This window comes from Sinohyriopsis cumingii, chromosome 15 (assembly GCF_028554795.1).
Source record: "Sinohyriopsis cumingii isolate HCF-2022 chromosome 15, ASM2855479v2, whole genome shotgun sequence".
Classification (NCBI taxonomy): domain Eukaryota; kingdom Metazoa; phylum Mollusca; class Bivalvia; order Unionida; family Unionidae; genus Sinohyriopsis; species Sinohyriopsis cumingii.
The window spans coordinates 39,274,207-39,562,564 of record NC_142975.1 but is presented as its reverse complement, the minus strand read 5'-3'; the positions used below and the strand labels follow the sequence as shown (position 1 = coordinate 39,562,564).

The 288,358-nt window shown below is 37.5% G+C and overlaps 5 protein-coding genes and 1 pseudogene across 6 annotated transcripts; 3 read left to right on the top strand and 3 right to left on the bottom strand.

Moving 5' to 3' along the window:
- Positions 1-18,396: 18,396 nt before the first annotated feature.
- Positions 18,397-43,218, bottom strand: LOC149781657 (triosephosphate isomerase-like). The gene is made up of 6 exons (XM_089935731.1): positions 43,020-43,218; positions 36,823-36,946; positions 29,957-30,041; positions 25,494-25,626; positions 21,334-21,513; positions 18,397-19,275 (listed from the first exon to the last, which is right to left on the bottom strand). Exons 1-6 carry the CDS (start codon positions 43,132-43,134, stop codon positions 19,154-19,156), a joined length of 759 nt encoding a protein of 252 aa, XP_089791857.1. The 5' UTR covers positions 43,135-43,218; the 3' UTR covers positions 18,397-19,153.
- A 1,036-nt stretch (positions 43,219-44,254) lies between these two features.
- On the top strand, positions 44,255-93,859 carry LOC149781656 (DNA damage-binding protein 2-like). Its single transcript, XM_089935730.1, has 10 exons — positions 44,255-44,360; positions 50,490-50,889; positions 52,067-52,258; positions 55,448-55,596; positions 57,693-57,792; positions 63,464-63,641; positions 72,175-72,317; positions 78,413-78,568; positions 90,050-90,095; positions 90,399-93,859. The coding sequence occupies exons 2-10, from the start codon at positions 50,524-50,526 to the stop codon at positions 90,641-90,643; spliced, it is 1,575 nt and encodes a 524-aa protein (XP_089791856.1). The 5' UTR covers positions 44,255-44,360; positions 50,490-50,523; the 3' UTR covers positions 90,644-93,859.
- A 12,909-nt stretch (positions 93,860-106,768) lies between these two features.
- LOC149781655 (uncharacterized) lies at positions 106,769-145,391 on the bottom strand. Its single transcript, XM_089935729.1, has 3 exons — positions 145,221-145,391; positions 116,739-117,323; positions 106,769-110,366 (listed from the first exon to the last, which is right to left on the bottom strand). The coding sequence occupies exons 1-3, from the start codon at positions 145,288-145,290 to the stop codon at positions 110,110-110,112; spliced, it is 912 nt and encodes a 303-aa protein (XP_089791855.1). The 5' UTR covers positions 145,291-145,391; the 3' UTR covers positions 106,769-110,109.
- Positions 145,392-164,021: 18,630 nt separating this feature from the next.
- Positions 164,022-166,115, top strand: LOC149781654 (uncharacterized). The gene is made up of 3 exons (XM_089934771.1): positions 164,022-164,069; positions 164,368-164,544; positions 164,803-166,115. The coding sequence occupies exons 1-3, from the start codon at positions 164,037-164,039 to the stop codon at positions 165,304-165,306; spliced, it is 714 nt and encodes a 237-aa protein (XP_089790897.1). The 5' UTR covers positions 164,022-164,036; the 3' UTR covers positions 165,307-166,115.
- Positions 166,116-169,781: 3,666 nt separating this feature from the next.
- LOC149781653 (prostamide/prostaglandin F synthase-like) lies at positions 169,782-224,358 on the top strand. Its single transcript, XM_089935728.1, has 7 exons — positions 169,782-169,938; positions 178,625-178,829; positions 201,822-201,873; positions 206,918-206,981; positions 214,144-214,219; positions 219,812-220,039; positions 223,756-224,358. The coding sequence occupies exons 4-6, from the start codon at positions 206,973-206,975 to the stop codon at positions 220,000-220,002; spliced, it is 276 nt and encodes a 91-aa protein (XP_089791854.1). The 5' UTR covers positions 169,782-169,938; positions 178,625-178,829; positions 201,822-201,873; positions 206,918-206,972; the 3' UTR covers positions 220,003-220,039; positions 223,756-224,358.
- Positions 224,359-266,639: 42,281 nt separating this feature from the next.
- Positions 266,640-284,948, bottom strand: LOC149781652 (glycolipid beta-1,4-mannosyltransferase egh pseudogene; annotated as a pseudogene). The gene is made up of 2 exons (XR_016414754.1): positions 284,841-284,948; positions 266,640-271,267 (listed from the first exon to the last, which is right to left on the bottom strand). The product of XR_016414754.1 is annotated as a glycolipid beta-1,4-mannosyltransferase egh pseudogene (transcript).
- Positions 284,949-288,358: the final 3,410 nt, after the last annotated feature.

The following is a 288,358-nucleotide window of genomic DNA, read 5'->3' as shown; positions in this document are numbered from 1 at the left end:
TAAATCGCCTATAGGATAGACCCAGTAAAGCGTGGCCATACTTAAGTCAATTCGAAGCGAACGCGGTAAGAAAATAAGTATAGCCAATGAAATGGCTTACAACGGGTGATGCATTGTTTTGTTCTAGGGCTGTGTGGCATAATAATCCCTATGTTCTTGCGTTGTTACCATTACAGTGCAGACAGACTGAAATGTGAACTTACAAGCCCTCTTTGTGTGTTTTGTACCATTTCCTCTTACCACATCAAAATACTGAGCGTCACAGTATTGGTTCGCGTTTTCAAGCTGACCATTTTTTTATATCTCACTTAAACATTTCGACATAAACACTCACATCGGTAGAGTCAGAACAGACGTGTTACAGTATTGAGGGGCATGTTATCTTTCTTTTTCAAACTAATAAATTTGGGGTTTGTATGAAGTAAAGAACCGAAAGTACAGTGAAACTCAAGGATGATGACCCAATCTGTCTGTCTATTGATGCGTGTATTTACTTAAGAAGAAATATGACCTCTAAAACACAAAGAGATACGGCAAGCATGATTAGATTAAACACAACGATGTTTTCCTTCACGCCCGTGTAATTTAGAGTTTCAATCGTCTTTGAAGACAAACTTGGTTTCCTTTTGTAGGGCTTGAAATAATAAAAAAACTGAAAAATCTTAAGCACTTTGCTATAGATAATTTCATCAACAGACCAAACAACATAAATACCGTTACAACAATAGAAAGCCTTAAATCTTCTATCAAAAAGAAATGCATGAAAAAAATTAAAGATTAACGATAACTAACCAATGAAACCGAATTTAACAAAGGCAATAACATGTGAAGAAATGCCTCTCACTTTGGAAAGGTAGGCGAATGTACTCTGTCATGCACCGTCAACTTGAAAAAAATTATAAACAGAGAGAAACCTGAATTCAAAATTCAGTTGTTTCTTTTTCTTCAAAATTATTTCGTTTCTTTTTTCTTTTTTTTTTTTTTTTTGGAACAAATCTAAGCACTAATATAGAGTGGAAAAGGGAAAATGCACATACAAGCTTTGATATTTCTGAAAAAAGGAGGGGATATTCCTAACGTTCATAACCACCTATATATGCTTGGACTTGTCTGTGACTTATCCACAAAACAAGATATACATATTTCTGGTCAAGCTGCAAGTGTGTGCGTGTTTTTGAAAATGGTAAAGATTGGATATACAATTTTCTCGTGACACTTATAAAGTGAAGAGTCTGTGCAAGTGTCAAAAGCCAAAGTCATATAAGTTTTGTATTTCGTACGGCTTGTAAAGATTTCTACTTTAGAAAATGTGAAGTATCACAAGTTATTATCACAAACAGAAGTGGAACATAGGGGCTTGCAAGAAAGAAAATAACCCAGACAGTTGGTGTCATCAAGAGTGCTAGAGACGGTACCCGAACTTGCTTGCCTGCTTACTTGAATTAAAGTGATTTTCGCTCTAATGGAGCATGTATCACTGGTTTAATAACGCACCGCGTGATTTTTAATTACTCCTGGGGAAGGAAAGAGAGCCTCATCCCCCAGGCTTTTATGTACTCACAGACTATTTTTAAATTTAGCCACTCAGGTGTAGGACTAACTAGTCCTTAACAACCTGACTGAAAGACTTTAAACATGAGTGGGAATTGTCTCACCACACACTCATTTTTCTGTCCGAGCGTGGTAAAGGAGGAAAAAGGTGCTCAGCAAGACAGCCATGGATGTTAAGTACTCACCAAAATGCTAGCCCGTACTTATTTCAAATCAAGTCCCGTTTTTGCTAATGGACAATAAAAGGTACCAATAATGTGTTAACCACCTGTGCAATTAGTTCAAATCTAACGAGTCTGTTAAATTTCCTACTTCCTAACATATCTGTCTAATATTAGTACTTAGTGTACATAAAAATAGCCATACTGATCTTATTTTAAATTATTATGTCTAAGCGACATATACCAGTTTGGTCACTGTTAGGTTTAAAAAATTAAGTTTGTTGTGGTGTTCCAATGGGTCAAGTTTGTTTCGAGAATAGTTTAGTCAAGGAGGGATACCAAGCCAAATATGGCTCCCTATTTAATAAAAGCAATCTTTTGGAGCCCTAAAAAAAAAGTCTGTTTTTTCTGTTAGAAGGTAACACGTCTCTCTTTTGCTTTCACGTTCTTTCCCGCACTCCTAGTCTCATGATTCTTGATATCAGGAAATGCGTAGCCATGATGGGCGGTAATGTAAGCAGCGGTTTCTACCAGTTGACTGAGGGGGTATCCAGTGTAGGCTTGTCTGTAGAATTGGGGAAGAACTCTGACCCCTAATCCCCATTGAGAAGGTCTTGGTTTAAAGGTGTCTAGAGATTTGTAGGCAACGTATTGTATGGCTGTAATAAACTGCCCTGCTATGTTGACGTCATACAATGCTTGATCTAGCCCCATTTCGGTGTACTTCTCAACGAGGGTCAGCGTCCCCCTCCTCCTCAACCGCCTCAATTTCCTCTTCTGGTTCTGATACTAATTCTTCAGTTGAGGTAGATAGTTTCAAATCCGCTGCTATGGTGTCTGTCGCTGTTATTGTTGTTGTGGTTGTTCTTTCAGCTGAGATTGCCTGTAGTATCGGAGTGAGAAAAGAACGTAGTGCCTCCGATAATTACATTTGAGTTTGCCATACCGTTTGTGTAACATAATTGGACCTTTGTTTTGTCACCACTCTTTCCGGGACGGGTTGTTTGTTAGGTATAGTCGGCTGTTGACTAGCTGTTATTTGTGTTCTCGAGGTGGGTGGAGTGCTAACTGGCTAGGTCTGCATTTCTTGCTCCCGCTGCTGTTGCGTATATTTCTTCCCTCCACACCGAGTTCTGGACCTAATTCTTTAAATTTCGTTGTACCCGAACTTACATTATCCATATTATCACCAACAAAAGAAAACAAAACGCACAGACCTAAAAGAAACACTCATTCACTTTTTACAGAACATTACTATTTTTAAAATTTTGATAAGCGACGGAAACGAACAACTTAGAGTCACACTTTCTAACCAAGATAAAGAAATCATGTGCTGATAGACTCACTTCTGTATTTTTTCTTCTAACTGACTAACGTATCATAGGCAATGGAATGTGATTTCTTTTCGAGAGTATGGGGTAGCCCTGAAATTTTTTTTGGGAAGTTGAAGCTATGGCGATCGCTTAGGTTATAAGATGACGGCCTCCTGTGACGACAGGCTTTCTCACAGGATAAGGTCTGCTTCTTCGGAAAGAGAAGAAGAACTCTTTGGTGTCGATAAAACTGTTAACAAAGCCTCTGCCAGGTTCATGCTGCTGCTGCTGTTGCTGCTCTCTCTGCTGTTTAAGAAGTCTGTACTTCTCCGTCCATTCTTCTTTCTCCTTCTTGAATTCCTCCTTGAAGAGCTCTTCTTTCAGGTCTTCAGTGACTTTCAACATTATGATATTGTCTATCTCTTCAGGTCTCGGTATCAGACTTGTCATGACCCTATGCAAATTCACATAGGCTTCGTTCAACTTGGCTTATCTTGAGCACATCTTCGTAGGAAGATGAGTCGACAATGGATGGACAGACTGGAGACACAACACAACACAACAATTTTGAATTCAAAAATGTTGTGTTGTGTTGTGTCTCCAGTCTGTCCATCCACTGTCGACTCATCTTCCTACGAAGATGTGCTCAAGATAAGCCAAGTTGAACGAAGCCTATGTGAATTTGCATAGGGTCATGACAAGTCTGATACCGAGACCTGAAGAGATAGACAATATCATAATGTTGAAAGTCACTGAAGACCTGAAAGAAGAGCTCTTCAAGGAGGAATTCAAGAAGGAGAAAGAAGAATGGACGGAGAAGTACAGACTTCTTAAACAGCAGAGAGAGCAGCAACAGCAGCAGCAGCATGAACCTGGCAGAGGCTTTGTTAACAGTTTTATCGACACCAAAGAGTTCTTCTTCTCTTTCCGAAGAAGCAGACCTTATCCTGTGAGAAAGCCTGTCGTCACAGGAGGCCGTCATCTTATAACCTAAGCGATCGCCATAGCTTCAACTTCCCAAAAAAAATTTCAGGGCTACCCCATACTCTCGAAAAGAAATCACATTCCATTGCCTATGATACGTTAGTCAGTTAGAAGAAAAAATACAGAAGTGAGTCTATCAGCACATGATTTCTTTATCTTGGTTAGAAAGTGTGACTCTAAGTTGTTCGTTTCCGTCGCTTATCAAAATTTTAAAAATAGTAATATTCTGTAAAAAGTGAATGAGTGTTTCTTTTAGGTCTGTGCGTTTTGTTTTCTTTTGTTGGTGATAATATGGATAATGTAAGTTCGGGTACAACGAAATTTAAAGAATTAGGTCCAGAACTCGGTGTGGAGGGAAGAAATATACGCAACAGCAGCGGGAGCAAGAAATGCAGACCTAGCCAGTTAGCACTCCACCCACCTCGAGAACACAAATAACAGCTAGTCAACAGCCGACTATACCTAACAAACAACCCGTCCCGGAAAGAGTGGTGGCAAAACAAAGGTCCAATTATGTTACACAAACGGTATGGCAAACTCAAATGTAATTATCGGAGGCACTACGTTCTTTTCTCACTCCGATACTACAGGCAATCTCAGCTGAAAGAACAACCACAACAACAATAACAGCGACAGACACCATAGCAGCGGATTTGAAACTATCTACCTCAACTGAAGAATTAGTATCAGAACCAGAAGAGGAAATTGAGGCGGTTGAGGAGGAGGGGGACGCTGACCCTCGTTGAGAAGTACACCGAAATGGGGCTAGATCAAGCATTGTATGACGTTAACATAGCAGGGCAGTTTATTACAGCCATACAATACGTTGCCTACAAATCTCTAGACACCTTTAAACCAAGACCTTCTCAATGGGGATTAGGGGTCAGAGTTCTTCCCCAATTCTACAGACAAGCCTACACTGGATACCCCCTCAGTCAACTGGTAGAAACCGCTGCTTACATTACCGCCCATCATGGCTACGCATTTCCTGATATCAAGAATCATGAGACTAGGAGTGCGGGAAAGAACGTGAAAGCAAAAGAGAGATGTGTTACCTTCTAACAGAAAAAACAGACTTTTTTTTTTAGGGCTCCAAAAGATTGCTTTTATTAAATAGGGAGCCATATTTGGCTTGGTATCCCTCCTTGACTAAACTATTCTCGAAACAAACTTGACCCATTGGAACACCACAACAAACTTAATTTTTTAAACCTAACAGTGACCAAACTGGTATATGTCGCTTAGACATAATAATTTAAAATAAGATCAGTATGGCTATTTTTATGTACACTAAGTACTAATATTAGACAGATATGTTAGGAAGTAGGAAATTTAACAGACTCGTTAGATTTGAACTAATTGCACAGGTGGTTAACACATTATTGGTACCTTTTATTGTCCATTAGCAAAAACGGGACTTGATTTGAAATAAGTACGGGCTAGCGTTTTGGTGAGTACTTAACATCCATGGCTGTCTTGCTGAGCACCTTTTTCCTCCTTTACCACGCTCGGACAGAAAAATGAGTGTGTGGTGAGACAATTCCCACTCATGTTTAAAGTCTTTCAGTCAGGTTGTTAAGGACTAGTTAGTCCTACACCTGAGTGGCTAAATTTAAAAATAGTCTGTGAGTACATAAAAGCCTGGGGGATGAGGCTCTCTTTCCTTCCCCAGGAGTAATTAAAAATCACGCGGTGCGTTATTAAACCAGTGATACATGCTCCATTAGAGCGAAAATCACTTTAATTCAAGTAAGCAGGCAAGCAAGTTCGGGTACCGTCTCTAGCACTCTTGATGACACCAACTGTCTGGGTTATTTTCTTTCTTGCAAGCCCCTATGTTCCACTTCTGTTTGTGATAATAACTTGTGATACTTCACATTTTCTAAAGTAGAAATCTTTACAAGCCGTACAAAATACAAAACTTATATGACTTTGGCTTTTGACACTTGCACAGACTCTTCACTTTATAAGTGTCATGAGAAAATTGTATATCCAATTTTTACCATTTTCAAAAACACGCACACACTTGCAGCTTGACCAGAAATATGTATATCTTGTTTTGTGGATAAGTCACAGACAAGTCCAAGCATATATAGGTGGTTATGAACGTTAGGAATATCCCCTCCTTTTTTCAGAAATATCAAAGCTTGTATGTGCATTTTCCCTTTTCCACTCTATATTAGTGCTTAGATTTGTTCCAAAAAAAAAAAAAAAAGAAAAAAGAAACGAAATAATTTTGAAGAAAAAGAAACAACTGAATTTTGAATTCAGGTTTCTCTCTGTTTATAATTTTTTTCAAGTTGACGGTGCATGACAGAGTACATTCGCCTACCTTTCCAAAGTGAGAGGCATTTCTTCACATGTTATTGCCTTTGTTAAATTCGGTTTCATTGGTTAGTTATCGTTAATCTTTAATTTTTTTCATGCATTTCTTTTTGATAGAAGATTTAAGGCTTTCTATTGTTGTAACGGTATTTATGTTGTTTGGTCTGTTGATGAAATTATCTATAGCAAAGTGCTTAAGATTTTTCAGTTTTTTTATTATTTCAAGCCCTACAAAAGGAAACCAAGTTTGTCTTCAAAGACGATTGAAACTCTAAATTACACGGGCGTGAAGGAAAACATCGTTGTGTTTAATCTAATCATGCTTGCCGTATCTCTTTGTGTTTTAGAGGTCATATTTCTTCTTAAGTAAATACACGCATCAATAGACAGACAGATTGGGTCATCATCCTTGAGTTTCACTGTACTTTCGGTTCTTTACTTCATACAGACCCCAAATTTATTAGTTTGAAAAAGAAAAGATAACATGCCCCTCAGTACTGTAACACGTCTGTTCTGACTCTACCGATGTGAGTGTTTATGTCGAAATGTTTAAGTGAGATATAAAAAAATGGTCAGCTTGAAAACGCGAACCAATACTGTGACGCTCAGTATTTTGATGTGGTAAGAGGAAATGGTACAACACACACAAAGAGGGCTTGTAAGTTCACATTTCAGTCTGTCTGCACTGTAATGGTAACAACGCAAGAACATAGGGATTATTATGCCACACAGCCCTAGAACAAAACAATGCATCACCCGTTGTAAGCCATTTCATTGGCTATACTTATTTTCTTACCGCGTTCGCTTCGAATTGACTTAAGTATGGCCACGCTTTACTGGGTCTATCCTATAGGCGATTTATATAAAAAAATATTTTAAAAAATTAAACTAATGCACGAACAATCGTACCATGGGCGATCCCATGGAAATTGTGTCCGTCTTATTGCAAAATACATCAACATTTAATTTAACCGTGCAGATCGCTAGAACAAACCTCTGATAATATACATTTGGAAAAGTGTTGTGTGACACGGATCGCCATTGTCGCTTGGTGTCTGCTTTCTTGTTCGAAAAGAGATCGTTTCGTCTTGACTATAAAAATCTAATTTGACTAAGTTTTACGCACTACTTGAACTCACACATTTACGTTGTAGGTGTAAGCCGTCGTTCTCAGTTTTCTGGAAGTTCGTTTTTGCGTTTCTCAGATGTGATACTATTTTTTATGGACCGAACGAAATTTCTTTTGGCGTGAATCAGGACTCGTGGTTTTGTGTCATAATTGGAGAACATTGATTAAAGCTCAGTTATGTCGTCTTCGAAATCGCTGACACCGATTTGAACTAAAACTTCAGGTTTTGTGTGAGGCGATACGGTACATCATTGCTTTTTACTTCCTCAATGAAATCGTTTCATCTTATTGCAAAATTACATTTGACTAGGTTTCATACGCAGCGGGTCCATGTATATAAGGAGAGTATCTTAGCGTCAGAGTATTCATTCCGCTCTCAAACGATCAAGAAGATGGAAGAGTCAGCACAGATCGACCTGCTGGTCAAATATTTGCTAAAAGTCATACGAAAGCATAATTCACATGCGAAAGTGGCAACAAAACTTACTCTTTTGGTCGTTGATTTGATGAGAGTCATACGAAAGTGTGTAAGTGCTAATGAAGTTTGCTATATCTGCAAAGGTAAATGGGTATTTGTCTCCAGAATACCTGCTTCGTCTAAGAAAGAGAGACAAAAGTCAAGATACCTAATATCGTTGTCAGGAGAAAGGACACTGAAATTCAGAGTGCCCTACGAGAAAAGAGAAGAAACAAAAACAAGACGAAACAGAGAAGAGGGATTCAGAAGAAGAAGAAATTGAAGATGATGAAGAACTTGTGCCAGTAAAAACATGGAAATGGAAAAATTGACAATGTGAGCCGATGCGTTGGCCCTGATGTGAAATTTCATACTACCTTCTAAAAGAGAATAGACCAGAAAGAAAACGTAAGTGTCTCTTGGTCTTGACATTGTATAATAAGGATGGCGTGTTTTGTTTTTACTCACACTTTATGAAATTGTGCTCTTTCACCTCTCTCTATCCCTCTGGATCATGTTTTAGTTAGAATTGAAATGGAAGGATGTTTTCCTTCACGCACGCTCTTTAGGCATGCAAGTCCGTAAACAATAGTCAGTCTATTCGTCCATCATTTTGTGTCTTGATGTTTCCTAAATCACACACTGATGCCATAAAATAACGGGTTAAATGGGTTTTGTAGTGTTGGGAGTGGGGGTGGGTCGGGTGTAGGTGTTTGGCAGAGTTGGTCATTGCAGGTGAGGGTTTAGGTGCTTTCAAAAAACTTTTTCTTCTTCACTCTGTGTTGATGGAATATAATGGGTTATTTTCTTCACTCTCTGTTGATAGTATATATAAAGGGTTATTTCTTCACTGCGTGTGGATAGTGTATAATGGTTTTCTTCTTCTTCCCTCTGTGGTGTGCGTGTGTGTGTGTGTGTGTGTGTGTGTTCGCGTACGTTGTGTAGATCGCATATTTGGTTGTTTTTCTTCTTCTTCCTCCCGAGTGTGGATAGTATATTTGCGGTTTGTATGCGTTAGCGACGTTGTGTGGATAGTATATTTGGGGTTTGTATGCGTTCGCGTACGTTTGTGTGGATAGTTTATTTGGGGTTTGTATTATCTCCCTTCTGTGTTGATAGTGTATTTGGGGTTTGTATGCGTTCGCGTACGTTTGTGTGGATAGTTTATTTGGGGTTTGTATTATCTCCCTTCTGTGTTGATAGTGTATTTGGGGTTTGTATGCGTTCGCGTACGTTTGTGTGGATAGTTTATTTGGGGTTTGTATTATCTCCCTTCTGTGTTGATAGTATATTTGGGGTTTGTTTTTTCCTCTTCCCTCTGTGTGTGTGTGTGTGTGTGTGTGTGTGTGTGTGTGTGTTCGCGTACGTTGTGTAGATCGTATATTTGGTTGTTTTTTCTTCTTCCTCCCGAGTGTGGATAGCATATTTGGAGTTTGTATGCGTTAGCGACGTTGTGTGGATAGTATATTTTGGGTTTGTATGCGTTCGCGTATGTTTGTGTGGATAGTTTATTTGGGGTTTGTATTATCTCCTTCTGTGTTGATAGTATATTTGGGGTTTGTATGCGTTCGCGTACGTTTGTGTGGATAGTTTATTTGGGGTTTGTATTATCTCCCTTCTGTGTTGATAGCATATTTGGGGTTTGTTTTTTCCTCTTCCATCTGTGTGTGTGTGTGTGTGTGTGTATGTGTGTGTGTTCGCGTACGTTGTGTAGATCGTATATTTGGTTGTTTTTTCTTCTTCCTCCCGAGTGTGGATAGCATATTTGGAGTTTGTATGCGTTAGCGACGTTGTGTGGATAGTATATTTTGGGTTTGTATGCGTTCGCGTATGTTTGTGTGGATAGTTTATTTGGGGTTTGTATTATCTCCTTCTGTGTTGATAGTATATTTGGGGTTTGTATGCGTTCGCGTACGTTTGTGTGGATAGTTTATTTGGGGTTTGTATTATCTCCCTTCTGTGTTGATAGCATATTTGGGGTTTGTTTTTTCCTCTTCCATCTGTGTGTGTGTGTGTGTGTGTGTGTATGTGTGTGTGTTCGCGTACGTTGTGTAGATCGTATATTTGGTTGTTTTTTTTCTTCCTCCCGAGTGTGGATAGTATATTTGGGGTTTGTTTTTTCTCTTCCCTCTGTGTGTGTGTGTGTGTGTGTGTGTGTGTGTGTGAGTCTGCGCGCGTATGTTGTGTGTGTGTGTGTGTGTGTGTTTGTTCGCGTACGTTGTGTAGATCGTATATTTGGTTGTTTTTTTTCTTCCTCCCCGAGTGTGGATAGTATATTTGGGGTTTGTTTTTTCCTCTTCCCTCTGTGTGTGTGTGTGTGTGTGTGTGAGTCTGCGCGCGTATGTTGTGTGTGTGTGTGTGTGTGTGTTCGCGTACGTTGTGTAGATCGTATATTTGGTTGTTTTTTTTTCTTCCTCCCAAGTGTGGATAGTATATTTTGGGGTTTGTTTTTCCTCTTCCCTCTGTGTGTGTGTGTGTGTCTGCGCGCGTATGTTGTGTGTGTGTGTGTGTGTGTATTGGTCTCTGTTTGTCCCTATAAAACTCACTTTATCCCTATCAGATACACTCTACCTACCTACCTACAGTAGCGCGTATTCAGGTCAGCCACTTGCAACACTGTTGCCATTTATCCCCTAGTGTTCAGTACAGTGACGTCACTGACGCTGGAAATTTTGAGACTATAAATATCGACTTGGGGATTTCCACATTTTGTAGCTATACATATATACTAGAATTCATAAACAGGAACGTCACTCAGGCTGAGGCTATAAAAGGATAGTGGGATTTTCCAAAGGAAAAACCCACAAGTTGGAGCTATAAATAGATAGTGGGATTTCATAGGAATTTCAGCTGATTATCGATACATAGGTATTTATCCACGATCGTCACAGAAGTTGATATTGTAAGTAGTTACTAATTTTATCCATTTTAGTCTAAACCATTGTAACTTAATTTTCAGGGATATGTTTATTTTCCTTTAAATTCTGGGACAATTTCGTCATTTTAGCGTTACTTTTAGTCACATCCATTTTGTCGTTGAGCATTTCCTTGATTATAGCTATTTATAGCATCATTACAATTATGCAAATTTTTGAACACCCCAGCAAGATTTCAGGTCTTGGTAATGCTTTATATATAAATCTCACGCTTGTACTAGTGTATGTATGTTTCTGTCTCTGTTGTGTTTGACCCTCTACCATCATTGTCCCCAGACAATCCCACCATGTTCAATTCCCCTTGACGCTATACAGACCCACCATGTTCAATTTCCACATGTTAAATTTCCCTAGTCCCTAGATAGACCCACACTTTATTCCCCCATGTTCAATTCCCCTTGTCCCTAGACAAGTCCAAACTCTATTCCCATGTTAAATTCCCATTGTCCCTAGACAGTCCCAAACTCTATGTTAAATTCCCATTGTCCCTAGAGTGACCCACGATTTTTCTCCATGTTAAATTTCCATTGTCCCTAGAGTGTCCCAGGGGTCTTTTTAATGCTAAGTCCCATTGTCCATAGGGTATCCCACTTAACTACTAATAAGTATTGCATAGTGAGACTTTAAACAAACTATCCGTTTAATCCAGGGTACAAGAAAGACTAGCTAAAGCATTTCAAAGTTGTAATTTTGTATTTATCGGCTAATGACGTAGCTTCAAAAGAATTCAATAAGTTGAATGTCTAAGCATCTGGACAAAACAAGGCTTCTTGTTTAATTCCATTTTTTCTGCTTCAAAAGGTTTCATGCAAAACTAAGAATGCTAAGCCATCAAATGTGATGTACATGAAGAGGCGATAAATGTGTTGCAATCAGTCTTAAGCTTGTACCGGCCGATCACAAAATCTAACTATTGTTCAAACGAAGGACATTAAATTAACCAAAAGAAATCACTTTAGAATATGAACTATTACAATTGCTTCTATAGTTAGCCAATACCGCTGGAAAGCAGTATATGCAATCATCCGATTAGGTAACCTTTTTCTGAGTCAGTTACAGTGTGGAATGATTTTACAGAAAAAGAGTACGGTGAACTGTGGTGTACAAAATAAGTATTTCCTACTACTTAAAAGATCATTTTGAAATATTGGAAAATAATTTAACTTATTTAAAATATAATTTATAAATATTTGGAAATCAATATCAATTATTAGAAAATAAATTTCTAAATTTACAGTATTTGATGCATTTTATAATAGAAAATGCTGACTGTTAAATATTAGAAAATTAGTTTCTATTTTTATACATTTTTTTTCACAATATCATTCTGGCAACCCGTTGCGGACAAAATGAATATTGTACGACAAAACAGATTTATTGACGGATGCAAATATAGGCATTGCATGCTATCACGATGTGAGATGCTGTCATCCACTGCAATGGCCAAAATAAAACGCATGCTTAAAAACACTTCTTTAATATTGCATATTTTTGTGGCTGTATTATCTTAGATGGCAAAATATTGTGGAAATGAAACTACTGCAAAAATTACTAATTATATATTACTCAGAAGTCACAAGATTTCTGAAATAGGCATTTTCTTTTTAGCAGACACAATGTCAAGGAAGAAAATTTGTCTTTGTTATCGTAAACCTCTGGAGCTAGAAAACCACGAGGAAGAAGGCCTTACAGTATAACCATACAGAAAAACCGGAAACAACTAAAACTGTGGACAAGTCAGTATCGAATGTACTGTTGTATGGAATTGAAGTTTATGAAAGTTACTTACCTTGTCTCTTTTACAGTATGATAAACTTAGTTCCACGCTTGACCCTTGATTTCCTTCTACTATTTCCGTCTTTGAAGGCCATACATGTGCTGAGTACAGGTTTTCAAGATGACTAAATTCTATGTGATGAGCACAGGTTTTCAAGACGACAAAATTACAGGTTTTTAAGATGACTGAACTCTATGTGCTGAGTACAGGTTTTCATGATGACTAAATTCTATACGCTGAGTACAGGTTTTCAAGATGACAAAGTTACAGGTTTTTAAGAGGACTAAATCCTATGTGCTGAGCACAGGTTTTCATGATGACTAAATTCTATGTGCTGAGTACAGGTTTTCAAGACGACAAAATTACAGGTTTTTAAGATGACTAAACTCTATGTGCTGAGTACAGGTTTTCAAGACGACAAAATTACAGGTTTTCATGATGACTAAACTCTATGTGCTGAGCACAGGTTTTCAAGACGACAAAATTACAGGTTTTCATGATGACTAAATTCTATGTGCTGAGTACAGGTTTTCAAGACGACAAAATTACAGGTTTTTAAGATGACTAAACTCTATGAGCTGAGTACAGGTTTTCATGATGACTAAATTCTATGTGCTGAGTACAGGTTTTCATGATGGCTAAATTATTTGTGCTGAGTACAGGTTTTCAAGACGACACAATATTACAGGTTTTCATGATGACTAAATTCTATGTGCTGAGTACAGGTTTTCAAGACGACAAAATTACAGGTTTTTAAGATGACTAAACTCTATGTGCTGAGAACAGGTTTTCATGATGACTAAATTCTATGTGCTGAGTACAGGTTTTCAAGATGACTAAATTCTATGTGCTGAGTACAGGTTTTCAAAGTGCCCAAACAAACTATATGCACTTACTACAAGTTTTCTAGGTGACCAAATTGCATGCACTAAGTAAAGACTTTTAAGGTGACCATATAGATCATTTAAAACAAATCTTATGGTATATTTTGTGTAACTGATACCCACTATTCTATGGTATGTTTTGTGTAACTGATATGCCCAGCTTGTACTATTTTAAAAGACATTCTGAATAGATAGAACATTAAGCAGCAGATTCTGTACTGGAAATATCTATTCATGTGATCAGCCTGTTTTTTTCCCCTGTGTTTTAAACTCATTTTACTAAGTTTCAGGTGTGTGTGTGTGCATATATATATATATATATATATATATATATATATATATATATATATATATATATATATATATATATATTGTTACATATATCTGATTAAATATATATTTATTTTAATTTAATTTGTCAGTTTTAATTTTTTTAATTATTTTTCTTACATGCTACTGTAATGTAAATGTATTCACTGGAGATGATATTTGTCCAGAAAATTGGTTGACCTGAATCATTCTTTTCATAAACACCAGGTGTTAGCCTGGATGCTAACCTCGATTCAAAATTAGTAAACACAGTTCTATTTTATTTTAAAATGATTGGTTGTTGTCAACGTCATGATGGGGCTTTGGGTTTAAGATGCAAACAACTTTAATTTTTTATTTCTTAGAGAAAATTACTGGGGTAATCAAGACCATATTCTGTGTACGTGATATAAACATGATCACGTGACCCCACTTCTGATATTGCAACTTGAGGGAATTTCGAAACTGCGTCTTATGATACAATATAACCTTTGTTTTAGAGAGAGAGATCTCAGTTTTGGTCTTTCCACACTTCTGTCAAGTTAATATGCTGTAGCCAGATCCTGAGCTATAATTTTCTTCAGATCATTTGGATTTCAAAGGATTAATTCTTTATTCTCTGGAAATATTTTGAAGAGTGCTCACACAGAAATTTTGGAAAGACACTGCTTTAAAATTTAATTTGTATTTCCAACACTGGAGTGCCATTATTTGTAGATAACCAGAGTAGTGACTACAGCATACGTCATCCGTCTTGGATTTTCCATCGGGATTCGAACTTGAAATTATTATAACATTTATTACTAGGACTTTTGCAATTTAATTTGTGGATTATTATTAAATTATTTTTGGATTTGATTCTTGAAACCGTAAGTTCTTCTCCTTTTTTCTTTTTTACAGAATTTTCCAGGACTTTTTTTTAAAATTTTAAATTTATTTATATGTGTGCATGCATGTGTGTGTGATTTGGATCTTTTACGTAGCTTTTCTTTAAAAATTCAGTCATATCGCTATGATGTCTGCAGTGTGGCAGTTTATAGTTATGTCTAGCACTGGGGCATCATGCCGTAGGCATGTAGCATGATGTCCCACCCAGTCACATTATCCTGACACCAGGCCGACCAGTCCTAACACTAACCTCTTAATGCTGAGCGCCAAGCGAGGCAGCTGTTAGTACCATTTTTTATGTCTTTGGTATGACTCTGCCAGGGGATCAAACCCACAACCTTCCGCATCCAAGGCGGATACTCTAACCACAAGGCCACACATACACACATATACAAACAATGCAAAATATATATATATATATATATATATATATATATATATATATATATATATATATATATATATTAGTTATGTATATTTATTTTGCATTGTTTGTTAGTCTTTTTCTTCAATTTCATTACATACTATTTTAATGTAACATTGTATGTTGGACTTGACCTTGTCCAAAACTGAGCTCATTTCTGCTTGGCCTGAATTGACTTTTTCTATATGTAAACAATACATAACTAAATTATTCTCTGGGTATGGGTTTAACATCAGAATTATTATTAATAGAAGTTAAGATGTTTATTTGTGTCAAGGCCTTGGTTTTGGAATTTCCTTAGTGTATTTGACATGGTCCAGGTTCTGGTTTCTAATAATAACTAATATTTTTATTTTGTAAACATCCGGATCATTCTAGGAGGTTATTTTCCATTAGGAATAGTTTCTTTTTAGAAAATGATAATTGTGACCTGAGGTCAAGTAGACCACTATATAATCTTGTAACTGAGAGGATTTTTCATTAATGCTTTAATTTCTGGCACAATCAAGTTGTATTATATGTTGTGTCCAGTATTATGTTAAACTGGAATCTATTTTCTTCAAATTATTTTCTCTGGAAACACAAAAGTACTCTGATAAAGTTCCTATATTGAGATATTCACTGGAAACTGTAGTGAATTCAAACTTGGAATTATATTACTGCGATTCAACAAAAGACTGTTGGCACATAAACACTCAATGAGCTACCACAGACACATCATCACCTTCGGTTTTGGATTTAAGTTAGACTTCTACTGAATTTTATTCAGGAATTAAAATTATTATGACTCGACTCTGTGATTCTAGGATTATTTGGGATTAATTTGCAATACCATAAGTTACTTTTTATTACATTTTTACTTTGTATTCTAGAGAAATCAATTATTTGTTGAATTTTACAAAACTTGTTGCTTTTCTCTTTTCTGTGACTTATTTTAAGAACATAACATTCATAACAGAAAATTGGTCACTTGTCCTTGGGATACAAATTTCTTTAAATATTTCAGAAAAATTTGTTTTGCAATGTCATCTAAAGTGGAGATCTTTATTCCAAATCCTACCCAGGAACAGTTAGAATCCTTGAAATAGAATGAATTACTTCAGCTTGCCAGAAAACAAGATCTTTCTGAGGCAAAGGCTTCTTTAACGAAGCAAGAAATAAAAAATAAAAATTTGTCCAATATATGTAGGAAAAGAATATTTTGAATAAAAGTGCTTTTTATTTGATTAGTAAATCTCCATTTGGCTCGAATTTACAAGTTATGGAATTGAAATAAAAATATAAGAATGAAATCCAGTTAAGAAAGCTTAAGCTGCAAGAAAGACAGATGCAGTTAGATATAAAGGAGAGAGAAAAATGCAGCTGCAGAAAGAGGAAAGAGGAACAAATGCAAATGCAACTGGAGAAAGAGACAGAGAAAAAGAAGAAAGGGAATTTCCATTTAGATCAAAAGAATTTGAGCAGGCAAGTAAACTGCAGGACCCAACTTTACACATGAATTCAAGTTTTGATATTACTAGGAATATTAGGTTTGTATCCCTTCAAGAGAAAAAGAAGTAGATAAATATTTTCCTCCTTTTAAAAATTGTCAAGGAAGCATTGGACTCTATTATTACAAAGTACATCATTTGTGGCAAAACCCTGACATATATGCTTCCCTGTCAGTACAGCAAAGTGCTAATTATGATTTGGTTAAAGAATGTATTTTAAAGGGTTATGATTTAGTACCTGAGGCTTATCAACAAAAGTTCAGGAACTATAAAAAAAAGAAACTGGACAAACTCATGTCAAATTTGCAATAGAAAAAGAGCAGCTATTTGATAGGTGATGCAAGAAAGTTGATCAAGATTATGAAAATCTCAGACAACTCATATTAGTTGAAGAGTTCAAGAACTGCTTCCATATTGACATTAAGTTTCATCTTTATAAGCATAAGATTAGAAAATGCTGCTCTTGCTGCTTAAGTATTCTTTAGCTCATAAAGTTTTTTAGCAGTCTTCTGGTAAAAAATATTTCAGCCTAATATGACCACTTCCAAATCTCAATCTGGAACAACTCTGACACCTCGAAGCTTGTCAACTCACTTAAAAGAACAACTCTTCCACCTCAAAACTTATCACTCACTTGTTAGAACAACTCTTACACCTCAAAGCTTATCAACTCACTTATCAGAACAACTCTGATGCCTTGAAGCTTGTGAACTCATTTGTCAAAGGAATTCTGACAGATAAATGATTGCTTATGTTTACCATATAATAACAGCAACATTAGAAATTTTTTCATCTCGCTTGCCTGAGCTCTGAAACCTTCCTGATTGCCAGCATTTAACATAAAAATAATAATAGAAATGTTAGAAGTTTGCCACTTCGTTGTCAAAACTCTTGACACCTGAAATTTTTTCAACACCTTCTTTATTACTAATATTTTCATATACATAATTATAGTGATGTTACAAGCATGTTGCTTTGCTTGTCTAAGGATCCTTGACACATTCATTATTGCAACTACCTAACACGTATAAAACCAATGTTAGAACTGAGTTGTGTTGCTTGTCACAGCAGCCCTGACACCCTTGTGAGTGCCAAATTACAAATTCAAAATTGTGGTTACTTAAAAAATTTCATCTGATTTTCTTGTAATTTTCAGTATTTATTAAGTAAATAATCCCAACAATTACTGAAACAAACCAAATACAAAGGAGTAAATACACCATAGATAACTGAGTAAATACATCATAGACCATGGAGTAAAACCTAGGGTCAGATCAGGTCAAGTGTTGGGGTTGAGAGCGTTCCTCAATTTCAAATGTTCCCTGACTTTCCTCAAAATGGCATCAAAGCAAAAGCATGTGTCTATTTACTCACTATGCACATAAATGTGTGCAAGAATAAAACAATGTTCAGATTTCAAGTGACAAGTGACTTTATGTTTATTTGTGTGTACATTTTATTTGGGAGGGGTGTCCAGATCTCCCTCCCACCCAATCTGGCCCAGAAGATAGCATAGATAATAGAGTAAATAAACTAGAGACAATTACGTAAATAAACCGTAGACAATGGAGTAAATACCCAACAAACAATGGAGTCAATACACCATAGATAATGGAGTAAATCCACTAAGAGACAAACAAATACACCATAGACAATGTTGTAAATACACCAAAGATAATGGCGTAAATACACCACAGACAATGGAGTTGGACTATAAGTGAGTTTAAATGGTAATATATCTACCAAAAGAATCTGATAGAACAGCAGATAAAATCAAATACTTTAATACTAAATGCAGCACCTGTCACAAATATTAATACAAGCATCAACGGCCATCATAACTTACATGTAAATGTAACTATCTGAAATAGAACACTAAACATCAACATTCAAGCTAAACATCAAAAATATTACTTCATGTCTGATAACAAATCTAAATATGCTTCTTTTATTTTGTATATTAAAATTTTTTGATCTTGTTGGCATGGCCTAAAATGGGTGTACAATAATAATGTAAAACCTAATGAATGCAGCCAAAAATAAAATTTTCCTGTAAAGAAATTAAAATAGGGTGTTGCAGAAGCTCCCTTGTTTCCTTTTTCGTTCCTTCTGTTTTACAAAATAGAGCCCTTTTTTCTGTTGTTTGATCTTACATATGAGCCCCAACATTTCTGACTTTTTATTTTTACAACAGAAGCCCTTGTATGCATAATTTTTTTACGTTAAATAAGAAACTCCTTTGCATCAAGTAGACTTTTATTTGTGAAGAAAATAATTTAACATCGAACTTAATGTAAAAATAACTACAATTTAACCTTGACCTTGGATGTGGAAAGAATTATAGAGAGTCATACACACAAGGACACCTAAAATTACTATGCAGAGTTTCCGCCAATGACAAAATCCCGCCATAATAAGCTATAATGCAGTCTGTATTCAAGAGCTAAAATAAACAAGTAGCAGAATATGGTGACGGTATATCACTATTAAAAAAAATCTTTCCTGCCGTCTTTGGAGAATTTGGTCTATTTAGATCCCGACTTCACAATAGTTATAAAGTCTTTTTTCAGTGATGCTCCACCAACGAGAAAGCCATCTATATCAGGCTTGGCAGCTAAGTCATTACAATTGGCAGCAGTCACTGAACCTAAAACAGAAATAAATAAATAATAAATCCATACTCATACCTACCCAAATAAATCCATAACTATGTATTCATACGTACCCACCATTATATACTTCTTGATTCTGATATTTAAAATCTAGTACATTTCCAACTTTGCAAATTAATAATTTAAAAAAAATATCTTTGGTAGATCTGCATTACACAACAAACAAATGGCATATATGTCCATCACTTCCTGCTATTGACATGACATGGCACATTATATGTCCATCACCAAACATAGGTAAATATCTAAAAATCTCGATGGTTGAGGGGTGATGAAAAGTATGCTAATTTGTTATAATACTAGTGAACTTTATTCATGCATAAGGCACATACTGATTATTTTAGATGCCTTGCCACAGGAAAATATTCAGAATAGCTCTTTAATGTCAAAAATGAATGCAAAATTTAGGGGTTGGTGGCACTGTTGGTTCAGTATAAAAGCATCAGTTAATTAACCTGATTGCCGCAGTCAAAATCTCACATGTATGCTTTCTACAAAAATCATTAGCTTGTTATTATCTGTATCTTCAGTGCAAAATTATTTTCTTTTTTCTGTAATAGGTCATTGTCGGATGAAAATTCACCAGATAAGCTGTCCAGTGAGACCTCGGGTAGAATGTGACAGTCGTAGGGAATGATCTCCCTTAATATAGGGATTGGCACGAAATCCCAGTTTCTACTGGTGCAGAATGCACGTTTTCCAAGTAGGGTGTAACTGCAGGGAAGGAGTATCCATATTATGATTGAGTTTGTAACAAAGAAGAAACAGATTTACTAGAATTGGTTCCATCAAATATATCAACTGATCATAATATCTTAGGAGAATAGCTAAGAGGTGGTGGGAGTTACATCCCTTCTCCTAGAGAGCCCATATCCAATCTCCTAAGGTAAGTGAGGCAACTTCTAGGCTGAGAACACGGCCTATATGCCGAGACACGGTATAAAGAAAATGAAAAAGTTTCCCATTTCTGCATATACAGAAGTATCTGCCAAACAAACAAGGAAGGTAACCTGACATGTTTTGGTGAAAGGTAACATCAGGTATAATCAGGCCTTCTGGTATAAATAATCCATGAGGTACAAGTTTTAGAAAGTCAACTCTCACTTCTATCCCATGGCTTGAACAATGTTCGCTAGGGAACAGTTTCAATTTACTGCAATACTTACTGTGACTGCCCTAACTTCATGTGCAAAAATTCATAATACATTCATTTCATTTTCGGTTAATTATACATATGCAGAATGAATATTAATCAATCTTACTTAGGAAGTTACAGCCTGGACACAAGATATTCTTGTTTACTTTCAGAGGTGCGTGTGTGTGATTTGGATTTTTAACGCAGCTTTAACAATTCTTCAGTCATATTGCTAAAATGTCTGCAGTGTGACAGTTTATAGTGATGTCTAGCAATGGGGTGTTATGCCGCAGACATGTAGCATGATGTCCCACCCAGTCACATTTTCCTGACACCAGGCCGACCAGTCCTAACACTAATCTCCTAATGCTGGGTGCCAAGCGAGGCAGCTGTTAGTACCAGTTTTGTAAGTCTTTGGTATGACTTGACCGGGGATCGAACCCACAACCTCTCGCATCCAAGGCGGATGCTCTAACCAATAGGCCACCTGAGGGGTCTCTTTCAGAGATAAGAACAGGCATAATTTCCCTTTTCAGGTACCACTACAAAGCTCTCACTGAGTCCTGCAGATGTATTTCTGGAAGCCAGAATAATTTCCAGAGAATGATTAGCCGTAAATAATAACTCAGATAATTTCCTATTGAATATCTTGATAGTAATCACATTTTATTCTCCCAAAGTTTGAAAACTTAGCCATATTGTTACAAAATATTTTATGAATTTCCTAAATGATAAAAAAGATTTGTATCATGTTACTTTAAACGTCAATAACACCTGTATCCATCAAGATTTCAAGTTAAATCTGCAACACTGTAAGCAGAATAAAATATTGTAATTTTCAATGTGTTAACTTCTCTGAAACAGGAGCTAATATTGAACAGGTTAAGTCCACCCCTACCTCCATAGAGAACTCGAACTTTATTTGCGACCTCACTGGAAACTTTCTTTGATAGCCAAGTTCGTAGCCCTTCATGCACTTCCTGTGCTTGTTCTGGTGTAGCATTTTTCCCCGTTCCAATGGCCCAGACTGGTTCATAGGCTATAACAACACGATCCCAATCTTTTGTGCCAATATTGTCTGTAAATATACAAACAAAATATCATCAATGATTACCTCCTCTTAAAGTGCTTTTCTTTGTTCCTGCAAAGATGAACCTTTTCTCCCTCCATATTTCATTCCAACACATGATGGCCAATGAACAATTGACCAATCTGTTGGTCTACTGAGAGCAGAGACAATTTTGTCTTGCAGAGCACTAACCAAGGTCCACCCACATGTTTTAATAAACTTTCAAGTCTGGGTCTCTAGACTTAAAATAAGAGGACTATTCTAAATGGAAATCATTTAGTTATTAGAATATAATACATCAACCCACCAGTTAAAATAGTTCTACTCGTGATGATATGATGTTGCTGGCATGCAAGACATTAATACTGACAACCTATATGCCACTAAACTTTATTCTCAACAAGCCATGTGCCACTATACTTTATTCTCAACAACCCAAATGCCATTATGCTTTAATTTCAACAACCCATGTGCCACTACATATCTAATTACAACAACCCAAGTGCCACTACACTTTAATCTCAACAACCCATGTGCCACTACACTTTATTCTTAACAACAACCCATGTGCCACTACATATCTAATTACAACAACCCAAGTGCCACTACACTTTAATCTCAACAACCCATGTGCCACTACACTTTATTCTTAACAACAACCCATGTGCCACTACATATCTAATTACAACAACCCAAGTGCCACTACACTTTAATCTCAACAACCCATGTGCCACTACACTTTATTCTTAACAACAACCCATGTGCCACTACATATCTAATTACAACAACCCAAGTGCCACTACACTTTAATCTCAACAACCCATGTGCCACTACACTTTATTCTTAACAACAACCCATGTGCCACTACATATCTAATTACAACAACCCATGTGCCACTACACTTTATTCTTAACAACAACCCATGTGCCACTACACTTTAATCTCAACAACCCATGTGCCACTACACTTTATTCTTAACAACAACCCATGTGCCACTACATATCTAATTACAACAACCCAAGTGCCACTACACTTTAATCTCAACAACCCATGTGCCACTACACTTTATTCTTAACAACAACCCATGTGCCACTACATATCTAATTACAACAACCCAAGTGCCACTACACTTTAATCTCAACAACCCATGTGCCACTACACTTTATTCTTAACAACAACCCATGTGCCACTACACCTTAATCTCAACAAGCCAAGTGCCACTACACTTTAATCTCAACAACCCATGTGCCACTACACTTTATTCTCAACAACAACCCATGTGCCACTATGCCCTAATCTCAACAACCCATGTGCTACTAGACTTTTATACCCTTGCTCTATTGAAATCACTTGTCTGCAACACTTTTACTTGGGTAAAGTGATTTTTTTTAAACTGAGAAAACTCAGACTGATTAACTGGCTATGCTCTGTTTTACTGTTTATCAAAACAAATTCAGCCAGAACTGATTATTGCCAGTTGAAAAGATAGCTAGTATGAAGTTGTTCAATACACACGTACTCTCGACTTTTGATGTGTGGAATTTAAAAATAGCCCATTTTTGACATGCAGAAATTTTGACTTGTGGTGCGTCTTGTTGATGCACGCAGATTTTGGCAGGAACATCAATCTTAATTACCCATGATTTGCTTCCAGCTTAGTTTCTTATTAAGAGTACGCTGTCTGTAACAAATCTACTGTATGAGGCACTGATTGACATCTGCCTGACAATGACCCTGATGGCCATTAATATCGCACCAATGGAAGATATACACGAACTAGGCAGAGATAACAGTTCATTTAAGTCAGGCTTTGATTCAACTTAATTAAGTTGGATTATTTTAAGATTACATGTGAAGTTTATGACAGGAAAAGGAAACAATTATGACATGAATGGACTGCCTTTTAATCAAATATCAGCATTTATATGTTTTGGACAGCAAATTATAATTAACTGGTCAGAGCTGAAGTATATCATTATGGTGGCATGTGAAGCTGGTTGTCAATGGAAGTGGATGAACTTTGTTTTACTGGCAATTTGTTTCCTTTAACGGGATGTTTAAAAGTTCAGAATAATTTATGACCACTGGATTCATTTCTGATAAAATATTGCTATTTGTCTGATTGCAGTTTAAATTATAAAAAGACAAAATGAGAACATATGGCTTCTCACTAAGCCAGTTTTCAGCGTGTGATTGCATTTTATTGCCGATCAATTAAATACTTAACTTGACAAAATGTTTAAAACCTCAAACATCTTAATTAATGGAAAATTCAGAAAAAAATTGTATGGACATAACACTCAGTGCATACATCTGAACTTTAAAATCACAATGGCGCAAAGATGTATATTTTCTTTTCTGTCTCTGTCTCGGAAACGACCTGCCAGTGATGAATTTTCTAACCCTGAGACTCCAAAGAAACTGAAAGATAGTGTCAGCTCTGATGAGAAGAAGAAAAGTCAATCTTTGAAATTTGTTAAAAAATTTAAGGACAGTCGAAAAGTGAACTGACAGTTCTGTTATATACATCACTGATATTTGAATAATATATAACCTTCATAGTTTTATGGGTATATTTGTGCATTAAAAATTATTCAAGCAGTTGACAATAGAATATGTTCAAAAGTTGAAAATATAATAAAGTATAAAATAATCTTGTCTGTTTCATAAACAAAATATACAAACAGTAACATATAGTTAGAAAGAGAAACACTTTTACAAAATGAGACTGTATATTTCTTGCAAAATAATGCACAAGTATTTCTCATTATTCAGCACGAGATGAGAAATCTTAAACATCATTTGTTTCCACCAATAATGAAGAATCACAGTTATGGGCTCATGACTGTCCAAAATAATTGACTTTTGAGATTTTAGTTTTGACTCTTGAGATTTTCATTTTGACTCCTGAGATTTTTTGGGTTGAAGGGTCAACTAACTCTACAGTTTGGAAATCTATTGAGAAACATCTGAGCATGTCAGATCTCTATCAGCTACATCAAAGCACCATGTGTAAATGTTTACACGTAACATCTGCTGTTTGCATGAATGCTCTTATCTGAATAATCCAGATTTAGTTGTCAGTTACTCTCTTTGCAAAATCTGACATTTATTTACCAATTAAATGTTGGAGTACTGATAGAATGAAATGTGTGATTATGTTGCTGAAGACTGACAATAAAATGTGCGATTGTGTTGCTAAAGACTGACAGAATGTAATGCACACTTGTGCTGCTAAAGACAGAAGGTAACACGTGCTTGTGTTGCTAAAGGCTCACAATGAAATGCGTGCTTGTGTAGCTGAGGACTTACATAATGAAATGCGTGCTTGTGTAGCTGAGGACTGACAGAATGAAATGCGTGCTTGTGTAGCTGAGGACTGACAGAATGAAATGTGTGCTTGTGTAGCTGAGGACTGATATAATGAAATGCGTGCTTGTGTAGCTGAAGACTGACAGAATGAAATGTGTGCTTGTGTAACTGAGGACTGACAGAATGAAATGCGTGCTTGTGTAGCTGAGGACTGACAGAATGAAATGCGTACTTGTGTAGCTGAGGACTGACATAATAAAATGCGTGCTTGTGTAGCTGAGGACTGACATAATGAAATGCGTGCTTGTGTAGCTGAGGACTGACATAATGAAATGTGTGCTTGTGTAGCTGAGGACTGACATAATGAAATGTGTGCTTGTGTTACTGAAGACTGATCATTCAGTTACTGTTCTGAGTGTTGCCTTTTCAAAGTGATGAAGGGGAAAAGGATAATGGAAATTTAATGACCAACTGTAGAGCAACAGTGAATATAATGATCTGATTAAAAACTGTATAACTGTTACTGTTACTTTGTAGTACACTTTGTAATAGAACCGATTTTGGTACTTGGTACTTTGCAGTACACTTTGTAACAGGCATTACTACCGCACTAATGATAGCTTGCCCAGACATTGCTAACTCACCTATGATAGCTTGCATTGACATTAATATCTTACCTATGATGGCTTGCATCTGTCTAAAGACAACCTCCTCTGTCTTTCCTGCCTCCCTCTCCTCCAGTTTCTCTCCAACACATGGGAGAACGTTAAGTCCAACACTTAGAGCATACTTCACTTTCTCACCGATAAGCTGGAAGAGAATTTCAGTTGTAATAAGCATGTGGTTAGTTTCCTCAAGAAAATATCATGTTACAAATCTTGAAATTATCATGTTATAATTCTAGAAAATACCATGTTACAAATCTTTAAAATACCATGTTACTACTCTTGAAAATGCCATGTTACAACTCTTGAAAATACCATGTTACAAATCTTGAAAATATATTTACATTTCTAGAAAATAACATGTTACAACTCTAGAAAATACCACGTGACAAATCTTGAAAATAACATGTTACAACTTTCAGAAAATACCATGTTACAAAAGCTGAAAATAAAATGTTACAACTTCTGGAAATATCATGTTACAACTCACGAAAATATCATGTTATAACTCCTGAAAATATGTTACAACTCCTGAAAATGTCAGGTTACAACTCAAATATCATGTTACAACTCTTTAAAATATCATGTTATAACTCCAGAAAATAACATGTTACTACTCTAGAACTCTTAATCGTGGAAACAGCAACTTGATGAAACTCAAACCTGGCTGAGGTAAATATAAATAACAACCGCGTGCAATTGAAAAAAAGTCAGAATTACTCATATACGTATAGAAAGTAGCATGCCAACAAGATCACATATTTACTGGTCACTCACTATAGTACCTCAGTATAACACATTAACTAATATAACAGAAACTTGACAAGAATCAAATCTGGATGAGATAAACCTATAAAATAATGCAACTCAAAAATCAGTATAATTAGTAGTATAATATATTACCAGATACAGCATGGATCTGTCTATAAAGCACCTTGTTTTAATGTGGTCACAAATACAAAACATGACTATATTCTAACAAGGTCTCTGATATAATGCAGGCATGGTTCCAACACCTCAGTGTAACACAATCCCTGATAAAATGCAGGTATGGCTATCAAGCAACTCAGTGTCCCTGATATAACATGGGTTTTGCTATAAAACACCTGATTATAACATGGTCCTAAATGCACCACATATATGACTGACTATATTCAAAGGCTGAGAAAATATTTTTTCATCCACTTGTCCGAGATGTGGTTTAAGAACATTCATTGGGATCACCTATCTTTTCACTTGTCCCAAAATTTAAATCACTTGTCAAGATTTTATCAGATGTATAAACCATAGAAAGAACAAACAAAATAATGTACAACATTTATTTCCTCATAAAAGTGTCAACAGGTACCTGGGCACCTGGGTACCTGCTCATTCATAATTACCCAGGTAATGAAATGAGCTACAGAGTACCCGTTTAGTTCATGCACAAAAAAAAAAAAACAACCCAAAAACAATACAACAACTTGTTTCCAAGTTCAGATGAAAAGTTATATCTGGTGACATCAGGAACGAGTGAGACACAAAATAAGAAGTACATTTTGATGCTTGTGTCATGTGTTATTTATCCATCGTAGACCTCTGACTACTGATCTTATATTTTGAAAGAAGAATTTGACAGTGATGCAATAAAGCACTGAGAATTTGTAGACTTATGACCTTTCAGTAAAAGTTAAACATGTGATGTAGACTAGTCAAAGTGAATGTTGTGTATAAATAATTTATCGTTTTGTTTCTTTTGTGTCTGTATTCTCATAATACAGTAATCGATTTAGCCAATTTGTGACAAGAACTTGCAGATGCATGTCAGTAGCAAAAATAAATCTACGTTTTTCATATTGTCTTCAATAATTATGGCATTTAAGATATGCTCTTTGTATGCTCATACTGCAATTTTTGCCACTCATATTTAGTAATAAATATGCTTATACCTCTTGCGGGATGGGCATGGATGACCGAGCAACAAAGCAGTTAAAGTTCACATCTGATCAGAAACCTTATCATTACGACTGACTGGTACCTGGTTGACTTTTCCTATAATATTTACATCTTTAATTTCTCAAGACCTTATCTATTATACACTTTGTTACATCAGAGGTTTTCAGTTGTCCATGTAAAAAGTATTATTTATTGCTCCGATATGGCAGCATTAGTACATCCATCAGCAAGAACAGAAACAACTAATTGTAATTAAGATCTTCCCTAGCTTCTCCCAAGACCTGATCAATTGATAGTACGAATCTCATGGCCTGAATCTATTCTTACAATTAGCACTAAGTTAAACAATGTTTTCTCCTGAAGTGCACACAGCACGTCCATTATCAGAAACTGGTTTTCCATAATGGGCTTGGATGTATGTTGTGTTAAAGAGAACTCTCATTTATTTCCTTTCAGTTTCATATGATCTAAAAGGACTCCTTCCAGTGGAGTGTCAGCAACTCCAACTTTAGGGATTTTCTGCCCATGCACACGCTGTTTTGTATAGGCATTGTGAGGAGGTCCAGAATCGTCAAGAGACTAGACTGATTCAATCCTGAATCTGTCAATAACTGCAAAACAATTTTCCTTCTGAGTCAATGAATTCGAGCCTAAGATAAGGATCAACTCAAAGTGTCTAAAAATTTCTTTGTCTCTTAGTAAAGTCATCTGACATTTTTTGCTGCCACAAAAAGTCCAACTTATATGTCTTTGAACAGACAGTTATCTCACATTCAGTGATAGTCTTCTGTTTTACCCCTCCACTTTCACCATAAGTTTTCTTTTCTGAATCTTCATTATGTACTTCCTTAGGAAACATTTCTTTAACTTGACTGGATTATCTCATGGGATTAAAATAAAAAAGTGCATCATATTTGTAGAGCTGATTTGAGCAAACACAATAAAATGAAGCTGTTTAAAATACTGCTGATTTATAATACCGGCTTAGTTTTGTTTCAAGTATTTTCACTGGTCAATAAATTGGTCACTTAATCAATATAAAGTCAAGTGGTAATTAAATTATAACTTGTGCAACATTTATCAATGATCACCAGCAGGTATGATACAGAACGTAAACAAAAACATAGAAAGTGGTAACATAAAGTACTGAGTATGTCTGGAAGAACACCTCAAGTAATTACTATGTCTAGCTTCAACTTAATCTACCTACTGTTAATTACGGCACTAATTAAAAAACATCAAAGTAATTGCAAGAGCTGGGTACCATCAAAAATTATGTATTGTGGTATTTCTGAACGTACCACAATATGTACCACAATATACCGTAATTGCATCAAGGGTGAACAATTCAATAACAAAAATGCTTTGTGAACAGGGGTCTGACATTTTTTGTTTAATTTCCATCTGTAAATAGCCAGAAACAAATCTTGGGGATTTTAATACCAAAATTTCACCACATTGTAGCCATGATATATTTGGAAAATATGAATTATCTTGAAATAAAAGAAAACACTTCAACTTGCAATACCAGTCCCCTCTAGTAATCTCTATGTCTAGCTTAAACTCAATCTACCTACTGTTAACAATAGCACTAATTACAGAATACTAAAGTAATCTCTATGTTGAGCTTAAGATCAATCAACCTACTGTTATCAATAGCACTAATTACAGAATACTAAAGTAATCTTTATGTCTAGCTTAAGATCAATCAACCTACTGTTAACAATAGCATTAATTACAGAATACTAAGTAATCTTTGTCTAGCTTAAGATCAATCCACCTACTGTTAACAATAGCACTAATTACAGAATACTAAAGTAATCTCTATGTCTAGCTTAAGATCAATCAACCTACTGTTATCAATAGAACTAATTACAGAATACTAAAGTAATCTTTGTCTAGCTTAAGATCAATCAACCTACTGTTAACAATAGCACTAATTACAGAACACTAAAGTAATCTCTATGTCTAGCTTAAGATCAATCAACCTACTGTCAACAATAGCGCTAATTACAGAACACTAAAGTAACCTCTGTCTAGCTTAATCTCAGTCTACCTACTGTTAACAATAGCATTAATTACAGAATACTAAAGTAATCTCTGTCTAGCTTAATCTCAGTCTACCTACTGTTAACAACAGCACTAATTACAGAATACTAAAGTAATCTCTATGTCTAGTTTAAGATCAATCAACCTACTGTTAACAATAGCATTAATTACAGAATACTAAAGTAATCTCTGTCTAGCTTAAACTCAATCTACTTACTGTTATCAATAGCACTAATTACAGAACACTAAAGTAATGTCCAGCTTCAACCATGGCTAGCTCAGCAAAAAGTGATTTCCGTTCAATGACTTTAGCCATGATAACAGTTGCACATCTCAAAAATTAACTGTCAACGTTAACAGAAGTTTAAAAAATGTTCTCACAAAATCTAGATCTGCTTTTTAGAGATCAATATGTTGGAAGGAAAACAAACTGACTTAATACTGTTTTATGTTATCAGTTTGGACAAAAATGATATCACTATTTTACCTACTTGATCAGATTCTCCAAATACATTCCTTCTCTCTGAGTGTCCGAGGATTACCCAGTTACAGCTAACATCTTTGATCATGTCAGCACTGAAACAGAATTGAGTTATTAAAACATTAACGTCAGCCACTGTTACAATGTCTTTACAAACATGTTAGAAATTATATTCAAACTTTCTGCTCAACTTTGATTATAGAATAAGTTTGAACAAGCTTGGATTAAGTACAGTCGATCCTGTCCTAATGGTCATCTTTACTCAGAGGTCACCTGTTCACAGCAGCCATTCTAATCTCCCCCAACAAATTTACTACATAAGTGGCAAATATGTAATGGACACCAGCCTCTCGCAGATAGTGGATAGATGTTTCCTAACCAAGCAAATATTTCTTCCTGCCTTAACCATTAATTTGCATGTATCTACAGCAGTGACCTCATGGTCTTTTTCTTTATTAGGAAGGCATTGTTTAGATAAAAGAATATCATGTGAATCGATGTGCAAAGATTTCATATGTTGCTTTTATCAAATGTACACCAGTTAAGTTGATAGTTAACTCAAAGGTGTTAGTATGTCATACTCAAAAGCAAGGAAGTTTTAACATTAGGGTAGAAGGTTGAACAATTTGTTTCTGGATGGTGGAAAAAGCAGTACTGTTATCCCAGCAGAAATGGAAGTCTCCTTCTGTGCCAGTGTGTCAGGTATAATTAGATATATATTTGCCTGTGAATTAAAGCTATCTCCAAAGAAAAAAGTTTCTTTTCCAGGAGACACATGAGTTACATCTTTAAGAAGCAAACAATGTTTGAAAAACTGAACTGAACACAAAAATAACCAGTCACTGAGTCACAGGGCTGTCATGTATTCACACCCAAATGACAGTCTTTGGAGTTTGTCATGTAAACACTTAAAAAATAAACATTTCATATAAATGAAAACAATGAGTACCATGAACAGCTAACATGTATGCACTGCATTTAATAGTCTTTTATGTGGGCAATAGTATGCTGTGTTTAATAGTCCTTTATATAGGCAATAGTATGATGTGTTTAATAGTCCTTTATATAGGCAATAGTATGCTCTGTTTAATAGTCTTTTATTCAAGCAACAGTATGCACTGTTTGATAGTCCTTTATGCAAGCAAGAGTATGCACTGTAGTTAATAGTCATTTATGCAAGCAACAGTATACACTGCGTTTAACAGTCTTTATGTAGGCAATATTATGCACTGTGTTTGATAGTCCTTTATGCAAGCAACAGTATGCACTGTAGTTAATAGTCATTTATGCAAGCAACAATATGCACTGTTTAATAGTCCTTTATGTAGGCAATAGTATGCTGTGTTTAACAGTCCTTTATGCAAGCAACAGTATACACTGTAGTTAATAGTCCTTTATGCAAGCAACAGTATGCACTGTAGTTAACAGTCACAATCAACAGTATGCACTGTAGTTAATATGCAGTTTGATAGTCCTTTATGCAAGCAAGAATATGCACTGTAGTTAATAGTCCTTTATGTAAGCAATAGTATGCTGTGTTTAATAGTCCTTTATGCAAGCAACAGTATACACTGTAGTTAATAGTCCTTTATGCAAGCAACAGTATGCACTGTGTTTAATAGTCCTTATGTAGGCAATAGTATGCTCTGTGTTTACTAGTCATTTATGTAGGCAATAGTATGCTGTGTTTAATAGTCCTTTATGCAAGCAACAGTATGCACTGTGTTTAATAGTCCTTTATGTAGACAATATAACGCACTGTGTTTAATAGTCCTTATGTAGGCAACAGTATGCTCTGTGCTTATTAGTCCTTTATGCAGGCAACAGTATGCTCTGTGCTTAATAGTCCTTTATGTAGGCAACAGTATGCGGTGTTTAATAGTCCTTTATGTAGGCACTAATATACTGTGTTTAAAAGTCCTTTATGCAGACAACAGTATGCTCTGTGTTTAATAGTACTTTATGCACGCAATAGTATGCTCTGTGTTTAATAGTTTTTTCTGCAAGCAACAGTATGCACTGTGTTTAATAATCCTTATGTAGGCAACATTATGTTCTGTGTTTAATAGTCCTTATGTAGGCAACAGTATGCTCTGTTTCAGTAGTCCTTTTTGCAGGCAACAGACTGCTGTGTTTAACAGTTCTTTAGGTAGGCAATAGTGTGCTCTGTGTTTAAAAGTCCTTTATTCAGGCAACAGTATACTCTGTGTTATATAGTCCTTTATGTAGGTAATAGTATGCTCTGTGCTTAAAAGTCCTTTAGTCATGCAACAGTATGCACTGTGTTTAATAGTCCTTTATGTAAGCAACAGTATGCACTGTGTTTAATATTCCTTATGTAGGCAACAGTATGCTCTGTGCTTAATAGTCCTTGATGTAGGCAACAGTATGCTCTGTGTTTAAAAGTTCTTTAGGTAGGTAATAGTATGCTCTGTGTTTAAAAGTCCTTTATTCAGGCAACAGTATAGTCTGTGTTATGTAGTTATTTAGGTAGGCAATAGTATGCTGTGTTTAAAAGTCCTTTATTCAGGCAACAGTATGCACTGTTTCATAGTCCTTTATGCAAGCAACAGTATGCACTGTGTTTAATAGTCCTTTATGCAAGCAACATTATGCACTGTGTTTAAAACTGAAATTTTGAGAGTCAATTCTTTTGGACAGTCAATAGCTGTGATTACATTTATTGGCAAAACAAATGATGTTTAAGATATCTTGTCTCATGCTGAATAATGAGAAATATTTGTACAGTGTTTATTAAGTACCATATAATCTGATTTTTGTAAATTGTTTCTCATTTTAACTATGTGTTACTGTGTGTATATTTTCTATATGAAACACACAGAGGATTATTTGATACTTTATTATATGTTCAACATCTCAACATGTTCTATTATCAAGTGCTCAAATCATTTTATATGCAAAAATATACACCTATAACTATGAAGGTTATATATTATTCAGATATCAAGGATGCACATCACAGAACTGTCAGTTTACTTTTCCACTCATCATTATATTTTCTAAAAGGTTTCTAAGATTGACTCTTCTTCTCCTTCTCCTCAGAGCAGACACTATCCTCCTGTTTCTTTGGCATCTGCGGGTCAGAACATTTATCACCCGCAGGTATTTTCCAAAAATGAGACAAGAAACAAAATTTACTTCTTTGTACCATTGTGATTTTAAAGTTCAGATGTATGCACTGAGTGTTTGTCAATAAAACATTTCAAATTGGTCCACTTGCCTTTCAATCGGCTTCGCAAGCCGCCATATGATCCAGTTCTGACCAGTTGATTATACATGTAGTTTGATGTCCAAACAGTCCAATGCTGATATCTGATCAAAAAGCAGTCCATTTATGTCATAATTGTTTCCTATTCATCTCTCATAAACTTCAAACATAATCTCAAAGGAGTCAAACCTAAATCAGTTGCACTTAAGACCGACTTCAGTGAACTGTTATTTCTGCCTGGTTCATATATTCATATATATCATCCATTGATGCGATATTATTGGCCATCAAGGTGTAAACTGTTGTCGAACAGATGTCAATCAGTGCCTCCTACAGTAAACGTGACACTGCAGTCCAAATCTACATGTGTCAAAAAGACACATTTCACAATTTCTGTGTGTCAAAAATGGTCACATTTAAAGTTGACGCATCAAAACCAGAGGGTACGTGTCTATTAAAAACCTTTATAAGTACAGTCAAACCTGTCCAAACAGTCACTTGAATTCAGCAGTCACCTGGTAACAACAGCCATTCTAATTTCCCCAGGAAAAATTTCATATATAAATATCATGTAATCAGTGGTCACCTGTCTTCAGTGGCAAGTGGCCATGTGTTTATTAACCAACATTGGTTTCACCCTGTTTTCCTTGGTCAGCAGCCATGTGTATCTTAACCGAGCAGTGGTTTTACTCTGCCTTCAGAGGTCATTGAAGTGTATCAGCAGTGATTGTTCCTAGTATGCAAATTAAACTTCTTTTGTTTAATGAGCAAGGCATGGTAGATTTAAAAGTATATTACATGAATTGATGTTTAAACGTTTGTGATAATAAAAAAAATGCATGTAATCTCAGAGTATAGGTACAGTAAAATAGTAATATCCCATATGGTTTAGGTGCTACTAACAATAGCCTAAGGAAACATCTATCTATTCCCTAATCATCAAAGTTCGCAAACTGTCTTTTGATCTTGGTGAGTTTGAGCAACTGCTTAATCCATCAATTGCTTAAAGTGTGGACACCTGTTTTCATGCCTAATTATTCAACTTCCCAAACAAAAAGTCAGTCTTGATAACAGGTAAGCTGTCAGTAATTTTATTTAGGAACTGTTTCTATAGATAATTAGATACAGTGTGAACGTGTTTACACATGAAAGAAAGAAATGCATAAATGTGTACATATACATAATTGTCTTTTTCTTTACTTGATGGTGGTGAATGCAAATTAACGTTGGTTATATCTCTTGTCATTGGTAAGTCAAAGTAATGATACAGAAAATGTTTCACATGGAAATGTCATGTTTAAAATTGTTACTTAATGATTTGCGAGTAAATGGACATATTTTCTATACAGCTGAACCATTCTGCTGATGACGCTGCTTTTATTTATTATGTAGTTGTAATAAATTTATGCTAATTATTATCCAGATAATAAAAGAAATCATCAGTTAAATATATTAATTTGTCCATCAGGCTACGTGAGTCACAAGTAAATGACTGCAATGATCTGCTAAGTAGTATTTTGAAAGGAAAACTTAGCTATTTTCTGTTATTTTATGGAAGACAGGATTCAAGATCATTGATCCATAGCTAATTTGATGTGAAAATGAAACATTTAAATATAGGGCTTTCTGTGCCACAGGATTGGCTGAAGAGCATATTTTGAGACGTTTTCAAGTATGAAGGAATTTTCTTTGCCAGCTTTTAATCACCAACTGCAAAGTATAGATTCTTTTTCCAGCCATGGCTAAGTTTTTTCCAATCTGAATTTAAAGTGTATTTTTTTTCTTGAGATGGATGGATCCTCAGTTTCAATGCTGCTATCTATAGGCACATCAACACTAGCATCATCAGACAAGTGATTAGCCTCAGGATTTGTTTGTTCACTGTCACTATGCCTATGCCAGACCAGAAACATCTGATCTCTGACTTATTAGAAATAATACTGCAAAAATAATGAAAAAGTTTCAGTTTCAACTGATTTGCCATTTGACACTTTATACCACCAAACTAACCTCAGCATCAAACATGTGCTCCCCTGACCTTTCTTAGTAACCAATCAGAAATGAGCAACTACACAAGGACAACATACACCCTGAGTGTGACAACACAGATTTAACATTAAAAATACTAAACACTGTACCTTCTCAGAAAAAATATGTGGAAGTCTTAATTTTTAGAGTATGACTTAAATTGTACAGAATTTAACTTTTCGTGGGAAATATTGCATTCTGGTAGGATATTTAAGATCACACATCCGAGATGCAACGCTTGGTGTGATGAAGGACTATTGTTATTGTGCAGAAACAATATTTCTTCTTTTGGAAATGGTGACCATGACCTTTTCATTCCAAAATCAAAAGGGTTCTGTATGTCCTCCACACAGTTTGGTAACTATACATGCTACACAACTTGAGTTATGATGCAGATATAAAACTGGTAACAAACAGACATACGGACAGACAGATTGATACCACACACTACATGCTCCTCCTTATGGCAGGTGTATAAAATCATGTGACATACATCATGAACACAGGTATGGGATGCTCAGTGCATCAAAATGGATGACAAAAACACAACAAGTAACCTGAAATCTGGAAATATATCTGAGGAAGAAACGGACTAAATACTACCTTGAATGGCAGATGATATGCCTGTCCCATTATTCTTCCACCAAGTCACTAGCCGGTCATGGCTGACTGTAGATTCTTTAACAACTGAGCATCCAGGTATGTCATCTTGAACTAAATTTGCTGTGCAGAAACTGTTATTTTCTTATCAGACCTACATAGCTGTGACCTCAGACCTTTAGACCTTAAAATCTATGTGTCTTTATTACCCTAAGTGTAATCCATCCACAAAATTTTGTCAAGAGTAAATATTCTGCAAAACCCATTTTTTGAGCCAAAAAGACCTTGACCTTTGACTTCTGACCTAAAATCAATAGGCCCCTTTAGTGTCTTAATGCAAGCCCTCCACAACTTTGTTCAAGGTCCATGGACTGTAACAAAAGTTAGTATGGTGGAGTCCTAAATTAATCTGCAGAAACAAAACTGGAAAATACAGTGTTGATGGATAAAGCAAAGGAAAGATGCATGAGAAACATAATGGAACTAGCTCACTTATGGGGCAGGTGCCATATTACTTTCCTGGTAATATAAGCTTACGTTTTACACCTAAAATCAACCAGCATGCCTTAGGATGGTCTCTGAACACACCTAAACTTTCCTACAAGATTTTCAACTTACTTATTGAATATTAACCACACGTACATTGCAAAAATACAGGCAAAATTTATTGGAAAAGTTAGGTCAGCAATGTTTATTTCTATCAAAAATATGATGCACAGCTGACCCCCACCCTCTCCAAGTTTAAAACTGACAAGTACCATACTGCCACAAATAAAACTGAGTTTGAACGTGGCTGGAATTCATTCCGTCCCACTATGATGCAAAATAAAGGAAATATTGAGGACTTTTTGCTTGGATTGTGACAATAAAATCAAATGTTGAAAGCTTTTTACTTTTTACTTGGACTTTTTACTTGGACTGTGATAATGTCTTATTATGCACCTGCCTGTTTGAAACAGACAACTTGGAGCCATGAGAAGGAATAGGACAAGGATGTTTACATCAACTGAACAACTTACCTAATGTCACCAGTAAATGCCCCAGATGCAACTTTGTAGCAATTCTGTCCTGCCACACCAATCTGTGGGTTGAGTTTCTGTCTGACATATTCTAGATACACAGCTGGAGGGGCAACAACTACCTCTGAAAGAAAAATAAAACAATCAAAGAAACAGACACACACACACATACACACACACACACACACACACACACACATATATATATATATATATATATATATATATATATGCACACATATATATTCAGGGCTGATCAAACTCAATAGCTTGTAAGGCTGCAAGATTGACGTGTAATTCTGTAAATGGCTTAGTTTACTGTCTGTAAATGTTTAACACATCAGTAACAATGTAAATAGAAATGTGCATGGCTGTCAGTGATGTAGGAACATCTTGCATGTGAGAGTAACTCGGAGGGGCTGGATTTGCAAGATAGTAGTAGTAGTTCCCCTAAGGTATTATGATTGGGTAACATATTTGAAAAAGAAATAATTTATTACTTTGAACAGAAATCTTTAGAATATTGTACCCTTTCATCAAATTATATATTGATTTTGAAGAATGCAAAATGGGAATTACTCTAAACAAATTGTTATAATTCCTCTTTAAATTAAATTCGAGAATAGAAAAACTTTTAAATAAAAGAATCATTTTCTTTATATATGTTAAGTTATATACTTCTTATTGAAACTTTCCTAATTCTTTAAAATTAAATTTGTAATGCAAAATGGAATTTCACCAAATGAAACAAATTATGTCTTTCATTAGTTCTATTTTTCAATTACAGTAGATGCATTTATTAATAACATAACATAGTTTCAAATAATAATGAAATTATTATTTATTTATTGTTATTTCATTTTGTGAACTAAAACTGTCTTTCACAGTTATAATTTCATTTCATATGCCAACATATCAATCTGAATACATGTTCTCTGATGCTGTTATTATTTGCCCTTATGTTTACATTTGTGCATCAAATGATATGCAAAACACATTTACGTGAAGTTGTCGTTGATCTCCGCTATTCGCATTACAAATAGCTCTTAAGATGACTAAATGTTGATATGCCCAGGCTTGGAAAGGGGGGGGGGGGAGAGAGAGAACTAAACAGCTTTTGGAAATTAACATTTGGCAAATCAGGGTCTTATTTTGCACCATAACATCTAGCATATCTGGCCTTATTTTAATTTTAGCATGCTAATTTAAGGTGAATAACGGCATGACAAAACGATGAGCTTGCATTTTATCTTATTATTTGGCCAAATGCACACTCTATACATACATGTTTTAGAAAGATCAACACGTTTACCATTTTATTAGCTATTTTTGACAATTTTAGCTGATGTTTTGCCTGAAACTGAGTTTTGAATTAAATGGGTCAGGCACGTAGTCCAAATCTGAAGATGCATTACCAGCGGGAAAGAAGTATTATATGCTGTTAGTGATGTCATTTTAAAGGCTTGAAAATATGTTACACTGAAAATGTACATCAACTTTCTGACCAAAATTGGCACAACATATAACAAATTCATAACTTTTCAAACATTAGATATGTCATTTTAATATATCTGATCACCAGCTTAAGAGGTATAAACTTCTGGATTGTTCATTTAGTGATTATTAGTATCAACCTATGAACTTAAAAAATATTGATTAACCAATTTGTATTCTTGAGGTATGTTGTTAAATACTGTCTTGATGTTTAATTTACTACTCAATTTTCAGTTACAAGAATACGTGTAACTGAAACAATGAACAGTAACATGAATTTAAATTCTTTGATTTGCCTGGATTGTTTTAATTTTGAAGTAAATCAATGCATGATAAATTCTAATTTACAACAGGAAATGATTTATTGCCAAATTATCCTCGAAAGGAAAAACATTGGAATTTAAGTTTTCACTGTCTTTTCAATTCACTTCAAAGAAATTATGGGGATATCACACATTTATTTAGTTTACAGTACTATAAAAAAAATATGCTTCCATTTATGTTATGTAATTCCATTATGCTAACCAGTAAACTGCTTGATCTACAAATTCTCATAAACATGAGTACATGATATTTTAAGATTTCAATTTTCAATCAACACCTGGCATAATATCATTGGGTTTATGGGAGGTGTGTGTGTGTGTAAAAAAAACAACATATGGCCATTACTGAATGGAATTAAAAAACATTTTAGATTATAAATCATGCCTTTTCCAAATCTGAAAATGTTTCTCTATCAAGACTCTCCAAAACATATGTCAGAAAATATGATCATGTACAAAACCATAAAATGAGTCACATGAAACAAATCTGACAATATTCCTATCAACTGGCATTTAAAGCCATTTCAATGTAGGGTCGGTGGTTCTTTCCGGGTTTTTCCCTGGTTCTTCCTCCACCGTTAATACTGGCCGCAATGTATAGCCTATTGTGTGCTGAAAAATGGCGTTAAACCCTACAACAACAACAACAACCACCATTATTTCAATGTACAGAATACAAATTCTAACTCTACTTTGCTGACCTGCATTAAGTTGCTACATGGAAACAACATAATGAGCATAAATTATATTGTTTCCTTTCAAACCTTTAATTCTAAAGAATTCTAGAGCAATATATGTGCATGTTATACAAAGTTAACATTTCCTATCACAGTATGAAAAAAACTCAATAAATGCAAAGTACATGTATTAGAATCTTATCTTGTAATGAAAAAGTTTAACCATGAATTTATGAGTGCCAATAAAAACTCAAACAAGATTTTTAAACCAACATAAACTCCTTAAAATGATTTGTTAAAAAAATTCCATCATTTAAAGACATTTACAAATGTAAAGGATTGATTTAAATTTTGACAAAAGACTATCAAAATTATATACTGCTGTATATATAAACAAATCAAATTGTCTTATTGTAGTTGAATCAATAAACCAGTCCCAAAACCTGTATTGATAAATGGGTTCTTATTGTTTCTTAATATATAATAAAACAGACATTTTCCCATTTCTCCTGCATTCTATTTAAGATCTGAAACCAATGCTTCAAGCTACATGTCACTGTGTAATAGTTTCACACCAAAATTCAGCTCAGAGATTAAAAAATTTCTAATTCATTGTTTCCTCTGAATATTCCAAACCCATTTTTCACATTTGGACATTTAGGATGGAGTGTGGTTTCAGAGCAATTACATTTTAAAAAAATTGGAATTGCCGCCACCATAAGATAGCTTACCAGCAGCCTTAGCAAATTTAAACTACGTTATATCGACTTATAGCTGCATGAAATCGACAGTAAACTTATTTATTTTCTCAAAAATGGCAAGTATTATAACCATTGTCTTTAATCCGCTGATAGAATAGACAAACCTCAGCATTTGCGTTAACAGTCACATGACTTCACAACTCTCACACAACAACATTGTTAGTCTGATAGTCACGCGATATCAACAACAAAACTCCTTTTTAATGTCATTGTACAAAATTTCCAGTATATTAAGTTAAAAGTTTGATACCAGAAAGAACATATAATTCTCAACATATTTATTATTCTGAGAACAACTAGAAGAAACTTGGCCAGTCTGATTCATCAAGCAGAGTAGTCTGGTTCCCTGCTTCATATGCTCCCTGCGTGAGAAAGCACATCAGCTTGGTAGTCATGTGATACAACAAAACTCTGGAAGTTGGTCTTGGAATAAATATAGAGAATTTTGTGCTCTTTCGTTTTGTACTTTTATTACAACCAGCATACAACTTACATTTAATTTTTTCTACAATATTTGAAAATGACAGTTGTGAGATTCTGTGTGCTCGTGCAACTAGCAATCGAAATCGCTAGTACCAGCTCAAATTTCATCAATGCATTAGCTTTATCATCTTTCAGCAGATTAAAGGCAATTTATGAGAAAATAAATAATTTTCATATCGATTTCATGCAGGTATAACTCGATTTGACAAAGTTTAAATTTGCTACCCCATCCATAAATTGGCTAAGCTTTAAGGCCACCATGTTGGCCTCTTGATTCTAGGCTGGTTTTCATACCTTCCATATAAAAAAGAGATATGGATATCGAACTGTCTGTGAAACAAAATGTCTACCAGACGAATCTAATCCACTGAGCATTTGGATTGTCTCAACAAATATATTTATGGCAAGCTTTCAAATGATCCATACTACAACATCCTAATATTCTTGTTAGAACTCGATAAATTTAACTCAAGATCAGTTATGACTAGCGTAATTGTTTCAGGCATCAAGTTGTGGAGGAAAATTTCTGGGTTTTTCCAGACTTGAATCAATATTTGCAAAATTCAAGGACCTTTCATGATCAGGAAAAAAATTATCATTTCTCCTGACTTTTTTTCAATTTCTTTGTATCGTGGGAGCCCTGTCTGTATACTAAGCAAATGAAGAAGAAAAAATCTGACTCCATCAATGTTTTACAATTATTTAATTTTGCCGTAGCAATAACAAACAGGCATTTGTTTGGTCCCTCAAAGAGCATCTTTAGCTGTGCCTTCAATAACACATGATCAAAGAAAGTCAGCAACAAATTTTTAAAAAAGCATTGTTTCATTTTTTCATATTGATTGGAACATATTTATTTTCCATGAAAGTTTCCAGTTTGCAACAAAAAAGTTTGTACAATGGCGTTTCAAAACCATAAAGTTCCAATATTTTGAAACAATAGATGTCTGCCCATTGAGTTAAATGAAGGTGGGACATCTCATAAGAATGTTAAACTTTTTAATTTGTTCATATGTTTTCTTTTCCCTATGTATAGCCTCATCCCCTCTGTAACCTCAGCACTGTAGTTATTGTCTCTGGCTGACAAAAATCGAGGCCAATTTAAGTATACGTAAATGTAGCATACAAACAACTATACAGCCACATGCTACTAGGATAATATATATCAGAGTGAATTGTTTCGGGAAAACATGTTTGTTGACAATGGGATTTTGATCCAATGAGGACCTAAGATTTTTTAATATATATATATATATGTTTTAGTTGTTTTTTCAAACGGGATCTGACTGATACATGAATTTTTAACATATGATTGAATATTTTAATTCATGGATTTTTCATATGCATATTTATTATTTAACACATTGTGTGGTATGTGAGAAAGCTTGCCAGTAGCTTCTCGTAGGTTGGTGGTTCTTTCCCGGGTTCTTCCTCCTCCATTTATACTGGCCGCCATGTATAGACTATCTTGTGCAGATAAATGGCATTAAACCCTACAACAACAACAACAACAATAACTTCCATTAACTTACGAGTAATTAATATACTTACTGTGCTGTCTTTATCCTGGAGGAATGAAAATATGATATTATCAAATGGACGCATTTTCACATTCTGTTGACATACATTTGAATTTTTTGCAATGCGATGGTAGTCGAGGTATGCCGAAGTAAGTTCAAGTAGGTTCATGTTGGGGATATGTTTCTTGAATGAAACGAACCGTTGCTTACAGTTCCAATAGGCATAATATATTTTTATTAGTTTTGTTAAAGAATAATATTTCAACTTAACCCGATTTTGGCATTCCCAGCTTTCATTGCCTTCCAGCCAACTGAAATGCAGGCCAAAAAAACTTGAAAACAGGTCCATTTCTTCTTTTGTGAGAATTTTAATTTATTAGAGAAAAGACATTATGACTTTACTTTGTAGAAAAGCTTCTTTATTTTAGTTGTCAGTTGTGTGAAACATTCCTGAAAATTTTACTTTAATAACAATGTTAGTCGACATCAAAACACGTTACACATAGCCGTTAGTTAGGCTGTAAGACCTTGACGCCCACAACATAAATATCAGCGTCGAGGTCTTACATGTAGGACAGAGGAAACTCGGACTAATGTAATGGCCGGGTTTCTCAGTTCAAGGGAGAAATTACATGGCTGATACTGTGAGGAAACGTCAATATCATTTTGTTTTAATTCCAACCAACAATTCTGAGGACCAATACGTTTCAAGATTCAGTATTATTTTGATGATTTGGCATACACGACTTTGTGCACGTAACGGCTGTTTGGGCCTTTAAAAAATGGCCATTATTTACATCGGAAGTTTCTCTAGCATGCGTTGCAAAAGCGTGAGAAAGTTCCGACTGTACCTTGACCACATCCGTTATGATCCACTTTCCTGCATTTTACTTTCATACGATAGGATATCGAAATTTGGGTGCAATGTCTATCACCTACCCACATTCGGATCCACGCAATCTGCATTGAGAAAGTCGATAATGTCATCGATGCCTTTTTTATTTCCATTCATTTTCCAGTTGCCACCAGCGAAAAATTTGCGTTGCCTTGGCATTTTCAGATGCTATCGGTGATTTCTTTTATGCACAAAGGACACCGGCTAAACGACCTTGACAAAGAGAGGTGAGCGGAAGTCGCACTATAAAATGTACGAATGGAACCCTTCGTATTTAAAATAGAATGAAAAAGAAACAACTGGTAAGGGGCGGGAAATTGGTTTAAATATAAGACAAAAAGTTTATATATATATATATATATATATATATATATATATATATATATATATATATATATGGCTCATCGATTTCTAGAAACAGCCATGTAAAGTTTTGCAAACACGTTGGTTTTTGTGTTTTATTTGTGTCTTGTCTATGTTTTGTATTTACCTTTGAAAAAAGACTCATTAAGAGTGTATATATATATATATATATATATATATATATATATATATATATATATATATATATATATATCAAAAACATTTGAAAAATCAATATTTACATTTTAAGCACCCAAAATCCAATTTCCAATTATGTTCACAAGCAGTCATTATTGTTTAAGTTACATTAAATATTTTACTATGCTATACCATGTCCAAGGGAGGGTGCAGTTTTAAATGCATGTCATTTGACAGAATCTCAAATCTCAACAACTGAAATAAAACTTATTAGAAAAAATGCATGCAGACTACAACCAGTTTTTATGATATTGGTCTGACAAAGACGTATTTCTGCAAGTTTTGTGCAAATCGTGGCTTTATAAAAAAAACCTAAGCTATAAATTGTTTGCAAAGCTTTTATAAAGTTGTCACCGTTCATTATTTTAATCAGCGTAAAGTTCAGATCTGAAAATTATAACAAATCAGAATATTTAGTTTTGTAGATAATAAAAATAGTTTTCAGATCTAAGTATTAAATTTATTCCCTGATTTAACCGATATCCTGTGTTTCTTTCTTTTCTGTTTTTTCTTAAAATAAAAATAGTTTATATCCCCCCCAAAACAATAGATACATATTAAAGTGTTTGTTAACCAACAATGTGTAATGTAATGTAATCTACGATACATGATGATTTTTCTAATGAATAAAACTTGCTGTTACTCTTGTTTTCTCTAATACAACCGGAAACCATTGTACATGAGTTACCCATAATGCACCACATTCCCGCGGAATTTACATAACATTGGCACGTGTTTTTGTTTTGACATTAGTATTCCAGCGTAGTCATTGAAGTATTTCGTGTGTATCTACGATTTGAAACTGATGCTATACAAGAAATTAGGTATAAGTCAGGATTTTATTTCTAAACTGGTCTCAAATAATTTATAAATTTGAGTAGGTATATAACCGATGTTTTTGTGAATGGATTAATATAGGCCAAAAATGTCAGCACTTCTATGCACTTAATTTTTACATAACCAGTCAATGAAAAGCTATGATAAAATTAGATTAGTCTTTCCTTTGTATATAAATCAGTTGACATGTAAATCTTTACTTTGTACATAACCACCCCATGATCTAATCAGTTTACAGGCGGGGTGTTTACTTTGTATATAAATCGGGTTACATGTGAATCTTTACTTTGTATATAACCACCGCATGATAAAATCAGTTTATGGGTAGAGTCATATACACAAATGAATTTCACTTCTCATCACTGGAGGGTAATGATAAATGGTTCAAACATTCTTGGTAAGTTGGCAGTGAGGTACATGGTTCAAACATTCTTGGTAAGTTGGCAGTGAGGTACACAGTTCAAACATTCTGGGTAAGTTGGCAGTGACGTACACAAATAAAACATTTTGGGTAAGTTGGCAGTGAATTACACGGATAAAATTTCTGGGTAAGTTGGCAGTGAGGTATACAGTTCAAACATTCTGGGTAAGTTGGCAGTGAGGTACAAGGTTCAACATTCTTGGTAAGTTGGCGGTAAGATACACATTTCAAACATTCTTGGTAACTTGGCAGTGAGGTACATGAATCAAACATTCTTGGTAAGTTACGAATGAGGTACATGGTTTAAACATTCAGGGTAAGTTAGCAGTGATGGACACAGCTCAAACATTCTTGATAATTTGGCAGTGAGGTACATGTTTCAAGCATTCTTGGTAAGTTGGGAATGAGGTACAAGAGTCAAACATTCTTGGTAAGTTGGCAGTGAGGTACATGTTTCAAATATTATTTGTAAGTTGGCAGTGAGGTACATGGTTCAAATAGTTTTGATAAGTTGGCAGTGAGGTACATGTTTCAAACATTCTTGATAAGTTGGCAGTAAGGGATATGTTGGCTCATTAAGAATATAGAACAACTTTACATGAAGCAAACCTTTAAGGTTATGTTACCCAAAGGGGCATGTATAGTTGCTTACAATTTACTTGTTAGCAACAATATGAGCCCCTGGGATGTTATCCAGAGGTAATGCAGTAATACAAAATAAATCTTGAGTGAATTTTTAGCATCTGAAGTCAATGCCAAGTTCATGCCATTACTTGTTCTTTTAATAGGCATTTTAAAATATCCTGTTTTTATGTTAAATGTGTAGAACTGTTGCAGAAAGATGCCAAACATAAAAGTAAACAAGATGTATTCGTGTATTCAGATGATAGTACAAGGCAGAAACTTTAAATTCCTTACAAATTACCCGTTTGAAGCCCCATAATTTCACTAGTCAGTGGCTTTTGCTTTTGCTTTTACAAACCCTGTTAAGTAGACAAGCTATACCTATTATGCAGAGAAGTTTGGTGTCTGTCACAATTGGACAGATGCTACCAGGGACAAAAGATCACAGTAAGATACAAAAGTCAGCCAGTTGTATGTTTCTTTCTAATAGGTAAAGAGGTTTACATCCTTTGAATGACAACTAATAAGGGGTATATTAAGCCCTTAGAATGACAACTAATACAGGTAGTATGTCCTTCAAATGACTATTAATAAGGGCTTTAAGTCCTTAGAATGACAACTAGGCATGACGAACAGGTGATTTAGTAACCAATAGTGAAATTGCAAAGGAAATTTAATTCAGATCAGAACAGGCATTGTGGTGTTGGTGTCTATACTTACAGTTTAAGTGATATTGAATTGTAAGCTAAATATGACATATACAATGTTGATAATTGAAGCGATATGGGTGGGACTTGTGTTGAACTTTTAGGATCATTTTGGGCTAATTTATAATAATGTAAGTTCCCTTTAAAGTTTCACTTTGTATTCAAGGAAATTAATTATTTGCTAAACGTTTTGAATGGCGTTTTCTGTTACTTAGTACTTAGCAAAATTCTGAAGTGCTACTTGATATTTGTGCTTAATTTATTCATTTTACACGCTGTTTTGATAGAATTATGGTGTCATTATTAACTAAGCATTGTGCATAAGTTCATAAGAGGGTCATGGATACAACACTTTCAATGCTCTTTTAGTTATGACAATATTATAGTGACTTAGTAATTTCAGTACATTACTAGTTTCTGCTTTAATTTGTGTTTTGGTATCAAATGATTTATATGCAACTTCAAATCAGAAATTCCACTTGAAGAGTTTACAATAATCAAACAGTTCGAGGGACAGGATTAGATTAGTGATTAACCATAGTGATGTGAAATCTGATGAGCATAAAAATGTCGATACCATCATTAATGTTGTTCCAATTACTGGTTATAATCGATCATCACTCAGTAGAGTGAATCAGTATGATACTCGATTGTGAAACTCTATTACTGATTGTTCAAGGAAGACTACTTTATTTTAGTTGTATGCAAAACACAAAGTTAAGTAAAACTCTTATGTAACTGGTAAGCTAACTAACGTTGATCTGAATTATTTATTCCCTTCACAGCTTACAAATATAAAACCACACCATATTCTGTGGGTGCAGACTTCCATATTTAGGAACATACGGCCATGATTAAATGATCAAGCTGTGAAATTGTTGTGTTTATAAATTAAAACACATTTTGATGATTTGTTCCAGTTTAAATATAAAATTCTGCGTAGTGTTTGTATATAATGACAAACAAGAAAATTGTATCCTCCTATACTTTAAATTATAGACACATCATATATGAATGAAAGGATTTCGGGGGATTGCAACATTTTTTCAGTTAAATATGACTGATCAGCCATAACAGGTTGCTTTCATTTAACAAAGTTGTAGAACAAAAATAACACTACACAACTGAGAAGAATGTAATATTTATATCAGGTTAAAGTATACATGTCATTAAAAGAGAGTACCCTTGTACATTCATCAACATTTTAAGCTCTTCAGCAAACAAAAATTAAATTTGCTCTTATTAATCAGTTTTAATCGATTATGTGTTGGTCAAGTGGAATCAATTATTGATCATGAAATTCTGATTCCCATCACTAACCTTTATGTGTTTGGGGGTTAGCATATTGGACTTGAAAACACCATTAGAAAAGGAAAAGGAAATTGTTCAGTTGTTTTTTATTTGTTAATCTCTGATCGAACAAATAAGATTTTCAACATGTGTGACGGGGCACTGAGTGGCAAAGTGGTCTAAAGCACTCTCCATTATGGATCACTGCTATCTCACCTCTGTCTGCGTGGGTTCGAGTCTCGGATTCAGCCAATGTGGGTTTGTGAAAAAGCTTGCCAGTAGCTTCTCGTGGGTCAGTGGTTCTTTCCGGCGGTTTTCCCAGGTTCTTCCTCCACCATTAATACTGGCTGCCATGTATAGCCTATTGTGTGCTGAAAAATGGCATTAAACCCTACAACAACAACAACATGTGTGACGCTTTCCAGCACACTGCGTGGGTTCAACTCTTGGATTCAGCCAATGTGGGTATGTGAGAAAGCTTGTCAGCAGCTTCTCAAGGGTCAGTATTTCTTTCTGGGGATTTCCTGGGTTCTTCCTCCACCATTAATTCTGGCCACCATGTATAGCCTATCGTGTGCTGAAAAATGGCATTAAACCCTACAACAACAACAACTTTCCAGCGCAGATGATTACAGCAGTGTTTTGGCACTTGTAGTAATTTACCAGGCATCCAAAAAATCTGTTGGGCAACCCTTCTTCAGAACAGGTTGCCCAGGGACAGTCATGGATTATCAAAATGTTTGTACCTTTGATAGGGATATTTTGGAAAATGCTGCATAGTGAGAAATCAAGTTTAGAGAGACATTAAAATTACTAATGCTGGTTCTATCTAATCTTTAAAATTGAAGTAAACATGAAAATGATCCCAAAATGTTGTGATTGTCACAGCAATTAAAAGATCTTGGTTACAGGTTACACCATAAAGATTCTCCAAACATTTTTGTAAATATGGATGATACAAGCTGTCTTGACCCAGTCATGATTGCACATTATTGTTATTATTTTTCTTTTCACAATAGCTTCTGTTGTTGATAACCTCCATCCTTTTTTTAGGACCATTTGAAACAAACTCAACAAAATAATTCAATTCTTTATATAGTAGGCATGTATTGGATTGGAATCCCTTTCATCTTACTGATGTCAATAAAGAGTTTGTATAAAAAAAATTGTGTAATTTAACCCACCCACCCACAACCATCTAAAGTTTTGGCTTCTCACCGGTAGCCCACAATTTGGGCCCCGTTGCATGTAGGTTTTTAACCCGTATCAATATTATCTGCACACTTGCATGTAAAACCAAGCCATATGACAGGATGAGGGGACCAAAGATGTTTAATGTTTCATGTTTTTGATTGGTTATCAATAATTAGCATTCCGTAGCACTTCATAATTAATATTGAGCTTTTCTGTGACCTTCACCTTATATGCACCAATTGTCTAGCTAGACTTGAATTTTAGAAGTTACTTCTTTTGGACAGAACAGGGAGAAGTGGACGCCAAGCAAGAAACGATATATACATATATATATATATATATATATATATATATATATATATAGATATATAGATATATATATTAGATATATATGTAATGTGTGTTCTCTTTTTTGAGTTATGCCCTCTATTTCCCAGTATTCATATTTGCATTTAAAATTGGATTTAAACGATACTTCTTTTTTAAGTAGAAAAGTTTCTGAGTTATTTTGGCCATATTACTCTTGAAACTATATTGTATCAAATTTTAACTGAGTAACCAGATTACATTATAGTAACTGCATGATGTAAAAACGCTTAATCAACTACCCTTAATCATTTTTTTAAACACTTTCAAACATTTCTACACGCGTTTGAAACAACCCCTGTACTATGTACATGCGGGCAAATGCACCTGTCTTCAGATCATACGGTTCATTCTCATTTCTTTGTTGAGGATAAAACATTATTGTAACTATTCATACATAACACACTGAAATGCGTAAAATTACAGACATGGCTCCTTTATAGTCTGTATATGAATCTTTTTTCCAACTGATTCAACGCAGACATGAGTGCATCTATTTTTAGAAGGAAGGGTTTTCATAATGTAATCATTCACTTTATATAGCTTCATTACAACATTCCATTGATAGGATTGCAAACTTGTGGTTGATTTATTTGTCTGCTTACTTGTAGTAATTTTAGGCGTTGGTTAAATAGTATGTGCTTTGCTGCTTTTTTCCCCCCGTATTTTCATAGATACGAGTCAAGTCAGAAAACAACTTTGACCTTACAATGCTTCTAGAGAATTTCACAACATAGGCTTTGTTTCTATGAATTGTATTTTTTCTGAATATATTTGCCTGATGATTTACAAAACAGACAATCAAATAAACTGGTACTTCCCAGACATAGCTATGTCTGCCATTATTCCCCCGTTACTGATTCACTTACAGTTTCAAACTAATTTTATGATAAAATTGTGTACAAGAGGCATTTCAAATATCCACATCACTCATTCTGTTCTTAAAACACATATTGCTATTTACTTTTCATTAAGTTTCAGAACAAAAATTTGTATGTTTTTAATATCAAAGGATAACATGTGGAAATCAGGCAGTGATAGTTGCTAACTTACTCCGGAAAGGGTTAATGGTCAATCAGCTATCAAAACACATGCCTGTGGATGTGCAAGAGTTTGTTTGTCAGCGTAATTGATATCCAAACTAGGCCTAGATATTGATGTCTTGATTAATACATTTCACTACAACACAATACTAGAATTCACCTGGCTAAGGCAAGGGGGCATCTCAGAAAGTATGATCAGTTGATGTACCTCTAAAAAATCACAGGGTGAAATTTTTTTCGCCTTCCTAACAGAAGGCGGTGAAGTTTACATTTTTTAGGTGATTTATTCATCCACTTTGCCTGTTAGCGTGACCCCTGTTACACATTGTCTGTAATGCATTGCCGATTCAGTGGCTGTGTACAAGTTCACGTGTGACTGATAAACTAATCGAGGGTATTAGTGACTTACCATCATTGATTCAGTTGGATGTGACATGATTCTAGCCTAAATTTAGCATTTTCATCTTTCAGTCAGAGATTCTGCAATTGAAGTTATCCTTTGACTATGGTGCAGAGAAGGACAAGAAGTTCAGCAAAATCCAGTGTGTCATCTTCTACAAAAGGCCTGAAATCAATTGATCCAAGACTAGAAAAGTTGAGATCCAAAAGACAAAAGACTGAGCCCCCAGTTTCAGAAGATATACAGAATATCAGTGCAGAAACAAAAGAAATCAATCATGTCACAGCATCTGAGTTTTGGAAGAAAGACACTGATGAATTTCAGAAAGTTTTATCTGAATCAGGATTTGGGGCTCGGAAAAGTCCCCCTCAAATCAAGACATTTAGACCTCTGGCAGAACACAGTCTTAATCTTCTTCACTTCTTCCAGCAGAATTCTTTTGGATTAAAGAGCAGAATGGAACTGCACCAGGTGTTTACTACACTGAGTTTATAACTAGTGAATTTTCTATTTAACACTACCGTCATACTTGCCCTTTCGGGCGCATGCGACATAAATCCAAGTAATCAATCAATCAATTTAACATTTATTGTAATAGAGATAGTTTGCTCCATGATTTAAATCTACTCTCATGCCGATACATTAATGTAGTAGAGATAGTTACTTAGTGATTTAAGTCTACTCTCATGCCGATACATTAATGTAATAAAGATGGTTACTTAGTGATTTAAGTCTAATCCAATGCCTATCACAGGAAGTGTAAATTTCAATTTTGATTTATCTATTAATTCAAGGTATTTATTTTTCATCTGCTTTAAATATTCAAAAATAAAATTATACACAAGTAATCATCATTAATTACATTTTAACAGTGTAAGGAATGATCATGTGTGCTTTATATCTGGTGTAATTATTTCACTTGTTATTTGTTACAAATATTTTGTCAGCAGTTTCAATAAAATCGAGCTTAAGAAAGGTAATCTGGAGAACAAAAATTTTTTAGGCCAAAATGGTATTGAAATTTATTATCGGGAAAATTATTTATTCACACTATATGAACTTTTAGAATCGTTTTTTGTGTTCCGTGTTTTATTTGGGTTGAAATTGTTAATTTAATTTATTCTTTTCAGAAAATTATTAATTAAAAATTTTCTTCTTGGAAAATACAAAGTGATTGGTAATATTCTTCGAAGGATACATTAGCTGGGAATTGTAGTGAATTCAGATGAGGAAACCGTGGATTATATTACTGTGATTCAACAAAAGACTGTTTGCATGTCATTGCAATTCAGGCCATTGGTACATTAGTACAGTAGAGACTACAGGCACATAAACACCTTCAGCTTTGGAAATTATTTGGAATACCATTAAAGTGTGTTCATTAGGACTTATGTTAGAAATACTATGAATATGTGGGATTTAGTTTGCAATACCTGAAGTTCTGTTTACATTTTCACTTTATATTCTCGGGAAATAAATTATTTGTTGAATTATACAAAGCTTGTTGCTTCACGCTCTTTTCTTTTACTTATGAGCATAGAGTCGTAACATATTTCACGTTCTAAAAAAGTTGGATCCAGATTAATTTATATTCATTTTTTAATTAAGGTTGGGCCACTGGAGTTTCATCTTTTGTTTTTCTTCACAGAGCATTCGAAGTCCTGTGGTGAGTTTGGTGTCAGATTTGACATTGTGTAGGACTATCTCCCCATTTCACAGGCGAGTCACAGCAATGGAGTGGCATCCAGTCAACCCCAATATTCTGGCTGTTGCATCCAAGGGAGGAGATATCATCTTATGGGACATCAATCACACAAATCATGACAAGTTTATTCAGGGGGTTTGTATGATAGATGGAATTTTGGAAAAAATTTAATGACAACTAATAAGGGGTTTAAGTCCTTCGAATGACAACTAATAAGGGGGTTAAGTCCTTCGAATGACAACTAATAAGGGGTTGAAGTCCTTCAAATGACTACTAATAAGGGCTTTAAGTCCTTAGAATGACAACTAATAAGGGGTTGAAGTCCTTCAAATAAGGGCTTTAAGTCCTTAGAATGACAACTAATAAGGTGGTTTAAGTCTTTAGAATGACAGCTAATAAGTGGTTGAAGTCCTTCAAGTGACTGCTAATAAGGGCTTTATGTCCTTAGAGTGACTACTAATCTAATGAGGGCTTTAAGTCCTTAGAATGACAACTAATAAGGGGTTTAAGTCCTTAAAATGACAACTAGGCATGAAGAACAGGTGATTTAGTAACCAGTAGTGAAATTGCAAGGGACAATTAATTGAGATCAATACAGGCATTGTGGTGTTGGCGTCTATACTTACAATTTAAGTAACATTGCATTGTCAGCTAAATATGACTTACTCAGTGTTGAAAATTAAAGCTTAATGGGTGGGACTTGAGTTCATCCATATTGTGTGCTTAACATTTATCCATATCTATGTTGTGTGTTTAGTGTTGATTGCTTCTGTTCCAGGATGGATAATCATATCAGCAAGATGTTTTCACCAAAAAAAACATCATATGGTGTCTACATTGTACTAAATAAAAATCGTGTTCATCTGGTATACAGCATGGCCAATGTGGCAGCCATCTTGAAAATCTTACTGCTACTCCTCAAGGGAAAGTCTTACCAAAATGGTGTTTTCACCAGAAGACAAATTCTGATAACTAGATGCCATGAATTGAAATGGTGCTGACCTGCATCAGATATAACTGTGACTATGAATATATTATAAATCTTGTCACTAATTCTTCTGAATGGATGGTCATATCAAGATAGGGTTGTCACCCCAAGTCCTTTACTTTAGTTTGTTTTCAATGAAAATGGTACTGATATTGCATCAAGTGTTGCTGCCACAGCTGATAATTTGAAAATCTTATGACTCAAGAATACCAGAGATGGTTTCAACACTCGGCATTAAAAAGAATAAATTCCTGGAAATTATTTTCAGACAGTAGAATGTCAGTCCCTTTGATGGACTCCTGCTATTTGTATGCTATTATCAACAGCAATTTGTTGAAAGTAGGTAAATAGCATGTCATTTATGGAAGAAGAACGTTGACACAGAGCAGCATGTAAATTTATGTTTAATATTAAAGGTACATGTAGTCAATAAATTGGAATGTATGTTGTTGTTGGGCAATTTTTCTGATCTGTGCTTAGTCCTGGGGCAGTGGTTGGGCAATTTTCAAGAAATTAAAAATGGTATTTTATTTTCTGTCATAATTTGTGCATATGACTAACTTGATAATTAATAAATACTACAGGCAGTGTTACTACTGTATTTGTACCGTTACAGGTATGAAATTGAGACCAGCCATGCTTGGGTTTACAGTATTCAGGAGTCTCCCATCTTTTAGTTTAGTGTGTAGACTCATGGGACCAGTGTAATAAAATCATTGAGGAGCACCAGAAAAACCATTATTGCTGCAGTAAATCTGTGACAGTTCCATGAGAGTGGACATCCACCAGACATTGTGGATATCCACCAAATGTAGTGGACATCCACTGTTCATAGTGGACACAGTTCCTTGCCCCATGTGTCCATATCCACAGTATTGATTCATTTACTGTAATGGTAGTTATTATTTTGATAGTGGCTGTCTTCAGATGTAAGATGGTGCATCCTTGACTGCAGTTGTAACAGAAAACTTTTAAGTCTTACCTGGTTTTGCCGAATACCTTTTCATATTTCACCTTATATTAGGATATTTATACTGCTTCAGATGTTTACAAAACAGCACTAAAAATTGATGATTACATTTTTTTATCTCGAAGGCCAAGTGTGCTTGTGTTATGATCCTGGATCCTTTGTGTCATGCATTACCTGTTGTGCATTGTCCTTCTCTCAGAATTTGCTTGTTACCAGTCTCGAGTATGTATTTCTGATCCATTCTGATTCAGACTTGGAATACAGACATATATTTTCAAAATCCTGAACGAGTTTCTTAATAATCATGGGGGCCTCGAGTGGCCGAGTGGTCTAAAGCACTCTCCGTTACAGATCACTGCCATCTCACCTCTGTCTGCACCGGTTCGAGTCTAACTTCTTGTGGGTCGGTGGTTCTTTCCAGGGTTTACCCGGGTTCTTCCTCCACCATTAATACTGGCCGCCATGTATAGCCTATCATGTGCTGAAAAATGGTGTTAAACCCCACAACAACAACAACTACATAATAATAATAATAATCATGATTGATCTTGCATCTGATTCACTGGGCTGGAGATCATATTTGTGATCAAATTTTGATCAAACTTGGAACATATATGCATTTGTCATTAAGATCTCAATTTGATAATGTGCGATATATATATATATATATATATATATATATATATATATATATATATATATATATATGGCATCTTGATCTGATTAAGCTTGTTACCACTGGGGTAACTATATTTCTGATCAGATTTTGTTTACAGTTGAAATATTTGGTTATAAGATGATGAGCTCCGTGGTTTTGATAATGCATGAGATCCATGATGATTAATGAGATAATCTTCCATCTTACTGGCTGAAATTCTTGACACTCTGGAAGCCGTATGTCTGATCCGATTTGGACTATTTGCATATATCTTCAGGTTCTTAAAGGAGATTTAATGTGAATAAAGGACTAAGCATATTAATTATGTCTTTATTGTTTTAAATAATATGAATAAAAGACTTAGCATATTAATTATGCCTTTATTGATATAAATAATTTTTTATCAGAATGTAGTAAACTAGGTAAATCATCCTACAATTCCATTTGGGAGAAAGTTTACACAAGTTTAAGCCTGCTTAGTGAAAGAGTCAACTGTTAAATGTAACTCTGGCAAGTAGTGTCTGACCCACTTGGTCCTCTGATTTTGTTTAGATTTTGCGAGATAAAGGACAAAACATTGATGGGGCATTTTATTTGTTTTATTTTGGGATGGAGAGTGTTGTCACTTTCAGAGTGGTGGTTGGGAGTCCTGTCAAGTCCTTCAGTTATATTTGTTAAGTGAAATTGTTGTCACTCTCTCCTTTTTAGGGTGGTGCTGGAGGATCATGTCAGGCTCTAAAGTTTTGGCCATGGGACTCGAGTCATGTTGTCACAGCATCTGTCGATGGAACTGTAACTCTGTACGACTTTGAGGGAAGGAACAACCAGATACTAGCTGATACTATGAACTCTCATGAGTAAGGGGAGATAACTCTTATTGCCCTTATTGATTGCACACATTCCTCTGAGGTGCTGTCTCATTACATACTTCATATTTCAAACTTTAATTAGGGGAAATTTCAAATATTATATATTAGCAGGAACTGTAGTAGATAATCACTGGGCTTGCAAATATTGATGCTTTCATAATGGTTTCAACATGTTATTAATTCTGTGGCTCCTTTAGTGTAGTGATACTTTTCCTCAGAACTTTGGTTAACAAGGTGCTATGCAGTGACAGCTAATTCGTTCAGTTGGTTTAGTTCATGATAGATTCTACAAAAACCTTGATGAAACAAATAAAGTAAGGATGTTTGATATTATAGATTGAAAGTTCATGCAATTTTAAAAAGTTTAAATCTTAAGTGTCTGGGAGTAAATATTCTCTGAATTTCAGGGGGTTGCTTGAATTTGATTCTTGCTTAAAAGTCCTCACATTTTGCCAGATGAAGTTGGAAAGTCGTTGAATTTCTTAAAGTAGTTTTGTTAAACAGCTGTCATTAGGTATGATAAAGAAATTGTTGATTTTCTTTAAAGTAAGCAACATTTTTCAGAAAGGTACTAAAACATTTCTCTAGATATCACTGCTGATGGGAACCACAGATGTGACCAGTATTACAAAGGTGACAGATGTTATAAGTGAGGGAATTTTGTAAAAGAATGTTACAAGAAATCATAATTAAAAAACACAAAATCACAAAATAGGGTAATGAAAAGCCATAGTATAAATGGATCTCAAAAATGAATACCTAAAATTAATGGAATAAAATTATATAGCCACATTATAAAATTGTGTGAGATCCATGACAATGGTCACATTATATAATTGTGTGAGATCTATGACGATAGATACATTATAAAATTTTGTGAGATCTATGACGAGAGCCACATTATAAAATTGTGTGAGCTCCATGAGATAGCCACATTTTAAAATTGTGCGAGATCCATGACAATAGCCACAATATGAAATTGAGGCCCATTTAAAATAACCACATTATACAATTGTGTGAGATCTATGATGATAGCCACATTATAAAATTGTGAGATCTATGATGATAGCCACATTATAAAACTGTGTGAGATCTATGACGATAGCCACATTGTAAAAGTGTGTGAGATCCATGAAGATAGTCACATTATAAAATTGTGTGAGATATTTGATAACGGCCAGATTGATGATGATAGCAACATCATAAAATTGTGTGCTATCCATGACCATAGCCACAATGTAAGAGAGTCTTTGTAGTGTGGGACGGGAGTGTGCATTATTACTAATACACCACCATCAGCATTGCTAATCTATAGTATGTGCATACCCTCCCATTTGTTTGAACTCCCCTACCAATTTTCAAAATCGAAGGCATCAAGGATAAAAAAAATTAACAATTTACAACATCTAACCTGATTGCCTCCATTTCCCAAACACGCCAAGTTGGCATTTAAAATCAAACAGTAGTTTTCTTAGTGACACTACTGCTATATTTGCATGGTCAAGTCTGTTTTCAAGCAACAGATGTAGTTCACCATCTTTGACAGTCTGAAGAATTTTATATATTTTGGAGTTGAATCTCTTTGAACACTTGCATAAAAGAGTTCTTTCTTTTTATTTGTTCAGTTTGTGTTAGAAATAATGAAACTAGGCATTGCAAATTATTGGATGCAGATGATAGTTTTTACTGAAATGGACTGTTCAAGGAACCAGAAATGGACAGTGACCAGTATGTCTGCTTATTTGTATGAAGAGCTTCTGTTTGGTTTGAAACACCAGTATATTCACATTGTTAGGGACCCCTTGGTGACAGTCAGGTTAGAAATTATAAATTGATGAATGAAATGGCTAAGTTTTATGTATTTATTATATCCTTGATGCTTCTCATTTTTTAAAACCAGTTGTGGGGATTACAAACATGAAAGGGTGCATGAAGACTATACCAAGGTATTTATGGCAAGTGTACATTGAAAACTTGTGAGTATTTAAGAGTATATTAAATAAATATTGTGACATTTAAGATACATGCCATCCACACAAAAAAACCAGGCAGATCATAAGAATTGATGAAAATTTCCTTTACAGTTTCTGGTATTGCAGTGTGGCTGTCAGTACACAGTTTGGTTTTGTTGCCGCAGGACATAATGCAGGCTTCCTGAGGTTGATGCATAAAACTGGTGAAAAGGTAAATATCAGAGATAGTTTGGAATTTTAATTTGATTTTCACATCTATCACAGATAGATTGCATGATGATTTGATTTTCATATCTGTCACGGGTAGATTATATGTTAAATGATTTTTGTATCAGTCACAGAGTGCATGTTAGTTTGAGTTTCGTATCTGTTACAGGTAGTTTGCCATGCTAACCAACTACATTAACTTGGCTTTTCTCAATCAGATTCTGTCTTTAATAGGTAATATTTTTAATTTATCAGCTAAATTTTCCTTGCTCTCTTTTTGGATTGATATTAGCCCAAAAGCTCTTTTTTGAAAATGTGCTAGCTTTGCTATGTTTTTATCAAATGAATTTTCCCATACTGTATTACAGTAGTCTAAATAGGGTTGTATGTAACTGTTATAAAATAGTTTTCTCTGCCTTTCTGGGAGAAAATGTCTTATCCTGTTTAGATTGATTGATTGTTTGTTTTTTAACGGCGCATCAGCACTTTTAGGCTATTTAGCGCCAAACAAAGTGTTACTTGTATAATCTTTTAAAACCCACAAAAGGTTCTATATCGACCAGCGATATAAAAGAACAAATGGTTGAAATTAAAAACGGTAAGATGGTAACGGTGCAAAATAAAGCTTCCCGATCAACGGGAGATGTAAAAAAGATTAATAGGTATTAAAATGGGACGGTATGTATATTGCATAAAACTGCACAAGGTGATAGCATAAAAGTCAGAGTTTTGAGTAAATATTTACGGCTTTCAAGAACTCGATAATACGCGTGATGTTTATATTATCAAAAAGTTCTTTCATGTCATGCACAACGTAATAACGATCGCGCGTAGGTTGTAGGTCAAAGCACTCTATCATAAAGTGCTTGACAGTGAATGGTTCATTGCAAGAAACGCACTCTGGTGGGTCTTCACCTTTTAGTATGTGGGTGTGGGTGATATAAGTATGACCAATTCGGATTCTTGCAATGACTACCTCCTCCCTACGAATGGTTCTGTAGGAAGGAGTCCATTCTCCTAGAGTTGGTTTGATTGCATGAAGTTTGTTATGTACAGCATCATTCCATGATGCCTGCCACTTCTGACGTAAGAACTTTCTGATACAAGGTTTAAAATCAGTATATGGTATTTTAAAATCAGATGGTTCTTGAGAAAGGGCCATTTTAGCAGCGCGATCTGCTTTTTCGTTACCTTTAATACCAATGTGGCTAGGTAACCAACAGTATATTATATTGTGGGAGACACTCAGCTCGGTATTTTTTACGAGTACGTTTTTCAATAATGGGTTCTCCAGTTTTCTATTGTGTAGTGACTGGAGTACTGATAGCGAGTCGGAGAAGATGATACTGTTTAAAATACGGTTCTTTTCTATATGTTGCAGAGCAAGGTCTATTGCTCTGATTTCGGCTGTAAAAATTGATGCTCCATTTGGTAAACGAACTTGCGTTGTGTGATTTCCACAAACAAAGGCTGCAGCAGCCTTTTCCTCATCCTTTGATCCATCAGTGTAAATTCTGGTGTAGTTTTTAAATTCGGTGAGGAGTTCATGGTAAGAGTTGTGGAAGATAGAAGGGTTTGTTTCGGATTTTTTTCCATCGTGTAGCGTAAAACGTACTTTTGGTTGTTTAATTAGCCAGGGTGGTGTTTCGGAGATGGATGTTTTCTGAATTTTTGAAAGATCTATATTTGTAGTGTCAAGGCTGGATGATATTCTAATGCCAAAGGAAGGTATGGCGTTTGGTTTATTTTCGTATAAAGTTTTGTATTTGGGTTGAAAAACAGCCGAAAAAGCAGGATTCAGAGGGTTTGATTTTAATTTGAGAGCATACTGTGCTGAAAGCATTTCTCTACGATGCGATAACGGTGGTTCATTCGCCTCAGCTAGAAGGCTTTCACACGGGGATGTTTTAAATGCTCCCAGAGCCAGTCTTATTCCCTGATGATGAATTGGATCAAGCATTTTAAGATACGATTTTCTGGCAGAACCATACACAACGCAACCATAGTCTAGTTTGGAGCGAATAAACATGACAGACCATTTACAAATTTTTGTCCTTACATGTCATAGTTCATCACTATCAAGATTTGTTCTTTTTTGCGTGTTAAGATAAGTAATAGTTTAATTTTACCCGTGGATATGTGTTTCAATCAATTCTGACAATTTTGGAGTATTGAGATTGGCCAGTAGTTATCAGCATCATCCTTTGAATCAGATTTGTGAATGTGCATTACATTTGCAGTTTTCCTGTTTAGAAGCAATAAACTTAAATTAACTTTTTTACTGATATTTGTGTATATATTCAGTCTATGATAGGTTATTATCTGCAAGAACACCAAGTAGTCTGTCATGACAGACCATTTACAAATTTTTGTCCTTACATGTCATAGTTCATCACTATCAAGATTTGTTCTTTTTTGCGTGTTAAGATAAGTAATAGTTTAATTTTACCAGTATTTCTACTATGCCATTACATGTGCACCAATTGTCCAGTTTGTTTAGGGATCCTGTAAAGAAATTTCCAGTTCTTGCTTTGTGTTTTCGATATCTGATAATGTGTCATGTACATAGAGATCTGTAGATGATATTGAGTCCCCAAGTAAAAGTCGTAGGTCATTAATAAATAATATAAATAGTAATGGACATAGAATTGAGCCTTGTGGTACTCTATATCTAATTGTTCCAGGTTGAGACAGAACATTATTAATATAAACGAGTTGTGTTCTCTCACATAAGTATCAAGTAAACAATCTAATTGTGCTTTCTCACATTGGTAAATGTTCAGTTTCTTGAAAAGGATTTCATGATCCACCATGTCAAACGCTTCCCTGAAATCTACCAATACAGATCCTATTAATCTACCTTGATCAAGTGCTTCAAGCTATTTATCAGTTAGTGAGATCAAGGCAGTCTCACATGAATATTTCTGTCTAAAGCCTGATTGGTTAGGGTGTAATGGCAAGAGTTTGGTTAAATATAACATGAACGAGTCGTGGATATGTGTTTCAATCAATTCTGACAATTTTGGAGTATTGAGATTGGCCAGTAGTTATCAGCATCATCCTTTGAATCAGATTTGTGAATGTGCATTACATTTGCAGTTTTCCTTATTTTGGGGACAGATGAGGTTGCTTTACTTAAATTGATTATGACGGTTATGCTGTCTGAAATTGCTGAGGCAGATGTTTTAATGAGTCATGGATCAATCTGATCAAGTCCTGTAGCTTTCTTGTTATCAAGTTCAATGTGAGACATTTTAACAAAGTTTTTTGATACCGGTTGGACAGAGAAACATGCCTCCTTTGGGATTTTGCTGCTGCAGAGCTTTTTAGTTCATTAAAGTTGCTTTTTTTCACTGGTTCCTTTAATTTTTTGGTAATGTTGGTGACAAAAATCATTGAAAACAAAAATGTCCAGGGCCTTTCCACATCCACAAATATAACCAGTGTGGTAGCTCTGTGTAGCAGGCAGCCATATTTCAGTCATGTGATTCATGATATCTGTGTAGCAAGGAGCTATATTTAAGTCACATGATTCATGGTATCAATGTATAGCAGGGAGTCCTATTTCAGTAATGTGATTTCCGGGGTATCAATGTGTAACAGGGAGGCACCTTTCCGTCATGATTCATGCCATCTGTGTAGTAAGGAGCCATATTTCAGTTGTATAATTCATGGTGTCTGTTTGTAGCAAGGAGCCATATTTCAGTTGTATAATTCATGGTATCAGCATGTAGCAAGGAGCCATATTTTAGATGTATGATTTATGCTATCTGTTTTTAGCAAGGAGCCATATTTCAGTCGTATGATTCATGGTATCTGTAGCAAAGAGCCATGTTTCAGTTATATGATTCATGGTATCTGTTAGCAATGAGCCATGTTTCAGTTGCATGATTCATGGTATCTGTGTAGCAAGGAGCTATATTTCAGTTGTATGATTCATGATATCTGTAGCAAAGAGCCATATTTCAGTTGTATGATTCATGGTATCTGTAGCAAAGAGCCATATTTCAGTTGTATGATTCATGGTATCAGCATGTAGCAAGGAGCCATATTTTAGATGTATGATTTATGCTATCTGTTTTTAGCAAGGAGCCATATTTCAGTCGTATGATTCATGGTATCTGTGTAGCAAGGAGCCATATTTCAGTCGTATGGTTCATGGTATCTGTGTAGCAAGGAGCTATATTTCAGTTGTATGATTCATGGTATCTGTAGCAAGGAGCCATATTTTAGATGTATGATTTATGCTATCTATTTGTAGCAATGAGCCATATTTCAGTTGTATGATTCATGGTATCTGTTTGTAGCAAGGAGCCATATTTCAGTCGTATGATTCATGGTATCTGTTTGTAGCAAGGAGCCATATTTCAGTTGTATGATTCATGGTATCTGTTTTTAGCAAGGAGCCATATTTCAATCGTATGATTCATGGTATCTGTGTAGCAAGGAGCTATATTTCAGTTGTATGATTCATGGTATCTGTTTGTAGCAAGGAGCCATATTTTAGATGTATGATTTATGCTATCTGTTTGTAGCAAGGAGCCATATTTCAGTCGTATGATTCATGATATCTGTGTAGCAAGGAGCCATATTTCAGTTGTATGATTCATGGTATCTGTTTTTAGCAAGGAGCCATATTTCAGTCGTATGATTCATGGTATCTGTGTAGCAAGGAGCCATGTTTCAGTTATATGATTCATGGTATCTGTGTAGCAAGGAGCCATATTTCAGTCGTATGATTCATGGTATCTATGTAGCAAGGAGCCATATTTCAGTTATATGATTCATGGTATCTGTGTAGCAAGGAGCCATATTTCAGTCGTATGATTCATGGTATCTGTAGCAAGGAGCCATATTTCAGTTGTATGATTCATGGTATCTGTTTTTAGCAAGGAGCCATATTTCAGTCGTATGATTCATGGTATCTGTGTAGCAAGGAGCCATATTTCAGTTGTATGATTCATGGTAGAGTTTATATTCAGTAAGTAAGAGAAGAAGCTACTTGCTAGTCCAAAGTTATGTTCCATATGAAACAATTCACTTGCCTAAAGATTAAATCCATATTTGAACTGCGGACAGACCGATGACGTAGCAGTGCAGTTTATATAGGCTTAGCCATTGTTACGTACATGTTGATGGTTGTAGACTATCTTTCGTAAAATGCCAAATGCCTAATTCATTTTGTTGAAATTTATTTTTAGAAGAATGTGTAAATAAAAATGGTGAAAGGACTTGTTTGATATGGCATTTTACAATAGTCTCGGCCTAACAGCCTCAACATTCCTGTGCCATATCAAGCTAATTCTTTTGACCAACTCTGAACAAAACACACATAGTTTTGTCTATATACAAGGCAGTCTGCTTATTGGCAAGTAGAGGCCACTTGTGGCAGTGGAGTGGAGTGTAATTGACATCTGGTTAGTGTAGCACAGATAGTGCAAGAATATGACACCAGCATGTTTCATTTCAAAACACTCAAATGGACCAGACTTTGTTCATACTGTACCAGATCAAACTTGATTCTTCTTGTGAAACTAAATTTTCTATAAAACCAAGATATTCACAATGGTACCGGTGATGATTTTCAGTATTTCATGTTTTCTATGTCTTCATTGTAGAACAGAACACAGGTATGCAAGACGGATGTAATATTTTTTCTTCTGTATGTGATGCAGGTTTTTGACTTTCGATTGCACAAAGGAAAGATAACTCACACCGAATTTTCTCCACGAGAGGACTGGTTGCTGTGTACTGCTTCATTGGATCAAACAGTTCAGTTATGGGATGTCAGGATGCTTAAAGACAGGAGCAGTTCCCTAGCTATGTTAAAACATGAAAAACCAGTCAACTCAGGTAGAATTTTATGTCTGTTTTTCAGTATGTGAGACACAATGATACTCAAGGACAGTAGTGTTGTGTTTAGGAACAAGAAACATAAATTCAAGTTGGGGCAGATGCTGCCTGTCATTTCGTATTTGAAACATCCCTAGAAACATTATTATGTGGATATATCTAATGTCTGTAAATCTATATGGAGATCAAAATTGTTATTGAAACATGAAAATCCATAATTTTGTACATTCAGTGATTGGTACTGCATTTACATGCACACATTTATCACTTTGTGTTATTTATGTATCCCAAAAATCAGTCATTGTGGTACTTTGAGTATTTGAGTGATTAATCTGAGGTTTTTGGTACTGATTATTTCAGTGTTTGATCTAACAGTCTTGATGCGAGGATGAATTTTTGAGTGATCTATCAGTCTATATTTGATGTTGAGTACAGTGTTCATGGAATATTGAGTATTTCAGGGATTGATCCATCAGTATTCATGTGATGTTGAGTACAGTATTCATTTGATAGTATTTCATGGATTGATCCATCAGTATTCATGTGATGCTGAGTACAGTATTCATTTGATATTGAGTATTTCAGGGATTGATCCATCAGTCATTTAATGCTGAATATGTTATGTTGAGTGTCTCAGGATTGATTTTTTAGTCTTAATGTGATGTTATGTATTTGATCTTTGACTTGATGTTGAGTACAAGCTACAGATTTTATAACTATTCATAGGATGTTCAATATCTGAGTGATAGGTCTAGGAGTCTTTTGATATAATGCGGAGTATATATGTGTGTTTTTATGTCATACTGGGTATTTGAGTGATTGACCTAGGAGTCTTTCTTGTCATGCTGGGTATTTGAGTGATCGATCTAAGAGTCTTTCTTTTCATGCTGGGTATTTGAATGGTTCAGCTAAGCATCTTTATGTCATACAGGGTATTTGAGTCACTGTGGTTGATCTGAATATTTGTCATGCAGAGTATTTGAATAATTGAGCTAAGCATCTTTATGTCATGCTGAGTATTTGAATAATTGAGCTAAGCATCTTTATGTCATGCTGAGTATTTGAATAATTGAGCTAAGCATCTTTATGTCATGCTGGGTATTTTAATAATTGAGCTAAGCATCTTTATGTCATGCTGGGTATTTAAGATTTCAAGGAAGGAGTAAAAACTGGAAGAGGGTGAATACCCCCCACCCCCACAACAAACACCCTCTTAAGGTAGGTGGTTCTGTGAAGACAAAGAAGGGAGATCATCAATCTCATTTTATTTCTTTTGATGAGAGCCCTACCATCAAATTATTGTTGCCTGATTTTTCCTTGAATCACAGGTCTGGGGAAAGAGATCGGTTTGGTATACCCCTGTCTCTATGCTGCCAATCAGTTACGTTCAGAATGGGGAGTCTGCATGTTTCCATCTAAGCAGAGAAGGGGATAAAAATCAGATAGTCTTATCCTCCTTCAGGGTGCCATGGATGCCTCTGTCTTTGCCTCGAAGATTAGATGTCACAGGCCACAGACCTGCTTTGTCTGCTCAAGTGGAGCCAAATAGATATTAAGGGGTCAGTGCTGTTCCCATAGACATTCTAGGAAGGATGAGAAGTGTTCTTGTCATTCTTAAAGATCGTTTAGTAAGGTTTTGTCCCATTAATCCAAAGGAGTTGGGGAATGAGCATACCCTTTTCTCCAAGTTTCCCTCTTATCAGAGAGATTTTGAGATGATAAGTCCCGCATCTACTCGGGTGCGAGTGCAGGGCAAGGGTTCCTTTCTGTGTTGGTGGACTTCAATGAGTTTGACAAGGAACTGACTGAGACACTCCCTTCATCCTCCCTTAAAGCTCCCTGCCTAATCCTACTTGTCAGCCCAGGTGTTGGAAGAAATCTGAATTTTTTTAAGGCAGTTTACCACCTTTTCCCCCTGAACTTGTGTCCAAAACTTTCAGGTTTTTGAGAACAAGAAAATTCTCTCCAGTTTGGAGAGCCTCTCCATGTCATCATCATGCCCAGTGATGGTATGTGAAATTTCTTAAAACGTTCTGTATGAACTAAGCATTTGCTAGACAGCATAATGAGTGGTCTGTCCCCCACACACACACACACATTCTGTCTGATGGTTTCAGTGACCAGTTATAGAATTCACTCTCTTGCATGGACATTTAAGCCCCTCTCTCATTAAAGATTTCAGTGGATACCTGTGTGCACACTCTGGTGAAGACCATGGAGGTGCTGCAGCTTAAGGTTTGCAATCTTATCACCATAACCTCACATGCATCTTTTTTCAGCAGGCTTCTTCAAGATTCTGAAGAAGGAAACTTTGTCTCTACCTGCTTGAGGCTGTAGCCAAAACATTGAGGCATGCCTTTGTTGGTCCACAGTGATCTGTCTGGATTATTTCAAACCTAGAGAAATCAGGATGTTCTTTACATAGAGATGAACTTCCTCACGAACCTCAGGCAAGTTTGTGTTCCACTAAACAGGGTAGACTGATTCCAGCTTCTTTTGTTTGCACTCCAACCCAAGAGCTTTTTGGCATGTCACAGAACCCTATTCTCATCTCAGATTCAACTTGGAGCTATCACGTGGATCTATAATTCCTCAGGGCTAGTTGTCCTGGGAAGAAGCTATCCTCCACATAAGCAACACTTGGAAATGTGGACAATATTGTTAGTTCATCAGTTATGTGTCAACCAATTATTGGGTCATTATGTCATTATCTCTGAAAAAACGTCGATAGTAGCATATCCCAGGCAACAAGGAGGTACACATGCTCCTTCCCTTTCTATGGAGGTTTGCAGCCTCCTTTATTGGGTAGCTTTTGAGGGAATCACCTTCTGCATGTGCTATGTATCAGGCATCATGAATATTCAGGTAATCAGTCAGTCCAGTGGGGTATGATGATGATCTCTGCACCAATTTTTTGCAGCTGGAGGAGAGATTGCTGTTTGCCTAAAACTTCCAGATAATTCAGAAAGTGCTTCACAAAGACAAGACATCCACAGCCATACTCACTGCAGTAGCCCATGTGTAGCTCCAACAATCACTTTTCAGTTATCTACTACTTGACCTGTTGGTAGATGAACCCAGGAGATATCTCAGAGGAGGCATCTGCAGTAGTAACACAGGGGATCCCATCTGAACAACAACCCAGATTCTCCAGCTTCATGTTTGGCTCGTCTCAAGTGATCAATCCACCAAGAAAGTTTTCAAGCAAAGTTGCCAACTGCATTGTCCAGGCCAGGAGGCAGACAACTTCAGACTTATCCCATGCGAAGTAGAGAATATTATGTGTTTGGTGCAATAGGAAACATTTTGATGCTTGCAGTCCCCATTTGAGTGAGCTTCATGCTTTGTCTGTAGCAAAGGGTTGTTTACAGTTACACATTTTTCTGTCCTTTGTGAACCTGGATTTCTGGCAGAGTACCTGCTTCCTTTGGTGGATCCACTCCTTGTTGAGATCCCCACTGTTGTATCCAGGGATTGATCGGGATAAACTTCTCTGTCCAGTCCAAGCTTGTATTGTAAAAGGGAGAATGAAAGGTTGGAAGCACAGTATGATCCATGAATTTCCTGATGAAATGTCCATGTGAAGCATGAATTTCCTGATGAAATGTCCATCTGAACCATGAATTGCCTGATGAAATGTCTTCGTGAACAATGATTTTATTGATGAAATGTCTATGTGAACCATGAATTTCCAGATGAAATTTCCAAGTAAACCATGAATTTCCTGATGAAATGTCTACATGAACCATGAATTTCCTGATTAAATGTCCATGTGAACCATGATTTTCCTGATGAAATCTCCATGTGAACCATGAATTTCCTGATGAAATGTCCATGTAATCCATGAATTTCCTGATTAAATCTCCATGTGAACCATGAATTTCTTGATGAAATGTCCCTGTGAACCATGAATTTTCTGATGAAATGTCCATGTGAACCATGAATTTCTTGATGAAATGTCCATGTGAACCATGAATTTCCTGATGAAATGTCTATATGAACATGAATTTCCTGATGAAATGTCCATGTAAACCATGAATTTCCTGATGAAATGTTCATGTGAACCATGAATTTCTTGATGAAATGTCCATGTGAACCACGAATTTCTTGATGAATGTCCATGTGAACCATGAATTTCCTGATGAAATGTCTATATGAACCATGAATTTCCTGATGAAATGTCCATGTAAGCCATGAATTTCCTGATGAAATATCCATGTAAACCATGAATTTCCTGGAATATCCATGTGAACCATGAATTTCATGATGAAATCTCCATGTGAACCATGACTTTCTTGATGAAATCTCCATGTGAACCATGAATTTCATGATGAAATATCTATATGAACCATGAATTTCCTGATGAAATGTCCATGTAAACCATGAAGATCCTTATGGAATGACCATGTGAACCATGAATTTCCTGAAGAAATGTCTATATGAACCATGAATTTCTTGTGAAATGTCCATGTAAACCATGAATTTCCTGGAATGTCCATGTGAACCATGAATTTCCTGATGAAATGTCTATATGAACCATGAATTTCCTGGTGAAATGTCCATGTAAACCATGAATTTCCTCATGAAATCTCCATGTAAACCATGAATTTCCTGGAATGTCCATGTGAACCATGAATTTCCTGATGAAATGTCTATATGAACCATGAATTTCCTGATGAAATGTCCATGTAAACCATGAATTTCCTGATAAAATGTCCATGTAAACCATGAATTTCCTGATAAAATATCCATGTGAATAATGATTTTCTTGATGAAATGTCTATGTGAACCATGAATTGTCAGATGAAATTTCCATATAAACCATGAATTTCCTGATGAAATTTCCATGTGAACCATGAATTTCCTGATGAAATTTCCATGTGAACCATGAATTTCCTGATGAAATGTCCATCTGAACCATGAATTTCCTAATGAAATGTCCATGTGAACCATGAATTTCCTGATGAAATATTTACATGAACCATGATTTTCCTGACGAAATATTTGTAATCTTGAATACTATGGTTTCAGTGCACAATGAAATGAAACACTGATATGACATTAGAAATACCATTTGGTTTTCTATGATGACATCATATTGCCTGAGTATATATTTTCTTGCATCACAGCCTCTCTCACTCACCCACTCTCTCTCTCTCTCTCTCTCTCTCTATATATATATATATATATATATATATATAACACTGGACAACAAATTTTTACAAAAGTCATGTTACTGAAATAAAATTAGTCAATTCTTATCAATTTTTATGTGCTGAACACGAATATGACAGTCAAATTGCAAAATTGGCTCTAGTTTTTTTGTAATCTGCAAGAAATTAATGTTTACATAACGAAATGCATTCCAATAGAAAAGGTCAACTGTAATAGCCTACCTATAAAAAATCAAGTCATTGACTACATCTTAGATTTCTTCGCCTGTCTCTTGTACAGCTGTTCGGGAGCATCTCTGAGGAGTGTCCAGCAGTAGTCAGCCAGCATTGTAGTGGACCATTTTCCCTGGTATCTTTGTTCCATTGTTGCGATATCTTGATGAAAACGTTCGCCGTGTTCATCACTAACAATACCACAGTTGCTAGGAAAGAAATCCAAATGGGAATGAAGGAAGTGAATCTTTAGAGACATATTGCAGCCAAGTTTCTTATACTTCATCAACATGTCTTCTACTAGTTCCTTATAGTTTTCTGCCCTAACATTTCCGAGGAAGTTTGTAGAAACTAGGCGAAAAGCATTCCATGCTTGTTTCGCGTCACCTTCCAGCAAGTTGTTGAACCGGTCATCTTTGAAAAGCTCTCGAATCTGAGGACCCACAAAAACTCCCTCTTTAATCTTTGCTTCGCTGAGTCGAGGGAATTTTTCATGCAGGTATCGGAATGCTGGCAAAGTCCGGTCAATGGCTTTCACGAAGTTCTTCATCAAACCTAGTTTGATGTGAAGGGGTGGTAGCAAGATTTTCTGAGCCTCAACCAGAGCTGGGTGTTGGATATTCTTCTCTCCAATGGCTACATTCTGCCTGTGAGTCCATTCCTTCCTCATGTAGTGCATTTCCCTTGCTCGGCTATCCCACTCGCATAAGAAACACATGTATTTTGTATATCCTTGCTGCAGTCCCATTAAAAGGGCAACTACCTTCAAATCACCACAGAGGTGCCAGCTGTACTTGTTATACTCAATGGAATTCAGTAGCTGCCTTAAGTTATCGTATGTCTCTTTCATGTGGACAGCATACGCTACTGGAATAGATGGAAGAATGTTTCCATTGTGCAAAAGCACAGCCTTGAGACTCAGTTTCGAAGAGTCCACAAATAGTCTCCATTCTTGTGGGTCATGAGTGATTTTTAAAGCATTCATGAGGCCCTCAATATCGGAACAGAATATCAGATTACTTTCCTTTCTGAAGAAAGGCTCCAATTGCTGGTGGCGCTTTCGATATGCAGTAATTGTGACATCTTCTTCTAGAAGATTCCATTGTTGGAGTCTTGATCCTAGCAATTCTGCCTTGTTCTTTGATAAGTCCAAATCACGAATCAGGTCATTTAGTTCTTCCTGTGTTATTCTGTGTGGGGTTGATGATGCACCACAGTGAAAATCTGGATCACTGCATGCTGATGGACCAGGAGAAGAACAGGTCGACTCACCTTTGTCTTCGTCAGATGAATCAAGAGAATATTCTGCTGGAGGTTCTGGAATAGGAAGTCCCTCACCATGTGGAACTGGTCTCAATGCAGACGGAATGTTTGGGTAGACTATTCTCGACTTCTTTCGCTTCGTTATTCCGCCGGAAAGAGGAGGAACCAAGCAGAAGTAACAGTCATTTAGGTGGTTGCTTGGCTCTCTCCACACCATTGGGACTGCAAACGGCATTGATGACCTTTTGCAATTCAACCACTGTGAAAGCTGTGTTGTACATGTAGCACAGCATATATGCGGAGCCCAATGCTTGTCTTGGTCACCAACCTTGCATCCGAAGTAAAGATGATATGCCTTCTTCACTTGAGAATTGATACTTTTCTTCTGGTTGGCAAATGTCACTTCCCCACAAATATAGCAAAAATTGTCCGCGGTATTAACACACTTTCGAGGCATTACTGTTCTTTATTGTACGTAAATGGATAAAATAATAAGTTTTATGTAACAGTAGCTTGAACTGTCTCGCACAACGTCTAAAATATTTTAAATGCTGAACCTATCTGATTGGGCTTTATATAGTACACTGCTTACGTCAGCTTCAGCAGCCGCCTGGCATTAGTATAATAGGCCTACACATGTATAGTACACTGCTGACGTCAACTTACTTCAGCAGCCGCATGGCATTAGTATTGCATTGCATCAGAAAATGATGCAATCAACTGTGGATGATGTGAGCATGATGGTATTATGCAATGTTACATCATTATTCCGGATGTTGCTGCAGTCCTACTGGAGAAATTTACACAGTGAAACATAGAAAATGAGGTATATGAATATCTTCAAAACGAGAGCCAATACAAATTTTTCACGGTTATATTCGTGTTCGGCACACCAAAATACTACAGATTAGGGCCTTTTCAAGTCAGTAATGATTTCACTGTTGACCAGTGTAATTGTTTGCTAGTTTTTTAAAATTTATTTCATTACATGCCATTGTAATGTAACATTGTATGATGGACATGACCTTGTCCAAAATTGAGTTGATTTTTGCTGGACCTGATTTAATTTTGTGTAAACAACTAATTACATAGCTAAATTATTCTCTCTCTCTCTTTCTGTATGGGCTTAATATCAGGATCATTATTAATAGAAGAAGCAAATATGTTTATTTGGGTCTAAGTTTTTGAATTTCCTGAGTGTAATCCAGGTTATTGTTTTGATTTTGTAAACATCAGGATCATTCTAGAAGGTTATTTTCATTTGGTAATGGGGTTTTTTAATATAGAAAATTTTAGTTGTGACCTAAGGTCAAGTATAGCACTATAAAATCTTGTAATTGTGAGGACTTGGTCATTCATGCTTTAATTCTTCATGCAATCAAGTTGTATTCTATGTTGTGACCAGTATTTTTATTTTTATTTTGGGGTGGAATATTTTTTTCTTCAAATTACTGAATTCAAGTGACTATTTTCTCTGGAAATACAGAATTGCTATGATAAATTTTTTGGATAAAAACATTCACTGGAATTTATACTGAATTCAAACCTGGAATTATATTACTTTGATTTAACAAAAGACTGTTGACACATCAACACTCTATAAGCTATGACACATCATCGCCTAGAGTTTTGGATTTTTTCAGGACTTGTACTGGGTTTTATTCCAGACTTTAAATTACTAGGACTTGTGTCTGATCTAATTCTTGGATTACTTTGGGATTTAATTCACAATACCGTACGTTTTTTTCTTCTCATTTTCACTTTGTATTTTAGGGAAATACATTATATGTTAAATTTTACAAAGCTTGTTGTCTGTCACTCATTTCCATTACTTTTTTAATTGCATAAACTCATAACAGTATATCTATAGATGTTTGTTGTAGCTTATTTCAGCAGCACAGATGGCTGCCGTCTGCTGACAACGGATCAAAACCAAGAGTTGCGTATTTACAGATCACCCAACTGGCTCTTAGAGAGAACAATCCTCCATCCACATAGAATATTTCAACATATCACTCCTATCAAGGTATTTCTAGAATGTTTGAACATAACACTGCTATCGGGGTATTTCTAGAATGTTTGAACATAACACTGCTATCAAGGTATTTCTAGAATAGGAAAACACATTTACAATATATCAGTAATTTTGCTTGTGCATAATAGTGTTTGAATTTAGTGAGACTTTGTTTTGCAAATTTGTTGTATTCACAACAAGACGAAAATACTTGTACAGTATGGGCAGTGCCAATTATCAGATTGCTAATATTGTACAAAATATTTTAAAGTTTACATTTAATTTTTTGATGGTGTCTCCACATTCCCATTTTGTATTTCAAGTACTATTTCAAATGTTGTTGATTACTCGTCAGTTTTCTTTGTCAAATATAATTTTTTTTATTTGCGATTGAATTTTACACATCTCATTTAAAATAAATTGAATTTTTTGGGCATTGTAGTGCTTGGACTGTTAAGTATGCACACATTTAGCACTATTTCAAGACCCAAAAAAAACCCACATTTTTATTCATTATTTCATGTAAATGGTTTTATTTGTTTTGCCTGCTAATCCAGCACATTTTAGTGAAACTGCTGGATATTTTGTTACAGTTTACCAGGTAAATAAAATCAACATCTTTAGGAAACCAGACTAGTAATTATAAATATGTATTTTCCATCCACACAGAATATTCAGGCATATGACACTGTTGCAGAATAAAAACCGAGTGGGTCTTTGGACTAAATAAGACAAACACAGTGTGAGAAAGGTGGAAATTTATGAATGAATTAATAAGGATAAATATATGATGTAAAAATACAATGAATCTCTCATGCTCTCAACATATGATTTACTCAGATCTCTCTACACAACATTCATACATCGAAAATGAACCAAAAATATTAAATTAATATGAAGTACAGATCCAAGAAACCTCATGGACTGCACATATGCTTTAAACAGTATTTTACACAATAAGAGATTCACATAATCTCGAATATGAATTCTATTAAGATTCAAAATAATCTTAAGAACACAACTAAGATTCAAAATGATCATGAAGATTCAAAATAATCTCATGGATATAAAAAAAATGCAGTGGAACAACAATTGATTCAAACGTATGCTTCTAGACCTCTTGTACAGTTGCACAATTGCTTGGGTTGGTCCACACTCTTATCGACCGCTCGCACCCTTTATGAATCCATCACGAGTACAGTCATATGTTACACATACAGACAGCATACAGCACTTTTTCAAATTTGCTACGTCTGTGTCCATGGCACAGAGTTACGTACATGTATACATACGTATCGACAGCACATAGCATTAAATGTTCTGGAAACTCCAGGTAGCTCTAAGCAACTTTAGACAGCTTTGGACAGCTTCAGACCACTTTAGTCATATTCACATTCACATTGACAATCACACTTCATAGACACAATCACAGCGACAGTCACAGTCAGCTACAATAACAGTCTTAATCAGCTTCAAACACAGTCAGCTACAAACACAGTCAGCTACAAACAGTCAGAATCAGCTTCAAACACAGTAAGCTACAAACACAGTCAGCTACAATAAAAACCAAATTGGTCATAATAATAGTTTCTGTATAATCTCTAGATATATGATAATACTTTAACCTCTAACAGTTACATGTAATTCAGTACTTTAAATCTGCATTGTAATAAATATATTATTATGCGATAAGACATCACAAACTGAATAAGCTTCACATATCAAATGAAAATGTAAATTTAACACTTACCCCTATGGCTGGAGAACAATGGAGAGCATACACTCCTTGACGTGATCCAAAAACGACCAGTGTGGTTTTAGAAATTGGTCTTACTTAAATCCATAGGAGAATGAGTACAAGTCAGGGTAGAATATCTATGCATATCATGTTAGTCATGTTACGTCATCACAAGTAATCTCTGTGGCTAGGTACATGTTAATACAGTCGCTTACCTGGAAAAACACATTCACCCTAGATAACGTTGTACGCATGTACAACGAGAAATAGTCGAATAGTTTTAAGACAAAACCAAGTTATTTCTTTGCCTAATTCTGTGACAGACACCAGTTTAGTTATAGTTAAAAACAAGGAAGGTGAGATTTGCTTCTTAGATGTTTAATGCATACAAATTCTTAATTAAGGAAATATATTTTTGTATCATTCCCCTATATCTAAAGTTAGGTCTACATATTTTTAGAGTTAATATTGAACTGTTTAATTTGTGTTCCACAGAAATTATTGATTTTTCTCTGTTTAAATAGTGCGGCAGTTTTACCTTTACTTGATGGGAATGTAATGGCCATGTGCCCTTAATGTACACATAGCTTCATATTTCTATAAGTAAAAAAAAAAACTTCCATAAGGACATACATTAGTCCCACATGCTATTAGCAGTGAAGAATATTATGCAGGCAGGAATAAAAATAACTAACCAGAAGTCATCATAATATCTATAAGTTATGAAGACATTATGCAAATTAACATTTGCATGCATACATGTATGGAAAACAAGTTTTATACACCTTTAAAGCAGAGGATATCATTTTATTATCCCTGTCTGTTCCCAAATTTGTTTCCACATAATAAATGGAATTTTCCATGATATACTGTTAGCTTGTGTTAAAAAAAACTTATTTTCCTGTCAAATACGTTACCCCATTTTGGGCAAGGGAAATAACTCCATCAAAAACATTACCCCTAGGACATTAAGGTCTCACTGGACAGTTTATTTGGTGAATTTTCATCCAACAATGACCAATTACAGAAAAATGAGAGTAATTTTACACTGAGGATACAAATAAAAACAAACTAATGATTTTTGTAGAAAGCATACATGTGAGATGTTGACTGCATTAATCAGGTTAATTCCTGATGCAGCTGGTGGTTTTTATACTGAACCAACACTGCCACCAACCCCATAATTTTACATTCATTTTTGACAAGAAATAGCTATTTTGAATATTTTCCTGTGACAAGGTAGCTAAAAGAATCAGTATGTGCCTTATGCATGAATAAAGTTCACTAGTACTATAACAAATTAGCATACTTTTCATCACCCCTCAACCATCTAGATTTTTAGATATTTACCTCTGTAGCAGACACACATAAATACTTAAGTCAAGTCGGCAGCTCATTTGCAGCCCAAGTTACGCATTTGATCTCCAATGCTCATCTAAATGTGACAGGCAGTCACCAACAAGCCAACCTGTTTTAAAGCCTCACTCAAAAGTAAATCTAAACCACATTATAGATTTAGCTTATGTGTGAATTTATAAATGCTAGGCTTGTGATAATTAGGTTCATGCCTTCTACCTTAAAATTAGGAGGGTGTCAAAATACGAAACTATCCAGTGAGACCTAACATTAGGAAATAGCTTTATACTACCTCTGATTAACACCCCTTGTTCCCACTAGGTGGACACTTTTATCCCAGATGCTACAACTTTAAACTTCTGCTTCCAACTGTGAGCATTGTCCCTGTAGAATCCATTTTAATTTATAGTCAATTCTGACTACACCCCATTTATTTTCAGAGTAAGTCAATAGGTTGAAATACCTGGTGTAGACACATTTTTCCTCATTGAACTTGTTGGTATTTATGCATATTTTTTATTAGTTACTATTGTCCATGTGATATCTGTCAGTACCAATAATATTTTTACATGGGAGCTGTTTAATTGTGGATTATTTCACACTTCATTAAATCAGCTCAGTTATGTGATTTCATCTGTTTGAACAATTTGTATATTTGATGTAATATGTACTTGCTTGTTTTTTCTCCTTTCTTTTATTACAGATATGTCAGTTAATTGCAAAAATTGTAGATAATTTAAAGTTATTGGGGACAACCATAAGACAAGCCTTGCCTTCACAAAATTTTGGCTGCAGGAAATCAGAGAAACATAACATTGCTATAAAAAAAATCCTGCTCTAATGCCTTAAACTGTAATTGGATGCAAAATATTACTATTAGAAATTATTCCCACAGCTTGAAATCACGGTCTGTATGGATGATGCCAATTTGATGTGATAGTCAACGCAATCTGTATGAATGATGCCAATTTGATGTGATGGTCAGCACAAGTGGACAACGCAAGAGAAAGCTCTTCCAAATAATCTCCTTGAAATGAAGTCCATTCTCAGTGCCTCTCATGCATGGGTGCAATGCATGCACAGAAAGATACTTATGATAATGTCAGAAAATTGGTCATAGTGACCTACTTTTTCAGTCAAGGGGGTAAGAAATCACTGGATTTTTGTATTATGAAAATGGAATATTGTCAATGGTACACCCAATACTGACTAAACATAAAAGGCTGACAAATCTTGGGAAGGTTCAGTGTTCTGGCTGACTAGTGATGAAGCAGTGGTCAGCTGCTGCATACAGAGCAGTCTCTCCAGCCATACATCTTCCATTGAATCTTCACCCTATGGGTCCAGCCATTGCTAAACCTTTTCACAATGTGGTGGAACGAAAAACTTCCTGTTGATATCCGTCCTTCCATCAATCCCTGTCGTTTATAGGTTTAACTCAAACTTAAACTGGTAAGATCTGGGACCTTGTAGGCCACCTAGCAGCAGGTGTTAATCTGCAAGAGTCTCCCATTCATCTATAGGATATATTGATAGAATGATGGTGGTGGGGGGGGAGATGTCTTTCAGGGAGCCTGGTTTCATAGCTGGCAAAGATTAATTTCCTAATGTTAATGTATTTGGGTAAGAATTTTTGTAGAAACATGATTTCTGAAAGAAAATCCCTTTCCAGCTCAGAAGGGCAATAGTCAGGGTCACAGGAGCTGAGAGAAGGTAAACAGATTCTACACAATAAACAATCTTGTATACCAGACACCTACCTGATGATATTTGATTCAAAAAGTCAAACATCAAGGTCACACCATCTCTGAAAAAAATACAATGCTTTCCACATGATAACTTTAACTCTTTATCACCTACATTGACCATATTTTGTGAATGAATTGCAAATCAGACATAGGAAGCGATTTTTCATTTGTTTGGAGTCCAACGGCCATGATCACATGGACTAAAAGAAGAAAAATATGTTTTCATATCATGATTTAAGTTCTGTACTACATTCCATGACTGTACATTTTAGATGGCCTGCATTTAAGACAAGACAGCTATTGATTTTGGTTGTAAAAATTCAAGATGACGAATGGTTTGCACAAAATGACTAATTTCTGTGTCACAGACTTTTTGATTTTTAGTTCATTATGTAAAGGTCAAGGAGACCGAAAGATGGCAAATTTTTCACTAACATTACCTTGCTGTGGCAAGCGTGTAATGTTCCATTGACGATACTCTTGAGGGGCAGCAGAGTCGAAAGGACTTACTATGCTGGATCACTGCCATCTCAGCTCTGTCTGTGTGGATTCGCGTCTTAGGATCAGATAACGCGGGTACATGAGAAAGCTTGCCTGTAGCTTCTCGTGGGTCGGTTGTTCTTCCGAGGTTTTCCAGGGTTCTTCTTCCACCAGTTGTACCGGCTGCCATGTATAGCCTATCGTGTGCTGAAAAATGGTGTTAATCCCTACAACAACAACAACAACAATGATACTCTTGCTGTTTGACATATTAGGTCAAATTTATTTTCAGTCTTTTGTTACATTTCAGTGGAGCTGTCAACCCTGTTTGACATTAAAAATTCCTTTTGTATTACAAATTATTTTTCTGTCTATATAAATTCAAAAGAACTTCATGCATTGAAACATATTTCTGGGTGAGGTGTAATATTTTAAAATCTACAAAAATTAATTTTTCCACTATTAAAATTTGATCGGGTTAGGCCCTTTTTTGTTGACACAACTCAGACTATGGTTTTGTTAATTTGACTGTATTGTGGGATCCATCTGTGTACTGTGGACTTGTTTCTACTGAGTAATTTAGCATGACATTAATTTTTGCAGTATCTTGGCATATATTCAGTTGCATCTGATTTGGAATGGCTGCTGAAAGCTTTAATGTAATTTTTTAAAAAATGTATAAACTTTTGACATTTGAATGTGAGAAACTGTATTTTAATTTTTTTAAAAGACTTTTTAATATTTATTTATAAATAAAATAATCCTCTGCAAAACTGTTTTTGCAGGCCACGTGGCATCCTCTTCAAGATCTGATAGTCGTGGGACGTTACCCTGACCCCAATTTCTGTGCTGATGACTCACGAAGTGTAGACATTATTGATGCGGATACGGGGAAAATTGTGTGTCAGTTACAGGATCCTGGGGCACCAGGACTTGTTTGTGTAAGTCATGATACCATTGAGTTAAGGCAGTTCGGTATGCTTAAAAATCAGAAAACAATTTTATTTAACTGTTTTCTTTATTATAATAATACTTGTCTGCATTCCAACTAGCATCTGATAAACAGGTTGGCAAGATGAGCAATCTCAGGCAAACGTGGGCCTCTTGCTTTGTTGAAACACTTGTCTGAGCACTCCACTTAGCATTTGAAAATAGGTCAGTGAGGTAAGTGATATCAGGTCCACTTTGGCCGCAGTTTTGTTATAATACTTGTATGTGTATTCCACTTGGCATTTGACAAATGGGTCAGCTAGCTGAATGGCCCATTTGGATATCTTGTTTTGTTATACCTAAATGTGTATTCCACTTTGCGTTTAACAACTAGGTCAGCTAAGTGAGTAATCTTACATATGCTTGGGCCTCATGTTTTGTTACAATACCTGTATATATATTCCTAGGGTGTCAGGTTCAGTACCCATCCAGACCAACCCAGGTTGGCTGCCTTGCTGTCCTTTGGTAAAAAGCATTTAACTCCCATTTTCTGGTCATAATATAGCTAAATATAGATTTGTCTGTACAGGACCTAATCAACCCTCTGCATACGAGTTGGTTTAAATAGCCATTGCAGTCACTTGTATGTTTTGAGGCAGTTCTGATCAACTAGTCTACATTCAAAGATTCTTCTTTTAAAGTTGTTGTGTTTTCAAGGTTTTTTTTATGGATAAAAGATAAAATTATTGCTTCGAAAAGATAATTGGATATTGATAAAAGTGGTTCAAAATCTATATAGAAAAAACAATCACAATGTGTTCATAAAGAATACACTGATGAGTACACATTCATAATGTAGACACATATGCTTTCAGTAACATATGCAGTTGTTAATTTTCAATTTAGTCTGGAGGAATGCTTGATATTCATTGTCATATTTCAGAAAAGAGACTTTCCAGCCATGAAAAATAAGTTAAATGTTCAAAGAAAATTGTTGGATTTATTTCATCACTGGCTGGATCTAGTGTGACTGTGTCTACTGTGTCCAACTCTGGTGTAATTAGAGCCAAAGTTATGTTAATCAATATTTTTATGGAATGCAATCTGCCTATGAGCACTCTGGATAAATTTTCAAATAGCTTTTAAAGTTATGTTTAGTGATTCTTCTGACATTGCCAAATATTTACAGCATGGCAGATCCAAAGGAACTGCTATCATTGAAGAAATCATGGCTAATAGTACATTAAAATTAGCAGAAAACATACAATGATCAAGGAAACTTAAAGATCTTTCCTCTTGTTGTCAGAACTGTTGATCCAGTATCTTCATCAGACATTTCTCTCAATCCCTGTTTGTGAAGGCTGTGCAATGGGTGAATAAATATTCAATCTGATGCAGAATAAATTGCAAGTTCATGACATTCCTTGGAAGAATTGCTTGGCTTTTGGGGTCTGACAATGCCCATCTGATGTTTGGGAAGGAAAGAGAAGTCTATGGGTTTCTGATTAAAGATCAACCCAGTTTGTATTGTTCAGGCTGTGTGTGCATCACCTGATGCATACAGCTACAGAAAAACGTGCTGCATGTCTTCCACTTAATGTTGTCAGCTTTTGATTGATGTATATTATTATTTAGGCAAAAGCTGCGTTCAAAGATATTCACATTCTGCATGATACAAAAGCAAATTAAATTCTAGAACATGTTTCGACTAGATGGTTAAGCATCAACTGGTGCTGACAATGACTTCTGGACCACTAGGTCCCACTTTATACATTTTTCAAAGAGCAAGAAGTCTGCATCATTCAAATCTGGGAAAAAAACAGTAAGCTGAGACACGCCTTCTCTTCTCCAACAAATCACCTTGTATGTCTTTTCTTGGTAGATGCTAAAAAAAACATTTGATGGGGTGAATACGGACCTACAGTTTGCAGCATCATTAATATACATGCGAAAATGATGTCTTGAAAAGCTTCTTAAAACCATTCTTTTTATAGTTTGTGAAGCCTTCAACTATACTTTATCAGTCTGCAACAGAGGTACAGTTTGAAGTTAAGCACCATCAGAAAGAGGATAAAGATATTTTGATGGGACAGCCTGCAACAGACTTTATTGGTGGAAATGATTCGGTCCATCTGAGATAACAGAGGCTGTAAGACTTTTATGATGGGGCAAGACAGCTTTTTGAAATGTCAGCGAAATACGTTAGAGACAGATTTCCCCATTTAAGAATGATGTATTAAAGCATGCTAAAATATTGGATCCAGCATTGCAACTAGAAGCCAAATATGACATCTTTGGATTATGTCTTGAAAAGATTTTCAGCATTATTACCTGGGAAAGTGACAAGACAGATGGGAAAGTGAAATTGAAAGTGGCACATTATCTGTCTCCATATATACAGCCTGAGAAATAGAGTCATTGAAACCTGGTCTGCTATCAGCAGGTTGAGGGAAGATGGAACAGCTGTCCTGAAAATATTGACAAAATTATCGCTTTCAATAATGACAGTACCTCATTCATCTGATTGAGCTTCCTGCTTAGTGAGCAATTAAATCAAACAAAGTTCAGCACTAAATTAAATGCAGAGACTGCAATTTTAATTTCGAAATGTAGACCAGAGACAGCTACAGACAGGATCTACACTAAAAAGTAGCTGCAAAGTGATTACTACTGGTCCCTCAGCATGGGTAGAGTGGACTTGAAATTTTTAATATGTATTTGTTGTAAATAAGTGGGTTTTATATAGATCATACATATACATTACCAGTATTTTGTGATGTTTATTGAGAAATTTATTATTGTTGACTGGCGCTAATGTTCAAATTCCTCATTTCAAGCTCTGCTTCTCAAAATGTTGTATGGGGATAGGTGTGTCTGCTTTTACATGCTGAAATCTCATTTATTACTTATAGTGGAGTTGAAGGAAACCATCCAGGGCATAAACATAGATTTAGCAGAAAAACTGTACTGTGTTTTTATATTTAATTATGTATGTCGGTGGTTCTGATGTTAAATTTCATCAATTGGCCACATTTTAGTGAAGCCAGTAAAATATATAATGTGTGACAGTACTTTATCACAGTGACCTTGTATTCATACTCCACTAATATTAAACTTGTGACATTGACCTTGTATTCATGCCCCACTGATGATATACATGTCACAGTAAGTTTGTATCTTGCCCCATTGATGTTGCAGTTGTCACAGTGACCTCGTATTCATGCTCCACTGATAAAGGATTTGTCATAGTGACCTTGTATTTATGCTCCACTGATACAGTACTTGTTGTCATAGTGACCTTGTATTCATGCCCCACTGATAATATACATGTCACAGTAAGTTTGTATCTTGCCCCATTGATGTTGCACTTGTCACAGTGAACTTGTATTCATGCTCCACTGATAAAGGGTTTGTTGTTGTTATTGTTGTGGGGTTTAATGCCATTTTTCAGCACAAGATAGGTTATACATGGCGGCCAGTATTAAAGGTGGAGGAAGAATCCAGGAAAACCCCAGAAAGAACCACTTACCCACAAGAAGCTACTGGCAGGCTTCTCACACACCCACATTGGCTGAATCCGAGACTCGAACCAACGCAGACAGAGGTGAGATGGCATTGATCCATAATCGAGAGCGCTTTAGACCACTTGGCCACTCAGGGCCCCTAAAGGGTTTGTCATAGTGACCTTGTATTCATGCTCCATTGATACAGTGTTTGTCAAACTGACTTTGTATTCATGCTCCACTGATACAGGATTTGTCATATTGACCTTGTATTCATGCTCCACTGATAACATTGCTTGTCATAGTGACCTTGTATTCATGCTCCACCGATAACATTGCTTGTCATAGTGACCTTGTATTCATGCTCCACTGATAGCAGTGCTTGTCATAGTGACCTTGTATTCATGCTCCACCGATAACAGTGCTTGACATAGTGATCTTGTATTCATGCTCCACCGATAACAGTGCTTGACATAGTGATCTTGTATTCATGCTCCACTGATAGCAGTGCTTGTCATAGTGACCTTGTATTCATGCTCCACTGGTAACAGTGCTTGTCATAGTGATTTTGTATTCATGCTCCACCAATAATGTACTTGTCAAAGTGACTTAAGTTTGTATTTTTGCTCCACTGATTATATTTGTATTTATAGTCAACTGATACAGTACTTGACATAATAACTTGGCATTTATGCTACCAACACTATACTTGGCCCATTGACATTGAATTCATGCTCCACTGACACTATACTTGTCCCATTGACATTGAATTCATGCTCCACTGACACTACTTGTCCCATTGACATTGAATTCATGCTCCACTGACACTATACTTGCACAGTGACATTGTATTTATGCTCCACTGACACAATACTTAAACAGTGACCTTGTATTCATGATCCTGTAGCAGAAACTCTCTTGGACACACTATCCTGAGTCATGCCATCTCGGGTTCTTGAGGATATGTTTCTGTATTTTGAGTGATACCCCACTGAATCTGCCTGAGGACTGGCACTCCAGAGTGTGATAGATTTCTACCCCAGTGGGATATCGTCTTATTTCTAGCTTCTTGTAGCCAAATTTTTCACTAACTGTGTCATCAACTGAGTTGTTGGGTTGTTGAGTCATCAACTGGGTCACTGACTGTGTCTACTGAGTTGCTGGGTCGTTAGCTGGACTGTTGTTGAGTTGCTGATTCGTTGACCTGGGTTACCAACTGGGTTGCCCAATGGTTGCTAATTTTGTTGTTGCTTGGGTCTTCCTCTGGGTCATCTTCTAGAAAGCCATCTGTGTCATTGATCAGGTCGTGGTTGCAGGTCTTTGCTTGCTCAAGATTGACAGAGAGAGAGATGAACAGAGGAAATGACAAGAGAAGAAAGACCTTCAGTAAAAACCGCTCTGATGGCTTTGTGGTTAGAGCATCTGCTTCGGGTGCGGGAGGTTGCAAGTTCAAACCCTGACCGAGTCATACCAAAGACTTGTAAAAATGTACTAATGGCTGCCACGCTAGACGCTCAGCATTAAGAGATTAGTGTTAGGACTGGTCAGCCTGGTGTCAGGATAATGTGACTGGGTGGGACATCATGCTACATATCTGCTGCATGATGCCCCAGTGCTAGACATCTCTATAAACTGCCACACTGCAGACATCATAGTGATATGACTAGACAATTGTTAAAGTGATGTTAAAAATCCAACACACATACCTTCAGTAAAAATGAGTCCTGTCCCAAGGTCAGGATTTCAAGACTTTTGTGCTTCTTATATGAGCATTGTAGCACCTCTATTCTGGTCAGTGAAGGACCTAGTTACTACTCTTTTTAGATTCCCTGACCTGGCCTTTTCCTGTTCAGTGAACTACATCCAGGTGTGCTTGCACCAATTTTCCCTGTATACTGGTTCACTTGCAAGAGGACATCTTCACACAGTACTGCTTCATTACACACCACCACTGCAGCTACATTTGGCACATATATATACACCCAGGTGGAATAACGTGAAGCAAAAGCTAAGATGCTAAATGGTGCTACAAAGTCCACGAACATTTAAAATAAAACATAAACTTTAATGAAATGAAAATTTGCTGATATAGAATGGAAATTACTGTTCTTGGGTTTTTCTCGTTATACTCGATGGACACTATACTTGTCACAGTGACGTTGTATTCATGCCCTACTGATCTTGCATTTGTCATAGTGACCTTGTATTCATGCTCCACTGACACTCCTTGTCACAGTGACATTGTATTCATGCCATACTGATCTTGCATTTGTCATAGTGACCTTGTATTCATGCTCCACTGACACTCCTTGTCACAGTGACTTTGTATTCATGATCCACTGACACTATACTTGTCACAGTGACATTGTATCATGATCCACTGACACTGTATTTGTCAGTGACATTGTATTCATGCCCTACTGATCTTGCATTTGTCATAGTGACCTTGTATTCATGCTCCACTGAAACAGGACTTGTCACAGTGATGTTGTATTCATACATATCTGACATAATAATTACATTATGTTCTTGTATTCATTCTCCATTGAAGCATTTCTGGTCACTGTAACCTTGTATTCATGCTCCACTGACACTGTACTGTACAAAGTGATCTTTTGAATACAGTACATATTACATGGACCTTGTTTTTTGCACCAGTCATTATTTACTTGTCACTGTGACCTTGTATTCATGAAACACTGACACAGGACTTTGCACAGTGATCCTGTATTAATGTTCCAGTGTGATAACTTTGTATTCATGCACCAATGATACTGTGTTTTTCAAAGTGATATTGTAGTGATGCATTGAATAAATTACTTGTCACAGTGCCCTTATACATATGCACCACTGACACTATATTTGTCAAAATGACCTTACATTTATGCACCACAGATACTGTACTTTTCAAATTGACACTGTATTCATGCTCCAGTGATATTAGTGTCATTGTAACCTTATATCCATGATCCACTGATACTGTTGTTGTTGTAGGGTTTAATGCCATTTTACAGCACAAGAGAGGCTATACATGGCAGCCAGTATATATGGTGGAGGGAGAACCCGGGAAAACCCCGGAAAGAACCACTGACCCACGAGAAGTTACTGGCAAGCTTTCCCACATAACCACATTGGCCGAATCTGAGACTCGAACCCACGCTGACAGAGGTGAGGTGGCAGTGATATGTAGTGGTGAGCACTTTAGACCATTCGGCCACTTGGGGCCCCTACTGATACAATGCTTACAAAAGCGACTTTGTATTTGAGATTCACTTATAATATACCTGTCATGACTACTTTATATTCATCATTCATTGATACAGTACTTGTCACAGTGACTTTGTATTCGAGATTCACTTACAACATACCTGTCATGACGACTTTATATTCATCATTCATTGATACAGTATTTGTCACAGTGACTTTGTATTTATGCAGAAACTAAACCATACCTTCAAATCTTCTCTTTCAACATGGATATTTTTAGACCTAATCAGAAATCAAACTAAATCAAACTTCCAGACCTTCTCTTTCCACATGGGTAATTGAGATAAATAACCCAATTAGCTTTTCATTCAAATTATACTATGATCTTTTTTGAACATTTTTGGTAGCAAATAAAGGTGAACTGTAGTTTTTACTGGGACATGAACCCTCTGTTATGTTATCAGATAAGAACAGTTTATAAGTACAGTGTGCATTGCTCGAGATGGAAGGTTTTACAAAGAAAACAAAAATGTGAAATAGCCATGACATGCACAGATTTTATTTCTGTAAAATTGTACCCATCCATCAGTTTAGCACATATCATACCTGTCTGGTCATGTAATACACAACTCTTTCAATTAAATCCTTTGAATGACCCTCATATCTGCCGTAACTACTGGCAGGGACTATTTTCTTGAAGATATAAGTATAATTTTTTAATACTACTGCCACTACCACTACTGTACAGCTGTTGTTATTTCACATTTGTGTCCAATTTCAGATGCATGAAACTAAATTAAGTAAAGAAACTTTATGCACCTTATGGAAAATAGTTAAGAAATATTTTATTTTGATTAATTTCTTTTGTCAGTGGTAGCAGTCATGCCAGCACTCCTGTATCTTTGTCACTGGTAACCATCATGCCAGCACTTCTGTATCTTTGTCACTGGTAACCATCATGCCAGCACTCCTGTATCTTTGTCACTGGTAACCATCATGCCAGCACTCCTGTATCTTTGTCACTGGTAACCATCATGCCAGCACTCCTGTATCTTTGTCACTGGTAGCCATCATGCCAGCACTCCTGTATCTTTGTCACTGGTAACCATCATGCCAGCACTCCTGTATCTTTGTCACTGGTAACCATTATGTCAGCACTCCTGTATCTTTGTCACTGGTAACCATCATGTCAGCACTCCTGTATCTTTGTCACTGGTAACCATCATGTCAGCACTCCTGTATCTTTGTCACTGGTAACCATCATGTCGGCACTCCTGTATCTTTGTCACTGGTAACCATCATGTCAGCATTCCTGTATCTTTGTCACTGGTGACTATCATGCCATCACTCTCCTGTACCTTTGTCCACTGGTAGCCATCATACAAGCACTCTCTTGTACGTTTATTTTAGAACTGGTAGCCATCATACAAGGACTCTCTTGTACATTTATTTTAGAACTGGTAGCCATCATACAAGCACACTCTTCTACGTTTATTTTAGAACTGGTTGCCATCATGCCAGCACTCTCCTGTATGTTTATTTTAGAACTGGTAGCCATCATACAAGCACACTCTTCTATGTTTATTTTAGAACTGGTTGCCATCATGCCAGCACTCTCGTATATGTTTATTTTAGAACTGGTAGCCATCATACAAGCACACTCTTGTACGTTTATTTTAGAACTGGTTGCCATCATGCCAGCACTCTCCTATATGTTTATTTTAGAACTGGTAGCCATCATACAAGCACACTCTTCTACGTTTATTTTAGAACTGGTTGCCATCATGCCAGCACTCTCCTATATGTTTATTTTAGAACTGGTAGCCATCATACAAGCACACTCTTCTACGTTTATTTTAGAACTGGTTGCCATCATGCCAGCACTCTCCTATATGTTTATTTTAGAACTGGTAGCCATCATACAAGCACACTCTTGTACGTTTATTTTAGAACTGGTTGCCATCATGCCAGCACTCTCCTATATGTTTATTTTAGAACTGGTAGCCATCATACAAGCACACTCTTCTACGTTTATTTTAGAACTGGTTGCCATCATGCAAGCACTCTCCTATATGTTTATTTTAGAACTGGTAGCCATCATACAAGCACACTCTTCTACGTTTATTTTAGAACTGGTTGCCATCATGCCAGCACTCTCCTATATGTTTATTTTAGAACTGGTAGCCATCATACAAGCACACTCTTCTACGTTTATTTTAGAACTGGTTGCCATCATGCCAGCACTCTCCTATATGTTTATTTTAGAACTGGTAGCCATCATACAAGCACACTCTTCTACGTTTATTTTAGAACTGGTTGCCATCATGCCAGCACTCTCCTATATGTTTATTTTAGAACTGGTAGCCATCATACAAGCACACTCTTGTACGTTTATTTTAGAACTGGTTGCCATCATGCCAGCACTCTCCTATATGTTTATTTTAGAACTGGTAGCCATCATACAAGCACACTCTTGTACGTTTATTTTAGAACTGGTTGCCATCATGCCAGCACTCTCCTATATGTTTATTTTAGAACTGGTAGCCATCATACAAGCACACTCTTCTACGTTTATTTTAGAACTGGTAGCCATCATGCCAGCACTCTCCTATATGTTTATTTTAGAACTGGTAGCCATCATACAAGCACTCTCTTGTACGTTTATTTTAGAACTGGTAGCCATCATGCCAGCACACTCTTGTACGTTTATTTTAGAACTGGTAGCCATCATACAAGCACTCTCTTGTACGTTTATTTTAGAACTGGTAGCCATCATGCCAGCACACTCTTGTACGTTTATTTTAGAACTGGTAGCCATCATGCCAGCACTCTCCTGTATGTTTATTTTAGAACTGGTAGCCATCATGCCAGCACTCTCTTGTACGTTTATTTTAGAACTGGTAGCCATCATACAAGCACTCTCTTGTACGTTTATTTTAGAACTGGTAGCCATCATGCCAGCACTCTCTTGTACGTTTATTTTAGAACTGGTAGCCATCATGCCAGCACTCCTGTATCTTTGTCCACTGGTAGCCATCATACAAGCACTCTCTTGTACGTTTATTTTAGAACTGGTAGCCATCATGCCAGCACTCTCCTATATGTTTATTTTAGAACTGGTAGCCATCATACAAGCACTCTCTTGTACGTTTATTTTAGAACTGGTAGCCATCATACAAGCACTCTCTTGTACGTTTATTTTAGAACTGGTAGCCATCATGCCAGCACTCTCCTGTATGTTTATTTTAGAACTGGTAGCCATCATGCCAGCACTCTCTTGTACGTTTATTTTAGAACTGGTAGCCATCATGCCAGCACTCTCCTGTATGTTTATTTTAGAACTGGTAGCCATTATACAAGCACTCTCTTCTACGTTTATTTTAGAACTGGTAGCCATCATGCCAGCACTCTCCTATATGTTTATTTTAGAACTGGTAGCCATCATGCCAGCACTCCTGTATCTTTGTCCACTGGTAGCCATCATACAAGTACTCTTATGCACTTAATAAAAGATCCAAAATTCAGCAGATTTATGTTGCCCTATATAAAAATATTTATTGAGCCACGTGATTCATTAATGGCAATAGAAGTAATGTACACCATCCCAGGATATATCATTCAATTATATAAGTTGATGTGTTAATTCTTGGAAAATGTTGTACATAAATACAGCATAATAACCCAATGCACTGCCCCAATAATTGTGTTATTTCTTGTAAAATCTTGTACATCAATACAGCATACTAAACCAGTGCACTGCCCCATTAATTGTGTTATTTCTTGGAAAATCTTGTACATAAATACAGCAAAATAACCCAATGCACTGCCCCATTAACTGTTATTTCTTGGAAAATCATGTACATAAATACAGCATAATAACCTAATGAACTGCCCCATTAATTGTGCTATTTCTTGGCCCAGGAAAATCTTGTACATAATTACAGCATAATAACCCAGTGCACTGCCCCATTAATTGTGTTATTTCTTGGAAAATCTTGTACATAAATAAAGCACAATAACCCAGTGCACTGCCCCAGTAATTGTGTTCCTGGAAAATCTTGTACATAAATACAGCATAATAATCCAGTGCACTGCCCCATTAATTGTGTTATTTCTTGGAAAATCTTGTACATAAATACAGCATAATAACCCAATGCACTGCCCCATTAATTGTGTTATTTCTTGGAAAATCTTGTACATAAATAAAGCACAATAACCCAGTGCACTGCCCCAGTAATTGTGTTCTTGGAAAATCTTGTACATAAATACAGCATAATACCCCAGTGCACTGCCCCATTAATTGTGTTATTTCTTGGAAAATCTTGTACATAAATACAGCATAATAACCCAGTGCACTGCCTCATTCATTCATTTAAGTGACAGCAGCAATGATCTTTTAGTATTTAACATAAAATGAGGGGAGGGGGGCAGCTTAAAGTTTTGAAAATGCATGGTGATTACACTTTATTACCATATGAAAACCTGCATCATTGTAACCTAATTTTCATACTATTACATTGACTTCTGAATTTTCAGCTATTTGGTGCATACATTAAATGTGGCATATAGATGCACCGTAAAGAGAGTAATGTAGCATTGCCAAACACAGGTCAATGTGACCAAATTTGAATGCTTGAGTGACTTTTGAATTTTCAGGTATCCATTCACTATGCTGTCAAAATCTTGGATTCTTTTCCATTTACACTTTCAGAAATTCATTTATTGGTAGAAAAAGCATGTCACTTTTACATGCTGAGTAATTTTTGTCTTTTTTTTTTTCAGGTGAACAAATTCAACAGACTAGGAGATGCTCTGGCCTCTGGTATGGGTAAGTACTGAGATTTTCTGATTTTTACATTACTGACTTGACACATGTTAATACAATACTATTCACTTTACACATGCTAATGGAGCAATAGTGTGGCAGTGATTTGCATAGAAGACTCGCATCCATTATTTTGAAAGTTCAAATTCTGTCCAGGCTGGGTTGATTTGGACACCATGTTGTGTCCCTGGGCAAGACACGTTACTTCACTTGCCTGACCATGATGTACATTTTTGCATTGATGTATTGATAAACATGACACAAAACAATCATATTTCAGTATCATGACCTTGGCATTTATTTCAGGTGTAAACATTCTATTGTGGAATAGAAAGGAGGAAGCTGTCATATTACAGGAGGAGCTGATGACAAAACTTAGAAGCAAACGTTTGAGCCCAGGGGTCAGAGGTCATGGGAATTTGGGAACAAAACCACATAAATCTCAGAACAAATCTACCAAGTCTCAAATGAACAAAACAACAAAGGGAAAGAAGTCCTTGGAGACTAGAGATATGAAGGTCAAGGCCAAGACAGCAATTAACAAAAGATGAGCATCACGCTGAAAATGTACACTGATTGTTCAGTCAAGTTAACAATGAACATGTCTCCACTCAGTTCAGGAAATATTCAAAAGAAGGGATCTTGTCAAAAGAGTTGGACATGTTTGAGATATTAAATAAACAATACTTTTATTAGGTAAAAAGTGTAATTATGAAGTCCATCCCAACCCGAGTCCAGAGTTGGATCCAGCCAGACCTATACAAGAGATTAAGAGTAGATGTTCAAGTCAGTTTTTGACTAAATAGCTCACTTGACTTGGCTGAGTCAAGTATTTCTTCTCAACCACCTAACAGAATTTAACAAAATTTTACATTGTCCTAGCTTGAAAGGATTGCATCTTTATACAAAATAAAATTATCCTAATCCACAATCAAATATGACTGCCATTACCTCTAAAGATCTTATCAAAACTGTTTAACAAAAGCTTCTCTAATTTTACAGAAAGCATTCTGGCTAGAAGGGCTTTACAGTTTGTAAAATGTAAACATTCCAATAATCTGCTATCAGATATGGCCATAATTACTAAGAAAGAGAAACAACTTTTAACATGTTCTTAGAACTGCTAAACAGAATTTTACCAGATTCAAAAGAAAGCATCGATGCAGACAGTTCATACAAATGATGCCAATTGATCTTTAGATATGGCCACCATCGCAGTAAAATTTGATTCTAACAACCTTTGCTATAAGTAAGATCACATTACCATCATGCACATATCCTAAGATCACATGACCATCATGCACATATCCTAAGATCTCATGACCATCATGCACATATCCTAAGATCACATTACCATCATGCACATATCCTAAGATCACATTACCATCATGCACATATCCTAAGATCACATGACCATCATGCACATATAATAAATGAACTGTTGTTGTCACATGTTGAATAGGACCAGCAGCCATGATTTTCAGGAAATAATGTTTTTCTACACTGCTATGAACAAACACTTTGCAAACATGTATCTATATACACACCACTGACCTTTACTTCATCCCAGATTACATGGATGGCTGACTTGAGTCTGCATGCATCATGCACATATTTCCAAAGTGACATGCATGCACAGGAAATTAACTGAGTAGGGTTACTGGGTTGTTTGATTTAAAAAGGTAAGGTACATGGCAAAGACTGTAAACCAGTCTTATATAGTTGTAACAAATACTGTAATACCACTGTCATCAAAATTCCCATTACAGTTAACCAATCTGACTTTAAAGGATTAGAAATTATGTCTGCACCTAGTTCACAAGCTGGTGACATTTATCTCGTGTGAAAGCCAGCATAATGCTGATGTCATAATGAGAGATCTCACCCACCCACCTTTCACTGTAGTTTGATAGGTTCTGCCTTAAATAGTTTGTAATTAGAATTAGTTACAACATGTAATGACTTTTGTAAATGAGGTCTTACTTGTATCTTTATTATTTCCTTTTTCCAGTTTAGTTAATACTATGGTAACTTTGAAAGGCTTTGTTGTTTTATTGATGTTACTGTCATTAAAAGTGGCACAAAAAGGCAAAGGTAAAGTTAGAAATCTTGTCTTCTGTTCACCTTAGTTAGCAGTTAAATTCTTTTGTTTCTCTTGAGTTGATCCATTTATTATTTAAGCTTTGACTTTCGTTGTAAATAAATTTATTCAATGAATCCCATCATAGAAAACTTTTTTATTTATGGACAGAATGAGCAGCTGTTACCTTGTATTTAACTTTGCAGGCCATATACCATAATGCCAGTAGACTACATCATGCCAATAGACTACATCATGCCAATACACTACATTATTCTTATAGACTACATCATACCAATACACTATATCATGTCAATACACTATACTACATCATGCCAGTACACATCATACCAATACACTACATCATGTCAATACACTACACTACATCATGCCAGTACACATCATACCAATACACCACATCATGTCAATGCACTACAACATGCCAAAACACATCATGTCAGTAGACTTCATCATACCAATACACCACATCATGCCAGCAGACTGCATCATACCAGTACACTGCATCATGCCAACAGAATACATCATAAAAATACACTACATAATGCCAGTAAACTGCATCATGCCAATAGACTGCATCATACCTGTACACTGCATCATGCCAATAGACTACAATAATAAAAATACACTACACAATGTCAATACACTGCATCATATCAATAGACTGCATCATACCTGTACACTGCATCATGCCAATAGACTACAGTAATAAAAATACACTACATAATGCCAGTACACTTCATCATGCCAATAGACTGCATCATACCTAAACACTGCATCATGCCAATAGACTATAATAATAAAAATACACTACACAATGTCAGTACACTGCATCATGTCAATAGACTGCATCATACCAATAAACTGCATCATGCAATAGACTTCATCATGCCAGTAGACTACAGTAATAAAAATACACTACACAATGCCAATACACTGCATCATGCCAATAGACTACAATAATAAAAATACACTACATAATGCCAGTATACTGCATCATGCCAATAGACTACAATAATAAAAATACACTGCATCATGCCAATAGACTGCATCATACCAGTACACTGCATCATCCCACTAGACTACAATAATAAAAATAAACTGCACAATGCCAATACACTGCATCATGCCACTAGACTACAATAATAAAAATAAACTGCACAATGCCAATACACTGCATCATGCCAATAGACTACATAAGCTTCAGATAAAAATTATAAAGTTGATGGTTAATGTATTTTCATTACTATTTAAACTGTTTTATATGAGTTCATGTAAGAAAGTTATGGATAAAAAACAATATATGTACAGTAATTATTGGTATTTTTGGGTCTTGAATTTGAACAAGTCTGCAAATACTTTTTGTTGGCAGAAGGTGTAGTCTCAAGACGTGTTATTGTACACACAATTTTAAAGAAACAACCATTTAAATGACTTGTCAAAAACAACTTGATGAAATTTGAAGAAAATGACAAAGAATCCTTTCATAAATTTTATAAAATTACTGCACATCCTTGATTAAATATAGCGGACACATACATGAAATAATTATGCTTTTGGCATAATCAATTTATTTAACCTATATATATCTTGTGCTGGCCAATATGTGGATTCCAATTTTTCAGTTCATTAAAAAATATAAAGCAATCAAAAGTTGTTTTTGTTATCATCATTTTACTTCCTCTCTTCATATAAATTAGAGAATATTCTAAAAAGAAAGACTGATGCATAAAAATAGCATAAGAGCTAATTTTTCCATCCTAGACCTATATGTCCTCTCCTAATTTTCTATATATAGCAACTGTATATGACCCTATTCCAAGAAAACAAGCAGGTTTTTTAGTATGAAACTTTGCCTCCCAGATTCATTATACTGATCAGTTAATTAGCTTGCCAGTCTGTAGTTTTAAAGATGTTGAGCACAATTCTTAGAGCAGATGGGTCTTTTTAAACTTCAAAATATATTGGATTAGAAATAGGATAATTCAACACCGCTTTACAAATTTGAAAAGAAGGCAATGAGATTGGGGACATTATCTTGCTCATTGCAGAATTTGTGGACGTCGTGATCATTCGGCTAAAGGTAGACATGTAGACTAAGTTAAAACGAGTGTTAAATATAAATAATTTGTCAGTATGTTTTGTGTATTCTGGTTCTAATCCAGATGCATTTTGAAAAAGAAATATTTTAACCTGCTTCAGGTCCAGATTAGTAGCAAAACAAGATGGAAATTTTTCATACTTTGTATTGTAATTATGGTATGTGATATATAGATTACACCCTTTTATGATCAGATTACACTTTTTTGCCACTCATATTAGCAAAAAATATGCTTACACCTTTCTCTGGGCTGGCATGTATGCTGGCATTTTTAACAGTTGAAAAGTTTAAAGCCAACATCTTGAAATCGGCTCAAAAATAAAAATAGATAAGACCAATCCCAATCCACCATCAGATATGGCAAGCATTTCTAGAAAAAAAAAGAAAAAGATGTAAACAGGTTTCTTTGAAACCATTCAAAAGAATTTGAACAAATTTGACAGAATCAGCCTGGATTAAAGTGCTTTCAGTTTCCAGATGCCAGCCTTTCGGAGAGCATATTGTGCCATGACCCTGTCCATCTGTTAACTTCTTTCCCCACAATAACTACAGTTCTATGGCACCTACCTTCATCAATGTTACAGATCACTTTTTCTTCATGAATTAAAGAAGCCTGATAATTTTGGGGTCAACCAGTCAAAAATCAAGGTTACTGTGACTGAAAGAAAAACTGTTTCTGTAGTACAACATAACTACATTGAAGACCTGGAAAAAATTTTGTAAACAGCTTCCACTTTATGGGGTGGGGAGGGTAAGGTAAAACATTTTTTGAGTTGGGATCAAAAAGCTTTATAGTCATGGTCACTACAAGATGGTTGTTGTTATTGTGGGGTTTAACGCCATTTTTTCTGCACATGATAGGCTATACATGGTGGCCAATATTAATGGTGGAGGAAGAACCCAGGAAAACCCCGGAAAGAACCACTCACCCACGAGAAGCTACTTGCAAGCTTTCTCACATACCCACATTAGCTGAATCCAAGACTAGAACCGGCGCAGACAGAGGTGAGATGGCAGTGATCCATAACGGAAAGCACATTAGGCCACTCGGGGCCCCAGACTACAAGATGGAAAATGGTTTACACTGAAAATTTCAGTTCCAGACTTACCATCACCAAAGTTTGTGGATGATTTTCATTTTGGGTAAAAGAGCTTTTTTATTTAGTGTGACAGTCCTAAGTCAAGGTTTCTGTGACTAAAAAAAGAAAATGTTTTTTTCATAATTAGGAGTGTAATGATATACAAATTTACCTGTAAATTACAGTTGTTGTTGTAGCAGGGTTTAACACCATTTTTCAGCGCACGATAGGCTATACATGGCGGCCAGTATTAATGGTGGAGGAGGAACCCCGGAAAGAACCACCGACCCACGAGAAGATACTGACAAGCTTTCTCACATACCCACATTAGCTGAATCCGAGACTCAAATCCATGCAGACAGAGGTGTGTAAATTAAGTACGAAATGCCTGATACTGTATAAGACAATATATTAAGTATATTAATACAGATATATCAGGTTTTTTCTTTTCCTACATTAGACTATCCGGAACTTACTTTGAGCGCACCACTGTCTTCCATTAGGCTGAGCACAATTACCAACATGTCGGCTAAATATGAGCTCATCAACAACCCAAGAGTTTTGTTTGGAATAAATTTTCATTCAAAAGGGAGTTTGGAACCAAAACACATGGCAAAACTCTCCCTGTGTGCAAAACCAAAATTAAGCACAGGTGGAATGACAAAACCTGTCAACTCATTTGTTCTACCAGTACTGTGCAACAATGTGAGACAATCCTGGCACAACAACTAAATGTTTCAATAAAACATGCTGAATGTTTCAGATGGAAACCAACAGTTGTGGCTATGCTTGGTGCATGTTTTAGATGGAAACAAATAATTGTGGTTATGCTTGGTGCATGTTTCAGATGGAAACCAACCATTGTGGTTATGCTCAGTACATGTTTCAGATGGAAACCAACAAATGTGGTTATGATTGGTGCATGTTTAAGATGGAAACCAACAATTGTGGTTATGATTGGTACATGTTTAAGATGGAAACCAACAATTGTGGTTATTGTTGGTGCATGTTTAAGATGGAAACCAACAATTGTGGTTATGCTTGGTGCATGTTTAAGATGGAAACCAACAATTGTGGTTATTGTTGGTGCATGTTTCAGATGGAAACCAACAATTGTGGTGATGCTTGGTGCATGTTCAGATGGAAACCAACAATTGTGGTTATGCTTGGTGCACAGACTAAACACATCTTATTAATCAAGAGCCACAGCTGTCACTTGCCATTGCTGGTTTCATCATTCACAACTTGCATCCATAGTGTTGTTTCAAACAAAGGATTCTTAAACATGGTATTCATGCTGGATTTGTGATATGTTGTTGTACTGTCTTAATAAGTTATATGTATTTAAAAGTCAAAGGACATAAAATCATGCTTTTCTCTCTCATCTCAATTTGCATTAACAGTTGACAGTTGTTATTCACTTGGGTTGAAACCAACAAAGGTTTGGAATAATTTATATTACTAATTTAATATATTTATGATTTTCCAAATCAAAGCAAGACATTTGTCAATGTGGTAACTTATAAATAATTATACATGTATGAATTTTTGCCTAATTTTGTACCTTGCTATGTTTGTATGGCAGTATATGAACCTTTTAATCATTTTACTTCCTTGACCAAGAGACCTTTCTAATCAAGCAAAATAATACTACAACTTTCTGCAGTTTTTTTGTTTCCTGCTGGTAGAAGTTTTTTTTCACTCGTGTTGCCATGTTTATTGTTTGCAAAGTCAATTATGTAATTATATTTAGTGAGTGTTTTAGTGAAATAAAAAGCAATATGATTTTATTCTTGTCCATATTTATTAATTCAATGAAATTGTTCATTACAGTACAAAAAAAATGCAAATTTAACTTTAGAATCCTAAATACTGTCAATGACCAATACATATTGATACATATTGCAATGCAAATATGATGTATCACAATATATTGCAAGTTTTTTTCTGGCATTACTCACCTAAAACAATAACCATGTACCCTTACCCAAAATTTCTAGACAGGTCACACTTGAGGTATGGAAGAGGTCTATTGATTTACGCCAAAGCTTGTACTAGTTGTAGACAGCTTAACACCTGAGGTATGGAAGAGGTCTATTGATTTATGCCAAAGCTTGTACTAGTTGTAGACAGCTGAACACCTGAGGCATGGAAGAGGTCTGTTGATTTTGACCAAAGTTTTTGACAGCTCACACTTGAGGTATTGAAGAGGTCTTTTGATTGTGACCTAAGTTGTTGACAGCTCACACTTGAGGTATGGAAGAGGTCTTTTGAGTTTGGAGTCCAGAGTTAAAAGATCAGGGTTATTGTTGTTCTTGCAGAATAACTTTTGTTTTAGAGTAAATTCTTTGACCAAACCAAATATAAAAAGTGGTCATCAGTCAAGGTTGTAAGGCTAATACGAAAATTATTGTTTCTGCACATTAAGCTTGTCTTAAAACTGCATGACCACTAACTTTTCCTGTCTTATTGACCTTTGACCCTCATGAAATGGGATGTAAGCCCTGTCTCACCTCAAAGAAAAAAATCTTTTTCAAAGTTACCTTCAATTTACAGACAAATGAAAGAAAAACTATACACATCAAACTGGCGGAAAAAGTCACTGCACTTTCTGCTGCAACAACATGACTGCTTTTCCCACCATCCAGGAAATTGTTTTAACCCTCTTCCCTTATAATAAAAATTACTTTTGAATTTGACATATTTACATCACTGAATTATACTGAAAATGTGAATACTTTTAAACAAATGAAATATTTGCACATTTATCAACATGAAATACATTGCCTTCTACATGAAGTGACCTTATATAAATGCCTTCCTCATTGTATACCTCTATCTACATGCCTTCTACATGAAGTCTCGTTATATAAACGCTTCCTCATGGTATACCTCTATCTACATGCCTTCAACATGAAGTTACCTTATATAAATGCCTTCCTCATTGTATAACTCTATCTACATGCCTTCTACATGAAGTGACCTTATATAAATGCCTTCCTCATGGTATACCTCTATCTACATGCCTTCTACATGAAGTGTCCTTATATAAATGCCTTCCTCATGGTATACCTCTATCTACATGCCTTCTACATGAAGTGTCCTTATATAAATGCCTTCCTCATGGTATATCTCTATCTACATGCCTTCTACATGAAGTGACCTTATATAAATGCCTTCCTCACTGTATACCTCTATCTACATGCCTTCTACATGAAGTGTCCTTATATAAATGCCTTCCTCATGGTATACCTCTATCTACATGCCTTCTACATGAAGTGTCCTTATATAAATGCCTTCCTCATGGTATACCTCTATCTACATGCCTTCTACATGAAGTGTCCTTATATAAATGCCTTCCTCATGGTATACCTCTATCTACATGCCTTCTACATGAAGTGTCCTTATATAAATGCCTTCCTCATGGTATACCTCTATCTACATGCCTCCTGCATGAAGTGTCCTTATATAAATGCTTCCTCATTGTATACCTCTATCTACATGCCTTCTACATGAAGTGTCCTTATATAACTGCCTTCCTCACTGTATACCTCTATCTACATGCCTTCTACATGAAGTGTCCTTATATAAATGCCTTCCTCATGGTATACCTCTATCTACATGCCTTCTACATGAAGTGTCCTTATATAAATGCCTTCCTCACTGTATACCTCTATCTACATGCCTTCTACATGAAGTGTCCTTATATAAATGCCTTCCTCACTGTATACCTCTATCTACATGCCTTCTACATGAAGTGTCCTTATATAAATGCCTTCCTCACTGTATACCTCTATCTACATGCCTTCTACATGAAGTGTCCTTATATAAATGCCTTCCTCACTGTATACCTCTATCTACATGCCTTCTACATGAAGTGTCCTTATATAAATGCCTTCCTCACTGTATACCTCTATCTACATGCCTTCTACATGAAGTGTCCTTATATAAATGCCTTCCTCACTGTATACCTCTATCTACATGCCTTCTACATGAAGTGTCCTTATATAAATGCCTTCCTCACTGTATACCTCTATCTACATGCCTTCTACATGAAGTGTCCTTATATAAATGCCTTCCTCATGGTATACCTCTATCTACATGCCTTCTACATGAAGTGTCCTTATATAAATGCCTTCCTCACTGTATACCTCTATCTACATGCCTTCTACATGAAGTGACCTTATATAAATGCTTCCTCATGGTATACCTCTATCTATATGCCTTCTACATGAAATAACCTTATATAAATGCCTTTCTCATGGTATACCTCTATCTACATGCCTTCTACATGAAATAACCTTATATATATGCCTTCCTCATGGTATACCTCTATCTACATGCCTTCTACATGAAGTGTCCTTATATAAATGCCTTCCTCATGGTATACCTCTATCTACATGCCTTCTACATAATTTGCCTTTATCTGTCTTCCTCTTTGTATGCCTTTATTTGAATCCCTTCAACGTGATATTCTTTTATCTAAATGTCTTCCATATGAAGCAAACATTTAGTTTGCTTACATTGAGTAGACATTTGCAGTATGCTACAATGAAACCATCATTTGGATGGGAAACTCCTTGTTGCTGAATGCAGAAAGCAGGTGACTATCACATGACATTTATTTTGTAAATTTGCCAGGAGGCAGTTTTAATGACAGTGATGACATGACCATTATGTATTAATAAATATCTGTAGCATAATGTGTGTTGATGTTTTGCTTTCATTGGATACGTTTCATAATCATTACAAGTATGCATCCAGGACAATTTTCAATTTTATCATCATCATTTTTGTTGTATGCAACTAAGATATAAAATTGGTCCTTTGCTGGCATATTTATCATATTTGCTAATGACAAAAAGCTAAGTTATTACAAGTCTAAGCAGTCTTAAGGCTGTTGTTGATGGTTATTTGTTCTGAGAAATGTATGTATTCAAGTTATCAAAAAAAGGAACAGTCGATTAATACATTATATAGCTCTCTCCTGCTCTTGTCAGTCTCCACTGGTTATTAAGTTACAGATGCCAAAGAGACCTTTAACTTCAGAAGACTTGTACTTCATAAGAATTGATGATACAAAAGTGGATTTTAAGTTAAATGCTAGTATTGTGTACAACTTGGCCAGACATACTATCATTTTCAGGCAATCAAAAAGCTTCATTTTTTTAAACATGGTACTCAATATTCCACCTGTTACAGACTAGTTTGTTGTTTATAATTAAATAATGTAAACAGCTAAATATGACAGTATATTCAAGTATTGTAATGAGAAAATCACATGGATAGAAATTTTTAATTTTTATTGAAGTTAAAGCTTAGATAAAAAAAAATGGAAGGTTTTGTAGCACAGTCTTGTTTCTAAGGCTTTGGTTACATAGTCCCACCGATTGGCTGCAATGGTAGCATGATGTGTAGAGATGTTTGGTTACAATGATTGTATGTTATGATGTGAGGTGGTACAACCCACCCAGCTGGAGCAAACACATCTGGCCATAGATCACCAAACAGAATCAGGCCGAGTTGCAGATCTTGAAAGGTTATGGATAAGGTCTTTCTCTGACCAGAACAAGACAGCTTCAAGGCCCTTTAAGAATGCATGGAGTTCATTAACCAATATCTTCCAATAGATTTCTATTATGGTCCCTTCTCTCATTACTTTGTCTCAGTTCACCTGTAGATCTTGATAGAACAACACCATGACCACAATGAATCAGTAGCTCAGACCATGATCCAGTCGGCCACAATGAATATGACCCAGTTCATAGCAAACAAAATGACAAATGACCCAGTCAGTGACTCAAGGCACAATATAGTTGGGTGAAACCCAGAGAACAACAGAATCACTGACCAGGTGGTGTGATGAAGACAGAAATACAACAAAGTCATGATGATGCAGATCTGTCACATTCTGAGGCATCAGGCCTTAGAGAGATGCCTCGGGGTTTCACTCCAATATAAATTCCTATCCAAAGAACCAGAGAAGGCAAGACTTGGGTTAGTGTGGCCTAGTCATTCTGCTAAAAGGAAATACGTAGTAGGGTGTAATGATACATCAGCACAATTCTGGCTATATAGTTCTCTTACAACATCCATCCTAAAGCTATAAGGTTGACTCCAACAGTCTCTCAAAAGAGGCATAACAAACCAAAATGGATGACTCCAATTGTCTCTCAAAATATGCATCCCAAACCAAAATGTTGACTACAATAGTCTCTTGAAACATCCATCCCGAGGCCTACAGGTTGACACCAATAATCTCTTACAGCATCCTTCCCAAGGAAAAAGGTTAACTACAATAGTCTCTCACAACATAAATCCCAAACCAAAATGACGACTCCAATAGTCTCTTACAACATTCATCCCAAGGCCAAAAATCTGACTCCATTAGTCTCTCACAACATGCATTCTAAGACCAAAGGTTGACTCCAATTGTCTCTTACAACATCTATCCCAAGACCAGAAGGTTGACTACAGTAGTCTCGCACAACATCCATCCCAAGGCCAAAAGGTTGACTCCAGTAGTCTCTCACAACATCCATCTCATGGTTAAAAGATTGACTCCAATAATCACTTACAACATCCATCCAAAGGCCAAAATGTTAACTCCAATAGCTCTCACAATATCCATCCAAACGCCAAAAGGTTGACTCCAGCAGTCTCTCACAGCATCCATTCCATGGTTAAAAGGTCGACTCCAATAGTCACTTACAACATCCATCCAAAGGCCAAAATGTTAACTCCAATAGCTCTCACAATATCCATCCGAAGGCCAAAAGGTTGACTCCAGTAGTCTCGCATAACATCCATCCCAAAGCCAAAATGTTGATTCCGGTAGTGTCTTACAACATCCATCCCATGGCCAAAAGGCTGACTCCAATAGTCTCTCAGAACCTGCATCCCAAACCAAAAGGTTGACTCCAATAATCTCTTAAAACATCCACTGCAAGGCCAAAAGGTTGACTCCAATAGTTTCACAGCATCCATCCCAAGGCCAAATGGTTGACTGCATTAGTCTCTTAAAACAAAGTGCCGAATAGATCAATGGAAATTACAATACAGACATGCAAGGAATGTTAAAAAGCCTTGTAATAGAATCCATAGCAGCAGTATCAAGAGAACTAAAAAAAAACAAATTCATTGAGCATTTTAACAAAAAATAATCATATTGATATCACACTGCAAAAATCATTCAAACAAATTTATAAAGTTGTTGAAACAATATTCTCCAACTACAACAAAATACCCATTTTATAAATTCTGAAAAACCACAACAATATATGTTATACAATATCACATCTTTGTTAAGTCTGAAACACAATCTAAAAATATAATATCTAAAACAACAAAGAAAATATTAAACAAACAAACTAAGCAAATGTGCCTATCCTAGTTTAAAATTACATTATTACAAATTACAAGATTGCTTGGGGGGGTCTCTTAATTTTAGTAATGTGGCCATATTTGTTGATGAGTTTGCATTTTTTATATAAAATTAAAAGACATTCAAGGTAGAATGCATATTGTTGATGTTTTTATATCTTTAGAAATGGCAATCATTTCTGATGGTAGCCTGACAGTGTATCAGAATGCTTTCTATCAAATCTAGCATAGCTCTGTTTAGTGATTTCCTTTAAGCAAAATAATTCATTTCGTTCTTCCATTTTAAGTGATGGTGACTCCATTTGATGGTGGATTGCTATCATTTGTACAAATATGCTGAATTGTTTTTGAGAATTCATTTTTAGTAATAACAATCATGTCTGAAGGTAGAGCAGCAGCATCTGTAAAAGTTTAAAAGTCATTTAAGCCCAGATGTTTTCTGATGATTTTTATCAAAATTGGTCTGCTGGTTGTGAAATGTTTGCAATAGCAAATGTTGATGAACAACATAAGACAGATGCAGGGATGTACCATACACTCATGGCTGCATATTAGAAATCAATGTACCCAAAGTTTTGGAACATAAATGCATGTCTCCTCAAGAAGATTTTTTCATTACTTTGTATGTAAGAGTCTCGGAGACATATTGCCAAATTGGAAAAAAGACTCGTCAACAAAATGGGAAAAGTAGTTAAATGTAACCAATTTTGACTTGTACTCAAATGCTAAAGCTTGAGTTCTATCCAAACCTCATGCAACACTGTAGCATATGCAATCTGTACCCTTTGTAACAGTAGTATATGCAATCTATACCTCATGTAACAGTAGTATATGCTATCTGTACCTCATGCAACAGTAGCATATGCTATCTGTACCTCATGTAACCGTAGCATATGCTATCTGTACCTCATGCAACAGTAGTATATGCAATTAGTCATATATGCAATCTATACCTCATGTAACAGTAGTATATGCAATCTATACCTCATGCAACAGTAGCGTATGCAATCTGTACCTCATGTAACAACATGCAATTTTTACCTCATGTAACATTAGTATATGCTACCTGTACCTCTTATTACAGTAGTATATGCAATCTGTACACCAAAAAGTAATAGTATTGTATGCAAAATTGGAAGAATACATTCAAATACAGATAAATGTACATAATCTGTATAACAATATCTGATTGAGTAACATACATGTAAACTAGTAATACCTCAACACTACACATATTCCATCTGATTGAGTAGCAAACAATTAAACTAGTAATTCCTCAACACTACACATATTCCATCTGAGTAACAAACATGTAAACTAGTAATACCTCAACACTACACATATTCCATCAGATTAAGTATACAAGAATAATAATATTATTGGATTGAGTATATAATAATAATACAAAATTTGCTGAGAGTAACCTGGTTAACATACAATATACCCCTGAGGTCTTCAGGATGAACAAACTATTGTAAATAAAGAAAAATTAAAAAAAAGTAAAGCATGCATAAGTAAAATATTTATAAACTTAAAATGAAACATGCGATGCAAATATTGTGGACAAAGTTCATTCATTGCTTTGAATATTAATGTGGACTTTGAACATTAATATAGACTTTTGGTAGGCTAATCTGTATTCAAAATTTCAGCCATTTCAATTTCAAGAACTGTTGTTGTTGTGGGGTTTAACGCCATTTTTCAGCACACGATAGGTTATACATGGCGGCCAGTATTAATGGTGAAGGAAGAACCAGGAGAACACCCCCCCCCCAGAAAGAACCACCGACCCAAGAGAAGCTACTGGCAAGCTTTCTCACATACCTACATTGGCTGAATCTGAGACTCGAACTGGCACAGACAGGTGAGATGGCAGTGATCCATAATAGAGAGTGCTTTAGACCACTCGGCCACTCTGGGCCCCCCAATTTCAAGAAAAGATTTCTTGATAGTGTATCTATGCAAACATTAAGACAATGTTTTCTGCCCATTTTTGATGTTTGTGGATTGTTTCAATATTACTATTAGTTGTATTTCCAAAATGGTGCACCAGTTGTCTAAATGAGGAAGAATGAAGGTATTGTAAAAAAAAAAACTTCCAATAGCTAAGTGATAGATAACATTTTATCCTCTGCAAAATATAAATTCTTGAGTTTACTACAGAACAAATGTATTTCACTTGCTCACGCTAGTCTAGATTCTTTTCAACTTGAACTTCGCAAAGTTTTTTTGAATCAACATTTTCAATTTGATTATTGAATATATACAGTTCAATATTTGGATTTCTATCCAATGATAATCTTCGCTTAGTTCCAATCAATGCTGCCTTGGTAAATAGGGGATTGATAAATGTTACTCAGTTAGCACCAATATTCAACTTTATATAAATCTTGACCCAATACTTTTGTGAAAGTTAAGTTAGAATGACACACATCATCAGCATGAATACCAGTTTTTGAAAGGTGTATATACAGGTATAACAGGTAATGCTGTACATACAGGTACAACAGGTAATGTTGTACATGCAAGTACAATTTGTAATGTTGTACATATGTATGCAACAGGTAATGTTGTCCATGCAGGTACAACAGGTAATGTTGTACATACAGGTACAACAGGTAATGTTGTACATGCAGGTACAACAGGTAATGTTGTACATACAGGTACAACAGGTAATGTACATACAGGTGCAACAGGTAATGTTGTACATTTGTATGCAACAGGTAATGTTGTACATGCAGGTACAACATGTAAAGTTGTACACACAGTTACAACAGGTAAAATATACAGGTAACACACACGCATATTATCATTACATCAACACTAACACATATTCTATTGTATATGTCTTTCTTCACTAGAAATATTGTCATTGATAATGATGTCACAAACAATCTCTAATGGTGGACAAAAATGACATTGATAATGATGTCACAAACAATCTCTAATGGTGGACAAAAATGATATTGATAATGATGTCACAGATAATCTCTAATGGTGAAGAAAAATTACAATACTTTTAAGTTACCATAAACAGAAATACAAAACATTTGTTTTCTTCTGTTGTGGAGATTTGTATAAAACCTATCTTGCACATATTATAATTCATTATTTTTTATTTTCTATGACAGGAGGGACCAGTAGTACATGTATTTGCCTATAAGTCAGATCCAGGTGCAATCTGCATAGGCTCAAAGCGGTCATCGTATCATAGACTCTGACCTGCCATCATATCATAGACCCATACCTGTCATTGCATCATAGACACAAACCTGCCATTGTATCATAGACCCAGACCAGCCATCATATCTTAGACCCAGACCTGCCATCAAATCATACACCCAGACATGCTATTGTATCATAGAACCCTACCTGGCATCATATCATAGACCCCTACCTACCATCGTATTGTAGAACCAGACTTGCCATCATATCCAGACCCAGACCTGCCATCATATCAAAGACCCAGACCTGCCATCATATCACAGACCCAGACCTGCCATCATATCAAAGACCCAGATCTTCCATTGTATCACAGACCCTAACCAGCCATCATATCATAGACCCTGACATGTCATTGTATCATAGACCCAGACCTGCCATCGAATCATAGACCCAGATCTGCCATCATCGAATGGGGCTGCAGATCTGCCATTGCATGCTAGGTCAGAGGAACTGGATTCATGCACTTTGTAAGGAGTTTGTAAGGAGTAATCAGAACAAAACACACAGACCATAATCTACTAGAGCATTACACAGTGGTAGATCAGGATCTATGTTGTTTCTAGTTGGATCCGACAATAGAGAACATACACAGGGATGCATGCCGAGTAACAAGCATACAAGACAAACTATACGGAAAAATGAAAAGGTCTCAAAGACAGAAACAGAACAAAATAGCAACAAATAACTATCTGTCTAGAAAGCAAATAAAATAAAATAGAACTATATATCGAGCAAGTAAACAAAAAAATAAGAAATAAATATGTATAGAAAGCAAATAAAATAGGACAACTGTCTAGAAAGCAAACAAAATAAATATAATTATATATCTAGAAAGCAAATGAAAAAATAAGAAATAAATATGTATATTTATCAAACAAAATAAGACAACTGTCTAGAAAGCAAACAAAATAAAATATAATTATTTCAAGAAAGCAAACATGTCTTGATGATAGCTATACCAACTTATGTTGCAGTTCTCTCTTTGATATGACAAACTGATGTACACCACCAAATTGGTCCATTAAATTGCCATTTTCTTTTGAAATGGGTTGTAACAATATTACATGTAGGCAAAAAATTGATTTATTTTAGACACAATTTGATGAAGCTCCTTAAAAGCTCCACCAAAAAAATGTATTTAGATAATATAAGTAGACATGCCGGGTAATAGCTTTTCTGATTAAATGCATCAGCTTAGTTATGAATAATATTAATTATAATCAAGTCCAGGAATGAGTATATTTAATGCTGTCTGACGTTTGCTCCACAGGAGTCATGGTAATCAGCATAGTTATGAATAATATTAATTATAATCAAGTCCAGGAATGAGTATATTTAATGTTGTCTGATGTTTGCTCCACTATAGTCATGGTAACTAGCTTAGTTATGCATATTATGAATTAAAATCAAGTCCAGGAATGAGTATATTTAATGCTGTCTGATGTTTGCTCCACTATAGTCATGGTAACCAGCTTAGTTATGCATATTATGAATTATAATCAAGTCCAGGAATGAGTATATTTAATATTGTCTGATGTTTGCTCCACTATAGTCATGGTAACTAGCTTAGTTATGCATATTATGAATTATAATCAAGTCCAGGAATGAGTATATTTAATGCTGTCTGATGTTTGCTCCACTATAGTCATGGTAACCAGCTTAGTTATGCATATTATGAATTATAATCAAGTCCAGGAATGAGTATATTTAATGCTGTCTGATGTTTGCTCCACTATAGTCATGGTAACCAGATTAGTTATGCATATTATGAATTATAATCAAGTCCAGGAATGAGTATATTTAATGCTGTCTGATGTTTGCTCCACTATAGTCATGGTAACCAGCTTAGTTATGCATATTATGAATTATAATCAAGTCCAGGAATGAGTATATTTAATGCTGTCTGATGTTTGCTCCACTATAGTCATGGTAACCAGATTAGTTATGCATATTATGAATTATAATCATGTCCAGGAATGAGTACATTTAATGTTGTCTGATGTTTGCTCCACTATAGTCATGGTAACCAGCTTAATTATTCATAATATTAATTATAATCAAGTCCAGGAATGAGTATAATTAGTGTTGTCTGATGTTTGCTTCACTGCAGTCATGGTAATCAGTCTAAAGTTTACAAAATCTGTACTTCTGAAATAATTCAGTCTGATTAGGATGCATGACTGGAAAATAGGGTTTTACACCTCTTGTACCTGGAACCAAGGGTATACCAGAATATTTGGACTGGGCGGCTGTATATTAAATTCAGGTAGCCCAGGGTTACCAGAATACTGAGTATGGACTAAAGTATACTGAATGTAGATTGTCCTATTGGCTACAATACAGTTTTAAAAACTTAACAACATGCCTAAAATACTTAAGATTGGAGAGTAATTGTCAGTGACATTGCTAAATGGACAGTAATTGTCAGTGACATAGCTAAAAGGACAGTCATGCAATTAATAGTTTCATATTTAAGTGCCTTATATGATTACTGGGGCTACTGGATTTAAACTGGCTAATTTTTTTCATTCCTGTCAGACTACCAGCCTACTGTCCGACTTCAGAATTTGCTGGAGCATGACATAGTCCCTCCTAAAGTATACCAAGCACTTTGCAACTTGGTTTTAGTACCCTTTTTTAAAAACTGCTCTGATGGCCTAAATGGTTAGAGTGTCCACCTTGGATATGGGAGGGCATGGGTTTGAACCCGAGTCATACCAAAGACTAATAAAAATGATCCTGCCTTGCTTGGTACTCAGCTTTGAGAGGTTAGAATTAGGACAGGTTGGCCTGTTGTCAGGATAATGTGACTCGGTGGACATGATGCTACATGTCTGCGGCATGATGCCTCAGTGCTAGACATCACTATAAACTGCCACACTGCTGACATCATAGTGATATCACTGAAAATATGTAAAAGCTATATTAAAAATCCAAAACATTTTTTTTAAATTATCAATCCGAGTTCATTCTTTATTTTTCCTTTACATTTTTGTTCCAATCAGGATCAGAAATTCAAAAGAAATATGGTACAATAAAGATCATTGGAATGAAAGGTGGCTGCTGTAGTGATAAATAAAGTACAGTAAAGGTCACTGGAATAAACAGCAGCTGCTGTAGTGATAAATACAGCAAAAAAGAGGTCATTACAATGAAGGGTTGTTCCCAATCAATACCAGCTTCCAAATCTTGTGTAATTCTGTATATAGTCACACACACATACACATGCATGCATACACACACACACACACACACAAACAACACACAAACTGATAACTTGTTTTTGTTGCACACTGATTAATGTTATTCAGCTTTAAGTGCATAAACTGGCTGATTCTTCCAGTTTACTGGCAGCAGGCAAATCTATATAAATGTAAATACATATTATTAATAGAGCCTTTTGTATGGTGTCTAAGTCTTATCTTTTTCAAAGATAAATCATTAATCTTTAAGGAGTCTTTTTCAGATATTTTTGCACGCAAATTTTTTATGTGATAAATATTTAAAATATATCAAGCTGATACTGGCACATTTGTTTCAAACCAATGTTTCCACTAATAAAATCAAATATTACCACCAACGACTCAGAGTGTAACAATTGCACCCAATCCTACTAATCATTTTCAGAATGTTAAGAAATCCTGCAAATGTTTCTGAAAATGAGTACCACACTGGAGAAATTTCATGGTAATCAATGTAAAACATGTTTGTGAGTTCCTTTTTTTGCTGTTTGTGAGTTCCCCTTTGTTAGTTCTGTGTGGAGCTTTTTGTTCTATATAAAAGTGCTAACCATGATATCAGACTTGCAAATAATATTTTAAATAATATAATTAGGAGTCATTATACCCACAATGCAAAGCTCTGTATGAATTACAGTAACAGTGTATGTCACTATGTTTATGCAACACTTTTAAGGAACATGATTTCTATGGTATAATATGCAGTAATGTTCTATGACATTTTTGCCTAAACAGCAACTTCTGAGGCAAATTATGTATCACAATATATGTCATTTCTTTGGCAGCATATGCTGTGTGACATATTTTCTTGTACACACTATATGACACTGAATCTAAGTCAACTAGGTTACATAGTTCCCAAGTCACACTGTGAAAACATTTCTGTAACGTACTATGTGACACCATTATTAGGGGAGTTAAGCACCATTTTGGTGTAGGACCAATACGCATCTTGGACCCACAGTGTTAAAAGCTTGTCAAGTTCTTTACGCAATGCCTTCTGTTTCTTCAGTTGGTCCAGGATTTTCTTGGCTCGGTGACGAGGGATTTGCATTACAACGCCAGACATTCCTGTGCAGATAGACCAAAGTCCTGCATGTACCAGCTCCTCTGTGCTGGATCCCTGCCACAATGACCACAAAAATCTACCTGAAAGTGCATGAGACCAAACATGAATGGTAGTTTAGCTAACATGAGCCATAAAACTGTTACATTAACAGTATTACTAAAGATATCCAAGTCTGAGACAGAGCTTTAAGAATAATGGATGGTAATTAGTAGGGGTGAAACGATACACCTGTGTTATGTATCAATACAATTTACCATACACAGCCTACGATATAATACATATCAACACACATATGATCTTGACGATCTCTCCATCTTTGGAAGTCAGGTGGTGTCCTGTTATGTATGTTGACATACTGGTTGTATTTCCAATACTTACTTAAACTTGGAATTTCCTTGTGCAAAGAAAATCTCATCTGGAACAAATCTGGACAAGGGAATGAGGATCAATATCAACATAATCTCTCACATTGTACATACTGCAGATGCAAAAGACTGCTGCAGCCACAGGTACTTGTTAGAACAACACCCAATTCTATTCTAAAATTCTTTTTAAAAATTTACACAAGGTGATCAACAAGCAGTTTAAAATATGCCCCCTCAATGATATTGTGCTAATTTTATTTAATCCATTGGCAAGTTCATGGTTAAATATATAGAGTCTGCATAAAAAGAGAAATTTCAACATTACAATTTAAGAAGAGATGCTTGCAGGATTTTATTTTAAGGGGGACCTCCCATTTGTTGCCAAAACTAGGGTGAAGTAGAAAACAATGGAGGGAGAGGAAGAAATAGTCATAGATCAGTATTTACCTAACACTTCAATATTTGTCTCTCTTTCTTCATGCTCCACTTTCTAGAGCTCTAATGAAATCGAAATCTTTAGAATATGTCACCTCTAGTCGTATAAGCAAAAATCTGTTAATCATTTCTGAGCATAGTTTTACTCTGTTCCTTATCTGTGTAAGAATACTGTTCTGCTTCCTTCAAAAAGGGCATTAGGCATAACTAGCTTTGTCAATATGTTCGGAACCTGATCTTTATGACTATTTTGTAAAATTTTCCAAGAGCTCACAGTTATTATCTTTTGCATAGATCTGCTCCAAAGAAGGATTTTCACTTGCGTAAACTTACTTTCTTGAATCAGTAGTTTATTGACTACTATGCAAAATCTGTTTCATAGTGCTGTATTAGGGTTTACGATACCATAGTCTGCTTGTGCAGAGAGGTAATCAAATAAATAGCTTTACTTTTTAATTTTTCATTTTATATCTTTTATTATTCAGTTTATCTTAACCCTGATACTTTTATGTGGTTTTGTAGGATATGATCTGCAGGGCCAATGGAGAAAAAAAAATGAAAATTCCAATCTACTTTTAATTGGTTGTATTTTAATTAGGCTCACTATTCTTTAATTCTGAAATACTGCTGAAAGGGAGACTGATCATCATGCTGTCCATTTTGTCCAGCCAAAATGTACATATGACTCGTATTTAACACCATTTTTGAGCTCAAAATCACTCACTGGTATCTCCATTATCACAGCTCAAATAATCCAATATTCTTCGTAACTTTAAAAATTATCATCATTAGTATTATCATGAGCCAGTATTTGCCAAACAAAACCATCATACCACTCTGGTGACTAGTGGTTAGGGCATCTGCCTCAGAAGCCAGAGGTCATGGGTTCGGACCCCAGCTGAGTCATATCAAAGACTTACAAAAATGGTACTAACAGCTGCCTTGCTAAGTGCTCAGCATTAAGAGGTTAGTGTTAGGACTGGTTGGCCTGATGTCAGGATAATGTGACTGGGTGGGACATCATGCTACATGTCTGCAGCATGATACCCCAGTGCTAGACATCACTATAAACTGCCACACTGCAAACATTGTAGCAGTATGACTGAAAAATTGTTAAAGCTACGTTAAAAATCCTAATCACACACACAAAACCATCATGAACCATGCTGGGAATCAGACACTTCAGGTTTACTAGGTAACCCGTATTTTAAACACACATTTTGTAAAACTTCCTTTAAGTTCATGGAAGATTCAAACAATCTGATTAAAATCTGATTTTTACTGTTATACATAAAGATCTGACAGTGACTGCTTACGGTTCATGTTCTGTAACCTATATTATTACCACAATGGCTAATTTTATTAGCCATCCATATGAAGTCTTCTATCTTTGCATTTGAATAAAAATTGTATACTTCGCAGAGCGTGTTTTCCTATGTGGAACTTTCAACTTATTTGCAGGAGTAGCACATCACTGTTCTCCAAGTTCACAAATTCATAAAATTTTTGCATGATTAATGCAGTTGCACACCCTGTGTTTAAATACTTTACATATCAATTAATTACTTTTTGTGCAAACTTTTTCTGTTGTTTTGTCAACATTTCCTGTTTGTCAAAGGGAATAAGCTATATTAATTTCTGATTGGTGGTCACTGTTTAATCAGGACTGGAACAAGTAATAACCACCAACGAGAGTTCAGTGTAACATATTTCACTGTGTGATACAGCAGTAGTGTAGCTTTCATATCAACCATAGCAGACACAATACAATTCAACATAGAAATTTCATTGCTACTGTTGTTGTTGTGGGGTTTAATGCCATTTTTCAGCACGAGATAGGCAGCCAGTATAAATGGTGGAGGAAGAAAAACCCGGGAAAACCCCTGAAAGAAACACTGACCCACGAGAAGCTACTGGCAAGCTTTCTCACATGCCCACATTGGCCTAACCCGAGACTAACCCATGCAGACAGAGGTGAAATGGCAATGATCTGTAACAGCGAGTGCTTTAAACCACTCAGCTGATTGGAGCCCCTAGAAATTTGGTGTAAAAGTGGTTGTTAAATGAACAGTAAAGTACTTCATTACACTTGTGGAACCCATTTGGAATGTATCCTATTGCTGGGTTAAGATAATTAGCATGGAATGGGGGTGGGGGTTACAAACCATGTCACATGTTGATTTGTAGACAGCAGCGATTATTCTCACTAGTCTATTTCATTTCTAAAAATGAGTGCCTGTAACTGCAAAATTAATGATGACTCAGATGAATTCTAAAATTAAAGAATAACAAGGTAAACTAATAATAACTATTCATGACTGCTGAAGACTAAATTAACTTGCACACGGTAAGTATTGTTTTGTATTGATTAACCATCTCTTGTATCAATATATCTCTTGTATCAATATGTGTATCAGTACAGCAAAAGTAATGATGCAATGATATATTGATGGGACCGCTCCAGTGCCCAAAGTGGTTAAATATACCTCCTCAGATGTGGGAGGTGGCAGGTTTTGAACTGAGGCCGAGTCATACCAGATAATTATGAAAATGGTACTAACAGCTCCCTCGCTCAGCGCTCAGCATTGAGAGGTTATTGTTAGGACTGGTTGGCCTTCTGTCAGGATAATGCGACTGAGTGGGACATCATGCTATATGTCTGCGTCATGATGTTATAGTGCTCGACATCACTATAAACTTGCCACACTGCAAACATTGAAGCGATATGAATGAAAAATTGTTCAAGTATATTAAAAGTCTAAAAGATGGACACTGTTTAATATTTTATATAAATATTGCATATGTTTGAATCAGTCAACAATACTCACTGACACTAGTACTAAACAATACTCATTGACACTAGTACTAAACAACTCATTGACACTAGTACTAAACAACTCATTGACACTAGTACTAAACACTTATTGACACTAGTACTAAACGATACTCATTGACACTTGTACTAAACAATACTCATTGACACTAGTACTACACAATACTCATTGACACTAGTACTATCTATTACCTAATCTTGACCATGCATTCACCAGATAGCTAAATACATAACTTCATTTTATAAAGTATCATGCACACACTTGTAGTCAATAATGCACTTCATACACTATCATTGTAAGATTCGATACTACCTGTACATACACTTCACACACTACAATTGTAAGATTCGATACTACCTGTACATACACTTCAAACACACTAAAATTGTAAGATTCGATACTACCTGTACATACACTTCACACAATACAATTGTAAGATTCGATACTACATGTACATACACTTCACACACTAAAATTGTAAGATTCGATACTACCTGTACATACACTTCACACACTACAATTGTAAAACTCGATACTACATGTACATACACTTCACACACTACAATTGTAAGATTCGATACTACATGTACATACACTTCACACACTAAAATTGTAAGATTCGATACTACCTGTACATACACTTCACACACTACAATTGTAAGACTCGATACTACATGTACATACACTTCACACACTACAATTGTAAGATTTGATACTACCTGTACATACACTTCACACACTACAATTGTAAGACTCGATACTACATGTACATACACATCACACACTAAAATTGTAAGATTCGATACTACCTGTACATACACTTCACACACTACAATTGTAAGACTCGATACTACATGTACATACACTTCACACACTACAATTGTAAGTTGATACTACCTGTACATACACTTCACACACTACAATTGTAAGACTCGATACTACCTGTACATACACTTCACACACTACAATTGTAAGTTTGATACTACCTGTACATACACTTCACACACTACAATTGTAAGTTCGATACTACCTGTACATACACTTCACACACTACAATTGTAAGACTCGATACTACATGTACATACACTTCACATACTAAAATTGTAAGATTCGATACTACCTGTACATACACTTCACACACTACAATTGTAAGATTCGATACTACCTGTACATACACTTCACACACTACAATTGTAAGATTCGATACTACCTGTACATACACTTCACACACTACAATTGTAAGTTCGATACTACCTGTACATACACTTCACACACTACAATTGTAAGACTCGATACTACATGTACATACACTTCACACACTAAAATTGTAAGATTCGATACTACCTGTACATACACTTCACACACTACAATTGTAAGACTCGATACCACATGTACATACACTTCACACACTAAAATTGTAAGATTCGATACTACCTGTACATACACTTCACACACTACAATTGTAAGACTCGATACTACATGTACATACACTTCACACACTACAATTGTAAGATTCGATACTACCTGTACATACACTTCACACACTACAATTGTAAGATTCGATACTACCTGTACATACACTTCACACACTACAATTGTAAGATTCGATACTACATGTACATACACTTCACACACTAAAATTGTAAGATTCGATACTACCTGTACATACACTTCACACACTACAATTGTAAGACTCGATACTACATGTACATACACTTCACACACTACAACTGTAAGTTCGATACTACCTGTACATACACTTCACACACTACAATTGTAAGTTCGATACTACCTGTACATACACTTCACACACTACAATTGTAAGTTCGATACTACCTGTACATACACTTCACACACTACAATTGTAAGTTCGATACTACCTGTACATACACTTCACACACTACAATTGTAAGATTCGATACTACCTGTACATACACATCACACACTACAATTGTAAGACTCGATACTACATGTACATACACTTCACACACTAAAATTGTAAGATTCGATACTACCTGTACATACACTTCACACACTACGATTGTAAGACTCGATACTACATGTACATACACTTCACACACTACAATTGTAAGTTCGATACTACCTGTACATACACTTCACACACTACAATTGTAAGACTCGATACTACATGTACATACACTTCACACACTACAATTGTAAGTTCGATACTACCTGTACATACACTTCACACACTACAATTGTAAGATTCGATACTACCTGTACATACACTTCACACACTACAATTGTAAGACTCGATACTACCTGTACATACACTTCACACACTAAAATTGTAAGATTCGATACTACCTGTACATACACTTCACACACAACAATTGTAAGACTCGATACTACATGTACATATACTTCACACACTACAATTGTAAGATTCGATACTACCTGTACATACACTTCACACACTACAATTGTAAGACTCGATACTACATGTACATACACTTCACACACTACAATTGTAAGTTCAATACTACCTGTACATACACTTCACACACTACAATTGTAAGTTCGATACTACCTGTACATACACTTCACACACTACAATTGTAAGATTCGATACTACATGTACATACACTTCACACACTACAATTGTAAGACTCGATACTACATGTACATACACTTCACACACTACAATTGTAAGTTCAATACTACCTGTACATACACTTCACACACTACAATTGTAAGTTCGATACTACCTGTACATACACTTCACACACTACAATTGTAAGATTTGATACTACCTGTACATACACTTCACACATTACAATTGTAAGTTCGATACTACCTGCGCATACAGCTCCTACAGATAATGATGCTCTGTGAAAAAAGCATTCTTCTGATCTCCCTTTATTTTCCACTGCTGTCATGACAAATGTTAGTGGTTCTCGGCACAATTTCAGTGACTTCCAGATCTGCTCAGTTTGTTTGACTAGTGAATTGGTGTTTATCTGGTCTGTCAAAAGAGAATGGTCTCTAGCCACAACAGCCCTAGTCACAGCTGATTCCAGTTCTAATGTGAGCTCCTGCATTGGCGTTAAATTTGACACTAGAATCTTCAACTGGGATTTAACATGAGGTGATGTAACAAATTCTTTTTCCACAGCAACCTTACAGATATCACTAGATGCTGAGGTGAACAAAGTTTCTGATATCAGCATCAACAGGGACCTCAGAAATGGGACTAAAATAAACGAGGCTTGAGATTCTGCTGTACGATAAGCCTTTTCCAGCTCAGACAAAAACTGATGTGTTTGAAGGTAGAAGTCAGGATTTTCATGGCAGCAGCTGTCCAAAATGAACTGCAGGTAGTTGTTAAGGAAGTCAATCACAGGTAAATCATCCTCACAAACATCTGCTAGAACCCTAACACCTGGAATTAAAGTAAAGATACATGTTTAAACGCAAATCTAAATTGGGTCGAGTGATAACAAAAAGAAACAACATCATAGTTCACAAAGGGATGTCTTAAGGATCAGGAGGAAGTTAATGGGCTCCAAAAACTGAATTTTTGTCACTCTTTTAATTCTGTACTTCAATGGAAAGGTTACCAATAGTGACAACATGAATGTGACCCTCCCTCTAGATGTATGGTACATATAGATAGTCAAAACTATGAAGCCTTGTGATGAAGTCTAATATTAATCAGAGTTTCTCATAGCAGGTGTCCTGGAATATTATACACCAGACTTCTTCTCCAGAATGTCTAGAATTCAACCGTAAGATGACCTAGGGACTGCTCTTTCTTCTACACATATGCCCAAACAATAAACCCATCATCACAACCATTCCAAAATGCAACTTATTTCTGCTACCAGAGTCTGATAAATGTGATTATAAAGAAAGCAGTGAAAACTCTGTGAGTTCCTGCCTAGTCACCTTTACTGTATCAGACTTGAGTGGTTGCTGGCAATAGAATAAATGAGCCTGGCGTGTTAGCCATTGATTTAAGCATATCTTAGCAAATTGTCAGTACAAATTATATTTCCATTGTAAGAAGCATTTACACTGCTAGCATCTTGCTAAAAGTACATGTGAAGTGAACTTCAGAAATGTGAAACTGACACTGAGTACTGTCAAATATGATGTATATTTTGCAATCTTACTGGTCAGCAGAATTACAATGGTATATACACTAGTCACTTTCAGCTGCTATAACTGGTACTGCTCAAACTGATGTGACAGGTACTGCTCAGACTGTTGTAAATCATACTGCTCAGCTGTTGTAACTGTTATTGCTCAAACTGCTGTGATAGGTACTGCTCAGACTGTTGTAAATAATACTGCTCAGCTGTTGTAACTGGTACTGCTCAAACTGTTGGGACTAGTACTGCTCAGACTGCTTAGCTGGTACTTCTCAAACTGCTGTAACTAGTACTACTCAGACTGATGTAGCTGGTACTGCTCAAAGTTCTGTAACTGGTACTGCTCACACTGCTGTGACTAGAACTGCTCAGACTGCTGTAACTGGTAATGCTCAGACTGTTGTGTCTGGTACTGCTCAGACTGCTGAATATTGTACATACCACATATGACAATGTAGCTAATTTTAAAGAAGTATAGCTAAACAGTAAAAGGCTTTGTTGCTTGTTATGGTGAAGCTCATCTGTTCAAGGCTGTTATGTTTATCTATGTTGTGTGCTTTACCTTTGTCCATGACTGAGGGTAGAGATTTGGCCTGCCTGACTGTTCTCATGTTTTTTGTTAAAAATACTTACTATTTACTGAAAATTGAATTCAAGGACAATTGTTCTTTTTCTTCGTATGTTCAAGAAATGAAGTTGTTGATATTTTGGAAATTTTCATTAGGTTTTCAGAAAATGCTGTTGTGACATAGGTCAAGTTGGGATGTTTATAAAGAGGTTTTTGTAAAACAAAGTCTTCATTTTTGTTTTTAAATTAGTCTGTGGAATCTATATATCTTCATTAATGAAGGCATCATCATTGAAGGGGCTTGTTTAATAAGGAAATGAATTACCTATATCAAATGATAAATAAAACCAAACAAATGCACGACATCCAAGCAAACCTAACAACTTGCTTACCTCCTACAGCAGAACAACTCAATAACTGCCTGCGTTCATTGCTTGACAAACATGCCCCAGCTACCAAGTACAGAGTATCAATTCAAAAGTGTTCTCCATTGTACAGCTGTGTTTGGGACCAGCTTCTCACTGCTAAAAGAGACCGCCGTAAAGCTGAGAGGCTTTGGCTTTCTACCAGATTCACTATTCATAAGCAAATCTATGAAGCCGCTAAGAAGAATGTCACAAATATAGTCCATGCAGCAAAATCAGCCCACTTCACTACTAAGATCATGGAAAGTTCAGCTGCAAAGAGCTCTTTGAGATTACTAACAAGCTAATGTCAAGGAACAAATCTACACCACTTCCCACTACCTTCTCTCCAGTCGACCTTCCCAACATGTTTGCAAATTTCTTCCATGACAAAGTACAAACCATTAGAGATACGCTTGACACCACAATTTCAAATGACTCATCGTCACCATACAGCTGGGATACAGAATATGAGCCGCAACCATTAGCAGCATTTGAACCTGTCTCTATGGATTTTGTATGTACAATCCTGATGAAGAGTGCACCAAAGTCATGTGAACTTGATCCAATTTCAACATCACTGCTGCTTGAGTGCTTAGATCCAGTATTGCCTTTACTAACTGATGTTATTAATACGTCTCTCTCATCCAAGGAAATTCCCATCATTTTTCAAAACTGCCATTTTAAAGCCTCTGCTGAAGAAACCAACACTAGACTATAACGATTTAAAGAACTACCGCCCAGTTTCTAATCTCCCATTCATATAAAAAAATCATAGAAAAGGTTGTTCTATCCCAGCTTGTATCTCACCTGAATTCAAACAGTCTTTTTAGCAATGTACAATTTGCATATTGCCCTTGCCACAGTACTGAAACTACTCTTCTAAAAGTAGTTAATGACATTCTCTCTGCGTTGGATAGCAGAAAGATTACAGTCCTCACCCTCCTTGATTTGTCTGCAGCATTTGACACAATAGACCATGATATATTACTTCACCATCTCCAGCATGTATTTGGCATTCATGATCCAGCCTTACTGTGGTTCAAGTCCTACTTGGTCGACATGACACAAATCTGCAAACTGAAAATACACTCCAACCCAGTTGATCTATGTTGTGGTGTTCCACAGGGGTCTGTTCTTGGACCTGTTCTCTTCATTCTATACACTCAGTCGCTCTCAAGTGTCATAGATCATCATCCAGTGTCTCCCCAATTGTACGCTGATGACACCCAAATATACAGATCTAGCCACCCAACTGAAGTTGATGCTACTGTCCAAGGTGTAGAGAGATGCATTTCTGATGTGAAATCAAGAATGACATGTAACAAGCTGCAGCTGAATGATGATAAAACTGAGGCCATTCTGATCACAACACAAAGACTTTCTCATTCACATCCTTTACCTCAAACAATAATATCAGCAACACCAACATTAATTTCACACAATCAGTACAAAACCTAGGCGTTAATCTGGACAGTACTCTCACATTGCACCAACATATCAGGAACATATGCAAGACTGCATATCTTGAGCTGCGGCGCATCAGCTCAATTCGCAAATATCTTTCAGTTCATGCCACTAAAACACTTGTGTGTTCATTAGTACTTTCAAGACTGGACTACTGTAACTCAATTCAGTCTGGTTCATCTCAATATCTGCTCCAGAAACTTCAAAAGTTCAAAACACAGCTGCTCGGATCATACTTAGAGTACCATGATCAGAGCACACCTCCCTGCTGCTCTGTACCCTACACTGGCTATCCATTCGATCCAGAATCAAACACAAAATTTGTTCTCTGTGCTACCTTTCACTGTTGGACTCTAGTCCAACATAACTATCCGTCCTCACCCATGTTTACACACCAGCAAGATACTTATGCTCCTCTTCTGACAATCGTATACTCATTATTCCCACTATGAAAACAATGTCATATGGACAGTGTTCTTTTGCATACCTGGGCCCAGCAATGTGGAATCAATTGCCCACTTAGACACAAAGACACAGTGATCCCATTCAAGAGTGCTCTCAAAACTCACTTATTTCGACTGCAAGAATAAACTTAAAGACCTAATAAAGTTTCCTACCTTAACTATTCTCAGCATGTTTTTTTTAATGTTTTCTAATTTCATGGTGTTTGTTTCTGTAATCATATCATTATATGTTTTTTATCTTATAGGTGTTGTCTAATGTTGTAAAGCGCTTAGAGCTTCTAAAGATTAGGCGCTATACAAAGTCATCATTATTATTATTATTATTATTATTATTAATTAATGAAGGCATCATCATTGAAGGGGCTTGTTTAGTATGGAAATTAATTACTTGGATATCTTAGTTAATGAGGAAATCAGTTACCTACCGGTAGATGTCTTAATTAATAAAGGCAACATCATAGACCATAGTCATAGGAAAAAGGCTGCAATTTGTACTTGCTACCCTGTCATAGTTTTAGTGCGAATAAGATTATATACATTTTAAAAGTTATCTTTTATCTCTTGTTAATGATAAGGATATCTCTTTCACTACTAAATCAATGGAATGCATATTACTGCTGATATTTATAGTAAACCAGTTGATACACATAATTATCTAAATTGTCCTGTCATGCAAAACATATAAAAGTGAACAATCTTTTCAACCTTGCATCAAGGGTGAAATGAATTGTAAAGAACAAACATAAAAAAGAACAAAGACTAGCAGTGTTACAGCATTATCTTTGGAAATTGTCAATCAATGCATACTCAAGGCATAAAGAATTGGACAGATCAAGGGAAATAACCATGAAAACATAAACCCATCATCAAATTGAATTCCTTTAATTGCAACCTATAATCCATGGAATACAAATATCACAGTGGAATTCTTTTAATTACAACCTATAATCCACGTAATACAAATATCATACTGAAGGTAAGAATAAGTGAACAATAAGTCAAACGTAGTGATAAAATAAAAATTGTCTTGGAAAAAAGGAAAATTATTAATAGTAAGATACAACACAAAATTTTGAAAAAATTCTTACTAGATCCAATTCTGACCTCATTGAAAGGGAGGCCAGAGTAACCAAATGTGGTACAAGTAGATGCAAAACGTGTTCAAATAATATAGAAGGAAACTCAATAATATTTTAAAACTGGTAAGCTATTTAAAGTTAAACATGGCAAGAAATGTGATTTATGCATTGATGTGAGTCAGACTTAAAATAAACTAAGAATGAGAATGAAAAACAGCAAACAAAAACAGAAGAACTCAGGTTATTAAAAGTCAATAAACATATACATAACTTCAAAGTCTTTCCCTTATAAAAAGTATTAACTAATAGTGAATCCTTAATTGAAGAAAATGAACTCTATTTCATATGCACTCTACACTCAGACCTTCATAACTCAAGCTTATCAACACACTAAAACATTTTCATACCATAATGACTCAATAACTTTTTGTTTTAATTTGCATGGATCACATTTTACATTGTATCAATGCACTGATGCATTTTCATGACAATTTCAACACTACAAATTTAATTTTTTGTACAAGTGTGTTATATAGATGTAGGGAAGTTGTTAATATCTCGTCGTAAAAACAATGACTTAATATTATTATATGCTCATTTTTTTCTCCGTTAACTTTACATTGTCAGAATCATTCAGTATTTTATGATGTTGCACACCTTCACATTGCATTCACATGCATAAAGGAACTACTTTCTATCGTAAACAAACAATGGATGCAGATGCCAGCACTTTTTATTTGTAAAACAAATCAATTGTACACTCGCGTAGTAGGTGCTTTATGTTTTGGTTGATGAAATTTGTTTCTGAATGAAGTAAAGCAAATGTTTCTTGGACTGCCACATACCAGCTGCTTTGGCACATTCCACGTTAACTCTTTTGATACAATGTTTCAGATTTAGTCTAGCTATACAGTGGATGCCAGACGATTATGTCCTTACAAATAGCATACAAGTGACAAGGCATAAAAACTGTCTTCTTTAGCTGGTAATAAGAATGACAAAAAAAAAATATACTTACATATTTACATCCTGTATTTCCTCAAAATGTACTTTCTTAGTTATGCAAATCCGAAGTACATGAGTCATTCATAGGTTCTCAATCTTGATTGCACATTTTGAAATTGTGCTGTAATTTCGAATATAAGTGCAATTACATCCTCCTTACTGCACTCAAAATGAAATAATCATTAAATTTCATAGCGTCTTTTTGATAATTGCAATTGAAAGACTTCATATTTTTCCCACATTACGATTTCAAACATTCAGTAACTGAAACAGAAACACATTTGCAGATATCAACATGCTTCTCCCTTGCTTCTTCAAACCGATGTATTTCATGTGGAATTGTCACATATAAATCCAGTCCATAATCACAAAAGTTTGTAGAATTTACAAAAATACCAAAATCTATTCATTCCAGAATTCAAGATCAAATGGAAAAGTTGTTGCAATGTGCATTCATTCACAATGACTCCAAATTTCAATTTAAGTAGACAAAAACAACATTTTCTTTCTAAACTCATGTCTAGCGCACAACTAAGCGGAATTATGTGCACAGTAATAATGTTGTTGTTGTGTAATGATGAATCTGCGCTTGTGTATTTAGTTTGGAATAAGGCATACATTCATTTACTTTGTTTCTTGTAGTGTATTTTGTTTATATAATTAAGCCATAGGTAGAATAAGAAAATGAGCATATAATAAAAAGGTTACTGCATTTGTATGGGAAAATATGAACTTGTCTTGTCAGATGGATACACTGCACTCCCAACGTCTTACAGTATTACATCCGAAAAACTTGTTCATATTTTCCCATACAAATGCAGTAACCTATAAATACAGTGACGTCAAATTGTTTTTTTTACATAAATATTGTAAAGGAATTATGTATTCACCTGAAGAGAAGCCAAAAAAATGATGTGAAAGTGCTTGAAGAAATAAAGCATAATAGATATTGTTTTGATCATCTGTTATATATAAGAGGGTTGGTGCATGCAGGCAAGGCAATGGATGCCATAACCCACGGACACAGGTTTGAATCTCAGTAGAGTATGAATTAAATATTCTCTAACCTGCATGATCTTATTCTTTATCATTATTTAACAATGACTTAATATTATCATGCATACTCCTGCAGAATCCTGGGATGATGCTTCTCTGTATGTTGTTTATTTTTAACACATTATTGTTATGACTCTATGGTCTTAAGCTATGTAACTGAAGAGAGAAAAAAACCCAATAAGTTTAATAAAATTCAAGAAATAATTGATCTCCCTAGAACACAAAGTGAATATTTAAAAATAACTTACAGTATTGTGAATTAAATCACATATAGTCCAAATAATTCTATAACAAGTCCAAAAGTTTAGATTTTTCCGAATTGACCAACAGAGGTGTTCTAAAGTGCTGATGTATCAAGAGCCTGGACTAATATTGATGTGTTAAGAGTCTTGATGTTTCTCAATGAGATAATCCAAACTGTCCTTGAATGAATTCACAACAATTCCAAAATAGTGAGTTAGTCTGAAAATATTACTGAGCACTTTGTAATTCCAGTGAATAGTTTAAATAATTAATCCTCTTAAATATTAACGAAACAAAACTAATATTGATTACTCTAAAGACTGATGCTACAACAGTGCTGAAGAATTTCTGTTTACTTCTCCCTTATATAAAAACTTAAGTCACAATATAAGGACCAGGATTAAGGTCATTTTCCTGTCAAACTCTTAAATAAGATCCTTTCTAGAAACTTTCATGGTCAAAAGGCCACATAAGCATGTTTGCTTCCAAGTAATAAATGATCTTAATATATAATACAAAAACACAGACAATAAATTACTATGTAATACATTTATTACAAAAAAAGAACATTAGGTAGGCACAACTCCTACTCCCAATTATGGACGAAGGTTAATCACACAATATACAGCATATAATCTGGGACAAAATCCACACACAATACAAATTAAATATACATACCATTATGATAACCTTAATGTACCTTGATTTCTGTCATATAAATCTGGAGTGACTATGTACTTCAATGAAAATTACTCAGTAGATAAGTGGGTGTGTCTGTATGCATGAATGCCTATATCAGTGACTTTGCAGCATCTTTTTTGGAGGATGTCTGCTTGGTCAAGTAGGTATGGGGGTTTGGTGTATTCTTTCTACAGCCACACACACATCCACATATACACACAGAGGAGGCACTTAGCTCCCATTTCCTTTGCATGATAAAGTCAGTGATATGTTAAAAGTGCTGTTAAAACTCATGAAAAGAAAAGAAAAAATCACAAAGTTACTGGTACATAAAATTGTATTTATGTATTTTTAGATCAAGTGCAGTAGTAGTATATGGGGTCACCCTAGCGTCAAGTGGACTTACCATGCAAAAACAGTCGATTCACTCTGGCGTCAAGGGGAATTTAACATGGGAAATTTTAACATGGATGGAACTGTAGAGCGTCAAGGGGAACTGAACATGGAAATTGAACAGGACCGGTACTTTAACGTCAATGGGACTTTAACGTTAAAATATGGGGTTTGCACTTTGTCGTAAATGGAAATTGAACATGGGAATGTCACCTGGATGTCAATGGGAATTGAACTTTGGGTGACGTCATGAGGTTTATAGGGTCAAAACATTTTATAGGGATTTTAATGTATTTGTAAGGACAAAGGGTAGATAGGGACAAACATACAAATACACATTTAAACACACAGAAAAGACGACAGAAATGTTCTAAAACAAACCTCACAGAGAGAATAATGGCTCAAAAAAGAAAAGTCTATTGTATGGGTTCAAAACATTTATTCAAGTATATACATGGGCTCTCTGGCCTGTGCTTTGGTCTAAGCACTATCCATTTAATACATAAACATTTCTACATCAAACAAACCTATTTACTAGTTATTTAGTTCTTGGCTCTAGTAAACCTGTTTACATTTAATGTTCATTTATAAGAAAAAGCTAACACAAAACAAGTAACATGCAATCAAATAGGACAAAGTTCATGTTTCTCTCTCTCTATTCGTCTCACACGTTGTTAAAAATCTGGTCAGCTAACACTTGTGTCCCAGCGTAGATATTTACCATCACTTAATCCGTTTCATTCATAAATCGGCTGTTATATCCATCGTGCTAGGTACACTTATCAGTAAGCAGATCAAGTGCAGTCATCGTCTTCTTCCCATGGAGGTACAATGTATACCATATGAATGGTTACTTTTCCTTCGTTGATGTCAAATTTTCCTCTCATCGACTGCACGTCTTCAATAGCCCTAAAAAGTTTGGACGAAGTTATTTCTGCAGGTGTGCTAAATCCGAGACATACAGGTGAGTTCAAACTGTCGCGATACATAGATAGGCTCAAACGACCTCGATCTTTGACTTGGCAATGACATTTGAGTTCCTCTAACAGTGAGTCAAGTAGGTCCGTAATGAAACCTGCTACTTCCTCGGCTGAAATGTCAGACGCGAAGTCTCTAAATTTCACCGTGTAGGTGTAAGTTGTCGTTCTAAATTTTCTTGAGGTCGCTGTCTGAGTCATTTGGATGCTAAAATACTCCTGTAGGTCTACTGAATCCTTTCCCTTCTTGGACGCACTTTGCTGTGACGGTATGGTAGTGAAAGAGGTCAGTGATGTTTGTTCCTTCTCTTTTTTCATCTGCGTAGAGTGATTCATCTTTCTCGTTGCTTGTCCTCGCAATGAAGTGTCGTTCTTGGAAGTCGTCCCTTTTTATACTGGGTGATATCAGTATGTCCATAAGGTAAAGTTTTGTGGTCTGGAAGTTTCACTAGCTGCACGTAGTTTGTCATGGCGTTAGTACATAAATAACTAAGATGTGTTACTGCATTGGTGATGTGATAGTGAGGCAAAGAATCACACCTGAGTTTCTCGTTGGACTTGAGTCTTACGCTCTATACTTGCTGTTTGAAGGGATTCATTTTTTCTCAATTGGTCTTAGTAGTGACAATGAACTGTTGGTCTTGGACGTTGTCCTTTTTTATATGCTGACCAATATTGATGTGACCGTACGGCAAAGTAAAGTGGTTGGGAAGTCGTACTCGCTTCTGGTACACGATTTGATAGACTTTTTCCAAGGGTCGACTGACGATGTGGTGAGTGGGTAAACGTACAATCTTGTTCGGCTGGTAGGTGGTCACTTTAAAGTTTGCATCCTCTCCAGACTGCAATGCTTCTTTCAATACCCCAAAGTTGACCACACGACTGGTACGATAATTCAGAGTCAATCCTTTCACTTTACACTCTGTGTGCACTTCTCCTTGTGGGTCCCGGTATTCGTAGCCGTAATTTTTAGGACCGCCACTCGCGAAACTTAGAATCTTGTCGTCAGGATGTTCGTCTGTCCAGGCTCCTAAACGGTCTCCTTCGATGTTAGGGTGTTGCTGACCCGGTCGATCGATGTAGATGCAACTGTCCGTGTCAAAGTACAGGACGCGATCCCCTAACAGTTCTAAAGCTTCGTACAATTTTAAGCGAGCATGAGCTGTCACGTAAGCCGCAATGATGACATTTCCAAAAGGGTCGTCTTGTACAAAGTCCAGATCTTCTTCGTAATTGACCAAGATCAAATTCTCTCGAACGACGTCCACGTGTTTCATGTATTTGGTTTTGTCGTGAATCATCTGGAAGTAGCGGGAAGGTTCTGTCAAATATTCCGTCTTGGGTAAACACGGTCGTTGTGCCATTTTACCCCACAAGCAATTTAACATCACTTTGGCAAACGATCGCCTGCCTTCGTTTTTCTCGATGTGGTCTAAAGTGATGCCTTCTTGTTCCCGGTATTTCTCTTTGAATTTTATTTGGTCTTCGGGAGTGTGACACCAGGAAGGATAGCCGCTGGCTTCTTGCTTCAGTTTCAAAAAGGCATCCACGTAGTCTGCGAAAATGCCTTTCTGAGTAGGGTCACCCTTGTGGTATTGTTGTGTCTTGGGAAAGTGGCAAATTTCGTACACTTCTAACAGTTGGTATCCCATGTCCATAGCTTTGAACAATTCTACGCTGACCCAGGTTCCCGTCAAGGCACGTTCTTCCTGGGTGTGCTGACAAGGTTGGTCTTGGTTGCACGTTTCGGCACAAGTACGGCACAAGGGAAACATCAGTTTGCCTTGACAATGGTGAGGTAAGACGGGATGGTATAGGTTCGTGGGAGGCAAAACTTTACACTTGATCAAGCCTTCGTATTGTCGAATGTTTTTCAGGTCGATGTGTTCCGTTAACAATTGCGGGTGCCCTGTAGGAAAGCGACAATATTTGCACACGTAGGGATACAGCGAACACACGTCCAAGTATTTGATTTCTTCTCCTTTCTCTTCGTCGGCTTGGTACAGCAAACAGGTGGCATTGGTCCTTCCTCCGTACAAACTATCCCTCGGGTTCAACGGGTCCATGAATTGGTAACTTTCCACGACACGTTTAAACTCGGGATCGATTTTCAAACGGTGATCGTATTCGTGTTCCCACATTTCCACCACTTGGTATCCTTGCTGTTCTAACTTCAAGCGTCGCTGACAAGTGTCCTGGTACAGGTCTTCCATGGTCCGTTGTAAAAACTGATTTTTAGTGTCACGGTCAGGGTAGCAGACGGGACATCCGTGAAATAAGCAACCGTTAAACTCATACACGATCTTGGGGTTTTTTAAGTCTCAGCCATCGACCGAATACGTTCCGATGGTCCTTTCGCCTCCTCCGTTGCGGGCATGCTGAATCCATTTGCCTTCCTTGTCGCACAAGTAATGTAACCAGCGTAGGGCTTTGACCGAGTATTGACGCTTGACATAGTTGGTCGTTTGAGGACTGATGACAGCCACGGTCTTTTGAGGCATGAATCGTTGGCGGTACACTAAGGAACACGCTTTGGCAATGGTGCAAGCTTCTTTCAAAGGATCGACCCCTCCGTGTTCCATGAACAGTTCTCGAAATTTTCCACAGCAACGTCGTAAAATGTCCACGTCGGAACGACAATACTTTAACATTTCTTCCTGAAAGTCGAAGGGGTCAGAGGCATGAGCCTGGTACCAAGCGTAGAAATCTTCTCGTTGTTCGGTACGCATGTTGTCGGGGTCGTAATAGTGAGCCTCAGGCAAATGGGGTAGAACGGCATGTTGATTGGCTTCCGTATTGAAAAAGTGTGGAAAGTACCCTTTAGCCATTTCTGTCATTCCAAACGTTTTAGGCATTCGACTCAAAGGCATGACCAAGTAACTCATCAAATCTTTAAACTGCACTTGTCCCACTTGCATGAAAATGATTTTGGCTCCGTTCAAAGTGACTTTAGGACGTTCGGTGCCATGTTCCGTATAGTACCTCAAAAGAAACTGTCCATCGTATCCGGAGAAATTGTGAGCCATCACTGTGGCATGGCGATGACAATCTCGGTAACGTTCGATGTCCTCTTTGCTCCATGTCTTGTCGATGGGGTCGAAGACCCATTTGGCAAAATCGTCTAGCGTCTTTGGTCCTCGAAAGATTTTTTCACGCCCTCCAGGAATTTTGCTGCAGTGAGGGCAATAACTGAAGATAGGTTCTTGAATACACTTCTCGCACGCTCGATGAGCCACGCAGAAATTAGGAATGTGAATGCCAGTCTCTTGCATGCATTCGAAATCGAAAAAGATGAAATTGCCTTTCTTCTTGTGACCGTCCTCTTTCTCTGGTGGGGGTTGGTATTTTTGCACGTAACATTGGTGTTCCAAGTCCACGATGTGGTGACAAATGTGACATTTTTTCTTTCCTGAACATACGTGTGCCTTGACACTATTGGTACGTATGCCTTGTCCACACGCGGGGCACAATCTCAGCAGTTGACAAGCGCATTTCTTCTGTGAACCTTGCGTCTTCAAATGTTGTTGGTAACAGGTAGGGCTGACAAACGTGCGCAGACAAGTTGAACAAGGCACTGGTTCTTCGCTCAGACAGGGTTGAGAGGCCAAACATCCTGAGCATTTCCATCCACAATGTTTGTGTTGCTCTCGATTATTATAACCATAGTCACATTTCTCACAATAATAAACATATCCCAGGAATCCAGTGATACTGGTAATGGTATCGAAATGTTCATCGTGATGATAAAGGTGAATGTATTTTCCGTCCTTAAAATGTTGGCCTCGAAACAACAGAGGCCCGCGCATTTCTTGAGGGTGCACTTTCAAGGTGTAGCGTGGAGCTAGGGCATCTTGCAATTTTTGCATCTCAGGAATGCCACAGGGTGTGTCTTTGGACAGTCCGGCTTGTTGTAACAGGAGTTCTGCTTCATTTCGTTGTTTGGCTCGGTCGGATTGTTGAATAGTTTTCCAGGTTCTTTTCCATTCTACCGTGTCGTTCTTGTTGGCATAGGTTCGTCCCACCACGATGGCACGGGCTAAACACATCTGGTCATGAGGGTTCTTAATTCGGACGAGACTTGTTTTGGTGTTGCGAAGGTCGTCCACCAATAAGACCTTTTTGCGTCCTGTCCCTTGAGGAAGAGAGACGTGAGCCATTTTCAGTGTGGCTTTACCATCGGTGATGTCAAACTTGTCATTGGATTGTTGCACCTGTTGTATCTTGTCCATGACTTTGGAAGGGGTCAGTTCTGCGGGTCTGCTAAACTCGATCCAAACAGGGGATTTCAAGCTGTCGTGTTGTATGGATAGTGTCAAGCGATCGTCTTCTTTGGGTTGACATTGTCGCTTGAGTGTGGTGAGCAAAGAATCCCACATCTCGGTGATGAACCCTTCTGCTTTCTCCAACGGTACGTCGGACTTGAAATCTTTAAACTTCACCGTGTAGGTGTAAGCCGTGGTTCTAAATTTTCTAGAGGAGCGCTTTTCCGTCTCTCGAATGTGATAGTACTTTTTCAGGGTTGACTGGTGAACTTTGGTTTGGAGTAGACTCTCTCTGTCTGGTCGCAGACGTGGAAGGTGTTTCTTCAGGTTCGCTCATGTCTTCTATTTGAGCGAACACTTCTTTTCGTGTGTGAGGCGATACGTCACTTCGCTGCCTCTTACGTTCTTCTTCTCTCTCACTGAAATCGTGCGATCGTTTCATCTCGATTGCTGATTCAGAAATGATTTAACCAAGTTCATTCTTTCCATATATACCCTCTCTACCTCTCGTTGTGACAATGACTTGGTATATTTCACAAGGCAAGTGAAAGCCAAGCATATAGGAACCCAACGACAGCGTTGCGTCTTAAACACCTCATGCATCTTGACGACCCTTCGATTCAAACCCTACCACGAAAGAAAATAGTTGCAAGAAAAATAAAACAGACAGTTGGTGTCTTCAAGAGAGCTAGAGACGGCACTGTGTCGCTGGGACACGTACGTACGTACTCCAGAAAACTACGCTACTCGACAACGTGAGTGTGCTTGTCAAAATGTTTGAATAAGATTAAAAATGTTTGTCAGTTTCAAAACGCGAACCAGTACTGTGGCCGTTTAATATTTGATGTGGCAAGAAGAAATGGTACAATACGCAACAAAGGGTTTGTACGTTTACACTCCAATCTGTCTGTACTGCAATGGTAACAGCGCTCTTGCGTTGGCATTATTTTGCCACACTACCTTTTAAATAAAACAATGCATCACTCATCATAAACGATTTCATTGGCCGTACTTTTTTTCTTAGCGCTTTCGCTTCGAATTGACTTCAGTACCTTTTCGCACAGCGACAAGATCGGACGTGTTTTTTTATTCTGCGTCTGGTCGCTACACTACTTGCCCTGAATTTACAACCAAACAATGTGTTACACATTGTAATTGACTTCATTGGCTAACCGATATTTTACACTTCTGTCTCTGTTGCTGTGAGTGTGCTTGTCAAAATGTTTGAGTAAGATTAAAAATGTTGGTTAGTTTCAAAACGCGAACTAGTACTGTGGCCGTTTAATATTTGATGTGGCAAGAAGAAATGGTACAATACGCAACAAAGGGTTTGTATGTTTACACTCCAATCTGTCTGTACTGCAATGGTAACAGCGCTCTTGCGTTGGCATTATTTTGCCACACTACCTTAAAAAAAACCCAATGCATCACTCATCATAAACGATTTCATTGGCTAAACTTATTTTCTTACCGCTTTCGCTTCGAATTGACTTCAGTACCTTTTTGCACAGCGAGAAGATCGGACGTGTTTTTTTTTTTATTCTGCGGCTGGTCGCTACACTACTGTCAACAAGCCCTGAATTCACAACCAAACAATGTGTTACACATTGTAAGTGACTTCATTGGCTAACCGATATTTTACAATTCTGTCTCTATTGATGTGAGTGTGCTTGTCAAAATGTTTGAGTAAGATTAAAAATGTTTGTCAGTTTCAAAACGCGAACCAGTACTGTGGCCGTTTAATATTTGATGTGGCAAGAAGAAATGGTACAATACGCAACAAAGGGTTTGTACGTTTACACTCCAATCTGTCTGGACTGCAATGGTAATAGCACACTTGCGCTGGTATTATTTTGCCACACTACCTTTAATAAAACCCCAATGCATCACTCATCATAAACGATTTCATTGGCTATACTTATTTTCTTACCGCTTTCGCTTCGAATTGACTTCAGTACCTTTTCGCACAGCGACAAGATCGGACGTGTTTTTTTATTCTGCGGCTGGTCGCTACTCTACTTGCCCTGAATTTACAACCAAACAATGTGTTACACATTGTAAGTGACTTCATTGGTCAGTCGATATTTTCCACCGCCTTAGCTTCAAATTGGTTTCACTTGTTATTCGCACCGTGAGATGATCAGACACGTTTTTCTGTACCTGGCCATTAGTCACTTCACAAACAATAAAACTAAAACACAAATGATCACGCCATGAGCGGCTCATGGAAATTATGTTAGTCATGTTACGAAATATAGCACGACTTGTTTGGATGTACTTTTCTGTGGTCACTCTTTAATTACATGCGTCTTCAGTTCACTCTTGTGATATTTTTTGTAAAGGGTGTATTTTTTCTATGGATGTGATTGTGTTATGTTCTATATGTTCTTTTATGTTTTCAGTGATTTTACTTTATATCTATATTTTAATTTAGATGTATAGACTATGTAGTCTGAAATAAAGAATTCTTATCTTATCTTATGTAAATGGAATGAGTGTTTCTTTGAAACTTTCATAAGGAAAATGTGCCATAAAAACAAACGTACGTGTCGTCATATTTTTAAAGTAGGAATACGTGATCTCTCTCTCTCTCATTGTAGTTTTCATTTATACCCTAATGGAATATGTTCCCGTTTGAAGATACCTCTCCAAAATTGTGATCAGTAGTCACCATAATTACGTGAACTGTTCGTCATGTCATTTTTTTCAAAAGTTTACACTCTGAAAAATTGTAGAACGATTTTTTTTCTTCCATCAGTAAATCTTTGTATGAAATAAAAGCTTGAGTTTGCACAATTCTGGTATCTTAACTTTATCCGGTTTTGGAACTGCAATATGTCACGCAATATTTTTCTTTTAACGTTAGATTTACAGTTTTTCAGAAAAAAGACAATCACACGGCTTTTTTAAGAATGAAACAAATGACATTGCACTGTATAACCCTGCCTATGGTTAACTCTGAATTCTAAAGTCAAAACATGGGTTCAGGAAAAAATGTAACAATGTTCGTCCTATCCTCAGTGTAAACTGAGAGAATATAGGACGAACATTGTTACATTTTTTCCTGAACCCATGTTTTGACTTTAGAATTCAGAGTTAACCATAGGCAGGGTTATACAGTGCAATGTCATTTGTTTCATTCTTAAAAAAGCCGTGTGATTGTCTTTTTTCTGAAAAACTGTAAATCTAACGTTAAAAGAAAAAAATTGCGTGACATATTGCAGTTCCAAAACCGGATAAAGTTAAGATACCAGAATTGTGCAAACTCAAGCTTTTATTTCATACAAAGATTTACTGATGGAAGAAAAAAAATCGTTCTACAATTTTTTAGAGTGTAAACTTTTGAAAAAAATGACATGACGAACAGTTCACGTAATTATGGTGACTACTGATCACAATTTTGGAGAGGTATCTTCAAACGGGAACATATTCCATTAGGGTATAAATCAAAACTACAATGAGAGAGAGAGAGAGAGAGAGAGATCACGTATTCCTACTTTAAAAATATGACGACACGTACGTTTGATTTTATGGCACATTTTCCTTATGAAAGTTTCAAAGAAACACTCATTCCATTTACATAAGATAAGATAAGAATTCTTTATTTCAGACTACATAGTCTATACATCTAAATTAAAATATAGATATAAAGTAAAATCACTGAAAACATAAAAGAACATATAGAACATAACACAATCACATCCATAGAAAAAATACACCCTTTACAAAAAATATCACAAGAGTGAACTGAAGACGCATGTAATTAAAGAGTGACCACAGAAAAGTACATCCAAACAAGTCGTGCTATATTTCGTAACATGACTAACATAATTTCCATGAGCCGCTCATGGCGTGATCATTTGTGTTTTAGTTTTATTGTTTGTGAAGTGACTAATGGTCAGGTACAGAAAAACGTATCTGATCATCTCACGGTGCGAATAACAAGTGAAACCAATTTGAAACTAAGGCGGTGGAAAATATCGACTGACCATTGAAGTCACTTACAATGTGTAACACATTGTTTGATTGTAAATTCAGGGCAAGTAGAGTAGCGACCAGCCGCAGAATAAAAAAACACGTCCGATCTTGTCGCTGTGCGAAAAGGTACTGAAGTCAATTCGAAGCGAAAGCGGTAAGAAAATAAGTATAGCCAATGAAATCGTTTATGATGAGTGATGCATTGGGGTTTTATTAAAGGTAGTGTGGCAAAATAATACCAACGCAAGTGTGCTATTACCATTGCAGTGCAGACAGATTGGAGTGTAAACGTACAAACCCTTTGTTGCGTATTGTACCATTTCTTCTTGCCACGTCAAATATTAAACGGCCACAGTACTGGTTCGCGTTTTGAAACTGACAAACATTTTTAATCTTACTCAAACATTTTGACAAGCACACTCACATCAATAGAGACAGAATTGTAAAATATTGGTTAGCCAATGAAGTCACTTACAATGTGTAACACATTGTTTGGTTGTAAATTCAGGGCTTGTTGACAGTAGTGTAGCGACCAGCCGCAGAATAAAAAAAAACACGTCCGATCTTGTCGCTGTGCAAAAAGGTACTGAAGTCAATTCGAAGCGAAAGCGGTAAGAAAATAAGTTTAGCCAATGAAATCGTTTATGATGAGTGATGCATTGGGTTTTTTTTAAGGTAGTGTGGCAAAATAATGCCAACGCAAGAGCGCTGTTACCATTGCAGTACAGACAGATTGGAGTGTAAACATACAAACCCTTTGTTGCGTATTGTACCATTTCTTCTTGCCACATCAAATATTAAACGGCCACAGTACTGGTTCGCGTTTTGAAACTAACCAACATTTTTAATCTTACTCAAACATTTTGACAAGCACACTCACATCAACAGAGACAGAAGTGTAAAATATCGGTTAGCCAATGAAGTCAATTACAATGTGTAACACATTGTTTGGTTGTAAATTCAGGGCAAGTAGTGTAGCGACCAGACGCAGAATAAAAAAACACGTCCGATCTTGTCGCTGTGCGAAAAGGTACTGAAGTCAATTCGAAGCGAAAGCGGTAAGAAAATAAGTACGGCCAATGAAATCGTTTATGATGAGTGATGCATTGTTTTATTTAAAAGGTAGTGTGGCAAAATAATGCCAACGCAAGAGCGCTGTTACCATTGCAGTACAGACAGATTGGAGTGTAAACGTACAAACCCTTTGTTGCGTATTGTACCATTTCTTCTTGCCACATCAAATATTAAACGGCCACAGTACTGGTTCGCGTTTTGAAACTGACAAACATTTTTAATCTTATTCAAACATTTTGACAAGCACACTCACGTTGTCGAGTAGCGTAGTTTTCTGGAGTACGTACGTACGTGTCCCAGCGACACAGTGCCGTCTCTAGCTCTCTTGAAGACACCAACTGTCTGTTTTATTTTTCTTGCAACTATTTTCTTTCGTGGTAGGGTTTGAATCGAAGGGTCGTCAAGATGCATGAGGTGTTTAAGACGCAACGCTGTCGTTGGGTTCCTATATGCTTGGCTTTCACTTGCCTTGTGAAATATACCAAGTCATTGTCACAACGAGAGGTAGAGAGGGTATATATGGAAAGAATGAACTTGGTTAAATCATTTCTGAATCAGCAATCGAGATGAAACGATCGCACGATTTCAGTGAGAGAGAAGAAGAACGTAAGAGGCAGCGAAGTGACGTATCGCCTCACACACGAAAAGAAGTGTTCGCTCAAATAGAAGACATGAGCGAACCTGAAGAAACACCTTCCACGTCTGCGACCAGACAGAGAGAGTCTACTCCAAACCAAAGTTCACCAGTCAACCCTGAAAAAGTACTATCACATTCGAGAGACGGAAAAGCGCTCCTCTAGAAAATTTAGAACCACGGCTTACACCTACACGGTGAAGTTTAAAGATTTCAAGTCCGACGTACCGTTGGAGAAAGCAGAAGGGTTCATCACCGAGATGTGGGATTCTTTGCTCACCACACTCAAGCGACAATGTCAACCCAAAGAAGACGATCGCTTGACACTATCCATACAACACGACAGCTTGAAATCCCCTGTTTGGATCGAGTTTAGCAGACCCGCAGAACTGACCCCTTCCAAAGTCATGGACAAGATACAACAGGTGCAACAATCCAATGACAAGTTTGACATCACCGATGGTAAAGCCACACTGAAAATGGCTCACGTCTCTCTTCCTCAAGGGACAGGACGCAAAAAGGTCTTATTGGTGGACGACCTTCGCAACACCAAAACAAGTCTCGTCCGAATTAAGAACCCTCATGACCAGATGTGTTTAGCCCGTGCCATCGTGGTGGGACGAACCTATGCCAACAAGAACGACACGGTAGAATGGAAAAGAACCTGGAAAACTATTCAACAATCCGACCGAGCCAAACAACGAAATGAAGCAGAACTCCTGTTACAACAAGCCGGACTGTCCAAAGACACACCCTGTGGCATTCCTGAGATGCAAAAATTGCAAGATGCCCTAGCTCCACGCTACACCTTGAAAGTGCACCCTCAAGAAATGCGCGGGCCTCTGTTGTTTCGAGGCCAACATTTTAAGGACGGAAAATACATTCACCTTTATCATCACGATGAACATTTCGATACCATTACCAGTATCACTGGATTCCTGGGATATGTTTATTATTGTGAGAAATGTGACTATGGTTATAATAATCGAGAGCAACACAAACATTGTGGATGGAAATGCTCAGGATGTTTGGCCTCTCAACCCTGTCTGAGCGAAGAACCAGTGCCTTGTTCAACTTGTCTGCGCACGTTTGTCAGCCCTACCTGTTACCAACAACATTTGAAGACGCAAGGTTCACAGAAGAAATGCGCTTGTCAACTGCTGAGATTGTGCCCCGCGTGTGGACAAGGCATACGTACCAATAGTGTCAAGGCACACGTATGTTCAGGAAAGAAAAAATGTCACATTTGTCACCACATCGTGGACTTGGAACACCAATGTTACGTGCAAAAATACCAACCCCCACCAGAGAAAGAGGACGGTCACAAGAAGAAAGGCAATTTCATCTTTTTCGATTTCGAATGCATGCAAGAGACTGGCATTCACATTCCTAATTTCTGCGTGGCTCATCGAGCGTGCGAGAAGTGTATTCAAGAACCTATCTTCAGTTATTGCCCTCACTGCAGCAAAATTCCTGGAGGGCGTGAAAAAATCTTTCGAGGACCAAAGACGCTAGATGATTTTGCCAAATGGGTCTTCGACCCCATCGACAAGACATGGAGCAAAGAGGACATCGAACGTTACCGAGATTGTCATCGCCATGCCACAGTGATGGCTCACAATTTCTCCGGATACGATGGACAGTTTCTTTTGAGGTACTATACGGAACATGGCACCGAACGTCCTAAAGTCACTTTGAACGGAGCCAAAATCATTTTCATGCAAGTGGGACAAGTGCAGTTTAAAGATTCGATGAGTTACTTGGTCATGCCTTTGAGTCGAATGCCTAAAACGTTTGGAATGACAGAAATGGCTAAAGGGTACTTTCCACACTTTTTCAATACGGAAGCCAATCAACATGCCGTTCTACCCCATTTGCCTGAGGCCCACTATTACGACCCCGATAACATGCGTACCGAACAACGAGAAGATTTCTACGCTTGGTACCAGGCTCATGCCTCTGACCCCTTCGACTTTCAGGAAGAAATGTTAAAGTATTGTCGTTCCGACGTGGACATTTTACGACGTTGCTGTGGAAAATTTCGAGAACTGTTCATGGAACACGGAGGGGTCGATCCTTTGAAAGAAGCTTGCACCATTGCCAAAGCGTGTTCCTTAGTGTACCGCCAACGATTCATGCCTCAAAAGACCGTGGCTGTCATCAGTCCTCAAACGACCAACTATGTCAAGCGTCAATACTCGGTCAAAGCCCTACGCTGGTTACATTACTTGTGCGACAAGGAAGGCAAATGGATTCAGCATGCCCGCAACGGAGGAGGCGAAAGGACCATCGGAACGTATTCGGTCGATGGCTGGGACTTAAAAAACCCCAAGATCGTGTATGAGTTTAACGGTTGCTTATTTCACGGATGTCCCGTCTGCTACCCTGACCGTGACACTAAAAATCAGTTTTTACAACGGACCATGGAAGACCTGTACCAGGACACTTGTCAGCGACGCTTGAAGTTAGAACAGCAAGGATACCAAGTGGTGGAAATGTGGGAACACGAATACGATCACCGTTTGAAAATCGATCCCGAGTTTAAACGTGTCGTGGAAAGTTACCAATTCATGGACCCGTTGAACCCGAGGGATAGTTTGTACGGAGGAAGGACCAATGCCACCTGTTTGCTGTACCAAGCCGACGAAGAGAAAGGAGAAGAAAGCAAATACTTGGACGTGTGTTCGCTGTATCCCTACGTGTGCAAATATTGTCGCTTTCCTACAGGGCACCCGCAATTGTTAACGGAACACATCGACCTGAAAAACATTCGACAATACGAAGGCTTGATCAAGTGTAAAGTTTTGCCTCCCACGAACCTATACCATCCCGTCTTACCTCACCATTGTCAAGGCAAACTGATGTTTCCCTTGTGCCGTACTTGTGCCGAAACGTGCAACCAAGACCAACCTTGTCAGCACACCCAGGAAGAACGTGCCTTGACGGGAACCTGGGTCAGCGTAGAATTGTTCAAAGCTATGGACATGGGATACCAACTGTTAGAAGTGTACGAAATTTGCCACTTTCCCAAGACACAACAATACCACAAGGGTGACCCTACTCAGAAAGGCATTTTCGCAGACTACGTGGATGCCTTTTTGAAACTGAAGCAAGAAGCCAGCGGCTATCCTTCCTGGTGTCACACTCCCGAAGACCAAATAAAATTCAAAGAGAAATACCGGGAACAAGAAGGCATCACTTTAGACCACATCGAGAAAAACGAAGGCAGGCGATCGTTTGCCAAAGTGATGTTAAATTGCTTGTGGGGTAAAATGGCACAACGACCGTGTTTACCCAAGACGGAATATTTGACAGAACCTTCCCGCTACTTCCAGATGATTCACGACAAAACCAAATACATGAAACACGTGGACGTCGTTCGAGAGAATTTGATCTTGGTCAATTACGAAGAAGATCTGGACTTTGTACAAGACGACCCTTTTGGAAATGTCATCATTGCGGCTTACGTGACAGCTCATGCTCGCTTAAAATTGTACGAAGCTTTAGAACTGTTAGGGGATCGCGTCCTGTACTTTGACACGGACAGTTGCATCTACATCGATCGACCGGGTCAGCAACACCCTAACATCGAAGGAGACCGTTTAGGAGCCTGGACAGACGAACATCCTGACGACAAGATTCTAAGTTTCGCGAGTGGCGGTCCTAAAAATTACGGCTACGAATACCGGGACCCACAAGGAGAAGTGCACACAGAGTGTAAAGTGAAAGGATTGACTCTGAATTATCGTACCAGTCGTGTGGTCAACTTTGGCGTATTGAAAGAAGCATTGCAGTCTGGAGAGGATGCAAACTTTAAAGTGACCACCTACCAGCCGAACAAGATTGTACGTTTACCCACTCACCACATCGTCAGTCGACCCTTGGAAAAAGTCTATCAAATCGTGTACCAGAAGCGAGTGCGACTTCCCAACCACTTTACTTTGCCGTACGGTCACATCAATATTGGTCAGCATATAAAAAAGGACAACGTCCAAGACCAACAGTTCATTGTCACTACTAAGACCAATTGAGAAAAAATGAATCCCTTCAAACAGCAAGTATAGAGCGTAAGACTCAAGTCCAACGAGAAACTCAGGTGTGATTCTTTGCCTCACTATCACATCACCAATGCAGTAACACATCTTAGTTATTTATGTACTAACGCCATGACAAACTACGTGCAGCTAGTGAAACTTCCAGACCACAAAACTTTACCTTATGGACATACTGATATCACCCAGTATAAAAAGGGACGACTTCCAAGAACGACACTTCATTGCGAGGACAAGCAACGAGAAAGATGAATCACTCTACGCAGATGAAAAAAGAGAAGGAACAAACATCACTGACCTCTTTCACTACCATACCGTCACAGCAAAGTGCGTCCAAGAAGGGAAAGGATTCAGTAGACCTACAGGAGTATTTTAGCATCCAAATGACTCAGACAGCGACCTCAAGAAAATTTAGAACGACAACTTACACCTACACGGTGAAATTTAGAGACTTCGCGTCTGACATTTCAGCCGAGGAAGTAGCAGGTTTCATTACGGACCTACTTGACTCACTGTTAGAGGAACTCAAATGTCATTGCCAAGTCAAAGATCGAGGTCGTTTGAGCCTATCTATGTATCGCGACAGTTTGAACTCACCTGTATGTCTCGGATTTAGCACACCTGCAGAAATAACTTCGTCCAAACTTTTTAGGGCTATTGAAGACGTGCAGTCGATGAGAGGAAAATTTGACATCAACGAAGGAAAAGTAACCATTCATATGGTATACATTGTACCTCCATGGGAAGAAGACGATGACTGCACTTGATCTGCTTACTGATAAGTGTACCTAGCACGATGGATATAACAGCCGATTTATGAATGAAACGGATTAAGTGATGGTAAATATCTACGCTGGGACACAAGTGTTAGCTGACCAGATTTTTAACAACGTGTGAGACGAATAGAGAGAGAGAAACATGAACTTTGTCCTATTTGATTGCATGTTACTTGTTTTGTGTTAGCTTTTTCTTATAAATGAACATTAAATGTAAACAGGTTTACTAGAGCCAAGAACTAAATAACTAGTAAATAGGTTTGTTTGATGTAGAAATGTTTATGTATTAAATGGATAGTGCTTAGACCAAAGCACAGGCCAGAGAGCCCATGTATATACTTGAATAAATGTTTTGAACCCATACAATAGACTTTTCTTTTTTGAGCCATTATTCTCTCTGTGAGGTTTGTTTTAGAACATTTCTGTCGTCTTTTCTGTGTGTTTAAATGTGTATTTGTATGTTTGTCCCTATCTACCCTTTGTCCTTACAAATACATTAAAATCCCTATAAAATGTTTTGACCCTATAAACCTCATGACGTCACCCAAAGTTCAATTCCCATTGACATCCAGGTGACATTCCCATGTTCAATTTCCATTTACGACAAAGTGCAAACCCCATATTTTAACGTTAAAGTCCCATTGACGTTAAAGTACCGGTCCTGTTCAATTTCCATGTTCAGTTCCCCTTGACGCTCTACAGTTCTATCCATGTTAAAATTTCCCATGTTAAATTCCCCTTGACGCCAGAGTGAATCGACTGTTTTTGCATGGTAAGTCCACTTGACGCTAGGGTGACCCCATATACTACTTGCAGTGATGGGACTTCTAGGTCTGATTTATACAACATCCAAATTTCCAACCATGGATGTTCAGGACTTCCAAATATGAAACAAATGTATGCATTTAGAATCCTAAGGTAAAGTCCAGTTCCAGCACAAAACTGGGCCCCCGACATAGTGGCAATATAAAGTGTATTCATTTAGAATGAATCCTAAGGTAAATCCCAGTTCCAGCCCAAGACTGGGCCCCTGACATAACACAATACAAATGTTTGCATTTAGAATCATAAGGTAAAGCCCAGTTCCAGCAGAAGACTGGGCCCCTGACATAGTGGCATTATAAAGTGGTCCATTAAGTGTGTTTTATGATGTGTTGTGTTGGAGATGTGAGTTGCATCTTAGATGTGGCAGCAAATGGAGACTTCAGAGGAAACTTTTCAACCATGAAAGGCTGGTCACTCCCCCTTAGTAGCAGGGGTGTATCCTGGTAGTTGTTTTATGCATAGTACATCTGCATGAGAAAACTATCATCTACCAGAGCCTAAAAAGGGGATGGACTATTCAATGGGAAATAAAAACGTGAACAAAATAAAAATTTCTACAAACATTTTTTGCAAGATATCCCACCTTTCAGTTAAATTTACCGCTAGATATCCAGTTTCAAAAGATTGTAAATTTAATTTGCATTTTATGTTGCTAGTGATCATAAGAGAAACATTATTGTTTACCTGAAAAATGGAAACTTCCACTGCACAAAAAATGTGTTTCAATCATTTTGGAAAATGGATCAATCTATCAGCTTCCAATACTTTTATTTAACTTTTTTGCTGACTTTCTTTGATGAAGGGTGCATTGTTTTTTTATGAAATTGCATGTATTTTTTAAGTCGCTGCAAAAGGCCATTTGCTATTGTGGCAGCAAATGGAATGCAGCAGTTTATCAAAAGAAGAAACTAGAATACTATACTAGATCCAAATAAAATGAATATAGCAACCTTGGACAATTTCATTTGTGATTATGGAACAAAATTAATATTTTGGGTTTATTTCACTTTTCAAAGATTAAATTCGAAGACCTCAGGGTAAACTGCTTGATTTTCCCAAACTTTCAAGGCTTTGAAAATGCTTACTTCATTTTTCCCAAATTTAGACTGGGTGAAACATCATGCTACATGTCTGCAGCATGATGCCCCAATGCTAGACACCATTACAAACTGCCACACTGCAGAAATTGTAGCAATATGGCTGAAAAATTGTTACAGCTACATTAAAACACACACATACAAACTTTCAAAAACCATGTGAACCTATCATTTCCCACTCAGTGGGACATCATGATACATGTCTGCAGCATGATGCCCCAATGCTAGACACCATTACAAACTGCCACACTGCAGACATTGTAGCAATATGGCTGAAAAATTGTTACAGCTACATTAAAACACACACATACAAACTTTCAAAAACCATGTGAACCTATCATATCCCACTTGGCACTCTATAATATGCACTGAAGTTGCCACCTCACATTTCCATCACAACATTCCATAATATACACAACTTCACATATTGTTGAGAACATTCTATAATGTACACAACAAAACAAAAGTACCTTAACTTGTACTTGAGGACTCTACCCCATGTCTGGCATGGGGTTTGGAAGTCAGATAGTGAGGTTTTTAGACCTATAACTGATTAACTATATAGTCAGATTCATCCAAAAGAACATCAAACCCTTGTTCCAAGTTTTTTAGTAAATCGCTCACAATTTCAACCAACAGTTGCCAGCTGGTGACAAAAAAAAAACAACAACAAACAAAAACAAGGCTCAATCTCACTTATATCAATCATAGGAGATGATATCATTACTTACAATTTACTTATCAGTCATATTACATTTACTATTAAAAATTCAAAAGAGGCCACTTCTCACGGGCCCTATTTAAAAATTAACACTGATATTTCAAGCTACAGTTCATGTAGCATAATTTGGCTGACAAATGTTTTGCAAATGGTTTCTTTATTTTAATATTGGTAGCCATTCTGCAACCAATAAATTAGGGCTACTTGGAGCACAGGAAGCTTTGTGTTCATATGATTGTGATTTGGATTTTAAATGTAGCTTTAACAATTTTTCAGTTGTATTGCTATGGTGTCTGCAGTGTTACAGTTTATAGTGATGTCTAGCACTAGGATATCTTGCTGCAGAGATGTTGTTAATGTAAGTCTGTTATTTATAATTTGATGGCACTTTTTCTGTCGTGTATTATTCACTTTACAAACATTTGATTCCCATACATGCCAATTATTTCTAACATCTCGCCAGCAATATTTTCTGAGTAAATGTTTTGGTTTTGCTATTTTCTTTAACATTCTTCTTGATACATTTTGTTCCTTGTTTGTTGGAAGTTCTATTGTCCATTTAAAGAGTCATCTTGCTTTAACTTTCCTAAGCAGAGCAATCTATCTGATATTTTATGCCTCATTTTGGAATTTGTTCTCACGCACGACCAATGAACATATGGTTGGGGAAAAAACAACCGACTATCTAACTGCTGCAAATAAACTTAACTACCCGATGACCCATATTGTCTGTTATTGACACTGGAAAAATATGCACATGTTCAGATTCACTTGAGATTTTCAGATATTGTTGTTGCTGTTATATGGTTAGATGCCATTTTTTAGCACAAGATAGGCTATACATGGCGGCCAGTATTAATGGTGGAGGAAGAACCTGGGAAAACTCCGGAAACAATCACCAACCCACAAGAAGCTACCGGAAAGCTTTCTCACATACACACATTGGCCAAACCTGAGACTCGAACCCACGCAGACAGAGGTGACATGGCAGTGATCCATAATGGTAAGCACTTTAGACCACCTGGTCACTCGGGGCCCCAGAGCATTTGAGTAACATTAAATACTTTATTTTATATACATTTTAACTTCTCCGCCCACATTTTATGAGATAAAATTGAGTTAATATATTTATAAAGGTAGGTTTGTGGTGGTCTGCGGTAAATATATGGACCGGGGGAAGAAAAAGAAAGAAAAAACATTTCCCTCAAGGTTTTTAGAGAGGTGGTTTGGTTGCTGGTCTTACAAAAAAATTAATAAAACCCTCTTTATTGAGTTCATGACTTGTACTGTTGATGTTAAAAAGAGATGTAGTAAAGTAACGTCTTTCAGCAATATAGTTTGAATTATTGGTGCTTGCACACCTGGCCATCTGGACCACCCACCCACCCCTACCACTATGTTGTAATTTCCCTAATCTTAGGATAATTACCTTCCTGCGATTGTAAATCGCACGATTCCAAATCACTTTTACTTCTTTTAAGTGATACAAATTTCGCCATGATTCCTCTCCATTTGTTTACATTGGTTCGTGTAATTTCTACTCGAAATTCGAGTAGAATTGAGTGACAGCTGATAATGTCACCTTAACCTCAGTGATCCAGCATTAATGCCTTTTTATTTCAATAGTAGTTTTGAAGAGTGTACTATATTTGACTTTATCTTTAATTTTGTTGGTATATTTCATTAATATTACCATAACAATTACCACACAATTGTATTTATATTATGAAATGCTAAACAAAATTGAAAAGATGTTGAATCTTTTTACTGATTGATCCCTAACATGTTTACACTCAACGGTCCTCAAGTACATTAGTATCTTATAAGATTTTACCCACAGATAAAAGAAGTCACTGTATCTTTTAAAGCTATTTGGTTGTATTTTATATCAACTTGTGATAAGAAATGAAAGGGCTCAGCTAATCGTACATAATTGTATGGTATACACGGAGTTAAAAGTTACAAATTTTCTCTTGCTAGTTTTATTTATATACTTTATCGCATTTGAAAGTTAAGGACCGCATCTCAGTAGATATAGGCGGTACCTGGACGTTTCGCCCCATGGACGTTTCGGCCCAAGACATTTCGCCCAACTTCAATGGACATTTCGCCCCACATGGTACATGGACGTTTCGCCCCATGGACGTTTCGGCCCATGGACGTTTCGCCCCACATTAAATAAAGTATGAACCCTCACTCGAGTACAGCCTGTCTCAGTATAATGGTAATGCGAGAAACGACACACATCATCAATCATACAAAACAATATGGTTTATTTGTCGTTTAAATAAAATACACTATTTATTCACCCAAATTCTAAACTAAATTTAAAATAAAAACCGGACTAGGATTAACAACCCCATATATTACACTAGGGAAATACATAAATACCCCGACAAAATTTTGAATTTTTTTGTTCAGAAATCTTTTATAAAGCAAACAAATCTCATACCTTTGGGGAAAACATATACATATAAAACAACTTTTTTTTTTATAAGTTGGGGTGTATCTGTCTGGTGCCATAAAGAAAACAAATGTTCTGGCGTTCACTATTGCTCCCAGCAAGTGTTAATATGACTTAATTACATCCAGGTAACTTCTTTGATCTTCATATTTAAATAATCTACTAAATGTGGTATCAAGGTAATTAAGCTGCAGCCAGAGTTTTGAGTAAGTCGTGTAAGCTTTTATGAAAAGGAAATTACTATTTAGCACATATGGTATGACGTTCACTAATAACAAAAAATAAACAACGTTTGATCTTAGTATATCAAGTGCATTGTCCGAGCAGCAGAGGGGCTGTACAGACCGAAACTTTTTGCACAATAAACCCCTCCAGGAAACTATTCCTCGATAGAGGGCTTATTTCGACGAAATAAACCCTTCTATTCAGAATACAGGACAAAAAAAAATGTCCCCCGAAAACTCGAAGAGTTTCCAGGGACAAACTCGTTGAGTTTGCACTGACAACTTGGGTTACTTCAATAAATCTGAAACAGTTTCCGTGGCGGGGTCGTTATTGAAAAATCCATGGGTCGGGTCCATCCCCTCTGCTGCTCTGGGAAATGAGTTTCCAAGGAAAAACATTTTTATGTTGCAAATAGTGTATCAAGTCCAATACGGTATCTTGTTCTGGGATCGTGTAAATTTATTGTCACAAATCCGTGAGGTTTTCTTTGAGCATGACTGAAGAAATTTTTAAATTTATTTAAATCCATATCGCCACCACACCAGGTTTGATGAATATTTCTCAGTGTATGTGTATCAACTCCATTGAATATCGCAAGAAGATTACAATTATCCCTGATTACTTTAGGAATTTGTGTATAACGCTGAGTAACATAAATCACATCAGTGTTTTTGTGACGTCCCCGGGAAAATATTCTTGCGGGATTTTTTTGCTTGTCCAACATAACATCATCATACACTACTAGGTTGTTAATTGATTCATCAAGATCCTCGACGCTGGGGGCTTCTTCGATATCAGTGATAAATTCAACAACATCCTCACCGTCTTTACTCAGCGCGCTTGCACTCTCATTAAAATCTTTTATAACGTTATAGCATCGTTGATCATCTACAGATGGAGCTATCAAATACAGTTTATCCCATTTCATCCACTTCATTATCAAGTTCAGCAACAGCTGTGTTTTACCTGAACCGGATGGCCCAATTATAATCGCGCGGATAGAGTTTGGTAGCACTGAATTATGCTTAACTGACTCTTTCTTTTTTGTCGCAGAAAAATCTGTAATTTCCATTTGTATATAAAGAATAATAATTATGGATCTATATTGTGTGAAGTGTAAGGCACGAACCCCTACGAATGATCTAACAACCATTACAACAAAAAATAACAGACAAGCACTTTCTGGTAAGTGTACGCGATGTGGCACAAAAAAATTTAGATTTCAAAAAAAAAGCGAGAATTTAGCGGAGGTGACATTGCAGCCAAACTTGGAAAGCTCCCCGGAACACCCTGGGCAAAGTATCCCGGAGAAAAACATCTCCCAGGATACAATTACTGCGGTCCAGGGACCCGACTAGATATCAGACTTGATGAACAATCTAAACCAAAACCGGGAGAGTATCCGATAAACGCTATCGACGCAGCGTGTCACATACATGATGTTGCTTATCGAAGTAAAGATCTACAAGACAGGCATATCGCGGATGTGAAATTAATTCATGCACTAAGCGCCATAAAAAATAAATCATTTAAGGAGTCACTCGCTAATTGGTTAGTAAGATCAGCGATGAAATCTAAATTAGTATTAGGCGCTGGATAATTAAATAAAAATGCAAGCGATTTATTATTCCCCAATCGGATACTGGAGAGGTAACTCAGCAATTAATAAACTCGCCAACGCGGCATCAGTAACACGCGAGGTTGCCAAAAATTGGCTATCAAAACAAGCAATATGGCAAATCTACTTACCACCACCTCGACAAATCAACTTTGCACATTTTGATGTTAGTGTGCCCAATGAAGTTCATCAGGCTGACATACTATTCCTGCCTCATGATACTGTCCGTAGAAAAATATACAAATACGCGCTAACAGTAGTTGATGTTGCCAGTAGATACAAAGAAGCAGAACCGTTAGCGACTAAAACAGCGTCTGAAGTCGCCTCTGCGTTTAAACGAATTTATCAACGAGGACCTCTAAACTGGCCACGATTATTACAAGTTGATCCTGGCAAGGAATTTCAGGGCGCGGTGTCATCACTGACAAAGCAGCATAACGTTACCATACGACGAGGACATACTGAAATTCATCGGGATCAGGCAATTGTTGAGCGATTTAATAGAACACTCGCTGAGAGATTATTCGGATACCAGTACGCGAGGGAATTCATTTACGATACGAGATCTCGTGAATGGGTTGCAAGACTGCCAAACGTGATAGCCGCACTGAATAATGAAATTACCAGAACAACAAACATGAGACCTGTAAATGCAATCACAAAAAAATATATACCCCGCGTCAGTGAACAGCAACAAAATGTTTCAACGCAGCCAGGGACGCTAGCGTCCCCACTGCTGGGTAATGTCACCGTTAGGTATTTATACGAACCAGGCGAACTAGAAGGAGGAAAAAAAAGAGCAACCGATCCCACATGGAGTGTTACTACACATAAGATATCCAGCATAACCAGATCAACTGGGAGAAACGCAATCTACAGATTAGATTCGACTGCTCCTCAACGCGGATTTAAACGCGAGCAACTTCAGGTGATTCCCGAGGATACACAATTACCACCCCGATCACTAAAGTGATCCGCACTGAAGTGATTCAATCATTTAAATAACTGCAGCAACACCTCTGCGTCGGTTACACTCAAGACAGGTCAACATCACATTTTCACGTGTATGACCGCGACTGCTATCTATTCTATCTACGGTGAATTGCCTTGGGTCGTTTTTCGAATACTGCCACAGCAATAAACAATTACAACTCGCACAGTGATTATTCTGCTGTTGTTGTAATTGTATTACAAATTCAACATCCAAACTTTGTTTGGGATCAAACTCTCTACCATTTTTTTTGTCGCTCTGTTTGTAACCGGCTAATTTCTTTCTTATTGTGTCATCAGCGATTGAGCTGTCGTTGACAACATCATCTAATACAATTCTTCGTAACTGACCTATCCTTCTTACTCTTGACACGGCTAAATAAACTAAATTTGACCACTCGATGCGATCATCAACAATCCAAACTGTTGTATCTGAAATAGTTAGTCCCTGCGAACTGTGGATGGTCATAGCGTATCCTAGCGTCCACGGGGATTTGCTCATTTTCAGTGCCTGTTCAACAGCATCAACATCAACTGTGACAATATCATTTAATACTAAATTCTGTTTCTCCGGACCCGACGCAGTCAGGCGCCCTGGAATATCAACATCAATATTCTGCAATCGCGTATCAGCTGGTCTATAACACAACGGCACTGGCAACATGGGAAATTTCTTCTGATGTAACTGAAATAACCGCTGCTGAAGTGTGTCCCTGACTATCTTTCTACTTGCCACAATTAAATCACCTGGTTTCCACGTTTCCCAAAAGTCGCTCAGCGAAGTCTCTGGAATTATTTCACGCATTATCTCACACTGGACTTTATTGGTTTGTAGCCTGATCAGTGCCTTAAACTCTTTCAGCGTTTCATCGAGTGCTCTAACATCGTTAGTTATTTCCTCATAATAATCTACAAAAGTTTTCAGCCACTCGTGTGGAGATTCACCTGTAAATGGGGGTGGTTGACCATGATCGCCGCACATCACCACTGCGGTATTTTTCTTTAGCAGCCAATCCAGAAACTGTTTTAATGTATCCAACGGCACAGTGTCTATCTCATCCCAGATGATTTTCTCGGGAATATATTTCGTTCCCATTCGTTCAGGTGTCCACGTGCCGCCGCTGTATTTGAAAAAACTGTGATACGTGCACGCGTTAACATCCCGTTGTCTCATCTCCCTGGCAAGTCTGTGTGTGGGTGTTAGCACAATCATGTCAGAGTTTCTAAATAATTCAATCGCTCGAGTTGTTTTACCAGAACCACCAGGACCGTTCAGATAAACTGTTTTGTGTCTTGTAACAGGATCGTGCACCGGCGGCAACAACGAAGTTGCCCCCGACGAAACCATCGAAGATATTTCTGCGCTGCGATACTCATCCTCGATTTCAACATCAGCCGATTTACAATATCCGTGTAACATTTCATTCTTTATTCTCCACGAGCCCCACGATGGATCATCCGATATAACATTATCCAACAGCGCTGAGTGTTTTTTATCAATATAAAATGAATCCGTTGCAACTCTCACTGCGGCAACAGGGAATCTATTGATCATCGACAACAAATTTATGGATACATAAGCCAGCATCGAAGATCTCAAATGTATGTACTGAGATGATTCTCCGTCAATATAACTAAAAACAGTCCCTAGTTTTCCCCGTTTGACAGAAACACATCTTTGCGGTTACAGAACATGTTGTTCGTGGCTGCATCAGCGACAATAAGATCCAATTCAGTCTTGTCCATGATTAATCGACTGTGATGTTGTTTATGATCATACGCTCCACCTTGAGTGAATTTCCCTATTATTCTTCGTCCTAGATCTTTTGCTGTGCTTTCATCATTTCTGAGTTTGCTTTTAAGTACTTCAGGAGCTTTCTTGATGATAGCGTCGATAGAAGTTTCTGGATATTCTCGTGACCAATCTTCGATGACTTCTTCTAACGTAACCGGCGTTGGAGTTGGCAACCAAACTTCGGTTTGACGACAATAACATATAATCGCTTCGCTGACCGTCAGCGACAACAGTATTCGACTGTCAAGCATGTATCGCAATAACACTATCGGTGCCCATCGCTTCTCAACGAAATGTCTGCCAAACCAAACATAACACACAGGATGTAAATCCTTAGCGAATTTAAACGACGACACACAAGCAAATCCGGTCAAGTCAAAATCGGGTAAAACACCGTTGACAGCTACTCTTGTCATGGTATTGCCAGCGTGGCCAAACCGTTTAAAATATTCGCTGCATTCTCCACGCCCAAGGAAACTTCCTGGATAACACGCCGTCATGTCCACGGATATCATACCGCGGTGATCATACTGAGTATTCCACAAACCGCCGTGTCCGTATTCGACACAGCTCTGCTGGATATCAGCAAGAAAACTTTTCGGAGTTGGTCTCCATGAATTTCGTTCCCGGGCTACATGCGCGACAACACCCGGGACAGTAAAACAGTGTGTCAGTAACGTATCAGTGTTGCCAGCATGATATTTTTCTGCGAGTTTTTTCATTTCCTGCTGTAACGCCATTGCTCTGTATATTTCCCCGTTGGGTCTCACAAACTGATCATATTCTCCATCTTCGCTACTTCTGAATAACCACACAGACACTGGATCGGTTTTACTTATCTGATAAATAAAATCAAACATGCTCCCAGAATTGCTTTGCAATTCCGGATAATACTTCACAACACGGTCTTGCGGAAATATCCTAACCGAGTCAGTCCAGGCGTGACTGTTATGATCGATAATAGTTATTGGTGTTCCACGGGAATTGTATTTACACTCATACAATACCTCACCGGTTAACGATGAAACCGTTATAGGAAATTTTAGTAATCGCTCTAGCTCAGCAACATCATTTATTGACGCTCCTTTATCCGCTACTCGTGTCGCCCACGCTGTTATTTTAGTTTGTCTTAGCGGTGTTAGGCCGTTTCCTCGCATTGCATTTTTAAAATGTTCCATTACTCGCTCAGCTACACAATTCAACACCGACACCTTCATCGGTTTGAGTTTATCAACGCGTGGTTTCTTCATCGGATAAATTCCATAAACAACTGCGGTCACAGGATACGCTCTGGCATAATATGGTATATCAATCCCAACAAGTACTCCCGGTTTTGAGTCTTTACTTAACAGAACGGTTTTTCCACGAACGCCTCTGGCATCAAGAACAGGGTCTAGTTTGTCTCTGATAATCCACGTTCCCTCGCCGACTCCAACAATAAATTTTATCTGTACGAAATATCTTCTATCGTCGAGATACCCAATTATGTTACGCGCGATTGTATCGTTCATGGTAGCATCAATGATACGGTCACGAGAAATGCTCGCGTTTCCGAGGATAATTTTATACGAAGACCACGTGTGTGCGGCACCATCACGACGAAACTCTTCTTTGGCATTCTTGATAACACCAATTACCTCTGCTAACTCTCTTCGTCGTGGATCAGCGGTTAACCGGTCAAGATCGAATCTAGAACCTGATATGGGTTTTATTCTGGATAGTCTTTCAAAACCCATTATTATAATTAAGACAAATATTTAAATAGACAAATATATTATATGATGAACCAATGCAAGTGGATCAAACTAAATTCATCAGCGCCGTGTAGCAAACCCTGCAGAGGCGAATACTGTGGACAACATGCTCAACAGGTCCGCGGTGGGAGTCTAGGACCGATACCGTGTATCAGATGCGGCATTGGAGTACGAGGAAAAACGCAATTATGTTCAGCGTGTGGTGGAAAACGCTATCGAGAACTAAAACGGTATTATGATAAAAAAAATCCAGACTGTGATAACGCTCTCAAATGCGAGCGTGATTACATAAATAAGTTTTCAGACAAATTATGAATTAGACAATGATTTGCTTATAGTATAATGAATCAAGAATTCGTCCGACATCCAACTATTCCAAATTATGAGGCAAACCGAGATGGCATAGTGAGAAACTACAGGCTGAGGAAACAAGTTGGTACAGTTGATAATGCTGGTTATTTAAGATTTACTGTTAGGAAAGGGAGGTATTTATGTCATCGTTTCGTCTATGAGGTTTTTAACGGAGAGATCCCTAAAGGCCTTGTCATTGATCATATTAACGGGAACAGACTTGATAACAGTATTGAAAACCTTCAAGCGATCACTCAGAGCAAGAATACCATACGAGGAAGAGTTAAATGTAAAACAGCTATAAGAAGAGCAGTGAAATCTGTGAATGTTGAGACTCGTGAAGAAATAATATTTCAATCAATGAGCGCAGCCGGTAGGTATTTCGGTATTTGTCCACCTTCTGTACAGCATGTCGCAGATGGGATCTACAAAACAGCATTTTCAAAGAAGCTCAAACAGAAGATTTCATTCTGTTATATAACTCTTATCGTTGACACAAACGACGATAACTCCTCCGAGAGTGTGTAACGCTTTGCAGAGTTGTCGTTGCTGGTCAGAGGATTTGCTCCCCCTAAGAAAGCCACCTTGATAAAATATTTTATCGAGTTCATAACATGTAATCATTTATTTACCGTAGAATATATATTTTTTTACAAACAATATCCTCGTTTTACTGAATATATCCGACTGTTTTGCTCTTCTGTGCTTGTTATATGACCGCGCTTAAGAAAACATACAATTAAAATATTTTAAACAAGTCCCGCCCACTGCTAGAGCGAATTTCCAACTCGCAAGTAACAGTTGGGTTATATACGAAATCGCTCCCTAAGACCTTTGGGTCGATCGAAAGTCAGCACGCGCAAGCAAAACCATAAATTTAATCCGCCAATGGCGGGTGTCTTTTGTGCACCATCCAATGGTCGATTCAATGGATGGTTTTGCTCTGCTGCTGACCGTAGAAAATGACCCACCTGTGTATGTTTGTGTCGTCATAGGATAAGGTCTTAGGATAAGTTAGGATAAGATTACATGTTCATTGTGCCTTTACTTGCTGTCATACTCGAATCAGAGGTTAAAGGTTGTCTGTTCTGTACCGTCTCTTAGGATAAGATTACATGTTCATTGTACCTTTGCTTGCTGTGATACTCGAATCAGAGGTAAAGGTTGTCTGTTCTGTACCGTCTCTTAGGATAAGATTACATGTTCATTGTACCTTTGCTTGCTGTGATACTCGAATCAGAGGTAAAGGTTGTTTGTGTTGTCAAATAAATGTTTGCCGGGCCTGCTAGAGAACTCGATCCTAGAAGCCAGGGCTGTCTCGTCTTGTAAATAAATGTGCCTCTGAGTCACTTGGCAGTCAGAGGGGTCCGTCCTTAGGATAAGTTACGTCTTATATGTTTGTCCTTGTCAATTCACTAAACACGTCCTCTTGAGCCTATAGAACGTTATTTGACGATCTAATGGCTCTTGCAGGGGATAAAGTGTTTCGTGTTACATGTTGTATTGTCATGTCGGAAGCAGTCCTCGTGGGGTTCTAGAACGTTATTTGACGATCTAGGCCCTTGCAGGGGATAAATGTTTCCGACTGTCTCGTTTTGTTTTGGAAAGCTAGCGTTTCTCATGCAAAGTGTTTCTATTAAAAATATAAAAATATATAATAATATGAATCACGAAAATATAAATACCATACTTGTTGAAATTAAAGAATTACAACAGCGAGGTTTTAATATTTTACTAGACACTGAAACAATTATGTCAGATTTTGAATCCTTGAATGAGCTATCACGCTTGGGGAAGAACAATCTCCCTGCTCGTTATAGGTTCATTAAGGGTTTGCAAGATCGTGTTTACAGATCACTTGCCGGGATAACTGAAAATCAGGTATCTGAATGTATTCCACTGTGCCGTGCAGTTGAGAAGATTCGTCTTGGATTGTCACAAGAGTATGAGACTCGAAAATTAATTAGCACCAGGATGAGACGGTTAAAAGGTTATATAAAGAATCTAGACACGGAAATGCCTTGCATTTCTGACAAAAATACTAGTGTTTCTGACTACGAGGCCGACAAGGAAGTATAAACCGCATAGCGTGTGACTCACAGCACAAAGTGAAAGTAGAACCTGAGAACGCTAGCGCCCCCCCCCCGCTTGGAGTGTAAAGCACATTTCCACGGGTAAAAAAAAAAGTGTATTATTTTTTTTGCCCTTGGAAACTCAAAGAGTTTCTCAAGTGAAGGGCGCTTTCAGATTTTCAGGATTTGCTTAAGCGTTTCAACATCAATACAGGAATGAGAATAGTTCATAATCTGTTCTCGTTGACACCAAACTATGATCATATGATTTTGCTGTAGCTCTGTTAATTGTGACGGAGTTAACAAGAAGTCTTCGTCACCATACACGTCAATAACTATTTTAACGGGGAAATACTGTTCTGGGAATGTCTGTATTTGAAATGCGGTTTTTATTGCCTCGTAAAGAATTTGCTTATCATGAATATGAACTCGTGCATGAATGTACTCGGGTTGATACATTATACACAACCGTTTTTTTTTAAATGCGTGCTAGCACTTTCAACGATAACTTATGCTGGTTTTGATAGGGTATTTGCACGATAAAATGACGAAAATGGATCAGTGCAGAAAAAAAAACTATTATAAATATTATGGATCCCTTGACTTAGGACTTCACCAGTAAGTTTATACTAACAGTCTCGTCACGCAGGTCCAACAAATTCCCCCTCTGGTCGGTGAGTTTGAAATTTATCGTTGACAACCACGGGTTATGACACCGTAGATAGACCGGATTGATTGGTTCTTGCACAATCAGAAAACCAGGGGGGTCTCTTGGTGTGAACGTATACAGGATAAACCCCTGTTGTGCCGTCGTAGTATCTGATGCGCTGTAACTGCCATCGATGACGTCACATACAAGATTGACCGCAATAACATCTGTGATATTTACGATCCCGGGTGAGATGTGTCTGCCATCGGATGCTGTACTGTTGTCGTGCTTGAGAATAACAGGTTGTGGTTTTATTCGTTCGTACGCGGCAAGAATATCTTCGAAAGATTGATCGATGAGATCAGAGACTGATTTTCTCAGCTCGGGCACGTTATATCCAGGAAATTTAAAATCTGAAATATCATTCACTTGAATACCATATTTAATTGCAAAATCTGCTCTGGCTATCTGTCTATAATTATCATCGATATAGTCTTTAAGATCCAGTAAAGCCTGAATTATTCTTAGATTTATAGTTTCCATGGCCGATGCGAGTTTGTTTAGTTTTTCTATGGTTGTGATAATATTATCACGCGGACTTGTTAAATCAGAAATATAATCTTGGAAATATACTCGCAGGAGTTGTAGCTGTTGTTTATGTACTAGATTGATCGGAATAAATAATTCAGATTCTATATCATCTAGACGGTAAACACGGAGCTCCTGCCCCCCCCCCCCTTAACACGTGGAGCTTCTATACTCCAAGTATCGGGCATTAAAGTACTTTTTCTTGCTAGTAATTGATCTGCAAGGAGTAAATAATAATTGTACTCGAGGTCGTGTAGTGCTTCTTTATAGGTCATAAAATCCGATTTTTCAGGTTTTGGTGGACGAGGTTTAACCTCGGGGGCCTTTGGCCATCCTAATAATGTTCGGATTGAGCTGTTATAAATATCCACGGCGTATCCTGGCGTTGAGATTTCAATGACCGCAGACAGCGTTGGTTCATGAGCTGTTATAGATATTTTGGCTTCCTTGCCGGTGATTCGTTTTATTTGGCGTTGTATCTCATTATTGATTTCTTCGATCTGATAACTCCCAGTGGGAAGTGTAATTGTATTCCAGTCAAGTTCACCCTGTTCGCCGGAGTCGGCTTTGCTTTTCCCGAACACGAATGAATTATTTGGCTGCAGACCACCAAATGATGCCGACCTAACATTGGGCCAGCTGTGATACACACTGAGCTTTGCTAACGCGATTTCACTCACTGGAATTGGAGTTCGAAAATTAATACCGAATTCTGGTGTCGTCGAGGACACTGAGATCATTGTGGTCCTTACCGGTGTTGTGTTTGTGACTATTTGTTGAAGCAGTTCTATTGACATTATTTATTTGTTTAGTTTTCAAATAGTCATTGTACGCATCTGACATTAGTTTGAATTCAGAATCTGATATCGTAGCGTCGCTACTTTGCACGTCTAACGATGATGATATCAGCGATGATAATTTCTGATATGCGGTCGTGGCTGTATTTAATTTTGTCGTGTAATCGTGTAATTTTGTGTTAGCACATGATGATATTTTTTTTGCTATGATGCCGAAAACTTCAGCTGTTGTTGTGGCCGCGGAAACACAGATCGTGGCGGCGACTGCTGCAGTTACCGGAGTGACCGCTGATAGTATTGCTCCGGCAGATGCAACAACGGCAGATACTGAATAAACCATAATATCCAGCACTGTTATGCGGCGCTTGTATTTTTTTACTTTTTGACTAGTTACTTCGATGACAGTTTTTAACTCAGATTGCCACTCACGGACTTGATTGTATCGATATTGTTGAGCATCTGGCGTCGTTGACATTATTCAATTACGCGGTAACCAATTGAGGCGTTGCAGCGACGAATTCCAAACAAAACCAGTAAGATGTTGCTGTTAAACTATCGTCCTCGGCTTCAAGCATAAATGTTTCCTCGGTTCCGCTGTTTAGTATTACAGTGCAAACCCCGGAATACTTATCGGTGGAATGTCTCCAAGGATATGTTGTGAAGATTTCAAATTTAGCGGCTGAAAACACAGACAACCTGTAAACACCGGTGGCTGTTGCTGTATATTTGATAGTGTTATTTTGTCGTGACCATGTTGCGAATCCCGATGATACCGTGAATACGATGTTGGTGATATGCCCCGGAGTAACTCCAGTGGGAACTTTAATCAAACTGGTTTTGTTAACGATATCAGGAATACCCGATACGATATCCTGCTGTGTTTGTTTGATCGTGTTAATGTCGGTCTTTACATCAGCGAGTTTTACATCGACGACTGGAGGAGTCCCAAAGAACTTATCCACGACCTCATCAGTTTTTACGAAGTTTCTTCGAAATCTTGTAAACGCGCCCACGTGAACATCATGCTCTGCACGCAGCGTATTTAGTTTACCGTTGACGATGTCCACGTATTGTTTGTTTGACGCATCCTGGTCGGATTCGGGATTCGCTAACGCGGTTATTTTGTTGCCGCTCATGCTGAGTTCGCCTGTCATCGTGTCACCGGCTTTTTTCACACATTTATCAACACCTTTATCAATACTGTCTTTGATGCTTGCGATTGATATATTCGAGTCCTTGATCCGGCCGCCATCACTAAATGCAACGAAGTTATCCTTGGTAGCTCCAAGAACTCTGCGAATTATATCATTCCACTTAATGTTGCTCGTTCTTAGTTTTCCTTGCCTGTCTTGGAAAATAGCAACTTCATCTGGGTCAACTCCAGCTATATTCAAAAGATTATCGACTTCATCTTTGGTCGCATATTTTGAGAGATCAGCATCTGTGCTTGGTTTACCTCCTCGTGTGAAAGGTCTTCCGTAAATATCCACCATTATTCTTATTGCTGTTTTTCAAATGCTAGCATTTCTCGATGCGGTATATTCATACACTACTTTATGAGGAGGAGTTGCTGGATTTCTTGAGATTGCATCAAGAACATTTAAAACCTCCCTCCCACAAATGGGCGGATCAATTAATGTTTGTGTTGGTAACGTCGACTGCCACACTGGAACATTAGAAAATCTGCTGACATACTTGAGAAACTCAACTGGCGGTGCTAAACCGTACGAATCAAAATAGATAATTCCACGTGGATCGATCGCGTAAGCAACCCAGTGAGTTCCCGGACCATCTTTGTTGTCGAGATTGATAATGCCAGTTTCTGGATTATTCGGTCGTTGCGGTAATTGATCTCGCATAAATACGCCTCTGAAATGTTTTACACGCAATTTTTTAACAGCATCGAGTAAATCAAAATTGCTCAACGGCGTTAGAATTTTTTTGGATACCATGATGGTGGAGTTCCTGGTAGTCTTAGACCGCGTCCCTTTTTTTTCTTGTATCCTTTTCCCGTTGCCTTTTTTAGTGCCATTCCAGCTGCAGTTCCAACTGCACCGAGTGCTGCGGCTTTTGCTACGGCTGGTGCTGCCGCGGCAATCAACGCCGGTATTGCTGCGAGAAGAGGAAATATTCCACCGGTTTTAGTCATGTCCTTGATAGCTGCAGCAGAGAAATCAAGTCGGACACCGGTTTTTGCTGTTAGTGCCTTATTAAAATGTTTAAGCTGAGTATTAGTCAACGACAATTTGTTTGGACCACCAGTAATCTGATCTCGTTTTAGTGTTATTGATGTCCCGCACGTGCTTGCGTTCTTTGATTGCAATTTCTTCGTTTGACCGGAAGTCAAGGTGACATTAACATGACTGTATGACATTATATCCTAAGTTTGATTTTAATTGCGTTACATATTCTCGATTGGAGCGTCGATGACCCTCATTCGTCCGCCAGCACCTTCAAGCAGCATTGCTTTATCGGAGAGTATGACAGCAATCGCTCTGTAACCACCAGCAGGAACACCTACACGAGCTCGGAAATGTAGGTCGACAACAGATTGTTTAACCAGATCAAGATGTTCCAGCGAAAAGTAATAAATCGGATATAAACTCATAAAGTCTCGCTGTGATATTTGCAGGCCAGTGTCTACATTAAGGTCGCGCCCCATAAATGACATCAGACGATGATACGCGCGTGCGACACGATGATGTTCGAAATCTATTAATATATCCTCAGATGGCTCCTGATGCCCATTTATTCTCAACGAAACTTCAGAAACTCCAAGTGTATCAAATACCATTGGATTTCTTTCCTGGCTATCTGTTCTAGCACGGTATTGAAATGCAATGAAAATATGTCGTGGTGCTGATACTCCTTGTTGCGATGATATATGCCATGTAAACAACCCACCATTATCACCCTGAATAACGTCTGTGGTTGTTGTTTTCCAGGATAGCAGTGATTTACCGCCCGTGTCCATGAAAGACAACAGTCGTTGTTCTTCGGTGATTGACGGAGACAACACTGGCATCCACAACCACAGTTTAGTTAGTATTACCTGACCAGGGGCAACAGCAGCATCTCGCCAGATAGCGTCATTATCATCAGGTTTTCGCACAAGTACAACTGTGTGTTTGGCACCGAATATGACCTTGTGGACATCTCTGCAGAATCCAAAGATGTGAGACAATGGAATCACACCTGAGAACTCTTCATCTCCACTTAACATCGATCTACGTGTTGCAAAACCCAAATTAAAATTTTCGTTCATCGATGCAACTGCGTCACCGGCATTATTCATTGTTACATTCCTGTTCTCGGGGCTGTCGGTTATATCCTTTGCAAACATCATTGATGGTCCGGCTGATCTGGTGTAATCATCCGAGTATCTCGCCAACCCGAGAATTGTTGTGGCAACGTCGACGTTATCATGAATTGTTTCAATTTCTTTTCCATCTATCATGTAAATAGCGGATTTAAATAACGCCATGATGCCGTTGTTAACAAATCCAACTCGGTCGCCGATTCCGTAGTTAGTGTTATCATTCTTTAAAAGCCTACCTTCAACTTCGATGAAGGCCTCAGCGGGCAAGAAGTATCTACTTGTATCCTGGACCTGTAGTTCAATTCTTCCGCGTTGGTTAGGATCACGTGCTTCATAAGAATAATATTGAAAATCACGTACAGAATCATCTTTAAGTACTGGTTTGGACATATCAAACGCGTCATTGGATTTTCGTGCAAACATTATTATTATTTGTGATGATCTAATTAAAATGTTATCGTCACCGGAAACCACTACCAGCTATCAAATTAGCAGTTACACTATCTTGCAACGCTTTGGAGGTAATTCCTGCTGTTGCGATCTCAGCTAATTTCTGATTTACGGCCTTATTTACTACGCTACTAACATTTGCCGGCATAGCTTCAGTGGATGGTAGTTTTACTGGCACCAACCTCTCGACTGGGTTTTTTTTTCGTATCAGCTGTGCTAGTCGATCCTTGATTGATTGAAATGCTTTCCCGGCAAGACTACCAACAGTGCCAATGGCTTTATCCTTGACAACATCAGCGGCTTTCATCGCGAATTGTTTTGCTAACGGTCCAGCTTTCGGAGCGATTCTTGTGACTAAATCCCTAACAACATCACCGACTCCATCTCCGTAAACAACCTCGTATACTGGTAATCGTGAGTTTACTACTCTGACACTTCTTGGTCTGCGAAAAGAATCGTGTAGTATCATTTTATTTAATTATTGTTTATCTAACTGAATTTGCTAGCAAATTTAATTATTAGTCGCTGTGGTAACCGTCTGCGAGTTCATCAATGAGCCCCCGGTAGATGCTGATATCCATGATGCCACGCTGAAATAGTCTCTGACAGATATCTGCGGCTTCATTTATAATTTCCGGAGAATTGTTTCCGGCACGTCTTCCTCCGATGAGAACTTCCAACCGTGATACATCATCGATGATATTATTAGGGCAGGCAATAAAACCGGATCCTAAACCCTCCCCTGTTGATGGTACAATTCTTGGGGATAAAATGTCTTGAGGCAAACTTTCAGAAGATGTTGTTAATTATCGGCGACCTAGTTTGTTTGAATTTTTGGCCCCGCGGACTTCCTTCAGATGCAGCCTCGTATTCACTTAACGGAGTTAGGTCAGGATCTATTGCTCTTCGCCGTGAAGGATATTGTTGTCGTTCTGTGTGTTGCAACGGTGATTTTTCTTCTTGAGGTTGCGATGGTGGAATTTCAAGTTTACGTATAGCATCTACAAGTCTATCGTATTTTGTATCGTCCCTGCTGATTTGTTTTTTATTTTCACGTATACGATACGAATATTTGATAAAATTATCATCTGTCATAGAACCGTGTTCTGGGTTTAAAGACACATCTCTTCTAATCAATCCTAACAGTATTGTCTCAGGTAATTTCTCTTCTGGTACATTTTTAAGAAGTTCAATATAATCCGGCGTAAATCTTTTGGCGGGGTCAGTAATTCTCCCTGTTACTCGCTTACCAGCAGGTACTGACACAACAACTTCATCGGGTGGAGGCGGGGGTTTAAGTCCAGCTGAAATATCCTGTAAAATTTTCCTTTGCTCTATTAAAGCCTCTTTGGTAACAGCTGCGGATTTTTCAGTAGCTTTGGTCACGGGTTTAAATAATTCCTCCGTAGTCTCTGCAAAGCCTTCCCGTGCTTGCTGTCTTAGTTGTAATTTTTGTCTGACACTATCACGGACAGGAAGAAATTTCTGAATTGCTTCGAGACGTTCTCGAGCTAATCTAGTCGTATGTGCTTCTCCAATATTTGCCATTATTTATTTGTCAATGATTTAATTCCGCTAACATAAAAATGTTTTTCCTTGGAAACTCATTTCCCAGAGCAGCAGAGGGGATGGACCCGACCCATGGATTTTTCAATAACGACCCCGCCACGGAAACTGTTTCAGATTTATTGAAGTAACCCAAGTTGTCAGTGCAAACTCAACGAGTTTGTCCCTGGAAACTCTTCGAGTTTTCGGGGGACATTTTTTTTTGTCCTGTATTCTGAATAGAAGGGTTTATTTCGTCGAAATAAGCCCTCTATCGAGGAATAGTTTCCTGGAGGGGTTTATTGTGCAAAAAGTTTCGGTCTGTACAGCCCCTCTGCTGCTGTCCGACAGATCATTTGGTATAGAAGCTCGTGCACGTGCTTGCATGGAAATTTATCAGTGGCTTTATAAATTGCATTCTTTCCTTTTCTTGGTACTAGTTGTTTTAATATCACGTAAATCAATAGATCGAACAATGTCTTCGTACATTTACTGCAGAAAACCAGTTACCCGTCGTCAGCAAGCCATAGATTGCGATAGTTGCGGCCTATGGCAACACAGAGCATGTGGAAATACTGGTAAGTTTATTTATTTATTTATTTCTACATCATATTACGATCATTCCGTAACGGAACGGGCATAACAAAATAAATATATTTTTTATAATAATTTTATGTATCTAGTGACCCTTTCTCGCATGTTATTGTTCTTGTTTCAGTATATTCAATGTCTTTCAAAATAAATGTTATCATACGACGTAGATAGAATTAACTGAACGATACTAAGAAATGGTTTCTATTTACAGGTTTATCAAGCTACAAGAATGGTCTCCTTAGACGTTAAAAAGATATCTTTTCAGTTTGTGTGTGACCTGTGCAGTTCTAAACCTGAGGTAAGATTTCATTACAAACAAAATATTTTAAGAATAAAGACATGTTACAGTAGCTGGTTCCCATTCGCATTCGATGTACTTAAGCTACGGTTAAATACAAATTGCGAACAAAACGTGGATCGCTGCCTACATTCTCCCTATCACAAATGCTGGAAGATTAGTAAAAATAATTGTTCTTGTATCAAATATTTCGTTGTTTTTCTTGGGCTACACGACGTTCCATTCTAGTAAGCGTTCTTATGTGTACTATTATAATTTTTAAATATTAATACTGTTTACAGGCAGACGGCTACGATGTCGAAATGGACTTAGGCGGTATACCAAATACATCTGACAGATTTGAAATGTATGCCGGTACAGCACGGGGGCAGATGGAGAGCACGAGAAATTCGACGTCGATTTCTATCAATAAAGAGGATATTTCGATTCAATTCCCATTGTCCCTAGAGTGACCCAGCAATATCTCCCATGTTAAATTTCCATTGTTCGAATGCCTTTGTCCCTAGAATGTCCCTAGCATGGATATTTCCTTTCTCCAATGTTAAATTCCCTTGTCGCCAGAGTGACCCAGGGTTTTTTTGCCCATGTTAAATTTCCCTTGTCGCTAGAGTGACCCAGGGTGGTTAATGTTAAAAAATCCATTGTCGCCAGAGTGACCCAAGGGTGTTTTTAATGCTAATTCCCATTGTCGCTAGGGTGACCCCATTCACTACTGATACCGCTGTGTTTTTGCATCATGTCAGGAAAGAAGAAGAGACATTACAAAAAGGTGTGTGTGTATGTGTGTGTGTGTGTGTGTGTGTGTGTGTGTGTGTGTGTGTGTACTGAGGATGAGAGAAGATTATTATAATTACTTTAATATCATAATGTGTAAAATAATGAACAGTATTTTATCACAGAAAATATATTTTCAATTTATTTATCCTAAATATACACGTCCAGATCAAAAAGTGATTTAGAAAATCAGTAATCAAATTAATTATTGTACGAGCAAATAAAAGACACTAAACGATACTGAATAATCAGTATATCCATGAATAGTTTTACTTTTTCTCTTCCATTTTCAGGTTTTTCAGTCAATCAAGGACCTATTGCCTGAAACGAAAGTCCAGTCATTTGTTGTTGACTTCGAAAAGGGTCTTTGGCAAGGGATCAGAGCAGCTTTTGAAACCCCGCAAAGACATGGTTACGCATTTCATTTTGGACAGGCCCTTTGGAGAAAGGTTCAGGAATTGGGATTACAGGTAAACACATTTCAGTCCACTCCATTGAGCTGCGATGTTAATATTCATTAGTCTAGTTACGATGTCTTTAGACTTTGGATAGCTAGTTCAAAACAATTTTCGAAATATTGAAAATCACTTATAACTCAACAATTTTTTGGGAAATTCAATATCTTGAGAAGTCAAAAGCTAAATTATTTACGAAAATGTATAAATCTGTTCATCCCAATTCTTTTTTTTTTAATTAAAAAATAATTGTATTTTCGTTTCCAATTCTAGCGGGTCTATCAGGAACACGACAGTATGTACAAACTTCTGCGAAAGGTTTTCGTGCTCCCCCTATTACCAGCAGACGACATACCACCGTCATTTGCAGAATTACAACGAAGAGTTGATCCAGAGGCAGTGAATGTGCAGTCATTCCTACGATATGTGGAAGACACCTGGATTCACAATGACATATGGAATGTTGACTCCTGGTCAGTTTATGGCAGAAGCATCCGAACCAATAATGATGTGGAAGTGTGGCATAATCGTATGAACAGGAGAGCAAGAAAGGGAAATTTGCCTTTCTATCTCCTCATAACTTTACTTTATAAGGAAGCCAGAGAAGTTGGAACTGTAGTTCGTCTGTTGCAAGAGGGGAAGATAAGACGACATCAAAAGAAACAGACAACAAAAGTTCAGGGTCGCCTTATCAAGTTATGGGAGAAGTATGGAAACCACCAAATCAGCACGAACACCTTGCTTAAATGCTGTGCCAGATTGTATGGTCCGACATAGTAACAGTAAAGCTGGACGGAGTATTGCTTTCCAAAACTGGACATATTTTATATACACGTGCCTTGTGCATTGTCCATATGTTGAAAACATTATACTTCAGTAGAGATAATATGTATATTTGTATTTCAGTTTCATATAGTAGTAGCTGATGTTTTACTTGCATGCATTAAAAAAGAAATCATAGATAGTTACTGTTTAGAAGTATACTTTTGAACATCATAATTTGACACCTATACCTTGTCATGAGATGTAATTTTGATTAGTGATGTGTTTTGATTTAAAAATGCAAATACATGCTTCATATTTCAAAAATATAAATCTCTGAAACCATTTTTATATCTCTTTATTGTTAATTACAATTAACATTCCTCGCCCCTCCTCCTGTCTTTTCATTGCTCGCGATATGTCGGGCTATTCTGTGCACAGCTTTGAAAAGATGTAATGTATAACGATCGGGTTATAGAAATGAAATACATTAATTTGGACTGTTTCTGTCAGCAATTCAGTCGAGTAATTAGGACCCGATTTATAGCTAGCTTTACAAAATTCAAAGTAACAATGCCAATAAATGGCAGGAGATAAAAAGTCAATTAACCCGAGCTTGAAAAAAATATGAGTAAAGTTCAACATTTAAAAAAAAGTTTAACGATAGATCTTATTACATAAATGAAGAAAAAAAAAAGGAAAATATTGTCTGATATAACGGCACGCTGAATGTAATTGAAATGGATGAGAGTGATGGGATTATGGGGCATGAAATTAAATCATAACGGCAGGCCCCTAAAGTAAACTGAAGATAATGGTGTAATGCTTGTGAATTTCTATAAATGTCCGATATTTCCAATGATGTGGGGCGAAACGTCCATGGGCCGAAACGTCCATTGGGCGAAACGTCCATGTACCATGTGGGGCGAAATGTCCATTGAAGTGGGGCGAAACGTCCTGGGCCGAAACGTCCATGGGGCGAAACGTCCATAATCCGATATAGGCACATTGTGATAGAGCTGGTGTGTACCTTTTCGTCGAAGCCCACTAACTACAGTACTGCATTTCTGATGTACACAAATAGATAGTACGGTAGATACGCTGAGCTCTCAAATATGACAACTACATAACATCTGACTCCAGAATAGGATTAATAATAATAATAATAATAATAACAAGGACAACAACAAAGGGTTACAGAGTATGCCCATTGTAATATCATTGTCGAAGACACCCCTGAGATAGTGATCAGTGATAGTAATTGAAAAGAAGTCAGGATTAAATTCTCATCATGTATCCAAATGTATGCTATAGGAATGAACACACACGCACGCCACACACACACGCGCGCGCATGCATTCTCTCCAACTAGTTGAAGACCGTTCCCTGAATGCCAAATCTGAGTCTGACATGTGGCATAGTATGGATTATTCAGCCGGTGACAATATCGGTCGAACAGCCAGTATCAAGAAGACAGAGGTGATGCACCAACCTGCATCAGGATGTGTTGTGATGTGATTTCGATTTTTAACGTACCTTTAAAAATTTTTCAGTCATATCGCTACAATGTCTGCAATGTGGCAGTTTATAGTGATAATTCACATTATCCTGACACCAGGCCGACCAGTCCTAACACTAACCTCTTCATGCTGAGCGCCAAGCGAAGCAGCTGTTAGTACCATTTTTGTAAGTCTTTGGTATCACTCGGCCGGGGATTGAACCCACAACCTCCCGTATCCGAGGCTGAAGCTCTAACCACCAGGCCACCGGAGCGGTCCCCTGCATCAGGAAAGCTTTACGCAGATGCAGTTCATATCAACGATGAAACAAACGCCAGAATTGTTCAAGCAAGTGTGTCATATGGCAGACTGTGTGCAAATGTGTGGGAGTGAAGAGGGATCAGCCTACATACAAAACTTATGGTCTACAAAAAAAAAAAATTGTTTACACATGTTTTACATAAATGTAATGAATTATGTATAAATAATTTTTATTGTTTGCTGCTTTTCTCTATGAGTATATGTTATGAATTTATTTATTTAAATTATTCACTGGAATTATTAAGTGCTCATTTATACTTCTTGGGGGTAAATCATTAATTTGGAATTATATTGAATTCAGTCAAGAACCTCATGGATTATAGTGTGACACATCTTAAGACTGTTAACACATCGCCACATTCCAGGCCATTGGCACGTTTGCACATCTGAGATTACAGGCACATAAAAGCACATCAGTATTGGAATTCGTTTGGAAGACCACTGGAATTCAATTGGAAATTTATACATTTTGCTTCTGAGAGAACTTTCAGGACAATTTGAGATTTAATTCACTTTATTGTACATTTTTGTTTTAATTTTCACTTTGCAGCACTGTTGAAAAGAACTAACTCTATTCGGAATATCGACCTGAAAACAATTTTCCTTAGCTCAGTATTTTAGTATATCATAGGAAAATCTCATCTTTATTCATTAGCTGGAAAATCTGCATCAGGCACACTTTAACAGAATAAATGCTGAGGCTATATGGGAAAATGTATAACTATGCAGATTTTATCCGATCGGTGATTAAAGTTTATTTTTCCTGTTAAATTAGAAATAAAAATGATATCGCCGTAAAATAGGAGCAAAAGCGTATTTATACAGAATTTAATCTCCTGGCATTCATCTGTTGATGTTGAATTACATCCATGTGACTATTTGATGTGGTCTAATGCTCACTAAAAGAAAGATGCAATTAAGGAATGACTGGGGAAAATAGCTATATTTATTTATGACACAACAAGGCCAGGTTTTGATAATCACTAATAACGGTCTTTGCATGACGCATATATTGTATTTATATTCCTCGATTTACATAGGTCCGGAATCTCCAATCAGTAAGAGGCCAGTAACATGGTGATTGTAACATGTTGGAAAATAGAGAACAGTAACCTTTTAGGTATCTATCTCAGTACAAGGATCCATACGAGACAATGTCCGTACATAGACGACTGAACTGTTCGCAACATGACATTCTGAAGTTTTAAGTTTCATACAATGCTTAAAAGCATCTCAAGTTTGAAACCACGTGATATATTTTGGGGAAAAGCGACTTTCAGATTTATATCACGGTCGAGTATTTCTGTAACTTTTCGATAAAACGGGTGTTGTAACGCAACATCCTAGGAAGGAAGAAATTGTGGAGGTTTTTACTTGCCGGAAACAAATCTATAGAAATGTCAAAGGTGAAAGAAGTGACTTGATGGACGTTTTAAGTAAGTTTCAATTCTAGGCGCAATCTCAAGTTTTTATTCTAATGTGAAAAACTTGATATAAGTAATTAAATGCACAACACATTTGTCTCATCGACATTTCATTGTGTGGTTTTGAAATCGGCCTCTTTAGGGCCAGGTGCCCTTAAAGCGGCATATTCGTGTTTTTTTCAGTACAGTGTTGGGTATTTGCTAGTCCGAGTTTCCTCTGACCCTTGCCACCCGATTTTTGATATTTGGACATGTAGACTCTAACATAAATATCCAAATAGAAAAAAAACAAAAAACCGGGCGACAAAAAGGTCAGAGGAAACTCGGATTACTGCCATAGATATCCCAAGCGTTTAATAGTGGCCAAATGAAGAATAATGTTGCTTATTGCATATTCGAAATGTTGCCTTTCTCGACTTGGAGGACAATGTTTATCAGAATTTATTAAAAGCCTCAAATTTGCACAGTTTGTTTCACAAGAGTAGAATCTTCAAGAAAGTTTTATCAAATATGTACCCGTCTTTGGTTTAATGCAATAGTCTCAATCGAGAAAAGTGGTTTGGGTTTGATTTTTTTTTTAAAAAAAAAGACTATTTAGAAGAAAACATTCATCGTCTCTTTTGTAAATTTTGCGCTATCATTATCCATCCTCTGAATATTTGACGACGATCACAAATATTCAAGCCGAAAAAAGTGAAAATGTGTCCAGGCCCAGCCCTATGGCAAGGCGAACGAGGCAACCGCCTTCGGCCCAGCGCTGCTGGCTATACATATGGTATTGCCAATACCTTAGTGGTATGAAATCAACTCCGCAATGCAGTTGTTTTAATTTATTTTTTTGCTAGGGTCCCCACTCATCACTTGCTGCCTTGGACCCCGCACTTCCTAGGGCCGCTCCTGACTGTGTCTTATGTATGTAGCTTTGTCTGAATGGTACTGCCAAGATATAATGTTAAGTGCATTTTTACAACTTTTTAAAATCATTAATTTGGTACAATTTCACGTTTTCAATGGCGCAAATAGTCCGAGTTTCCTCTGACCCTTGCCACCCCATTTTTGATATTTGGTGTACACTCCAACATAAGAAACCAAATATCAAAAATGGGATGGCAAGGGTCAGAGGAAACTCGGACAATGGCGCAAAGTGCATGCGCTATCCGGTCGCAATATACATCTAATTTCTTAGCAGTTATTTTCGCTTTACACCGTTTAAGAAATCATGAGCAAACCTAATGTAACCAATGGGTGTACTTCGTGAGTGGTCGGTTATCTCCGTGTGGTGTTTATGTAAGCTGTCATGTTATTTATGGAAAAGCATCACGAGAAGAAAGCACGTTTCTGAAATCAAGATGGACATCTCAAAAATTGCCAAGAACTTGGTTAAATCAGTGGCAACTGGTGAGGTAAGTTTTTTGATAAGATATTGTCTTGCAAAGGGTCAGCAAGGTCCTGACCTTAGTGACTGACCATTGACCAATTGTTGTATTTGATAATGTCAAAGTCTAAAGGCAGGAGTTTGACCGCTACTGACTACTGTATGTCAGCATTTGCATTTTGTTTTCTTTTGTTTTAATTACAAGACGATATTGGGTACAATGCAGAAAATTAAAGTTATTTAACGCCAAGCTACTGTTTACACAACAGTAAATTTGTCTTCGGGTAATAAAGCTACGTAGTACCCATGAACGGCTATTGGACAATTCGGCCTAAAGACAATTCGGCCCAACTGTATAATACAAACTGCCAATAGTTTTTAAAAGTATTTATTTGTAAAAGGAATTACTCAGTAACAAATACTCAGTAATTTATAACATATATGCGTAAGTTAACTAAGACAAAATATTTTGACAGTTTTTATATGTTTTTATCGTATAGTTCAAAATTCTTGCTTTAGGTAACTTGATTATTTTTTTTTCTTCTTTTGGGATATAATTTGTGTAATATATGAAATAAAGGGAGGCCACCTTTTCCTTTCTAGTACCTATTTTGTTTTTCAAAACCAGAATGAATATCAATGATGTACAGAAATTAGTTCCTACCTGTGAACATGTGCACAAATAGAATAGGTTGAGAATAAAATTTGAAACATTTGTTGAATTAGATAAATGTTTTTCGTTGTTATAAAAGTTAGGAGCTTTTGGACATCTTTTGGGAAAGAGTCCCAAAGACAAATTGTACATGGGAGGAAGGACGTCTGAAAAAGAAGTATAGTAGAGATGGATGTGATGCTTTGTGAGTTTCGTGGACTATAATGCATCATATCGCCTGTGTAAGAAGGTCGATTTAGTTTGGCACTTGAGTATTTATAACTAAATACAATATATATGCATTATCTCTTCTACTTCTTCCTTCCTTGTGCAAGAGTTATATCAATGAGTTTCTGTATAAAATGACTGTCAATAGCAATTAATCGGTGCAGCTTCCAATGTAATTTTTTCTCCGATCTGTCCATATGTTCAGTAGAGCAATTGTTCCAGACTTGGGAAACATATTCTAAAATGTGACAGTATGAAAAGTATATATATATATATATATATATATATATATAATTTGACCAAAGCTTCCTGCAAAATGAACTTTTAGTCCAGCACAATATGTTTTCATGTATGTATGTGCATATGTATGTATGTGCACTCAAGCTGGTGAGTTTTGTGTATATGATGGCAATAGTCACATTCCAAAGCTTGTTGTCGAGTCGCCACTGAATACATGGGTAGTGCATTATTGGAATATACAAGATACAGACACAGTACAGCTCTATAACTCATAAATAATAAATGTGCATTTGAATGGTTCTATATGTATATATATAGGCCTACGCTAAACACACATTACTCAAACAATGAATTCGAAGGAGAATCAATTAAAAGATGGGTACCCCAAGTGGACAGGTGGTCTAAAGTGCTCTGCGCTATGGATCACTGCCATCTCACCATCTGCGTGGGTTCGAGTCTTGGCTTCGGCTAATGTGGATATGTGAGAAAGCTTGCCAGTAGCTTCTCGTGGGTTGGTGGTTCTTTCTGAGGTTTTCCCGGGTTCTTCCTCCATCAATAATACTGGCTGCCATGTATAACCTATTGTGTGCTGAAAAATGGCGTTAAACCCTACAACAACAACAATTAAAAGATGCAATAACAATTACTATAGCCTCTTTGAAGTACATCCATGAACATGGAGCCTGGGTGAAACATATGCCATGGGCATCAAGGGTCCTTGATTTTCTGTTCTATTCTCCGATTATCAAAATAACTGATCTAACAAAACAAGTAAATATTCATTAAAAGGTAAGAAAGAAGTATCTCTCTCAAAGTCAGATTAGAGGTTTCAAGAGGTATGCCTGGCCTCTACTCTTGTCACTAATTTGTAACAATAGATCATTCCTATTTTATAAAGCCATGTGCAATCGAGTGTGTCATATATAAAGCAGTCTTACAATCTGAAGCCTAAAATCAAATATATTTGTAATATGTCATGTAGGGTGTCGCTGCTCTTAGAAAAATGTAAACATATTCTGTAGAATATTATCTGTTAAGTATTTTGTTTTATAAATCAATATAGATAATTCGACCGGACAACTTAAATTGAGATTGTTGTTGTACAGTTGTATATATTTTTTAAGCATAAAAATAAATGTATTTAAATATTTTAAATAGAATGCACAATATTTTTGTGTTATATATAAATGAAATATGACCATTTTCTTTTAAGAATATCTAGATAGTTTAGTGTTAAAATTTGTTCAGTTTTTTCCCCTAAAACCTATTCTATTTTACAATCTATAAAAATTGTCAAAAACATTTTGTCCGACTTAAATTATATATATCTTACATAGAATCTACTTGCTGTTTGAAGAAAAAGAACTTGATACAACTATTGCAGAATTGGGCCAAATTGTTTTTCAGGCTGGGATGAATTGTCTTAATTTCGGTCCAAGTTGGGCCGAATTGTCTATAATTCCCCAGGAACAGAGGGGCTCGTACAGTCCGATAAATCAACACCACAAATCTGTGTTGATACTGATGGATGACTATATCATCACAGGTGAAGGGCTGATTAGAGCTCGTACAATTAACCTATCATATATGTACTACATAATAACTACTGAATGATGACTCGTGTTCATTCTGCACCTAAGTTGTCTTGTACCCAGTGGAAATTGGTCATTTCATACCCAAGGTGCTGGTTGGTTCATACCCAAGGTAATGGTCGTTTCGTACTCATTAATTTACAAGGTAAAATATACAGTATTGTCATATTTACCGCTCCCTCTCTAAGCCTATTCTTTCCTACCTTAAAAATTTGCATGAGCAAAGCATATCCAGGTATAAAATTGACCAAACACAAATAATTACAGTACATGTAATTGTATTGTTTTCACTGTATAATAGCATCTATGTACTGAAAAGAATTAACAAAAATTCACATTGCCATTAAAAATAAAAAGGAAACGTGTGCCAGGTTTAAATAACTGAATAAGTCCATTCTTTTTTCTATCATTCAGATTAACAAGCAGTCATATTTCTTGGTAATGACTAACGTGACTGAAAAAATAACAAATGTTTATCCTCTCAAAGCAACTGGAAGTTCTGCGATCTTTTAATAATGGGACTGAATGCAGATGAAACAGTGTTTCTTGATTAAGTTTCAGTTTCTGTCACCTGCTTTTAAAGGTGCTGACGTGGTATACTGTACGGACCGCCAAGCCATTTTTTGGTAGAATGCCGGCTGCATTAGCATACTTGTGCCAAGTTTTGGATGTTTTCACTGATCACAAGGAATTAACAAGTTAGTGGCATAATTGAAATTAAATTGGTGGTTATATTTGTACTTGGGTACGAAACGACCAGCACCTTGGGTACGAAATGACCATTGCTTTGGGTATGGAATGACCAGATATGCTGTGTGACAGATCAATTGTAAGCAACAATACAAGCCCCTGTGGCCAGGAACGCTTTATTATCGTGGTACTTAATGTTCTCAGCACATATTAAAACTGTTTTCTTATATGTTGTCAAGTTTCCTCTTTCTATTCCTGTAAAATATCGTTGTCAGTCTAAGTGCATAAATGTAAATAAAACAGCTGACCCAAATTAATGTACCATGGGGGAACAACCCTATATTATTGAGGTATGTGCCTAACTTCGGTATGATAGCTCACACGTATTATAATAAACATAAATTGCAGCTTACCTATAAGATGGAATGTACTTGCAGAATATTTTCGCAATTAACGAAAAGATCCAGTGATCAAACCAAACACAAATGTAATTAAAGTGGAAATCCATGAATAACAACGCTACAAATTAAAAACAATTATTATTTATCTTTATATGAATTTCAAATGCAGTGTGGGAAAATAAATATAAATAGGTATGAAATATTATTAATATCATTATTATTATAATTACATATTACTGATTTCAAGAATGTTTAACGGTTATGGTATTCTTATTTACGTACGAGAAGTATGATCATAAGCAACATTTTGTCAATTTTGGTCCATATTGGCTGTCATGGAATGAAATTGCAACTTGACCTTGTAAGGACATGTATGTCACCATCAGTATATGACCTATAGTCATCAAACATCAGACGATAACACTAAATATACTTTGTAATCAAAGCAAATGCAGGTATAGTAAGTTTGACTGGAGTTTTGTACAAGTGATGTTCATCTTTTTTCAATGTAAATTTATTTTAAAAAATGTTGACATTTTAGAGTAAATTGTGCTATAAGATATTTGCATCCTTACTGGCAACAACTTTACACCTGTAAATAACCACTAGATATCACATATCCAAAATTAATTGGAAAATCCAGTTTGCCGCGATAATATAGAGCCTGTGATACTACAGCATTGGCGTATATACAATTCATACTGGTCACGCAGGCATTTTATTCACCAGTTTATAATTTCTAACCTAATTGTTGCCATTGGGTCCCTAAAACTGTCATCTTCTTGTCTTTTTTTTTTGCATGTTGATGGGGGAGCGTAGTGATTTATCAGACTATCATTCGCACACCCATGTGTTCGTTTGTACCACCAATTTTAAAAATGAAAAGCATCAAGGATTAAAAGAGAACACACACACAAAACTCAAAACTTTGTCATTTTATTTAGCACTTTATAATTTCTAACCTGATTGTAGCCAGTCACTCTTATTGCATCCAATATTTGTAATGTATTAACGCTTCCACAAAAATCTGAACTCGTGAAAAGAAGCAATTCTGATATACATGTATTCAAACAGATTAACTAAAAAAATGTATGGAATTATTGAGATCATCAAACAACAACTTATCTGTTGCTTCTAAACATACTCGCCTGTGCAGATATGTTGACCATGTTACTTAAGAAACTCTCATTTGATTTAAAATGCCAACAAGTTGACAGTGTCAAAAACTCACTGTCAATTTTTTATTTTCTGCCTTTTCTATTAAGATTTAAGATTTAATATTTTGCAAATGCTTGTAGTGAAAGAAACCAACCATTATCAACCATTCTAATACTGTACAGTCATTTACCAGTTCTGGAATTTGGCAGAAAGTGACAAATTTTTCTCTGACAGATTATAGATGTATGAAAGTGGTATGATGAATCCACAAGATAAAATGTGCTGCTCCACCCTCAGTTTGAAAGTATTTTAAATCTGTCGACATTTTCACAAAATACTGAATTCACTGGTATGTACTAATTTTGTAACTATGAATTGGCTGTCCGATTCTGGATATTACACCATTAAAAAAATGGAAGACTGTATCATGTATAAACTGTATCATGTATAAGGTGCAGTAAGTTACTTAATGTTCTTAAATAAAGGACTTTATTGACAATAAGTTACAGGTGTTACTACTCTAGGTCTTAAAATATATAATAGAATTAAGTAAAATCAATAATTAAATTGTCTAAAATACAAATTAAGTAAAATCAATAATTAAATTATTTGTCTAAAATACAAAGCGAAAATTCAAGAGGCACTTACGGTTTTGTGAATTAAGTTCCAGATAATCCTAAATGTCCTTTCAAAAGTCCAAAGATATAAAATGTTCCAAATGAATTCCAATAGTCTTGAATGGCCTGTTATATTGCAGTGATGCTAACCAGAATGTCTTTGAATGTGTTAGCAAAAAGTCCAAAGTAATGGGCTAATTCAAAGTCAATGAGCAGACGCTCTAACCACTAGGCCACCGGAGCAGTGATGGACATTCTGGTTTAATGTGTATAACCTATGCTGACATTCTGGTCTGATGTATATAACCTTGCTGATGGGTTGGCTTGGGTTTCAGATTTTTAACATTGCCTTAAAAAAATTTCAGTCCTATTGCAATTATGTCTGCAGTGTAACAGTTTATAGTGACATCTAGCACTGGGGCATCATGCTGCAGACATGTAGCATGATGTCCCACCCAGTCATATTATCCTGACACCAGGCTAACCAGTCCAAACACTAACCTCTTAATGCTGAGTGCCTAGCAAGGCAGCTGTCAGTACCATTTTTATAAGTATTTGGTATGACTCGGTCGGGGTTCATACCTGTGACCTTACACATCGAAGGCAGCTGCTCTAATCACTAGGCCACTGGAACAGTACCTTCTGGTTTAAAATGTCTTTAACCTTTCCTTAATACATTCTGGTCTAATGTCTATAACCTAGCTGACAGACATTTTGGTTTAATGTCTATAACCTAGCTGACAGGCATTCTGGTATAATGTCTATAACCTAACTGACAGGCATTCTGGTCTAATGTCTATAACCTAACTGACAGGCATTCTGGTCTAATGTCTATAACCTAACTGACAGGCATTCTGGTTGAATGTCTATAACCTGGCTGATAGGCATTCTGATCTAATGTCTATAACCTAGATGACAGACCTTCTGGTCTAATGTCTATAACCTAGCTGACAGGCATTCTGGTTTAATGTCTTTAACCTAGCTGACACATTCTGGTCTGATGTCTATAACCTAGCTGACGCATTCTGGTCTGATGTCTGTAACCTAGCTGACAGGCATTCTGGTCTGATGTCTGTAACCTAGCTGACAGGCATTCTGGTCTGATGTCTGTAACCTAGCTGACAGGCACTAATTACCACATATACAAGTGCAGGTCTTCATTTTTAAAAACAGTTTTAATAGAGTTGTTAGTATATGCTTGGCATTTATACTAGTTCATATTGTTGTACATGTTATGTCAAATAAAACCCATTTGTATAATTCAGTTAATTCTTAATATTCATTGAACTTGATTCACTGGATCTTTTTTACTTGTGGGAAATTGATAGAACACTATAGATTGACTGTAGATCATGGTTCAGAGCTCTGGAGAGTATAAAGAAATATGTTGATTTTAGTTTCCTTTGCAATATTTCACTTGCTGTTTGACATAACTGAGAGACATTTATACTAAAACAGTATTGATAATATTGAAAAGCAATAAAAGCACATAACAAGCTTACTGTATTGTGATCTGTGTTTAAAAACTTTTTCAGTTGCAATTATCTTGATTATAATATAATGCAAATGATAAAACAATTGAGTTCTCAATGTTAGAATCTTGAACTAAAAATAGCCTCAAATTTCTAGATCACAGATATTCATTTTCTGTAATTTTTGTCCAGTGCTGGTAGAATCTGAATGGAATTGACTTAAACTACATCGCTTCAATTATCATGAATTTGGTTATAACTTTATTAATCAACACCATTTAATCATCCTAAGTAACAATCAAGAGATACCGAAAAAATATTCTCATCTCGCATATGGATGACATGTAACAAGCTGCAGATGAATGATGATAAAACTGAGACCATTCTGATCACAACACAAAGACTTTCTCATTCACATCCTTTACCTCTAACAATAAATATCAGCAACACCAACATTAAATTCACACAATCAATACGAAACCTAAGTGTTACTCTGGACAGTACTCTCACATTGCACCAACATGTCATGAACATATGCAAGGCTGCATATCTTGGGCTGAGACGCATCAGCTCAATTCGCAAATATCTTTCAGTTCATGCCACTAAAACACTTGTGTGTTCATTAGTACTTTCAAGACTGGACTATTGTAACTCAATTCTGTCTGGTTCATCTCAATATCTACTCCAGAAACTTCAGAAAGTTCAAAACACAGCTGCTCGGATCATACTTAGAGTACCACGATCAGAGCACACCTCCCCGCTGCTCTGTACCCTACACTGGCTATCCATTCGATCCAGAATCAAACACAAAATTTGTTCTCTGTACTACGTTTTACTGTCTGACTCTAGTCCAACATATCTATCCGACCTCACCCATGTGTACACACCAGCAAGATACTTATGCTCCTCTTCTGACAATTGTATACTCATTATTCCCACTATGAAATCAAAGTCATATGGACAGCGTTCTTTTGCATACCAAGGCCCACCAACGTGGAATGAGTCGCCCACTGAACTTAGACACAAAGACACAGTGATCACATTCAAGAGGGCTCTCAAAACTCACTTATTTTGACTGCAAGAACAAACTTAAAGACCTAATAATGTTTCCTACCTGAAATATTCTCAGCATGTTTTTTATTTTTTAATGTTTTTCTAATTTCATGGTGTTTATTTTTGTAATAATATTATTATGTTTTTTATCTTATAGGTGTTGTCTAATGTTGTAAAGCGCTTAGAGCTTCTAAAGATTAAGCGTTATACAAAGTCCTCATTATTATTATTATTATGATTAATTATTATTAATATTATTATTATTATCTTGAACTAAAAATATCCTCAAATTTCTAGATCATAGATGTTCATTTTCTGTAATTTGTGCCCTGTGCTGGTAGAATCTGAATGGAATTGACTTAAACTGCATCGCTCCAATTATCATGAATTTGGTTATAACTTTATTAATCAACACCATTTAATCATGCTAAGTAACAATCAAGAGACACCGAAAAAATATTCTCATTCTCGCATATAAGGAAATGTGATCAAGGCAATCACTGTCTTGTAAATATGACCAAAGAGGATCCTGCTTATGTGATAGATAAATTCTGTCTATATTTTCTTCATTTAATCTTGATTATTGAAAAACTTGAAAACCTTTTTTTCAGATGGCTGCCATACAGACCTTTTGGGAGAATCAGCCATGTGTGATCACATTCTTTAGACGTTTTGGATGACCTTTTTGTCGCCTCGGTGCGAGGCAGCTTAGTGCCCTGAAACCTCGGCTTGATGCTAACAACGTTAAGTTGGTTGGAATTGGCCTAGAGGAAGTAGGGGTTGAGGAATTTGTTAAGGGGGAGTTTTTCAATGGAGGTAATACATTTGTTAGAAAAAATAATAATATTTTCAGTATGGGCCACCCCTTGTCATCTTGAAAACCCAATTATTGCTGCTTCTCCTGAACCGAAAGCCATATTGACATGGGGTTTTGACAAGAAAACTTCTTATGATGTCTAGTTGGTCCAAATGAGAATCATTAGGATCAGACATCCAATATGGCTTCCACAGCTGACATGTTGAAAATTGTATCAGTTTTTTTTCCCGGATGGTCGTTCATATCAACATGGGGTTTTCAGTAAAAGACTTCTTATGATGTCTTGTTGGTTCAGAATGAAAATGGTGCTGATCTGATATCCACTATGGTTTCCACAGCATTTATCTTTAAAATGTTGTTATTGTTACTTCTGAACAGAAAGTCATAATGTCATGGAGTTTTCATTTGAAGATTTCTTATGATGTCTAGTTGGTCCTGAATGAGAATGATTCCTGTCTGGCATCAAACATGGTCACGACAGCAGCCATCTTGAAAATCTTGTAATGTATAGACCTTTTGAAATGGAAATTCATGTATTCATTTTCATTCTTTATTTTAAATATTGACTTTTTAACATAACAGTGGGCATAGTATGTACTCGGGTCTTGATGCATGCATGTGCAGTCTTATGTTGTTGTATTGCTGGTGTAGGCATTGTAGTAATAATTTAATATGTGGTTTTAGCCTTCCTTGTGTGTTCTGTTAGTATTAGCAGCAGAGAGGGTGAACAGACCTGTATGTTATTTCTGATATATCTATCTCTCTCTCTCTCTCTCTCTCTCTCTCTCTCTATATATATATATATATATATATATATATATATATATATATATATATATATATATATATATATAAAACCTCTGCTGCTGCTGTATTATACTGTAATTGGTTTTGTTTTTGTGTATGTATGCTGTGTTGAATGCCGTGCAACTTTTACCTCAGGTTGTCATAGACCAAATGGCTGATAGGATGGCCTGTTGTCCATTGTCAACCTGTCAGTTAGCATGAATTTGTTTTCACTACTTCTCGTGAACTTATTCAAGGATTGCTATGAAAACTTACACAAGCACATTCACCCTGATGTCTGGTTAGTCCAAAATGAGAATGGTGTCACTTGGACATCCAGTATGGCTGCCAAGTTGGCCAGCTTGAAAATCTTGTTATTGCTATTCCTTCTGAATGGATGGTGATATCAACTTGGGGTTTACACTGAGATTTTTATTATGTTGGTCCTGAATGAAAATGGTTCCAATGTGATCTCGGATTTTTCCGCTATGGTGTCCATCTTGAAAGTCCTGTTATTGCTACTTGTAATGGAAAGTCATATTGACATAGGATTTTCATCAGAAGACATGTCTAAGCGAAATGGTGGCAATATGGCCACCATGGCAGCCATGTTGGAGATCTTTGATGTCATATTGACATCATGGGTTATGATATCAGGTTGGTTCTAAGTGAAAATCATGCTATCCATGCATACATTATAGCCACCATGATGGTCATATTAACATGATTTTCTCCAGAAGACTTTTAAATGATAACTAGTTGATCCTAAATGAAAATGGTGCTGATCAGACGTCCAGTCAGCACTGAATGATTGTCTTGGATTCCTGAAAACTCATTACAGACAGCAGATCATTAAGTTGTGTATATTTTTGTTGCATGTGTTACTTTTTTATATATGCTTCTCCGGTCTAAATAAAATTATTATTATTGTGGAGTAACTTCACTTGAATATGTATTTAATATTATCTCCATGATTTTTGGTACCCGCTATTTGCCTGTCTAAGGCCCTGAATTTAATATAATTTCTTTTCAGCCATGACAAGTAGATTGAGAAAATTACTAGTCTTGGTTAATCTCTACTAGTCCTTGCCCCCAAAAGAATGTCAGACACAGATCAAGATTAACTAGCCAACAGACTATTGAGATTCTGAACACTGGTAGTTTGATCAGAAATTTACTAGCCTTGGGGTTGATGGGAAATTCAAAAGTATTGGGCTAGTGAATTACCACTGATAGCAAGCCATGTGTCTATCCTGTAGAAATTCACTTTAGATATTTTATTATACTTGTCCACATGGGAGTGATTTCTAGTGCTACCCCTTAGGGCACAGGTAAGGGGAACAAAGATTAAATGTACTAAACTTCCAATTAAGGTGATCTTTCAAAATGTTTTACTTTGAAAAAAATAAAATAACATACAGTAGGTTTTTCCATGTTTAGAACATGTTTTAGAGGTGACTCTATCAAGGCATTGTCATTAAATGAATTAGAGGATTGCATCTAGTCATTTTTGTTGTTTCATGAAAAAATAAATATTTCACATTTTTTAGCAGATAGAAAATTTTGACAGGATTTTATTTTCATTTTCTCCATCTGAGACCATTGAATTTAAAATGAAAAGAATTCCATGGCCTAGCTGTTTACAGCTATGATTTCACTTTCTACGCAAATGTTTACAAAAGTAAAGGCTGTGGCACATGGTATAGAGTTTTGGGGCTGTAGTTTTTTGACAAACATGCATCATGCCAGAGTTCTATCCATTTATTAGTTTGACAAGATCTGTCATTGAAGTCATTGATCTTAATGCAGTGTTGTAAATTCAAATTTAATATAAAAACTCCCCATTTTTGAAGGAAATAAAGCAGTTGGATCATCCATTCTTCTAATGAGTAGATGTGAGTGTCTTAAATGTCAGTCAAATCTTACATTACTCTGACGAGCCGATGTCAGTGTCTTAAATATCAGTCAAATCTTACATTACTCTGATGAGCCGATGTCATTGTCTTAAATAGCAGTAAAATCTTACATTACTCTGATGAGCTGATGTCAGTGTCTTAGATAACAGTAAAAATCTTACATTACTCTGACGAGCTGATGTCAGTGTCTTAAATAACAGTCAGACCTTACATTACTCTGACGAGCCGATGTCAGTGACTTAAATAGCAGTAAAATCTTACATTAATCTGACGAGCTGATGTCAGTGTCTTAAATAACAGTCAGACCTTACATTACACTGATGAGCCGATGTCAGTGTCTTAAATAGTCAAATCTTAAATTACTCTGATGAGCTGATGTTAGTGTCTTAAATAGCAGTCAAATCTTAAATTACACTGATGAGCCGATGTCAGTGTCTTAAACAGCAGTAAAATCTTAAATTACTCTGATGAGCCGATGTCAGTGTCTTAAATAGCAGTCAAATCTTACATTCCTCAGACAAGTAGATGTGAGTATCTTAAATAGAAGTGAAGACAGATATTATGAACTGTGATTTTGCATCAGCCAGTTCATGCAAGAAATGTAAATACTTTTATAAAATTCAAGTACTTCAGAACTGTTGATAATACACCTGCAACTGTAAATATTTTGAGGAAATACTAGTATATCATATCAATTGATAATACAACAGGTACTGTAAATACTTCATGAAATGCTAGAATCTCACATAAATTGATAATACACCTGCAACCATAAATATTTTTGAGAGACTTATTACTTCAAAACTATTGATAATACACCAGTAACTGTAACTGCATTTATGAAATACTAGTACTTCTGGACTCTATAATACACCAGCAGTGACTATTAGGATAAGTAACTAATGGGTACATCCAAACTGTTTGAATTATGGACAGGCAAATTACTGATAAGCAGTTGTCTTGGTTAACAAATCTGCTGCTATTAAAATTACCCACAAAACATTGTCTTTATGACAGTGAATATTGTTTGTATGGTTGTCCATTAAAATCAATTGGATATATGTTGATGGGATGTTGGTCTAGAAGATAAATGGGGTTTGTTGATGGGATGTTGGTCTAGAAGATAAATGGGGTGTGTTAATGGGATGTTGGTCTAGATGATAATGGGGTGTGTTGATGGGATGTTGGTCTAGAAGATAATGGGGTGTGTTGATGGGATGTTGGTCCAGAAGATAAATGGGGTGTGTTGATGGGATGTTGGTCTAGAAGATAAATGGGATGTGTTGATGGGATGTTGGTCTAGAAGATAAATGGGATGTGTTGATGGGATATTGGTCGAGAAGATAAATGGGGTGTGTTGATGGGATATTGGTCGAGAAGATAAATGGGGTGTGTTGATGGGATGTTGGTCTAGAAGATAAATGGGGTGTGTTGATGGGATGTTGGTCCAGAAGATAAATGGGATGTGTTGATGGGATGTTGGTCTAGAAGATAATGGGGTGTGTTGATGGGATATTGGTCTAGAAGATAAATGGAGTGTGTTGATGGGATGTTGGTCTAGAAGATAAGTGGGGTGTGTTGGTGGGATGTTGGTCCAGAAGATAAATGGGATGTGTTGATGGGATGTTGGTCTAGAAGATAATGGGGTGTGTTGATGGGATATTGGTCTAGAAGATAAATGGGATGTGTTGATGGGATGTTGGTCTAGAAGATAAATGGGGTGTGTTGATGGGATATTGGTCCAGAAGATAAATGGGATGTGTTGATGGGATGTTGGTCTAGAAGATAATGGGGTGTGTTGATGGGATATTGGTCTAGAAGATAAATGGAGTGTGTTGATGGGATGTTGGTCTAGAAGATAAATGGGATGTGTTGATGGGATATTGGTCTAGAAGATAATGGGATGTGTTGATGGGATGTTGGTCTAGAAGATAAATGGGGTGTGTTGATGGGATATTGGTCCAGAAGATAAATGGGATGTGTTGAATGGATGTTGGTCTAGAAGATAATGGGGTGTGTTGATGGGATATTGGTCTAGAAGATAAATGGAGTGTGTTGATGGGATGTTGGTCTAGAAGATAAATGGGGTGTGTTGGTGGGATGTTGGTCTAGAAGATAAATGGGGTGTGTTGATGGGATGTTGGTCTAGAAGATAAATGGGGTGTGTTGATGGGATGTTGGTCTAGAAGATAATGGGGTGTGTTGATGGGATATTGGTCGAGAAGATAAATGGGGTGTGTTGATGGGATGTTGGTCTAGAAGATAAATGGGGTGTGTTGATGGGATATTGGTCTAGAAGATAAATGGGGTGTGTTGGTGGGATGTTGGTCCAGAAGATAAATGGGGTGTGTTGATGGGATGTTGGTCTAGAAGATAAATGGGGTGTGTTGATGGGATATTGGTCTAGAAGATAATGGGATGTTGGTCTAGAAGATAAATGGGGTGTGTTGATGGGATGTTGGTCCAGAAGATAAATGGGGTGTGTTGATGGGATGTTGGTCTAGAAGATAAATGGGGTTTGTTGATGGGATGTTGGTCCAGAAGATAAATGGGATGTGTTGATGGGATGTTGGTCTAGAAGATAATGGGATGTTGGTCTAGAAGATAAATGGGGTGTGTTGATGGGATGTTGGTCCAGAAGATAAATGGGGTGTGTTGATGGGATGTTGGTCTAGAAGATTAATGGGGTGTGTTGATGGGATGTTGGTCTAGAAGATAAATAGGGTGTGTTGATGGGATGTTGGTCTAGAAGATAAATGGGGTGTGTTGATGGGATGTTGGTCTAGAAGATAATGGGGTGTGTTGATGGGATGTTGGTCTAGAAGATAATGGGGTGTGTTGATGGGATGTTGGTCCAGAAGATAATGGGATGTGTTGATGAGATGTTGGTCTAGAAGATAAATGGGGTGTGTTGATGGGATGTTGGTCTAGAAGATAAATGGGGTGTGTTGATGGGATGTTGGTCTAGAAGATAAATGGGGTGTGTTGATGGGATGTTGGTCTAGAAGATAAATGGGGTGTGTTGATGGGATGTTGGTCTAGAAGATAATGGGATGTGTTGATGGGATGTTGGTCTAGAAGATAATGGGATGTGTTGATGGGATGTTGGTCTAGAAGATAATGGGATGTGTTGATGGGATGTTGGTCTAGAAGATAAATGGGGTGTGTTGATGGGATGTTGGTCTAGAAGATAAATGGGATGTGTTGATGGGATGTTGGTCTAGAAGATAAATGGGGTGTGTTGATGGGATGTTGGTCCAGAAGATAAATAGGGTGTGTTGATGGGATGTTGGTCTAGATGATAATGGGGTGTGTTGATGGGATGTTGGTCTAGAAGATAATGGGGTGTGTTGATGGGATGTTGGTCTAGATGATAATGGGGTGTGTTGATGGGATGTTGGTCTAGAAGATAAATGGGGTGTGTTGATGGGATGTTGGTCTAGAAGATAAATGGGGTGTGTTGATGGGATGTTGGTCTAGAAGATAATGGGGTGTGTTGATGGGATGTTGGTCTAGAAGATAATGGGGTGTGTTGATGGAATATTGGTCTAGATGATAATGGGGTGTGTTGATGGGATGTTGGTCTAGAAGATAAATAGGGTGTGTTGATGGGATGTTGGTCTAGAAGATAAATGGGGTGTGTTGATGGGATGTTGGTCCAGAAGATAAATGGGGTGTGTTGATGGGATGTTGGTCTAGAAGATAAATGGGGTGTGTTGATGGGATGTTGGTCTAGAAGATAAAGGGGTGTGTTGATGGGATGTTGGTCTAGATGATAATGGGGGGTGTTGATGGGATGTTGGTCTAGAAGATAATGGGGTGTGTTGATGGGATGTTGGTCCAGAAGATAAATGGGGTGTGTTGATGGGATGTTGGTCTAGAAGATAATGGGGTGTGTTGATGGGATGTTGGTCCAGAAGATAAATGGGGTGTGTTGATGGGATGTTGGTCTAGAAGATAATGGGGTGTGTTGATGGGATGTTGGTCCAGAAGATAAATGGGGTGTGTTGATGGGATGTTGGTCCAGGAGATAAATGGGGTGTGTTGATGGGATGTTGGTCTAGAAGATAATGGGGTGTGTTGATGGGATGTTGGTCCAGAAGATAAATGGGGTGTGTTGATGGGATGTTGGTCTAGAAGATAAATGGGGTGTGTTGATGGGATGTTGGTCTAGAAGATAAATGGGGTGTGTTGATGGGATGTTGGTCTAGAAGATAATGGGGGGTGTTGATGGGATGTTGGTCTAGAAGATAAATGGGTGTGGATGGGATGTTGGTCCAGAAGATAAATGGGGTGTGTTGATGGGATGTTGGTCTAGAAGATAATGGGGTGTGTTGATGGGATGTTGGTCTAGAAGATAAATGGGATGTGTTGATGGGATGTTGGTCTAGAAGATAAATGGGGTGTGTTGATGGGATGTTGGTCTAGAAGATAAATGGGGTGTGTTGATGGGATGTTGGTCTAGAAGATGATGGGATGTTGGTCCAGAAGATAAATGGGGTGTGTTGATGGGATGTTGGTCTAGATGATAATGGGGTGTGTTGATGGGATGTTGGTCTAGAAGATAAATGGGGTGTGTTGATGGGATGTTGGTCTAGAAGATAAATGGGGTGTGTTGATGGGATGTTGGTCTAGAAGATAAATGGGGTGTGTTGATGGGATGTTGGTCTAGAAGATAAATGGGGTGTGTTGATGGGATGTTGGTCCAGAAGATAAATGGGGTGTGTTGATGGGATGTTGGTCCAGAAGATAAATGGGGTGTGTTGATGGGATGTTGGTCCAGAAGATAAATGGGGTGTGTTGATGGGATGTTGGTCTAGAAGATAATGGGGGGTGTTGATGGGATGTTGGTCCAGAAGATAAATGGGGTGTGTTGATGGGATGTTGGTCCAGAAGATAAATGGGGTGTGTTGATGGGATGTTGGTCTAGAAGATAATGGGGTGTGTTGATGGGATGTTGGTCTAGAAGATAATGGGGTGTGTTGATGGGATGTTGGTCTAGAAGATAATAGGGTGTGTTGATGGGATGTTGGTCTAGAAGATAATGGGGGGTGTTGATGGGATGTTGGTCTAGAAGATAACACTGGTCAACAGTGAAATCATTACTGACTTGAAAAGGCCCTAATCTGTAGTATTTTGGTGTGCCGAACACGAATATAACCGTGAAAAATTTGTATTGGCTCTCGTTTTGAAGATATTCATATACCTCATTTTCTATGTTTCACTGTGTAAATTTCTCCAGTAGGACTGCAGCAACATCCGGAATAATGATGTAACATTGCATAATACCATCATGCTCACATCATCCACAGTTGATTGCATCATTTTCTGATGCAATGCAATACTAATGCCATGCAGCTGCTGAAGTAAGTTGACGTCAGCAGTGTACTATACATGTGTAGGCCTATTATACTAATGCCAGGCGGCTGCTGAAGCTGACGTAAGCAGTGTACTTTAAAAAGCCCAATCAGATAGGTTCAGCATTTAAAATATTTTAGACGTTGTGCGAGACAGTTCAAGCTACTGTTACATAAAACTTATTATTTTATCCATTTACGTACAATAAAGAACAGTAATGCCTCGAAAGTGTGTTAATACCGCGGACAATTTTTGCTATATTTGTGGGGAAGTGACATTTGCCAACCAGAAGAAAAGTATCAATTCTCAAGTGAAGAAGGCATATCATCTTTACTTCGGATGCAAGGTTGGTGACCAAGACAAGCCTTGGGCTCCGCATATATGCTGTGCTACATGTACAACACAGCTTTCACAGTGGTTGAATTGCAAAAGGTCATCAATGCCGTTTGCAGTCCCAATGGTGTGGAGAGAGCCAAGCAACCACCTAAATGACTGTTACTTCTGCTTGGTTCCTCCTCTTTCCGGCGGAATAACGAAGCGAAAGAAGTCGAGAATAGTCTACCCAAACATTCCGTCTGCATTGAGACCAGTTCCACATGGTGAGGGACTTCCTATTCCAGAACCTCCAGCTGAATATTCTCTTGATTCATCTGACGAAGACAAAGGTGAGTCGACCTGTTCTTCTCCTGGTCCATCAGCATGCAGTGATCCAGATTTTCACTGTGGTGCATCATCAACCCCACACAGAATAACACAGGAAGAACTAAATGACCTGATTCGTGATTTGGACTTATCAAAGAACAAGGCAGAATTGCTAGGATCAAGACTCCAACAATGGAATCTTCTAGAAGAAGATGTCACAATTACTGCATATCGAAAGCGCCACCAGCAATTGGAGCCTTTCTTCAGAAAGGAAAGTAATCTGATATTCTGTTCCGATATTGAGGGCCTCATGAATGCTTTAAAAATCACTCATGACCCACAAGAATGGAGACTATTTGTGGACTCTTCGAAACTGAGTCTCAAGGCTGTGCTTTTGCACAATGGAAACATTCTTCCATCTATTCCAGTAGCGTATGCTGTCCACATGAAAGAGACATACGATAACTTAAGGCAGCTACTGAATTCCATTGAGTATAACAAGTACAGCTGGCACCTCTGTGGTGATTTGAAGGTAGTTGCCCTTTTAATGGGACTGCAGCAAGGATATACAAAATACATGTGTTTCTTATGCGAGTGGGATAGCCGAGCAAGGGAAATGCACTACATGAGGAAGGAATGGACTCACAGGCAGAATGTAGCCATTGGAGAGAAGAATATCCAACACCCAGCTCTGGTTGAGGCTCAGAAAATCTTCCTACCACCCCTTCACATCAAACTAGGTTTCATGAAGAACTTCGTGAAAGCCATTGACCAGACTTTGCCAGCATTCCGATACCTGCATGAAAAATTCCCTCGACTCAGCGAAGCAAAGATTAAAGAGGGAGTTTTTGTGGGTCCTCAGATTCAAGAGCTTTTCAAAGATGACCGGTTCAACAACTTGCTGGAAGGTGACGCGAAACAAGCATGGAATGCTTTTCGCCTAGTTTCTACAAACTTCCTCGGAAATGTTAGGGCAGAAAACTATAAGGAACTAGTAGAAGACATGTTGATGAAGTATAAGAAACTTGGCTGCAATATGTCTCTAAAGATTCACTTCCTTCATTCCCATTTGGATTTCTTTCCTAGCAACTGTGGTATTGTTAGTGATGAACACGGCGAACGTTTTCATCAAGATATCGCAACAATGGAACAAAGATACCAGGGAAAATGGTCCACTACAATGCTGGCTGACTACTGCTGGACACTCCTCAGAGATGCTCCCGAACAGCTGTACAAGAGACAGGCGAAGAAATCTAAGATGTAGTCAATGACTTGATTTTTTATAGGTAGGCTATTACAGTTGACCTTTTACTATTGGAATGCATTTCGTTATGTAAACATTAATTTCTTGCAGATTACAAAAAAACTAGAGCCAATTTTGCAATTTGACTGTCATATTCGTGTTCAGCACATAAAAATTGATAAGAATTGACTAATTTTATTTCAGTAACATGACTTTTGTAAAAATTTGTTGTCCAGTGTAATGGGGGGTGTTGATGGGATGTTGGTCTAGAAGATAATGGGGTGTGTTGATGGGATGTTGGTCTAGATGATAATGGGGTGTGTTGATGGGATGTTGGTCCAGAAGATAAATGGGGTGTGTTGATGGGATGTTGGTCTAGAAGATAAATGGGGTGTGTTGATGGGATGTTGGTCCAGAAGATAAATGGGGTGTTTTGATGGGATGTTGGTCCAGAAGATAAATGGGGTGTGTTGATGGGATGTTGGTCCAGAAGATAAATGGGGTGTGTTGATGGGATGTTGGTCTAGAAGATAATGGGGTGTGTTGATGGGATGTTGGTCTAGAAGATAAATGGGGTGTGTTGATGGGATGTTGGTCTAGAAGATAATGGGGTGTGTTGATGGGATGTTGGTCTAGATGATAATGGGGGGTGTTGATGGGATGTTGGTCTAGAAGATAATGGGGTGTGTTGATGGGATGTTGGTCCAGAAGATAAATGGGGTGTGTTGATGGGATGTTGGTCTAGAAGATAATGGGGTGTGTTGATGGGATGTTGGTCCAGAAGATAAATGGGGTGTGTTGATGGGATGTTGGTCTAGAAGATAATGGGGTGTGTTGATGGGATGTTGGTCCAGAAGATAAATGGGGTGTGTTGATGGGATGTTGGTCCAGGAGATAAATGGGGTGTGTTGATGGGATGTTGGTCTAGAAGATAAATGGGGTGTGTTGATGGGATGTTGGTCTAGAAGATAATGGGATGTGTTGATGGGATGTTGGTCTAGAAGATAAATGGGTGTGTTGATGGGATGTTGGTCCAGAAGATAAATGGGGTGTGTTGATGGGATGTTGATCTAGAAGATAATGGGATGTGTTGATGGGATGTTGGTCCAGAAGATAAATGGGGTGTGTTGATGGGATGTTGGTCTAGATGATAATGGGGTGTGTTGATGGGATGTTGGTCTAGAAGATAAATGGGGTGTGTTGATGGGATGTGGGTCCAGAAGATAAATGGGGTGTGTTGATGGGATGTTGGTCTAGAAGATAATAGGGTGTGTTGATGGGATGTTGGTCCAGAAGATAAATGGGGTGTGTTGATGGGATGTTGGTCCAGAAGATAAATGGGGTGTGTTGATGGGATGTTGGTCCAGAAGATAAATGGGGTGTGTTGATGGGATGTTGGTCCAGAAGATAAATGGGGTGTGTTGATGGGATGTTGGTCTAGAAGATAATACGGGGTGTTGATGGGATGTTGGTCCAGAAGATAAATGGGGTGTGTTGATGGGATGTTGGTCCAGAAGATAAATGGGGTGTGTTGATGGGATGTTGGTCTAGAAGATAATGGGGTGTGTTGATGGGATGTTGGTCTAGAAGATAATGGGATGTGTTGATGGGATGTTGGTCTAGAAGATAATAGGGTGTGTTGATGGGATGTTGGTCTAGAAGATAATGGGGGGTGTTGATGGGATGTTGGTCTAGAAGATAATGGGGGGTGTTGATGGGATGTTGGTCTAGAAGATAATGGGGTGTGTTGATGGGATGTTGGTCTAGATGATAATGGGGTGTGTTGATGGGATGTTGGTCCAGAAGATAAATGGGGTGTGTTGATGGGATGTTGGTCTAGAAGATAATGGGGTGTGTTGATGGGATGTTGGTCTAGAAGATAAATGGGGTGTGTTGATGGGATGTTGGTCCAGAAGATAAATGGGGTGTGTTGATGGGATGTTGGTCTAGAAGATAATAGGGTGTGTTGATGGGATGTTGGTCCAGAAGATAAATGGGGTGTGTTGATGGGATGTTGGTCCAGAAGATAAATGGGGTGTGTTGATGGGATGTTGGTCCAGAAGATAAATGGGGTGTGTTGATGGGATGTTGGTCCAGAAGATAAATGGGGTGTGTTGATGGGATGTTGGTCTAGAAGATAATGGGGGGTGTTGATGGGATGTTGGTCCAGAAGATAAATGGGGTGTGTTGATGGGATGTTGGTCCAGAAGATAAATGGGGTGTGTTGATGGGATGTTGGTCTAGAAGATAATGGGGTGTGTTGATGGGATGTTGGTCTAGAAGATAATGGGATGTGTTGATGGGATGTTGGTCTAGAAGATAATAGGGTGTGTTGATGGGATGTTGGTCTAGAAGATAATGGGGGGTGTTGATGGGATGTTGGTCTAGAAGATAATGGGGGGTGTTGATGGGATGTTGGTCTAGAAGATAATGGGGTGTGTTGATGGGATGTTGGTCTAGATGATAATGGGGTGTGTTGATGGGATGTTGGTCCAGAAGATAAATGGGGTGTGTTGATGGGATGTTGGTCTAGAAGATAATGGGGTGTGTTGATGGGATGTTGGTCTAGAAGATAAATGGGGTGTGTTGATGGGATGTTGGTCCAGAAGATAAATGGGGTGTGTTGATGGGATGTTGGTCCAGAAGATAAATGGGGTGTGTTGATGGGATGTTGGTCTAGAAGATAATGGGGTGTGTTGATGGGATGTTGGTCTAGAAGATAAATGGGGTGTGTTGATGGGATGTTGGTCTAGAAGATAATGGGGTGTGTTGATGGGATGTTGGTCTAGAAGATAATGGGATGTGTTGATGGGATGTTGGTCTAGAAGATAAATGGGGTGTGTTGATGGGATGTTGGTCTAGAAGATAATGGGGTGTGTTGATGGGATGTTGGTCTAGAAGATAATGGGGTGTGTTGATGGGATGTTGGTCTAGAAGATAAATGGGATGTGTTGATGGGATGTTGGTCCAGACGATAAATGGGGTGTGTTGATGGGATGTTGGTCTAGAAGATAAATGCGGTGTGTTGATGGGATGTTGGTCTAGATGATAATGGGGTGTGTTGATGGGATGTTGGTCTAGAAGATAAATGGGGTGTGTTGATGGGATGTTGGTCTAGAAGATAAATGGGGTGTGTTGATGGGATGTTGGTCTAGAAGATAATGGGGGGTGTTGATGGGATGTTGGTCCAGAAGATAAATGGGGTGTGTTGATGGGATGTTGGTCCAGAAGATAAATGGGGTGTGTTGATGGGATGTTGGTCTAGAAGATAATGGGGTGTGTTGATGGGATGTTGGTCCAGAAGATAAATGGGGTGTGTTGATGGGATGTTGGTCTAGAAGATAATGGGGTGTGTTGATGGGATGTTGGTCCAGAAGATAAATGGGGTGTGTTGATGGGATGTTGGTCTAGAAGATAATGGGGTGTGTTGATGGGATGTTGGTCCAGAAGATAAATGGGGTGTGTTGATGGGATGTTGGTCCAGGAGATAAATGGGGTGTGTTGATGGGATGTTGGTCTAGAAGATAAGGGGGTGTGTTGATGGGATGTTGGTCCAGAAGATAAATGGGGTGTGTTGATGGGATGTTGGTCTAGAAGATAAATGGGGTGTGTTGATGGGATGTTGGTCTAGAAGATAAATGGGGTGTGTTGATGGGATGTTGGTCTAGAAGATAATGGGATGTGTTGATGGGATGTTGGTCTAGAAGATAAATGGGTGTGTTGATGGGATGTTGGTCCAGAAGATAAATGGGGTGTGTTGATGGGATGTTGGTCTAGAAGATAATGGGGTGTGTTGATGGGATGTTGGTCTAGAAGATAAATGGGATGTTGATCTAGAAGATAAATGGGGTGTGTTGATGGGATGTTGGTCTAGAAGATAAATGGGGTGTGTTGATGGGATGTTGGTCTAGAAGATAATGGGATGTGTTGATGGGATGTTGGTCCAGAAGATAAATGGGGTGTGTTGATGGGATGTTGGTCTAGATGATAATGGGGTGTGTTGATGGGATGTTGGTCTAGAAGATAAATGGGGTGTGTTGATGGGATGTTGGTCCAGAAGATAAATGGGGTGTGTTGATGGGATGTTGGTCTAGAAGATAATAGGGTGTGTTGATGGGATGTTGGTCCAGAAGATAAATGGGGTGTGTTGATGGGATGTTGGTCCACAAGATAAATGGGGTGTGTTGATGGGATGTTGGTCCAGGAGATAAATGGGGTGTGTTGATGGGATGTTGGTCTAGAAGATAATGGGGTGTGTTGATGGGATGTTGGTCTAGATGATAATGGGGGGTGTTGATGGGATGTTGGTCTAGAAGATAATGGGGTGTGTTGATGGGATGTTGGTCCAGAAGATAAATGGGGTGTGTTGATGGGATGTTGGTCTAGAAGATAATGGGGTGTGTTGATGGGATGTTGGTCCAGAAGATAAATGGGGTGTGTTGATGGGATGTTGGTCCAGGAGATAAATGGGGTGTGTTGATGGGATGTTGGTCTAGAAGATAATGGGGTGTGTTGATGGGATGTTGGTCCAGAAGATAAATGGGGTGTGTTGATGGGATGTTGGTCTAGAAGATAAATGGGGTGTGTTGATGGGATGTTGGTCTAGAAGATAAATGGGGTGTGTTGATGGGATGTTGGTCTAGAAGATAATGGGATGTGTTGATGGGATGTTGGTCTAGAAGATAAATGGGTGTGTTGATGGGATGTTGGTCCAGAAGATAAATGGGGTGTGTTGATGGGATGTTGGTCTAGAAGATAATGGGGTGTGTTGATGGGATGTTGGTCTAGAAGATAAATGGGATGTTGGTCTAGAAGATAAATGGGGTGTGTTGATGGGATGTTGGTCTAGAAGATAAATGGGGTGTGTTGATGGGATGTTGGTCTAGAAGATAATGGGATGTGTTGATGGGATGTTGGTCCAGAAGATAAATGGGGTGTGTTGATGGGATGTTGGTCTAGATGATAATGGGGTGTGTTGATGGGATGTTGGTCTAGAAGATAAATGGGGTGTGTTGATGGGATGTTGGTCCAGAAGATAAATGGGGTGTGTTGATGGGATGTTGGTCTAGAAGATAATAGGGTGTGTTGATGGGATGTTGGTCCAGAAGATAAATGGGGTGTGTTGATGGGATGTTGGTCTAGAAGATAAATGGGGTGTGTTGATGGGATGTTGGTCTAGAAGATAATGGGATGTGTTGATGGGATGTTGGTCTAGAAGATAAATGGGTGTGTTGATGGGATGTTGGTCCAGAAGATAAATGGGGTGTGTTGATGGGATGTTGGTCTAGAAGATAATGGGGTGTGTTGATGGGATGTTGGTCTAGAAGATAAATGGGATGTTGATCTAGAAGATAAATGGGGTGTGTTGATGGGATGTTGGTCTAGAAGATAAATGGGGTGTGTTGATGGGATGTTGGTCTAGAAGATAATGGGATGTGTTGATGGGATGTTGGTCCAGAAGATAAATGGGGTGTGTTGATGGGATGTTGGTCTAGATGATAATGGGGTGTGTTGATGGGATGTTGGTCTAGAAGATAAATGGGGTGTGTTGATGGGATGTTGGTCCAGAAGATAAATGGGGTGTGTTGATGGGATGTTGGTCTAGAAGATAATAGGGTGTGTTGATGGGATGTTGGTCCAGAAGATAAATGGGGTGTGTTGATGGGATGTTGGTCTAGAAGATAATGGGGTGTGTTGATGGGATGTTGGTCTAGAAGATAATGGGGTGTGTTGATGGGATGTTGGTCTAGAAGATAATAGGGTGTGTTGATGGGATGTTGGTGTAGAAGATAATGGGGGGTGTTGATGGGATGTTGGTCTAGAAGATAATGGGGGGTGTTGATGGGATGTTGGTCTAGAAGATAATGGGGTGTGTTGATGGGATGTTGGTCTAGATGATAATGGGGTGTGTTGATGGGATGTTGGTCCAGAAGATAAATGGGGTGTGTTGATGGGATGTTGGTCTAGAAGATAAATGGGGTGTGTTGATGGGATGTTGGTCCAGAAGATAAATGGGGTGTGTTGATGGGATGTTGGTCCAGAGGATAAATGGGGTGTGTTGATGGGATGTTGGTCCAGAAGATAAATGGGGTGTGTTGATGGGATGTTGGTCTAGAAGATAATGGGGTGTGTTGATGGGATGTTGGTCTAGAAGATAAATGGGGTGTGTTGATGGGATGTTGGTCTAGAAGATAATGGGGTGTGTTGATGGGATGTTGGTCTAGATGATAATGGGGGGTGTTGATGGGATGTTGGTCTAGAAGATAATGGGGTGTGTTGATGGGATGTTGGTCCAGAAGATAAATGGGGTGTGTTGATGGGATGTTGGTCTAGAAGGTAATGGGGTGTGTTGATGGGATGTTGGTCCAGAAGATAAATGGGGTGTGTTGATGGGATGTTGGTCCAGGAGATAAATGGGGTGTGTTGATGGGATGTTGGTCTAGAAGATAATGGGGTGTGTTGATGGGATGTTGGTCCAGAAGATAAATGGGGTGTGTTGATGGGATGTTGGTCTAGAAGATAAATGGGGTGTGTTGATGGGATGTTGGTCTAGAAGATAAATGGGGTGTGTTGATGGGATGTTGGTCTAGAAGATAATGGGATGTGTTGATGGGATGTTGGTCTAGAAGATAAATGGGTGTGTTGATGGGATGTTGGTCCAGAAGATAAATGGGGTGTGTTGATGGGATGTTGGTCTAGAAGATAATGGGGTGTGTTGATGGGATGTTGGTCTAGAAGATAAATGGGATGTTGGTTTAGAAGATAAATGGGGTGTGTTGATGGGATGTTGGTCTAGAAGATAAATGGGGTGTGTTGATGGGATGTTGGTCTAGAAGATAATGGGATGTGTTGATGGGATGTTGGTCCAGAAGATAAATGGGGTGTGTTGATGGGATGTTGGTCTAGATGATAATGGGGTGTGTTGATGGGATGTTGGTCTAGAAGATAAATGGGGTGTGTTGATGGGATGTTGGTCCAGAAGATAAATGGGGTGTGTTGATGGGATGTTGGTCTAGAAGATAATAGGGTGTGTTGATGGGATGTTGGTCCAGAAGATAAATGGGGTGTGTTGATGGGATGTTGGTCCAGAAGATAAATGGGGTGTGTTGATGGGATGTTGGTCCAGAAGATAAATGGGGTGTGTTGATGGGATGTTGGTCCAGAAGATAAATGGGGTGTGTTGATGGGATGTTGGTCTAGAAGATAATGGGGGGTGTTGATAGGATGTTGGTCCAGAAGATAAATGGGGTGTGTTGATGGGATGTTGGTCCAGAAGATAAATGGGGTGTGTTGATGGGATGTTGGTCTAGAAGATAATGGGGTGTGTTGATGGGATGTTGGTCTAGAAGATAATGGGGTGTGTTGATGGGATGTTGGTCTAGAAGATAATGGGGTGTGTTGATGGGATGTTGGTCTAGAAGATAATGGGAGGTGTTGATGGGATGTTGGTCTAGAAGATAATGGGGGGTGTTAATGGGATGTTGGTCTAGAAGATAATGGGGTGTGTTGATGGGATGTTGGTCTAGATGATAATGGGGTGTGTTGATGGGATGTTGGTCCAGAAGATAAATGGGGTGTGTTGATGGGATGTTGGTCTAGAAGATAATGGGGTGTGTTGATGGGATGTTGGTCTAGAAGATAAATGGGGTGTGTTGATGGGATGTTGGTCCAGAAGATAAATGGGGTGTGTTGATGGGATGTTGGTCCAGAAGATAAATGGGGTGTGTTGATGGGATGTTGGTCTAGAAGATAATGGGGTGTGTTGATGGGATGTTGGTCTAGAAGATAAATGGGGTGTGTTGATGGGATGTTGGTCTAGAGGATAATGGGGTGTGTTGATGGGATGTTGGTCTAGAAGATAATGGGATGTGTTGATGGGATGTTGGTCTAGAAGATAAATGGGGTGTGTTGATGGGATGTTGGTCTAGAAGATAATGGGGTGTGTTGATGGGATGTTGGTCTAGAAGATAATGGGGTGTGTTGATGGGATGTTGGTCTAGAAGATAAATGGGATGTGTTGATGGGATGTTGGTCCAGACGATAAATGGGGTGTGTTGATGGGATGTTGGTCTAGAAGATAAATGGGGTGTGTTGATGGGATGTTGGTCTAGATGATAATGGGGTGTGTTGATGGGATGTTGGTCTAGAAGATAAATGGGGTGTGTTGATGGGATGTTGGTCTAGAAGATAATGGGGTGTGTTGATGGGATGTTGGTCTAGAAGATAATGGGCGGTGTTGATGGGATGTTGGTCCAGAAGATAAATGGGGTGTGTTGATGGGATGTTGGTCCAGAAGATAAATGGGGTGTGTTGATGGGATGTTGGTCTAGAAGATAATGGGGTGTGTTGATGGGATGTTGGTCTAGAAGATAATGGGGTGTGTTGATGGGATGTTGGTCTAGAAGATAATGGGGTGTGTTGATGGGATGTTGGTCTAGAAGATAATGGGGTGTGTTGATGGGATGTTGGTCTGGAAGATAATGGGGGGTGTTGATGGGATGTTGGTCTAGAAGATGATGGGGTGTGTTGATGGGATGTTGGTCTAGATGATAATGGGGTGTGTTGATGGGATGTTGGTCCAGAAGATAAATGGGGTGTGTTGATGGGATGTTGGTCTAGAAGATAAATGGGGTGTGTTGATGGGATGTTGGTCTAGAAGATAAATGGGGTGTGTTGATGGGATGTTGGTCCAGAAGATAAATGGGGTGTGTTGATGGGATGTTGGTCCAGAAGATAAATGGGGTGTGTTGATGGGATGTTGGTCTAGAAGATAATGGGGTGTGTTGATGGGATGTTGGTCTAGAAGATAATGGGATGTGTTGATGGGATGTTGGTCTAGAAGATAAATGGGGTGTGTTGATGGGATGTTGGTCTAGAAGATAATGGGGTGTGTTGATGGGATGTTGGTCTAGAAGATAATGGGGTGTGTTGATGGGATGTTGGTCCAGAAGATAAATGGGGTGTGTTGATGGGATGTTGGTCCAGAAGATAAATGGGGTGTGTTGATGGGATGTTGGTCTAGAAGATAATGGGGTGTGTTGATGGGATGTTGGTCTAGAAGATAATGGGATGTGTTGATGGGATGTTGGTCTAGAAGATAAATGGGGTGTGTTGATGGGATGTTGGTCTAGAAGATAATGGGGTGTGTTGATGGGATGTTGGTCTAGAAGATAATGGGGTGTGTTGATGGGATGTTGGTCTAGAAGATAAATGGGATGTGTTGATGGGATGTTGGTCCAGAAGATAAATGGGGTGTGTTGATGGGATGTTGGTCTAGATGATAATGGGGTGTGTTGATGGGATGTTGGTCTAGAAGATAAATGGGGTGTGTTGATGGGATGTTGGTCTAGAAGATAATGGGGTGTGTTGATGGGATGTTGGTCCAGAAGATAATGGGGTGTGTTGATGGGATGTTGGTCTAGAAGATAATGGGGTGTGTTGATGGGATGTTGGTCTAGAAGATAATGGGGGGTGATGATCGGATGTTGGTCTAGAAGATAATGGGGTGTGTTGATGGGATGTTGGTCCAGAAGATAAATGGGGTGTGTTGATGGGTTGTTGGTCTAGAAGATAATGGGGTGTGTTGATGGGATGTTGGTCTAGAAGATAAATGGGGTGTGTTGATGGGATGTTGGTCCAGAAGATAAATGGGATGTGTTGATGGGATGTTGGTCTAGAAGATAAATGGGGTGTGTTGATGGGATGTTGGTCTAGAAGATAATGGGGGGTGATGATCGGATGTTGGTCTAGATGATAATGGGGTGTGTTGATGGGATGTTATTTGGGTGTTAATAGGCTATATTGAGGTGATGTTCTTCTGAGAAGTAATGGGGTGAATTAATAGGATGCTGGTCTGGGATGAATGGGGGTGGATTGATATGATGAGTGTCTGGGAGGTAAGGGGCTGGATTGATAGGATTAATGTTTGGGAGGTAAGGAGGTGGATTGATAGGATGAGTGTCTGAGATGTAAGGGAGTGGATTAATAGGATGCCGGTCTGGGAGGTAAGGAGGTGGATTGATAGGATGAGTGTATGGGATGTAAAGGGGTGGATTGATAGGATGAGTGTCTGGAATGTAAGGGAGTGGATTGATAGGATGCCAGTCTGGGATGTAAGGGTGTGGATTGATAGGATGAGTATCTGGGATGTAAGGGGGTGGATAATGTTTAGATAATGGACTGGATGGAAGTTGGTGGGTTGAATGGATGTTGGTCTGGAATATAAGGCATCTCTGGTCTGCTAGGTACAGTGATTGGTTGTTGGTCTGATAGAAATCATCATATCCTGTTGCACATTTTGGTGTTTCCATTTCATTTATAGCTTTGACTTTTTCCGGATCAGGTCGGCAACCATTTATGTCAACAACATGTCCAAGAAACCTAATGGATGGTCTCAAAAATTCACACTTTTCAGTGTTCAAAGTAATGCCAACCTTTTGAATTGATTTCATGACCATTTATAGTGTTTCTTCATGCTGTTTCCCCCAAAACAACAACATTGTCCATGTGACAGAGTGTTCCCCCATGTTGCTTCAGAGTTTCTGACATCTTTTTCTGAAGTAAAAGCAATGAAAGTTATAAGTTGGCATGAATCTTCTGACAATTTTTTCTTCTAAAAGCTGAGTTTGCATCAAGTTTGATGAAAAACTTTGCACCTGCTAGTTTTGCAAGGGATTCTTCAACTGATTCATTCGGGGCCCCGAGTGGCCGAGTGGTCTAAAGCGCTCTTCGTTACGGATCACTGCCATCTCACCTCTGTCTGCGGCGGTTCGAGTCAAAGATTCAGCCAATGTGGGCATGTGAGAAAGCTTGCCAGTAGCTTCTCGTGGGTCGGTGGTTCTTTCCGGGGTTTTCCGGGTTCTTCCTCCACCATTAATACTGGCCGCCATGTATAGCCTATCGTGCTGAAAAATGGCGTTAAACCCCACAACAACAACAACTGATTCATTCAGTTTAGTTAGATCCATGCAAATTTTTACTGTACTGTTTGGTTTCGGGCCAACAAACATTGCTGTGCACCACTCAGTGGGCTCATCTACTTTTGAAATAACACCCTCTTGAACTTAATTCAGTAAAGGGATAGGAACCTTTCTTGGGGTAGATCAGGCATAAGGTTTGGCATTTTTGTTGAGAGTTATGTTACAGAACCATTTTATTTTCCCTAGACCTTTAAACAAATTTGGGAATTTCTTGCAATAATCCTTATCTAAATTTATGGATTTATTATGAATTTTGCTTGCATTTTGTGAGTTTTCATCTGAGGCATTTACTGAGGATATATTTACCTGTTCCATAATCTTGAAAGCCTGAATTGTGGGCCTGCAATTTTCCCAGCAGTTTAAGTTCAGAGTTTACAGCTCCATACAGTTTTCGATCAGACTTTGATCATTTTTGGTATCTGATTTTTCGTAAATCCCTCTCAGGAATTTTACAGTCATATCAGCTCCAGCATCAATCTTGAATAAAAGTGAAGCGTTGTTCAATCTCACCTGCGTTATCAACAGCTGACCCTTCTTTGTGCTAATTGTCCCTAGAAATCCAGGTTCTGCTCTCGATTCCATTGTGCGAACTGCCGATTTTGACATCATTTTGCATAATGTCCTCTTTTCTTACACTTGTGGCATTCTGCTTCTTTTGCTGGACATTGGTCTCGAGAATGATTAACTTTGTTTCTGCATCTCATGCATCCTTTTCTACTGACACTATTCTGTTGAACTTTTGGGATTGTATGTTTCTGCTTCCCATATTTCAGTAATGATGAATTTACTGCATCCATTTCAGTCATTCATTCTCCAGTTGCTCGTATAATTGATTGTTGCTTTTTCACAGCCTCATTTTGTAGAGCTTGACTAATGGCAGACTCTAGAGTTAGATTCGCATCTAACTGCAATTTTTCTGACAGTTTTGAATCTCGCAGTCCAACTACAAGTCGATCTCTAATCATTTTACATCATGTAGTGGTCCGAAATTACAAATATATGCTAACACAGAGAGCTGTAACAAAACTGTCCAGTTTCTCCCTGTTCCTGTTTTCTTTGATTAAATTTTGCCCTTTCAAAAATTACATTCCTCTTTGGAATGAAATATCACACAAATCTATCTGCTACGGGGTCTCACTTCTTTTGATCTTCCTCTTTCAGGTTCAACAAAGACAAAAAGTCATCAGCCTCACTTCCCATGGAATAAATCAAAGTACATGTATTTACTTGAATTTCTTCCTCTTTTTCACTAAGTCCAGATGCTTGACGAAAGCATTCAAAGCGCTGAAATCACTTTTCCCTAGTTTCAGGTCTCAAAAAGATACCTATGGTTTGGTATACACTGTTGAACAATTACATTTGTGGTTTGGTTATATATAAGGTTGAACTATCTACAGTTTTTGTTTGGTTTTGTATTGTTGAACTAACTGCACTTGTGGTTTGGTTATACATTTTTGATTTATCTGCACTTGTGACTTGGATATACACTGTTGAATCATCGATAGTTATAGTTTGGTTATACACCGTTGAACCAGCTAAATTTGTGGTTTGTTTATAAACAGTTGAACTAACTACACATATGGTTTGGTTATACATTTTTTTATCTGCACTTGTGACTTGGTTATACACTGTTGAATCATTGATAGTTATAGTTTGGTTACAAACTTGAATTAACTACATTTGTGGTTTGGTTATAAACAGTTGAACTAACTACACATATGGATTTGGTTATACATTTTTTATTTATCTGCACTTGTGACTTGGTTATACACTGTTGAACCATTGATAGTTATAGTTTGGTTATACACCGTTGAATTAACTACATTTGTGGTTTGGTTATAAACAGTTGAACTAACTACACTTATGGTTTGGTTATACATTGTTTCACCAACTAATGTGCTTTAACTTTAAAGTGTTGAACCAAATATTCTTGTGATTTGGTTATATACTGTTGAAACAACTACACTTGTGATCTGGTTATACCTATTGAATTAACAATATTTGTGATTTAGTTATATACTGTTGAATTATCTATAGTTATTTCATATATCTTTTTTTTAATTTCAGAATTGTATATTGATCAAAAGAAACAAAGTTACAGTGCTCTGGGATTTAAAAGGTAGTATAAACATGTCATGGTCCTCAGTGCAAAATTTTAGGAAAATACTATTATCTATTTATTATCATTATTATTATTATTATTATCATTATTATTATTATTATTATTATTAAATTTTCTCAACTTTTCCAACAATTAGTTTAATTTAATATTGTTTTTTAACTGAAGATAACTGATTATAATGTGATATACCAAACTAACCAGTTTTTGTTTCATTTGTAAAGATCCCATATGATGTTACCATCCCTGTAGATTAACACAATAATTTAGTATGGTCTCACTGAACCAGATTGGGATTTTCATGGTAAGAATATTCAAGTATCTATTCCCCCATGATGAGCTCTTCACTAATATCTATCTATCTGTCTGTCTGTCTGTCTGTCTATCTATCTGTCTGTCTATATCTGTTATCTGTCTATCTGTCTGTCTGTATCTATCTATCTATCTACCTATCTATCTGTCTGTCTGTCTGTATCTATCTATCAACCCACCCACCTGCCTGTCTGACTGTCTATTTAACTGTCTGTCTGTCTGACTGCCTGCCAACCTATATATCAGCTGTACTGATGATCTGTGATGGAATAGTGCTATATATTTTGCATTACATTGTCCCATTGTTTGTTTTGAGATGGGTTAGGGAATATTGATGCACAAAACCAATCCATACAGCTGATGTGTGAGATAATATCTGAGTAGGCTTGCTTTGATCTTGATCTCATCGCAATATAGAATATAAAGGCCTTCTGTCTTTGGCTTACAGTGGAGGCCGTAACTTTGCTCACTGAAACAAACAATGCGTATGAAGTCCCATCTCAGGATGTGGGAGGACATCACTTGACTTACATCAGGTGGTCCTTGACAGGTACAGCCTGCAAGTTGACTTTGCACATACGTGAGAATAACAGGCTGGGGTGCACATATCCTTCTATCATTAGGAGGGGAATGGTAGTGGCTTGCCATTACTCAGGATCATCATGGGCATTCTCATTCTATCCAACAACTCCACTGTGTTGAATTATCTCGGAAGGCAAGAGGGAACAGAGTTCAAAGACCTTTGCTTTCTTCTTTGGGAATTTCTAAACTGTGTCTTGAACAACAAATCCACGGACACATTCATCATATTCCAGGCTGACTACAGGTGTTAGTGGACCTGCTGTCCCAGAAGAATCGGCTAATACAGGCTGAATGGTCTTCCTATCCCTCAGTTTTCATTTGCTTGTGCACCCGTTGAGATTGACCACTGCTGGATCTGTTGACAACAAAAGGGGATGCAACCTTTTGTCTCACCAGCTGCAAATCCAAATGCCTGGGCTTTCAATGTTCTTTCTATGATTGGAATAGATTGGACACATATGCTCACCCTCCAAAATGGCTGTTTTTGAATGTGACCCAGGTAGCACGAAAATTGGAGTGTCACCTCATCAATCAAGGGGCGAAAAATTCTTGGAAAATAGATATTTCCTCCTTTGCTCAGGCAATCAGGATGGCAGGCATTTCATCTCAATCCAGAGTTGTTGAACCTGCATGTCTGGATCCTATTAAACAGTCCCTCAAGAATAAAGTTCTCTTTTCAAGTGGCGGAGAGAATCACTAGAGCGAGAGGGCCCTACACTTTGCTCAATGCCCAAGTGGAAGCTATCATGGGTGGTAACCTGGGTTAAATAAGACTATCTGAACTGCTCTCGAGGGATTCATTTGTTCACTACGATATAAGTTCTGCTTCTGACTCGTGCTAGTGATGGCAGGCAGAATCAGTGAAGTACATGCTCAATCAATTCACCTGAACTACTTGCAGTTCTGACAAGATGGGTCAGTGTCGGTCATGATGGCCTCTGCTTTCATTGCCAAGAACAGATTCCCATTCATGGGGAATCAGACTTTTGTTGTGAAGTTACTGTATATTCTGGACAATTTTATCTCAAGGTTGTCTATAGGACCAAGTGCAAGCTAGGAGGTGGTACTTGAAAAGTGAGCTGGTGTGGCCAAAGGAGATTGAGCCACTTTTTAGAGCTGAACGAGGGAAAGGAAGAAGATCAGTCCAGGCATTTTCATCCTGGATAAAATGGGTTATTTGCTGTGCATATTTAGAAAAAAATCTGGTCAAATGAATTATTTACTTCTTTCAGCTCACACAGTTAGGGCAGTCACAATAAGCATTGTATTTGAGTGAAACTGTTCTCTAACTGACATTATCCATGTCATGGTAAGGAAGTTACTTTTTCCAGTTTTTATTACAGAGATCTTTTATCCCAAAAGGCTCAGCTTGACCTGGTAGGACATATAACTGTGTCACAACTGGTTACCTTCCTGGGTTGTTTTACAGCTTCGTAATGATGTGGCTTCATGTCTTCCATTGGATATGCAGGAGGGAAAATTTCTCGCATCAAGCCACTCCCCAACATATGGAGTTTTTTCTCCAGTCTGGTTATCTAGGAGCTGATTCACATATCTTAGGAGACCAATGACCTCTCTGTGGTAAGGGGATGTAACTCCATCCACCTTTTACCTATTCTCCTAAGGTATTGTAATTGGGTTCTTTATATTGAAGAATAAACAAATTTTTTCTAGTAAAATATGTTTCTTCAATAATACTTACATGATCATAGCATACTTACACTCCCCCACTCCATCCAAAGCTACATACCTTCTACTCCAGGAGTAAATGAAGCATTCATGGGTTTTTGGCGCCAATCCCATATCAAGGATAGATCACTGTCACATAGTTGGGCAGATAACTTTTAGCTGTTAGCTAAAAAGTTAACGCCTGGGAGGGCTGGATTTACAAGGTAGCAGTAGTTCACCTATGTTAATATAATCTGGTAAGTATTATTGAAGAAATATATTTTACTAAAATTGGTTTCTTGCTTATATCTGAACTTGTTTTTCTGTACTGTTTTCACTTTTACATTTCTTGATAGTGTGTTTTTGTATAGTACATTTAAACTAAAACTTTGTGGTTTTTGCTGATATTCTGAAAGGAACACAAGTAAAATAAAATCTTTTTGTACATAATTGGAAAGTATTAAGGAGAAAAGGCTATGTAATCGATACAAAGCTGCATTTGTGTTTTGTATTAAGTTGTGGGTAAAAGCTTGTAGGGTATGGTGTTTAAATGCATCTGGAACTAATAGCCTTGTAGGATATGGCATTTATATCTGGGACTTTATGGCCTTGTGGAATATGGTATTTGAATGCATCTGGGACTAATGGCCTTGTAGAATGACATTGGAATGCATCTGGGATTAATGACATTGTAGGATATGGCATTTGAATGCCTCTGGGACTAATGGCCTTATAAGATATGGCATTTGAAGCATCTGGAATTAGTGGCATTGTAGGATATGCATTTGAATGCATCTGGGACTAATGGCCTTTTAGGATATGGCATTTGATCTGGGACTAATGGCCTTGTGGGATATGGCATTTGAATGGACCTGGGTCTTAAAGCCTTGTAGAATAGCACATTTGAATGCATCTGGGACAAAAGGCCTTGAGAAATATGGCATTTGAATGCATCTGGAACTAATGGCCCCGTGGGATATGGCATTTGAATGCATCTGGGTCTAAAGGCCTTGTAGAATATGGCATTTGAATGCATCTGGGATAAAAGGCCTTGTGGGATGTGGTATTTGAATGCATCTGGGACTAATGGCTTTGTAGGATATGACACTGGAATGCATCTGGGACTAATGGCCTTGATATACAATGTCACACATGTTCCTATGGACTGATGTTTTGACATAATCATATACCATACCATGTTTGATTTTGTGCCACTCTTGTGATCAAAAAGGTGCATGTTTGATTTCTACTATTAGATCAGTCCAGATTCAAATTCTATTATTAAATCAGTCCAGGTTCAAATTCTACTATTAGATCAGTCCAGGTTTGAATTCTATTATTAGGTCAGTCCAGGTTCAAATTTACTATTAGATAGTCCAGGTTCAAACTCTACTATTAGATCAGTCCAGGTTTGAATTCTATTATTAGGTCAGTCCAGGTTCAAATTTACTATTAGATAGTCCAGGTTCAAACTCTACTATTAGATCAGTCCGGGTTCATATTTTTCTCTTAGATCAGTCCAGGTTCAAATTCTATTATTAGGTCAGATTAGGTTCAAATTTGCTATTAGATAGTCCAGGTTCAAACTCTACTATTAGATCAGTCCAGGTTCATATTTTTCTCTTAGATCAGTCCAGGTTCAAATTCTATTATTAGGTCAGTTTAGGTTCAAATTTACTATTAGATAGTCCAGGTTTGAATTCTAATATTAGATCAGTCCAGGTTTGAATTCTACTTTTAGATCAGTCTAGATGGCTACCATGGTGAGTCCTTGAGAAAGTTACTTTTCTACAGTTGAATCAGTACTAAATAACCTTCTTGTGTTGTTGTGCTGTACAACACCGAATCAACAATCAGCAACTCCAATGGCCTGTGAACAATTCGTGTACTGTTTTTATCTGATGATAAGCATATTTCACAACCTCCCCTCCACATCCCCCCCCCCGACCCCATCTCCATCCTTCTCATTTCTACCAAAACTTTACTGCAAACATTTAACAGACTGTGGCAAATTTCCTCATTATATTAACTTTAAGTCCACTTTAAACCAGATGAGTGATGTCAGGTGCACTTGAATGGCTTGTGTGACCTCTCAGGGCTGCTACTAATGGGATGAATCTATCTTATCCAGTCTGGGGAGGTAACTGTTGAAAGGTGGTAAAATATGTGAAGTGAAGTATGTATCCATGTATATAGAGTTTAATGACACATCAGCACAATACTTGCTATAAAGTGCATATAGAAAGGAACATTATAGCCTGGCTCATGGTGAGAAGTTTTCATTACAAGGAAGGTTTGTATTGTAAATGTCTAACATGACTTGGTATTTGTGACAATAGTAAACTTTTAAAGGACAACAAAACTTGAAATATGCTGTTCTTGTTTTTTTTTTCACAATAATATTGAGATTTGAGCATAATATTTGATTATGAGGCAGTTTAGATTTAATTTCTATCACTCCATTTTGTAAATTTCCTTTCAGGTTCAACATTTTCAATGTCTTTGCTGCCATATTTTCCAAGAAAGCAAGAGATGCCATGTCAACAGTAAGATCTGACTCCTATTTTGCTTAGCGTACTTTGTGATTCTTAGTCATATATGCATACATGTGTGCATTGGTACACTAATTCCAACTCTTTTGCCTGTTAGTCACATATCCATGTACATGTGTATTGGTTCAAATAGTAATTATATGTTATTGCATTTATATGGGAAAACATGAATGATATTTGCTGAGCAATACTGCATTACCTTGGGAGTGTTCTGGTTCATACTCTACTGCACACTATTCTGCATGGGTGTCATATATCCATGTATGTGTGTTTTGGTGCATACTCAACTGCACACTGTTCTGCATGGTGGTCACATATCCATGTATGTGTGTTTTGGTGCATACTCTACTGCACACTGTTCTGAATGATGGTCATATATCCATGTATGTGTGTTTTGGTGCATACTCTACTGCACACTGTTCTGCACGGTGGTGATATATCCATGTATGTGTGTATTGGTGCATACTCTATTGCACACTGTTCTAAATGATGGTCATATATCCATGTATGTGCATATTGGTGCATACTCTACTGCACACAGTTCTGCATGGTGGTGATATATCAATATGTGTTTTGGTGCATGCTCTACTGCACACAGTTCTGCATGGTGGTCATATATCCATGTGTGTGTGTTTTGGTGCATGCTCTACTGCACACAGCTCTGTATGGTGGTCATATATCCATGTATGTGCATATTGGTGCATACTCTACTGCACACAGTTCTGCATGGTGGTGATATATCCATGTATGTGTGTTTTGGTGCATGCTCTACTGCACACTGTTCTGCATGGTGGTCGTATATCCATGTGTGTGTGTTTTGGTGCATGCTCTACTGCACACTGTTCTGCATGGTGGTCGTATATTCATGTATGTGTGTATTGGTGCATATTCTACTGCACACTGTTCTGCATGGTGGTGATATATCAATATGTGTTTTGGTGCATGCTCTACTGCACACAGTTCTGCATGGTGGTCATATATCCATGTGTGTGTGTTTTGGTGCATGCTCTACTGCACACTGTTCTGCATGGTGGTCATATATCCATGTATGTGTGTTTTGGTGCATGCTGTACTGCACACAGTTCTGCATGGTGGTCTTATATCCATGTGTGTGTGTTTTGGTGCATGCTCTACTGCACACAGTTCTGCATGGTGGTCATATATCCATGTGTGTGTGTTTTGGTGCATACTCTACTGCACACAGTTCTGCATGGTGGTCGTATATCCATGTATGTGTGTTTTGGTGCATGCTCTACTGCACACTGTTCTGCATGGTGGTGATATATCCATGTGTGTGTGTTTTGGTGCATGTTCTACTGCATACTGTTCTGCATGGTGGTTATATATTTATGTATGTGTGTATCTGAATTGGTTGTTTTGTTCAAAATCTTATTTAATTTACCAGTGTGTTGTTGGTTTATTGCCAGTGTCTTGTCAATTTTTCCCAATCAGTTTCCGTGATATTTTAATGAGCTACATATTTCTTTAAAATGATTCAGTGTGTTAATTTTTGATTGGTTGATTTTAGTCAGGCTACAATTCAAAATTTGTACATTGGTCTGCTAAGTCGTACAAAACTGCTATTACTGCTAGATTGTCTTCTGCATTTTATGAATTTAATGAGTCTCATTCTGCATAAAAAGGTATGCAGTAACATTTGATATATGATTTAATGAGTCTCATTCTGCATGAAAAGGTATGCAGTAACATTTGATATATGATTTAATGAGTCTCATTCTGCATTAAAAGGTATGCAGTAGCATTTGATATATGACTTAATGAGTCTCATTCTGCATAAAAAGTTATGCAGTAACATTTGATATATGATTTAATGAGTCTCATTCAGCATTAAAAGGTATGCAGTAACATTTGATATATGATTTAATGAGTCTCATTCTGCATTAAAAGGTATGCAGTAACATTTGATATATGATTTAATGAGTCTCATTCTGCATTAAAAGGTATGCAGTAGCATTTGATATATGATTTAATGAGTCTCATTCTGCATTAAAAGGTATGCAGTAGCATTTGATATGTGAATTTAATGAGTCTCATTATTGGAAAAGAAGTATGCAGTAACATTTGATATATGAATAGAGCAGGTAATTTAAGATAGTTTGAATTTGTTAGAGAAATAATATGTGGTCAGTAAAAAAAATACCCCACTTCTTTTTTTGATTGTTGGAAAACAGGTCCATATTGTTAGGCATCTAAGTTATTGCTGCTATGCAGAAAAATTATAAGTTTTTTAATCAAATAATGCAAATTTTTTCTTCAAAGCCAGCCAGTTTTGATTTTAAAAATTAATTGTTACATCATTACTTTTTTCCAACATTTCAACTGGCTACCTTTTATATGAGCCGCTTTTGCTGTATTAAAAGATTTCAGTGATGTGGCTCTCAGGCCAATGTCCTAGGTCTCATGTGGCCTTCATGGTGATTTGAGTTTGAGTAGAGTTGTGAACAGGTACCTGGGAACTTGGGTACCCACCTGTTAATAATAACCTAGGTAATAAAATGAACCATCTGATACCATATACAAGTTTTCTACCTTGGCTTGTAATGGCAGCACTCACTTTATTTTTAAGTTTTCAATCCTTTTAATGGAGCTGCAAATATAATGCACTTGTTCAGTGCCAAACAGAGTTCTGTCTCTTCCAGTAAATGTTTGACCTTATTTTCTTAGCTTGTTTTTCCATGTGACAACCCTTTGATTGAGCCATGAGTGATACTTGTACAGTGGCAAGTAACAGAGGGTGTTTATTTGATCCTGCTGCGCAATTGATGTGTGTTCATTTGGAACCTTTGACAGACTGTATGATCAAAGTGTTACTTATTGAGCTCTGTCTCTAGATAAGCCCCACATATTATAGTGAGGAAAGGAAATCAGGCAGTATTTATGATGACTAGACCAGGATGATTTACTAGATGACCATGAAAGATTAGAGAACTTCATCTGACAATCATGATGAATTCTTGAACATTGTTCTGGATGACATTATATAGTGAGATTTATAGAATACTGTGATTTGTACAAAATGTGGACTTAACTTTCAATCGTTTTTTTTGTTTTGTTTTTGTAGTACAAGTGGAATTAACATATTACAGGATCTTGAGTATCAGAACATTTTGAGTATTTATACGTGACCTATAATTGAATTCGTGGATTTATCATATAAATTGATTTAAAATGTCAAGCATTGTTGATTATAGTGGATTTAATTAGAACAAATTTTAAGTTGTTAATTTATTTGTGACATATTTCACTAAATAATACAATTAAATTTTTGCTTTTTGTAAATTTTTCTATTGCCATAACTATTTATTAATCCAGTTGGGCTTACTTAATTTTCCATAATGCAACTCTAACTTAGTGTTATGTTTTTAGGCTCTTACAAAACATGACAAGAGTGAAGACAACAAGCTTTGTCAAATTTAACAAGTAATTTATTTCCCTAGAAAAACAAGGTAAAAATGAGAAAAAGAATTAAAAAATGGAAGTCCTAGTAATAAAAAGTCCTAATGAAACTGAGTTCGAATCCTGATGAAATCCAAAATGGAAGGCAATGATGTATGCTGTGGTCAGCATTGTACTGATATGTCAACAGTTCTTTGTTGAATCACAGAAAATAATATTCCAGTGTTTGAATTCTGTGTAAATTTCAATAACTGTCCTTGTCCAAGAATTAATTTAGAGCACAAGTATTTCCGAGGAAAAATAATCTCTTGGAAGCCAAATCAATTGAAGAAAAATTAAAAATTCAACTCAAACTGGTCACAACAAAAAACCTTTAAGTGTCAATGGTTTAAAGCCCAACTGCCCAAATTCTCTATAGAAAACAGTTATCCACTAATTTAAGACGCAAAACAGATTCCCGTATGAGGGTCACATGATCACCCTTCTAGAACAACATAGAAGCTTTTTACATGCATAACATCACATACTGCCAGTATGGCCTTGATTTCACTTTATGAATCTTACTCTGAGAAAGAATTTTAAATTATTTTTTTTAAAGTTGTTTACTTTAACTATTACTGATTTATGAATCAAGGTCAGGAACTAGGTCAGCATTAGATACAAAGTTTCTATTATTAGTTGTTTACGAAAAACAGTCAGGTCAAAGAGAACTGAACTGAATTTCTGGAAAATGCCAAATCCAGTAAATAGTTACATTACAATAGCATGTAATGGAATAAAAAAATTTTTAAACTAACAAATAAACAATTAAATTAAATCAAATATAAATTAAATCAAATATTCATAACACTTAGTGACAACCTTGCAGACAGGTCTGACTTGCAGAATACACCCAAACTTGTACACTTTGACAACTGAAAAAATATACACTTTTGCTTGCCATTCATGCCAGCATCAACCTACAACAAAGCAATTCAGGTTTGTATATATCTAGTAGTTTCCCTGATCGATAACCTGGGTAACCGATCATTAAGATTGATGGGTACCCGGTAGATTTTCACTAAAATTTTCAGAGCTCCAAGTTTGAGACCTCTGGTCTGTGTCATAGTAATGTGTTGCCAGTATTTTCTCAGTCTGTCAGCACTCTGTTACCAGTCTGTTGTCAGTGTCAGCACTCTGTTACCAGTCTGTTGTCAGTCTGTGTCAGCACACTGTTCCCAGTCTGTTGTCATTCGATGTCATAGTATTGTTTTGCTAATATATTAACACAATATTGTTATAGTATTGACAGTTTGTCTTGCCATATTTTTGCCAGCATGATTTTAATGGCAGCTTTGCTACACACTTGTACTAGCTGGTAATGAATGCAGTATCTGGCAGTGGTCTGTAAGTTCATGTTACCATTGTATTGCCAGACTATTGCAAGATAAAATGTGTTGCCAATATATTATGAGAATATAGTGCATCACAATAGCACTTGGTGATACTATTGGCAATATCTAGCAGCAGTCTGTTAGTGTCAGTTACCATTTTATTACCAGATGTTTGTTGGGGGCTACTATTGGCCGAATGGTCTAAGTGTTCACTGTTATGGATCACTGCCATCTCACCTCTGTCTGCATGGGTTTGAGTCTCAGATTGGGCCAATGTGGGTATGTGCAGAAATGATTTTTCTCTGTTTTAAAGCAGAATTCTGCTTTTCTCCTGACTTGAATCAGATTTTTCTTGATATAGTCTGTTTTTTATATCATCTCTGATCCAATTTTTTTTAAACTGTCTGTCTGCTCCCATTCTGCAATGACCTTTGTAAGTTATTTGTTCCATATATTAGTTAGCACATGACTCTCGTAAAGTGTATTCTGATTTGTCAAGGGTTTAAATTCATCCATCGAATCTTTGTGTAATGGAAACTGATGGCAATGGAAAGAAGAAGCATGCTTGCAAAACATGGCATCCAGAGTTGTTGAGAGACCATGACACAAAAAGTTTAGATAAAGGCTAGAAAATATATGGGAATGGCTGGAGCGAAAAGTTGATGGAAATTTAGTTGGTGAGTTTATAAGAAAACTGAATGCTAGAGGATTGGCATTTTGTGACCTCTGCTCTATGGTAATCATGGTTGGTAGAGTTTGGAACAGCACCTACAAAAGAAGCTGCATACAGAACAATTGAACCTCAGAGTGCATCTGGAAAAAGTGCATTTAATTTCTATAAAAAGAAAGATTTCTTGCATGAGAGAACAGACGTAGCCCTCTGTCAGAATATGCACACTGCATGTCACCAATACAAGCACCAGCTTGAAAGGAAAAAGGCTGTCATTGAGAAGGAAAAGGAACGATTGTACATTGAGCCAAAAAAGTCAGTTGTGACAAAAAGGAAGGCCAAAGAAATCTTTGCCAAAGCCGCAAAAAGAGCTCAACTGGCATATCAGCAGGTTGTGTCCATTGGAGAAAACGACATGTGAATGTACAAGATTATTTGTATAATGTTGATGTAGTTGGGTGTTATTTTACAAATTTGTTATGAAAAGAGAGAAGGATAATATATTTGCTGCAAAAATTGAGAAATTATTGTGACTTAATTACGATGTGAACACTGACATGCACATGCACGTGAAATAACTTCAGCATCAATAATAATAACAAATTCATGTGACTGTAAATATTGTGAAATTATTGAAGTCAAGTTGAACATTTTTGGTAAGTTTATTAGTTTATCAAATGATTATTTTGGTTTATTTTATGATCATAAGTTGCACCAGGAGCAGTTTTTTATGAGTGTAAAATGTGTTTTTGGACCCCCAGATCGGAGGTGTTACCCCTTGAGACCATGTTGGGGGAGGACCCCCACCCCCATTTAACATTTTTTCACCTTTTTAAATGGAAGACCAAAATTATGTATGGTATGTGTTCTTCCTCCACTATATATACTGGCCGTCATGGTTAGCCCATCTTGTGCTGATAAAAGGTGTTAAACCCTACAACAATAACAGCAACCAGATGTTTGTCTTATAAACTGTGTTGCCTAGAGTATTACCAGAATACTGTAATTGCCAGAATTTTCAGTGAATCTTTGTGTTGATCACATGTGCATAAACTTAGGTTGATGGTTAAGTCAAACTGGAGGGAATGGGGTGTGAGTGTAAAAACAACAGTATACCTAAAAGATTAATTCTTTAAGTATACCATATTCAGTTTGGTATGGCAAATTAGAATTAGTTTTCCTGCCTTAAAGCAAATAAAAATAAACATAAAAATGAATGTGACCCATTCATAACAAGTGAAACAGCATCAAATAATGTACACGCTAATTATACATAAAAGTATGAAGGCAAGGCATGTGTACCTATTTATTAATTCAGAATGATGGACTTGGGGGTTTTCTGTGGAATTTATCTTTGGCAGTGTTTGACTTGTATAATATATTAGTTTATTTCATAAATTTTGATTTACACCATTATATGGGGGCCCCAAGTGGTCTAAAGTGCTCACCTTTATGGATCACTACTGTCTTGGATTTGGCTAATGTTGGTATGTGAGAAAGCTTGCCAGTAGCTTCTCATGGGTCAGTGTTCTTTCTGGGGTTTTCCCGAGTTCTTCCTCCACCATTAGTACTGGCTGTCATGTATAGCCTTTCTTATGCTGAAAAATGGCGTTAAACCCCACAAAAACAACACCCTTATGTGACTCTTAACTTGTACTGTAGAAATGACACCTTTTACCTTTTTCCTTGTGCACAGGCCAAAGAGAAGAAAATAGATGGAAACTTGACTGGAGATGGTATGCAGAATGGAGGAACACTGGTTGTTGCAAAGGGTATGTGGTACATCAAAAGTTGCAGGATACTGAAATAATGCACGCACTTTACTTTCATTCACTGCAACAAAAATATTAGTAACTTTTACTAATAGTATATATCTGGGATCCTAGAATCGCTGTATTTGCCTGACATGTCTGACAAATGAGTTCAAACATTAAAATGACTGTTAACATGGTATAGGAATTGGACACGTAGGTGTCCTTAATTATTCCATGCAATTGTTTTGGTTATTATGGTTTCCCAGTTGTTGAAAAATGCTGCAATAGCAAAGAAAAAGATAAAATAAGTGTGAAAGCTTACCTGTAGACTTATCATGATTACCCAAGGTCTGCACTGATTTTAGAGCTTGGTAACCAAACAGTTTTGTACTGTGGTATTGCTGAACATATGAGATAAGTGCCATGGTATGCTGCAATTATATTAGAAGCCAACAATTTGTTCGAGGGCTTCTTGATAAAAATAGGAAGTATTGACACTTAAACCTACAATTTACTAACTACATACAATAGGCAGGAAAACTTTGAGAGGAATGCCAATACCAAGGCAAGATATTCATAAGAGAGGGTCAGTAAACGTAAAACATTTACATAAAATTTAAACAAAGTAACTACTCTTCTGCAAATCTTACAGTTAATTGCAATCTTACAAAGGAATACATGTTCTCCATGCATTAATATACACTAACAATTTAATAATAATAATAATAATGCTTTATTTATAGAGGGTGGCTCATTAGTCAAGGAAGGACTATAATCCCTTGAGTATAACAATGCACATTATATGAAGAGAGCAATAATTACTGTTTATTTTAACATTTTTAGTATTAAAATACTAAACTCCATTATATATTAGAAGCACATACATGCTCATGACACCTCTTCTTAAATACTGTAATATTTTCAGCAGATTTTACATGTAGTGGAAGCTTGTTCCACAGAACAGTGACTTGCAGTCTTACAAGGGAATGCATGTTCACAATACATTAATATACACTAATAAATAACTTAAATAAATTGCATCTTTTAAAATTCAAAATGTTTCCAAGAGTTGGATTTGGCCTGAATCAATCACAACACCCCATTTAGCATATGCCTAAAGGATCATAAATCTAGTTATATTTGTATTGTTCAAAATTATATTAGGATAAATACAGTTGGTTTCCAAAAGCATAATAATAATTTTTGGAATTATTTTGTCATGAAAATGAAAACATTCCGTTGATATGAATAAATTCATAACAGGATTACTCTGGAATTTCCGTCCATTCCATACTGATGGAAACTACTGATGTAGGAGTACATTGAAATAGTACTGTGGTATACACTGCCTGAAAAAATACTGCAGTCTTCTGATATACTGTTAAAACTGCACACCTCTAATAGATTTTACATCAGTTCCCTACACCATGTGTTTTTCAACATTTTGTCACAGTGTGTCAGCACATCGATCCTTTGGAACAAAATGTGAAAGCTAGTCCTGAATGTTTAGAAAATTGATACCTGCAACATTTATTATACTCCATCAACACCTGTTAGGAGACCTGACAAAATAAAACTTCAGTATGAATCTTCCCCAGAAACTCATATCAGTTTGGTTCCATGTAATAATTAATGTGCTGTATCTTGTAATAAAATATTATTAAAATTCTGTTTTATAATTTTTCAAAGAAAAACCCCTATGAACCCAGCTAATTATGGATAGGTAATAATAATATTACAACAGCATCTAATCTGGAACTGAAGATGACATATTTTCTTTATCTGCCCACTGCATGTACATGTAGTGTAATTCTTATCCTTTGTTATCTCCCCTTATTTGTTCATGTGTGAATTCATTGCCCCTTGCAAAGTTTTTTAATGAAGGTAAATTACACTTCCAGTTTGCTTTTAAAATAATGACATTTACAAGTTGATGTTATTTCCCATCCAACTTTTATTTTGAAAACACAATACACAATTTGGACACTGTTACAAATACTGCACCAGGGTAGTCTCAACAACAGTTCTTTTAATGAAACTATGTGACTGTGTAAACTTTATACTGAATTTTTCAACCTAATCCTAACATTACATACTGTCTTAAGGGGAGGACATTTTCAAAAGTATTCACAATATGAAGAAAATAAATTCCTCCATGTGAATTTGTGTTGGAGGGAAATATTTCACCTTTGCAATTAGAATTTTCAATCCAACCTACTTCTGGGGCCCCGAGTGGCCGAGTGGTCTAAAGTGCTCTTTGTTACGGATCACTGCCATCTCACCTCTGTCTGCGGCAGTTCAAGTCTAAGATTCAGCCAATGTGGGCATGTGAGAAAGCTTGCCAGTAGCTTCTCGTGGGTCGGTGGTTCTTTCCGGGGTTTTCCGGGTTCTTCCTCCACCATTAATACTGGCTGCCATGTATAGCCTATCATGCTGAAAAATGGCGTTAAACCCCACAACAACAACAACAACAACAACCAACCTACCTTCTGGTACAAAATGATGGTCATTGGATGGTATTTTCTTATCCTGTATCATTGCAAATAAATATTTCTACTATCTGAACCCAGTGATAAACTCCATGTGGCACATACAAAAAAATTGTACTTATTTACATAGAGTTGCTTGCTGGCTTACTTTGTGCCCCGTTTAATTCCTTGTGGACTTGTGGGATGTAGTAAGCATTATTTTCTTATTTGACTCTGTGCCTGTGGGTCTATGGATGTAGAAAGCATACTTTCTACCTGTAGACTCATGGATGTAGAAAGCATTATTTTCTTATTTGACTCTGTGCCAGTGGGTCTATGGATGTAGAAAGCATACATTCTACCTGTAGACTCATGGATGTAGAAAGCATTATTTTCTTATTAGACTTTCTACTTGTAGGCTTGTGGATGTAGGAAGCATTATATTTTCTTATCAGCAGGGTTCCCACGCTATCAGGAAAAAGTCTGGAGAAATGATAATTTTTTTTGAAGGTGCAGTATGGATCATTTGGTTGCTTGCAATAAACATATATGCTGAGTCAATCCAAACACCCAGTGGATTAGATTCGTCTAGCAGACGTTTATTTTGAAAGTCGGCTTGATATCCATATCTTTCCTTACATGGAAGGTATGAAAACCAGTCTAGCATCACAAGAGGCCAACATGGTGGTGGAAAAGTATAGCCGCTTACCGGATGGCCTAGCAAACTTTAAACATTGTTAGATCAAGTGATACATGCATGAAATCGATATGAAAATTACTTATTTTCTCAGAAATTGTGAGTATTAAAATCATTATGTCTTTAATCTGCTGAAAGACAAGATAAAACTATGTCATTGATGAAATGTGACCTGTTACTCACGAATAGCATTGCTAGTCGCATAAGTACACAAATCTAACAACCCACATTTTTAAATGTTGTAGAGAAAAAAATAAAAAAATATTAAATGAAAATACAAAAATGAAAGAACACAAAATTCTCCATATTTATATATTCCAAGTTCTGGAGTTTTGTTGTATCACATGACTACCACGGTGACATGTGCTCTCTGCTTGATAAATCAGACTGGCCAGATTGCTGGTTTTTACAAAAAGTATCTGTCATTTAATATAATTGAATATCTGTACAACAACATTATAAAGGAGTTTGTTGTTGATAGCACGTGACTTTTGGGCTTCCGATGTCATCATTTGAGATTTGTGAAGTCATATGACTAGTAATGCAAATGGCGATTACTGGTCAGTTTTCATCTATGCCATAGTTTTGTCTTGTCTGTCAGCAGATTATTTCTTGCAGGTATGAGTCAATATAAGATAAGTTTAAATTTTCTAGGCCTGCTGGTAAGCGACTACCATATGTCGCTACTGCATGGTGGCAGCAAATTCCAAATTTTTTTATATGCAGTTGCAGTGACCCCACATCACAGCATAAATGTCTGAATATGAAAAATGGGGGGTGGGGGTGGGGGATAAACGGAGGAAACTCAGATTAGAAAACAGGCTGCTATTCGTATTAGGCCAAATTTGTATTCCAAATTGTTGAATCTCAGAGCAGAAATGAGAAATTTTTGTTCCTTGTATTATACATTAAAAAACAATACAGGTTTGGGGACTGGTTTAACGAATTACAAGAAGACAGGTTGATTTTACAGAAAATTCAGTCCTTGTTTCCCGTGATGAACATTATTCAGTTTTTTACCTGGGATGTGTTCCATGATGAACAATATTCGACTTTCTAAAAAAAGTGTTTTTGTATAAAAAGAAAATTTACTTTGTATATGAACAATTTTACCTACTTTTTTACTTGAGCTTTATTTGGTACGCTTTTTAGGGTTACTGAAACTTACTTGGCAAGATTTCGCTGATATACCATTAAACCTGATACATACATATTTGGCCCCATTTTGGGGGGCTCTGTCACCTTGGCATTTAGGCTTCCTGCATCTCAGCCATGGCATTGGCATTTAAGCTTCCAGCATCACACACATGGCATCGACATTTAGGCTTCCTGCATCACACACAGGCATTGGCATTTATTCCAGTATCACACACATGACATTGGCATTTAGGCTTCCTGCATCTCAGCTATGACATTGGCATTTAGGCTTCCTGCATCACACACATGACATTGGCATTTAGGCTTCCTGCATCACACACAAGGCATTGGCATTTAGGCTTCCTGTATCACACACACGGCATTGGCATTTAGGCTTCCTGTATCTCACACAAGGCATTGGCATTTAGGCTTCCTGTATCACATACATGGCATTGGCATTTAGGCTTCCTGTATCAAACACATAACATTAGCATTTAAGCTTATGCATCACACACTTGGCATTTAGGCTTCCTGTATCACACACAAGGCATTGGCATTTAGGCTTCCTGTATCACACACATGGCATTGGCATTTAGGCTTCCTGCATCTCAGCCATGGCATTGTCTTTTAGACTTCCTGCATCTCAGCTATGACATTGGCATTTAGGCTTCCTGCATCACACACATGGCATCAGCATTTAGCCTTCCTGCATCACACACATGGCATTGGCATTTAGGCTTCCTGCATCTCAGCCATGGCATTGTCTTTTAGGCTTCCTGCATCTCAGCTATGACATTGGCATTTAGGCTTCCTGCATCACACACATGGCATCAGCATTTAGCCTTCCTGCATCACACACATGGCATTGGCATTTAGGCTTCCTGCATCTCAGCCATGACATTGGCATTTAGCCTTCCTGCATCACACACATGGCATCGGCATTTAGGCTTCCTGCATCTCACACATGGCATTGGCATTTAGGCTTCCCACAACACAACCATGGCATTGGCTTTTAGGTTTCCTGCATCTCAGCCATGGCATTGGCATTTAGGCTTTCCACATCTCAGCCATTCTTTCTTCCTAGGTAGTAGGTTGGAGTAGTTTTCATAGCACCTGTCACCCAAGGAAGGGTGTTACAGGTGCTAACGTGATACATATATTGTACAGATGCATTCTTGGTTCTGAGGGATTTGTTTGAAAGCTAAAAACTTTGTAGAGGCAAGCTATGTAATAATTAATTATATTCAGGTTATTTCAAAACAGTTAGCACAAGACCCCACCATTTAAATTGACTTTTCTGTATAATAGGTGGAAAGCTTCTCCTTGGTTTCAAACAAGAAAATCCAGCTGATCATGTGGAGAGCAGTGATGTGCTGAAAGCTCTTGGACTTGAACCAGACACACCATCAGAGGGTACCAGTGGTAAAACTGAAGCCAAAGGAGCAGCTACCAAACCCACAGGATATGTATGTGAAGAAGATGTCTGTAGAAAGACATAATGTTGCAAGGTTTTTGTGTCTGATGTTGTTCCATAGTGTGAGTACTTGTGTGCTTTCCTACATTTGTTTTTTAGGTGCAAATTTTGTGCAGTGCTCAGTTTTTGAAAAAATCGCATGATTCATATTTTATCAGTGTCTGTATCGCAAAAGTGAAATGTCCAAACCTTGTTCTTCACTGTCCTGACCTTTTTCTTCACTATCCTGACCTTGTTCTTCACTATCCCATCCTTGTTCTTCACTGTCCTGACCTTGTTCTTCACTATCCCAACGTTGTTCTTCACTGTCCTGACCTTGTTCTTCACTATCCCAACCTTGTTTTTCACTGACCTGGCCTTGTTCTTCACTATCCCAACCTTGTTCTTCACTCTCCTGACCTTGTTCTTCACTGTCATGACCTTGTTCTTCACTATCCCAACCTTGTTCTTCACTGTCCTGACCTTGTTCTTCACTATCTTAGCCTTGATTTTCACTGTCTTGACCTTGTTCTTCACTATCCCAACATTGTCTTTCACTGTCCTGACCTTGTTCTTCACTGACCTGACCTTGTTCTTCACTATCCCAACCTTGTTCTTCACTGACCTGACCATGTTCTTTACTATCCCAACCTTGTTCTTCACTGTCATGACCTTGTTCTTCACTATCCCAACCTTGTTCTTTCTGTCCTGACCTTGTTTTTCACTGTCATGACCTTGTTCTTCACTATCCCAGCCTTGTTTTTCACTCTCCTGACCTTGTTCTTCACTCTCCCAACAATGTTTTTCACTGTCCTGACCTTGTTCTTCACTATCCCAACATTGTTTTTCACTGTCCTGACCTTATTCTTTATGGTCCTAGCCATGTTCTTTGCTCTTATGACTTTGTTCTTCACTCTTCCTACTTTGTTCTTCAACACATGCTTCATTTAGTGTTTGAATGTTAAAACTGATTTTAGCCAATTTAGATGCCAATTAGGTCAGATGATTCTTGTTGTTTATTGTAATCACAGTCTTTACTTTGAGATAATCAAACAGGAGTCAAATAATTGTACAAAAAATGCAATGTTCATTACCCTGTGATCAAACTTAAGAAGTTTGTTCTTTATTTTGTGATCAGTTAATCCATGTTCTTTAGCCTGTGATCAGTTTTAAACCTATCATCAATATCAATTGCATGTTACTATCACACTGTGGTGACAGAAAAAAATACACAAGAATTGAAAATATTTGTTTCTGTCAATGGTAGAGTGGATATTGAATTTGGAACTGGTGGGATTCCTTACAGATGTATTGTGCACTCATGGACTTTTGGTTAAAAGTTAAGTATTTTTGTGAAGATATAAAAAATTACTGATAATGAAGGTATGAAGAATGAAAGATATAAAGAAAGACAAATATAGTGAAAGGTATAAAGGATGACAGATTTAATGAAAGATAAAAAGAATGACATATAGTAAAAGGTATAAAGAATGAAAGATAAAAAGAAAGACAAATATATTGAAAGGCATAAAGGATGACAGATTTAATGAATGATAAAAAGAATGTCATATAATGAAAGGTATAAGGGATGACAGATTTAATAAAGTTCAATGATCACAAATTTAATGATAGATAAAAAGAATGACATTTAATGAAAGATGTGAAGAATGATATATAATGAAGATATAAAGGATGACAGATTTAATTAAATAAAATAACAGATTTAATGAAAGGTATAAAAGATGACAGATTTAATGAAAGATAAAGAATGACATAATGAAAGGTATAATGGATGACAGATTTAATGAAAGATAAAGAATGACATATAATGAAAGGTATAATGGATGACAGATTTAATTAAAGATAAAAAGAATGACAGACAAAATGAAAGGATAACAGATTTAATGAAAGATAAAAATAATGACAGGTTTTTTGAACAATATAAGAAGTGATAGACATAATGAAAGATATAAAGAATGGTATAATGAAATGCATAAAGAATGGCATATAATGAAAGATATGAAGAATGACATAACAAAAAGGTAAAAAGAATGACAATGAAAGGTATAATGAGTGACAATATCTGACTTCCTTGATGTTCAAGTGATTGAAGAATAAGAATAATATAATTCTGATGACAACAGAAAAATAATACAAATGATATTCTTTCAATCAGTGCTAGGAAATATGGGTGAAATTTCAATAATAAATTGGTTACATATTCTTTTGGCATGGTGTATGGGTTATTCGTTCTCTATAAAAAGATGGATGAACTGTCAAAAGACAGCCCAGTAAGTTGAACTCTCTGCAGCTGGTTATATGCATTTCTTCAGTAAAGTATACCAATAGAAATAAATTCAGAAAACAGGGTTATGCTCAATATTTGCATCCAAATGAAAATGAGCATTAAAATAATGATATGTTGTTTTCTGATATCAGTAGTTATGTATGTCATATTCTGATATCAGTAATGCCATTAGTAATGATGTATGTCACATTCTGATATCAGTAATATCAACTATCTGTACAAATTTTATCCAGATGTATTGGTCAACTTGATAATTCACATTGGTCAAGCTGACAATTTGCTTTGGTCAGCCTGACAATTAACTTTGGTCAGCCTAACAATTAGATTTGGTCAGCCTGACAGTTAGCTTTGGTCAGCTTGACAATTAACTTTGGTCAGCCTGACAGTTAGCTTTATTAAGAGGGATAAAAGATATAACCTGTGAACATTCAGACTGTTTGTATATTGATGTGATTGGAAAATCAGAATAAAGTTTGACAAAACTTGTATGGATGTAATATCTTGGCAACATTGCACTATACAGTTGTCCCATGTTTCTTTTAGATGTTGTCATCTTATTTTCCTATGTTGTTTGGTCAGTTTCTTCTGACTGTTGTGAGCATTGTTTCTCGCATCTTGATGTGCCAGATATTCTGATATATTGCTATTACATTCTCCTCACTTGATCACATTTTGATATGCAAAACATTCTGACACATTGTTACAGTGTCATTGTCTTCACTTAATTAAATGTTTTTGCTTTTTTTACCAGTGAAATTGTTTAATATAGCATTTTCTAGGTGGCATATCTTAGCAACAGTAACTAAGTAAATATGTAAGTGGGTGAAATGAGTATTATACCTTTAATAACTCAAGTTCATCAACCAATGGAAAAAGGGCTTTACATATATATTGAGTGAAATGAATGTAGTTTCAGCCCCATATAATAACTATCAGAAGTTATAGATCTATCCAAAATTATGGAATATTGTAAATAACATCTATAATATAAATAGAAAGCAGGCCCTTTATACTTTAGCTTTTGTCAGTAGACATTAGTATGTATGTGTCAATTTCTGAAAGGTGACAGATGAAGGTTGTGGTGGGGTGACATTATATAATGGTTTATGTTGAGATTTATGTTAGTTTTTGCACCCCATTGACAAAAACTTGTATTACCTTTGTCCTCTTCCAGAGGACTCTAATGACAAAAGCTCATATAATTTTTGCCCTCATTCAGTGAACTCCATTGACAGATGCTCATATTGTGCCCTCATTCAGTGAACTCCATTGACAGATGCTCATATTATTTTTGTCCTTATTCAGTGAACTCCATTGACAGATGCTCATATTTTGCCCTCATTCAGTGAACTCTATTGACAGATGCTCATATTTTGCCCTCATTCAGTGTACTTCATTAGCAACTGCTCATGTTACTTTTGTCCTCACTCAGTGGACTCCATTGACTAATTCACACTTTAGATAGGTTTATTCTTTTTGTTTCTCTTTCAGGACATAGATTAAACGAGAAGACTGATGTCAGAATGTAACTTCCTGTGCATTAGAAGAAAAAAATATTCAGTTACTTCCCTTGTTTTATGATATAGTATTTCATTTTTTTGGGTGGGTGGGTCTACTTGTTCCTATTTCTTTCCCTCAGCTTTGACCAGTAATCTTACGATGTAGCTTTAGTATGTATTATTAAAAGACAAGAACTGCACTGATGGTTTAAGATGGAAGATGATTTATTTACATACGTAAATGAAATAGATAATGGTTAATGCATGCATGTACACTTTCTTCATTGATGTATTTATACAACATTTGATCTGAACAATTGTTTCCAATATAGGTGTTTATGATGTCATTTTTCTAAATTTCTGTGTGATAACAGACGAAAAGTGACTGAAGTTTGGGTTTCCTAGGAAGTCCATCATCTCAGGAAATAGTTGTTCATTTTAGTTGTTGAAATGAATATATTTCATTGTTCATTGTTGTCACATTCATGAAAAATAGGTTCACTTTTAAATTATTTGTATTGATTTCTGAAATGACTGTGTTTCATATAATGAAAATTATTATGATTGTATTATTAAAATATCCAGTAAATATTTATTATGACTGTGCTTTTTTATTATGACATTAAGAGATTATGGCAGTCTCCCTGCCCCCCCCCCCCCCATAAATGACCTGCTATGCCACCTGCCTGAAATCCCTTGGCACTGATGAAATTTTGTTTGAAAAAGTATGCATTTAGAATGGCCACTCTGATAATGCAGCCAGCATATTAATGCAGAAATGTCAGATTTGTCCATCATAAGTGAAGACATAATTGGGCATAGAGATGAAAATCTCATGAATATTTGTTAATTGATAAATTCAGTACATTCATATTTGCTCCAATCTGCTGATCTAACTTAAATCCATGCTAGCAGGTATTGTAAGTAATTCAGTTGTGGTTTATGCCTTGTGTTCTTTGATGGTCAAGTTATGTGACTTTGATGAGGACAGGCTATTATTGACACTGATAATTATCAACATGACAAAAGCCAACAGCTGAGAAGCACAGTATTGTTCAGCTCAAGTCAGCGTGATGGCTAGTTGTGATAAAGTAAAAATGGCATGTTAGTCATATCAGCTTCTCTCTCTTATATTATTAAATATATTTCAAAGTGTACCAGACTAAAACCAGTTGATCATGTGACAAGTTCACATCCTTTGTAAACAGAGTATTGCAGAGGGTACCAGACTTAAACCAGTCAATCATGTGACAAGTTCATTTCCCTTGTAAACACAGAGTATTTCAAAGGATACCAGACTAAAACCAGTCAATCATGTGATAAGTTCACTTTCTTTGTAAACACATTATTTCACATAAGAGCTAGAAATTAGTTTAAAAAGGCCAATGAAGGAATACTTTGTTGCAAAAAGTGCACATCATCAGACAGTCTTAGTTTGGAAGGAAATGTGCCAGATAAACTACATAACTTAAAATGGCAAGTCCCTTAATAACTGCCAAGGTCTGTGATATCAGAAAGATTCAAATAAACATTGTTAGTTGTACATTCTGCAGCATTGGGAAAATGAATTATATGGAGGGCAATTGTTAGATTTTTGCACCCTGTCTTTATTGGGAAGGTTTTCACGTGATTTTGTACTGAAGTATTGATTATTCATTAATAAACAATTCATAATAATTAATAAACATTAATACAAGATTTATCATATTGATCTCATTCCGTAAATATGATTTTTTTAAAAAAATTAATATTTAAAAATTAGTTGCACTTTTTACAGTCATACAAGTCTGCCTTTTGGTGTGTAATTAATATTCAGGTGTGTCATCTGCCTGTAGAAAGACCACCCATCTTATAAGACCACTTTCCTGCTGCAGAAGGAATGGCTTTATAAGACTGGCTGACACAAGATTTATAATTATTCATTACTGTATTCAAGAAAAGCATATCTGACCCTGTTTTCCTTCAAATACTAAACAAATTTTAGTTGAAGAAGTACAAATAAAATACCATTCTCATATCTGGGTCAGCAGCAATGAATTTTTCAGCAGATGTTCATCAGGCAGGAAGAATTAAGAGTGTCCTATTATCTTATCAAATGTGGAATGTTTTAAAGATTTTTCCCAGATTGGATGAATCCTTCAATGCTTTTTAAAGAATAAATTGATTCCCCCAGTTTTTAAACATTTAAGGAGTGTTTCATGTCCATGTGTCTATCTCTACCCTTGAGGAAAATCCCAAAATTGTCTAAAATATTGAGAGCAAGTTAATATGAAATCTCAAATTGAGGAGAAATTTAGTAAAACTGGGGGCCTGTTTGATGCCTTTGCTTTTACTCGTTTCCCAGTCAAAGTGATAGGCTAAACTGCTTTTTTTTAAAACACAAACATTTACTGCATAAATTGCACCCCACCGCCCCAATGATGGCTTTCAGCATACTTGGTAAACTTTATAAAATTGAAGATTTGTATGGAACATTGGGGTAGAATATCTAGGCCCCTTCGGTACTAAAAATTAATGAGGAACTCTCTCAAGTCTCAGAACATGCATACCGTGCTCACCCCTACTCCCTCTTTCCTGGGCATTAAAAAATTGAATGCAAAAAATATTACAAGTTTTTCCATTAATAATGGGTGCAAGATTCTAGTACAAAACATTTCAAGCTTTTCTGTTGATAATAGGTACAAGCCTTTCCATTTATAATTTTGCTTACACGTTTACCTCATATAATCTGTTTGAAATAGGGGTCCTGGTTGTCAGAGTGTCTAAAGCACCCACCTTTACTGATCACTGCTTTGCTTCTCATCTCTGTCCAAGTGGGTTCGAGTCTCGGGCATTTTAAAGGTGGGTATTTGAGAAAGCCGCCAATAGCTTCCCATGGGTTGGTGGTTCTTACTGGGGGTTTCCAGTTATACAGGCCACTATTTGTAGCCTATCTTGCACTGAGAATGGCATTAAATCAAAAACAACTGTTTGAGATGGGAATAGTCTTATCTTGGTGGCGTTCTACAGTTTTATACTTTGTGTAGTGTTAGATTTTTAAAGGAAAAGAATTTCCCAGGTTTTCCTTGCTGGTTATCCTGGTTATGTAAAAAAGACCTTGTGTATGTTAAGTATTGTTAAAAGAACTTAATTCCTTTATTTTGGTGTTTGATTGATGGGTGTAATATGGATTATAGAGTGTACAGCTTGGGCTTACTTCAGATGTGTCAAAAACTGCTACCTCTGCTTGGTCGTTTTCACTTCCTGGACTTCAAGTGGTAGATTTTAAAAAGAGCCAATAACTTTAATTTTTATATATTTTGTCATTCATTCATTCATTGCACTTTCAGAAGCTGGTATAATCTAGTCTGGCAAAATTTGTTTTCCATATTTTAATAAATGCCAAAGATAGTGTACTCTAAACTAATTCAGGCTATTTGTTTTGAAGACACTGAGCAGCCATTTTGATTTGCTGTGTGCTTCGATCATGTTTTGTTTCCGCAAGTACAACATCCAAAGAAAATTCAGCCAAAGAACATGAAAATAACATGGAGGTTTGCCAACATTCTCTACATTGTGCATGTTGCAAATGCAAACACTTCACGTTACACCTTCACTCTCAGATGTACATAATATTTGTAGAGTACCCTGCATTTGATCATGTGTGGGATAACTCTGAGGTGTTTTTAATCCTGTCATTGCTGATCAGTATTGGATACCTAGAACAAAGGAAAAAACCTATATAGTAAAACCTGACTCGGGGGGGGGGGGAGGGGGGAAACCAGCTCATCTGCTAATATAAGTGGTCTGTCTCTTGAGACAGGTGGCATCTGATAACAGGTTTGTGCAAAGGATTAATTTCCAAAGTTGAAATTCAACACACTGTTTATGAAGGAAAAATACCCACTATCACTGTATATGTAATTTTTTCTTAGTTCTAATGCCTTTATCTTAGTTGATATTTAACTATTGCGGGCATTCATCAGAGAGTAATTTTTTATAGCAATGTAAATGTACATCTATCATAAAACATTCACAATTATATTTGAAGATTACATGTCCTATGAATTGCAAAATTCATTAAGGTAACATTTTTCCTGTCCATGTGGTAACTTCTTTCAGTTACATTAAATATTTTCCTCTAGTGTTAGAATTATTATCATTTTCATTAGAGCTTCTGCCATATTTTTTAAGGGTATTAATATTATCAATGATTAGTTGTAACAACAAATGTAGCAGTTTTAATCAGGCTTTGAGAAAACAAAGAATATGTCCACAAAACTGGACATTTGTTTTGAGTGAGTGGAAAGAACGAGTTTGATATGCTGTATCGGAACATAGAGACCTTAAGGCTAAGACTTGTTCATAAGCCCAACCTTGAAAGAGTTCTTTCCACAATTCAGAACAAATATATTGTCAGTTTTGTATTTATTACACATCCCTCTTTTTCACCTTCAAAATATTGTTAGCTTTACTGTATGAATGCAATTCAAAAAAATTTAGATCTATACAGGTTTGATTCACTGCATCAAAAAACATCGATGTGTGTATGTCAAGGAAGGAACCTTAGTAGTATGAATCTGGGTGTGATACAGAAATACAGACTGAATAGCTGTATCGAACTCCAGATCAAGAATGTAGGATTAAATGGGTCTATGTAATATATATGCGTACCAGTGAATGGAATCAAAAGACCTTATTCATCCAGAAAGAGAATGAATTTTTTTAAAGACAACAGCCAAGGGCCTAATTTACCAATGACAGAAATGGAATAACTGTATAAAGACAAGCATGTGACTGGATGCGTTAAGGTGAAATGATAATGGTATGGTGTGTTGGTTGTAATCACTGTAACAAAAATACAACATATAACACAACCCTTTTAGAATGATGATCAAATCCAGGAAAGAGTTATCACTTTCTAGTATCAAAGATGAAGACAAACACCTCATTCATCCCAGGTATTACAGATCAACTCTAAAGACAAATGGTGTACTTGACTAATATGTTGAAGGCCTTTACCAGATTTCTCATTATGATATCCATGTTTTGCAGATTTTCACAAAAGGTAAAGAAACAATACAAACCTTTTGAACTGCCTGCATTCATTCATGACTATTCCATTTGAAAATAGGATGCTGGCACTACACTAGCACTCAATGGCATGCAATTTATTCTTGTTTATTATCTATAACAAATAATTACCTGAATGACCTGTAAAACTAATGAACCTGGTAACCTAGCCTCATATCATAAGCTTCGTTTAGAACGGTCTTTGTAAGCAGCAATGGTTACAAAGAATTAAATAATGACCAGTGAGTGTTTGTCTCTGATTTTTCAATTCAGTCATTCATAGAAGTATTGTTTAGAACAATCTACAATTTGCCTGTGGATCCTTGCATGTGGTCATGTGTACAAAGGATTAAATCAGGTCAGTGGTATTTGTAATTAAGTTTTGTTATGTGGTCATTCATAAAAGTGTCAGAATGCATATTTTGCAGAAAAATCGCGGTTTCTGGTCACATTCTGTAGATGTTCACCCACAACAGTGTGTTAAGACAATCAGCCTGTGCAATAAGAGTGTGGTCATAAATAACAGGTGGTCACTCACAGCAATGGTAACTCAAGACTGGTTTTACTTGTCATGGTCTAGGACGCAAATAGCATGTAGTCCTCAAGACACTTTCATGTTAATTTCCGGTCAAAATAAAAGACCATTTCCTGTTGTTGCAGATAGTACGACTTGTTTTAATGTACTGTAATGCATTCAAGGAGTAGCGCAATTTTGAACCTCAATTTTTAGAGCAATATATCAGGCAAGTCATTATTGTGTAATGGTGTTGTTGTTGTTCTAGGATGTAACGCATTTTTTCAGCACAAGATAGGCTATACATGGCGGCCAGTATAACTGGTGGAGGAAGAACCCTGGAAAACCCAGGGAAGAACCACCGACCCACGAGAAGCTACTGGCAGTGTAATGGTGTCTTCAGAGCCGGCGTCAGACCCGGCCAGACTATCTGGCGCCCTAGGCAATGTTAGATTCTGGCGCACCCCCACCCACCCCCCGGAAAATATCAATTTAAAAATTTATAAACAATACATTTTTTTTTAAAAAATGCGCCCACTGAAATCATCGCCCTAGGCGGCTGCCTAGTTTGCCTATATGGTAGCGTCGGCCCTGTGTGTCATGGTGGAAGTGTCATTCAGAGTACATTTTTACCAAAAGTCTCTCTCTCTCTCTCTCTCTCTCTCTCTCTCTCTCTCACACACACACACACACACACACACACACACATTGTAATTAGGTTGGTTGTTACGGGTTTAACGCAAGTATCATTACATGGTATTCTATACAGGGTGACCAGTATATTCGGTGGAAGAAAACCCCATGAAGAAGTACCGACCCAAGGGAAGCTATTTGCCTTCTGGCGTGTAATTATGGGAAAAGTCATACAGGTTGTGTAGGCTTTCAACATTTGCTTTATCCGTAATGGGTGTAATTTTGTAGATTTTAATTCTACCTACTTTTAAATGGCAATTATTCATTTTTTTGGACTCGCACAGATTCAAATTCGTGTCTAATTAAAAGTGGGAAAGAAGAGACAAACATTTCATTTGGTGTTGAATTTATATTTAGTATAATATTTCACTCCTGTCTTCTCTGACACTTCTCTTAAGCACAAACTCCATTCTTGTTTATAAACGTGAGTGCAGTTGTAATGTAACCTTGGTGACGAACCACTTAATCATTTAAGATCAGGTTAATTTGTTTTGTCCAGGTAATATAATGCATACAATTGGTTCGTTTTTCTATAACTAAAAGCAAGAGTTATTTTGACACCATTTGTGAGCCGGACTTGTTTTAATGTTTTGTTGTTGTTTTCCTCTGGTCCGTCCTTCATACGTGTGGGAGTAACTTCCAGGAATCAAGGGGCCTATTGCTGGCTTTCTCGTTTACTTTCGTTGCCTCCTTTTGTATGCCCTCACACATTAAGTGTTTGCTTTCACTTAAACCAATAGTTAAGTACACAAAGGTCATAGACAATAAATACAATCAGTTAGACTGGCCCATGTTAACGATCACTTTAAACGTATTTTCGTGTTCTTGTCGCGATAACGGGATCTTAAAATCAAACATTGCTATGTTTTGTATTGCCACCACAAATTTTATTTCACGGTAAAGTGAATTTAGACCATTAAGGAGGTCTTGAACAGTTTTAAAAATAAAATTTAAAAAAAATTTGGTAAATTTGTATACTCTACTGAATTCTGTATCAAAAGTATCAGATATTCCTTTTCTTTCTCTTTTTGCCGTTGTATCTTTCATTAAGCTTGTGATAAAAATAGATGCAACGAAATTACAAACCTTTGGCTATGTGGTTGTACAAAACTTTTCTTGAGAAATTATTTTAAAAAATACGGCACTATTTGTGATTGCAAAAATTAAAATTAAAAAATAAAGGCATATCTTTCTGCAATACATTGCTGTGCAGAAATCTGTTAATGAGACTGAATTGTCTCATTGTCGATTAATTTCTTTTTTTCTAACTGGAGCTACTTGAAATCGTCTCGAGTTCCATTCTGAGTTCATGAGAGATGTTGTTAGCTCGTTAACTTTCCCATCGATATCTGATAAAATTTTCAACACGAGTGTGACGATGTATATGGTTGGGATGGATGGGGTGCCCCCAATATTTTATATAAACTATTATAAAAGTCCCACCCGGCTATATTTTGTAGTAAGTTAAATTTAGTGAAAGACCTGTAAAGCTCCGAGCCCCCAGTCAGCAATGCCGATAATTAGATGGTTAAATATACAAAAAGGTTGAAATTCAATGAATAACAATTTAATAATAATTCAATAATCAAATGACTCAAATTTCCGATTACACTCCTTCCGCTTGACCCTTTAATAAGCCTATTGCATCACTTGATAAGCAGTGGGATTAATTTCCACCTGTCCTTGTATTCATACTCATCTGTTGTATCCTCTCTCTTATTTCTCCCAATTCCTTCTCCTCTTCCTCCCCGACCTTTCTCCAGATTCCTTCTCCTCCTCCTCGACTTTCTCTGGACTCCTTCTCCTCTTCCTCTACTTTGTCCTCCACGACTGCACTTTTTGTCGACTTCGATTGCCTATGCTACAGTCTCAATTCCGTCTCCAACTCTTGAAGACTTGAGACTCAATGGAACCGGAAGTTCTCTATCCCCTAAAAAGTTTCCTTTTCGAAGCTTTTTATTTACTTAGAATCTACCTCTCAAAGTTCTACCGCCAGATTACGAGTGGCTTCTTTTCTCGGAGTAAACCCTATTGATATGCAACCCTTTCAGGCAAATACTGAACTAATCTTAGGAGTTCGGAAGTTATCATTAGTGTCTGAATTGTAATTACGCCCTCTATCTCAATTTTTGATTATATATAGATGTGGACCGCTCCAATCGAACATAGCGGACAATGTCCCTCTCGCTCTCTGTCATTGTGGGGACGGATAAGAACACGCCTCGTTCACCCCGTGGACTTCCTTTTGATCCTTGACTTGGCTTTTAACATAGAGGTGTGATAACGGCAAGCCTTTGTTAAGTGATGCGACCGGTCGCCTTGGCCAACTCAACTGTCCGGTCTCTGGCTGGTCATGATAACCATGCGTAGGAGTTCAACACATAAGTACGCGGTAATGTTTAGAGATCAAACAAAAGGCCGCGGTAATATTCCCAAGACAGGTAGATTGTAGCTTATAAATTAATCTATATATGTGGTTTAACAAACGTGATAATGAGTAAATCGGCGGAAAACAAAGTAAAAAGATTAAATATGGAATAAATAATGACCTACGATACTTCTTTAAATAAAATCGCCGTTGTTTGATAGAATTGATCGTTGAAGTTTAAGGTTCCATAAAGAAACATACAGAGAAAATCATTTCGTGTAAAGAAAAGTAAAAGAAGCAACCAACCAACCCACTCACAGCATCCTCTCATTGGATAATGTCTTAGATGACGTCAATAACCATGCCATTATGGATATGGAAGTTCAATATGTAGGTATAAACTCTACGCTTTTATTCATCTTCGCCATCTAGTTAAAAAGATGATGACGTCATCTAGTAGTTTGTGTTCAACAATATTGTCTCCGTTAATTTATTTATTTTCTCAAGAAACGTTGTGGTAAATACACGTTCTCTTTGTACCTAACCTGTTCCGAGTTAGGAAAAGCACTCCATCCCCTCCCCCCTCAGGCACAGGTAAAAGCAGAGTGAATTAAGTATACGCGATGGTTTGTATCTACGTCTGGGATCACATCACGTTTACATTATCTAGTTAATCGTATACATGTTTTTTTTAAACACTTCAAATGACAATATAAACTACAGTTTAAGGAAAAGCATGTGCATTACTTAACCTATTGTTTTGGTTTTGGATTTGATATTTGCGGCATATCAGCACTTGAAAGTTATATTGTAACCGATTCAAGTACAATCCATTTGCTAATATGGACACCTCTATTAATAACAAAGATAATAACAGAATATTTTTTTTTATCTTCCAGGTCATAAACCGCTATGGTTTGAGTGTTTATGTAGATAGTCAGATAGATAATGGTTACTAAGACCGATCTTCTAATTTTAGTTGACCTTAAACATCTTCAAGTTCTAAGTGATAAGACCGGTCTTCTAATGCTAATTGAAATAAAACATCTTCAAGTTCTAGGTGCTAAGACCGGTCTTCTAATCCTAATTGAAATAAAACATGTTCAAGTTATAGGTGCTAGGACCGGTTTTCCAATCCTAACTGTAACAAAACATCTTCAAGTTCTAAGTGCTAAGACCGGTCTTATAATCCTAACTGAAATAAAACATCTTCAAGTTCTAGGTGCTATGACCGGTCTTCTAATCCGAATTGAAATAAAACATGTTCAAGTTTTAGGTGCTAGGACCGGTCTTCTAGTCCTAACTGAAGTAAAACATCTTCAAGTTCTAGGTGCTAGGACCGGTTTTCTAATCCTAATTGTAATAAAACATCTTCAAGTTCTAAGTGCTAGGACCGGTTTTCCAATCCTAACTGTAACAAAACATCTTCAAGTTCCAAGTGCTAAGACCGGTCTTATAATCCTAATTGTAATAAAACATCTTCAAGTTCTAAGTACTAAGATAGGTCCTCTAATCCTAATTGAAATAAAACATCTTTAAGTTGTAAGTAATCTATACTTCGTTACTTGAAGCTATTAGGTTCCTTGACAACCAACATGTACAGTGAATATAAGCAGAGAAATTAAAGAAAGGAAGAAATCAATACACTAGACTGATTCCACGAACCTATTGCTTTTATTAAATTGATCCATAAAGAAATGAATACACTTGAATGATTCCATGGACATATTGCTCTTATTAAACTAATCCATAAAGGGATTTACAGACGTTATACATCTTTTCCACAAGTACTAGAGCAGCCGTTGTAGCTCAACTCACACCAAACTCACGACCAAATGGGTGCAGGTTTGAATCCTTCCATAGGACCAGCCGGTGTGAACTATCGTTGTGTGTCTGCGGGCAAGGTACTTTACTCCAATCGCCTGGGCGCTATATTAACATGCCTGGAGTGTAGTGCCGCAAAGTACCAAACCGAAGTAAAAGAATAAAACAAGTATCAAGTGTCAGTTATGCCCATGGCTCCAGTGCTACCTCAACCTTGGGGCTGTAACTTGACTCTGTCGAGGTGGGGAGAAGGGTTCTGGCTTAAAGAGGTCATCACGAAAGTTCGAGGAGTTCATATATGCATATTTATTCAAAATAAGCAATACAATTTTCTGATGCCATTGTTTTAGACACAATATTCAGGCTGAATGTTGAACTGCTTATTTTCGCTTCGTATATTCATATGTAAAGTGCCATACAAAACACTGATTTAGGGCAGAAGCGCATGCTCGGTGAAAATAAATGCGGTAGTTAACGCGCGCGCGCGCGTGTGTGTGTGATTTGGGTTTCGAAAATGAAGATTTGACCATGGAAGTGCTCAGTAAGCAGTGTTGATGAGATTTCATGATAGCATGGTTTAGTCTCGTAGTGAGTTCGGGTCAGAGTCGCATAAGTGGGCCTTTAACCATGTAGTGATTATTAAAATATAATTGTGTTGATTGATTGTTTATCTCCATGTAAACTATTTGTGATAGGTACTGGTATTTTGTGCAGTGGAATATCTGAGAAAGGGATTGTTTCATTATCTGGAGACGCCTTTTATTTGTTTATATGAAGACACGTATGGTGGAAGGACACATGCGAAATGATGTTTAAAACCATTGTTTGACTGACCCTGGGATAGAGTAGGAAAATAGTTCACTGTATTTAGTGGCTGAGTTGTATTTATATTTCCACGGCATGAATTACTAGCGCTGCGTTACGGAAATCTATTAAAGAGTAACCATACAGTTGTGATATTGGCATGCAATTGTGAAGTTGTAATAGTTGTGGTCATTCAGTAATTAGAGGAATATTATTCATAATCTTGGCGATTTATTAGAATTTTAATTCTTTCCGAATGTGCACCTACTACATAAAAGTGATCATTGTCACCATAAAATACTCATTTTCTAGACCAAGAATTGATGACTGTATTGACAGGATTGGAAATGCAAAATATGTCACCAAGTTTGACCTGTTTAAAGGATTTACTGAGAGTCCACTTACGGGTTGAGCAAAAGAAATTTCGGCTTTTACAACTCCAGATGTACTCTATCAATACAAAGTGATGATATTAGGTATGAGGTATTCTCCATCTAAATTACCGCCCTTAATGAACACCGTAGTGCATACATTGACGACGTCATTGTTTTCAGCGATTTTTGGAAGGATCAAATGGAAACTATGCGGAAATTCTTCGCTTTCTTGAGTGAGACGATTTTGACGGTTAATATAAGTAAAAATGAATTTTGCCAGCTTGTGCAAAATGATTAGGACATATTGTGGAACATAGTCAAATCTGTAGAAGCTAAGGTTAAAACTATCTTTGAATTCCCTGTGTCAATCAGTAAATAGCAACTGATGCCATTTTTCGGATATGACTGGATATTATCGTAAAGTTTGCTTAATTGATTTCCAAGCTTGCTGAGCCCTGATCAGTTTATTAAGAAAGAATACCAAGTTTTATTACGGTGACAAATGTCAGAAGGCGTTCGATAATTAAAGGCAATGTTTAAGAGTGCACCAGTTATTTCAGCTCCAAGTTTCAATCAACCATTTAAAGTATCTGTTGATGCGAGCGATGTAGTTGTTAGTGGCGTATTTGCTCAGAAAGATAAAGATGGCGTGGATCATCAAGTGTGTTATATCTAAAAATAAAAAATAAACACCAGACAAATTATTACACTATCGAGAAGGAGTGCTTCGCTGTAATTTTGGCTTTACGAAACTTTGTAGTGTATATTAATTATGCTCCTTCCCCTATCATCGTATTCAGTGATCACAAACCCCTTACTTTCATCAACAAAATGAAAAATATAAACCAGAGGTTGTCGAGATATAGTTTGATGTTGTAAGAATACGACATCGATATGCGGCACATCAAGGGAAAAGAAAATTTAATCACAGACGCATTTTCACGTGTATAAGAGATTTATAATGCGTTATTTGTAATAATGTTGTACATTCAGAATGTCTTTTCCTCTGAAATTTTTGTCATTTGTGTATTTGGTTAATATGGAGAAAAAAAGCTTTATTGCATACATCTTTCTTTTCTTTGTGATGGGAGGTCCTATGAATGTCAATATTTTCTGTAACTTCTGGTATAATATTTTATTTAATTTTCATAACTTTTATTCATGGTCATATACTGTGTAGAATACTTTTTTGTCATAAACTGTATGCATAATTTGGCTCTGTTAAAATGCAAATTACATATGATCTATAAATAGATGTTTACGTACGTGTTGACAATGAGTAATAATATTCGTAATAATAAGACTTAAAATGGCACAAATGGCGTATTTTTTCATTGACTGATGGATGTCGATATTTCCATTATAATGATATCGTTTCACACTGGCTGCATGAGGTCGTATGTGTATAGTTAGTTTTTTTGGAAAATCAACAGTGTATGTTGTCTATTGCGAACTACATTTACAATGTACGGTGTATATAAGGAGAAAATTAAGAATTAAGTTTCATTTCGATTTCTGGAGTCATTCACACTTTCACACTTTTTGTGTTCCTGATGTAAGTCTACATACGTATATTATGTTGTACTCAGAAATTTTTCAAGAGGATAAACGTTTGTTTGGACTGTTCAGTGGTGATAGAAGGTACTCATTATTGGTACATTAATATTATTCTGGGACTGTTTTAAATTATTCGAAATAATTCTCGACAACGCCAGCTTGAAGGCGTCACAGTTCTTGGAGGACCAATTTATTTTCGGTATTGAAGATTATAAGGGACTTATCATTCGTTTAGGACTTTCATAGACCTTGATAAAGACTAACTTGGATACCCTTCATTATAATGTAAATTCCTCTCACATGTTTCTTTTATTACTTTAATAATTACATTGTTTGTTAAGTTTTACAAAACTTGTTGGTTTTGCTTCTTTTCTGTAACTTTTGTCTTTAACCTTAGAGTCGTAACATAGTTGACAACGGTAGTTGTCGAACAGACCTTGTAAATAAGGGAAAAATGTGACTTCTAGCAGAATTAATGCGAGTGTTGGATTCGCTATTTAAAGAGACCCCTTGGCATATTAAAAATTTTTTAATATTGCAGATAGTGTTTGAAATATGTTCACAAATCTTCCTAAACGTTTCAGAACCCATACAAAGTCGACTGAAAAAATTTAGGTATAAATTAGGTCTTTGGAAAACTTGAGAAGAGAAATATTTTCCATGTATCGCGTTTAATGAAAGGAAGTCTCTATCGCTACTTTATATAATATGTTCTATTCATTTAAACGTAAACGCAATGATTCGCTTAACAATTTATTCAAATTTTACTGTTTTCCGTCCATTATTAATGCTTCAGATTGTCTTTTATGAAATTAAATAGCGTTTTTATACTAAAAGAAAGTGAGTTTTATTTTCGTTAACAAATTTCTCGAGCGAATAGATGCAGCGAGCATTGGTGGGCTGAGGTTAAGTTAGAATCATGACAGAACGGTCCAACCGTCTTCAAGCATAGCTTCATTAACCAACAGTATTTAATGAATTTGAGTCTATTTATACGGATTTTTTTCCTATTATTTTATAGAGTCTTTATTCAGACGTGTATATTTTTTGTCTTGGCAAGCTTGCAGTCTATTCCGTTAGCGGACACTGCACCCAAATTTCGTCCGTCACTAAATTTCAGCTTGCAATCAACACTATTCAATGCCTGATTTTCTACATCGATTTCAGATACAATATCATTATGATTGTTCTGACATTTAAACTCGTTACTTAATCAATCATATTACTATATGTAACCAAGAGGTTTTCTTAAACATGTATAGTTACTATTGATTATAACACGTGAACAACATCGTACACGTGACTGAGTATCGAATAGCAAAAGGGTATGTAAATTTCAGTCACCGACACTTTGCATTAGTGTGGAAGACTAATTTCGATAAAATTACTACTTGAAACTTACTTTCTGTATTTTGGGTTTCATTTGTAAACATGATCAATGACGCCTTCTCATTGATCATATACATTTTTACTATAGGGTCAACGGACTTGACACATTTTGAAATCTATTTATCTTGATGGGGAAGTGAGAGGAAGAGTAAGATAAAGATAAAGATTAAAAGAAAAAGAAAAGGGTCAAAATATGGAAATACATAGTTGAATAACAAACATATTGGCTAATGTGCTTCATGTATAGAAATAAGAAGTAGTTCTAGAAGTGATATCGCCAATGTGGCTTTTAAAGTAGTATATAATTTTTTCCCCACTGATACATTCCATTATCTCATTATAAATTATATAACAAAACAATATATGTAAGAAGCAACGTCAATAAAATAACATCTACATTTCGCTATGGATGTTAAATGATTAGATCTGATTTCTTGGAGGAAATCAATATAATATGATTTACAAATAAAATCTAGATTGCTTGATGTACCTGACAACTCCACGTGATAGACTGGCGGTCAGTCAGTGAATTGGTATTAACGACTGTTATCACTCGGACGACCAATATTAGATTCCGGTAGATAGCTTGAGCGAGCCATCTTTGCGTACACCATACGGCCCTTACGTATCTCTTGTATAGTCTTGACTCCAGAGAACAACGATTGCCTATTTCAATGTGATTTAATATTTCGTATGTTAAGTTGTCCCCAAATAGTCAATATGGCGTGTCAAACCTTGTAGGGAATATTTCACAAAAAGACATTAGTGTTTATTTGAGTCTAGGTCTAGAACATTGTAATTCCTCCAGCAAAAATCCTGGTCTAGCTGGTGTTTACCACATTCTTTATTATAATTTTAGTATCAGTTTTTATCTTGGTGACGACTTAGAATTTTCTAAAAATGAACATGTTACCTTCTTCCTGATTATGCTTTTGTGTCATAGTTTTACATAATCTTGTTTACCGGAGAAATTACTCATTCTTGTGATAACATCTGAAGCATAATCATTTGTATTGTTGTGTTCAGTTTTTGGATTTGATTTATTTATTTATTGCAGTTATTATTCACTTGAATTACAAGGTTCTTAATAATATTCTTGGACAGAAACATTAACTTGGAATTATAGTGAATTCAGATAAGGACATCTTGGATTAAAGTATTGTGATTAAACAAAAGACTGGCACATCACCATGTCACAGTCACTACAGGCATATCAGTACATTTACAGTTGAAGCTTTTTGGAACACCAATGGAATTTAGTTAGAACTTTATTCACTAGGACCGGTGATATAACTTTAAAGGCTATTTGGGACTTAAACTCACAGTACTGTAAATTCTGATTCAATTTTGTTTGTTGAATTTACAAAATATGCTGGCTTGCACTCTTTTTTTTGTTACTTAGTTTATGGCTATAGAGTTAATATAATCGATTTTTATTCCATTGAAATATATTTAGACGGATTTTGCAACCTTTAACACTCCTTGAGTAAATATGGGTATCGGACCGCTAATTATTTCATATCCAGGAAATCGGTCAACTGATGTAGAACACTAAATATTTGGATATTCACCCATAGCTTAGTAAATGAGTTTATTGTTTTGAATTACTAAGTTTATAAACTTCAATCTTTGTATCATGCCCGACAACAAAATATTTTCTTTTATTTTGATACCCTGTATTAGTTTCCTACTGATAAAACAACTTATGAACTCTAGGTGCGAGGCTGTGTTATATGGTAGAGATTTGACAGCACCAGACTCAAAACATACTTTTCAAGGCTGGGATTTTTTATATCTAACTCTATTGAATGGAAGAATATATGGTTGTATGGTTTATATGATAATTTAATGCATATTTTTTTAATAGTTTTACTATGGCAACATTAAGTTATATGGGAAACTAATTTGTGGTTGAATCAATATATAGTTTGATCATTTGGCATCATGTTCTGTGTAACAGCTGCTAAAATTGAATGTAATTGTAAAACCGTCAATACATTCTTTTGTAACAGCTGCTAAATTGAATGTAATTGCAAAATCGTCCATGCATTCTTATGTAACAGCTGCTGAATTGGATGTAATTGCAAAACCGTCATTGTATTCTTCTGTAACAGCTGCTAAAATTGTATAATTGCAAAACCGTCCTTGCATTCTTTTGTAACAGCTGCTAAATTCATGCATTCTTATGTAACAGCTGCTGAATTGGATGTAATTGCAAAACCGTCATTGTATTCTTCTGTAACAGCTGCTAAAATTGTATAATTGCTAAACCGTCCATGCATTCTTTTGTAACATCTGCTAAAATTGAACGTAATTGCAAAACCTTCCATGTATTATTTTATAACAGCTGTTATGTAATTATAAAACTGTCCAATGCGTATTTATTAGACCAATTTCACAGTCAACGATTTTTTCTTTGAAGCATTTTCTTGTTTTATTCTATCTTGGTTGAAAAGTTATGTAACAAAGTTAATATCACGTATTTTTACCCAACAATGTTATTAGTACGTATTTCCACCGTTATTTGCTTTGATTAGAAATCTTGCTATACGTGCATACATTGGTTTCTTGGAATCCGTCCGTCTACGGGAGACGATGGCGTAGCTCCAAAGTAAGCTTTTGTCTATCCTTCTTTCTAGCACTCTTTTCAGCTTGTTTTATTCTTCTCTCTTCCTCTGCGTTTTGAACTCCCTGCCTGACAGCTAGGCGCCACCTGGAACGGTTGTTTGCACAGCTCTCCCAGTCGTTGACATTGATGTTTGCCATCTTCATATCCTTCTTGCAAACATCTTTGTAGCGCAGATGTGGTCGTCCAGTTGGTCGTGCACCTTCTGCTAACTCCCCAGATAACAGGTCCTTGGGAATGCGACCTGGGTCCATTCTTTTGACATGGCCAAGCCAGCGAAGGCGCCTCTCGCTGAGAATGGAGAACATGCTGTTCATGTTGGCGCGTTCTAGAACCTGTGTTGGGTACTTTATCCTGCCACTGGATGTGCAGAATGCGCCGCAGACATCTCCGGTGGAAGCTGTTGAGTTTCCTCTCGTGTCTTGCATAGGTGGTCCATGTTTCGCTGCTGTAGAGAAGTGAGCTGAGTACGCAGGCTTGGTAGACACGCAGTTTGGTCTTCTCTGTGAGGTTGGGGTTGTTCCAGACTCTCTGGTTAAGTCTGGCCATCACTGCTGCCGCCTTGGCAATCCTGCCGTTCACCTCAGAATCAATGGAGAGTGAGCTGGAGATGTTAGACCCGAGGTATGTGAAGTTCTCGACAACTTCCAAGTTGTACCCATCGATGGTGACAGAGGGAGGGGAGTCTGCGTCCTGAGCCATGACGTTCGTTTTCTTCAAACTGATGATCAGTCCAAATTCCTTACAAGCATGGGAGAGGCGGCATACCAGCTGCTGCAGTCCATCTTCTGTGTGTGATGTCAAGGCTGCATCGTCGGCGAAGAGCAATTCACGGATGACTACCTTTGTGACTTTAGTCTTAGCACGGAGACGGGAGTAGTTAAGTGGGATACCCTAGCGACCATGGGAATTAGCATTACAGACAGCCGCCCCCCCCCCCCCGGAACTGTTTAGCGACTATGTAAATTTAACATGGAGAAAAATCGTGGGACTGTTTAGCGACAAGGGAAATTAACATGGGAAATAGATTTTGGGACTGTTGAGTGACAAGGGGAATTGAACATGGGAATATGGGACTGTATAGCGTCAAGGGAATTTAAACAGGGTGGGACTATATAGCGACAATGGGAAATTAACATGGGATTTTAAAAAAAATAAATAATAAAAATAATAAAAAATGGGTAGGCAATGGAAAGTCATTCTCTTTTCGAGAGATGTGGGTGGCCCTGAAAAGGGCCTTTCGGTTTCTTCTTCTAATTTCTTCTATTTCTCCACCAACTTCTTATTTTCTGTCCTACACTCTTTCTCTTCTTTTCTTCCTTTTTTTTTCTCTTCTTTCTTCTTCTCCTCCTCTTCTTTCTTCCTCTTCTCATTTTCTTCTTCTTTTTCAATTTTTTCATTCCATGCTCTTATCCTTATCCTTTCCTCTTCATCCTCCTTCTCCTCCTTTATTTCTTTCATCAAAGCACTTATCATTTCCTTTACGTTTCTTAAGTTGTTAATCTCCATCTTCACTCGATGTGGGCTATAAGAATAGTGATCATCGTTTAACCTCACTAACATTTGCTCCATCATACCCAAATTGTCCAGGACGTCTTGTAATGTTTTCATTTTATCAAGCTGGTTCGAAGCCATCTTCTTTTTTATTCTTTGTAGAATGGTTTGAACGACGAATGCTGTAGGTTCTTATAGTGAAAGCGCGGACGTGATGGAAAACATCCCCCAAGACATAAAATTGATATTACCTAGATCATGACCAAACAACGCGCGGACGTGATATTCACATACGTGAAGCAGCAATAAACTAACCAAAATCTACCATTCACACAAACCAAGCATCAAAATCAAATCCTATTCAAACCCCTAATCTACTATCCACACACGCAAAGCATTAAAATGAAACCCTAATCTACTATTCACACTAACCTATGCTAGCGCTTATTAACACACAATCATATACATTAACTTATACACTCACACTAAGAAAAAGAGTCAGTGTTATATTCACACTACTCTACATACACACACACACTGGCAAATTGATTACTATTTCTTTTCTAAAGGTTTGGGTAGCCCTGAAAAGGGCTGTTTGTTTTTGAACTCCATGACACCTGGTTAATGATGGCACCTTCCAGGCCTGGCACCACACACACATCTTCTTCCCCAGTCTCTTTTCACTTTTTTGGGGGGAAGAGCAGAGGCGGGATAAGTGGCTTCAGAATCCCAATTTTCCGTCTCTGGGATTCTGAAATTTCCTCTCTCCTCTTCTTTGTTTCTTCTCTCCTCCTCTTCTTTGTTTCTTCTCTCCTCCTCTTTCATCCTTCCCTCTTCTACTAGGGCCTCTGCAGCCAGCTCATTCACTATACGCCTGGCATATTCCAGGTGTACATGAAGTTCAAGCAGTTTTGCTAGTCTGGTGTTCATTCTCTTGATCAATCAACAAGGGTAGCTAGACTGCCGAACGAGTTTCAATTTATACTAAAAGCGCGGACGTGATGGAAAACATCCCCATGAAACATAAAATTGATATTACCTAGATCATAACCAAACAACGCGCGGACCTAAAAGAAACACTCACTCACTTTTTTATACTTCCCATCACTATTCTAAAAATTTTCATTAATCACTTCAATATACTATCCACATACGCAAAGCAATCCAATCAAACCCCAAATCTACTCTCCCCACACCTCAAACAGCAAAAAAAAAAAAAGAAAAAAAACAAACATGATCTTAATCTACTACCCACACCAACGTACGTGAGCACTTACAAACACACAATCCTATACACAAACACATACACTCACACTAAAAAAAAAGAGTCAGTGTTTATATTCACACTACTCTACATACACACATTGGCAAATGGATTGTTATTTCTTTTCTAGAGTATTGGGTAGCCCTGAAAAGGGCTGTTTTTTGTTTGCTATGGCAATCTTTTAGTTTCTAAGAATGCGACGTCCTTTGAGGATAGACTTTCTGACGATAGGTCTGCTTCTTCGGAAAGAGAAGAAGAACTCTTTGATGTCGATACGACAATCGACAAAGCCTCTGTCAGGTTCAAGTTGCTGCTGCTGCTGTTGTTGCTGTTGCTGCTGTCTCTGAAGTCTGTACTTCTCTGTCCATTCTTCTTTCTCCCTGTTCACTTCTTCTCTGAAATGCTCTTCTATCAGGTCTTCAGTGACTTTTAACATTCTCACATTCTGTATCTCTTCTGGCTTCGGTATCAGACTGTTTCTGACCCTATGCAAATTCACGTAGGCTTCGTTGAGCTTAGCTAGTTTGGAGCACATCTTCGTAGGAGGATGAGTCGACAATGGATGGTTAGACTGGAAACTACCCCGGTTCTTAAAGTCAAAGCGCAGACGTGAAGCAAAACATCCCTCTACGGTTTTCGAGCCGGAACGATCAATGAGTGTCATGAGAGGGATAGTAAGAAGTCAAAGAGCATGAATCAACATTCTTATAGCCAAACAAAAGACAAAGGCATTTTTTTCAAAACACAACATTTTTTATTCAAAATCACTTAACACTAACCAACAACTCTAACATTATTAACAATAATCCAACAATATAACATCAAACATTTTTTCAAATCATAAACATTTTTTTCAATTAACACTCTACTTTAAACAGGGCTGACAACGTTGTGAATGAAACTGTGATTTCCATTGTTGGAAGTCATTAGGTTATTGATGGACACTACGTTTCCTAGCTTGAGACAAAAGATAAGCATAATGGTCACAAAACCATCGATCTACATTCACATCGTTTCTTGAAGAAGAACGAGGATCAAAATGAGTCACTAAATGTTCTAAGGAATAGCCCAGGCTGCGATGATGCAGAAAATACACACAGTACTGTCCACACACCAAGGAATCTGTGCCTTGTAATTTCACATTATTGAATCGGGTAGTCTGAGCATTTCTTCTCATAAAGTCAATGATATCGTCTTCCAAAGGGGGCAATCCGTACGAATCAAAATATTCCACACATCCTTCTTGAGGAAAGTAGACTGCTACCCAGTGGGTTCCTGGGAGATGACTGTCGTCCATGTTGATCACATAAGCTTGATGGTCTTGAGGTTTGCGATGAGGGAGTTCATCTTTAGCACAGACGACAGGATTCCAAGAAGCCGTGTACGAACTGTGGTTGAAAAGGTAATAAAGTTCCCAGGTATCCATTGATTTGTGTGTTTTCTTCTTCACAGGTAATAATAAGTCATCAATTCGATCCTGACTTTTTGCTTGAAAATGTCTGACAAATAACCGTTTCTTCGCTTCGTCTCCTCACTCTGATTCAGGAGAGCTTCGATACGATGGATTTCTTGAGTGGTTAATGGTGGACAAGAATGTTCACGCAAGTCTTCATACCACTGATGCAACACGACTTCGTCCGAGATGAGACTCCAAGCTTCGTCCAGATACTCATCCAATTTTTCTTCTTGACGCAACATCAGGCATTTATCGTGTTGAATTTGACTGGGATGATCGTTTTGACATCCATAGCAATTTTTCTTGATCAATTCCGTCATTTTTTCGACCAAGTGTTTGGCAAAACAGGAGACTAAATGGGCTTCTTGTTCTGGCCATCTTGACTTCATCATAACTTCATCGTCTTTGTCTTGGGATTCTCCTTCCACGGTCTCCTTACATTCCATCTCCAAAGTTTCTCCACTAGGTAAAGAGGGATAACAGTCTTCCATGGCTTCTAATAGTCTAGAATGACTTCTCTCAAACTGTTGATTTCTATCGTATTATCGAATTCTGCATACAGGATGACGTTCACCGTTACATCAGGGGGTGGGTTTGCAAACTGAATTTCCACTCGAATCTGGCCTGATTTTATAGGGTGGAAATGTCCCTCGTCGCTGCCTTGGTCCGGAGTGAAATCAAAACCCCACAAAGCATAGCCTCCTGCATAATCCTCGTACGTAATACCGTGACTGGTGTTGGTTCCTAACTGTCCGGTGGCTTCGTACAGGGACAAGTACGATTTCAAATAATTCCTGTCACCAAAGTTAGGCTCAAAGGGTCGGGTACACAAGGTCTTGCCATCGCGACTGACTTCGATCTTGGACACGCCAAAGTGTCGAAAGTTGAAAGGATTTTTATCGACAGCTCCGTTGAAGGCTGTATTCTCGACGATACCAAGGATCAAACGTTTGGGTAGCTGTCCTTGGAACAGATGATCTTCAATCATAGATCGCTGTCCCCTAGGAATGGTGAAGGCTTTCACTTCCACTCGTCGGATCGGATACTTGGCGGTCGTTCTGCTCAACGTCTGACTGATGTCGTTACCTACTTTAGGTAACACTTCCACACGTCGCACGTAGAGTCTGGCTTCTTGGATGACAGTTTTGTAATCGTTAGCATTAGACAACAGATGGAAAGCGGCACTGCTGTGATTGAGTCTCAGGCGGACATACACTCCGTTCAGCAAATACTTTTCTTGCAACCACATGTCCAAATGTAAACGATCCATCAGTTCTAAACTAAGACTTAGTGCAATTTTCTTTCTTCGTTCTATAAATCCCGTTGTATTTTGATCATCCCCATCAGTTGTAGTGCTGTCGAACTTTGCACCTAATGAGTCAGGCTTCCATACCATGCAAGCATCCAGATGAGTGTTTTTGGCTTCTTTTCCTTACGTCAAGAGATTTTCCAGGTACGCTCGGTAAGGGTAAGTATCCATGCTGCTGACCAGCTTGTTATTCAAATACAAGTCCACTCCACTGAACAAGGAATGCATGAAATTGTTGACGGGAGCTACTCTGGACGTATCAATGAGAGGGTCACCGTCCACTTCGGTCACTTTGACTTTCAAGTACAAGTAACTGCTATTCAGATCGATGTAATCTTCGGGCTGTCCTTTGATTTCAAACTCGACGGGAGCTGAATCCGTCAAAGAGGAGATCGGGTGAAATTCCACCCATTGGGATTCTTGCATCGTCATCATGGTGGGGGGCATGGCAAACAGTTCCAGTTCGGACTTGGAACAGGCGCAAGATTCTCGGTGCATCATTTTTTCCTCTGCGTCTCAATACTTTAATAATCGAAAACGTCGAAGTCTCGAACGGTTCTTCTTTTCTTTGCCTTTCTAGCTTTAGAAGTGTGAAGTCTGGTGAAAGGGTGTTTTCTTCGTCGTCTCTTTCTGCCTTGTCCTTGCTGAATGCCTGACTCGGTAGCGTGCAGGGCATTTATAGGTGTTTCTCGGCGGCCCAAAAGGTCTTTGCCCGTTTGCAGCAAGACATTTTTGCCTGCCCTCATGAAAGCTTCTTTGGGGTTTTGTTTGTCGATGTTGACATTTTGGAGAAATTCTTTGCCTTGCATCAGTGCCGCATCTTTCAAGGCGTGCAATCCGCGTGTCACCATCGGTTTCAACACAGGGGCCACCGAACGAAAGGCCGATTTTAACATATCTCCTAAACCGTGTCCTCGCTGTCGAGCAACCCCTCGGTACACTGGATACATGACTTAAGAGTCGTGAGAGAACCGTTTTCGAAAATGGAGTTACACCGTGACTTTTCCTTTGGTGAATGGAATATTTTGTCCCAGATCTTCTTTTATAGCAATGTTGACCGTGTGCAAATACGACTTGCTGACAGGCAAATAGTGAGGATGGACAAATTCGCGGTGGACGTGATAAGTGTTTCCACCGTCCTCGTCAGCGTTCGTAGCAGAATCCACTTTGAACGGAATGACACGCAGTAACGGCACAGAGGTGTGTCCCACCACGTTGTACTCCACACATCGGAGTACACAAAGATGAAATTCAGTCCTTGGTTCAGTTCTACCGGGGCACGAAATAACTTGCTAAAAGACTCGTTGTCATAAATGATTGGTAACTCCTTTTTCTTGAGAATGGCCATTCTCATGTCCATGTCTCCGCCCAACATGTCAAACAATTCAGGACAAAATAAAATGGACAGGATTTTACTCCCGTCACATTTCATCAAGAAGCGACGAGCTGCTTTGTGGTATTCCATGATGACACTTTTTTTGACACTTTCCAAAGCTTTAAGAAACACGACATTAAACCTGTAGGCTATGGTGCTCACCAAATGTTGACCACTAAAATAATAGCCTGGAGGAATGAACAAGTGATAGGTGGTGTACTTTTGATTTTTTGTGCCAGGGGTTTTCTTGTCAAATTTGCCGTAGGTATCCAAGTACTGTTGCAATGGTTCGTCATGAACTTCCACATCAAAAAAATTTTGATTGGGAAGGACATTGAGGACTTGGGTCGGGTGAATGATTTCTACTAAAGCCACTTCCCAATGGGCTTCGTGATCTAATATGATGGCCTGAGGTAATTTGGCCGTGTAACAGCACAACGTGTTGTTGGGAAACACCTCCATGGAACTGTCACTGGGTAAGGTTAAGTAAAATTGGTTTTGGTGACTCATAATTCCAGAGTTCTGTGGCTGTCCGAGGGGTTACTGGACGTCAGAGGCGTGTCTCCGCCTAAAATGGGGTCGTTGTTGTTGTTATTGGAGTGGTGACTGGCACTGGCACTGGACACAAGGTTCCCGTGGTTCCCGTTCGAGGAGAATTTCAGGGAGGGATTGGGAAGCAGGTAACCGATGCAACTGCTCAATAAAATGGTCCACAATTGTTTGTCTCCTTGTTGCAAACTCAAATTGGCAATGGCTGCCCCGATGACACAATACACCACGAAGATTTGGCAGAAAAAGACGATTTGCGTTTTAGGTACACGTTCTCCACACCACACCCACAAGGGTTGTTTTTGCAAATCTTGTAGAGAAGAACTGGTTGAAGGATTGGTAGCCGTAGTAGCTCCGTCTGTGTGAAAGGGCATGATGGTCACTTCGTTTTATAGTCGATGACTTGCGAAGCGTCGATCCAAGAATCAAAACTGGGTGGATATCCTTTCCAACGTACTTTGACTTCTTTGACACGTCGTTTGCCTACTTTACGGGTTCTGCGTTCGAGAATGTTTTCGATGTCGTACACGTCGTCTTCTTTTTTGGTGACACGTTGTAACTTGGGCAAATAAAACGTTCCTTAGAGCATTTCTCCTTTCATGTCTTCCAATTTATAGACGGCAGGATGACGGCCATGCACTCGTCCAGTGACACGAAACAATTCGGTCGTCCAGTTAGGTAAGTAACCTTTGTCGAAAGTGCGTTTGGTTTTGCCAATGCGCACCCAATCTCCTACGGCCAATAATCCACTTTTCTTGGGGACAGCCCTCGTCGGGGACGTACCAAACAGGCGCTCAAACACCAACACTTCGTTCTCGGGAGTCACTTCTTGCGGGGCACGTCCGATGCTTCGATGGTAAGATTGGTTGTACGCTTGCACCAGGTGCGGTAAGATGTCGATGTACTTCAGAGTGTGGTGATGCGTAAAATATTTCCACATGCGTTCTTTCAAAGTGCGTTGAAAACGTTCCACGATGCTGGCTTTGGTTTCAGGATTCTCAGTGGTAAAAAAATGAATGTCACGTTTCTTTAATTCTTTTTGGAAAGCTTGGTTCAGAAATTCGGTACATTTGTCCGTTTGCCATCGAAGAGGGTGACGACCACTTTGTTTCAACACCCGTTAAAGGGCTCGCACTAACTCGCTGCTCGATTTGGAAGTCAAGGGCACGACCCAGGCAAATTTGGAAAAGACGTCGATGACACAAAACAAATATTTGTAGCCACGATTGTAGCTGGCCAAATGAGAGACATCGGCTAAATCGGCTTGCCATTGATGATCGATGCCTTCCACTCGGGTGCGACTTCTGGCAAACTTGCGTCGAATGGGTTTGTGTAAAGTGTAGGTAGCTTGTTCTTGTAACCATCGTTGCACTTGAGGTAAACGGAGACTTTTCAGTCGAGTTTTGGCAGCACGATACAATTTTTGAACTCCTGCGTAACCTGCAGATGCGAGGGATCGTAGTAAATGCTGGCTGACTTTTTCCATCTTTTTTGTGTTTGTGTGTTAATAATACACCCGCTCTTGGAGGATGCTGCTGTTTTTCTCTTGGGGTATTTTCTTGGATTGCAATGCTTTGCGTGTGCGACCGGCAATAGGTGTCGAGAAGGATGTGTGAACAGGGGATATCGGTTCTTGTTTCACTTCTGTCTTCACTTTCTTTTTCTCTTGTGATGAAGAAGGGGTGGCCATGATCTTTTTAATCCATCCAATTCTGGAGGTAGGTGGTGTTGTTAACTTGCGTACTTTTTCTGGTGGAGTTTGAAAGCCTTCTTCTTCTTCTCCTTTTGATGTCTTGGTCACTGGTAGTGGTGGTACTGGTACTGGTGATGGTGCTGGACTTTTCATCAAGGTCTTAAAATCTTTCAGAGTGGGTAGAGCTGTTTCGTCTGAGGCTTTAAGGTGAAAGAGTTGCAGTCGTTGCAAGAGTTGACCGTACTTTTGCGATTTTTTCTGTTTCGGACAAATCTTGGCGATCCATCAAGGACTGCAATTCGTGTTGTAACTAGGACATCTCGCTCAAATTGGGATTGGGAGGTAAATGCGGGGTGCGTTGTTCTTGCCAACGATGGTATTCCATCCATCGTTTGTAAGGCACTAAAGCTAGTTTTTGTCCTTCCATGGGGTTGTCAAGGGTCGATTCTGAGATCTTGGGACTTCCGAATGACTTTTTATCTTGCTCCCACCAGGCCTCCCAGCATGGTTCCCAAGACTCCTTTCAGCAAGGGACCTAACAAGAGGGGTAAAATGCCTCCACGTTGGACCAACATCTTCTTCTTTTGACCAATGGGAATTTTCTTTTGAACCATTTGGCGAAGAACGTGACGATGTTTGCCAAAGCATTGTTTCTGGTGTTTGGACAAAGGGATCGTGCCTTTCAAGACGTTCAAACAACATTCGCACACGGTATCGATGACCTCTTTGGAGGCTGAATGAATGAGTTTTTTTCGTAGAGGTGGAGAAGCTTTGGACAGGACAGATAACATGTCCCCATGTTTGACTAAACGAGGAGGCAGTCCTTTTCTTTTCTTTCCTTGGGGCTGTTTAGAAGAGGGATGTTTTCTGGAGGGTGACATCTTTGAGCCTTCAGGATCACCAAAAACACTGATACCCCCGACTTGGTCACAGGCCTTTTTTATGCTGGAACGCGTCGCCACTGATTGTCTTTACGTCATATCAGTTTGAGGACAGGCATGACACGTTGTGCAGGGGTACGCAACGGACTAAATCGAGCCAGCTCTTGCTTGGACAAATCCAGTAAACTTTGTAACATGCCCGATCTTTCTTGAACTTTGATTTTGGGAGAAGGTACTTTGTGAGCAGCAGCCACTGCCACTAAATTGGAGGGTCCTGCCACTGGGGAAGTTCTTCTTGGGGTCATCAACGGAGAAGTTCTTGGTGTGGTCAACGTCTCCAAGTACTCTTCAGTTCTTGGTGTCATCAACGGAGAAGTGGATGAACGTGAGGATGCCGGAGACGCAGTCACCGTCGTGGCAGGTCGTGGTTTGCGAGTGTAAGGTTGCGTCATGGCCGAAGTGCCTCTCTTGCGTGTGAGACAGAGGAAAAGGGTCTGAGGTTTTTATAGATTTTTTTGTGGAGTGAAATTAAGTTGAGGACGGAGACGTGTACAGGACAGGCCCTCCATCTTGGCGCCAGTGGTGAAACAAGTGGGTACGAAATCGTAAATCATCAGGGGTCTTAGGTTTCAAATCGACGAGTAAATAGGCGTGTGGCGTTTGAGTGGCATCGTCGTACGCCTGAGTCAGCCAAGGCGTTCCTAACTGTTTGGCTAAGACTTGCACTTGCGATTTATCTCGAGGGCTTTTAAACAAGACCACGTAATGCGCATTGAGACTGATGGTGCGATGGGCTTTACTTTGTTGAAACAAATTTTGGGTGATGTAAACGACACTGGCATTACGGTGATGCCCTTTGCGCGTGAACCACAGTTTAATTTCTTCTTCGTCTTCTCCTAACATGTCATCGAAAATGACCAAATGGGTTTGACGGGAGTCAGAGACGATGCCGTCGTCTTCTTTAGGAATGCCTTCCACAAACACGATGGAATCGCCTTGACGTTCTCGCAAGAGGCTGTACGCCGATTGCCACTCTTTGTAACACCACACGATCCGCTGAGGGGGTCGATCGATCAAATGATGTCTATGTTCGATCAAACGTTTGACGATGTCGGTTTTGCCTGAACCGCTAGGTCCAGCAATGAGCATGTTAAAGGGATGACGAAGATACAAAGCCTCCCAACGGGCACGATCTAAGTGTTCGTCGATGACTTTGACAGTGGAGGAAGAGGGAGCAGAGACAGCAGAAGTAGCCATAGTGTCAGGAATGTCACTTGTGACACGAAAACAAACAAGATGAGAGTTTATATACTTTTTTCCAGAACACGTTTATTGAATGTTTTAAACATGAATACGAAAGACAAAAATACATAAAAGCCAAAGGCTTAAGTACAACGAAAAAAGGCACATGAAAATCATTAACGTGGAATAAAAACAAGTGTCTGTACAACATGTTTTGGGTAAAGTTCTGACCAGTTCTATAGCAGGGGGTAAGGTCACACAAGTGTCCTCCCGAAAGGGTCTTTCAGGCCTGTCCACGACAGTCCTGTCCTGGGTGACGGGTTCTTCTGGTACCGTCACTAACACAGGTTGAAAAGTGACTTTTTTCCTTGAACTACTCTCGTGCATACTGGGCCACTTCTTGGGTCCAAGCCTCAAAATCCCATTCTTTCCAGGCACGGACTTCTGTCCAATGGGGGTGTAAGTCACAAGCTACACACACATCGTCATACACGTCTTGGGTAGCTAAAAGTTGATGAATCTTTTTTCCCGTAGAGGTCGAGAAGTATCCAGATGAAAACGTAAGGCTTTGAGCAAAAGGAGTCTCTCGTGACCATTTAAGGCCATTGGGGTGGTAAGTACTGATTGTAAAGAGTCCACAAGGAATCGGCTGGTAAACGAAATCCCAGAAAACAAGTCACTAAGACACACACCACTTGTCGACCCAAATTGAATGGATACAGTTCTTGTGATAATCGATGGTAATGATCCGCGGTTTGAACATGGTCATTGAGTTCCTTCCACGGAATCTGTTGAATTACATGCGATAAAAGTCGTGGCATGGCATCCTGTTTTTATAGTCTCTTTGTTTCGGAAACAATACACGTACTTTCTATCCAAAGATCTTCGTTCTCCAGTGGGGAATTTAAATGTTGCATACTGTAACCGAAACGTCAGAGATCGTTTAGAAGTTTCCTCTTCCGCTAAGTAAAATATGTCGGTAATCCTTTACCTTGTCTTCCTCAATGTGTTGTACTAGGTGAATCTCGAAGTAACCAAAATGATCAACACGTGGATCATCGGGGGCCTGGAAGTATTGAACAAGGTCTGACCAATGAAACAATTTCTGACGAATCAGTTCTTTTATACCATTCAGGTACCAGTGGTTAAAGATCTGGTGAAGTAACGGATGCAACTGTTCTTTACGTTTGACTTGTATTTTGACCAGCTCTCGGTAAATGCGTTCTCTCAACTCCACAGGCAAAGCACGAATGTTCTCGTGTAAAGTATTCATGAACAGATTATGGTAAGTTACTTCAATGTCTCGGTCCCACTAAGGGTAAGTAATGACAATTCGGTGACCATCGAGCATGTTCTACGTAGGCCGAATCTTGCGGTTCCCAGTGGTGAAGTGACACACCGCAACTGAAGCACTTGACTTTATCTCCTTCGCCCAAGTAGAAAAATCCGGCTCTGGCTAATTCTTCGGGGGTCGGACCTCCCAGATACTTAGGCCATTTTCCTTTGAACAATTGAAGACGATTTTCAAAGTCGCAGTATTCCGACAAACGCACAGGAAACGTATATTCGTCTTTCACAGGTTCGTTTCGATGAGGGTTGAGTGACATGGGCAGGAGTTTGCTCAGGGCTGGATGACATCCGTACGGGGGTAGACGTGAAGGTGAACATTCCCCTTTAAAACGAAACCCAGTAAAATGTCCAAGAGGACGAGCAGCATCGCTTTCGCATCCCTCAGGTTTGACACGCACAGCATCACTTTCCATGATAGGGGTAGTGAGAACAAAGTTCCCACCATGCTTTACGGCATCGGTTGTCACGGAATGGTGTAAATGTTAATTAAATACATGTACTCGGGTTTCGTTTCTTTTTGCTGTACAACGATACCCGAGGGTGATTATAATATGGTCTATGTATTTCGAAATCGTGAGTATGATTCGTCCTATGCCACACGTGCAAGGTACTTTCGATACAGCAAAACGAAAATTCTAAAGGTATAAATACGTTACTGCTTGTAAAGAACCTTTACAATATTAATGGTTTTGTCAGCAAGCGGCCTGCTTAAAGGATTCGCACAACTCCAGCTGTAGGGCTGTGTTTTTGATGGTAGGAATATCCGGGGTGTCCGGTGTTGTCTGAGAGTAGGAATATCCGGGGTGTCCGGTGTTGTCAGAGGGTAGAAACGTCCGTGTGTCCGGAGCGTTTAAGGTGCCGGAGCGTCTAATATCTAGCGTCTGGAGTGTCCAGAGGGACTAAGGTGACCCAGCTGTAGAGCCGTCAAAGGACCAGGGTGTCCGGAGGGTCTAATATTTCAAGTGTCCGGAGGGTCTGATATTTCAAGTGATCATAGTATTCCGAGGGTCCGGAGTCTATATCAGTTGTGAAATTGATTCAGAGGAGCTGTGGAGCGGATATGGTGCACGGGTGACGGAGTGCATCTCCACACATGTATTTTATTAGCTGTATGCTAATTTTGGGTTAGTAAGACCAAGTGTATTATTCAGGACTGGAAGGATAGATTGTATATCCGTCCTTGTTTTTAGTGACATAATTTCGCTACCTGAGCGAATACATTTTTTTTCTATGTGTAAAGACTTACATCGTTTACTATTTGAGTGAACTATATTCATCTTTCCATTACTGAATCATTTGTGAAATGATTTATCCTGTGTTTTAGGGTTACTGAACTAATTTATTTGTATATTTTTTCCATCTTTGAAACTGTGCGTTTTTTATGTTAAATAGATCCAATATTTGGATTATAAATACGCACACATCTTCATAATCCACTATTCATATAAATCGCCACATTAAATCATATATATCGGTGTCGTCAAAACGTGTTCTGTTGTTAATCCGAAATATCCCACCCGGTTATCTTGTTACATCGCTAAGGTCACAACGTACAGCATCGTACCCATCGCAAGGCTCACAATCGCATTCCACTTCCGAAGCCTCACACTTGAATTGTGCTTTTCTAAACTTGTTTTGTGTTTCTCTGAAAGTATTCATCTTGTTCGCTCGGTCTTGGTAGTCCCAATGAACTATCGATCTTGACCATAGCCCCTTTTTATACTAGTCGCAATGCAGTCTCAAGCTTGTACATCGTTCCTTTTTTATGTTTTTTATGTCTTGTTTTGGAAGGTACCGTCTCTAAGGTACCGTCATCATTGTACCGTAATGTCATGGGTGGAAAGGCCATAGAAAGGTAAGGGCAGTGAGGAGACCATCGAGCATGTTCCAGAATAGCTGAATCTTTGTAGATACATAGATCCATTCGTAACTTCAGGCCACAAGCGAAACACTGTACTTCGTATCCGAATCCTGACTCAGGTCCCAAGGAGACAAATCCTGTTCTAGCTAAAACATGCGAAGAAAGTAATCCTTCCCTATCCGTAGGCCATTTCTGAAACGTGTCCAATATGACGGGCACAATCACAATAGTCAGGTAAGAAGACTGAAAAAGGGTAGGGTTTGAACTTGGAGTTCTCATCGGGTTTCTCACTCGATTCTTGCTGTGGCGAAGTCATCCTTCTGGTGGGTGGCTATCCTCTTACAACCAATGTTTTATACCAACGTGTCCATACGGCAAAGTAAAGTGGTTGGGTAGTCGCACTCGCTTCTGGTACACGATTTGATAGACTTTTTCCAAGGGTCGACTGACGATGTGGTGAGTGGGTAAACGTACAATCTTGTTCGGTTGATAGGTGGTCACTTTAAAGTGTTGATCTTTTCCAGGCTGCAAGGCTTCTTTCAGTACCCCAAAGTTGACCACTCGACTGGTACGATAATTCAGAGTCAATCCTTTCATTTTACACTTCGTGTGCACTTCTCCTTGTTTGTCCCGGTATTCGTAGCCGTAATTTTATGGACCGCCACTGACGAAACTTAAAATCTTGTCGTCGGGATGCTCGTCTGTCCAGGCTCCTAAACGGTCTCCTTCGATGTCAGGGTGCTGTTGACTCGGGTGATGGATGTAAATGCAACTGTCCGTGTCAAAGTACAGGACGCGTTCCCCTAACAGTTCTAAAGCTTCGTACAATTTTAAGCGAGCATGGGCTGTCACGTAAGCCGCAATGATGACATTTCCAAAATGGTCGTCTTGTACAAAGTCCAGATCTTCTTCGTAATTGACCAAGATCAAATCCTCACGAACGACGTCCACGTGTTATATGTATCTGGTTTTGTCGTGAATCATCTGGAAGTAGCGGGAAGGTTCTGTCAAATATTCCGTCTTGGGTAAACACGGTCGTTGTGCCATTTTACCCCAAAGCAATTTAACATCACTTTGGCAAACGATCGCCTACCTTCGTTTTTCTCGATGTGGTCTAAAGAGATGCCTTCTTGTTCATAGTATTTCTCTTTGAATGTCTTTTGGTCTTCGGGAGTGTGACACCAGGAAGGATAGCCGCTGACTTCTTGCTTTAGTTTCAAAAAGGCATCCACATAGTCGGCGAAAATGCCTTTCTGAGTGGGGTCACCCTTGTGATATTGTTGTATCTTAGGAAAGTGACAAATTTCGTACACTTCTAACAGTTGGTATCCCATGTCCAGAGCTTTGAACAATTTTACGCTGACCCAGGTTCCCGTCAAAGACATTCTTCCTGGGTGTTCTGACAAGGTTGGTCTTGGTTGCACGTTTCGGCACAAGTACGGCACAAAGGAAACATCAGTTTGCCTTGGCAATGGTGAGGTAAGACGGGATGGTACAAGTCCGTGGGAGGCAAAACTTTGCACTTGATCAAGCCTTCGTATTTTCGAATATTTTTCAGGTCGATGTGTTCGGTGAACAATTGTGGGTGCCCTGCAGGAAAGCGACAATATTTGCACACGTAGGGATACAGCGAACACACGTCCAAGTATTTGATTTCTTCTCCTTTCTCTTCGTCGGCTTGGTACAGCAAACAGGTGGCATTGGTCCTTCCTCCGTACAAACTATCCCTCGGGTTCAGCGGGTCCATGAACTGGTAACTTTCCACGAGGCGTTTAAACTCGGGATCGGTTTTCAAACGGTGATCGTACTCGTGTTCCCACATTTCCATCACTTGGTATCCTTGCTGTTCTAACTTTAGGCGTCGCTAACAAGTGTCCTGGTACAAGTCTTCCATGGTTCGTTGTAAAAACTGATTTTTAGTGTCACGATCAGGGTAGCAGACGCCACATCCGTGAAATAAGCAACCGTTAAACTCGTACACGATCTTGGGGTTTTCTAAGTCGCAGCCATCGACCGAATTCGTTCCGATGGTCTTTTCGCCCCCTCCGTTGCGGGCATGCTGAATCCATTTGTCTTCCTTGTCGCACAAGTAATGTAACCAACGTAGGGCTTTGACCGAGTATTGACGTTTGACATAGTTGGTCGTTTGAGGACTGATGACAGCTACGGTGTTTTCAGGCATGAATCGTTGTCGATACACTAAGGAACACGCTTTGGCAATGGTGCAAGCTTCTTTCAAAGGATCGACCCCTCCGTGTTCCATGAACAGTTCTCGAAATTTTCCACAGCAACGTCGTAAAATGTCCACGTCGGAACGACAATACTTTAACATTTCTTCCTGAAAGTCGAAAGGGTCGGAGGCGTAAGCCTGGTACCAAGCGTAGAAAGCTTCTCGTTGTTCGGTACACATGTTGTCGGGGTCGTAATAGTGAGCCTCAGGTAAATGGGGTAGAACGGCGTGTTGATTGGCTTCCGTATTGAAAAAGTGTGGAAAGTACCCTTTAGCCATTTCTGTCCTTCCAAACGTTTTAGGCATTCGGCTCAAAGGCATGGCCAAGTAACTCATCGAGTCTTTAAACTGTACTTGTCCCACTTGCATGAAAATGATTTTGGCTCCGTTCAAAGTGACTTTAGGACGCTCGGTACCTTGTTCCGTATAGTATCTCAAAAGAAACTGTCCATCGTATCCGGAGAAATTGTGAGCCATCACCGTGGCATGACGATGACAATCTCCGTAACGTTCGATGTCCTCTTGGCTCCACGTCTTGTCGATGGGGTCTAAGACCCATTGTGCAAAATCGGCTAACGTGTTCGGTCCTCGAAAGATTTTTTCACGCCCTGCGGGAATCTTGCTGCAGTGAGGGCAATGACTGAAGATAGGTTCCTGAATGCACTTCTCGCACGCTCGATGAGCCACGCAGAAATTAGGAATGTGAATGTCGGTCTCTTGCATGCATTCGAAATCAAAAAAGATGAAATTGCCTTTCTTCTTGTGACAGTCCTCTTTCTCTGGTGGGGGTTGGTATTTTTGCACGTAGCATTGGTGTTCCAAGTCCACGATGTGGTGACAAATGTGACATTTTTTCTTTCCTGAACATACGTATGCCTTGGCATTATTGGTACGTAGGCCTTGTTCACAGGTAGGGCACAATCTCAGGAGTTGACAAGCACATTTCTGCTGTGAACCTTGCGTCTTCAGATGTTGTTGGTAACAGGCAGGGCTGACAAACGTGCGCAGACAAGCAGGACAATGTACTCTTTCTTGTCCTTCGCTCAGACAGGGTGAAGAGGCCAAACATCCTGAGCATTTCAATCCGCAATGTTTGTGTTGCTCTCGATTATTATAACCATGGTCACATTTCTCACAGTAATAACCGTATCCCAGGAATGCAGTGATACTGGTAATGGTATCGAAATGTTCATCGTGATAATAGACATGAATGTATTTTCCGTCCTTAAAGTCTTGGCCTCGAAACAACAGAGGCCCACGCACTTCTTGAGGGTGCACTTTCAAGGTGTAGCGTGGAGCTAGGACATCTTGCAATTTTTGCATCTCAGGAATGCCGCAGGGTGTGTCTTTGGACAGGCCAGCTTGTTGCAACAGGAGTTCTGCTTCGTTTCGTTGTTTGGCTCGGTCCGATCGTTGAATAGTTTTCCAGGCTCTTTTCCATTCTGTCGTGTCGTTCTTGTTGGCATAGGTTCGTCCTACCACGATGGATCGGGCTAAACACATCTGGTCTTGAGAATTGTGAATTTGGAGGAGACTCTTTTTGGTACTGCGAAGGTCGTTCACCAGTAACACCTTATTGCGTCCAGTCCCTTGTGGAGGAGAGACGTGGGTCATGTCCAGTGTGGCTTTTCCATCGGTGATGTCAAACTGGTCATTAGATTGTTGCACGTGTTGAATCTTGTCCATGACTTTGGAAGCAGTTAGTTCTGCGGATCTGCTAAACTCGATCCAAACAGGGGATTTCAAACCGTCGTGTTGTATGGAAAGTCTCAAGCGGTCGTCTTCTTTGGGTTGATATTGTCGCTTGAGTGCGGTGAGCAAAGAATCCCACACCCCAGTGATGAACACTTCTGCTTTCTCTAACGGTACGTCGGACTTGAAATCTTTAAACTTCACTGTGTATTTGTAAGCCGTGGTTCTAAATTTTCTAGAGGAGCGCTTTTCCGTCTCTCGAATGGAATAGCACTTTTCAGGGTTGACTAAGGGTGGTGAACTTTGTTTAGAGGGTTCGGATTCTGGTTCACTCATGTCCTCTTCAAAATCACTGGCGTGAATTTGTGCCAAGATTTCAGCCCTGGTACGAGGCGATAGATCACGTTTCTGCCTCTTACTTTCTTCTTCTTTCTTCTCGAATGAATAGGATCGTTTCATCTTGAGTGAAAAACGTCAAATGACTCAAGTTTAAACACCATGGGCTAATTTATAGTCATAGCAAACCAGCGTATATAAAAGGGTGTGTGTCTTGTCCTTTCACTATTCATTTCACTCTCTAACCGAGCAGAACGATGGAAGAGACTAGCCAAATCGAACGTTTCATCAGAGCTTTGCGAGGGGTCATTAGAAAATTCTCTTCAGACCAGCCGACGGACTACTCTCCTTCCTTTCGAGATAAAAGTCAAGATACTTGCTATATCTGTCAGAAAAAAAGGGCATTGGTCTTCAGAGTGTCCAGACCGTCAAAAAAGAAAAAAAGGGGTTAGAAAAGACAAAAGTCAAGATACCTGTTATTATTGTCAAGAAAAAGGACATTGGTCTCCAGATTGCCCAAAAAAGAAACAAGAGGAGTCAGAAGAAAAGAGGGATTCTTCAGAAGAAGAGAGGGATTCTTCAGAGGAAGAAAGCAGCCAGGTAAAGAAAAAGAAACAGGAGAAGAAAAGAAGAAGGGAAGAAAGTGAAGAGGAAGAAGAGGAAAAGACTGTGAGGGTGAAGAAATTTTAAAAAAAAAAACAGAGAGAGTAAACAATGAGATAGAAGAAGTCAATGAACTTTTTAAAGTGTTCTGTTGTGAATTGTGAATTGGATTGTAACTATTGAGAAAAGGATAAATTAATTATATAAGGTAAGTGTCTTTGAATTTTGATTTTAAAATAAGAACCTACACTCACACACTCATACACAGACACGTACTATAAGGGTAAAATGGTTATTTTTTTTTTGAGTTATTGGCAATTGAAAGTGTATCTCTTTTCGAGAGACGTGGGTGGCCCTGAAAAGGGCCTTTTTTGGTATAGGGTTGAGCTTAAGCAATTAACTTTAACTGCCTTAAGCCTTTGCCACGGCCAAGGCCTACTTCTGGACTGCGTACTGTTGATGATGTTGATTTGGTTGAAATCACTAAGGGTGGTACGGTATGCTTAGTCACAGGGTTGACGTGTTTCGCTCGGGAAGGTCGTATTCTCTTCGGTCGTAATAAAGAAGTCTGATACATTTGTTTCAGACTTCTTAACTACGCTAAAATGTCCAACAGTACCGTGACCGTTTGATTTTCACCCTCTTGTTTCTTTGCTGCTACTTCTTCTTGTTGTTGTTTGTTTTTTCTTACCTCTTCTTCTTGCTGCTGTTGCTGTAGGAGAAAAGCTTGTTCCGCTTCCTTTTGTCGTTGTATAAATTTCTCCAATTCTTCTTTCCGTCTCTGTCTAAAATTCCCCAATTGTGGTAATGAAGGTGACGAAGGTTCCGGAACAAATTCTTGCGAGATAAGAAAATCCACAAAATCCCAGTTTACCTCTTCTGAAAGTAAGTCCGGGTTCCCTTGGGCGGTCTCTACTGCTGGTGTACCCCAATGGATCGTTTTCTGAGTTTCCGTCATGTTGAATCACTGTCGCATAGATTAACTGCACACAGGCGCTAGCGAATCTATATAGACCACGTGACGTCACAGACTGCTCTCTTCGGATTGAATGCGGGCCGACTGAATTTTGTAACGCGTGTTTGGATTGGTCAACAAACTCAATCCATTTCAATCCTACCTCTACCTATAAATAAGTGCAGTTCACTGCATTGATTCACCTGTTCTCGGTGCCTCAAGATGTGGACCGATGTGCAATCTTCTACGCTTGTGTCTTCAATGATGTTCCGGACGGACATACCTATGTATGTCCGATCCAAGTGGACAGTTGTCCACAGGACAGACACCAGTCTGTGGATACGTAGGATCTACGTAGAAAGACAAGGATGCCTCAAAAGAGTCCTGATTTACGGTCCTACAGTGAGACGCAGCCTAAGGACAAGAAGAAGACCAATACGGTGCCCTTTATGTTAATGGATACATTAACATAAACCCAAAGGCCCTTTTCAGGGCCACTCATAGGTCTCGAAAAGAGAATGACTTTCCATTGCCTACCCTTTTTTTTATTTTTTTATTTTTTTTTTTTAAAAATCCCATGTTAATTTCCCATTGTCGCTATATAGTCCCACCCTGTTTAAATTCCCTTGACGCTATACAGTCCCATATTCCCATGTTCAATTCCCCTTGTCGCTCAACAGTCCCAAAATCTATTTCCCATGTTAATTTCCCTTGTCGCTAAACAGTCCCACGATTTTTCTCCATGTTAAATTTACATAGTCGCTAAACAGTTCCGGGGGGGGGGGGGTCTGTAATGCTAATTCCCATTGTCGCTAGGGTATCCCACTTAACTACTGACGGGCGATGTTGAACAGCTTGCCATCAGCCCTGGTATGGATGTACACTCCCTCGCTGCAGTCGTTGAATGCGTACTGGAGAAGCATGGAGAAGAAGATGGCAAAGAGCGTCGGCGCAACGACACAGCCTTGTTTGACTCCGCTGATGACTGAGAATGCTTGAGATGTTGCGCCATTGAAGCACACTGTGCTGTGCATGTTCTCGTGGAACGACATGATGACAGCAAGCAGACGAGGGGGGGGGGGGCAGCCAATCTTCTGCAGGAGTCTGAAGAGTCCACTCCGACTAACCAGGTCAAACGCCTTCGTCAGGTCTATGAAGGCAAGGTAGAGGGGCATCCGCTGCTCACGACACTTCTCCTGCAGCTGACGTAGTGAGAAGATCATGTCTACAGTTGACCTGCCGGCTCGAAATCCACACTGGGACTCTGGGTAGACGCGGGAGGCTAGGATTTGCAAGCGCGCCAAGGCAACACGGGCGAAAGCCTTTCCAACGATGCTGAGAAGGGAGATGCCCCGATAGTTGTTGCAGTCGCTACGGTCTCCTTTGTTTTTGTACAAAGTGACGATGTTGGCGTCACACATGTCCTGTGGGATGTATCCCTGTTCCCAGCAAAGGCAGAGGAGTGTGTGTAGGGGCTGGAGCAGTGCTGGTTTTCCGCTCTTGAGGACTTCAGGCGGAATGCCGTCGCTTCCAGGAGCCTTCCCACAGGCAAGGCAATCGATGGCTTTTCCGAGCTCTTCCAGGGTGGGTTGTGTGTCTAGCTCCTCCATGACAGGCAGGTCTGGAATGGCGTCCAGGGCAGTTCCAGTGACATTGTTTTGGGTTGCATACAGCTCGAGATAGTGCTGAACCCATCGCTGCAGTTGTTTCCCCTGGTCTGTGATGACTTCGCCCGTCTTGGACTTGAGGGGGGCGGTCTTGTAACTCTGGGGGCCTGTCGCCTTTTTGATACCCTCATACATTCCTCTTGTATCCCCGGTGTTAGCAGCTGTCTGTATACTGTTGCAAAGGTTCAGCCAGTAGGTGTTGGCACAGCGGCGGGCAGTCTTCTGGGCGTAATTCCTTGCAATCCTGAGGACTTGTAGTGTTCTGGGGCTAGGTGCAGCCTTGTATGCCAGGAGGGCTTTCCTCTTTGCCTCAGTCACGGGCTCCATCTCCTCCCAGTTTGCCTCATACCAGTCGATATTCTTTCGTTCCCTCTTCCCGTAAGCTGTGATGGCTAAATTGTACACAGAGTCACGGATATGGGACCACTTGGAGTCAATGGTGTCATCAGGTGTCACTTTGGTGAGAGCTTCCTTCAGTTTGCTGATGAACTGTTATGTTTTCTCTGGGTTGCTTGCACAGCAGGTGTTGATGCGTGGGTGACCCTTCTTCTTGGCGTGGTGCAGCTTCTTGGGTAATATTCGCACCTTGCTGGCCACGAGGGAATGGTCCGTGTCACAATCGGCACTGTGGTAGCTGCGGGTGAGGAGGACACTGGCCAGTTCTGCACGCCTGGTGATGACGAGGTCTAGCTGGTGGCAGTGGCGTGAACGTGGGTGTCTCCACGACACCCGGTGGATCTCCTTGCATTTGAAGAAAGTGTTGGTCACACATAGGCTGTGGGAGCAGCACATCTTCAGCAGTCGCTGACCATTCTCGTTGATCTTGCCCCTTCCGTAAAAGTCGAGACAGGTGGACCAGGCCTCATGGTCAGCTCCCACTTTTGCATTGAAGTCTCCTAGTAAGTAAAGGCTTTCATTGTTGGGGATACTGGATATTGCATGATCCAGAGCTTCATAAAACTTGTCTTTCTCCTCGTAGGTGGAGCAGAGGGTTTGGGCGTATACGCTGAAGATGTTGACCGGGCCTAAGGATGTTGACAGCCGGAGGGCAAGGATTCTCTCAGTACCTGATGATGGAGGTTCAGTGAAGGCGATTAGCGTGTTCTTTACGGCAAAGCCTACACCATGCTGCCTAGGTTCATCCGAGGGCTTCCACTGCCAAAAGAACGTGTAATTGGCTTCCCTGATGGTGCCGCTGTCAGCCAGTCGGGTCTCCTGGAGGCAGGCAATGTCAACGTTCAGTCGGGAGAGTTCTCTGTCAAAAACGGCAGTCTTCCGTGAATCGTCGATCCGCTGTAGGTCAGCGGTAAATCCAGGACGCATGGTCCTGATGTTCCAGGTTGCAAAACGAAGAGTTGGAGTCTTCTTATTTCTTCTTTTAGTCTTTCCTGGTGCGGAGTTTTGTGGCGCACTTGTCGAGATGGTTCTCTAAGCTCCACGCACCCAGTGAAGCAGGCAAGCCATGGCGGGCAGCACCTTACTGACTGGGGGCTGCCCAGTTTGAGGCGGGCGGTAGCTGTCCAGTGAGACCTGGTGATCTCTTCCTGGTGATCTCTCCCACCGTCAGAAGTAACCCCTGGCGCCAAGCTCTACGCCAATCGAGCTTTGACTTAGAACCGGTAAACTGCTACTTCTCGTGTTGTGCCAATCGGAGTTTTCTTTCTCCTAGATGAGCTACCATCCAAGGTTTACGAGTCCCATCTACCCGAAGCAACTGGTTTTAAGGCGCCAGTTGGCCGCCTTCACCCCTTCTCCTGTTAGTAGAAAACATGGTCTGCCGGGCTTCAAATCTAAGCCACTCGCGAAGGCCAGGAGCTGGATTTTAGTTGACAGAGGCAGTCAGAGACGCAAGCCGTATGGGCATTTTTTGGAGGATTGGGGCGCTTGTCTCCCACTCCCACCCCGGGCAATGTCAACCTTAGACCACACATTGGTTTAAGTATCATACATTGGTTTAAGTATCATATATTATATATGCCTACATGAACAAACACTCACAAGAATATGAACAATACGAGCATATTAAGAAGGGTGATTTTCCATGAAACATGTAAGAGAGAGAGAGAGAGAGAGAGAGAGAGAGAGAGTTCTAGTTCTGATTTATATACCCCTTTGGAGACAAATAATAACTCTCCAACATGTCTAATATACACGATGAAGATTATATATGGATTCTCTTGATACGGTTTCTCCTGTTGGATCTAGGGAAGCCCCTCTATTTGAAATATAATTCGTAAATTTAGCAATTATTCATGTCCCTTTAAATCTTTTCCACGTGGAATCATGAAAAGAACAGCATTTAGGTTCACATGCATCAAAGTGTTTAGTGTAATATTACTGTCAAGTTGAAACGAGTAGCCGATGAAATAGCGTGGATCCGAACTGGGATTGAAGGAGGGAAGTTTGTCATGGGTTTAAAAATATTTGGCGTATGCATGATCTCTGTACTATATCAATACGTGGAAAAATATATTTTAAGGTTTTGTGATTCTGCAAGATAATGTTGGAAAGAAGGCATAAAGCATGGACGAGGGGTGGGGTGAATGCAGATTGTTGGAGGAACGGGAGCTCTCAAAAAGCCATGTAATTTATTTGAGGAAATAATTATCATTTACGATTTACAATATCATACTTATTCCTTACTTACAGATAATTTTACTGAAATAAAGATTGAATTCTAAAAACATTGCATATTTTCAGAATATAGAGTTTTGTGTGAACCTGACTTTGGTCATTTTCTTAAGTTATAGTAAGTTGTTTACTGATGTATAGGTTCAAGGTCTTGCCTTGTTTACAAACTTAAAATGTTCCGGACAAGACATTTTGACGCACAACATGGACATTTTATTGTGTCTTAGGTCTTGTGAAATTAGTATAAAAGAATGAGGTAATGTTTTGTTTATATATGAATCTAAAGGAATCATTTACTTAAATTATTTATTGGAATTACAAAGTGCTCAATGATTTATTGTACTAAAATCCTATTTTATGAATAATGTGAATTCATTCAAAACATTCTGGATTATATCATCGGGATACATCACGATTCGTGGTACATCAACATATTAAAGATTAATGGTACATCAGCGCATTCAGTATTGGAATCAATTCCGAACACTCTATACTTTTGAACTTGTGGCAGAACATTAAGGATTATTTGGGTTTTAATTCACACTACTTTAAGTTCCTACTAAATTTTCACTTTTAATTTTTTAACTTAGAGGAATAAACAATTTGTTGATTTTAATAAACTTATCGGTTCCTCTTCTTTCTGTTCCTTTGTTTAAGACTGTTGCTGTTGTTGTTGTTGTTGTTGTTGTGGGGTTTAACGCCATTTTTCAGCGCACGATAGGCTATACATGGCGGCCAGTATTAATGGTGGAGAAAGAACCCAGGAAAACCTCAGAAAGAACCACCGACCCACGAGAAGCTACTGGCAAGCTTTCTCACATACCCACATTGGCTGAATCTGATACTCGAACCTGCGCAGACAGAGGTGAGATGGCAGTGATCCGTAACGGAGAGCGTTTTAGACCACTCGGCCTGTTTAAGATCATAGAGTCGTAACAATACATCATTACATACATACATACATACGTACGTACGTACGTGCGTGCGTGCGTGCGTACGTACATATATACATACATACGTGTTCATCTGCACAAACGAAGATCGTATTACTTTCAGCATACTTTAAATGGGCGACACAAAAAGTAACAAACATTCATTTATTTTATTCTTAATTAATTTCAATATTTCCCACAAAAAATACCTTACGATTAGAATAATGACTTGAACATATACACTGTACAAAGAGAGATAGAGAAGGTACCAAAGTTATATATATATATATATATATATATATATATATATATATATATATATATATATATATATATATATATATAATTGTACGTCAGGTTTTAGCATTTTAGTTTATTAATTTGCTCAGTATTTGATTTATTACACGTTGAAATAATGGTTTCTAAACGGGGTCATATACCAAATAAAGCAGATATTGTTGTGACAGATATATTATTATTGTATTCACCTGTTACAGATGTGAAAGATGAAATCAACCTGATTAAAATCGACTTTGCGTGCATTTGTGTGTGTGTGTGTGTATATATATATATATATATATATATATATATATATATATATATATATATATATATATATACATTACGCACAATTCTGAATATTTTTTCTTTTGTTCCTTTTTTTTTAATCTTTATTGGTTTAAGACACCAATTATAGCCCGCCGTTTAATTTCCAGGCATAATTATTCATCATCGCAATTATAAGATACAAATGTATGATTACTTGCCATGTCCATTTTATCTCTAACAGATAAAATAACAATTGTTTATTTGTATCTAAGGGGAAAAAAATCATAATATAAGCAGCAAGACATATTCATTCGTTTCTGGAAATAGATGTAAATTAGCAATTAATCCCTAATGAAATAATGATTGTTTTAGGTAGTTCTGTGAGAAAGTCAAAACGATGCCCCTGCGACCCATCCTTAGTTTGATATTGCAAACGTTTCCATACAGACTGACTTTACCATTACCTATATCAGAAAAGCGACAATATGATTAACGCTTTAATCTCTTGTATGGTTCAATGGACTTAATGGCGTGGCATGTAGATGGAACGAGAAAATTAACCGAATGAGCTGGAATACATCATGCAGTGATTGATACTTGACTTTTTTATGTGATTAGTGCCCCCCTGTCGTTCTTTCAACAACACATCGGAGAACGAGCTGAAGGCAGACCACACTCCAACAAACAAGCACAAAGTGGTGAATGACGTTTATCCGTGTGCGATCAATAAACCAGGCTGATGATAAATGCGACTTGTGAAATAACGGCAATATTCTAAATAATGCTTTTCAATGACGGTATTGTTAACGGTCGAAACCAAAAGCATTTCATCTTTTCAATTTTTTTAGAGCGAGACCTAAAAGTCTAGCATAGCATACGACTACTTAAGGTATCGAGTTACTCAGCCACTATTGGTTTTTAGATTCTTATGGGCAGGAGATCAAGGGAGGTGATTTCGTAAATTGCATTCAAAGAAAATTAATGTTATTTGGACGAATACTATTCACAACTTCCGATATGCAATGTAAAATTATATATCAGTTTCATACTGGTGTTCGTAGTTCAAGTTGTCTTGATGCTTGTATTTGTTTCGTATTTCATAGTCATATATAAATTAAGTTTTGCAACATCCTTTGAATTACATGGTCTGAAAAAGGCAAAACAATAGTATATATAATTTGTATTACTTGTCCCATTTGTATCATAGAGGAAATCAATGGTGTATTAATTGCCGGATTCAATTTGTTGGCTCATCGATATGGTGAAACATCTAGGTTGCAGTTTGCAATATACGAGATAAATATTTGTGTCAGACTCATGCAGACATTTTGTAATTTGTTCGGTTGTGAAACAGCTTAGATCGAACAGTATATGCAAACAAATTTCGTTGATGTCCAAAATAAGCTAACACACACACACACATGCAAAAATTAAACATTCCAAAACGTTTCCAGCCTCATTACCCTGACTCTAATAACACGTACTTTTATGATGTGATTTGCATTATACTTGTATCATTGTCATATTTACTAATGGTATTATTTCCCCAGAGATATAAAGACATGGAGCGAACAAATACCTACAAATACGCACATGTCAAGAGGAATAATTAATATATGTATTTCTCTTCTCTTGAGGAAACACAACACTTTAAAATGACTGTGTGTAATAATGCCCTTAAAAAGAAACAATAAAACTGCCATCTCTTCGATCCACTATCATTACAATTGTAACATTTTTTCAATATTTCTTTTTGTACAGAATTGGATGGATCTTTCCTTCAGTTTTAATCAGTTTTGTATTTTCTTTTTAAAACACCCATATGCATCAGAGTATCCTTGCCATAGAGACTCAAAAGTTATCAATAACAGCAGCATGTATACGCCTGTTACCATGGAGTCTCAAAGTTATCAATAACAGCAATATGTATACGCCTGTTACCATGGAGTCTCAAAGTTATCAATAACATCAAAATATATACGCCTGTTACCATGGAGTCTCAAAGTTATCAATAACAGCAATATGTATGCGCCTGTTGTCATGGAGTCTCAAAGTTATCAATAACAGCAATATGTATACGCCTGTTACCATGGATTCTCAAAGTTATCAATAACATCAATATGTATAACGCCTGTTGCCATGGCGTCTCAACATTATCAATAACATCAATATGTACCCACATTAAGGACATATTTAATATAAATATTATTAAAAAAATAACATGCTAACAACTTTAGATGAAATGTGACCCAGTACTTGGTCGGATCAACGGTCCTATCTCTTTTATGGTTTCAACATCCATTCCAAATAATTGTGTCACACTATACGGATAGACCAGCAGTATCGAAATATTGTTGATGAAGAAATTCTGGAGTATCGAGAACACAACCGGCATCTTTAGACCAGCAGTTTAGAAAAAGTGTTGATGAACAACTTCTTGGAATATCGAGATCACACCTGTCTTCTTCAATCTATTTTAGCAATAACAAAAAACAAACTCTCACCTACAAAAGTAGATGACAATAGAGTATTTTCAAATTCTCAAGATCGTGTAGCTGCCGAAGACACGTATATACAGACACCGTTAAATGATAAAAACGACATTACCATGTCAACATCACTGACCCCTGCGCAATATATTACTTCAGTCATATAGTAACGCTAGTAATATCCTACTAGTTTTAAATATTCGTTAGTATGTAACAAATTCCAATGCACTCATCGCCGCATACTAAACTATGGAGTCATTAGTTTTGGGGTAAGATGAAGAAGGGTTCACTTCCTTTTTGACAATATGAAAACCGCCAGAATTGCGTGTAAACACACCATACAGCGACGCCGCAGCGTCGAGACAGGCGGCCAAGGGAATAGTTATCACGGTCCATAGGATGATCAGAACCTTACGGAATAGTCCGTATTTCCGTATGCTGATTGACTTTATGCTGCCAAAAATGAAGAGAAAGAACACCAATCCACCCATACTTCCGGCAGTAACGTTAAGAATGAAAGGCATTGGGATGGGGAGAGCAAATGAAGTTGGAAAGTTCAGAATGTTTCCAAACAATAACAACCATCCAAGATCGGTGGGAATCATGCATATTTTACACTTGAGTGGAATTTCAGAGCTCAAAAGCGTGTACATGTGACCAACAAACCATCGCTTCCTCTGTTTAATGTAATCCCCGAGAGAAAACGGACTCTTTTCCCACATTTCCCCTTCGACAAAATTAAACTTGTATCCAAGTTTCCACGCCGTCAGAGCAAAAAATACATCTTCAGCAATGCTTCCACGGGGTCCGAAATCGAAACCAATTTTCTTCTCCACGGACTCCTTGACGATGATATAAGAGCCTTTGAATCCAAAAGCTGGACAATTTAGCTTTTTGAAGCAAAATCTCATCATTCCTAAGTCCACAGATACCCGGACACTATCCGCTAGGGTTGTCCACCAGTTGACGACCTCTTCATTTGCGTATGTGATGACTCCCTGCCCCACCAAACCCAGCTCCTGGCTAGCAAAGTTTGCTAGCCCAATCAAAGACCCCTCGGTCAGAACTGTCTCCTCGTCCAGGTGTACAATCCAATCATCGTCTGACAAAATGTTGACATCACTCTCTAGACAATATTGGAGCGCTCGTGCCTTGAATAGAGAATTGTTACGCGTGACATATGTCGCAGGAACCACCAGCTCGCGTATCAAGGCAGACTTAGGAAGATTTAGAGAGTTATCTGTGACCACTTCGAACTTGAAATTTTCTAACCCCACTTTGTAGCAAACCTCAATGTTCCTCTGTACGTTAGATTTTACAAGGTCGGGAAAAAGACCGCGTGTCACAACCCGAAAACATAAAAATGGTATTTTAGTTTTGGGTACTTGAAGTTTTGGTCCTATCGGCCAGAGATTCATTGTGACCAATCCGAGAATATTCGTAACCGCGAAAGGAACAGAGAGGTAGGGTATTGAACGCAGAATATACAGAAGGACACATGCTGTGTAACCGTACCACTCCACCGGGGTCAAATGACTCTGATCTCCAGTCGTGCCGAACACCCAGTTGACGAAGACTATGCAGATGATGAGTAAAATGATACTGAGCACGTGCTGGAAGATGGACAGGACGTGCTGTATGGCGGTGTGTTCTGCTACAGCTCTCAGCCTCTGTAGCGTGGAGGGGCCCGCAGCTCGCAAGATGGACACATTAGCTCCGCCGCTGTGCATTCTGGTGTAAGTTCACTATGAAAATAGATTTAAAAAGTTGTATTAAATCATTGACTTCACTGTATATAATGGAATCTTGTAAATTCATTGACCCACGGAAACAAAATTTTAGCTAATTTCTGATTGTTAATATATTTGTTTTGGTGATATATGACATCAGATATTGTGACTTAGATATGCAATGATCTAATTTGGGAAAATTTAATACTTTCTGCCTATAGTTTGAGTTACACTGGTAACTAACCAAAAACTTAGTAGAAGCAGTTGATCGTATGTGACGAATGTCGCTAAGGCCTTAATTATATATCATCAGACACGTTATGTGACCCTGATATTTGAGCCTTCAGATGTGTTACATTTTCTCTTGCAAAATAATATGGAAAATCCAACAAGGAAATAGGAGATCTAGATAGTGATTAACACGTTCAACAATTTAATAACGAGACTCGGAATAATGCTTTGACTTTCTGCCGTTGACCTTTAGATCCATAATCATAAAGTTTGTTTTATATACATATGAGAAACTGAGTACAGCGACTGATGATAATGTTTCATCCTTTGACCCTTTGGATCGCAATCTTCAAGGAAATGCCCTGTATACCTTTAAGTATACGACTGCATCTGAACCATGGAAACACGAGATGAGGGCACATCCCAAAAATGTATACTGCAAACTCCACTTTTAACCTTTTGACCCCCGAATCCCTGAATATATCCAATTTTCTGAGCTAAACATATGCGCAGCATCTAATGGAAATTCATCGGAACAATCCAACTGGAAGCAATTTTCAACTGGACACAGTTCCGAGTTGTATAGTCAGTTTGGACAAGAAGCCGCTTGTTGATGTTATGCAGAGGAAGAAAATAGCTGAAAAGTAACTCCCCAAAAGCATTTTCTTAATCCGAGTGAGGTTTCACAAACGTATCCTTTCAAAAATATTCTGGAATATTCACAATAAAATATGTGTAGCTTATCGTATATCTGGAAAATGCACTGCTAAATATGTGGAGCTCATCGTATATCTGGAAAATGCACTGCTAAATATGTGGAGCTCATCGTATATCTGGAAAATACACTGCTAAATATGTGGAGCTTATCGTATATCTGGAAAATGCACTGCTAAATATGTGGAGCTTATCGTATATCTGGAAAATACACTGCTAAATATGTGTAGCTTATCGTATATCTGGAAAATGCACTGCTAAATATGTGGAGCTTGTTGTATGTTGTTTGCTACCTCCCTTCTAATTTAGCAGATGTCCAAAAACATGCGTTATATCCATCCTAAGTTATTTGTCCATGATAGTACAATGCAAACGACATAGCCTGACTTTTCCCAAGGATTTTGATACTTTTTAGCCATTTTACAAGATGTGCCAGAAATAATAAATATTGAAAACTTGCAAAATCTTTCAGAGTTAATAAATTGCCGAAACATTGGGAGAGGCAATGCTTGAACTCCTAATGACAGATTGTTTAAACCCTTTGAAACTTGAGCTGGATTTGTTCAGCTGCTCCGTTGGGGTGAATTGTGTGATAATTGTTTGTGATTATTATGGCAGTCTTGACTCTGTTATGCCAGGATACTATTCCTAGATATGTACTGTAATAATACTACGGTGTTTTGTTTTTTGTTTTTTTTTTTAAGGCGAACTACTGAGCAATTAAGACGACAAAGCGGTTTTAGCAAACCCAATCATCTGACAAGCTATGCACAAAAGCATTCATTATTCTCCACTGAAATATGACAGCGGTCTACACAGCATAAAGAGCCATCAGTTCATTCATGAAGTATCACTGTAAAGGAATTTCGTCAATTTGTACAATAACAGTTACTTCTGTGGATGATTTGTACCAGTTGTAAGAGACTTAGTAATTATACGGAAAGAAAAATTATATGACTAGGCTATTGAGACTCTATGGTTTTAAACTACGTAACAGAAAAGAGCGAAAACCAACAAGTTTTGTACAATACAACAAATAATTTATTTCCCGAGAATAGAATGAGAAAAGTTAAAACATCACTTACAGTATTGTGAATTAAATCCCACATAGTCCTAAATGTTCTATCACAAGTCCAAATGTATACTACTTCAATTAAATTCCAGTGGAGTTCTAAATAAATTTCGATATTGAATGTGTTGATGTGCCTGTAGTTTCGAACGTGCCAGTGATCTATAATATGATGATGTGCTGACGTCTTATGAAGAATCACAATAATATGATCCAAAATGTCCTTGATCGAATTTACTATAATTCCAAATTAATGTTTTAGTCCAAGAATATAAGTGAGCACGTTATAATTCCAGTTAATAGTAATTTGAATAAATAAATCCACCCAAATAAAAAAAATTGAAAACAACAATAAGACTGATTCTGCTTTTGATGTTAAAGCAAGAATTAATTACCCTAATATAATTAAGTTTATATACCCTTCAACTTGACCTAGGTCGCAATTACCGTTTTCTAGAAATACTCCGACAACCTAGGGGGAGTTCTTCATATAATATGGACTTATGAGAGAGTGACAGGTGTAAAGTAAAGTTGTTTGCATACGCAGCATGCACATTGAAGAAAATCTTGGAATACCTCTATGTTACTTTCATGTGCTATAGCTGAAATGTATTTCGATATCGTAATTGTGGAAATTGTACATGTTCTAAGCAAGCATCTAACTAAAATTACTGCTCTCATGTGCTTAAAAGTTCACCTGAATAAATCTAAACTACACTACTTTTAGCAGTTATTGAAAAAACGAAATCGATTTTTCCGGACTGGACAATACAAGCTTCTGAAAGTACAATGTGTGTGTGTGTGTGTGTGTGTGTGTGTGTGTGTGTGTGTGCTTTAGAGTTTTTACTTATTTTTAACAATTTTTCAGTCTTGTCGCTACGCTGTCTACGTTCAGAATGTACCTTTAACTCAAACTGATGTAAACATGTTTACAGTTAATGATGATCTGAAAATTTAATCTATGCTTATAAAAATATAAAGATTGTAAAAAATAAAAATAAAAATAAAACAAAACATAACATGTGCTTATTGAGAAAAGACAACAAACAATGCAAGTAAATATACATAACATCCGTCCTAATAAAAAAAAGGATAGATTTATACAATAAAGCTTTCTTTTAAATACTGGTCAAATATAGATATCATTAAAATTACATAAGATTAAGTCTTATGAATCACACAAAATATACATGAAGCAATATAATACTTTTATACACGTTTAAGTGCATATGGAATTAGATTGTCTTTCCCCTTGATGTCAATATTGTATTCGTGCAACATCAAACTCCACGCTGATAATCTATGTGTTTTTTTTAATTATCTTCCTAATGATAACAAAGGAGGTGTGATCACTGAATACTTTAACTCAGGGGTGGGCAAACTATCCCAAAGCTATTGACATAGTTTAGTGCTCTCCCAAAAGTTTCACACATATTATAATACTGTCCGAAAGTTTTAGACATAGTGTAGTAATATGTCCAATATTTAGACATAGTATAAAGCTGTCCCGAAGTTGTAGACGTTGTTTAGTACTGTCACATAGTTTTAGACATAGAGTACTACACAAAATTTAGACATATACTAGTATTATCCCAGGTTTTAGATATAATATAGTACTGACAAACAGTTTTAGACATAGCATTATACTGTCGCAAAGGTTTAGACTGTCGCAAACGTCGGACATAGAAATAGTTGTTGTTGTTGTTGTTGTAGAGTTTAACGCTATTTTTGAGCACAAGATAGGCTATACATGGCGGCTAGTATAAATGGTGCAAGAAGAACCCGGGAAAATCCCAGAAAGAACCACCGACCCACAAGAAGCTACTGGTAAGCTTTCTCACATACCCACATTGGCCGAACCCGAGACTCGAACCCACGCAGACAGAGGTGAGATGGGAATGATCCACTTGGCCACTCGCCCCCTCCCCCGAAAAAGTACTATCTCAAACGTTTTGACATAGTTTAGTACTATCCCAAAGTTTTAGACATAGGATAGTACCATCCAACGTTTTAGACATCAAATAGTACTATTCTAAACTTTTAGACATAGTATCGTTCTATCCCAAAATCTTCAGACAGAGTATAATACGTTAGGTATAGTTTAGTACTATCTTAAGACATAGTGCAAGACTATCACAAGTTTTAAACATAATATAATAATGTACAAACGTTTCAGACATAATATATTACTGTCCAAAAGTTTAAGACATACTATATTACTGTCTAAACGCTTCAGATATGATATATGGCTGTCTAAACCTTTTAGACAAACTATGTTACTGTCCCAAAGTTTTACACATGTAAATTGGAGTCACAGTATAGTACTATTCAAACGTTTTAGACACACTATATTACTATCCGAATGTTTAAGGTATTAAAGGTACTATCCAAAAGTTTTAGACACAATATATTACTATCCGAAAGTTTAAGGTATTAAAGGTACTATCCAAAAGTTTCAGCCATAGTAGAGTCATATCTCCACGTTTTAGACATATTATCCTACTGTCAGAAAGATTCAGCCATAGTATAGCCCTGTAGCACAGTTTTAGACGTAGTATAATTCAGGATGTAAAACTGTAAGTATATTTTATTTTGCCATTCTTATCACCACATAAAGAATACACTATATTCCTTGTCAGTTGTATGTTATTTGTAAGGACATGATCGTCCGTCTTTTATATAATGTAGCTAGCCTAAATCCGTAACATTGTATCAACGCGGAATGTGCCAAAACAGCTGGGTTTTTTGTGTGTGTACAGTCTACGAAACATGTTTTAGTTCATTCAGAAACAAATTTAAATAACCACAACGTAAAGAGCCTCTTACGCGAGTGTATATGATTTGTTTACAAATCAAAAGTGCTGGTGTCTGCGTCTTTGCTTGTTTACAATAGAAAGTAGTTCCTTTATTCACGTGAATTCTATATGTGTATTGTCGCGAACATTCAGTATCGGGGAATACTGAACGATTCCGACAATGTAAAGTTAACGGGGGAAAAAATGAGCATATAATAAAGTACTGTTCGAAACTTTTAGACATTGTATACTACTGTAACAATGGTTTAGACATAGCATAATCTTGTCTCAAATTTCAGACACAGAATAGTACTATCAAAAAGGTTTAGACATAGTTTGTACTATCCCAAGGTTTAAGTCATAAACTATTAATATTCCAAAGATTTTGCAATAGTATCGTACTATTCAACGTTTTAGGCATAAAATAGTACTATTCCAAACTTTTAGACGTAAAATAGTACTATCCCAAAGTTTTAGACATAAAATAGTACTATCCCAAAGTTGTAGGCAAACAATAATACTATCCCAAAGTTTTAGACATAGTATAGCGCTATCCTAAAGTTTGGACATGGTATAGTGCTATCCCAAAGTTTTGGACATAAAATAATACTATCCCAAAGTTTTAGACATAGTATAGCACTATCCCAATTTTTTTAGAGTATAATACTATCCCATAATTGGAAGCATGGTATAATAGTATCTCAAAGTTTTAAACATAGTCTCAAATTTCAAATGATTACAGCAACTAGTATATAGATCTGTGACTTTGCAGGACCTGACCATAAATGTAATGGTTGAAGACACTTCATGACTTCAAACATAAACGTTATCGTTGAAATGACTGCATGACTTTACAAGACCTTAACATAAATGTAATTGTCGAATACACCGCATGACTTTACAAGATAAACGTAATTGTTTAAGACACCACATGACTTTACATGATAGACGTAATTGTTAAAGACACCACCTCACCTGACCTTACAAGACCTCAACATAAACGCGATTGTTGAGAGCACCGTTGCTGAAACGTTACATGTTTGTCTCTATTAATAGTCGAGAGCAACCTATTTACGTATGCATGTCTGACTGGAAATTATATCTTGATTTAGACTAAAAAATATATTACCAGTTAATGTTAGTATACTGCCTTTAGCAACATCACACCTTATTGTTTTTGGCGATTTATAATGTTGCCATGAAATGCAGCCGAAAAGAATAACATCGGCAAAGAAGCCAACTCAAAGATGACGTTTCAACGTCAGCACGCATTTAGTGGTAATATGCCATATTTATCTGGTACGTAGTAGTACTTATAAGGTCCATTTATAGACCTTTTAAACTGTGTGCATCTTCTCTAATCGGCATTCTTGCGGAAAATCAGGTTTTTTATTGTTTGGGTCGAGATTTATTGACATGAGTGGGAATCATTTTATTCATCAATACATTTTCTAGTATCACTGAACAATTGGTATTGTAATATATCAATTCAGGAGCAGTCTTTATTGATATCATATAGTACTTCGTGTGGAACTGTAAATGCGTTTACAACAAAGGTAACAAAAGGCGTGTCCTGGTGTATTGTATTGGATGGGTTAAGCAAATAACGTGCAATTTATTTATCAAATTCTAAGGGGAAAAATTTCACAATATTATATTTCAAAATCTTAAGACCTGGTTTCAATACATTATGTGACTGATATGACTTTCTAGTATGAAAGGCGTACTTTTTCCATTGAAGGAGAAATATATTTGGTACACATGTATGAACTGGATCAAAGCAAGTAATAACATAACTTAATACATTCACATATGTTTTCGAGAATCTGCCACAATGAATAGCGGAACAAGTTGTCGCGCATGGAATTAGTTTCGTGCTGTAAATAATACATTGGGTATTATTATTATTATTATTGATTCACAGTACCCGACAAATTTAACTTTTGTTCTCTTTCTAGTCACCAGTGCTCAACGGTAAGGTCAGATCTCTCTCTTGTATTTTGCTAGTCCTTAGTATGTATGTTACGGATCTTGCAATGACGCATACGTGAATTGCTAATTCACCTAAGTCTGAAAGATTTCACCTTGACAATCACGTCAATATTGAACATTGTCGGAAATACATATGTTGTCTGATTCTACCATGAAGAGTCCTTACAACTAAAACATAAAATTTAAGAAAAGGCAGTATAAAATATGAATCACGGTGACCTATATTGTGTGATGTGGGTGCTTTATGCATCTAGATTCATTATATCACCAAGCTTAATGTTTTGATGTAAAATAGTATGCATACTGGGCGCATAAAACATGGTGTCATGATGAACCAAGCGCAAAAACTTAATGTACACTTATGTATAAGATCTAGCCCCCTTGGACACGTCCGTCTGTCTGCACTCTGGCTGAAAAGCCGTATTACGCTGTATCTTTATCTTCGTGAGTCTGTCGTTTTCAGGAAATATAACAGTGAGGCATTGTAGGTGTATTACACACACTCTACCCGCAAACAAACTCACATTCTATTACACAAGAGAGGTAATGTGCTTACAAGTTCGCTTTCGCGAAAGATATAGACATACTCAAGCATGAAACACATAGATTGGCAATAACTGAAAGTATCCTTCTGTTTCTAAGAAAATTGTGTGGCCATACAAACTGGTCAGTTACATTTTGGAGAAACACTGGACTTGACATCATCAAATGCAGCTGCCTTTTGCACATCCGGGTCCTACTGATGCTGTCTTAGTAGTAGAGATAGTTTTTGTCGCTGCTGCTAACACCAGTGCAGGATTTAGGTGTAGGTCTCTTTCTTTTAGGTTGTGCAATGGTATTTGATGCAGCTTTCTCAAGTGTTTTCAGTTTGTTTAAATGTCTTTCACACACTGATAGTTTTCTTTACAGTCTCCTCCATCTGTTCCCTGTTCAAAATTATCCTCATCTTGTCTTGTTGCTTTTTTCCGTCTTCTTCTTGTTGAACAAATGTGGCTTCTTCTTCTTGGCGTTGCAAATAAGTCTCTGACTCTTCCTTCTGTTTCTTATTGAAATCGTCATGGACCGGTCATGACGGGGAATGAGCTGAAGGCGGTACTTCCAGCAAAAGGTCTGGCGAACAAAAAAAGAAATCGCACAAAGCCAAATTGAAGTAATCTTCCTTTGGGTGAATACTTGCTACAGCAGCAGCAGCAGTTATCATGCCATTTCAACGAGTATACGAAGGACCCACTGCAGGCACGTGACAACACAAAGTTTTCGTTTCAGCAATGGTATGCTATACTTTAACACTTCAGCAATAGTATATCGTAGAAAGAATACAAGTATGCTACTTAGACATTAATAAGCAGTTTTCTTCCATAAAATATGTGCAACTGAAACAGTACAAGTCAGTTCTGAACTAACCTGCGGGCTACGGCAACTGTATAAGTCGATAATATTAGTTGCACATTTTTAATTAAAAAAAACAAGACCCAAAAGAGAACTTTTTTATTTCTGAAATGTGAATTTGTTTATCATGATAGAAAACACAACCTTTCTTTGAGGAAAGGGTTGCACTGTAATATTTTGCTTCCTAACCTATGTCGTTTTACTCTCTGTCTTGGAAATTAAAAGTAAGCGTGTGTGTGTGCGTGCGTGCGTGAGCGCCGTGATCGTAATAAACGGCGTTAAAGTCGCACTTTATGTCCGGGACTGTAATGGACTGATGGCGGTCAGTTAAATCCCGTTATAGCTTTGTAGAGCGTTGAACTCGTAATCCAAAGGTCGCGTGTTCAATACCGGCCACAGATCAATCCTGGTCGGGTGCCCGGTCATTCGTGGGTACTTAATCTGTTTATCTGTCTCAGTCGTCCTTATCTGAAAGATGGCATGACGTCATACACAGCTCTCGCGTATAAGATTTTAATTGGTTTTAACATCACTTTAAAAATCTGTATGGACTATATTATGCTTAGTGGTTTTAATGTCACTTTCATCAAACTTTATGGACTGTATTATATTGAGTAAATGGAACCAAGAGTTTTTGAAAAACACATGCTAACTTGGGCGGGTATCGAACTCAAGACCAATGGATTGCGAGTTCGATTATCTACTGACTGAGCTTCTGCTGCTTCCTTCCACTGTGTTCTAAATGTAATGCGAGTCCGACTGAGTAGTTGTATATTCAGTGTGTTCTAAATGTAATGCGAGTCCGACTGCGTAGTGATGTATTCAGCGTGTTCTAAATGTAATGCGAGTCCGACTGAGTAGTGATGTATTCAGTGTGCTCTAGATGTAATGCGAGTCCGACTGAGTAGTAATTTATTCAGTGTGTTCTAAATGTAATGCGAGTCCGACTGAGTAGTGATGTATTCAGTGTGTTTTAAATGTAATGCGAGTCCGACTGCGTAGTGATGTATTCAGCGTGTTCTAAATGTAATGCGAGTCCGACTGCGTAGTGATGTATTCAGCGTGTTCTAAATGTAATGCGAGTCCGACTGAGTAGTGATGTATTCAGTGTGCTCTAGATGTAATGCGAGTCCGACTGAGTAGTAATTTATTCAGTGTGTTCTAGATGTAATGCGAGTCCGACTGCGTAGTGATGCATTCAGCGTGTTCTAAATGTAATGCGAGTCCGACTGCGTGGTGATGTATCAGTGTGTTCTAAATGTAATGCGAGTCCGACTGCGTATTAATGTATTCAGTGTGTTCTAGATGTAATGCGAGTCCCACTGCGTAGTAATATATTCAGTGTGCTCTTAATTTAATGCGAGTCCGACTGAGTAGTAAAATTCACAGTGTTCTTAATTTAATGCGAGTCCGACTTAGTAGTAATGTTTTCAGTGTGTTCTTAATTTAATGCGAGTGCGACTGAGTAGTATTGCATTCAATGTTCTTAATTTAATGCGAATCCAACTGAGTAGTAAAATTCAGTGTTCTTAATTTAATGCGAGTCCGACTGAGTAGTAATATATTCACAGTGTTCTTAATTTAATGCGAGCCGGATTGATTAGTAATGTATTCAGCGTTCTTACTTTTATGCGAGTCTGACTGAGTAGTAATATATTTGGTGGTCTCAATTCAACTCGAGTCCGACTGAGTGGTAATGGCCGACTAATCTTGTTCCGTGATACCAGAGATACGGAACTTTTATGTTTGTATTAATGTATACTGAATTCAGATAGCCAGATAACCAGATGAAGTACCAGATTATAGATGTTTCATGACATGTTCAAAATATATCAGACATGACATCTAATTTGGAATGATTTGTAACTTTACACGAATTTTAGCTAAACAATTAGATTTGTCAGGTTTTCTCTGGGTTACTGAGTTTAAGTTGAGAATCTGGGTGTTTGATGGGGACGCACGCTGGGTTGTTATTTGAGATTTTTTTGTTAAAGTTGTTGGACCCTTTTAAGGCATGTGACTATATTGACTTTTTTTGTCGAGACAGATGAAGAGTTAGATCAACAGTATAGCTGCTCCCAAATCCATCCACCCACGTATGTAAACACATGAAGAGATGTCTTTAGTTACTTCGTTATGATAATATATTATGATAATATGTATGTTGGCCTGTATGTCTCTACCTTAACCATAATCTCACCTCTTTATCGATATGTATATACGTTTGTGTCGATACGTAAATATTGTACACACATCGTTTATATCAAAATACATTCAAGCTATTTCAAACTATAAATAATCAACCTTTGTTAAATTCGTTGGGTTGAACTTGCCTCAAAGTGACTCTCTTGACAAAAGAATATGAAGACCTGCTCTTAATATATGCATGTGTTACGCAATGCAGTATTGACCTGATACAACACTGAGCTCACATCAGGATATAGACAACATTGTTCCGCTGTTGCGTTGTTGCTGTGTTACAAGGTAATAAATATATACCACTGTAATAAGATAAGAAGATAAGATAAGATTTATTTTAGGTCGGCATGATCTCAAACAACACTAATGTAATAAGCTTTTTACTGACATTACATAATGAACAATACAGATTTAGACCAACGTTTGATTTACAGAACACACAATCACACCTCCAAGAACACACGACAAGGACATATGCTTAAAAAGAACACAATACAAGGGTTATATACTTAAAACGGGAGCTAAAAGTAGGGCACTTGACAGTACATAAGACAAGGACAAATGCTTTAAAAACGAACTAACAGTTGACAGTACGTAAGACAAGGACAGATGCTTTAAAAAGGAACTAACAGCTGACAGTACGTAAGACAAGGACAGATGCTTTAAAAAGGAACTAACAGCTGACAGTACGTAAGACAAGGACAGATGCTTTAAAAAGGAACTAACAGCTGACAGTACGTAAGACAAGGACAGATGCTTTAAAAAGAAACTAACAGCTGACAGTACGTAAGACAAGAACAGATGCGTAAAAAGGAACTAACAGCTGACAGTACGTAAGACAAGGACAGATGCGTAAAATGAATACAAGACAAGGACTAACACTTATGACAGAGCGCTGGACAGTGACAGATACTTAAAAGGAGCACAAAACAATGACAGATACTTAAATATAACACAAGACAAAGACATATACTTAAAAAGAAGGACCTAACAATAGGGTACCTGACAATACACACCACAAGGACAGATACTTAAAAAGGGGATAACCGTAGGGCACTTAACAGTACACAAGGACAAATAAAACAAAACGGTAACACAAATATTAGCTGTCGTCATCATGATAGGAGAGGAGTTCGGTGGGGGTGGAAGTAGGTGGGTGTGTATTATTTGCAGGTATTATATTTACATTCTTTACTATTCTAAGAAACAATGATCTAAATTAATTAAAATAGTATTGTTCTCTAAAGCAATTATGTAGGTCGTTCCACAGAATGGCAACTGCATATCTAACATGTTTCTGCCAAATTTTGAGAGTTTAATTCTAAAAATGAAGATATTTTAATATCTAAAACTGTATTTACTGTGTTTAAAACTTATTAAAATCATGCACAAATTAAAGAGCAATATTATTATGAATTATGAAAGTCTGTATGGCCATAGTGGACATCATCAGGGTCGGCATTTTTGCCATGAGTACGGTCTTATGAAGGTAGTTCTTGTTGTATGTATGTATATCGCATTGATTTTGGGCACTTCAACACAAAAGTGGCTATGTAGTGACAATCAAAGGTAAATATTTACGTGTAGCAGCACAGACAAGGCAGATGGTAGATTACTGTATTTGATGTTAAGAATAGCATGGAATAATTATAACTTTCATTATCTTTTTTTTCTCAAAATACACAGTATTGCAAATGCATGTAATTTGATCAGGAGCTGTACAAAATATCCATTATCCCTCATGTATATAACTTTATCAGAAACTGAAATCATAAAAGTAATTGACCCGCTTATAAGGACTGGTGGTACGTCCGGAAATCAAAGTGAACGGTGAAATTAAAGTTTGTTTCTAAATGTAACGGAACCTATGTTTGTTTGCTGGTTTTTATTTTGTTTCATGAAAAGAAAGTATAACATTTATGTGTATACCTTCGATCTATTAATTATACATCATTATGTGTTATAATGTACTGCTACAAAATACATGAGGTATTCTATTCTATAAAATGTCAATTATGATATATTATTTTACACATATCACATTAACGTTATACGATATATTATTTACAAATGTAAAAGACATCGTTTTAATTTAATTCGGATATTTGATTGATTGTACAAGATATCTGGTTCACCTCTGTTACAAATTATATATCTAAAAAAATTATTTTAAATCAGATATCTTCATAATAATGTAAATAAGCTATCGTATATACTTTATGAAATGTTTCTTAGGAGGGCGGATAAATGGTCAATTGGTTTACCTTGGTTATTTGGGCTAACCGATGATTAGGCAAACCTATGATTGTTGCCACAATAGTATTGCAATAAATAACGTTTTCACGAATTATTGCTTTAAAATACATGGTGTTAAATGTGATAGATGTAGAGATAATATACACTATAAGTTGTAAAGATGGGGTCCATCCATCCATCCATTCATTCATTCATTCATTCATTCATTCATTCATTCATTCATTCATTCAAGTCCACTTGTTGTAAATCAATGATAATAAAAAAAAAAAATATAGATGTATTTGCGTATTTTACACTCAGTTCTGATTCCAAGACTGGCTAGGCTTCAGCATTATATCTATCATCCGTTACTTACATCAGACAGAACGTAACTTCATAACTTCGCACCTTTTTCTTCTTCTTCTGTCCTTTCGAAATATTTCTGCTTATGTTCCTGAATTTTGTTTAGCTTTGCAATACTCCACCCACTCCACCACACAACTCAAACAAAATGTATTTAAAGAAATGTCCCATTGACATGTCATTGTTGTAAGATTCATGTAGAAAATCGTCCTTAAATAAAGGTAAGGAGCTCCTACGTGTAGGTTTCCTCCAACAGATCTGAAGCGTCAGAAATCATGTCATACTTTAGATGGAATTTTTACATGTCATTTTTGTACTCTATGTAGTCTTTGTTTTCATGAACACCCAAGCGCGTATGCGTATTGTTTTAGCAAAAATACATATTGTTTTAGTAAACCCGCCGTGTACTTCAGCTTACATGACTCACCTTACAATTTTCCTTAGGCTAAACCTAAAGCCACCCGGTTTGAATGGGAAAATATGAATCAACAGTACAAATACCCCAAACGGATGTTAATACTTCCATTATTGAGACAGTATCACATTTACATTAGTTGTATAATATAATATTTTAAAAGATATGAAAATAAAAACAACGTACCTTTGTCCCAAATGAGAACGTTGACCGTGTTAATCCGCTACAGCTCTACCCTGTGAATGCCCGTTATGGTATGTGTTTGCGCATGACTAGGTCGTAATTTTTCGTCATTATGTTATATACCTGATCTATCGCACGGTTCACGTGTAAGCTGTTGACAAACGTAGCTATGGTAAAACAAATATTAGAACTATCGACTGGAAAAATTATATTGCCCTGTCTGATGACACTAGTCAAATATGTATGAAGTTTGCTCAACAAGATTTTCAGAATAATTGATTTCTCTTTTAACTTAGAAAGCCAAAAGATAGCACACATTGTTACAAATTTAGTATTTAAAAAAACACATGGCATACATCAAAACTAGAAGAAGAAAAAAACACACCTCAAGGTTAACATACATCAAAACCAAGAAAGAATTTTATAAAAGGGCCAATAACGTCTACTCCAGGGTTAACATATTATTTCCAAAATGTGTATTTGTGACTGGTTATGTGCAAATAGTTCTGCCTGCTCGATAGCTAGTTTAGAGTCTTTAGCAGAAACAAACTGATAGATAAATTCGTCTGTCAAATAATGCTCCCCAACCACAGACAAGGACTGATAATGACCTGGCGCTGGATGGTCCCTAACCTCAGACAGAGACTGAACTTGAGCTGGCGCTCGATGGCCCCGTACCACAGGTATAAATTGAGCCTGAGCTGGCACTTGATGGTCCACAGCCACAGTCAGGGACTGGACTCGATGGTCCACAACCAGGGACTGTTCGATCGTCTCACACCAAAGGCAGGGATAAGCTCAAGCTGACGCTCGATGGTCCTGACTTTGCTGAAGTTACAGAAGGCAAAACAAGGTCACAAATTTCGTTTGACCTTTAACAGACACAGTAGGTGTGGATACAGGAATATCACATTGGTGTGGGTTGGGGCGTAAATAAATAAGCAAGTAGGTAGGGGCGGCGCACACTCCGTCCCATCCTCCTCTATATCATCCCATGCAAATAGGATTTTATTGCATCGTCATGTACACGTGCATAGTTAAAACAACCTAAACATTAAAAAACTCTTACCATACTATAAGATGTAAATTTTACTCATAGTCAAAACTGGCAGGAGTTTGTTTGTGAAAATGAATTTCCCTGTAGCTGAGAGAGAGAGAGAGAGAGAGAGAGAGAGAGAGAAGAACCAGAAGAAGAAGAAATGAAGAGTAAGGGATAATTCGGATGACATAATTTCAACGTATGACAAATGCGATAGTTGACGATAACATTATACGTTCTTGGAGTATATGAAACAAATTACAGGACATTCAACTCATAAATGAAGAAAGCGTCAACTTTCGTAAGCTTGAGAGCAGGAGGTTAAAAGCATGTTGAATCCAATCATATTTGATTCCTTCAAAAATGTACTTAATTTTTGGAAGTCTTGGTAATGTCTTCATTTTGTCATTTCAAACGACGGCACTCCAACGCAATTGATATACGCTTTGTCAGTTCATGAAAATACCAAGTTGTCGATATGACCATGTTCGAGATACTCAAGACTTATTGGCAACAAAAGATAAATAGAAAACCATCCAATTGTTCCCCCTCCCCAATTAAAAGAAACAGCAAATAAAAAAATAATGCGATTCGAATTTCAAATCGGTGTTTAAATTTTTTAAAAATCAGCATTGGTAGTTTCTTTTTAAAGTTATTTTATGATCTTCCATACATGAAAGCCCCTTATTTGTTTTTATTATGAATATCTACTACATCGTTTACGAATAATTTTACTTTAAAATATCAGCCACACAAAAGTTAGCCTATGTATTATCAGCCCCTGGTATATATGCAGATGTATCACTTGAACGAAGAACACGCTTATGACTGGGCAGGTACAAATATTATTAAAATTTATGGAATAAACAGCGACCCTGTAAAAATTCAAGAAATTTAAACGATGGGCTCTACACCTTCGGTCATTATGGTCATTGGTAGATCGAGGGAAAACAAACGGTGATAAGTACTGAAAAGAACGGAGGAAATGCAACGCAAACTCGTCGTATTATTTCAGGTTTGCATAATATAAACTAACATGGGAAAATAAATATGTCGGATCTCATAAAAAAAAATCGACATAAACTCTTGAATTTAAAACACTTCAAGTCTTGAAAGCTATACATGTTGACATCGCCACTTTACGACGTGTAGGGACACCGCCATCTTTACGTGTAATGCATTATCGCCAACCGAACAGCAATTTGTATTGTTCTACTTGATATTTGCTTCTCTTCACAATAAATCTATATAGCACGCGTTAAAGAAAGTATGCGTTCGCAGTTCATATATATCTACACAATGAAAGGGGACAACTTTTCAGCTTTTCATTCATTCATTCATTCATTTATTCATTCATTCTCTCTCTTCTCCTATTCCCGCGCTCAGCCCCCCCCCCCTCCCCCGGTTGCTTGAATTATCTGTCTAAATGATGGCTTTTAGAAGGATTTGTGATATTCTGATAGTTTGTAATGTGCTTGGCCAAAAAAAATAAGCAGTAGGGACTCCTCTGAAAGCTCTTGTTACTTAACGCTTAGCCACAGTATAACCTGTAGATCCTTTACCCAAGTCCATCTTTATTTGAAAACTGAAGAAAGAAAAAACTAATATGGAATATATTAGCTTCTTCTGTTTTTGCCACATTCTGTGATTGTATACTGTACAAAGGTATCATTTATACTGCTCTGAAGAAACTTCTATGCTGTTGCTGGCCGGCTCGTTCTAGACTGTCATCACATGTAACAGCAAAATGGGTCTTAGTCACGGGAAGTAATACAGTCGGTAATTCTTGGATAATCCAACTCCACTCTGCACCATTTCCTCTAAGCAAGAGTCTCTACTATATGGCGATTTACTGTCAAATCTGTGATGTTGTCCTTACGCCGACCAGCTCAGGGGACACATGATTATACTAAGAGTAACAAAATAGTTCCAGACACTTGGTCCCATCATTTTGTTTATTTTATGACTTCTTAAGGTCAGTCTAATATGTCTTGATTGTAGTTGAAACTTAATAAAATTCTCCGTAAAAATATGTTATGCTATTTTTTTACAAAACGTAAAAATGCCCAAGCTTATCCTTTGTCAAATCGTCAGTGTCAAAGGTGCATAGTTTTACGGGAGTAAGTAAAATCTTGCACGTTGTCTGCAATATCATAGTGTCTAGATGGAAGTGATCGGATTTGAAAAACGCCGGCTATTATGAAGTTGGAATATAACTCTTCATTACGTCTAACGCTAAATTCTCGGAATTAAATCGATTTTTAATCTTCATAAATTGCTCCTAAGCAGAAAATATTAACATTCTGAAGATTTTTTTCTCTCCATGAATTTACTTTATCGCATTATTATATGAGTAACGAAAATGAAGCGGTACCCGTTTATAAAATCACTGACTAATTAAGGGCATAACTAATGTAGGATTCGGTTGGGTTATAGTCATTTTCTTAACGCCATGTTGTGTTCACAAATGTGCCGAATGACT

Excerpts from the sequence above, each read along its gene's own strand:
- LOC149781657 (XM_089935731.1), bottom strand. The coding sequence starts at position 43,134 with ATGCCAAGGCAACGCAAATTTTTCGCTGGTGGCAACTGGAAAATGAAT. Across the intron at positions 30,042-36,822 it reads GCATTTACTGGTGACATTAG|TGCTGACATGATCAAAGATG; the intron begins GTAAGTTGTTCA and ends ATTCTGTTTCAG. Across the intron at positions 19,276-21,333 it reads AGTTCGAGTTCTCTATGGAG|GTTCAGTGACTGCTGCCAAT; the intron begins GTAGGGGTGGAC and ends TTTCTGTTTTAG.
- LOC149781656 (XM_089935730.1), top strand. The coding sequence starts at position 50,524 with ATGGTGCAGAGAAGGACAAGAAGTTCAGCAAAATCCAGTGTGTCATCT. Across the intron at positions 52,259-55,447 it reads ATGACAAGTTTATTCAGGGG|GGTGGTGCTGGAGGATCATG; the intron begins GTTTGTATGATA and ends TCTCCTTTTTAG. Across the intron at positions 90,096-90,398 it reads TGCTCTGGCCTCTGGTATGG|GTGTAAACATTCTATTGTGG; the intron begins GTAAGTACTGAG and ends CATTTATTTCAG.
- LOC149781655 (XM_089935729.1), bottom strand. The coding sequence starts at position 145,290 with ATGGCGAAATTTGTATCACTTAAAAGAAGTAAAAGTGATTTGGAATCG. Across the intron at positions 117,324-145,220 it reads CGATTTACAATCGCAGGAAG|GTGTTAGGGTTCTAGCAGAT; the intron begins GTAATTATCCTA and ends CTTTAATTCCAG. Across the intron at positions 110,367-116,738 it reads TGTAGGAGCTGTATGCGCAG|GTAGATTTTTGTGGTCATTG; the intron begins GTAGTATCGAAC and ends ATGCACTTTCAG.
- LOC149781654 (XM_089934771.1), top strand. The coding sequence starts at position 164,037 with ATGTCAGGAAAGAAGAAGAGACATTACAAAAAG. Across the intron at positions 164,070-164,367 it reads AGAAGAGACATTACAAAAAG|GTTTTTCAGTCAATCAAGGA; the intron begins GTGTGTGTGTAT and ends TTCCATTTTCAG. Across the intron at positions 164,545-164,802 it reads TTCAGGAATTGGGATTACAG|CGGGTCTATCAGGAACACGA; the intron begins GTAAACACATTT and ends TTCCAATTCTAG.
- LOC149781653 (XM_089935728.1), top strand. Across the intron at positions 214,220-219,811 it reads AACACTGGTTGTTGCAAAGG|GTGGAAAGCTTCTCCTTGGT; the intron begins GTATGTGGTACA and ends TCTGTATAATAG.